The sequence below is a fragment of the Lipophrys pholis genome (genome assembly GCF_963383615.2).
Source record: "Lipophrys pholis genome assembly, chromosome: 1".
Classification (NCBI taxonomy): domain Eukaryota; kingdom Metazoa; phylum Chordata; class Actinopteri; order Blenniiformes; family Blenniidae; genus Lipophrys; species Lipophrys pholis.
The window spans coordinates 45,273,918-45,527,614 of record NC_137635.1 but is presented as its reverse complement, the minus strand read 5'-3'; the positions used below and the strand labels follow the sequence as shown (position 1 = coordinate 45,527,614).

Genomic DNA, 253,697 nt, shown 5'->3' with positions numbered 1-253,697 from the left:
TTCTTCTTCTTCATTTCTCTCCTCCAATGTAAGCCTCACTTCTTCACCAGTGTTTTTTTTTTTTTTCTTCTTCTTCTTCTTCTTCTTCTTCAGGAGGGAAAATAATGACTTTATACGACAGGATTCGCCTTACTTCTTAAAAAATTTTAAAAATAAAATAAAAAAAAAGGCTTGCTTACGTCACTACATGGAAGTCTGCAATTGTTTTTTTTTTTTTTTTTTTGTTTATTGTTTTGTGTTTGTTTTTGTAGGACTGAAAGCTACGTTTTTTGGGCTGTTTGGATTCCCGGACCACGATGACACTTAAAGCTAGAAGCACTAATACGCTTTTATGGTAGTGTTGTCTTGTTATTTGTCGAGGGGGGGGGGGGGTTGAAAAAAAGAAATTGAAGAAAAAAAAAAAGCCTCTTTTCTACTTTTTATTTTATTTTCAATACCTGTATAACTTGTCCTGTCGGAAATGTATCGGTAGTATTTTTATTTTCAAAAAAAAAAAATGTTTTCCCTTTTGGCATGAATGTTTGACATATGCAGTACGACGAGTACCGTTCAGATCCGTTCAGTCTGTATTGCTAATAAGTGCTTTTCAAAACAACCGTATAGCTGAAATAAAGTTCTAAATGAACCCGCAGGCGTTAAAAGTGCTCTTTCCCTTCTCCTGCCGGCTTCTCTCCGGCACTTAATTAGCATTTTGTTGCTTTTTCCCTGCTGTGGCGGAGTCTGCCTCACAGAGGAGGCCCGGAGGCGGAGAGGTGTTGGAGTAATTGAAAGTCCCGACACTCCGGAGTGAAAAACAAACCCTCCGCGGAGCTCGCGGGGACCCAAATGGAGCCGTGCTCCTCGGTGAGTGACAGCGCGGCGTCTCGTCGGGCACCTGCCGAGAAGTGGTCGGGGCCTCGGCGTTCCGCCTCGCCGAGGACTTCATTCATAACCTGGACGTCTCCGGGCTCGTTTGACACGCAGCTGCGGCGTTCGGGAACTCGCGGCGAGCCATTCATCACAGCTGTCATCCTCGCCCCTGACTGACGCCCCGTTTGGACCGCCGATCCTCGCGCGTGGCTCAATCCGAGCGGCGCGGGGACAAAACTTCGATCACACGACAGCGTTTTAGCATTTTCAATTGTTTTCAAAGCGTTGTTGTGTAAACGGGCAACTTCTGTGCAACAAAAACACAAAAATGTTGCGTTTTCACTCGAAACGTTGCGTAAACGAGAGAATAAGGCTCGGGGTTCCTCTTAAAGGGACGGGAGGCCGTCACACTTGGGATTTGCATGTCAAAGAAAAACAAACCGTGGCGTTAAAATCAAGAGCGGCCGCGTGAAATTACCCGCAGCTGTCATTTGGAAGGCTTCGGCCTCACCTTGAAGTCTTGACGGATCAGAGACGGGTGGTGAGGAGGTCTTCAGACGGAAACCAGGGAGGAAACCTCAAAAAAAGATGTGAAGTAAACTTCCAGAACAAGTTTATTCAGCTTGTCCTGAGCTCGTATCTGTGGGCTCATTGGACTAATTCATAAATGTTACAGATGGCAAGCAAACCTCAAGCATCAGGCAGGAGATCCTCCGTTACGATAAGTTCTGACTCCAGTCGGATCGCACCAGAACTTGTCTGATGTTCACCAAATGAGCAAATCTTTTTGAAAAAAAAACCTTCACTCCTCCACAAATACATCACACTGACAATATTTTTTGGTTTAACGACGGTCACTCGGGTTTTTCCACTTGTGTCTGATACAAGATGGGCGACCAGAATCTCTGGCAGTTCAGTGAATCTCGCCAACCGATCCGATACAACTGGGAAAAGGACACCACGACATCGCCACTGATTCAGTGGAGCTCGACATTGTGCAGTGAAACATGCCCAACGTTTGAGGACCACGTCGCAAATTCTTGATTTAAAGCTTAAAAATGTGTCCGAATGGGATTTATTCTTTCAATAAAAACGGGAGATCTTCTGGTGTTTAGGACACTGGCTGCTCCACCGTCTCCTTTTATGTGCACAGTAATGAAATATCTTCATATTCCGCTCAATCAGGTGACCTTGTGAAGTCAGAGGAGCTTTTTCTGGGCAAAACAAGAATTAACCTTTGTTATTATTTACTCTGAAAAAAACTTTAATCACTTAAGAAGATTAATTTGGAGTTTTTCCCAGTATTTCTGTAGAATTTTCTTTCCTTGTGACATTGGCTCGTCCAGACTCGAGGCCCCTCGCTTCTGGGGCCCCGGAGACGTGGCTATCTCCCTCACCCACAGCGAGTCAGAGGGGGGTCCGTTAACCCCTCCACCCGGGGCGACAGGAGGAGACGAATGGAGCCCCCCCTCAAGTGTGTGTGTGTTGTGATCACTGAGAGGAATCACTGACCATCGTTCTGTTTGTGCTCCCAGCATGTCTCCAGAGAAGGGGGGTGGGGGGGGGGGGGGGGGGGGGGGTGGGGGGGACTCCTGCCGGCTCGCCACTCACTGTGGTGTGGTGGTCTGACTTGACAGCAGGGCTCTGACCTGCAGCCTCCGCAGCTCGTCACCAGGGGGCAGTACGTCCCCCGGCCCTGCTCTGGGTTGGAAATGAACTCTGATCTGTGGAGCAGGAAGACGACATGAGGTCAGACTCAGACTGGTGGCTCCTGTTTGGGAGTGTTACTGAGCAGCTCGTCACTCATGTGGAGGTCCTCCGCTGGTGGGAAGCGCCAGTTTGATAAATCTGCAACATGGAGGAGTGAGAACCAGTATCTCAAAAGATCCACTTTCTAGGATCACAGTCATGTCCTTCATGTGCACTGGGTGGCGCTGGAGAATCACTGCAGTGTTCAGTCTGTCCTCGGTTTGTCCAGGGATTGGAATCCTTTCAAGAAGCTGGATGTTACATTAATCATTCCCTCTTTGGACTAATTCACTGTAGAGTCCAGTCTGGTTTCAGAAACATTTTCTTTTAATGTTGGTTCATTTGGTTGGTTTCTTTATAATCAGCCAGGAGATGCTAAAATCTTTCGCCTCTTGATTCCCTTTTTTGGTTGCAGACTGGACGCCAGAGTGTTATTGTCTTGTGGTGTAAAGCTGTTTTCCAAAAGGCAAAGACTGACTAGATGCTCAAGTTCTGATCAAAACTACCACGTCTTTGTAGTACAAAGCCGTTTGAGACTGATTTTAAAGGTATATGAAGTCGCATTAATGTTATTTGTTTGGTCTGAAGGGATGATGTGAGTTGCTATAGCATCTAGTCCAGGGGTGGGCACTCCTGGTCCTCGAGGGCCGCAGTCCTGCATGTTTTCCACGTCTCCCTGCTCAAACACACCTGAGTCGCCATGATGAGGCTCTGCAGAAAGCTTGATAACGAGCCAATCATTGCTGTCGGCTGTCTCGATGTGAGGACACACAGAAACCGTGCAGGACTGCGGCCCTCGAGGACCAGGAATGCCCACCCCTGATCTAGTCTGTTCTTGACTTTGAGAATTTTATTATTTTTTTCCGTTCTCTGCAGTAATTTTGTTCACCACTTCGACACGTCATTGCTTCGTCTTCTGTTTCTGAATTGAAAACAGACCTGACTCACGACACCATCTTGTGGTACAAAGTAGTATTACATGGATATGCAAAAGCTAATTTAACATCTTGCTCATGTTTTTTTTTTTTCTTCTTCTTCTTTTATTAACTTTGTGTGTGTTAAATGCAGTCCACATATATTCTTGGTCAGATATTCTTTATCAACAGGGGAAAATTCGGAGACTCATGCAAAGACGGAGAAATAAATCCTGACATCAGTCCGCTTGTGGCCCTTTTGGGCTTTCCTGCCATGCTGGAAGAATTGATCTGCGTCCGTCTGAAGGTCTCCTCTCCTGCTGCTGCTCTCATGTCACTCTGTTGCTTCAATTTATGGCCCGGCTTTATGGTCGGGCCGAGCAAAGTGCATCCAGGCTGCCCGAGGAGCCGGGAGGGAGGAGGGAGGAGGAAGGAGGGAGGGGCCCGACACGAGGCACCGGGACCAGAGTGTGTCACAATCCAGGGAAATCCAGGGATCAGCTCCACCTCAGTCAAGGTGTGTGATCCCAATGCAGACGGACATAAAGTGCAGAATTAAAAATCAAGCTTTTCACTTTCACTTTCTCTGCAGCATCTCAAAATCTCAATACTTCATATAAGTGGGCAGATCGGATCAATGAATATCTCTTAAAAGAGAAAATTGTCAATGTTTCATGCTCCTCATGCTCTTGTGGTTATAGCGTTTGACAATTTTGCTTTAAGTTTTTAGAGTAACTCATTTCAGATTGAAAAATAAGTTTTTTTAAATATTTGTGTGATTTTTTTTAATTGACCGTCGACATGTAAGCTTGTTGACATGCTTGTTGACATGTAAACCTTTGTGGCTACACACACTAAAAACATGACGATCATTTCAATTCAATTAAAAATCAGTAATCCTTCTTTCTTATTGTCCAGATTTAGTTTTATTTGAACCAAATAAACTGAAACGGTGTGAACACAACACGATGTGTGTTCAATGAAAATGTCAATATTTCATATTTCTCATATTGTTTAGGTTATATTTTATAATCTTGATTTAGATTACACCGTTCGACCTTTTCAGTCATCTCTAAAAAAAAAAAACCACCTATTAATATATTTACGTTTTAATATTTAAAACTGTAACTGTGCAAAAGTGCGTTGCCGTGGCAACACTGATGAACTCTGTTACTGCTACAAGTGCAGATGAAACGTATTACTTTATATGACTGGTGAGTTCATCAATTCGTCTCCTGACAAACGTATCAATGTGTCATATTACTGGACTTTGTTTTGTCATTTTCGGTTTTATTTTAGAACGAAAAGGTTCCAAAACAATGCAAGGTGTGTAAATATTTTATACAAGTGGACACTGTGTGATGATGAGGTAAATATCACACATTTATTAAAGTTATAGGATGTACGTCTTCTGCCATATTTCAAAAAATTCTTGCGGTTTTGGTTTTCTAATATATATTTTTGATTTGCCACACATGAACAGGAACATGTCAAGTCTTTATTGTTCCTTTTTTTTTTTTTTCCATTTGAGTTCATAAATCATGAAAATCAGCCAGTACACTCTCTGAGGATATTCAACATTTAAATATGAGTAGATTTTCCACAATTGTTTTATAGCAGAGGCCAATATTTTCACATTTTGAAGAAAGAAAATAGCTGCTGAAACCATCCCCTTTTTATATTCCAATTTTTCAAGACAGATTTTTTTTATTATAATTGCTATGCTCATTCTACTCTTTCCAGGAAGTCCCTTGATCATGTGTGCATGTGTGTGTGTGTGTGTGTGTGTGATCTGCGGATAACAGGCTGATTGCTTTATTGACATCGATCTGACCAAAGTGTCAAGCCACTCACCGCCTCGCCTGTGTCGAGCAGATTGAGACAAACAACAAAACAGATTCAACTTCTTCGCTTCATCAACCTTTTTAAAGTCGTACCAACAAATCATTCCTGGTTCTGCTACAATGATTGATCAGCTGCAACATAAATACTTGATAAATACAACACAGGTTTGTTTGTTTGTCTCCTTGCTGCAAGTTTAGTTACCTTTTTTGTTTGTTTGTTTAAATCAAAAATATATTTCAGGTTCTGCTAAATGATTGATTGAAAGTAACGTCAAAAAAAGGATAATAGTCATAATAATAGATAAGTAATTTGAAGTTGTGTTGTTTTTGTCAAAGATATATGCAAGAAAAGTATCAGCTGTTAATTACTACTAATTTATTATAGAAAAGAAAATACACATTAAGTTATAGAGGGAAAAATAAAATTCACTTTTTTTAAAAAATTCATTTCAGACATGTGAGAATAATACATGTGTGTAAGCACATACGCACACTGACCCATATATATATATATATATATATATATATATATATATATATATATATATATATATATATATATACCCTTTGTTGATATCTATATGAATGATTAAATTATATTTTATGGAAATATATTTACACAAAATGACGAACCTATATCCAAAAATATCGACACCCTTACATACTGATATAATATATGAGTAGATGCAATATAAAACAAATCAGATTATAGAATAGTCGTAAAATACTACACAATACACAGAAAACACTAAACAAGTAGTATAGGTATAATACTATGTATCAGAGAATATACAGTAAGAGGAAAAAGGAAACTGCCACACAGTTGTGTCTCTATCGGAAGGTTGCAGGTTTGATTCCCTATATGTTCACATTTCAGTGTGTCCTTGAGCAACACACTAAACCCCAGACTGCTCCCAGTCGATGCCTCACATGGCATCTAACCTCTGTTGGTGTGTGAATGTGTGTGTGAATGTGATTAACATTAAGTAAAGTGCTTTGGGGTGGTAGAAAAGTGCAAAGCCTGTTGTAAACTAGCAGTAAAGTCCAATATATATAGTAAAATACAAGATAAACATTAAAATATAAAGTTAGAACACAGGAGATATAATAAAATCGAGTAGAGTAACGATCATAAAGGTGGAAGGTTTCTTGAACTTATCATGAATGAGCTGGGATGACAAACTAGTTCCCTACAAGATTACAAACATTATCATTTGAGTTCAATGTATTATTATTCACAAGTTACCCCTACATTATGACTGTCAAAGGTTGAGGAATCGTAGTCACATAGGTGACGTCAGCTAATGTGAAAATGAAAGTTGAATCAACATTTTTTAATAAAGCAGCATTACTCACACTAACGTCAGAAAGAAAATCATCTATTTAATCAACTTTCCATCTTTTCTCTTGAAAGAATGAAAGAATTTATATCTTCTAGAATGGTATCGGCTATTTTTGTTCTGTAATCCCAGTGTTTGGACGGCCTTTCTTAAGTGGCGCTGATCCCAGTTTACTGTTGTTGGTTTTCAGGGTGCGATCGAGGTGCGAGTGGTCTTTGATCGTCCCCCCGCCCAGTGTATCGGCCGGCTTTTGACCCGGGGGCCGTATCCCGCTGGGTGCCGTTCTTATCACAGCAGCCTCATTGGATCCCGGAGCCCGTCGGCCACATTTACAGTGCAAATGTTATCGTTCCAATGACACTTTAAACAGTCTTTATCAATATATAGTCATTCAAGGTTTATGAGCTTTGATAAAATGCCACTAGCGTGCAGGGTCATTACGAGGCAGAGCACCTCCAACACGGTGATCCTTCTGGATCCCAACATGGAACATGTGGATCTTTCAGAAGAAACACTTATTCTGTCCGGAGCGGTCCGATTCGGGACGGGTATTGATTTCCTCCCGTGAGGCCGACCGGCGATTTGAGCTTGGCAGAACCTTATCAGCCCATTATCTTTAAAACGGTGGGTTATCATAATTGCTTACTTAATAATTCTATAAAGCTGCGGAGCTGCAACCTTTGGCTGGGCTGTAAACAGTCGAGTGCTTTCGACGCTCACATTGAGGAGGTGGAAGGAAAAACAACGTGCACTCACACTTTGATTCCACTGATGGTGACCACGAGCAGGGAGGACGCTTTCAGAACGCCTTCAGTCTCAGGACGCCACATTGGCATGGTGGACAGAATTAGCCAACACTAACCGCTTGTTTAATTAACTGAGCCCTCTTGAGTGATGCCTGTAGCATTAGCATTAGCATTAGCATTAGCCTGTTTCCACAGCGGCTCCCTGAAGCTTTCAGAAAATCTTATGTTGTTATTATAACTGTTAGTAATAGTACTATACCACTAATAATAATGATAAATAATCAAGAGAAACAAATATATAGGCAATTACAAAATGTACTATAAAGTATTTGGTAGAATACTCAAGATATGCAATATAACATCCGGTAGAAAAAAACTAAATAAAGAGGGGAAAAAATAGTAAAATATGAACTACATTATAAAATATACAATAAAATCCAAAGTAGGCAATGAAATAACCACAAATTATAAAATCTATTGCAAATTTACAATAAAATACAAGATATACAATAGAATATGAAGTAAAAAATAAAATGTAAACTAAAATAAAGAATTAAAATCAAAATATGCGATGAAATGTGGAGTAAAATACAAAATGGATTATACAACATACTGTAAAAACATACAATGAAATAACAGTGAATTAGAAGACATACAACAATAAAGTGAAAAATAAACATAAGATATGATAAAATATCAAGTAAAATGCAAATTATACACTATAGAGTAAAATACAAAATGTGTATTTATGTACAGTAAAATACAGGTTATACAATAAAATTTTAAATCAAAAACAAGAGAATACAGAAAATAAAAGGGCGTGAGGAGCCGACAGGCGCCGTCAGTTTGAACCCTTCCAGGGAGCACAAAGACTTTTATTCACTTCATTTTAAACTTTTTCCATCGTGAGTTCAGAGAGCGTCGCCAGACGCCCCCAGTTAGGCCCCGTTTACACCCGACCACGGTTCAGGTTGAAGACCCATCCTTTCCCCCAGATGATGACGTTGGATTGTTATTACCGTGACTCTCAACTATAAAACTACCAGAACTTGGGGTGATAATGAACCCTTGAAAAAAAGTAAAGAAACATGAGGCGTGACCACCTTCGCGCTGACGTGTGAACCCCGTCACGTTTAGCCGAGCTCAGCAAACAACAAGAGTCTGCAGGTGAGGCCTCGCTCATCAGCATTCAGAGGACCCAGATAGAGGAAACAAAGACCGCCGCCCCCCCCCCCACCCCGATCCCCCAGACCAACACTGCACTGAGGTCTCTTTCCCCCACTGTTCTCCCCATTTGCAGACAGAAGGGGGGACGGACAAGCCGGAGCGACACTGTACATCTGACAGGTGCTGTAACCTTGGAGGGGCAGACAGGAATGTAGCAGCTATCTGAGCTCGCAGGGAAATACAACCTGCTGCACCGAGCCCAGAGCAAAATCAATACTCCAGAGTCCATCACACAGCCAGGCATGGAGCTGTGTGTGTGTGTGTGTGTGTGTGTGTGTGTGTGTGTGTGTGTGTGTGTGTGTGTGTGTGTGTGTGTGTGTGTGTGTGTGTGTGTGTGTGTGTGTGTGTGTGTGTGTGTGTGTGTGTGTGGGGCGCTTCCAGCTATGTGAAACACTCTGAGAACGACCCCTGGAGAACGAGTTAATGCCTAACTTCTTTATCTTTGCTTTACAGCCGAGGGTTGTACCTCCAAATCAATACGTGATACAACAAATATCCTCCCAGGGCTCCGTGTTCTGGACACAGAGCGAGGCGAGGACGGAGGCCTGAGAGCCCAGAGAGTCCACAGCACCTGGAAGGGGGAGGGTGGATTGAGATGGGCAGAGAGAGGGGAGGAAGGACGGGAGGGAGGGAGGCCTGAGAGCTGGCCGGGTCCACAACACCTGAGGCCCCGTTTACACAACAACGAAAATAAGTGTAACCACAAAAACTGTCTTCACTTTTGGGTTGCTGTTGACACGACACCCGTGTTTGGATCCACTGCATCCGGCAGAGACAGCCGGCAGCTATCGAGCGCTGTTACTGCGCATCTCCCCCCGTGGTTAGATAGTTCCTTCTGCTCATGCGCCAGTAAACAAACATGGCGGACCCCGTACTGGTGTGACGCCGTATTCTACATTTATTGTCCATATCGGTAGTTTTCTAGTTGAGACTGCCCCCTGACGGCATCCGATTCGTCATCAGTCCAAATGAATGTCGGGTTCTCTCGTTTATAGCGTATTGTTCTCTGCACGCACGCCTGTGTGGTTTCATTACTAAAACAAGCAACAGCGCCCTCCCGTGGCCTGGCATCCTAACTACGTCGTTGTCAGTGTGTCTGCTGCTGCAGTGTAAACGCACTACTTTAGTTAGTTTTATTTTTAACAGATGAGGTGTTGTCGCGTGAAACATTGTGTAAATGGTGCCAGAGAGAGAGAGAGAGAGAGAGAGAGAGAGAGAGAGAGAGAGAGAGAGAGACGGGGGCAGGTTTGTGAGAAACGAGATCATACACAAGTCGCACCAACTTCTTGTAGTTTTGAAACAGGAAATAAAACATTTTTTTTTGGGGGGGGGGGCATTTGACCTTTAATGAGACAAAATCAAACTACAAAATGTGCCGATCAACAAGAAAACACTTGAAACATGTTCTATTTTTTTATGATGGATATTTACCGTATTTCCCATACTGTAAGTCAAAGAGCAACACTGTAGTGTAAACAGACCCACAAGACAACAGAGGTTTTCCAGTTTTCTGAGCTAAGACTCTGAGATGCTGTATAAAACCTGCATGTTTACGCAAATTGATAGAACTCACACTTCATATGCATTTTTCTGGGGAACAAACAACAGAAAATGTCTTAAAATAAAAATTGACCTCAGTTTTTGCTTTATTTGGCAAATCTGATAAAGACGTGATGTGAGACGCTCATGCTCATATTTCTCTGTCTCGGCTTCTCCTCTCAGTGTTGTGTTACGTCTACTTTTGTTCTGAAAACAGTACGAATCTCAGTAAATAAATTACAAACAATAATTTTTCATATTGACTAAATGGAGTTAATGTTTTTATAATTTCACAAGGTCACGTTTGGCACATCTTTGACAGACTGTACTTGAACAATCGTTTGTTTTCTTCTTCCAGATGTGCGGGGCCCCACAGAGTTCAAACTTAGGCCCACATAAGTTTATCTGGAAAATACAGACGTGAAAGAGTCTGAGGTTTTCTTGTTTTCTGCACGAAAGCTCGGTGTTAATGTGAGCGCTGAAGGTCTCGGCGTGCAGCCTGGGAACGCAGCAGCTGGGCCTTGATAGCGGACCACCTCTCCTCTGCTGCTCCAATACCCCCCACCACCACCACCACCACCACCAGGGTAAACGGGCAAAATTAGCCGGGGTGTTTACGGCAAAGAACATTGGAGTTTTCTCTCCCAGCCTGCGCTGGAGGAGATTGTTGATATCCGTCACCGTCTGGTCCCTCGGCCTCTGCAGACCTTGTAGCGCATCAACACAGCAGCTCCCAGGCAGATAAAACGCCACATTCGGGGGCCTGAAAAGAAGGTTCCAGTTCCCAAATGGGGTCATGGTGAGAGAAAGGAGTGTCCACTTAGAGACGGCAGATCCCCCCCCCCCCCCCCCCCCCCCCCCCCCCCCCACCGCACCCCACCCCCCGTGATAGTAAAGTGGTAATCTCTGAGGTTGACCTGCCAGTCGGGTCCTGGAGACAGATGACGTGAGGCCCTGATAGGCTGTCTCCAGGGGGGAGACGGGCGGGGGGGACGGAGAGCAGGACGCCAGGTGACGGACGGGTGGCGGGGTCCGGGGTGGGGGAGGGGAGGGGGGTGAGGGACACTGTGGATCGGGGAGGAGGTGTGGTGAAGGAATGCCAAAGCAGAGAGCGATGGTGGAGGGGGTCATGGAGGGGGTCTCCTGAAGAGGAGGGGGAGGAAGAGGAGGAGGATCTCGAAGAGGAGGAGGAGGAGGAGGATCAGGATCCTGTTTGTCTCAAGCTCAGATTTCTGTGAAGGTACTTTTGTTTGAACTTGCATTGTTTTCAAAGCTGAGGATACATTTTGGGAAAAGGGGGTCCTCTGAAACTGTAGTTTACTCACAAATTCCTGGAACATGTTCACTCCGAAGGATCTGATGTCTCAATTGAGAATAAACTTCAATTTGAGGCACTAGAGGCCTGACTCACTATGATCCTAGCTCTTTAAGGGGGCGGATCTGGACAATGTCCCCATGGAGCACAGGGGGATCCCAAGAGTTAAAAATGTGTGGCGGGACACCCAAACATGATAATCTGATGTTCATAAAATCATTTTAGTTCTTGTTTTTAGTCTATATATGGCTTCATCTGGCTTTGGTGCGCTGAGACAATTCATCTGAAACGGCTTAAATTATCACACACTTAAAATGTTCACATTGAAAAACCGGTAGAGAAAACATCCATCATTTCATCTTCTACACCTCTATATCCATTTCAATAAAACTCCTCCATGACGTAATGAAAGCTCATCCTCTTAATTTCTATGTAAACAATCTGCTATTTTAAATTCAGAAACATAAATGATGATAGATGATGACGTTTGAACTATTTAATCCAGGGGTGTTAAACTTCGACTCTATTTACACGACCATGTAGGTGAAAACACATTGTTTTAGTTTCAGAAAAGTTTTGGGTTTACACGGCAACATTTTGGCAGAAACGCTGAAAACAATCAGTCCATATTCCCTTGGGACTTTGTAGTTTTGTAGTTGAGAGTCACTCGTGATAACATATAAAACTTGCATTTCTTTTCTTTAAACAGTTGGGAGCCACTGGTGTAAAAGATGAATCTACATTGTAGGCGGTTGCAGCCCTAAAAAGATTTCCCCACATTTCCTGACTTTGTGACTCGGTGTGCAGCAGATATACTGTCACCAGGCGACTGACAAAGGCTATCAGTATTAGTTCAATGTGTCAACAAATCCAGAGTAATCCTGCATGAGCAGCGACAGTCATTTGTTTAATGTAAAGATGTTATCATTTTTCTTTTTTCTTTTTTTACAAGCCGGCGCTTGTTAGTTTAGCTTCCCGCCCCGTCTTCCCCCTGTGGGCCGCCGCAGTGTTTCCCCGTGATTCCCTCCAGATTACAGGGGCAGATTTATCGAACCGACTTCTGGTTCTCAGATAGGACGGTGACAACCCTTATCTCTAGATATTTCCCTTATCAAAAAACTATTTTGCCAGTAGAAATAGACATTAACCCAGATTCTAAACACTGAAGAGTACTCCAGCCGAGCCTCTTCGGTACAAGGGTCTGTTTGCGCTGTGCACACGAGCACACATTCGCCCCAGATAGAGAAAGCATTAGCACGGCCTCGGCGCTTTCTTCATGCTGTTGTCGCTACGTTAGCAGCACGCTCGTCGACTTGGTGATAATTCCGCCAAATTGTAGAATAGTGAAAGAAAACTGAAAATCCAGCCGCTGCAGAGAGGTCAGCTGCAGGTTATCCTGACCCGAGCTGCATTTTCTGTCTGTGTTTATCGAGAGATTAGGGAGGTGCGTGCACACACACACATGCGAGAGATTATTATATATGGGTCAGTCCAGTTTGCCAACATTGGCAAAAGAAAAAAAACAAACCTTCTCTGAAATTGAAATACTGGAACTTTCTACTAAAACTCAGACTGAATGTGCTTCAGGGTGTGACTAAAACACCTGCAATGCTTGATATGTGTTATTTGCTTTCAATCTCACTGATTGGCCACAAACTGCTCAACTGTTCGTTTATTACCAATCACATCCAGTCGTATAAGTTGCTGGAGTTCAAACTGAAGCAGCTTTTTTTTTTAGAATTCCAAGATTAAGATGACAACTGGTCCTTGAAAAAAACAAATTGGATTTAATGTGAGTGTTTAAAAACGAACAAGCGCTGATTTGCTGGGATTTGACCGTGCGATGGATTCCCAGAGAACGATGTTGAAGAGAGAATAACTCTTACTCATATGTCGAGTTGGAGATGACAGAAATACGTTGTAAAGTCTTAAAGCAGAAGGTCGTACAGTGGTGAGGTGGTTAGCACTCTTCATGGGGTGGAGGGTTTGAGTCTAGTCCAAAGGTTGCGGCTCGGTTTTTTTTTTTCTCTCTCCCGACAATCTAACAACAGGAGGAGACTCTTAAGCCTCGTTTCCATAACGGTTTAAAGTGAAAATGCAAAAGTTTTCAGGAGTCTGTTTACACGACAACGCCGCTTGGCAGTGACAAAAGAACTTTTTGGGAAAAAAAGGTCTCAGTTTAAAACAAAGACTTTCACACACAGCGGTTGGTACTAATGGTATGAAACGGTGAGGCTAATGACTAGTTAGCTTTGTGTGCTAACGGCTCACATAGAGGCTCAAAGTGCGAAAGAGCAACACTCACTGTGAGGGAAATCAAAAGGAGGCCACAACGTCATCGCAGGCCGAGCAACTCGCTCCTCATCCCTCCGTTTCTTCTGTCGCTTCAGTGCAGAAATGTTAGCGATAGCTACACGCCAATCAATTCTACGGATGTAGTAGCTTCGTCCTCCTGTCATGAGACATGATTGCGCTCACCTTTTTGTCCACAAATTGAATATAATTATGTGTTTTTCTGTCTTTAAAAAGGAGGTTTTAGTTAAACGCTCCTTAAAGTCTTTTACCATTCCAATATATTCCAACTAGTGCTTCATGAAGGGTTTATTTATGATTAATATTTACCATTGCTTCCACATTCATAATGAAAGCCTTTACCTAGCATCTGTCAAAAATGGATATTTATTTGTCTTTCAGCCTGACAATAATTGAAAACAGTATCTTTTACTGTTAAAAACACTGGAATATCTGCTAATAATGGTGTGACAGAAATTTGATCTCGGTGTGCTACATGAAGCAGCCCTCCTTCACTTCGGGTTTCAAAAAACAGATATAGGTGTTGTAAAATACATTTTTATCACCTCCTGCAACACAAATAAATCACCGGGGCGGGGGTGGGGGGGTGGGGGGTATGAAGGCTGGAGCTCCAGCCCACCTGGACAAAATGGACTCTGAACATGAACGTATATCATTCTGCTGCCTCTCCTCCACATGGCTATGCATGTAATGGATGAATTACTTCCCCAGTACCAACTGGATGTGGTTTAAACCACCCAGGATACCGGAGCATTGGATGTGACTCCAGCCACGTTTACACAACAGCTGAGTCACCGAAAACGCAACTTTGGGGAAGGAAACACAACTTTTCTAAGAAACTTTTATATATATATAAAAGTTTTATATATATATATATATATATATATAAGTATACACACACACACACACACATATATATATGTGTGTGTGTGTGTGTGTGTGTGTGTGTGTGTGTGTGTGTGTGCCATCTTCTCACACACTTCGAATCTAAAATTGAATTGTTGAACATGATTATGCATCACATTAATCAAATTGTCTCTGTAGTCACCAGATCTCAGTCCAACAGAGAAAATAAACGAGGAATTGACATTTTGGATGCAGCAGCAGTTTGATGTTATCGTGTTTATGGTGAAAAAAGTCTCCAAAAGAAGGTTTGTAGCAGCTTGACACCACAAATATGAGAAAAAAGCTGGTGTGCCTGATGTCTTTGCTCATGTATCCTTACATTTTTTCAGTGTTTGTCATCTTGTGGTGCCCTCTATCCTAGTGTGCTCTTCTGTGGTGTTGGAAAAGCAAAGAGTTAACTTGGAAGACAGATTTCGACAAAAGGTGTTTGTCAAGGAAATGTTGGTGTGTGTGAAGCCAGAAGGCGGTGTGGGGGAGTCGGCAGGCGGCTCGTACACTCCTGTGCTTCTGACCCTGAAAAGATAGAGGGAAGCCAGGGGAGGAAAAACCGAGCCATAAAGCTGCACACAGTCATGCTTACCTTTCACTGAAGCTAATAACAAAGTTTGATCTCCAATAATGAACCCTGTCAACCAGAGATCCCACTGCTTTCTGTAAGCTTTTTTTTTTTTTTTTTTTTTTTTTTTGTGCACCAAACATCTGCTGGCATGTGAGATGGTTTGTGGTCAACAAGCATTCAGACTGTTTGTTCATTTGGAGGATTACGCCTGTAAAAGGGGCTGCAGGTGCTCCGGCCGTGGGGCACAGCGTCTCGGGGCCACGTTAACTATTAACTCAGCCATATAACGCTGTTACTCATTACCGCCTCTCGCTCTCGAGACTCCCACTGACCTGAGTCACAGGTAGGAATCCCGCGAAAGGCGCGGACCCCTTAACGCCAGCCCCGGCTGCGCTTGGCGTTGGAAAGCCGACTCCCTCGGGGTCGTAATTCTTCCGTCTTCCTCGTCCCCGCTTGGCTCCTTCAGCTCCCACGCAGGCTTTGTTCTGTCTTCTCTCTCTGGATCTCTTCACTGACCTTCACAGTGACCTTTATCCTCTCTGCTATAAAGAACCGAGGCGTAAAAGATGTTTCGTACAAAGAGGAACTGTGTCTGACATGTAGCGCTCAGGGGGTGAAAGTCTAAGGTGTAAGAGACAATGATGGATGACTCACAACACTTGTACAACACGGCACTGTGCTGCGAGAGGAGGAAATGTCATGCTGTCCCACTGCAGTGAGAGCAGGCGTTTCAATAACAACACCGTTCACGCTTTATCGTGTTGTCGTGATTTATACCCAGAATGCTAGAACATAAAGACACAGGTGAGAATATATCAGTGTTTTAATGCATCTTATCTCCAGCTTACCACAGTGGGCGGGTTTTGAACTCGAGGAGGAGCGTTTATACGAATAACCTTCCCGATCCTCCACCTCCCTGCCTGCAACTTTAAGAGTGAAATCCTCTTACGAGCCCCCCTCCAGAATATGAGTGATCGGCCAAACAGATGTTAACAATAAAACCTTTTATTTACAACTGGAAATCAATTTCAATTGATTAATCCTGGAAAAATATAATAACCCCAACAGTTATAATGACCCCAACTAAAAACTATGTAGTTTTCATGCTGGAAAGCTAGTGGGCGCTGTTGTTTGTTTTTGTAATGAAACTACACACACGTGCACAGAGAACAAAACATGATAAACAATGCCGAGGACACAGACATTTTTATGGACAGACGGTGAAGTTGGATTGTTATTACAGTGGCTCTCATCTCTAAAAGTACCAAGTCCAAGGAGAATATATCCATCCATCCATCCATCCATCCATCCATCCATGGGTGTTACACCCAACATCCTCACGTTCAGATTTCAAGCATTCAGATTCAAAACAACACACCTTCTCACACTTCAACACACACTGCCGCTGCTGTCATGTCGGACGTCACATTCCAGCACTATATTTGCTCAAGAGAGTTGTGAGTGGATGATTATCATCAGCTAATGGGGCGCCTCATGGCTAATGGCTCGCTATAAAGGAAGGACTGGTGCAGGCTCTGACTGTAAGGATCACTGCACATATTCCCAACCAGCAGATTTATGACATGATGGACCAACTGTTTACGGTTCCCACACCGACAGTTGTCTTGGACAGTTTAGGATTAGTGAGAGATTACATTACAAGAAGCCTACACTTTGTGACTGAATGAAGAGAATCTCCAATTTTGCAATTATTTGATCATGCAGGACATCATACATCTTGGAAAGGCCGCCATCCATCACAAAATGCACACTTGTTCACACGTCGGTGCTTAAATTGATATGTTTATACTCTTAGGAAATCAGAGTGTTTGAAGAATAATATAAGGAGGACAGAAATGTCCTAAAGTCTGTTCTTGAACTGGGAATCCTCTTCCTGTGAGGGACCAGCACAAACATCTACAACCTTTTTGACATTATGAGCCATTTTCACCATTTTCCACCAAATAATATTTGTCTGGAGCTGCAATACTTGTTAATAATATGAAATGAAGAACAAAGTAAAACAATATATACATATAAAATCTGAGATTTTCTGTATGAAATGTCACAAGTACAATTTATATATATTTTACTACAACTATAGCTGTTGTAACCATCTCTTAGCAATTCTTTAATGGTTCTTCCTGCTTTGGTAATGTCATGTATGTTAGCTACTTTAGCCTCTTTAGCTATTTTAGCTTTTTATAGCCGCTGCGTTTCCTAAAGGTTAGAGCAGTTTTAGCTGAACTAGCAAACCCCCCCCCCCCCCCCCCCCCCCCCCCCCCAGCGATTCTGGATGTTTTGGCTGTTTTCCTTTTTTTTCTTTGGTTTTAGCTGTTTTAAGCTGCAGAAGATTTTTAGAACATCGATATGTAAAGCCAATGAAATAAAAAAATAAAAAAAAAGCAAAATGTTGAATTTCATGACATATTGTGAAAGCTTTCAAGAGCTTTCACAATATGAAATATTCAGAGGAGCTGAAGAGCCACAGGTTGAACACCTTTGGGTGAGTGCCATCCACCACACCGCTGTGTGTGTCCAACGCAGAGGGTAGAAGTCTCTTTACTGTTCCAGAAGTAAATATCCTGTGTGGATTTCTTGAGGAATGTAAGAAAAAAAAAAAAAAAGAAATGTTAAAGAGGAACATGTCTAAATTTAGTGGAACCGATGGCGTCATGCTTCGTTGTCTCCTCTCTGGCCGTGTCATCCAGTCCCTTTTACAGATAGCAATGCCTTGATTCAGCAGGTCTTATCGCGCCGCATTAATCATGTTTTAAGGCTAATATCAAACAGACCTCAGCCACGTCTGCCTGGATGCGGCGTCCTGAATCTACAAGGCTGCTCTCTGGCAGATCAGTAAACACTTGACAGGACGGAGCCGAAGTCGCCGGGGCTGCCGACCAGCGTCTGTCAAAACAAAGCGCCGGTCAGGGTTTGTCCCTGCGTCAGTCAGAATAATAGTAGGGGTCGATCTGGAGAGCGACTCCTTTTGAAGTTCACTGCAGGATTTGTTTGTTAGTTTGTGTGGGAACGGAATAAAGGCGGCTTCTAAAAGGCCGTTTACACAGCGAGGTCGCCGTGTGCCAAATGACTGGGAGGCCTGCACTTCGGTTTTTTGACACACGGTCATATACAAAAGGACACTGATGTATGTTTTATAATGTAGTATACAGTAAAGTAATTTTTGTTTGAATCCTTTAAAACGTTTCAACCCCGATAACATACGGTGTACAGTATATCTGGTCATAATGTTATGGCTGCTCAGTGTATTTTACACCCAGGTGCAACATTCATCCCTCTTACTACACAATTGTATTTATCAATATAAACAAAACATTTTAATTGTTGCAAATATTAATTTCTAATTTCCTTTAAATTAAATGAGGATTAAATACGACAGTTCTTGTAACAATAAACAATAGATGTTCAATAAAGGAATGTTTTACGAGTTGAGAAACTGACTCATGTTTGTAATGTTTTATTCACTAATTCAGCTTTATTAAATGTTCCCGTCACAGTGAAGCTGCTTTCTGGTTTTTTGCACTAACAGGGTGGAAATCTCTCCTAATTCATATTCACCAGGTATCATACATTATCATATTTAAAAATAATCTTAAAACCTTTTTATTTTAAGGGTCATCTCCTTAAACTGTTTTCTTTTCTGTGTCATTTTAAGTTATTATTTATTTATTCATTTATTTGAAATGACTCAATTACTATGATGCATACCTAGATATTATTCATACTTGTTATATAGTTTTAATTATTTTATTCTACTTTTGAATTATCCTCTCCTTTGATACGCATCCCATGTTGTTAAATTTTTATTTATTTATTTATGCTTTTTAAATTGCAAAGCGTGTTGATCTGCGTTTTATGTGTGGAAGATGTTAGATAGATAAAGTTGTTATTGTCACTATCATACAGCCATACTGTTTTGGCTGTGTTGCTAGCAATTTGAACTGATTGTAAATTATAGATGGGAGAAATGAACAGAAAAATAACACTGTTGTATTTTGTATATTTGCATTTTAACACGGTCAGTGTGGCGAGCACACAGACATTCGAATGGACAGACGACAAAAATTTGATTGTTACTCCAGGTGGCTGTCAACAATAAAATGATTAATTCCCAGGAGAACATGGACTGGAGGTCATGACCCTCTGGAGGCAAACATTGATGCTACTGTCCATCAGCCACTCTGAGCACCAAACACAATGAACTGTTTCTGTTTTTGCTTGAAAACATTGTTTCAATGGGGGCTTAATGTAGTTACTGGCAGAAACTGGCGATTTCTCTTTGGATGAAGCTCACACGTCTCCAACCCTGAACCGATCAAGTCACTATATCACATTTATGTCAAGACATCATCAAATGAAACTGAATCTGTTTTGCTTTCATGGCGAGCAAGTCCTTTTAGCACCAGTAGCAACGAGATGCTACTGTGGGAGTGTGAAGCACTCCTCCTCCTCCTCTTCCTCCTCCTTCTAGACCTCTTGTAAATACAGTCCAGCTTTCTTTGTATTTGAGAAATGTGTTCAGAAGTGTTCACGGCTTTTTCTTTTTCAGCGAGAAGAACAAATAAGCTCAGCGAGATCTGATACGATCTGAGTGTCGCTCAAACGTTTCCCGAGCTCCACCGGAGCTGCTTGTCCTTCTATGACCGTGCAGCATCGCTTCATATCGCGCACACACACACACAAACACACACACACACTCAGTCTGACTCTGAGGTTTCTGTCGCCTTCTTCTCTTGAGTCAGTTACCAGACAATGAAAACATTGAGAGGCAGTTTCTATGGCGTGACCGGGGCCTTTTGTTTGACTGGAGAACATATGTATTCTAAATACTCCAGCTATGGTTTTATCAGATCGCTGTCAAACACACCAGTCGTGCACCTTCCTTTGTGGCCCGCTGTGTACCGTACCCTGCAGAGCAGTGGCTCGCTTCTGTTTGCTTGTTTGCCCATGGTGGGAGTCCCAGTACCTTGGGTCTGGTCCGCGTCCTCGTTGGCCTCCACTTCACGGTGACAGATTGGTTTTCCAGCAGCGGAGTGGCACGGGAGCGGCGGTGCCCTCTGACCACCGCCAGGTCGCCATATCAGGCCGATCTACAGCACGTACAGTCAAATCCCTTATTGTGGCTGGCTCAACAAAAGAGGCCAAGAAGACGGGCTGATCTGACATAACTCGGGCTCAGCTTTGGATCGGCCTGACTTCCTTTCAGCGTCACAGTCACGTCCACATCTCCAGCTATTTTTATAGGCTTTTTTTTTTTTCTTTGGGCCTTCAAACATTTTACACTCTCAAACTGAAAAGAACTGACTTTATCTGTCAAATTTGATTTTACATTTCGATGAAGGAATAACATGCAAAAGGAGCAATATGTATATATTTTTGCAGTGCCATGTTTGTGCTGTGGGTGGCAGTAATGAGTCACTGCAGCCGATTCTGTTAAGATTTGGGGAAAAATTTGAATTATGTAATCTTATCCCAAAACCGTACTGTAATCCGTAATATATTGCCACTTTTTTAAGCAAATGAACACAACATCGTAGTGCATTAACATTTAAAGTAGGCAAATTGGTTTAACAATCTAATCAATGCAAATACCTACAGTAGGTAATTTCATTACCACATTTTATTGTTAAGCAATATCACAATTACAAAAAATGTGATGGCATCGCAAAACCCAACTTCTGCATGTGACACTGTTTCCTGCCTCCCAGTGACACCACATGTTCCAGACATAATCACATTTCAGCAGAAACATGACGCTAATCTTCTATAGAGCAACAACAGAACACATAAGTTCTCAACATCGGGTTCTTCAACAATATGGTCAAATCTAAAGTCATGAGCCTCAGCAGCATTTTAACTGGCACCAATACATCTTACTCAACCAGGATCCTGCAACCTTTGGCTCTGGGGTAACATGCGGCTCAGAATCAGCTAAAGGCGACTATGAGGGATAAACCTGCTTAAAGTGGCAACAGAAGCTAAAACAGCAATATTGATTCTAAATTATAGCCATGAAATGTCATGAACGTTCGTTTAGCAAAGCCACTGTACATAAATAACTGTAAGCTGAGTAAGCATCTATGTATATGTATCCAATCTGTTTGTTTAAAAAAAGAAAAAACATGATTTTTTTCTCAAAAAGTACACGAAAGAAGGCATGCTGGGAAATACTAGTTTGCTTCTTCAATTAGTTCTCTTTAATGTCCAGTCTCATCCCGAGTTTGTGTGTGTGTGAAAAGTTGTCAATGTTAACATTGCGTAATATTTGCACTCGGAAAAAGCAAATACAGCTTTACTGGATGCTTCTCCTGCAACGTTGCCTCTTGTAAAGTCATAAACTGAAACGCTACAACCCATTTTCCGTCACTCAAAAAGTAGAATTTGTGCAGCTCTCATTGGGCAGCAGTTTTACCTGTGCGTTAACACAGAGATTCAAACCTTGGCCTTTTTGATGTGAGCTGTCAGTGCTGAGCCCTGCACCTGTTCACGTGTTGCCTTAAAGCAGATCCTGCATCTTGAACTTGTGTTTCTTTGCCTACTCAATGTGCTCTTTGTCTGCAGTTCTCACTTCAACAATAGGTGATTGTTTCCTTTCCACCTCCTCTCCTATCTCAACTGGCAGCTGAGATTTCTTCGACCTTGAAAGCACGAGTGGGCTCTACAAGGTCTACCAGCTGCTCCCCCCCCGGCAGAGCATCACACTTTCCGAGCTGCCCCCCCCCGCCCCAACCCCCCCAACCCCACCTCCACTCCCCCATTCCCCTCCAAGTCGTCTCCGTCCCACTATCAGTGACGTCGCGGCGGCCCCAAGGCCATTTCCCCTCTGGGCCGCGGCTCCAAACAGCTGATTCAGGGAAAGTCACGGAGCGTTCTGGAGACCTGACCTTCTCTCCTGAGACAAAACACGCAGAGAGGCGACTGTCTCCACAGGACGGAGACGCTCGCGTCGCGTGGAAACAATAACACCGCCGCCGAGTCCACACCAGAGAAGAGGCCGAGTTTTCCAGAGGCTGACGCAAGGAGACGTCGGATGAGAAACTGCACCACTCTGAGCTCCAGGAAACTTTTACCAAAACACACTACCTAATGGCTTTCCCATAGCCTGCGTACGAGGCCCCAGAGGTGACGATAGAATATCATTTCCCTCACTTGCTCCACTTTTTAGTGAATATGTGATTCAGAGATTTTCCCTTCGTGACATCATGTGGGGAAATAACCTCCCTCTGGTCCCTCTGAGCCTTATATACTGCCTTATACTGAACAAATTCAGTATAATATGGAAAACCGTAACAGTTAGCCTAATAGTTAGCAGGAGCTAGCATTAGCTACTTGGTAGTCAGTGTAGCGACACATACGACCAAGCTAAGTAACATATTCAGATGCATAATATTTTTCACCCTCCATCATCGGGAGTTTCTCCTTCTTGGTCAGATTCTGGTTCAAACTGGTTGAACAACAGTGTTTATATGAGTCATAGCAATAAATCTACCGTAAACATTGGCACATGGCACCGCTGTTTCGGATGAACAGAAACATTCTGATCTCGGTAGAGCTCAGTAGAGGGACTTTTAGGCTAATTAAAGACCAAGGCTGGATTCATGGAAATACACTTTAAAATGCGATGTCTATGATAGACTAGACTAGACTAGATTAGAGCAATAATCTATTATGCAATGAGTTGCTAATAATGCTAATAGTTTTGTGTTTGTCGGTTCAGGTAAAAGGAGAAAGGAATGCAGAGTTGAAGGGATAAAACTCTGGTGAAGCTGCATTGATACAGTGAGTCATGAAGCAGAGGAGGAGATACGAACTGTGAGCTTCCTCTGTAGTCAGGGGCAATGTTGCTGTGGTGTGGTGGTGCAGCAGACTCAACAGGCCGAGGAGGAAGGACAGTGGTGTTGTTGAGGTGGATCTGGAGCCTCTGGCAGTGAGCAAACTGATCTACAGCGTCTGTATGACGCTCTCATGAGGCACAGAGTCACCTTCAGCCTCACCCATGCCTCCTAAACGTACCAGAGAAGCCATTCCTGTCTGAGATCACACTTCATATCGTCTCAACGGCAATGTCACAGTCATGTAATCCTGTCAATTGGTCATGCAAAGAAAATCTTTTTTATTGAATCTGTTGTTTTGAATTCATCCTCAGCGCTGCAGTCCTTCATCACAAAGCTGTACATTGAATTAGTGATTCAACGTTTTCAGTCGAAGGGACTTCAATCCGTCCATCTTCTAGTCAAGTTTCACCAAACCAAGTCATGTTACAGTGAATACACTTCTTGTTTATGTCACTGATAAACAAAGGTGTTTAATGATACTAATACCTCACAAGTAATTATAGTAATTCATGTTTTGAGTCACCGTGACCAATAAAATGTGTACGGTGCTGGAGGAAAAGTCACTGGCAGCTAATTGACAATGGATTTGATTATTACGCTCGACCGTTCCACTTTTTAAATGTCTCATAGAGAAATGATACATAGATTGAATTAACTAGGAAGTGCCAACAGTACTTCATATGGTCTAAAACTGGCACCGCGTGCCAACTTAAAGTACGGTGGAGGCAGCATCATGTTTTGAAGCTGCTGGACTCCCTGAGTCCGGGCAGCTTTTCATCTTATCAGTACATCCTCCTCGATAATGTGACATTTATGGACATTTAATGCTGATAACTGGGACTTTCCAAAGGGTTACAGTGCTTTTTCTTACTGCTGTAGTTCACATTCATGACAGTTTGGTTATTTATGTTGTAGTACAAGTTCAGATTTTATTGAAAACTGTTTTGGAGCAGAAATCACTTTAACGGAACTTGAAATGTTTCACTCCCATTAGTACAAAACGTTAACGTATGAACTTAATGGCTGCGTTTATGCAATTTTCATGGTATAAATCCTTATGTTTGTAATATTATCATGTCAAAGAGCTTCTCATGAGCACTGAGACCTTCCAACTGGTAACTTTTACCAGTTCCCAGTTGTGTAATGGTAGTTATAGGGATGAGGATTATGCACGTACATATTCCAAATGTATAATTATTATCACTGGTGCTGCTGTTTCATCTGCGAACAGGCTGATGTTGAAACAGTCGTCTTAAAAAAGCAGGAAAGAGACTCTGTCATTCATCTTTTCTAAAAAATAGTGGATGAACTTTGGTCTGGAAAAGACAACGTGCAGCCAGCAGCAGAGTCCACATCTGTTTTTTGTTTTTTTTATAAAAACTGTTTTCACCCAATACAACCAGGCGTCCGAGGGGCGGCCGTGTGCAAATTAATTAACCCTGCATATTAAACAGCCATTGGCTTCGCTCCTGCGATAGCGCTATTTGAACTACTGCGATACCAAAGCAAACCCTGCGATTAAGTGTCGCACGATGTAGCTCAGTGGCTAAATTTCAAGGGGAGAGAGATAAGAGGGGCGATAGAGAAGCAGAATGACTCGCCACAGCTGATCCGCCATCGGAGCCGGAGTTAAGGGAAGAGGTCAAATGAACCCTGCAGCCCGTGTCAGGCTGATATGGCATCATGACATCCCGGCGATAAAAGGGATTCACTGGAGACATAAATAATAACAGACAGAGGTGCACGCTGTCTTTTTAAACTCAGACACAAGCCGGACAGTTTCTGCCTCGTCTCTGACCAGGAGTCTGCAAACCCTTTAAAAAAAAATAAAAAATACAGCTATCTTATTTTTAATGTTGCTCAACTTAAATATCACCAAAAGACAAAAGGTAAAAGGTGAAAGTCATGCAGAAGTGAAATTCTTTTAAAAACAACATAACACAAAAAAATTACATTTAAAAAAAAAACAAACACCTGAAATTACCGAATCGTAAAACATGAATCAAATCAGTTGATAAATAAAATGACTAAATTAATTAATTAATTAATTAATTGATTTTATTAGTAACCTAAAATGGGTTTTAAAACAAACAAACCTAAAACAACTCTCAAAACTAAGCGAAATAGATAAATTAAAACATGAAATCACTCAAATGGATAAAATTACTAAAATAGGCCAAAGGGCTGAAATAAGTAAAACAGCTGAACAGCTGAAATTACTTAAACAACTTAAACAGCTAAAATTGCCTTTTAGATTTGCTGAAACTCTAAAGTGACTCAGTAAAAATCCAAAGTTATTTTTTTCAATGTATAAAAAAAGCAAAGCTGAATCTGGATATTCTTTACATAATGAAGTGCCGTAGATCAGTGCAGCTGTGGCTCCGTCACAACTGATCATCTTTCACTTACAATGTTTGGTCCCGGCGTCCACAAGTCAAGGTGTCCTTGAGCCAGGCACTCAACCAACAACTGCTCCCAATGGATGAATGGAGTGACCATGTGTGAATGTGACAAATCTGTTTGAAAAATAGTGAAAATCAGTGAAATCCATGAGGCTCCCAGCTTGTTGAGCCTTGTCGTCATGTTTTGTGGACGTGTGGTGGAAATTCAATCCTAAAGGCTGTGAAGAACCGGTTGGAGGTTTTAGGTTCTGCACACGAACACAACCACATCTAAGGGCAAAAGGTCAAATCCCCTTCTAAAACAACACACACACACACACACACACACACACACACACACACACACACACACACACACACACGCGCAGGTGAGCAGGGCGTTCCGTTCTGTGGGCGAGTCGAGGGAAGCGAGGGCGCCACAAGTCCAAAATGACAAAGGTTGCTTTTACACCTGTCATGACCCGTTTAATCATCTACCACTTCAAACAGGAGGCCTGCCTGTTCTCCCAGCAGCCTTTGCTCCAGCACACCCGCTCTGGACGCCACTCCGAGGGAGCCGGGGCCCAGAGGCAGAGCGGAGGCCAGGCAGGGTGTAAAACTTAACTGTGTCTTCCATAAAATCTGAGCAAATACTGCAGTGTTTTAAAGGCTCGGGGAGCGGGAGCTCATAAATACAGGAAAGGCTGAGAAATCTAACACAGCGATTCCTGAAAATCTACAATATTGTTACTATGCATGAGGGGAATCTTAGCCAATGGGTCAGCGATGACTGAATGAACACATATCTGCATCATGTGGCCCAACTTCAAAAACAGATGCAGACACGTTGTGTGTCAGTCATGTTACAGCTTTATACTGTACTAGTTCAATGTGTAAAGTGAACTAAGGTCACTTTCCTGTGTCCGTAATCCAGATATTCCTCTTCTGCACCACCTCCATGGATAGAGGTAAAACTCTCAGCAATGCCATGACAGAGGAAAAGGAGTTCTTCATCTTAGAATTATGAATTTAATCTTAGAACTCTGACCCTTTCTTCATTACTCGAGAAATTTTGAGATTAAAGTTAATATTTGTATTTTTATTAGAATTCCGACTTTTGCGCTTCTTTTAGATTTTTGCTCAAAATTCTGGCTTTATTTCAGAATCTCACAATTTGAAGATTAAAGTCAGAATTATGTATTTTTTCTCACAACATAACTTTTCTCGGAATTCCGTTTTTTTCCTGGTAATTATGTCTTTTGTCTTTTCTCGTTATCATGTTTTTTCTTTTGCATAACTTCCTCTTTTTTCAAGTAACTACATCTTTTTTCTCATAATTAGGTCTTTTTTTCCTGCTTAACTACATTTCCCAATGATATTATGTCATTTTTCTTGGAATATTCTCAGAATTTTTGATCAAAATCAGAATCGTCTGATTTAAATCTCACAATTCCAAAGATCAATGGAGACTTTTTTTCTCGGATTTCTGATGTTAAAGTCAGAATTTCACAATTATTGGCTGCAGAATTTCAACATGACCTAAAACGCACGTTTATACATTATAGGCACTTCCTGGGTGTAGTCTCAGAATATGCACTAGAGGTCTACACTGGAATCGAACCCGGGGTCTTCCCTCTGTGACAGGAGAACGGGATAACCGCTGCACGCAGCTGCACGTTGACGCGTCATGTCCACGCGGCCTTCACGGGTGGAGATGGAGGGAGGAGGGATGAACAGAGAGCAAGCTGCAGGGTGTTTCCTGCTGAGTCAAGAAAATCAATTCCAAAGATTTTTCTATCTACAAGCTGCTAATAGATACAAGTGTACTTTCAGGAGGGTATTATTATTATTATTATTATTATTATTATTATTATTATTATTATTATTATTATTATTATTATTATTATTGATTTCGTTCGATACAAAATGGTTTGATCATATAATCTAATGCACGCTTTTTTACATCTATACATCTTATATCTTAAAGTCAAATTTAGGCTATTTATGTAATTTTAATCTCACAGTATTAATGTTGAAATTATTATTATTATTATTATTATTATTATTATTATTATTATTATTATTATTATTATTATTATTATTATTATTATCATTATTATATGAAAATTTGGAGTTTGGAGGACAAATTCAAATAGGTTTAAATCCCAATCTATGTTATGTACTATGCTTCAATATTTCGCCAACAGACTAAATTTATTACATCTATTATAATATTTTCAATGTTTTATAGCTCTGTCTACGTGATACTCATTTTAATGGCCTTCAATTCTGACTGAAAATATATTATTATTATTATTATTATTATTATTATTATTATTATTATTATTATTATTATTATTATTATTATTTTGACGCGCGCGCCAGGCCGGAGAACGCGCCACCTTCATCCTAGGCTCCACAGAGAGAGAGAGGGGGGGGGGGGGGTAAAGGGTGACGGAAAAGAGGGGGTGTTGGATTCTCACACCTCCCTGACACCTCTGTGAGGCGGCGGCGTTGGAGACAGGTTTGGCCCTGCTTGTCCACCTTGACCCAGTGACGGGGGTGCGTATGAAACCCCTCCAGTGATCCAGGAACCAGAAAGGGGTTGATTAACGGTAATCTCTTCCACTGGAAAATCTATCAAAAATCAACTGTATGTACACATGGGTTTTCTACTCAGTGTCACGTGATAGAGCAGCAGTGACACACATTTAAACTAATGATCGTCATTATCCGATATTTGACCTAAACGTACAATGGATTCAAACAACCTGAGTCCAGTTGTTGGTCTATCAATGTGACGTTTGCTTGATATCTCTTTGTTAAAAGATTCAACTTTTGGATTCCAAATATACTGAGCAAAAAGTCTGAATATCTAATGAGAACTGTGGGACTATGCTCAGTAGTAACGTAGGATTATGAAAGGAGATTATGTTTTGTGAGTTGTATCTATATGAGTAAAATTACATTGACTTGGGAAAAATAATAATTGAACAAACTTAATTACAGTGATATGTGTAATTCTTTACATCCACCTATGAAAACATGCATATCTGTATGTGTTTGTATGAAAACATCTATACGGACATATTCACCTTTGTTATTTGGTACATGTCTATAAACATATTGCCTCTGTTAGTTACATGTTTAAAACAAATATCAGAACAAAAACAAACAAAAGCTAATGATTGAATTGACAAAGAAGGAAATCATGACACTCCAGAGATAGAAGTATATCAGTGTGTTTTTTTTCCAAAGCTGCCAAAATGTTATAGAAATAATGTTTAAAGCAACTTTAGAGTTTCTCACTACTGCCGCCCTGTGAAAAGTAGCAAAAGTGAAATATTTTCATTTTCTACTTTTAAGTATAATCCTTACTCCTGAAGTTGTACCGCTTAATTCATGGATAATACTGCATTAAATGATAAGTCGTGTCTTAAAAAACGTGAAGAAAATTGGTGCTGTCTCCTAAATAGGAACTCTAGCGCCCCCAGAGGAATGTGTTGGTTCTGCAGGTGACACATATTAATTAAATTATGATTATTCATGTATGCCCGCAATAAACAAAAAAACCCTAGATTGATACAAAATAATGTGTACTTCGATATTCAGTTAAGTTGATGCAATCACATCAGTCATCTGTCGCTTCTTGTAACTTAGGATCGGAGCGATTTGTGATGTCAGTTTTCTTTTCAGGATTCCTTCATTCCATTGGTTGAACTTGGTCATTTCAGGAGGAATTCGGGCTGCAGGTTAGTGGGATGAGTTAAATAATGATGTCAACCTGAAACAAGTCATGCGGTATAGGAAGGATCAGGCAGGTTAAATCAAGCCTGAAGGACTGATAATATATTAAAGCTGGGAAAGTGTCCAGTGTTTTTTGGCGAGAGGAGGCGTGTCCTGCAGTGTTTGGCTTCACTGCCATGTTTCATAAGTCTGCAGACTCCAACAAACCACTGGAAGGCTTTTCGAACAAACCTATTGGCTCCAAAAAATTAAAAAGGTTTGAATAACTTCAAGTTGTAGTAGAGAATTGTGATTTATTAGAAAGTGGAAAGAAAACACATTGATCATGTTCTAAGACTTTTATTGTTCTTTCATTAACTCCAGGTTATTTAACTTAATATCAATGTAAAAGACCTCGATGTCCCTTTAACACGTTTTGATATATCAAGTGTATTTTATTTATTTTTTACACATAATCTCTTTGGTTTTCTGTTTTTACGCACCATTGTAATCATTAAAGAAAAAACATAGATGTGACTCAAAACAAGAAGTTGCACTTGGTTTGTGTGCGCAGTGATTCAGTTGATCTAACCAGAAGGAAAAAGATGCTTTGAGTGAGCAGCAACTCTTATCTTGATCTTCAACATAACGATTTGTCTTCAATGTGCAGTTATTAACTTTATTTGTGAGTCGAATTCAATGCAAATAAATGAAAATTTGTGATTCAATTACAAATATGTTGTTGCCCCCCCCCCCCCCCCCCCCCTGCATTGATGGCATTAGTGTTAATATGCTGCTCAGCTGGAGGCGCTGCGCGTCGTGAGTGGATGAATGATTCAATTGACACCCGCTCACTTTTGATCACTGATGTTTATTGCGCGCGAGCGCGTCACGGCCGCGGAGGCGTGCTGAGAGTCTGTGCGTGCACACTCACGTGAAGCCTTTCAATCCCACACCCGCGCGCTGCACTTAAATAAACTAATTAACGATCAGAGAAAAGGAGGGAGCAGACTGCAAATGCATGGGAAGGGGGGGAAAAAAATACACGTTTCGAGGATGAAATCTGTGGAAAGAAGCTATAAATGGATTGGAAAAAAAGAGAAAATGAGCCAAAAAAAATAAATAAACACTGCGTTCACGTTGTAGTGCACAGGGAGAAATAAATAAGACAAAAATATCAACAAATGGTGACACTGCGTCCGCTTTATTCAAACAACGGCTGCAAACAAAGATAGAAAATATCCCTGAATCATACAGACCAGGTAGGAAGCATTTTGTTAATCCAGTTTCTTTCTAACATAAAAACACAAACAGACAGACATTTATTTTGTTTGTCGCGTAATTTAAAAAAAAAAAAAAGTAAATTGTAATTAATTGAAACTACATAAACATGTATCTACAGACTCATCCAAGTATAATTGAATGTATTGGTATTTATTTTCTGGACTGATCTACATGATGAGGTGAGTTGATCTAATTAGGGGTGTTTATTGATTGATCACGAGGATGAAAGTGTCTTTCTAATTCAATCTCGGCCTATTGAAAGGAAAAGCCGTTAGACCTGTTTAATAAATGAAACGAAACCGCGTGCATCTTTTGAGTCACAAGATTTCCAGTTAAACGCCACAACTCCACATGTGTTGTCTCCTGGAAAAGTTTCGATCAAACCTAACTGAAGTATTCAAAAAGAAACATTGACGATTAATGACGCGATGGGTGGGAACAGTTCAGAGTTACAAAAACCGTATTTATTTATCTATTTATTTATTACCATCTTCAACTCATCGTTACTTTCTGTAGTCATAAACTATACTAAAGCGAAGTAAAATGATTTGTTTCCCCTGTCTCAGCAGTGCAAAACAATAAAATGTCACAACCACACAAGCACTTAATAAAAGTTGGTAAATAATGAAGTTGGCTGCTAACAAAAGATTAAAACACATTTAGACAGGCCTGTTTTCCAGTTCTGCTTATGGTTTATGACAGAGTCCAGTTAGTGCTCACGTTGGTCAAACGGTGGAACAACACAAACAAGCAGTGTAAAAAGTGTGTGTGTGTGTGTGTGTGTGTGTGTGTGTGTGTGTGTGTGTGTGTGTGTGTGTGTGTGTGTGTGTGTGTGTGTGTGTGTGTGTGTGTGTGTGTGTGTGTGTGTGCGTGTGTGTGTGTGTGTGTGTGAGAGAGAGAGAGAGAGTACATGCATAAAAATATAATTTGAATTTGTGCAGCTTGTCTTTTGTTGTTATTTTGAATAAATTAAAATTGGTGTAAAACATCACAGATCCCCAAAAGAAAAAAAAAATAGAAGTAAAAAGCACATCATGCTTTGTATTTCCAATATGTGATCATTTGTAGGCCTCGGGTACAGCCACAGCCGCAGTTAAAACTTTTTAAATTGCGTCAGCAGTAGGTAAACTACTCCAGTAAAATAACATTTAAAGTACATTTTTACACCAATTTAAAAGGTAAAATAATAAAAACACATTATGTTTTGCGTTTCTAATAGTTGATCATTTGCAGGTTTTGCAGTGTGAAGAGCAGCTCAGCTGAGAGGATGCAGAGTTTCATCTTTGTCCCCTGGAGGAAGAAGGAAAAACAAACTAACTAAACAGTCAGAAGTTGTGAAACTCGTTGAGTCGTGATTAAATTTACAAATTCGCACAGTGTTCCAGACGTGATCGCATTTCTTGGCCTGTCTCTGCTCCTCGCTCCTGATTGATCGGAGGAGTTCACAGGCTGGCACCCCCATCGGGTTTTTTTTTTTTTTTTTTTTTTTAAAGCAGCGGCGCTCCGGCTCCTCTTGATTGGTTCGCCTCGCGCTGCCGCCACAGGCGCCTCCTCTCATAAACGTCGGCGGAGCGCGGAGACGTTTCCCATTACTTCCAGGAGAAGCAGCGGCTCACCCGAACAACAGACTTTCTTTATTGTGTGCGCGTGTGACTTATGGCACAGCACTAGCAGGTACGTGGAGTCTTTTTTTTTTCTTCCAGCCGATCCTGTGTCCGTTAACATCTGTCCTCTGCGCCGCGACGCGACGCGCGCACCCGCGGCCTCGCTCATCATTTCGGGGGGTATTGTTTTATCACCGCGGCCTGCCTCTCCGGCCCTTATCTGTTTTGACTCTTATCAAACGGTTATCTCTTTTGCTGTGAAGACATATTGCGTTTTGTTTCCTATCTCTTAAATGTGTGTGCGCGCACGCGCGTGATGTGGGAGGATAGTGGATTTGACGCGGATGGATCCAGTGGCTCTTTAAGAGCTCTGGATGAAGGAGCTCGATGGCAGTCACCGCGGACTGGATGTAGTAGAGTCGGCGCCCAGTGAGGGAGAATTAAGTCACATTATGGCTTTTTATCGTGGACGGACTCGAAGATGAACACGCGCTTTTTCCCCCACGAAACTTGGCGACTTTCTCTCTAGATGTATGAAGGATACACCTCTGCTTTCTGCTGACACACGAATGCGTCCAACTCTTTGGTTTTGATTTCTTTCCAGGGGTGGAGTACTCCCTGACCATTTTTTTGACCCACACTGTGTATGGAAAGTGCTCCTGGATGGACCTGGGCGACAACGGCTGGTCCATGGTCAAGCGCGAAGTGTCCAGCAGCCCAGGGTCACCGGCCGAGCAGAGCTACCTGCCCGGGGGCGGTGACAGCAGGAGGGACGAGCTGAGGACTCCTCCGAGCGAGCTGGACGTGCTGCATGGCCACCGCCGCTCCGACAACCGATCGCTACACTCCTACCTTCACTTCGGACACCACAACACCCTGAGCGCCGCCGAAGACATCCCGCTGTTTACGGACTTGGACCAGGGGAGCAAACTGGTCCTGTCCGCCGGAGCGCACAAGGCCGGCCTGCTGGTGGACCCCGCCGACATGTACCAGACGCTGGCCATCGCGGCGGCGCAGAGCCAGACTGGATACGAGTCCTCCTCCGGCGGATACATGCACTCCAACCCCAACTCCCCCGTGTACGTGCCGAGCTCCCGGGTGGGGTCCATGATTCCCAGCTTGTCTTACCTGCAGGGCGGCGCCTCCGCCCAGCCCGGCCACGCCGTCTCCAGCCACTCGGTGTGGACTCAGTCGGCCCCGGAGAGCCCGTCGTACAGCACCGGGAGCCCGCACGCCTCGGGCCGCTTCCACTATCCCCCGAGTCCGCCCATGAATAACGGGGCTCCCCGTGGGGACAGCGGCTACACGAACACGCTGAATGTGGGCAGCAGGGATCAGTACGGCCTCTCCCGGTCCCTGAGCGGCTCCTACCCGAGCCCATACTCCCCGTACGTGGCGCCGCAGCTGCCCTCACCGTGGACCGGGGCGCCTTTTGACAACACCATGCTGCACACGCTGCAGGGCAGGAGCGCACCCCTCATCCGAGGACCGAACGGAGGTAAGAAAAGTTACCTATCAGGAAAGAATGAGAAGAACCGGCATCTTCAAATCATTACAATCATGTCAAAGAAAAACCCCAAACGAGAGAAAGTTTCTGCAACTCATAATCAATTTAGTTAAAAAAATAAATCAAGTTGCGTAAAAATATGTGAGTGTCAGTGTGTTTGTATCCAGAAATATTAATTATGTTTGTGCACACTAAGAAAAATAATTGAAATTAAAATCTGAAGTTTTTACGCGTAATTTTTGGAAGGGATTTACTTAAATCATACACAGTTAAGCCACCTGAATAATCTTTTAAAATATAAATGTACCCATTTCTGATGATGATGGTGATAATAATAATAATAATAATAATAATAATAATAATAATAATAATAATAATAATAATAATAATAATAATAATAATAATAATAATTTGTTGTCTTCCTCTTAGTTTCAGATATTCTGGATGACATGGGGGAGAGTCGGGAGTGCGTCAACTGCGGCTCCATCTCCACGCCGCTGTGGAGGCGCGATGGCACGGGCCACTTTCTCTGCAACGCCTGCGGCCTCTACAGCAAAATGAATGGCCTCAGCCGGCCATTAATTAAACCGCAGAAGCGCACGGTAAGGAGGGGATCTGGGGGGGGGGCTTGGAGGAAAGGGGGACGTGAGCACTTAGTCGCTCCATTTTCCTGTTGAATTGTTTCAAACAATCGCTGGAGGTGATCACGGATGATATTCATCAGAAAAGCCTTAAGGAGTTTAAAGGCGATCGCTTTTAAATTTGAGCTCGAAATCGTTTTAAATACGTTGTTTGTTATTCTTATATGAACATTTAAAACAAGCACATTTTGGGAGAAAGAACGGAAGCTTTACGTTGCTTTTGTGTAATCTACAGGATCTCGAGGAGGCCTTTTATTGCTTTTCGACGCTTTGGCGTTGTATTGAAAACCAAGTAAATTGTGATGGTGTTTGTGCAATATTGCACTCTTTACGCACATGTATTTGAACTTTCTGCTGAAAAAATTCATTTAAATGAACGAGAACATACTGGAGATAGCCCTGGTGCCATTACGCACAGCTTTTGCAAGAAAATCACTTCGAGACTCACTGAATTGTTACGACCCATTAAACACAGATTGTAATAAATGACTCCAAGATATAGGTTCCAAAGAGGAAACAAATAGCTTTATTTTAGTAAAATACTGGAGTGTGTCGTTAATATTTGTGCCACTGAACATTTGGAGTTCGTCTCTTCTGAATCCATTAAGCACAGTTTTTGAGGAATATCAGACGTCACTTTGAGACTCCATGAAATTTCACGATCAATTAAACCAAGATTGTGATACTAGACTCCCCGCTATGGGTTCGAAATAGGAAATACGTATTGTGGTTTTAGTGAAATTATTGAAGTGTATAGTTTACTGTTGTGATTTCATATCCATCTCGCCAAACACGTTGAGTTCCTTCCAGTGCCATTATGTGAATTACGCACACATGCTGCTGGAAAACCACGTCACTTTGAACCCTTCCTGAAATTTCATGACCAATTAAACAAGGTGTTATCTTGTAATAACAGGCTCCACGTTGTTGGTTCATAAAATAAAATAAATAGCCGAATTTAAATGAAGTTATTGGAGTGCGTCGTTTACTTTTGAAAATTCGTAATCATTGTGCCTATAAGTTTGAGTTCATGTCTCTTGGTGCCGATGCGCACAGTTTCTGAAGAATTCCAGACGTCACTTTGAGACGTCATGAAATTTAACGACCAATTAAACGAAGATTGTAACAATTGACTCCACGTTATGGGTTCGAAATAGGATGGTTGGATTTTTGTTAAATTCCTGGAATGTGTCGTTTAATTTTGGTATTTGACAACTATTGCTTCGAACATATGGAGTGGACTTTATGAATTGCGCACAGCTTTTGCTGGGCAATCAGGCGTCAGTCGCTCTCTGAGATTTAATACTGTACGTATCCGTGCGTAAAAGTCGAAGTTGAACTCGAACTTAATTGAATATGTGGGTATTAATCTTGTATGGATATTATTTTTGGGGGTTTCCAATTCCATATTTATGTGTGTTTTTGTCATCGACGTGGGAATAATAGTAAATGTTGTGTTTGCATCATCAGTCCACGTCCAGAAGAATCGGCCTCTCCTGCGCCAACTGTCAGACGAGCACGACCACTCTGTGGCGCAGAAACGCGGAGGGGGAGCCGGTGTGTAACGCGTGTGGCCTCTACACTAAATTACACGGGGTGAGTTCAGCATTTACCCATCGCCTCCATCCCATCTGCTCTTTGATTTTTAAATGAACGAAAGATTCTCATCGATATTTCATTGTCCTCGCAGGTGCCGCGGCCGCTCGCCATGAAGAAAGAGGGAATCCAGACGAGAAAAAGAAAACCCAAAACTCTGAACAAAACCAAAGGATCCTCTGGTGAGTGTCTGACAAATACATTCCCTTCTGGATAATTGCTACTTGAGTTGTAACAATGTACGTGTGTGGTGCGTTTGCAGGAAATAACTCTGTGTCCATGACTCCCACATCAACCTCTTCATCTAATTCTGAGGACTGCTCAAAAAACAGCTCTCCTTCTGGACAGGTGTCTGGGGTAAGTCTTTTGTTTAAAAAATGGTAAAGATCCTCAGATGGGACATGCTTACCAAGAAGAGTTGATACGTTTCTTTCGCTTGGAACTTCAGGGAATTATTGATATAGTTGATATTAAATAGAATATAAGTATTACAAAGCCTGTATTTCCAAAGAAATCAAAGTGAGCTTTGTTGTCAATTCTGCTGTGCACATAATGTACGTCAACCAGGATAAAAAGAAAATAATATAGACAAAATATATCACCCAAAGAAGAGTAAAAATAGGAAAATGGAGAATAAAGGGAAGAAATTAAAATTAAAGTTAAAAAAACTGAAACGTGTCACATAGAATAGAATAGAATACAATAGAATAAAGCCCTGAAATGTCCTCTATATAATAAAATAAACCCTGAAATGTGCAATATATATGACAATATGTCTTGAAATGTGCTATATGTATTATAATATACACTGAAATGTGTTGTACACAATAACTATATCCCTGAAATGAGCTATATATGTATATATATATAAAAAAACAATATACCCTGAAATGTGCTTTATATGTATATATTTAAAAAAAAAACAATATACCCTGAAATGTGCTATATTAAAAAAAAAAAGCCCTGAAGTGTGCTATATATAATAGAATACACCCTGAAGTGAGCACGACACCCCTGAAAGAAATTTCACACAGAAAAACTCCCCAATCTCAACTTCACTAAAACGTGTACTTAACAAATTGATTTCTTTTATTATGGAGTCTTAAATTATCTGGGGATTTTTTTGTGACCTTTGAAGCAGCGGTTTCATTCTCACACAGAATGAATGCAGTGTGTCAATTACAAAAATGTGAGCTTTTCTCATGAACATGTGTAAGAAAAGTGGAATGTCTTCCTAAAAATCCTCCTAAAGCAGACTGCCTCTCCCCAAGAGGTGTGTGTGTGTGTGTGTGTGTGTGTGTGTGTGTGTGTGTGTGTGTGTGTGTGTGTGTGTGTGTGTGTGTGTGTGTGTTTTTCCTGACCGTGTGTTTTCTTGTGTGTTTTCAGGTCAGCTCGTCCGTGCTGTCCAGCTCGGGGGAGGGCGCTGGCTCGGCCTCAGCCTCGGTGAAGTACCCGGGACAGGAGAGCCTGTATGGCGGCGGCGGCGTGGGCCTGGGCCAGTCGTCAGAGGTAGCTTCAGTGCGGGGTGAACCCTGGTGCCCCATGGCCTTGGCCTGAACATCCAAGATGTGGTAAAGGAGGGGGCCGCGGACGGAAAACAAAGGCCCCCTTCTCCCCTCTCGCCCTCCTGTCTGGACGCTGTACGGAAGTATTGGAGGCTGGAGCGGGAGATGATGTTTGCCTTCGTTAATCTCTGGAAGAGCGTCCACATGATGGATTATCTGGGATTGGGGGTTGAGATTGGGATTCGACGCGGACACGAAGGGAAACTTCAGGCCAGACGATCAACTCCGGTGGTTCAACTGTTCTTGGACCCGCTTTGTGCTCGGCGTTCCACCAGAACCAAACCCGGGCGTCTTTAGAGAGAAAAAGCCATTGTGTACATACCGGATTTCCTCTGAGGACATAAAGAAAGGTGTTGATTGGATATAACACTCTTTAAAGGACTCTTTTAGTTTCTTCCACAACTGGAATCATACCGTAACGCTGACGAGGCAACTTTTATGAATCAAAAGCAAACAAATATTTATAAATCTTCCATTGTTGAAAACATGGCTCTGATTATTAATAAAAACCATCACTGTAGAGTAGAAGTCAAACCATTCTGATGTCGTCTTTTCTATTCCCTCTTTTGTTGAGTGGTAGTTAGTGTTTTCCACTGAAAGCTCTTACTGTATCTGACTTGGTTTAAACAGGGTATGAGTGAATGTGTATGTGTTTTTGTTTTTTCCCACCATTTAATCAACCCATCTCGGTGAATGTTTCCATGTTGTCGGTCGGCACCTCGGTACTGAAGAGCTCATGTATTTTATTTTATTTTTTCATTTTTGAACAACGCACACCCACAGATTCTGCTGCCTACACCTGACTTGGACCACCTTTTTCACAGACCCCCCCACCCCACCCGCCCAGCTGCCTTCTCAAGCTAAATTACGCCTGGAAAGATAAACGAGGTCACAAACTTCATGTTGATGTGATTAACGGCTCTGCGGTCGCATGTACGCTGATGATTCATTGCAGTTTGCTTTAACCCTTCTGTTGTGCCTGCAGGTCAGACTCACCTGTCTTAAACCCTCCAGATTAAACACAAACATTTCTCCACTTTTTAAGTGCATGAAGCCTTTTTTTTTTTAGCTTCGTTAGTGTGACTGTGGTGCACACATTCTGTGTGGGTCAGTTTGACCTCGCTGCACAAAGCTTAAGAACCAGATTTATTTTCTGTTGAACTTTGAGAAATGCCAAAAGTTATTTTCAGAGATTCTTCATCTGCGAGGAGTGGATGTATTGATCACAGCAAATCTACATTAGGTTTAAATAAATAGGGCTAAAAATGTATGTTTAAACATGTGTAGGTTGGTCAATCCTTAAACAACAATTTATTAATCAACTTTTTTTTACAATTTGGACCAAGAACAAAGTGGAGAAATACTGTGTTATGGTAATATAGATGTTTTTCATTGAAGAATTATAAGACTTTTTTGTCTAATCTGCTTCAGCTGAGTGATTTATAGCAATTTGTCAGAGTTGAACGTAAACAGGAGGGTTAAAATGCAACTTCACAGTGATAAAAGTGCAGAAGTCATGTATGCAGCAGCAGTGGTGCAAGATGTGAGAAGTATTTTTTGATCCTTCCTCTGTTCGCCTCTGTGGAATCCAAATCGTTGGATTGTGGGAGTTTCAGAAAGCTTCAGTTTCATGCTGACAGCTGGAACATGAAGGGAGTCTGACCAGTAACATGTGACACTTTAAATTTTCTTTTGAATACGTCATTATTACAGTAAAAAAAAAAAGAGCATGTCATTCACTCTTTATTTATTTCTATTTCTCTGAAATACCATGTTTTTGTTTTTTTTTGTCATGTTTGCTTTTTTTTTTTTTTTTCCGTGAAGATTATGAGAAATTATTTAAATTCAGTCCAATAAATTGTCCTGGTGATGCAAATAAATTTGTTTTGAAGGTATGACATTTTGTTCCCCCTAAACTAAAACAACCAGCCAGCCTGTCCAGTTGTAATTCCTCTTTGTACCAAAAGAGGGCGCTTTCTAAAGTGGGTTTTGACTTTTCATTTTTTGGTAAAAGAAACCATAACAAAAAGAGTTTTAGATAAAACTACTATTTAATACACTTTCATAATAATTGTGTAATGAAAACAAATACAAATTTGAGAAAATGTTTAAAAGCTCGGCCCTGGGTAAAATGCAAAACCTTCGTTGCGTATTGACGGTCCGTTTACACGACAACGGTGGTCTGAGCCACTGAAAACACGCTTCCAAACGTAGAAATGAGGGGAAACGCTGCTCTTGTGCAGTAAATAGTTCTTCTGCAATGCACGAGTAGATGGACAATAACAACAATGGCGGCCTCCTCAGTGTCATGACTCTCAGTCCAGATTCTCCTGGGACTTGTTGGTTTTATTATATTTAGTTGACAGTCACTGTAATAACAATCCAACTTTATCGTCTGTCCATGCGAATGTCCGTGTACTCGCCATTGTTAATGTTTATAGCGCATTGTTATCTGTGTGCATGTGTGTGTGGTTTCATTACGCAAACAACCAACAGTGCCAACTAGTGGCCTGTCAACGGACTTTGTTTACAAAACGCTGCAGCGTAAACGCGAAACATTTTTGAAAAGAAAACACAGAAATGACGATTTTCCAAAATGTAACCATCTAATTAGCACAGGACATTTTTTAAGACCTATGAATCTCAACGGCCATTAACATTATTATTAATATTTCATGTGACAAACATTAAGAAATCTCTTGTACGATGAAAAATGACAAGTTGTCTCGAGACAAAGCGACGTTCAATATAAGCATGAAGTGACTCAATACTGACACCAAATGTCCAAAAGTGGCATCATGTACATCCTACCTGCTGTGTCTTTAAATATTGAGCATCAAGTCGTACTTTTGCCTCAAATGAATTTTGTTCGGGCATATCTTTGCTCTGCTGTAACTCCTCTTTCTACTCAAGAGACCAAAATCTTAATTTTATGACATGGCAGAGACAAAAGAAAGCTGCATACATTTGCTTCATTTTGGATATCTACTTTAAAGTTGTTATTGTTTTCATGCATTTGGGGGTCAAACAGGATTCCATTTCCAGTATTTCTGGGTGGTTTGCTTCCATCCGTTCCTTCTCTGCAGGCCCTGCTGGAGGCTTAAAGCTCAATCCACTTTCCTGTGTCCTCTTGAACCAGCAGCTCAAAGTACCTGTCACAATGTTTACTGTACTTAAGAGAATATGGCCTGTGAGTAATACCACATGAAAAGATTTTCGAGATGGTTAAGATTTATGTCTGGGCTTAGCGTTATCTGTCTGCTCTTTGACATATTGATTTAGCCGGGTTTATTGAGTGTGGAGGAATGTGCGACGACGCTGCGTTACTGCCACATCCACAGTCCACCACTTGTTTCTCTTGTCTTTTTGCACAAGACTGCACTTCTCCCCCCCCCGACTTGGGAAACGCGTTCAATGCTGTTTGTTTTGAGTGGTGATAATCTGTAATGAAGGCTGAAGGTGCTTGTGGTCAGTTTTTGCTCGTGGCACTCGGGGTTTGGGGAGGGTCGGTGTGTCATTGTGGCAAATTGAGCTCTTTGCCACCATCGGTTGTTATATAAAGCCAAGGACCACCGGGCATGAGGTCCTTGAAGGTTTTTCAAACAGATAAATCACAAAACCACCTTCAGATATGTAAATGCAAGCTGGTGTTGAGCTCAAAACACGGGCAAATATTTATGGCTTCCTGGATTTATGACGTAGTCCAACCCCGGCACTGTCTGACTGGTATCCATGGTGCTACGAGGGAGGAGATGTAAACACAACAAGCGCTCAGATCCTCCCTGCGTGCTCCTCTGGACAGCTTTGGACTGGAGTGGGAATGAAAAAGCGATCAAAAACTGGTAGGAGAAAGATAGGGCTGGTGGAGGCAGTCAAACAGAGAGAGACAATGCAGGTGGAGATGGCTGGGCAGGGTTGAAAGTCCTCTCAGAGTAAACATTAGGCTTGGCCCGGCAGCAGGGGCTGCAGGAGGAGCGGACAGGCCACATGGCTGTTGAACATGAGGCCGCGGCAGGGCCGCGCGGCGCAGTGGCTCCCTCAGGAGATGGCCGCTGATCTCTCCACGCTGGCTTTCAAAGCGGAGCTCGGCCTCCGGAAGAGATGGGATCTCTGACTCAGCCCTTTTGGGTTTCCTCGACAGACACGGTGGCATACTCTGGGAAAGTAAAGCCTCCAAAACAAACTGCTCTTTTAGATCTCTCCGGTCTGGCATCTAACAAACTTTATTATTCAGGGTTAATCAGCTTTATTTATCTTTATTCATTAAACACACACAACATCCACTACGTGCGACATGCTAAAGAGCTTTAGAGCTCACACAACAGAAATGCTGCATGTTAAACATGTTAAACAAGTGTGACTGTTACATTCATGAACAGCGAGCGCCGTCCCTCCGTCTACAGTCTACAGTGCAGAGGGTAGATAGGCGGTAATATACTGGAGCCTTCAAGGCTGTTAGAGATTGCGTCGGCTCAGGGGCTGTGCGGTGGTGCTTCGTGGTAACGTGTGGCATATCATTTGCATAGTGAGTACAAATTAGCCTTAATGGAATTTAATAAGTACCTGTGTCGGTACTCGGTATCTAAAGGTTAGTACTTGTCCTCTGAAAAAGTGGTATCAGTGCATCCCTGGTATTCAGCATATAAGTGCGATCAACTCGGGGGTTCCATTGTCTGTAGTCCATAGTGTTAGTAAAAGTTTCAGCATCTTTCCAAGTACCTCTTTAATCAAGGGGGAAATACCCAAAACTGCACTTGTGTGATCATCAGGCACCACAGCTTAAAAAAAACTATTGTGTTTTGGAAATCACTGTATAGACTCACCTCTGCATCCACACAGATGCTGTTGTTTTCTCTGGATCACATTAAATATGGACCTGAGGTGAGGCACAAAGGATGCCCTGCGCTCACTTTAGTTTGTGGTCCCAGGCGAGATCGCATTAGGAAATCAAGAATACAGTGTCGCACAGGCTGAAGATTAGAGGCACTAGTCTGCTTGTTATCAGTGCAAAGTTCAAAAGTCAGCACCGGTGATGGTCTAGAGCTTCATTAATGCACATGGCACGAGTGACTTGTACATGTGTGAAGGCTCATTAATACTGAGCAACATTTACAGGACCGCAGGGTTAATTTGAAAACACAAAAAGCACATATTCCGGCAGGAATTATAATTTAAACCCGATTAGCAATCTAAACATGATCCGGTATAAAAAGATGCATTCCAAAAATATGGAAATTTGGATTCCATCAACTTTGCCCCAAAGGCTTCAAAGTTAGTGACATGTTTCTTTTATGCAATTAAAAAATTTGACATGTTGTCGAAATTATTTCCATCGCTGCATGCATTTGTTTTTTTTACAATACTTTAGGCCTGAGACTTTGCTTTAGTTTGATTCAATTCTAAAAAGGTACATGAATACTGTGCTTTCGAACTGCGTCCACAAAGTGCCTGAGACTGTGTAGGCGTGAATGAATGCTCCTCCTCCTCCTCCTCCTCCTCCTCCTCCCCGTCATAAACTCGCACCGTGTTAATCACAGGAAGTTCTGTTCAGGGAACGCTCCAGTCCAGAATAATACGAAACAATGAGACACTGCCATAACCCAGAAGACAAAGCAGCGGCAGTGAGCACACTGTTGCTAAAAAACTAAATGACAGTGAAAAGTGTGACCCCCACACAGTGTGACGGTTACATCATGGAGCTATGTTTAGTCAGTGCAGCTTATTACAGAAAAGATGGGAGTGTCTGCAGAGAAGGGTGAGTGTAGGAGAGCAAATGACACTTCTCACAGGGTGGGGACTCAAGTCCTTGGCCTGATTGTGTGTGCATGTGCGTGTGTGTGTGTGTGTGTGTGTGTGTGTGTAGGTGGAATTACCAGGAAGTTGTAAGAAATGGGACTTGATAGGAAGAGATGTGATTCCAGGATATGAATATGTTTATGTATATGTATACATGTTCAGACACGTATATGTACATGTGTACAGTATATGTGTATATGTATCCGTTGATAAATGTATGTATATGTATGTGTACGTGTGTATCTATGTATGTGTATGTGCTGTATATGTAAATGTGTATGTGTATATGGAAAGAATAGTTTTTGACATCTTTTTACTGTGTTTACTCATTAATCTAACTTGGCTCCAGTTTGCTTTCTGTTTCTTTGTGAGCTGATTAAAGACTTGACACTGAAGTGACTCTTTGCCTCATTTTAGATTTTTATAATAAGAAGAATGGACACATTAATGGTGGTCAATCTTCAATTATTGCCTCTTAATGTACATCAAATGCACTGAAGCTGTTTTAATTTCACATTTACATCCACTGAATCTGTTTCCAAACCATGTGAGAAATACAACCGCTCCAGGTTCAGGCCACTGTGGTGACACATCCGACAAAAGACGACCAGAAGGTATGAACATCCGACTGTTGAACCACCTCAACGGGTCCCGCTCAACGTGGGGGAGTTGCGTCTTTCCTTTAAATTTTTACCACATGACTGAACTCCTGCACACACTCAGGAAGGGTGTGTACCACAATCAAAAGGCCATTTATATTCATGATGTCATTCTCTCTATCATCACACCAAAGTTCACGTTACTTGAGAGTGGAGGCGGAGACTGATCGGTAAACATGTTGTAGAGCTTTGCCTTGCTACTCGGATAAACACTACAACACTACAGTCTTATATAGTGATTTCATTACTGTTGCGGCTTATCTGAGTCTGCTGCTGAGCTCATTATTCTCCTGATACTTAACCCCTCTTTCCTTTTCATTATGGACTTGTAACAGTGTTTTCAGCCTTACTTGTTTATTCCTACTATCACTTTGTCAATAGTCTTTTATGCACTTTAAACTGAATTGACCTGCTTGAAAATGTCTGTGCAAATAAAGGTATGCCTGAAGAGGGCCCGCCATCTGGACTCGTGCACTCATATGTTTAGGTGCTGACCTCAGCTATACCTTGTCCATGAGAAATCAAAACCAGGAGACAAGGCGTCAAACCAAAGTCCAAACCAATCAAAATCCAGAAGAAAAAAAAAGGTGAGGACAAACACGAGGGAGTGGGAGAACAAACAAACTGGAAAAAAAGGTAACGACAACAGACTTTCTGACAACACACAAACCTGAAGAAAAGGCTCCCATACACACAGAGTAATGAAGCACAGCTGACAACAATCAGGGGTAACATTAACACAGGCAGGGAGTGTGAAACCCCACATGTACCAAGGCCCCGGTTACATCACAATGTTTCAAGTGAAAACACAGAATTTGTCTGTTTTTCTTTTTCAGAAACGTTTGACGTTTACACGGCAAAGTTTTGAAAACAGTGTCTGTTTACGTGGCAATGGCAGAAATGTTTAAAACATGCTGCTGCTTGTATTTGTAATGAAACCACACACACATGCACACAGAGAACAATGAAGCTATAATAAAAGTAATGATGACAATGACTTTCATATGGACAGACGACCGAGTTGGATTGTTATTACAGTGACTCTCAACTATAAAGTCCCAGGAGAAAATCATCCACATACTCCCACATGTGCAGAAGAACCATTTACTAAGATGAGGTGATGCGCATGCACAGTAGCAACTCAAAAAGTTGAAGTTTCCTTTGTTTCCATGGAGGCGGACCTTTTTTGAAAAGTTCCACCTTGGGAGCCGTTTTCAAAAAACGTGCGTTTTCATTGGCTCCAAGCAGCGTTGTCATGTAACCAGACCCCCAAAATGCATTTTCATTCAATAAGTAGTTTTGTGAACAAATCATGAAAACAAGGCAAAGCACCAAACCAAGACGCTAAATTAACTAACCGCATGCCCCAGAATCTGGGAAAGGATAAATTTGTGGTGCCAAACTAACATTTTACTACTGGACAGCATCTCCTCTCCAGTTCCTCGGCATGGACTTTAATAGGTGAGTAGTGTGATGTTTGTCATTTGGTAAATCTCCCACTTTTTAATGTTTGGATTAGCCTCGACGGGACCACATCACCCATCAAGAGTTTTTGAACTGCTTCGGTCACCGTATGATTTCCACACTTGCTGATCACAGCTTGAGAAAGAAACTATAAGTTTATGATCACAAAAATGCCTTTAATCTTGATGAACATTATGGAGCAATATTGTTCACTGCATTCAAAATGTATTTTTATGACTCACTGAAATCTTCTGAAACAAGAAATCCGACAGTGAGATTAAGATCCCTCATAAGATTTTACTTTGAAATATCAAGTTAAACTGTGTTCTTTAGATTACTTTAAAGGACTAAAACAGAGTGGATTGACGAAGAGTAAGCCTGTGGAAACCTCTGCAGGTGTTCAGTCAAAAAATAAAATATTGAAAAATGTACTGTTTAATCTAGCGTACACAAACACAGATTCATGTCTGCTGTCATTTATCATGAACATCAAATGCATATTTCTGAACTGTAAAAAGAAACAGGATCTTAGGGAGGGGAAACTTTAAAAAAACAAAACCAAAAAAAAACCTTTACCTGCTGCAGCAGAAAAATTTGACATACCGGGATATTTCTCAACATCAATGTGTCTGGTACTGCAGGTACAGTAAACACGGCTCTACTCTGATATGCAAACACAGAGGACAAATAAAACCACGCTGGGATTAATGCCAGAGCAAAAGCTGCTCACATTTTGTGTTTGTTCAATCTGCTGTTCCTCCTGAAGGTGAAGGCTGCGGGGAACTCTGTGTCACACACACACACACGCACGCGCACACGCACACGCACACGCACACGCACACGCACACACACACACACACACACACACACACACAAAAGAGTTGTAAGCAAATGTTATTTATTAAGAGTATCACTGAACAAAGCCGGCTAAAACCAAGTATCTTGCTGCAGACTGTTTAAACCAATTCGAGGACTTTCATTTTGAAAATCTTGCTGCCGAGTTGAGCAGAATAGCTTGTTTCTGCTTGACACGTAATATCCAGGCCAGTTCTTGACAGAGGCCAGTTGATGTGGTTTCTGATTATAATGGTGGTCTCCCTTTGGAGGTGTAGCAGCATGGGAGGAGGCCTGGGTCCCCTGGAGAGACTTTATCTGGGTTGGTTTGGAAAAGAGTCCCAACCAAGAAAGCCCGGGTTATTTGGGTTTTCTTTGTCACTTTACCATGGGATAGTGGGCTCCTGAGTACAAACATCACAATATTTGATAATGACTGCACTCAAGTCTGTCTTCTTGTTTTTTTTGTTTTTTTTATAATTGTGTGTCTCCCAATAGTTGTTTAGTATTGTTGGTATTCGTTCAAGTGGTTTGCATGTTCTCCTGATGCATGAACAGATTTTTCAGGTTTCCTTCCAGAATCCCAACACGTGCATAGGAGTGTGTGCGTGTGTGTGTGTGTGTCAGATCGTCTGTATCTATGTGTTTGTCCTGTGATGGCCTAGTGAGCAGTACAGGTTGTACCCTACCTTCACCTATTGTCAGTTAGCATTGACTCCAGCATCCTGCGACCTCAAATCGAATCAATTTAAGGCAACAACAAAAAAAAAAAAAAAGGTGCTCTTTTCACATCCTGTGTCAGTAATGGGCAACTTTACTTTATTCAATCTCCACTATACTGAATCACGATCGTTTAAATATGCATTCTGGGTAAAATACCATACGTATATGGCTGTAACTGGCGTTCATAGCGACGTCGCTTTTTTATATCCTTCGATGTCGGCTCTTCCTATCATTGTGAAGCAGAATTCACCAAGCATTGGACTCCTCACCCACTGATAGGGAACGTGAGACAGGTTAGTTTGAACCTACTGATGATGTGTTGTTGCAATAGTAATGATGGCTAACAGTGGAAGACGGTGCAAGACAAAAACAGTGTAAGAAACATTTGTCAAAGATAAAGAGATAAATGAATACTTAACCAGCAGTCATAAGATTTAAAGAAACGGGAAATGTAACGTTTACGTCAGGATTCTTTGATACGTCATTGGACGTTAGAGAAGATCCAGTCATCTTGATCTTGACAAGAAGAGTTAAAATCATGCCCACTTGTTGCTGGAAGCATTTTGATCAAATAACTCTGAAATAACCCCCCCCCAAAAAGATCATATTTCTGCTCTGCTCTGGCCGTGTTTTGTGTATTCGCAGAAACAAAGTGAAGTGAACACTAGCTGAGACGAGCCTGACAGCATTTACATACCAAACCAGTTCCTGTTTCTAAACAATGCAGCATCAGTTCAGTCGGACTGGACTCAGTTACTCTTTAATGGAAAAGAGATTTCTCCCCCTGAGCTGCCTGCCTACGGTTTCTCCGGGCTCTGAAGCTCAGCCACTAAATCACACAGCATCTCGGTGCCGTCGCCATCCAAGGAGCACGCTGGGATTCTTGTGGGTTCAGTGCGAGGTTACCGCGAGCCCTCCTCTTCGAGCAGTCCAAGGCGTTTTGAATTAAGTTCACTGCTCTCGTGCATGGGAACCTCAGCTCGCCGCCAAATGCAATACTTCCCCGAGTATTTCTGTCAGAACCTCGGCCTTCCAAAACAAAACGCTGAAATCACAGAAGGCCTGTTTTAATCAATTAAACTAATGTCAACAAGCATGAGGATGATGATCACCGTCCCGACAGGGAGAGCAAGTCTCTCCCGCTGGTGTCTGATTAGCAATCATGTCCAATGTAAGGAATCTGAGTTCAGACTGGCCGTGCTGACGGGAGTTTTCGTAGAGCTTTTGCCAGAGCTCCATGTTTGTGTTTGTGTGGATGTGTTTGACTTGGATGAGGAGTCAACTGGAAGACAATCTGTGATATCCTCACGGGTATCACTTCTTTGACTCGCAAAGTCGCCATCCTTCCAGCTTTTTTATCCTCCACGATGAGATTTTCTGAAGGGGCTTCACCAGTAGTCTTACCCAGAATGCAAATCTCAGACTCTCCCCATACGAGGTATGCTTGTATAAACATCATTTGGCCCACTGACGCCTTAAATGTTATAAATTTTCATCTCTGCGCTCGAGCTGGAGGCAGAGTGAAGAGGAGAGATTGTAGGATTGCAGGATGCAGTGAGCTGACTGAAAAGCCCGTTGAGGCTCCTGATGGGGCGTCTCACCATCAGGACCTCTTAAGGAACACTCCTGATAACCAAACGAGCATCTAAAGTAAATATCAGGCTGACGTATGGCAGACTCCCAAACAGGAGACACCGATGACCCTTAAAATCGCACCAGTCAAATGGTTTAATTCCTTTAGACAACAGCTACATATTCAGATAGACTCCCAGATCCCGAGGACTTAACTCAGACATACACATGCAGAATTTTAAAGGAAAACACTGGTTGTTGTTATTCTGTTTTATTTGTGACCCCGTTGCAGAAATGTATGGCCTGATTTGCTAAAATCCTGCATAAAGCATGCTGCATCACACCCTCATGCACGTGATCAACGAAGGCCTTATTCACGCAACAATGCTTTTGAGTGAAAAACAGAAAACTTTTGTTTCGGTTTGGGTGTTTACACGGCAACGGTGCTCCGAGTCACGGAAAATTGCAACTTGAAGCTCCATCTCCATGGAAAAGGGGGGAAATACAACTTTTCTGAAAAGAAGCTACTTCACATGCACACCAAGGCCATAGTACATCGTTCTTCTGCACATGTGAGCAGTTGGACAATAACAACAACGGCGGTGGCCTCCAGAATGTCATGACTCCCAGTCCATATTCTCCAGAGACTTTATAGTTGCCAAACTTGTTTTTAGCATCAGAATAGAATCAGAATAAATAATTCTGGCAGAGAAGGTGACAATTGCAAATATGCCACAAAGTTTGAAATATCTCACAATAAAGTCCAAAAACAAAAGTCATGGGGGGCCAGCAGAGATAAAGCCCCTCACCACAATAACAGCAGCATCAGGCTGAATGGATTTGCACCTCTCTTTCAAACCCGGTGCAGAGTAGTAAATGACATTACCATAGTACGTCGGTCCATCAGCATAAACACCTCCTTGTATTGTACACTATCCGGTAGACACAGCCGATATTCCATATATTCCCAAAAAATGTTGGGTGGATTGAAAAGATGTTTGAGTGACTCATTGCACCACCTTATGGAAGTAAACGGTATTACAAGAAGCATATTCCTATTTTGGACATCAGTGTCTTGAACTAATCTTATTTTTTGCCTTGTCTGTCCATATCGAGAAACAAAAGAAAGCTCTTATGAGCACAGAGGTCAGAAAAAGTCAGAGGCTCAAATCCCACTGCTGACTGGTCAACACTGTAGCTCCCCAAGCTCGAGCCCCTGACGCTCCCCAGGCACCACACTGTGGTGTGTACTCCCAGAAATGAGATGGGTTCAATGCAGACCAATCATTTCCCAAGAGGGATCAATAAAGTATACAAACTCCAAAAATATATGCCTAATTACATGTCCAAAAAGCAAACGGTCAAACCTCAGGTCGTCCCGCTGATGACAGCCTGAAGGCCACAGTGACTCACAACGACCACCCAAGACACGGAAATACTATTACTGAGATATTGCATGCTGATTTATTGACTTATTTGCTTCAATTCACAGGATTTGCTCATTTCCAGCGAAACTGTGGATACAACATTACGCAAGAAAAATCTGTTTCTGTATTGTGCAGCAGAGACATTAGTACCAAAAGAGCATTTTAGGCCCTTTTTGCACAAAGTTTCAAGATAAATCGCCTCGTTTTTGTGTTTTCCTTTCAGACATGTTTTATGACAACTTTTCTGAAAAGCATGTACATAGTTCTCCTGGAGGGCCACTAGTGGGTGCTTTTGTTTACTTTTGTAATGAAAGCACACACCCGTGTGCAGAATACAATACGCCATAAACATTAACATTGTTGTTTTTGGTGATCTACTCACACATGTGCAGCCGTGATGCGCATGTGGAGCAGCAGTGTTTCAGAAAAGTTTTTTTTAAATTTATTTATAACAATTGTGTACTTTATTTAAGATCTCAGATCTCGTTGTGAAATCGTGTGTGCAGAGTGAAACACAATATACGTTGAGGTGCTGTGGAGGCTTTTTTACCAGCCAAGAACTCACCGACAGCATATAAAATGTATTAAGGAGTCAAAACAGCAGCAAGTATTCTTGTTATGCACATTCTGATAAACCGTGAGGAGACAGAGGTTGTAAAGGGGTCTTCTCACTGCTCTTTGGTTCATAACTTTCAGTGAATCTCATCAAGCACTACCAGAGTACATTTGCAGACTTTTCAACTGTTAGTAGCAGAGTTTGGTGGTCCTCCATTGAAAGGTATGTGGAGGTAAAAACTGGGTACCCAAAAAAAAAAAAGACAAGTCACTGAGAAAAGTAACTGTAACTTCATTTGGTACGTCCCAATAAGCTGTAATATAGTGATATATTAGCAGATTGTGTCAGTCCAATAACTGATTTACTGATTAAGGCTCAGATTAAGTTGGAAGTCACGTGTTTAATATATAATAATATGTTTGAGTCAACCCGTCATTATTCATCTGCAAAGGCTCCTTCAGTGGAACTGGTGGAAAAACGAAGCTGCAGAAGCTCCGAGTGTTGAAAGAGAACAGTGTTAATGGTGTATAACAATTAAGCAACATGATATTCACGAAGCTTTGCACAGATCAATTAGTCCTTTTTCAGTCTGATTGGCTGTTTACCTGAAGAATCCACTTTAAATGACTTTATCTGGGTTTATTTGTCTGATTTAATTTCCATCGGCACGACGGTGTTTCATGTGAAAACTTAGTTTGAATGTTTTTGTTTCTTGAGTCTGTTTGCTCATGCAAGAGGAAATTGGATTAATATAGATTGAAAATAAATTATATTTAATCATGATTAATCGAAACTAATCCACAGCAATCCTGTGATTAATCTCATTAAACATTTTAATCATTTAAACAGCACCAGTTTGAACCATTCCCAAGTTTGACGGTGATCTTTTCACCACTTTATCAGTTTTACCTCATAACAGTCTTGACTTCAGTTTTTAATGCTACTTTTTTTTGCTTTATTACTGGATTTAACATTTAATCTACAGGTAAACAAGATCAAACTTGCCAGGCTGAAAGCCTCCGACACAAAAATAAACCTGAACGTAAGAAAAGAAAACATTTCCCTTTGAAAGGACGTCCACAGTAGCGGGGGCTGCATTGTGAACCCGGGGAGTCCAACAACAGAGCCGCTTCCTCGCGCTGCCTCTGACCAGCAGACCCTTTGGCTGAGGCCACCAATTAATTATAGACGTGACTTTAAAACTTCCTGTTTTTCCCTCTTTAATTAAGCCAATCTTCCCCGCCGCTCTGAAGAGAGGAAATGCCTCAAAATAGTCCCCAATTTCAGCACGTTCAGATTGCATCGGCCGCGTTAATGCGCGGATCAACAATGTTTGATCGGAGGGAAATTGTGTCTGTCATTTCTTCCTGCTCCACCGCCGAGTAATGTGGGAATTGCGGGGAGAGCCTGTGGCCGAGGTGGGCACAGCCAGAGCGCGGATTAGCAACTACGTGCCCTCCGTCAGGCCCATCTGACATCGATCTCCGCCTGCCGTGTTTATTATTACACTCATGCAGTCACTTATTCTGAGAAGGGTGAAAAAAAAAAAAGAAAATCTATGATTTATGCCTCCTCTGTTACCCTTTCCTGTCCTCATTTATGAAAACAAGATTCCAGTGAATTCCTGCAGTTGTGAGGTCAAGCTTTCACTTACGCCGCACTATTCTACTGTCCGGTCTCAGTGTGTGCTGCTGCTCGCTGCCACTGCACCACTCGGTTCCTGCACACACACTCACACACTCACACACGCACAGAGTTACAGTAAATCCACAGCCAGCGCTCAGGAGCAGCGTTATCGCCACGTTGGCTGAATACATGCCAGTGTTTTTCACTGGTGCGCCCTCCTCACCTTTGAACTGAAACTCACCTCCAGGCCTCACCCTGCGGGCTTTTCTTTTTTTTTTTCCCCTCTCGCGAGGAAACAGGAAAAAGGAGGAGAAAGTGCGGAGAAAGGCAGGGCTGGAACAATTTTTTAGTGAGGAGGGGGCGAATTCGTGTGAAGGCTTTTTCTGTAGGAAAACTTTAAATTAGTGCCTGAGCAAGATCACAAAACACTTTCATTAGCCGTATCAAACAAATACCACCTATTGTTTTCTGCTGCGGTATCGTCGTGGCACATCAGAGCGGACTGGAGGAAATGAATGTGTCAAACAGGTTTCACTCCCACAGGTTACACCCCTCCCGATGATGAACAAAAAATACACGTAGTGCCCCAAACAACTAGATTTACATTAAAAACAGGTGGGAGTGGTCTTTAAATCAAGTCAAACATAGGGCCTGTGGGCCAGAACCGGCCGGCAGCCGTCTCCAATCTGGTCCATCAAACCGCTAAGCAAATTGTAAACATTTCAAAGAAAACATTGATCTTTTTTAAACATATTTCCTAAGTGTAGTAGACACAACACAACAATGAGACCTGAGCTGAGGAATCGTGATGCAGTTTGTAAAAACGTGCATCATTGCAACAGCTTTACGAGAAGTTTTATGGGCATTTCGTATTTTGCACCGGAAGGTTTCATTAAAATTGGGCTTTACGTTGAGATTGTAGTAATTTTTGGGTAGTAGTTGGTTATATATATATAATTATAGACATTTTCATCATGCTTACTCTGCGCCAAGTTTGGAAAAGGTTAAATTTAAAGCTTACCATGGAACTTTTTAACAAGCCCTGCCCACTCAAGAGGCCGATTGTTGCCTCTGAGCTTAAATGTGTTCAACCGTCCTTAAATCATCAACAAAATGTGATAAAAAAATATTTGCATAGAATTTTTACAAATATCTTGCAGGTATATCAACTGAAGCAGTGATTCTTGATTTTACAATAGTTGTCTTTGATGCGCAAACCAAATTCAGAGTAGAAAAAGCCGGAAACACCAACTGTGATCTTAAACAGCTCAACAAAGCTTGGAGTCAAGAACAATAGGCTGCAAACATCAACAATGGCGAGCACACAGACATTCAGATAGACGGACGACTAAGTTGAATTGCCATTCCGGGTGACTGTCAACTATAAAACAATCAAGTCCCAGGAGAATATGGACTGAGAGTCATGACACTCCCGAGGCAAACGTTGTTGTTGTTGTTGTCCATCTACTCGCGAACGGTGCTGAAGAACTATTTACGACTGCGCATGTGCAGTAGCAGTATTTTGGCCCCATTTACGTGAAGACATTTCGGAACAGCCCTATCTCGGGAGCCATTTTCAAAAAGTTGTGTTTTCCGTGGCTCTGAGCACCGTCGGCAAGTAAACGCACGCCCGAAACGCGACAAAGGTTTTCCATTTTCACTTGAAAACATTGTGTCTGCAGCGCCTTAGTCATTGTTGATTTTAGTGTTTTATCTCTCTGTGGTGACCTTTTTCGGTGAGAACCGCCGAGGAGCTGCAGTGACTCACTTCAGCATCCTGTTGTAACAACAGGCTCTTTGAGACTTAAAGAGCTGTGAGCTTGGGTTTTATCCATCCATACGTGCATCTTGAATATTTAAATGTGCAATCTGTGACCCTTTAAATGTGCAAAGTGCTCTACAGCTTTATTAACCCCCAAAACAAGTTAGTGTCTTTAAAATCTCATAACATTTGTTCATAACGTCGAACCCTGCATGGAAACACGAAGGGCGCGTCTGATTTGGTGGTGTGACGTTATGACATCAACAGAGAGGAAACCCTAGCGGGCTCTTCGAGCTGTCCTGCTCCAGGCCCCTCAACAAACAGGCTGGTTATCACATCACTAACATTTATTTAACCCCGCTGCAGAAGGTGTTCTTCTGGAGGGGGCGCTAAGGGAGCGGGCCATTCCCGAATCCTCTCCGGCTGACCCCGTCACCAACCTTTACCCATATCCTACACAGAAACACAGTATATCTGTCTCCTCTCTGCCATTAGGTGTTTTTGACTGTTCTCCCACCGCCCCCCTCCCCCGAACTCCACTGCTCCACCACTTGGTATAGTCTTGGCGGTCTCTGTGGGACAGACGACTGCAAGAATGACCTCAGCGGAGAGGAAGGCCGGAGGAATGAAAGGGTGAAGGGATGAAAAGATGAGGAAGGCTCCTATCCGCAGACCCTTGGCACCCGGCTCCTCGACTCCATTGTGCGAGCGGCGCTCTCCCACACATCTCCGCGTCCCAGAGCCAGGCCCCGTGTTTTCTTAATTCATTACTTAAAGGAAAGAAATGTGGCCCATACCAAAATAAATATAGCTCTCCCGGATCGGCCCATGTGTCATGGCGATAGCTCCTCAGAAGAGGCTGTTATTCTAACCGGAGGAGGATGGGACTGCGCGGCTCTGCAGAGTGTCCGTCACTCTGCTCTCTGTCTCCGGCACAAAGCGCCCTTATCACAGACTTTAGACCTAAATACATTATTCTAAAGTGGATCGCCTGCAGCGACGGCACCCGGGAGCAGAAGCGCTATCGTGTTAGCCGCGCGGTTCAAGGAACTTTGGCACAGACTAAAATATCTCCAGAGCTATTAGCTGGATTGAAATAAACTTTAGTCGTCCCGGTTCCTGAAGGAAGGCGTCCACCCTGAGGATCAGCGGAGATTTCGCCTGACGCCATCGACATGGCAACATTTCTGGTTGTGAAATATTTGGTTTGAAACGGAAAACCTGCAAAAGAAACGCCCGTCAGTATCAGATATCCATGATCAGAATGTAGTAATGAAAAAGATAACATTTTTGTGAGCATGTCGCTACGCTAACACGACAGTAATCCGCACAGCTCATTAAACCCTTCGGAACTTTTACAAAGACACTACTACCATGATGCATAATTTGCATTTTAAGAATCATATCTGAGACATGACAACAACCTTTTTGAAAATCAGTAATATTTTCTTTAAAGTTAAAAAAACTAATAATTTTACATTTAACTGAACTGAACACAATTAGATGCTGTAATGCCACTTTATGAAAGAGGTTGCAGTGAATCTTTGTGAATAAAGTGTTGAAAAAACATGTGTCTTTCAAAGAAAATTGAGATTAAATATGATCAAACTGACATTAGTCCATTCATTATCTACATAACTGATTCAACTGAGAGGTGATGGTATAAAATGAAATTGATTTAAATACTGTACATATATCGTAGGAAAACATACATAATGTCTAATATCTTTTTATGGACAAAACTATTGAGTTGCCATAGGAAGTTAATCAACTGGCTCCTGTTCAAGCTTGTTGTTTTTCTTTATACCCCAAGAGAATCACTTTAAGGAATTTCTGTCTGGGATTAATATTTTCTATTTTATTCCTTAATTTATCATCCAGTCAGTATAAGATGACAGAAAGCAGCAGCAGGTTCTAAGGCTGGTAGGTGAAAAGCAAACAATATCCGAAGCACACCACAGTCACAAACTAATATGATACTATATATATTTATATACTATATATTTCTAAACTGGATGAAGGACAGACTCATTATGACAACAATCAAAACAGTTTGGGTTTTTTAAGCTCTTCTTTAGTGGCTTCCTGAAGCCTTCAGAAAAGTTCTCTGTGTAACATTCAAACATTTTTAACTGATTTAATTCCACACCAGACTGTTGTGTTTTTAAATCTTGTCAAAAAGGACTGAAAAGTGAAAAAAAAATTAAATAGTCAGAATTGCCATAAATAGCTCAAATAAAATGACTTAAAAGGGTAAAACAAAAAATGCTGAAATGAAAAAACAAAACAAAAAACAAAATCAGTTAAACTAATAGAAAATAGTTAAAAGGAAAAACTACATAAATTGATGCAAAAGGCTGACGGGGAAAGAGACAAAATGTCTGGAAGACTCAAAATCGCCAAAACATTAAAGACAAAAAATACAGATACAATCGAGATAAAATGGTAAAAAATTTCAAACAATCTAAAATGTGTAAAAACATGGCTAAAATCAGTTTAAACTACTATAACAAATACATATTTAAAAAATATCAGCAATAAAATGAATGGGGCTAAATCAACTAATATTGCTCAACCACTGCCCCCCCCCCCCCCCCCAAAAAAAACAAAACTAACAAACATGCAAAATCATTGATACTGCTACAGAAGCTCCAATTGCTAAAAATGTTAAAAATAAAGATGCCTTGAATTGTAAAATTGCAACCTGAGATAGTTTTTTAATTGTCTATATCCAACTTTATGAGTTCAGTTGTTTTCTTTTTAAAGTTTAAATGTGTTTTCAGCCCGTGATCAATTTTATTTGGTGCAAAGTAGAAAAAACATGTTGCAGGACCCTGAGATGATCATTACCTTGACCTGTCTCAGCAGGTTCACTTTTGTGATATAAGAAGTCCAGCAGATTAGATACTAACGACTCACTACACCATCTTGTGGTACAAAGTGGTATTACATGACTGGACCAGATTACTAGTTTACAAGCGCCTGTGTGTAAAGCCACAGTTGAGAGGTTTTTGTCATGTTTTGTCGAATGCTTTTTGATGACAACGGGATTCAGATCATTTTGTCCTCGGCAGATATCAGGAGGAGACTTTAGACGTCTCTGCAGCATTCGCTTCGGGTGAGGTCTGTTAAATGGCCAATTGAACGCTCTGTCAAGCAGAACCTCCCTGTGACCCCAACAGGCCTGCACGCGGGCGCACGCGCGCACACACGCGCGCGTGCGCGCACACACACACACGCACGCACGCACGCACGCACGCACGCACGCACGCACGCACGCACGCACGCACGCACGCACGCACGCACGCACGCACACACACACACACACACACACACACACACACATTTACTGCTTGCTGGCACAGTCTAGCACAATCCTTTAGTAGATCATCAATAGTTTGTTTATAATTAGCCCTGGCACCTCTTGACTACTTAGAGAGAGTGATTGTTTTTGAAAATGGTCCCTGGGGTCCTGTTGACTGATTGGGCTGAGGTAGTCAGGGAGGGGGGGTACCAGGGAGGGGTGGACTAAGGGAAGCCGTGTGGTCGAAGGCTGCATTCCCCTACAGCTGCTGTGGACCCTCGTCTGACAGCCCCTCCGATAATATCCCAGCCAGATAGAGTCGCAGGGGCGTCGGGTCTGAGTCCTGTTCTGAATCACTCAATTAGAGCGGCAGGGGGAGGAAGAGGAGGAGGGGGAGGGGGAGGAGGGAAACGTGAAATCTCCCTCTGTGGCTTATAGCCTGCAACACCAAAGTCGGTGCATAAACAGGCCGAGCTCAATTAATAGCCGTTGTGTTTATGCAGAGGAGCGCGAGGTGTAAATACAGTTTGTGTGGTCCCGTGGCAGACGCTCGGTTGGTGGGACGAGGCGTCACACTGTTTGCGTCACGTTATTTGTGTGTGTGTTCTCTGGTGTGTTTACGAAGGACTTCACCCACTTCCCCACCTGACCCCCGGCACCTGCTAAATCAAGCAGGTTTTTTTTTACTTGAATATCTTAAATGACTATTCTCACTCACTATATTTCCACTTCAAATGTCCTCATTTAACATTAACGTATATTAATATCTGGCACTGTGGTCGGCCTTATCTCAAACTTCTCAAGTCTTTGTGCTCATGGAAACCTGCTTCTTCCTTCGCTGCCTTTAAGCAGCTTCGGTCTCCTCGTGATGGATTGTTGTTGTTATCAATGAAGCTCTGCTCACACTCACCACTTATCTGCAATTTCACTCCACTGCAAAGATGGCAGGTAACAAAGTATTTGTACTTTGTCACTGTACTTCAATAGATTTATTTGAGTATCATTTGAGCACTTTATATTCAAAGACCAATATTGATATTTCTCCTGCTTGCATTCTTGGAGTTAGTTTGTTTTTGCCTCTGTGAGCCTGATTCAGAGTCGCAGTGAACAGAATCCCCTGTTATTCACACTTGAAGCCGCAAAGTTACATTAAAAATAATAATTGACTCAAAACTGAGTGGAATCATGATCCTTGTAACTCATGTTTGTTATTTTCCTTATTTCTTCCTGTTTCTTCCAATCTGCAAAGCTAATGACAAAATCCTGAGATGCTTCACATTGATATAAATGTAAAATTGTTGTGTTAATAATAATAACAACGGTATTGATACTTCTACTTTAAACTTCTCATGGTGAGTTTTTAGTCCTTTAAACAAAGAAAATCCTCTCCCACTCCAAGTTAGTGCTGCTTGTCAAGGTTTTTTTTAGGTTTTTTTTCAAATGTGATTAAAAAAAAGAATTGTGACACAATATTTAATTTTAAGTATCAATAAAACCGGTGAGAACAAGTAGATTGTGAGCCTGTTTAGCAGAAACACTTCACAGTGTGGGACAGTGACACTAAATGAGATGCTTTAATAAGAGTTTACAGTGAAATACTACAGATTATATCCTATTTCCACACATTTTTTAGATGATGAATCATCAAATATGGACAATTTAATACTTTTCTCCACATATTTAGGGTGAAATGGGCGAGACAGTGTATCTACATTAACATATAGTACAATAACAATAGTTGGTGTGTGTGTGTGTGTGTGTGTGTGTGTGTGTGTGTGTGTGTGTGTGTGTGTGTGTGTGTGTGTGTGTGTGTGTGTGTGTGCGTGTGTGTGTGTGTGTGTGTGTGTGTGTGTGTGTGTGTGTATACAACCCTATGACCACCACCAGAGGTTCAGCGTCCCTTATAAATGACTGTGTGTTGATTCGGTTAATTATTAATTTGTATTTGCTTTCAGAAGAGAATTAAAACAAAGAAATAAATGTGATTCTGGCTTTTATCTCACTACTTCCACTTCTGTTACTGCTACTGCTACTCCTACTACTACTACTGCTACTGGTAATAATAATAATAATAAAAGTAATTATAAACGAGGGCTTAATCATGTTCCAAAAGTTGTTAACTCCCACCCCTTCATCCTTTGCCCTTAACTTATTGTTTCATTGTCACATTTGAATCCAAACAGCTGTGAATGTAAAAGAAATCCAGTGTGTCTGAAACATGTGAGAGTGAACGTCGAAGTTTATTATGAGAAAAGAATAATACTTCAGTGGCTGAGGCCAACAAGTCTAGCCAGGGCCCTTTTTCAGTTTTAAAAACCATGTTTGCCAATTTGATTGAGAAAAATAAATAAATACAAAACTTGCATGTGAGAATCAGGCACAAAAATAAAAAGTCATGATGGAGGATGTATGACGCGGCACCGCCGAGGTGAACGAATCGTGTGAAGCACGCGGTCAAATCCTGGGAACACAAACACTTTTGTCACTTAAGGCGGGCCTGTTTTATATTTTCAGCTTCACGGGAGATTTATATTGATATTGGATACGTGCTCAGAAGGCAGGACGATCTCTCGCAAATCAGACAATTAGTGGAGCAGCGTCTGAGCGCCGCGGCCTATCTCAGGCTCGCAGATCAACCGGCCAGCTCTGTGATGAATGCGTCGTCTTCGCTTTATCGCACGGTGAGCGCCGGCAGTGTTCGCCGGCTCGTTTTTCACCGCGCACACTGGGAATATCTGGTTCTGAAGGGCGACAGTTTAATTTTGGCTGAGGTGAGGGAGTAGAGGGCTGAATAGTAAACTGTTCCTGCCCCGTCAGCCTGCGACCGACCCCTCACCTCCTGCTGACCCGTCACCTGCAGACACCCTCCTGGCAGGCCTTTCATGTGCTGTTTGCTCCTATGTACAGTAGGGGTTAATCACACACCTCGTCACACACCGACGTGGAACGCCACACAATGGATCCGCGGGCCTGTGTTGTCTGAGGGCCAAAGGAGGGATTAGAGATTAAAAGGCAGCCAGTGTTTGAGGTAAACAGCGGAGAACAATATTTTACCTGTTCCACGTTTAGTCAGCGGATGTTGATGTCAGCCCCGTTCTACTTGATGTCTCTTGGTTTTGTGTCAAAGGCTGGAGACTGTAAGTGTGCCATTAGTCTCGACTTGTTTTCACTTCTGACACAGAGTTTACAAAAGATCTGATACGTTGATATGAAATGGTGGCTGGATAGAGAATATATTAAAGTGGTTGACAAAAAAATAAAAGCTGAATCAGTATTTTTACTTTCACCATGGCTTTTATGTACTTCCATGTAAATACATTAGCAACCTCTTTGGGAAAACGTCAGCATCTGTTTGATAACAAAGTCCAATATAAGCCTTGTTTACACCACGTTTTCAAGTGAAAACAGAAAACTTTCATAGTGTTTTTGGGGTCTGTTTACATGACAATGGTGCTCGGAGCCACTGAAGATGCAACATTTTGAAAAAGGCTCCCAAGATAGAACTTTTCAAAAATGCTCAGAATCCATGGAAAACGCAACTTTTCGAAAATGCTCTTACTTGGTCTCCTCGGAACTCTCCAACTTCATCATCTGTCCATATTGTTTGTATGTTTTCTTCTCTGTGTGGTTGGGTGTGTAGTTTCACTGCACAAACAAACAACAACACTCACTGGTGGTCCCACATGAAAACCACATTGTTTTCAGTGTTTCTGCCATTTGGACATTGTTGCTGTGTAAACGTTTTTGAAATGAAAACTCAAGATCGATGCGTTTTCACTTCAGATGCTGTGTAAACGGGGGCCTTAGTCCAGCCTGCTGATTGTAAAACATATTACAGCAGAAAGTTACACCTTGGGAGCCATTTTCAAAAAGTTGTGTTTTCGGTGACTCCGAGTCTAGTAAAAGTACACCCAAAACGCTAAGAAACTTCCGCATTTTCACTTGAAAACATTGCATTGTAAACAGGACCAAAGAGTGATCAGATACCCGATGACCACACTGAAAAAAATATTGCGTGGGTTCATGATTGAACTAATGTTGAAATGTTGGGGAAGAACATGCAGTTAAGGTGTAAAATAGCACCCGAGACCCAACACAAGAACCTGATTCACTTAGTAAAGTTGGAGGCAGCATCTTGATTTAGAGGCGAAGCGATGAAACGTGCATCGTCAAGGAGGGAAAAGAAATGTTCACAAGCGGAAGATGGAAGGAAACTAGAACATTTAAATAGGTTTACATGTTTTTTTTCAGGTAAAATAACATGCTGGATATCCATTTGGGGATTTTGCTGTGGCAAACAGCCACGTAATGATAATCTTAAATCCTGTGATATTTCAAACCATACGGAGGGTTTAGTTTGTGCTGTGCTCAATTCATACAATTATGTTTTATATATATATATATATACCCTCCTAATGGTTGTACTTGTGTGAGTATATCAACTATAGTGACACCCCCCCCTCCTCCAAATGAAATAAAATTGTATTTCAGTGAAATCAGGACCAGTTCAACCAGATTTATGATGCATATGCTGCATGTGTCTCACTAATGTTTCTCTCTGGGGCTCAGAAGAGTTTGAAGGGAAAACAATTTGACCATCATTGATCTTCTAATCTGGGAAGCAGCCCAACTTTTTTTTATTTTGCAATCTTCAATCTTTTAGCTTTAGCAGAAAATGTAATGGTAGTGAAAGACGAGAGCTCGAGACCAGAGAGCTTATTCCCTGGATCGCTGAACACAGTACAAAGGAACGGCATGGTAATTGTAATGAGACGCTCCCACAAGAACATGGTCCTTCGCATGCTAATTAAACCTGAAGCATGTGAGTTATGGAGAAATGTTCTCATAAAAAGCACTATTCATTCTTATGACAGCAGGAAAGCAAACAGCGGATATCATCTCAGGAGAGCAACTCACACTGAACACTGAACAACGGTACCCGGGGAAGGGTCGGTATACGAGGACACACGGTAAACTGAAGCGTCACTGTACTACTGAGGTGAAAGTAAGTAAAATTACAATAACTTTATCAGCCAAAGGCCAAAGGTCGTGGCGTAGAAAGAGAAACACGACATTCCCTATTATATGAAAGTTGGGTCGCTGTGTAATATTAAACTAAAGTATTGTCTTTCTATATGCAGGGTGGATGAAATCTGTCACAGTGATGAATGGACAAAACAAGTTAAATAAACACATTTTCAAATACAAGTAAAGCAGAGCTGCCAACTGAAAGTCATCGTATGAACTCGAAGGACCAACCCAACACATGTTCTCATGACCCCATTTACATGAAGTTTCAAGTGAAAATGTCTATTTGTTGCATTTTCGTTTCAGAAAAGTTCAACATTTAGAAAGCATTGTTGTGAAAACAATGTCAGTTTACTCCAAAATGGCAGATGTGCAGAAAACGTTGTTGTTTTCATGTAGTGCCACTAGTGGGGGCTGTTGTTTGTTTTTGTAATGAAACCACACACACCTGCCGCAGAGAACAATACGCTATAAATACTAACATTGGCGAGTACACAGACATTCGTATGCACAGACAACCAATTGGATTGTTATTACTGTGACTCTCAACTATAAAACTATCAAGTCCCAGGAGGACATGGACTGAGAGTCATGGCACTGTGGAGGTGAACATTGTTGTTACTGTCCATCTACTCGTGCAGGTGCAGAATAAGTATTTACTACGGCCGCGGTGCGCATGCACAGTAGCAGCGTTTCGCGTCTATGTGGAGACGAGGCCCGAGCGTTTCCAAATGGTAGAATCTTTTCCCTTTTTTACGCAGAAATGGACTCGGAGCATGTTCTAAAAGTTCCGCCTTGGGATCTTTTTTAAAAAAGTTGCATTTTCAGTGGGTTGAAGCAACTTTGTCAGACACCCAAAACGTGACAAGTTTTCTGTTTTCACTTAAAAACTTTGTGTACACGAGACCTTAGAGAGTACGGAAACATCTCTGTAGCAAACTACAACATTCACATGACTGTGACCTTGAGTGAGTGACTTATTTATAGATTATACGTAATGCTAGTATGTACCGGTTTGGCTCACTTGAGATCAACTTGCACTGTATGTGGCCATTCTAGATCATCTGAGAGGAAAATGAAATGAAAAAATTAAACCAGTAAAGAAACTTATGTATTTTCTTGGACTTAATTTTTGAGTTAATAGTATTTTATCTTTCTTTATACACAATATGCTTCAAACCCGTGAATCTACTTGAATCTGCTCGTTTGGCGTTTCATTTCTGGAACAGCTTCACACCCGCTGGCTGCCAGGACGAGTGACTGTTGATGACACAGGTAGATTCTCACAGGAGGACCATAGAGTTGGTGACAGTCTGAGGTTTAGAATAGAATAGAATAGAATAGAATAGAATAGAAATACTATATTAATCCCAGAGTAAGCATCATAAGCGGTGACTGGCATAAGCATCGAAGAATGAAATTACCAGAAAAACACAACAAACACTATTGAAGGGAGCGGTCACAGAGTCTTAAGGCCACAGGTATGAAGGATCTCCTGTAACTCTGTACTCCACTTTGGAGGTATAAGTCTGTTGCTGAAGGAGCCCCTGCTGCTGACCAGGACATCATGGAAGGTGAGAGTCATTGTTCAGGATGGACCTCAGTTTGAACCGGGTCCTTCCCTCTGAGACCACCTGCACCTCCATCTCCGCCCCCAACCACGTCACTGGCCTTTCTGCCTCAATTTAGCAATACAGCCACAGATGTATTATAGTGCGTGGCCACACTCCCTTTTTTTTCTTTCTTTCTATGAATTTCCTGTTTCATTGCGCAACATGCAAAAGGCTGCGATCCAGGGTAAATATTGTCCTGACATGATTCAGCCTCCAGATCTCCATTGTGCTGACGACACTGTGACTACGGCTTCATGGTCAGAATGTTTTGGTCTCTGGTGACAGTAGCAGGATCCGAGGAAGGAACGTCTCTCACTCTTTCATAACAGTTTATCCAGATCTGTCTTGCAGTCTGAATTTTGTTTCTCTTCGGTGGCCCAAACTAAAATCTCTCACATTTCTGGGCCAGGTTGAAGCACGCTGTATATATGGACACTTTCACACGAGGGCTGTTTGGTCAACTTCAGGTGAACCAGAGTTCACTTCCTGGTTCATTTGCAAATGAACTCTAGTGCAGTTGGTTTACTTTGAGAAATGCTGGTGGACTATCAGGCGGAGCAAGTACAGGAAGTGACATCGCGCGTGTGATGCATTTTGAGTAGAAAAAAAAAGCAAAGCAGACAGTGCTATCCAGAGGACGCTGCAGGCAACAAATGAAAAGTGAGACACATGTCCTGATCAGACACGGAGTTAATGGTTGGAACAATTATGTTTTTGAAGCGCTCAATACTTGGCCAATGAATGAGCTGGATTTACTTCTTTCTGTTTATTATTCATTCCTAGTCAGTGTTTCAATGGGACGAGAGCGCCACCAAACAAGCAGCTGTTGTAACTGCATGACCATGTCGCAGTGGTTTCCAGAAATGCAGAGGGAAAGTGAACCGAAAAAGATGAGAGCACCCTAAGAGTGTTATTTGTGGACAAGCTTCACCTTTACCACATTTAATACCAATGAAGTGGCGCTAAAAGTGGAAGACCTGGGGTTTACTGTGTGTTTAGATACTAGATTATACATGGCATGATATCAAATATCATCCATACTCATTCTTAACACAGGCACACCACAGAGACGTGTAGTCAGCTCCTCTTCGATTCACCCGTACACACCAGTAACACCACAGTGTCATCAGCAAATGGGTACAAATGATCCATAATATTATGGCTGACATCCTGGGTGCCATTTGTGATAATAAGTAGAAGGAGTGATGATTGTTGCATAAAAAAAAAAAAAATCACATTAAGGAGCAATAAAAAACTAACTAACATAAATAATAACAAAATACAACTTCACATATTTATGAAATTCTACGGAATGAATCCACGAACGTAAAACAAATGTAATACGATTCAAGATTATAATACATGTTTCAGTTTGGTACTTTTTTTTGTAAATCTGCAACAGAATATAACACAAATATCAAATACACATTTCATCAGGCGAGGAGCTTGTTGGAGAGCTAATATAAAACCAGTTGGGCGAGTCAGGTAGCAGTGAACATCAGTTAGCCTTTGTTAGCTTAGCTTAGCAATCACAGCAGCAATTGACTAAACCTGAGTGCAAACCGACAAATGATTCAACAAGCTGAAATTTAGAAGTTGACAGTACTTACAGACAATGCCTTAACACAGCCACAACAATAACATATTTAAATTTTGAAATAAAGAAAATCTGAAATTCAACCTGATAATACTACTCAGTGAGAGTTTACAGTTATTCATGTTATTTTCACCTTTAATGCATTTCGATTTAAAAAAAATGAGTTGCTTCTCGTGCTTAATTTTCTCGTTCAATTTACTTGTTTTCATTTTAAATAAATGAATGGATAAATGAATGAATGAATGGATGGATGAATGGATGGATGGATGGATGGATGGATGGATGGATGGATGGATGGATGGATGGATGGATGGATGGATGGATGGATGGATGGATGGATGCCAGAGCTGCAAAACATTTTCTTATTGTTAACGAAAAGATGATGATGATGATGATGATGATGATGATGATGATGATGATGCACTATAGATAAGAACTGAATGCGACAGAACACAAATTATGCAAAAGTTAAATGGTTTACAGACATGGAACGGTTAAGACTTAAAATTTTTAATCTTTTTTTCAAGGCTAGTTCAAATATTTAGCAAATATTATGACGCACTGGTGCAACAGGAGCCACGGTCACTACAGAGTGGTAATGTGTGACGTTAACGGAAGCTACTTTTTAATTGTGTAATAAACTTATTGCTCTGGGATAAATATGATGTTGTATTCATCCCTCCGCCTTCTATCCGGGGCGGTGGAAACCAGCTCACTGGACGAAAGGTAAGGTACACGTTAAGTAGATCATCAGTAAATCAAAGACCAATCACAAAAGAGGAATGTAAGCCTGTCTTTGGATCGTGGTAGGAAGCCAAAGTACCCATAAAACCCCACGCACATAGAAAGGCCCCAATGTCTTGGACTGAAACCAACGTCTTCTCACTGCGTGTTAAGAGTACTTGTAGTTTAGTTTTAAATCCACATTCCTGGTTCAAATGCATCCACATGGCTTAATGTAGAAGGCTCTTGATCAGACACCAAGTTCTTTATTTTAAACTGTCAGAGGAATTAACCTAACGCCACTGAGTCAAAAAAAAAGAAAAAAAAGGTGGATTTAAGCTGGAAATAGCTTCATACTTTGTCCTTCCCAAGAGGGAACTGACTATCCTCTAAAGCCGTCAGACAAACCGCTATTCCAAAGTAAACTACGCAACACGCGAGGAGTAATACTGAAAAACACGAAGCCTCTAAATTTCAAAGAGAACTGCTGATGATATTTCCTAGAAGAGGTGTCAGGAGGAGTCAGAGCCTGCCTGTGAACAGACGTTCCTGCTCTTTGCGCGACGTCTTCATCCTTCCCTCCCACTGGAATCTGATGACAAACTAGGTTTAACCTCCCAGTTATGAGGAACTAGGTTCAGCTCCTTATTGCTCCGTGTGGAGGAGTCGCTTGTCTGGCAAAGAGGATGAATTCGAGTGGTTGGTTATGATTCAAGACAGTTTAGACTTACAAGCAGCCTTCAGGCTCCTACACACTGTGATTGGCGCAGTCTTACATGTTTATGAGCTGTTACACTGCGAGAGGTAGATTTTCGAGACGTGGCTGTAGAAGACTGTTCTGAATACTGCTTTACCATACTTGAAAACGCAATAATAACATCATTGTCCTCAATATGTAGGTTGTCGTAAAAAAAACTACAACATTGAATTAAAAGCTGCTGTGCATTGTGTTTACTGATGTTCGAAAGCCAACAACTAGCAACCAGTCTCCTAATAGTATATATTTTTATTATTCCTCTATTCCAAGAAGAACCAGAACATAAAGAACAAGAGTAAGAAGACGTAAGTACAACTTATTCGATATTTAGACACCCATTCATCCTGTAGACAAGTTTTATCTAACTTAAGGTTCCAGAGGGCTGGAGTAAATCCCATCTGACAATGAGTGACACCCATAGTCGACACACACTCTCACTCACTCAATTTAGAGGCACCATATTCACCCAACAGACATTCTTTGGACATTATCTGGTGCTACAATGACCCCCGCTTTACATTAAAACATCCCTTAAAAAAGTTCTCGCACACCGCCGAGTGAACCAAAACTAATGAAGCTTAACTGAGTCTAAAACATGGGGAGAAGACTCAGTTGTTCATAATGTGAGTCATTACAATTTTGAGTGAATTGGTGTTAAAGGCTACAGCTAAGGTTATTGATATGTGGACGTGTAAAGTTTAGTGTTCTGAGATAAGAACTTATCTCTGTGTTGTACTATTGCTGTCTCATTAAACACTTTTAGTCATAATAAGGAGCCGAGGAATACGTGTGTGTGTGTGTGTGTGTGTGTGTGTGTGTGTGTGTGTGTGTGTGTGTGTGTGTGTGTGTGTGCACACATTGTGTTTATAGGCATTTTCATTAACGCTCACAATGAAAAACAATTTTGCTTTCAGTTTTTCTTTTAACACCATTTTGGTTCTGTTGAATGAATATAGCTCAAATTTGGGAGATGATGTACATCTTTTGTTCAATTTGGAATGGTGAGTTAGTTTTTCTAAATTAATTCTAAATGTATAAAAAAACAAAAAAAACAACTGTCACCTTTAATCCTAAAAATGACGCCCCCCAAAAAAGTGCCCCGTTGAAAACATTCCTATGTGTGTGCGTGAATCAGTCTGTACACAATTTTAAAGCCAGTTTTAGAACAAGAATAGAGCGTCTCATTCCATTTTCAAAAATACCTGAGATTAATTTCAAATGCAAAGCTTTAAAGTGAAAACTTTCTTGTGCTGGCTGAAACATGCACGGGGGTTGAAAAGTGCACAAAAAGTACACTAAACACAATTTCTGTCTGTCAGCTTGTTTGCTGGCAAGATCTAAATGATGCTGTCCAGTGCACACTTGTCTAAATATAGTCTCGGGAGGAGGAGATAAAACAAGTGAAAGCTCAATTATCTGAACTTCAAAGTGGCCAAATTGTCAATGCTTCCTCACGGCATTTCAAGTTGTGCCAGTTCTTTCATCTCTGCACACGGTCCTCGTGGGCCAGGCACTTAGACGGAGTCAGGAAGTCATTGGTACGAAGCTGGCATTCTGGGATGTGGGAGCACTGGCAGAGCAGTATGTGGTACACGAGAATGAAAAGCCTCCGCACAGAAGCCGGTCTGTTTCTTCGTCTCATGATCTCATGGTGTCTTTTTGTCGTCTTGCATTTAGAGTTTTGACAGTTGGTATGAGTTTTTGCTTGTGCACAATGTCTCCTTTACTAGCGTTGACGCCAGCTTCATTTTCACTTGTATACGTGTTGTTCTCTGTGCACGTGTGTGTGTGTTTTAGCAAGCAACCAACAGCTCCAACTCCTGGCCTGGCATGCTAACTACATCATTTTCATTGTTTCTGCCATTTCAGCGTAAACGAGCGTCATTTTCAAAATGTTGCTGTATAAACATAAAACTTCTGAAATGAAAATGCAAAACCATTGCAATTTTATTTGAAACATTGTATAGATGGTTCTGAAGGTTTTGTGGCTTTTTATTTGAGAGATGGGTTTATATTTTGTACTAACCGAAATGTAAATGTATTGCCATTATTATGGATTGTATGAAAAAAAAAAAATGCATTCGAACCTGTGTACTATATTCTGCTTTTGTTTCCATGACTAGTGAGCACGGTCTCATGGGGACCGTTTCCTTTAGTAGCTACTTTGTACAGCTCGTTAAACCGTATTTTCTTTTTGCTTCCTGTTTCGTTCAAACGCATAAAGCTCCAAGACATATCCTGCATGATTGAAGCCTCCTTCTATCTTGTGTTCTGATGAGTTGTTCTATGTTTGTGAAGATATTCCACCAAAAATCAATGAGCCATAGATTCTGTTTGCTTCCCGTTTGGTTGTAATTGTGTGTAGTTTCTTTCACCACGTTGGATCATACAGTGCATCTGTAGAATATTCTCTTTTTAGAATTTAAAAAATTCCATACTATTTGAAAGTTTTGTGGCTGCAGACAAATATTATTTGGTGGAAAATCATGAAAATGGCTCTTTTGGTCATAAAGGTTGCAGAATCTCGGACTACATACACCATCTTAATGTGCTTAAGATTTTCTAGCCTGGACAGGAGGACAAGTACTTGAGTGGCTTCTCAACATTAAAATTCAGGTACTGACCTGAATTTAAATGTTGAGAAGCTTCTCAAGTGTCACAGAAGTTAAACTCAGTTTCAGGGACCAACTATTGAATATCCCTTAAAGGTTAATCATCATCATGTTGATCTCCGGTGTATTTCTTAGTTGCTGTTCTTTTTGTTAAAGTGCTAAAAAAAAAGATCAAACTAAACATTTAGTATCTTCAACATCTTAATAGAGAAGAAATCCTGTCAGAAGCAGGTTTCTCTCACCACTTGGTGCCGGCAGCTCCACTTTCAGGTGACCACTCAGTCACATTTCCAGCCTGGTTGCTTCCTCCGGCACCACGACGCCAACAAAAGAAACCAGAAAGTGCTGATGTAGCATGAAGGATGGTGTTTTTCTAAGTGGATCGGCGTCTCTGTCGCGAAGCCCCGCCACGCACCGCCATCCATTATCTTTCCCCGCGACAGGGGAAGTCAGCTTGGGGACCTATTGTGTGTGTGTGTGTGTGTGGCTGAGTTTTGACTGTACTGACAGTTGCTGGTGGCACCTCTGCCTGTTGTCAGTGAGATCTGCAGTTTCTAATCCCAGGGGAAAAGCCCTGGCTCCAGGGGGTCCAGTAATGTCCTCGGTCCCATCCTGGGCTGCAGGAGGGGGAAACCAGGCGCTGGAGACAGTGGGACGGGTTGGGGGGTGGGGGGGTGGAGGAGCAGCATGGAAGCAAATGAGCAGAGGAGGTGCTGGGCCGGCTCTTGCCCTCTCACTGACAGGATCTGGTCAATGTCCTGCTGCCGAGGGTCGCGGCCCAGCTTACGCACACAAACTTATCTCCAGTGCATCTGCTCGGGCCGCCTGCGCAGTCAGGCTGTCTCCGCCGCGGGCCACGAGCGTTTTCCTGCTGGGGCGGAGGGGAAGGGGGAGTAGGAGCTATGGTGGGAGGATAGAGGGAGGAAGGGCGGGGAGGGGGAGATGCAGGGGTGAGAGAGGAGCTAGAAGCAGAAGGGGTAGGGAGGAAAAGCTGGGGGGGGGGGGGGGGGGGTTACTTGATGTGAAAACTGCCCTCGCAGAGGCTTGCCAAGTCGCTGAGCTATATGGAAAACACAAGCCGCCTCCAGGGTAACAGGACCACTTCTGAATTTCTACAAACAAAAATAGCTCCGCTGTCTGGCTGCGACCCCTCTGTTCTCTGGCCCTCGTCGCTCTCTGTGCGTCTGTCACATTTAAAATTCCCACACCGAAGCCGAGCTCATGTTCGGACCGAAAACAACCCTCGAGAACGACTTCATCCACTCCTGAAGAGACGAAAGGGGGAAAAAAAACCAAGAACACAAAGGGGGGGGGGGGGGGGGGGGGGGGGGAGTCATAATTTTGTGAAGCCAAACGTATTTTTCATTCCTTCTCTTCTCTCAAACGGAGATGACCTTGTAGTGACCAATCGTGCAGGCCTCGATCGAGGTCCCTTTGGTGAGCCATTTCATCATTTGAACAGCACGAGTTCCAATTCTCATGACCTAATGTGTTGTAGACTGAGGTCTGCAGCCCGTGTTTTCTCTTCTCTTCTCTCGCTTCTCTTCCCTCAACCCTTTCTCATCGACAGCAGCAGCAATAAGCGCAGAGAGGACGGTCCTGGGGATGTGTTAGAACAAGGTGACGCTTTACACCACTACGTTTCAAGTGAACACGCTTTTCATTTCATTTCATTTATTTATTTTTCCAAAATTTCACATATACAACAATGATTTTGATTTGTGCATGAAATTCGCAAAATTGGACTGCGGTGAGGAATGTAGTTTGTGTAGTTTCCATTGTGTTGGATTAAATGGTGACTCTGAATTTGATACAGCATTCTCTGCATCCGTTTTGTACTGATTTCTATCTGCAATAAAACAACGATTTTAAAAGATTTTTTACATTTGCATTGGGTTATATATGAAAATATTACTTATTGTCCTTACTTCTTTGAATTTGTTGTTTTATATTCCATTGGAGGAATAATGTTTTCCCAGGGGACGACATGGAATAAATGATTGAAGAGGCCAAGTTTTCAATTCTTATTCAGATTAATTCTTATGAAAGATAAAAAAGTATGTTCCATTGTTTTGATGTACTATTTTGCTGCGCAACACTGGTCAAGTATTCAAACCAGTTCTGCAGACTTTTGGTGCACTCATTTTTATTTGATTACTAATTTCTCAATAACCACTCATCGTGACGGACAACCAGAGTGCCACACGTAGCCTGCAGGCCTGGTGTTGCTGTGGTTTGAGGTCCAGGTGAAAACACATCGTTTTTAGCCTTTTTAGTACAGAAAAGTATTGCGTTTACATGGCAAAGATTTGAAAACAATGTCCAACAGCAGAAATGATGAAAAAGCCCTTTTCAAAAAGTTGTGTTTTCACAAATTTTTTATATTTATCTCTACTGTAATGTATAGGGTTAGGTGACTAAATTCCACAAAATGCAATGACTATGTTAGGCTGTGTGTGAATACAACTGGGAAAAATGCAGAGAAAACAGGACTATACCTAAAATTAGTAACTAAAAACTTAGAGAGTTATGATAGATCACTTAAAAATGGTTCTGGTACGTAATGGGAGCCTCAGACTAACCTTTTCCTCTGGATGTCTTAGGACTAGAGTCATCTGTGGTCTGTGAGTCAGTTACCTTTAAGGATAATGTTTCACGTTTTGGCTGTGAAACACAACCTAACCTCCTCCACGCTAATCCTCAACTCCCGAGACCTGCAATAGATCCTTCCAGTGACACACAGAAACGCACCTGACACAGCCACGAGCCCACCTCTCACCCGTCCACACACAACTCCCCTCATCTTCTGCTCATTGGGCGCACCGTTAAAACCTGAACCTTTAACACAAAGGTAAAACCCTCTGATGGGTGTTTACAAGGAAAACTTTAGCCACGTGACCCCGCCCCTTACTCCCGAGGCTGTAACAGTTTGACAGTGAGTGAGGGAGGAAAGGAGCAGCAGGGTGAGGGAAGAGCTCATTAACCTTTAAAGGTGTGAAATCTAGGTAATGCCACTTTTATGCATGGGGCGGCATTACTGAGTCCAGCTCTTTCAAGGACAGACTCCATGCTGAATTTAAAAGGCTGTATAAGAGTTTAGCTTGCTAATACATCAACATATAGATGTCAATGGAATGACATCACCAATGTTGCTTATTTCGGTACCTGATTTTTAAAGAGTTTTAGTGAAACTATCGTTTTTGTGTTTTCGTTTCAGGAAAGTTTCATGTTTACACAGCAATGTTTTGAAAATGATGTCCATTGACATGGAAACGTCAGAAAAGCTGAATACGATGTAGTTAACACGTAGGGCCACTAGTGGGTGCTGTTGGGTGATTTTGTAGTGAAACCACACACATGCGTATAGAGAACAATACACGATAAACATTAACAATGGGAGTACATTTGTATGGACAGACGACCAAGTTGCATTGTTATTCCAGTGACTCTCAACTATAAAGCTACTAAGTCCCAGGAGGATATGGACTGTTGGTCATGACAGTTAGTGATCACTGTTAGTGATGATGTAGTTATGTTCCATCTACTCGTGCATGTGCAGAAGAACTATTTACTCCAGCTGTGGTGCACACACGCTATAGCGGTGTCTCCGCCATTGACATCGAGATGGAGCCAGAGCGTTTTCAAATTGTTGTGTTTTAACCCGTTTAAACGACAACGGAGCATTCTCAAAAAGTTGTGCTTCGGCTCCAAGCACCGTTGGCGTGTAAACTGACACCCAAAACACAACGTGATTGTGTTCTCACTTGAAAATGTTGTGTAAACCGTCCTTGAATTCACATACTGTAAAATCAAAGGTTTTTAAAGTATTTTAGATTGAAAGACTTTTAGTTGCAACCCTGCATGGTTGTTATAGTTTGATGAAATGACGGTCATGACATTTTTGTAGTAGCTATTCATGTTATCAAGTCAACCACCAAATCTCAGTCTGGTCATACTGATTAAAATCACTATCATTGTTATAATTCTTTGACTTTTTAAAATAAACTGATTTAATTTCTCACGATAATTGGAGTGAGAAAATGTATGCTCTTTATGCTATATGGTGGATTTAAGTTGTAGCAGCCAATTCGCTTTGCCAAGTGAAAGGACTGAGAAAAAGGAATAAAATGGAGTCAGTCTCATATGTATTTTGTTAAAAAAGTCCTTTTTGCATATTTCTTTGGTTGTAGCATGCTGTTTGCCCACTCTCGACTCTTTTATTAGTAGCTTTAATTACTGTTGTGTTTATCACTCCATCCATCAGTGTTGGTGTCTGCGTCTTTATTTTAAAAAAATTGTCCTGCTTCACTGAAAGTGGACTACAGTGAAGATGCTCCATCTACATAAGTAAACAAACAAGTTTATCACTGCAACTGCATGTCGCTTTCTATGAGCAGAAAAGGAACAGGCTGAAGCCAGTGGATTATTTATGTTTATCCTGTAAATTCTATGTAATAATCAGGAATTTGTCCGGCTATCAAACAAATACCCAAAACAACAATTTATTCAGCCCACAATTTTATCCTAACCAATATACTGTCCAGCCATTTGTTCCAGTCATATATTTGCACCAATCACCATGTAGCTGACTACATTTAGTCAAATTTGGAAATTTATAAGAAAAAAAAAAAGAAGCAAAGGCTCATCAAGATCCATAGCATGGAATTTTAAAAACAAGAGTCTGGTAAAAGTTGCATTAATGTTAAATATCATGTTTAAATGTAGAATTGAAGTATCTCATTGGCTGGAAAGAGATGTCCTGATTTAAAATGTCAGGAATCAAAAACACAACTGATTCAGGATACGATGAGCTAAACTAAGAATTTTACTGTGAGAGGGTAATAAAATAAAAATGTTGTGGGTGAAGCCGTTTGGAATAAAAAAAAATGTTTTTAACTACATCTCAGGAGAGATCAATGTCATATTTGTGCATGAAAATGCAATTAAATCAGTAATTAAATGAAGCCTGAAGTTATTCAAGTGAAGGGTTTTAATTTGAATTAAAAATGCAACTAATGAACAATTTTTGCTGCGTATCATCAAACATATTTCTTTTCATATGTATAATTCTGTATTTGAAGTTGAAGAGTTTAATATTATTCTGATGTAAAAATACATTTTTTAATACAGTAAAGTCTATGAAGGCAACACAACTCGCCCCACCCTGAACATGTATTACCACTTAGCACCAACAGATGGTGTAGTGAGGCTCCAATATTAAAGGAAGAAGCTGCACTTGCTGCACAATAACGACTCACTACTGCCAGCTAGTGCACAAAAGCGGCACTACAATCCTATTTACCGGTGTAGCCACACTTTTTAGGATGGAAAACTTTAAGTGGTGAATGTGTCGAGCCGGAGGCAACAAAGTTACATGAATAAGGACTGAGAGTTTTAGAAACTTTTCCAGCGTGGCTTTGTAGTTTAGTTGGAGTTTGCAGAATGAAGAAGGGAGGAGAGATGACCTCCTTAATGTACATTCTGTTCTGCTTTCACTATGATTCCCAAGGTTGTCTGTCTAGTGTGTGTGTGTGTGTGTGTGTGTGTGTGTGTGTGTGTGTGTGTGTGTGTGTGTGTGGCCGTGCCAGGCACAGCGTCTCCTCTGGCTCACACAGTGTTGACCCTGCCCTGTGCTCTCCTCCTACAAACTGGGCGCGGCCTGGTGGTGCAGCACGTAGCAACACTGTGCTAATACTGATAGGTGTGCGCACACGCACACGCACGCGCACGCACGCGCGCACGCACGCACGCACACACACACACACACACACACACACACACACACACACACACACACACACACACACACACACACACACACACACACACACACACACACAGAGAGAGGCGTGTGCACTCAGGCCAACCGACAGACACAAACACAAACACGCACACACCTACGCAGGGCCGCAGAATGAGAAGCGTGATATTTGCTCGCTGGATAAGTAGTTGCAAAGTTCAGATTGCGGGTGAATTGTGCTTTTTGTTTTCACTCCGCATCTCGCAGACGGCCAACTCGAGCGCCAGCCGAGGCGTCACTGACGTCACAGCGCCTTTATTTTGAGAAGAATTCACATAAAAAGTCCTTCCTCGGCTTCATCCCCCCCGCCTCCATTACCATCACCAGACACTCGCAACCTCTGATTTTTATAAGTGAGACAAATATTCCCATGTGAAATGAACTGCAAGGTATGCAAAGCAACATTCCTGAGGATGTTTTTTTTTTTTTCCCCTTCTTTGATTTAAGGCTCTCCTGCACAAGTTCAGGGCCTGGCCGGTTTGGAAACCTTCAGGAGAAGTGGCTGCACTGTCCCCAGCTCCGAGCCGCGGGTCATATCTCACCACCAGGCCACTCCGTCTCTCACCCACTCAATCCCAAATTAATACAAATGAGGGTTTTCATTGCGGGACAGACCAAAAACAGCAAAGTATGGTAACGAAAACACTGAGTAATGTGTAAAAGGAAAACAAAAAGAAGGAAATTCCTGCCAGAAAAACGTGTTTCTCACGTCCCTTTTTATGATGCAAACTGCACAATAGAGGACGATGTCCTGTAAACAAAATGCTAACGCAGGAAAATCTACACGTTGGGACTTTGTTTTTCAGCTGATTTATCCGAAGCGTCTCCGGAGAAGCTGCAGCGGGGAAACCAGCCCGCATTCCTGGACCGAAAACATTACAGAGTGACTAATAGGAGGGGGTTCAAAGGTCAAAGCAACAGGAACAAGTCACTGGATGTGACTCCGATCTGAACGGGAGAGCGGCGGATTTACACGCGTGTGATTGAGTGTAGATCCCGGCATGAAATGGGAAAAAAAAAATAAAAAAAATAACAAAACTTAATGTTCCCAACAAGTAATTTCATCATTACTGAGGAATCCTGAAAGATGCCAGGAACATGTCAGAAATATAAAGGAGGTCGTGAATAACCCGGCCTGCCCAGAGGTCCGACACAAAGTATGCACTAATGTGTTTATAGTGTGAGATGATGTTGCTGCAGTGTACATGCATGCATCGGTGGATTGATCTCTAACTTTGAGGCCACTGGATTGAAGGCGGAGAGGATGCGGCGTCTTCTTCTGGGGTCCAGCGGCATTGCGAGGGTTGCGTGGGCTTAAATCTCTCAGTTCAGGACCCTGGCTGACCCTCAGAGTTAGCCTTTGTTTGGCAGACGCCTCAGCCTCCTTTAATCTTGTGAAGAGATAAATCCTTTGATGGGCCTGGCCTGACTCAGTTGAAAGTGCTGCCCGGCCATCTCCATAGATCAACATAATACAGCATGTTTGATGTTGAGGGGAGTCGGAGGGGGGAGGAATCGGGGCTGTGGCACACGCGGGTGGGCGTCCAGCCCCCACCCCTGTGATCTATAACGGAGTCATCAATCCCGCGACGCGGCCGTAGATCCCGCCGCCTCTCCACGCCGCCGCCTCTCCCCTGCCCTGCACCCGGCTACCTCCAGCCCTGCCCTCTTGACCACAGAGCATTAACACTCCACCAGGATCAGCGTATCTGTCTGCGTCAGGCCCAGCCAGGCAGACTGCGAGACGGCGAGCGCTTGACATACAGACACACATTCCCTTTTCTGTGTAATCACAGCTTAAAGGAGCAGCGCCAGGGAAACATTGGGGTTTGACTGTTGTCTTTCAATTTCATGATGTGACAAAGACGAGAAGAAGCTCCCACAACTGGATGAGACAGAGACAACAACTCAACTCTGTCCTTCATTAGGAAAAATTATGGACAGAGATTTCTTTACTTTCATATTTCCAACATTCCCAAAATTGCCTGCTTAACTTCTACAGGCAGAGGATTTAAAGAAGACACAACTCCCAGAGCAACATGAACTTCCTGTTTTCTAATAAAAAATAATGACAGATATTGCTCTAAATCTAATCTAACGTCAACATGTTCAAAGGAAATTTATGATGGGCAGTTCAAGGAGGCAATATTGGAGATTGGAAATGTTAAAAATGTTGTAATTATTAATTTTGAATAATACACTTGTCTATAATAATACACCGTCTATTTTATAGCTTTTAATAACTTTTCCCTATTTTCATTTGTTCTATTATAATTAATATATGTATTTAACAATATTCAAAATGGTGTGTGTGCGTGTGTGCATGTGTGTGTAACTAAAGCATGTCGTTCAGGTCTTACTAACACTATTGCTTAAAAGGTAAAATAACATATATTACGGTTTTAAAAATTCATAAATCTATCTATCTATCTATCTATCTATCTATCTATCTATCTATCTATCTATCTATCTATCTATCTATCTATCTAAGTTAGTCAGTTAGTTAGTTAGTCGTGGCCTTAACTTTAATTGCATCAATTTAAAATAAACCTGAACAAGATACATTTTGCGGGGAAATGAACAAAAATTTCAACATTATGTAATTTTTAACATTTTAAAAAATCCAAATATCATCTCCTCCAATTGTGGCTTTTTTTCTTCTTGGAAGTTTGCTGTATCCAAAATGACAGTAAATTGCACTGGTTAAAGATCCAAAGCCAAACAGTATCTGCTCGCATGTTCCTTATCAGACTGATGGTGGCGGGGTCATCCTGCAGGCCTGATTGTGAGCCAGTTTAGGTCCACAGGCCTTGTGTTTGACTCAATGTTTCATACAAGTGCAATTTCTAGTATAACCTTTGCTCATCCGACTGTTGGTTAGAAAACTAATGAGTGTGTTTAAAGTGTTTGGACAAGAACACAGGCTGTATCCTTTTAATCTCATTCCTATAAAGTACATTTGCATTCATTCATTCTCTCATCCTCGTGTCACAAATCTCATTTTCCCCTCATTCACACTCCTCTGAAAGTGAAAATCCCTCACCTCTAAAACTGAGGTGAACTTCAGGGAGCTCTTCGGATTGTGCTGATAAGACCCCCGCTCCGTTTAAGACAGGCCCCACACACTCTGCTCTTATCTAAATCCCTCATCAGCACACACCTAATCTGATCACAGTGCTTCGTGGTGATGGACTTGATTGTCCTGCAGGGAATAAGGACAAATTCATTGTCAAAAATCTGCAGCTGAGAATCAAATCAGAGCATTTTGTTAGTATTGGCACCCACTACACAGTCACTGTAAAACGTACCATCCTTTGTGGTTGTTTTCCTTTTAATGCTTTTTATAAATTTAAGATCAAATGAATTTGGTTTTTGATGAGCATAGAAAAAATTTTAATAAATGACATTAGTAAGGTCTACTCACTGACGCTCAATAAAATATACTTTTTTAATGTTTTAATAGAGGTTTGTCTGATTGATGGTATTTTGTCATTAAGATGAGGGTCCATCCGTCCATCCATCCATCCATCCATCCATCCATCCATCTATCCATCCATCCACCCATCCATCCATCATGTACCCAATTCAAAGCAACTTTAAATAAGTTTCTTCATCCAAATCAAAAGATCAATCATTTTTGATTGAATTCCAGTTTCTTTTGTTTGTTTATTCAGATTATAAGAAAATATTGGCTGTGATGTTCCATAATAAATTAAAGATAAAAAATAACTCTTCTCGCGCTCGATGCAGACTTTATATACTGACAGTACCAGCTGATACACTTGTTGTTGCAGTGAAGCCTCTTTGAAAATTGCACTTTGTCACTGTAACCATCTATAACATGACAATTTGGGCCATTCTGAACATAATAAAGCCATTAACTTGACAATAATGTCATAAAATTGTTAAATATTTATTACAAACACGATTGAGACAAAGTTACATATTATGTATTCTTAATGAAGGAATATGATGACTATCTTATCCAATATATTTATTTTCTGATGAGAACGCTGCTCAAAACCCATAAAAAAAAACCTTTACTCCCAAGAAATGCAGCTTTATTTATGTATTATTACATCATTGGCTATCCTGTGATAACTTATTACCTTATTGGAAAAAATGTATTCCAATAATGGATCAAATATCCTTTTACACTATTGGCAAGTTATTACATTATGAGATTTATTAAATTGAAAATTATGACAGTAATGGTAGTCACGGTCACCAACAAATTCAGTACTAAAATGTGTGTTTCTGTAAAATGAGTAATAGAATAGATTTACCATTCACCTACTTCTTTTTATGATTCTTCTCATACTCAATAGAAGGGTGTGTGTGTGTGTGTGTGTGTGTGTGTGTGTGTGTGTGTGTGTGTGTGTGTGTTGGGGATGATGCACGGGAAAAGATCTTTGAACTTGACCTGTTTTCTTTACCTGTCAAAGTTTTATGGGAGATTGTGAAAGAGAAGAAACTTCAGAATAAATCTGCGCCACAGGTGGACCAAAGGTATGTCTGGAAGAAGAGCCTAAACAACAGCACACCAAGACGGAGGACGAAAAAAACACTTAAACTGTCTTCCGAGTTTACTACCTGCTGTGTAATGATGAAATAAACTTATGCAAGAGTCACTTTGGCTGTACGAATGAAGAACAACACACATAATCACACTGTACTTCATTTACGTACCTCTGCAAATAAATGAAGACAGTAATATTTGATGGGAAGGAAAAAAGGTTGTAAGTAGTCGTGGGCAGCAGCCACACTGTGACACTGTCAGATGATTTCCTCAGGATATGTTTTACTGTTATCACGCTGAATCTGGTATCATCGTCTTGGTTTCTGTGGCGTTAACGAGAAATAAGAATCATCATAATATTGGGTGTTCGAAGTTGCATCTATTGAAATTACAAATATTTTACCGGTCGAATAATCCATGAAACCCAGAGACAGGCCACACACACTCACGTTCACACCTGAGGGCAACTTTAAGATGAGAAAGAAGCCGCCTTAGAGAACACGCAGGTTTAAACTGTGGATATTGTGACTGTGAGGGGAGTGTGCTCACCACTGCACCACCATACAGCCTATAATAGCTCAATCTGGTTGATTTGATTAACTAGTTAAACCTGATTGATCAAGGTTAGGAAAAGACTGAAGAAACTGTCCATAAAGGAATAAAGGTTGCTCAAAATGGTGTCGGAAACATTGATATTAATGTTTATATTGACTTCTTTCTTTATTTCAAGCATGTAAATAAAGTAATATAAAATAAATTAATGTAGAAGAATGTAAACAAATGCAGAAGGGCGTACAGTCTTGAATATGTGATGGAAAAGGAGTAGGAAGAAGTATAAACGTATTTAGTCCTACCCGCTCTAGTACTAATGCATCCTGATCAATAACTTAGTTCATGAGTGAAACAATATTTGTTCTTAATTCACCATCAAGCTGCACCTGATAATGGAGTTCTGCACAAAGTGTTTTCACTTTCATACAAACGGACGTCAACAGCTCTACAATATTAGACACGTTAGGTTTACTTATGAATTCAACAATATCCACAAAACAAACCATCACAGTGTTTATTAAATACTGTACCTCACAAGAATCAATTCTCTTTTTTGAACTAAATTAGGTTTGATATTTGTTTACCTCATTTGTTCCAGTTTTACGACACAGTAACTTTTCAAAATCCTTTATGAATCTATCATTTTAACGTTTCCCTTCATTTATAACAATCCTCTCTTTCACAAAATATCTTCTGAATATTACCCACCAATACATTACTATTTGTTTTGTGCATTATTTGAATGGTTTTGACAAGCGGCTCAGTGTTTTCCTTGAAGTGGTGTCAATCTGAACTTTGTCATTGCTTTTGGTGTGCTGATTTGATTGGAGCAGGTTGATCCCGACCGTGACCTGAAGTGTGAACCTGCAGAGGAGAATTTCACACTGTAGTCGCCTCTCTCTCTCTCTCGTGTGTGTGTGTGTTGTGCCTTGCCCTATGTCCACATGACGTATGCACATGAAGAGTGCGTCCCTGCAGAGCCAACTAAGGCAAGCGGTGACACTAGAGCCCCTGAAATAGCTTCGGAGGCATTTTAATTGCTTCACTCTGCGATGCTTCAAACAATAAGTATAAGAAAAAGGGTGAAACCTTTTCCAGGAGTGGGATTACCGTGAAAACATGGAGCCAAATTCCATGATTTTAATAGAACAATAAATATCTGGATGACTCGATTCTTTTTTACGTCCCCATTGTATTATTTGAACTTTGCTCTCTTCCTTCCACATTCTGTCCTGTCACCTTAATCCCATTTTTCTTTCAGATCTCTCCTCTGGCTGCAGCATCCAGTATCGCTCCACTGCCGTACATTATGACTCCACAGTATTGTGTTACCCCGGGGAGGGGAAAGTGTTCGATGTGTGCAGGCCGTGTTTGTCTTTAATCATTGTGAAAGTAATAGCCGAGTCATGTGCACGGAGCTGCACAATGAGGTGCTGAAGTGCTCCATGAGTAGGAAACTTCACACAAACACAGGAAGCTGAGTGTTTCTCACAGAGAGCAGGAGTCTGTGCCGCGGTGCTGCGATGGGGCTCCCAGATTAACCAGGGGGCCGGGGAACCTGCAGACCCTCCTTATTGTTGCACCACTCTGTCTGCAGACACATCAGAGCCACTGATCTGCAGCTGAATGTGGAAAAAAGGGGGCGATATCCTGAAAGCTGGGGCAACTTTTCCAGTACTTCACACAGGTGAAGGCATTTCAACTGCATCTTCTTCATCGTCGATCTTCATCAATTATGTTAGAATTACCAATCAGGAGGATTTGAGTAAAATGTCAAACAGCCGTTCTTATAACTCTGCAGCTCGGGATGGATCGTGTGATAAATATTCTCCAATCTGACAATGCTGTCCAATGGTAAAAAGGGAGTGAAACAAAAAAAAAGAGAAGACATTTAAAGTACAACAGAGACCTCTAGTGGTAACTGAGATGACCTCTACAACTGGGTTGTATCTGGAATGCAGCCCGATTTCATCTTGATTGGACCAGACTGCTAAAACAGTGTCATAATGACCATCCATCCATCTGGTGTGCCACTTCATCCCGTGCAGGGTCACAGGGTGCTGGAGCCAGGTATCTAAACCCATGTTTTATCTTATTTTATTATGATTTGATTTGATTTTACTCTTGTTGATATTGTGCTTTTCTTTTTTTTTTCTAACTCTTGTTATCTTTTAATTATTTTCTTTCTCATTTTACTGTCTGTTTGTGAAGCACTTTGGTCTCCTTGAGTGTTGTAAAGGGCTTTATAAATAAATGTTGATTGTTGATTAATGTCCTTCACGTTGTGAGGTGAGAAGACCAACCATTGCGCCACTCCATATTTTAAACTGTAAAGTTTGTCTTTGTTGTGGCAGAGTACATATGAGGAAAAAGTTGCTATTTTTCCCCCCAAAAGCTTAATAGTTAGTATCAACAATTATTGCATTCTCAACAAAAAGCCAATTTTAATGCAAAATACAGTGAAATGTCCCAAAGAAAAACCTTGATGACTGTTGCATTTTGTAGGCTTTTTGCAGGCTTTGAGGATAATGCTAGTTTGCTATCTTTCATGGGAGCATCACCGATATCTCAGCTCAGGTCTCAGTCTTTACTCTTAAGAAATATGTTTTAAAAAATCCATGTTTTCTTTTAAATTCTCAGGCTGGATTGAAGCCTCTTGCTGGCCAGTTTTTGGCCAACAGGCCTTATGTTAATCACCCTTTCTCAAGCTATCGTTCGGACTTGTCTGTAATATATCTCAATATGTTGTTATAGAAGAACTACAATATTATAAACAAAATGTACATATTGTAGTTAAAAAAAAAAGGCTAAAACTGAGAAAGCCTAAATTAATCTGTATTGCTATCACATTTGTAATGCATGTTGGTACAATTTAATGAGCTTCACAGGCAGATTGATAAAACAATGGACAAAGAAACAGAAAATAAAAGTCAAGAAGAGTAGCACTTGTGTGATAAATAAGGTTGTGACAATAAAAAACTCAAAAATGACCAACAATGAGTTCCATTTAGCCTCTTTTAGCGTGGACCAAAATGCACATTTGATATGGTGCTCTTCATTGAGTTCGATCAAACTGGCAGAGCATCATGTTTCCATGACAACGGAGCGTGACAACACATGGAGAGCTCAAAAAAAGAAACTGTGAGGAAGAACTGGCTCTTTAATGGAGCGATAAAGGACGTGATCGTGGTGTGCTTTATTGCTGTGATCATGTGTTGTATAAAATCCAGGGGCCAAAATGTGACACACCAGAGGGTGTAATCTGGCCCAGTGTAATAACAATGTAGAAAATGTTTATTCTTTAAATAAAAATTGTTTTGGAAGAGGTTAACAATGCTTGATATGGGCTCATTACGAATGCTTCAGCTTGTATATCCATGCAGAACAACACATAGATTGAGATTAGAGATTGAATTGCTCTGATGGCATTGAAGACGCAGAAGGTTAAGAAAGAAATGTAACCAGGGAGACGTCAATATCCATCCGTCTATATTGCACACACGTCTGCACATGGAGAAACATACGAACTCCAGACAAAAAAGCCTGAGTTGGTTTTTAAGTCACAATGTATGAGATGAGAGTACTAACCTAATAATACTGCAATAATGCCGCAGGTTTGTGTGCAGGCTTGTCCAAAAACATGCACATCAGGTTTAACTGATGTCTATAAAAAAACAGGAATTGTGAGTGTGTTTGCTTTGTGATGGATGGCGACCTATCCAGAGTGTATATGGGATTGATCCTGAATAAATCAAACCCAGCCAAAATGTGTGGGACCCATGCATGGTCATGGTCTGATACGTGGGCTGAAACATTGGCCCCATGTGGGTTTGTTCATGTGGGGACCACAGGCGCATGTTTGCACATCAGTGCCACTGTGCCAGATTCCCTTTTCTATCAGTTTTGGGTGCCCTCATAAGTTTGACCCTCTCATTCTAAAATAAATCCCTGGATCTGTCCCTTCCTCTGCTTTCTTATCCAATGTGCTTTTGCGCCGCACTGCAGCCCCCGACACCAATAAAAGCCACTAGATGGCAGATTTAAAGGAGCCCAGACAGAAAGAAAAAAGAAAAGGGAGTCAGCCTACGTAGTGTGTGTCAAGCAGACAGATGGCGCAATTGCTCTAGAGATGCTGACGCGTCTGATTGAGAAAAACCCTGATGTATTTTCTGAAAACAACTGGATCCGCCGCCGTGCGTAAATTCCGCGCCGCCGAGGAGCGAGCACAAAATAAAAGTTTGCACGTCGTCATGCGTTTCTCTAGGAAGTTCCTGAAGCTCAATAAGACAGAGATTTAAAAAAAAAAAAAAAAGTTTAATAAACTTCAAGTTCAAGCAGATGTGCCAACTCCCTGTCTGGTTTACGTAATTTTGGCACGCTCTGTCACAGAGGCGCGCGGAGCCTTCAGCAGTCAGGAAAAAGGTGGAAAAAAACAAAACAACGCACGTATTCCTGGCAGCTCATTGGTCCACATTTTCCCTGCGCTGCCACAATACTGCAGACACGTGACCTCCCTGTTTTCACCCACTTAAAACGCGTGTAGCTCCGGAGACGAGCGCCACAAACCCCTCCAGAGAACGAGCCGCGGTCCGGACCCGGGTCCATGTCGACAAGGTAGAAGAGGGGGTCCGGGGGAGGGGAGGGGTGGGGGGACGCGGACCACCGGACGCGGACCATGGCGGCTGCCACGAGCAGCAACGCATCCACAGCCACGCTACAGATCAAGCACTCCAGCATCGAGCAGACGCGGAAACGCATCGACCCGCGGAGGAGGCAAGCGGCGCTGTCCTTCCTCAGCAACATTTCCCTGGACGGGAGACCCGTGCAGGACGATGCGGACCAGCAGGCGGAGGAGGACGACAACAACGCGCTCGAGGCAAGGACTAGACCGAGCCTGGTTTCACCGGAGCGCGCGGCGCACGGAGCGGCTGCCGCTAACGCGGCCGCTGCTGCCGCGGCGGCAGCCACCACGACCGCGCAGGCGCTCGCTTTCGCAAACCAGGCTCTCCTCGCCAGCAACCGGGCCGGCTCCGGGGCGGCTCTCACGCCCGGTCAGGCCGGCACGGAGGCGGAGGGCGACGCTTTCGCCCCCGCCGCGTTCAGCTCCCCGTTCTCCGCTGTGCCAGCCTCGGCCAGAGGCAGGCTGCAGACTTACACTCAGGGAATCCTACCGGCAACCTATTCCAGGCAATTCTCCCAGAACTACAGTCTGGACGGAGGGCAGATCGAGCAGCAGAGGTCAAGGTAACTGTGCAAACAGAAGTGTGTGTGTGTGTGTGTGTGTGTGTGTGTGTGTGTGTGTGTGTGTGTGTGTGTGTGTGTGTGTGTGTGTGTGTGTGTGTGTGTGTGTGTGTCACAAGGGTCAACTCTGCAGGATCTGCATGTTCAGGTCGTTAAACTGTACATTACTGTAAAAGGCTGCAAAGCACACAGACATAACTTCTTTGCTGTTAAAAATAAAATAAAAAAAAAAGCCTCAGGGATGCACCAGGTAACCATTACTCTCACACAATGAACGTGCAGGATTAGTGTGACTAATCTCTAGTATCCAACCTCCACTGTTCACACTTTTCATTCAGTCATTTGGTGCCAAAGGTTTCAGCCAGTGTAATTTCACACCTGCCTCTCTGTATTTGCACTTGTGATCAGTGGCTCCCAACCATTTTCTCTGAGGATAAACTCTTTGGGTTTACACGCCATCTCGGGGTGTTTGATGGACTGGTGTCATTTCACCTTGCACAGTTTCATATTTTCACTCACCAGTTCTTCACCAAAAAATAAAGCAATCAGCTCTTATTCTGTCAATGGCACTGTAAGGCCGCTACATACCGAGTTTCAGACGAACAATAACAATCTTTGGTCTTTGCTCGAAATCAGTGGTCCTACATCACATTGAGACTGGTTCAAGGACGGCCGTTGTGGTGGTCTTGCGACCAAAGACGACCTGCGATAAAAGTCAGACGGTGTCAGAACTTTGATGTGATCATGACTGCTGCTGCGACCTGTTTGTTACATTTACATTAACTGTGTTTTGTTGGAAAATGAAAGACCCTAACAGTAAATGCTCACAAGTACCTACTTCAAGCTCCCCTTTGCCAAATCAGCATCCCAAGTTGCCCTCTATTTCCGAGCCATGACTGCGTCCATATTCTCCTCCTCCTCCTCTTTTTTTTTGGGGGGGGGGGGGATTTCACTCCAAATGCAATAAATACCACAATGGCAAGGATGCCGTTCATGTTTATGATGTTTTATTCTTATACAATCACATTAACTCACGACGTTGTAGGCTGCGATTCAGCTCGTGTTTTCATTGTGCAATATGCACAAGGCAAACTTCATGTCTTGGCCTAAAGTTTATTAGATTTATGTCATTCCGTGTGGCCAGCTGTAAACTTATAAGATTGTGAAAATCACACAAATCATCTGTAGAAGCCTATATTCCATGTAACTCTCTTGGTTCACTCTTTTTGACCGATTCACGTTTCTCTTTAGTCTGACGCAGCACTTTTTTCCCCCCTCATAGCTCCATAACACTTAAACTTATTAGTTTTGTGAATTAAACAGATTAAATGCAGACTCACCTATTTAAAAAAAATTTAAAATAAGTTTAACCCCTCAAAATCAAGAGAGCTTCACGACCCCCCCCACCCCACCCCAGGCCCTCCGTGGATCTTTGCAAAGAGACTGATAAATGAAATGATCACCTGTTTTAAAGGTGAGCCACACTTTGTGCTTTAATAGGAACTCTATGTACTACATGTCTACACCCGCGAAGGGAATGTGTACCGGCCAATTACAGACAGGGAAAGAGGCCGGTCGATATAATTGCTCTGAGGTGTGTGTGTGTGTGTGTGTGTGTGTGTGTGTGTGTGTGTGTGTGTGTGTGTGTGTGTGTGTGTGTGTGTGTGTGTGTGTGTGTGTGTGTGTGTGTGTGTGTGTGTGTGTGTGTGTGTGTGTGTGTGTGTGTGTCCGTGTCCAGGCTGTACCCTGCCTTCATGTAGAGTCAGCTGGGATCTGCTCCAGCCTCCCAAGACCCTGAATTAGATGAAGATGGATTGTCTGTGACAGATCGAGACCAGTGTCCTACGTAGAGGGACTTTTCTGAATCAAATATATTAATTCTTTTAATCTTTCAGGTTATTTCCTGTGCTACCCAATCTTCTGTAATATATTTGACCTTCAAACAAATACAAACATAGTGCACCATTTATTTAATAAATGACACATTGTATTTAATCAGCATTTTCACTTCACAAACTGGCACTAGTAAAGTAAATGTAGAAGTAAATGATTTGCATCAGTGTGGGTAATGATACACTTTGTTGGCGAGGGATTGAATCACTGTATTAATGTTTTTTTGCACAGTATCTCACCACGCCACCTTATGGTACAACGCAGTAATATAGGACAATGGTTAGCACTGCTCACTTAAGTGTTGCAAGATTCCTTGCTTGGAAATGTCGTCCTCTCTCCGTATTTGAGAAAAAAAAAAAAAAAGGAACTTGTCTTTCGTACCAGAGCTCACAGCAGGCAACGAAAGCTCAGCTGTTTGTATATTTGTGCAATGCAGGTGGCTGTAACCTTAGGATTCCCAGGTCTGTGCTGAAATAATAAATACCATTACGTGTCAAACAGCTGAGGAGCTGCAGTCTGGTTCCCCCCACCTGTTTGCTTTATTTTTGTTCTTCCTCCTTACATACCTGCTCGCACTACACCTCGCATTATATTTAGTAAATGTCTTTTAAAAAAAAAACCACACCTGCTGTCTCCCCCTCCTCCCCAGTGTGACGTCAGCATCCTGTAATGCTACACCTTCATCTCCACTCTGCAACCTCAACGTCCTCGATATTTTTTATTTTTTTTTGTTGTCTTCCCCATCTTTGTGAGAAATCTGTGAGCTCGAAGGGTCCGTTCCTCAGCGGGCAGGACAGCTGTCGCCACCAGTCATCTCACTGTCAGAACCTGCTGTCAAATCCTCTAAACCATTCAAAGCCCCCCTCCTCCCCCAAAATCCTCTTCTCCTCTGCCAGACTACTCAGGAATTTGTGCTTCACACTCAATAAGCTTTCAGTTCTCCTCACTACACTCATTAGAAAAAAAAATAAAAATCACGCAACCGAGCTCCCGGCTTCTAATCTGTTGCTCAGTCGGTCGAGTGGGCCGTTTCCGACTGAGAAGTTCGATCCCCCCATCTCGTCCCATTCATGTGTCCTTGAGGAAAACGCTTTAATCTTTCTTTAATGGTGACATGACCTCTTGAACACGGTTATGCAACACTCAAGATGGTTTTTTAATCGCTTTGCTTTTTCAGTTTGTTTGCCCGACTGATGGAAAAACACGCCGATGAATGAGCGCAGTGAAACTTATGGCACCAAATGACATTTTTACTCCCCTTAGAACGATCGTCGCATGGCAAATGTTTTAAATCCCAGATGCAAGCGTTCATTAGAGGAACTTTAGTGGACAGTGCATATTAATAAACATTAATAAACAATCCAGTAAATATGCCAGAATTAGCCAACAGGCTATTTTTCATCTGTAGTCCTTTAAGACAAAGGACTTTGATTTGAGCGAAGTCTGTTGTGAAACGCAAATAAAGATAGAATACAGTCATCTGCCATTGGCACAGCAACCGGGAGAATCAAATGTTCAATAAAATTATTTTTCCCTGCATAGTGGCTGTCTTAACTTTTGCACAGAAAGTAGTTACCGTATTTTCCAGACTATTGAGTGCACCAAAATATAAGCCTGCAAAATCAACACAAATTTAAAAAGAAAGAAAAGTGCTGCACACATAGAAAGAGAAACAGATGCAGAAGTAGCATCTGGCTGCATGAAGCCTGTTAACCTGTAAAAATCCTTAAATTAGCCGTGTCATGGTATAAGCCGCAAGGTTCAAAATGTGTAAAAACAAAAGTAGCGTCTTATAGTCTGGACATTACGGTAAATGTTATCAAGACAAGAATTTCCAGAGTGTAATAGATGCAAACTTAAAAGAACTAACAAACTTGAGTGCAGAACCTTGAGTTTAACGGTTAAAATTGTTGTAGACTTTAAATAAAACCTTTAGATATTAACAGAATTTAACTAGCACGGGAAGTGTTTGGCAATTTATTGCCTACAGATCCCAACTGCAGTGAACAATAATAATCAAAAAAACCATTAACCACAACAGCCACTCAGTAGAACCCATACCTTCGCCAACGCCACATCTGTCACAGTGGAAACCGATGGATTACAAGGATGCATTACACGCCACTCCTTCCATCATTTGTCATGGTCCTTTGAATTGCTTCATGTCATCACTGTTTGACACAGATGTGCACACATTTTGCAATTTCCGTGTGAGCTGACACTAGTGTGCTGATGACTCGCTCGTGTTTTTGGGATCTATTCAGGAACAAATAGGTCCAAAAATCGAATCGGTTGGTCCTTGGATGATGACGAATCATCCCTGAAGATTTCATACTATTCGGGTTAATAGTTTTTGCAAAAAGTCGGTAACATACATAGATGCAGACAACACGATCTTCGCCCCAATGTTTGTGGGTGAAGGTAATGAGCCGTCCAATTAAGAAAAGGATTACCAAGTGATGTAAGACAAAAATGAAGTTCAGACGGCTTTAGAAACACAATGTCGTTCACACCCTGTCAAATTGAGAAATATGGTTGGATTTGAAATGTTCAAGTTTAGACTTGATACTCGTTACACATTTAAAAGAAATCAAACATGTTGGTTCAGTTATTCTGTCTCGAGGTGTTTTGAAACAGAGTTATCACAAATCTTTCTTGAATTAGGATTTTATGTCTTCAACAAATCAGGGTTTCATTTATTGCGTTTTTAAACCCTTCCTGTGTTATTCTCCTATTTGCCCGGTGGATGTTCTCATAAAGTGAATTCTAATGTTGAGGAATAAGCATGGTGCTGATGGAGCGCGGCCATATTCGTCCTGCGCGCCGACAGACGAGCGCTCTGCACAGTGCCCGGCTTGTTTTGGGAGGGCAGCTGGTGGAAACGTGTCCAGAGGTCTCTGGCTGGGGAGAGGCAGGATGCCCGGGCTTTTCTGAGAAGCAGCCTGCCTCCTGACTCTGTATTTTCTGTCCACCGCCTCCTCTCCCAGGCACGCCGGAGACACGCTTTCCCCTCAGACTTGTTGGCCTTCGGTCCTGCTCCCACTCAGGAAGTCGCAGAGCCTCTGATGTGTCGCCAGAGTCGACTTTCTGAGGCCAGAGCTACTTTACACGGTGTCCTCGTCAGACTCTCCCGCATGACCGAAACGCTTCGGTCTTTGCTCTGATTATTGTTCCATCCATTGGCAAAATCTGCATCTTATTCTCTCCATCACTGACTGAGTGAACTAAAGTTTAACAACCTTCTTGGATAATTACTTTCGTATCACGTTGTTTTGACCGCCATGTTTCTGGTCCCTGTGGGCTACCAGGTGCCCGTGGGCACTGTGGTGCTACCCCTGGACTGGAGCCTGTGGTGACTCTCTTTACTATATTGTAGTGTTATGGCTCTCTTGTGCCTGTAGCAACAGTCTGGACTGTAACTGAGGCCTACTCTACGCGACAGAGGCCGAGTTTCTAAAGTGAGAGCAGCAAAAGTTTGACGTGTTTTGGCATTAGGAATCACTGAAAACAGAAACTTAAACAGCTACCAGTTTTCCAAATATTTCCGTCTAAATGTGAAACCTAAGTTAGCGCTTGCTTTATGTTGGTGTCAGTGTAAAGTCCAATTTACAGCAGCCAAAGCCTTGGTGAACTTCTGTCTCAATGTTTTCAGTAAAAATAATGTGTTTGCTACGCCGCTCTCGTGTTAACAAGCACATACCATGACATTTATCTTCAGTTGGGCCAATTTGAAGACCACGTTCCCTGGAGAGCTGCCAGTTGGTCTCATATTGCAAAAAGAAAGAAAGTGTATGAAACATGGGTATTTCCAAGGTTTCTACTTCAATTGGCAGTATGATGCGATCCCGAGTACAGATAAATACATTGTGCGTAATAATAATGCATTGGTTTTATATAGCGCTTTTCTTGGCACTCGATGGTGGTAAACTACGTAGGTAGGCTGCCATTTTGCGCCATCGGCCCCTCCGGCCACCATCAACCACTCACTCTCACACTGCATTCACACAGGCAGATCAGGGTTCAGTGTCTTGCCCAAGGACACTTCGGCATGTGGGCAGGCAGGGATGGGAATTGAACCTGCAACCTTCCGAGTGGGAGACGACCGCTCTACAAACCGAGCCATACCGCTTAAAAAAAAGATAATTGGATGCACGAGTCTCAAACCTTCAAATGAGACAAATCCATGTGACAAAATTGGACAACCTGCAGTGACCTATAGCAACATCAAAACTTCTTGAATTTACTTTTCACAATAAAGATCTGCTGATATGAGCCAGGAACAAGATCTCTGAAATCCTCCAGTCAAGAATTGTTGAGCTGACGAGGCTACAAAGCAATCTGAAAGACGTTACACATTTACCAGCCCACTGTTGGACAAATTGTCTCCAGAAGGAAATGATTACAGACTTTGATTATACTTTGAGTACTTTTTTCAGGTACTGCACTTGTACTCTGAGAAATCAGTAGAACTGCTGAACATGTCCATTCATGAATACTGTACACCAGACATTGAACAGGCATAGAGCCCCTGGCCTTGACACTTAACAATGTTTCTGGGAAAATGTTTAATGTAATGATGTAAAATTGACCGTTGAAGAAGAACACATGGCGCTACGTGTAGCCTAAAACTGTCTCGGTGTACCAATGAAAAGGTTAACCCAGGGCTCTGCAACCTGACTCTGTGGCTCCTCAGCCAGGCCTTTAGCTTTCACCTTATCTTTCAACTGAACATCTTCCGTATTTTTAATGTTGCTTTTAATTATCGTTTCACACGTTGAGGCTTCAAATGTGAGCGTTCTTTGGTTTATTCATTAAAATATACATCATAACATGACATATCGCCAAAAACACAAAAGGTAGTACTGAAAGCGTTAAACTCTAAAATAGAAAGAAATCTCTAATTAAGTGACTAAGTCATTATAGTTGATTATCCCTTTGAACTTTTAGAGAGCTAGCATTGCGATAGCGGCGTAAAATTGCTAAAATGTCTCAATTGCCTAAAATCAGTAAACTGCTAAAATTAGTAAATGGCTAAACTGGCTTAAAATTAAGTGTGATTTCTAATGGAAACTTTTTAGATTTCCTAAATGCAACATATACTACAGTTTTGAAAATGTTTTACTACACAAGCTTTTAGGCTGTGTCTTTATTTTGGTTCTACGCAGATTTATTTGACAGAAAGTCATCAAAACGGCACTTTGGGTCGTAAAGTTTGTAAACTTCTGGAAGCATGGTGGAGGCAGCATCAAGGCATTTTGCAAATGTGTCATGATCATGGTATGTACACGTTGCAGAAGAGTGACTATTGTTTCCATGCACACTGCTTTCATGCTCCGTAAATTCAAAATGGTCGAATTATAAAAAAGAAAGAAAAACGGAAAATTTGTGTGACTTTATAGCAATTAATCATTCAGTCTCAGCTGGTTTACATTAGGGCAAGTGAAAGAGCACTGGTTTTTGGGAAAATTAAATCTCAACGCACATCAAACATCATCTGCATAAGCGTTTGTTTTTATCACGAGCCGTCTGTTATTGCCCAACTCAAAGCAGGGCGTCATGAAACCAGGTGAACACGTGACAAGTGTGTTGTTAGGTTAAGCACTTTGTGTTAGTCTGTATTTGTGACCTAAATATAGAAGTTATCTCACTTTATGGCCAATTTTCCTCGTCACTGTATGTGTTTGACTGTTCCATCTCCATATCTGAACAGTACTTCAGATTTATGGCTTCATTGCTCGGCGCCACTAAACCATACCTTTTCTGAAATCACCAATTTATTATTTTTTTTATTGCATGTGGCTGGTTCTGCACCAATCGCGTTGATAAAACACGCTTAAGCAAAATGACTGGCGACAATAGCGGCGCTTGTTTTGAGGACACTGAGAGCTGCTTGTTGCTGCTTTGAAGCTTCAGACTGAGCTCAGATAATGTCAGACTGCACTGAAACGCGCCACTGTGAACTGCAGCTGGAAAACGTGTGTGTGTGTGTGGCGGGGTGGGGGTGGAGGGGGTGGGGGGGCAGGCAGCCAGTGTCTTGGTGTGTTATTGTTTCCAAGATTTGTACCAGTCTGGAAAACATGGTTCGGTGTTAAAAGCACATCCAGCTGATCAAAGTCCTCACCGCTCAGTCGTGGAGTGGAAACATCATCCTCCGCTAATTGGTGAGCGGTTATTTGAAGCAACTGAGACGTGGATCGGAAAAATGACGCACGGAATAGAGAGAAATGTCTCTGCAGAGTTAAACTTTCTTCATGTCCGGTTACTGATCACAGAGGCTGTGCGAACTCACCGCGGGGCGGGGGGGGGGCAAAGGTAGACTGTGAGAAAAGCTTTACAGTCTGTCCTCCTTCCTCAGCTCATTTCCCTCATCAGTACAATTAAAAAGAATTATAAAAAAGTCAAGCTAAACTCTGTGCACACAACTCGAATGAGATATGGTCATAAAAATGTATCTGAATGGCCTAAAAAGATAAGTTGATTCAACAAAATACTTTCATTTTCTGAATTTAAACTTGACATCACGACTAATGCTCCTATGTTGTCACGTTATGGCATTCAACCAATACGTCGGCATCGTTCCTAGATATTACCTTTTAACAAAGTCGCACCTTCATTTCAGCCTATAATCTGGATTACTTGGGGTACTCTCCAGGACGTCAGCCAGTGTGAGAAGTTTGTTCTGCTTTAGTTGGTTTAAAATGTATTAAAAAAAAAAAAAAACAGTTCTCTTTAGTTAATTTTTTCCACATTGCCATTTATTAACCGCCCCCCCCTAACGTCACCCCCTTTGGGGTGGGTCAGTTTGTGTCCTCATCTTATCTTAAAGCAGCAGGATCTTCAGCGTTACGGAGCGTTTTATTACGACCGACCGGAGACTGTCTGCTTGCCGTCATTTCACCACTAATGTGTTGATTTCCACTAGTTTCAATGTGCCCACTTATTAAGGCAGACTAATGAGCTGGATTATGTTGCTATTATGACACTCAACATGCTATTAAAAGCTAATTTTGGAAGGGCTCGGGCTTACTCAGCCGTCACATGTGGGTTTGTGTTTGAAAACGGGCAGCTGATCTCATAAAAAAAAGGGTCCAGCCAGAATTAGTCTGCTGAATCGAGTGACTAAAAGTGTGAAATAAAGGCCATCTGTGACAAAATGTGTTATACAAAGTGCTTTCAGGGCCTACTTGTTATCCTCTTAGTGGCCCCGATCCTGGAAAATTCTCTGTGATCATTAGCCACGCAGGCTCAACAAGGGGGCTGTTGATTGATGGCGGCCATAACTCGGCTATCCGAAACTGGAATTTATGAATTAATCACAGAACAGCGTCCAGAGAGAGCTGGATGCTGTTTTTGGACGTTATTTTCAAGGCAGACAGAGTGCATACGCATGCTTTGTGCTGGATATTGAGTCTTGACGCAGAGTACTGAGCAAAGTATGACTGTAAGAGAGACGTTCCTGCAGATATTTGAAGTAACAGTGAGTCATTATTTAATCATATATGACTTTGTCCCAATAGATAATACTTCACTTTTAACCCTTGAGAATAAAACATGGATTTAATCTTATTTCTATGACTCAAAACTAAGTAAAGACTGAATAATACAAACTTTTGCATCATATAGATCTCACATGTAGATTAAAAACTCCAGTTTATCACCGATAGCACAAATGTTTCAGCACTCTGGGCCAACTTTTGGACAGTATATTAAACACGCTGACTTTCTGTATTCTGCCACATAGTAAACCAAAGTTTTGTAGTCGCTTATTTTCGCACTTAGGGATGCAATTAAAACATCTGTGATCACGTCCTAAAAAAACCTATATTTATTTTTAATTATTGGATTTATCTTTAAGTGTATTCGGAAGAATGATCCGTGGATGGATTACAACACTGCCATCTAGCAGCTAAACAAGGAATTGCATTAATGTCCTTTGAGCTATCAGACGTGGTTGAAGATGGAGGTTCACGCATCGGATTGTTTGAGTAAATGTATTCGGTGTCGTTTCCTGTAGAAAATGTCCACCTTGCTTGAAACGCTGTAATATTGAAGTACCGTCTCCGGTTTGATTTGGATTAAATTGCTAGATTACATGAATACTGAATCCTTTTTCCATTCATGAAGCCAGTCTGACCTCAATTTGAGTGGAATGTGACATATTGATTGTCACAGCCCACTTTTCTTTTTTTTTTCATTTTAGGTATTACTCTGCAAGTGACATTTATGTAGTGTGGTGCCTTTTAAGTAAATTGCTTTGTGTGTGTGTGTGTGTGGGGGGGGGGGGGGGGGGGGGGGCAGGGTTAGCGAGGGCAGCAATGAAAAGGATGATGATTATCTGTAAAGCTTTTTCTCAGTTGTCGGGTTTTGACTTTAACTTGTAGTTTCCTTTATTGCCTCTCCAGACGAAGACTCATCTCTCAACGCTCTTCACTTGAAACTCTTGAGGACATTGAGGAAAACGCTCCTCTACGCAGGTAGCAGACTGCACCAAACACACAAACAACACACACACACCTTTCACAGAGTAAAATGTCCATGTAATGCTTCTTCATTGGCACAGTTTCCCCGTTTAATTGTCCGTGTTTGTTTTGCATGCAAGATGCCGAACCCTATCGGGTTCACCCCGACCAAAGAGCTTCAAGAAGGTCCACTTCATAAAGAACATGAGGCAACACGATATGCGCAATGGAAGGTACGAAGGCAAACAGCGCCGTGGCTGCAGTCGATGCGAGTGCTGGCTGAGCGGTGGCAGGCTGCCCCCAGTCAATGAAGTGCAGCTTGGATGTTTCTCACATTACAAGCCACATCGGGCCGGCCCATTCACAGCACGCCACTCCAACTCAGAGTCCACAATCCTCTGAGACAAATCTTTTCTTTCTTTTTGTTTGATCACTGTTACATTTTTACAACTACACCTTCAATCACTCTCACTGTTGAATGGCAGATCACAGCGAATGCAGCACACAGAACCCAAAATTTGTGGCACAACCAAGGAAGTTCTGCCAACCTTTTTTTTTTTTTTTTCAGATTCAGTGTCTTTATAGTGAAGAATTTGTTAGTTTTTAATTGCATATTTACGTCTTGAAAGGATGATATTGTGAAAATACGACGTGGGTAGACTTCGATACTGCAGCGGTTTTTGTTCTGTAGTTTTTTCCAGTTGGATTCTGAACCAAGTACCAAGTAGCATCTTGGGCCGTGTTTGTGTCGTTGGCGAAGCAGTCGCGTATCTGTTAGGTACAGCTGTCAGCCCCTGTTTACACGAGAATAATCGACTGGTGAAGTTTATTGTTGGTTACTGTACACACAAAAATGCAGAAAACAATGTAGTTTTCGTGCAAGGCTGATAGTTAAGTGCTGCAATTGTGTAATATAGACACAGCGATTATGATGGAGACGTTCAGGCTCCTTTTAGCTCTTCTTCATTGTATGGATGCAGAAATGCTTTATGTCGATCTGCTTGATGCTAAATGTACCCACACGCGCAGACAAACTACTACGATCACAGTGCACATGTGCAGTATTAGTCTCCAAAAAGTTGTTTTCCCCCGTTAACACAGAAAAAAACGTTTGCTCTTCAGGAGCTGTTTTCGGAAAGTCGTAACACCATTGTCATTTTGTCATACTCGGTCATAGTCGGATTAAGTTAATATTTCTTTAAGATACAGGATCCAAGCTGTACGTAGTACAACTCTTCAGAGTCCGATTTCCACTCGGTTCAGCTCTCATTTGTTCCTTTTTGAGTTTTCAAGGCCGGTGTCGTGTGCGTCGCTCCATCTACCAGTTTTTTTGAGCTGAACGAGATGTTTAATCCATGAACTTGTGGCACGAAGAAGTATTAAATTACTATATAGGCTCTACTGTTTTACTCAACACTAGTTTATAATATACACTAATTAGGGTCAAAGTAATTTCTCTTTTTGTGTATCAGATGTATTGAGTCACTGTGGTGTCCAGTTTCATCCAGCCTACGTTTTAGATTGTTGTTGCCAAGACTTCAGGTATAATTGTGCTGAGGAAGCAAAAGTGACTCAAAACACCATCCTGTGGTACAAAATGTGATTACAAGACGGGATTTACTAAAGCTTTATTGTTCAGGATTTCATCTTCACTACAAATTATTATTATTTTTTTGGGAATTCCACTTTTGTGTCACTGTCGCTACCAGTTTGCAGTAATCAGTAATTGATAATAGCTATCACAGTTAGTTCAACTTTGTTGAGCGCATCGCTTCATTAACGGTTAAGAACTAGATTAAGAACTGGAGTGACTCACTATACCATCTTTTTCTTGGATGGTGGTGTTATGAGATTTATTACAACAAACCTATGCAAGTCTTACATAGGTTTAAGTAGAAATACTTTATTGTATAACGAACTATATGTGAGTGACTGTAGAGTTCAGGTTGACTATTTGCTTTCTAGGTAGTAGTTACTTTTACTAAGAGGTGCAGTTATGTTTCTGATTCATATTTTTTCTCTTCCTTTTGATGGGCTGAATTAAAACTGAATGCTCAAGTGACTCAATACACCGCCTTGTGGTAAATAGAGGAATTACAATTTTGAGAAACGTCTGACACAACTCCTTTTTTTAGGCTATGTTGTACCAGGCTATGTGTTAAATAAAGATATCACATACTTAAAAGTTTTGTATGATTTGAACTGAGAGTATTTGGGTAAAAAAAAAAAAAAAGACTGTAAAAAAAAATTATTCGTCACTTTCATCCGTAAACCACTGACTTTATGTGCTGCACTATTTTGCTTCAGTTTCAGTTCATTCTTTTTTCAACGCTCTCTAATTTGAAATGTGGATCATGTCGGAGATGCTGATTAGCTTGTCTACTATTCTTGTTTTTATAGGATAGTCCTTATCAGTGGCAGAAGATCCTTCTATAGTGTATTTTCTGTCCTGCCCTATCGAGATTGTAGCCAAGCAGGGTATGTATCCTACAGCATGCCGAACTTTGCAACTCCGTCCAACCTGTGTTCCCTCTTTTCCTTTTTGTCCTCTCATCCCTCTTTTTCTGTGGGCACGCTCTCCCTTGAAGATTTGGTTTTTAGTGGATGCATTTTTCTCAAAATGCTTAAGAAAATACACAAACGGCGAGCTAAAAAAGGGCTTGAGGGACTAGATTGTAGCCTAATGCAATGCTTGTTGCTTGTGTTGCTTTTTCCATGATGGCTGCGGTGGCTCATCTCTTTTTTTTTTTTCTTCTTCCAATTCTACCCCATTTTTATGTGTTGCTTTGCTATTTGGCAATTAGCGAACGCTTTTCTTTGGGTTACGGGTTCGTCTCACAATTGGAAATGCTTTTTTAAGATACTGGGATGATTGATATTGTGGTGGTGATATGCTGGTGACAAAGACTCTTGGTGGTAGGGCTGCACGATATAGTGCAAATTTCAAGATCAATTGTGTTTCAATACACACTGCAGTAATGCAAGATTGTTTATAGTATCAGGATCACAATGCAGGATAAGATTATTACAGTTTGCATGTTTAACTGATATCGTGCAGCCCTACTTGGTGATGTATTGTTGATTTGTGTGAACGACAATGTACAGTTTTTAAATGACATATCAGTGGTTCCTAATGTTTTGACCGGCCTCCTCTGGGGCGGTGCCAAGAAGTTTCAGGGAGGGAAAAATTTGCGGTTCAGGGGGATACCTTTTTGATCTTATTTTATTAGAAGACACATTTTTAGAATCAAAGTCATTTTAAATGCATGGAGGCCAATTAGATTCTGAAATAAGCTTCAGGGCCGGCGTTTCAAATTTGTGTTAGTCCGGCCCGATCTGACCAATACGATAACGGCATAATAACCATTAAATCCACATTTTTGGACCACTTACATTGGTTCCCTGTGTTTATTTATTAAATTCTCATCAATAACTTTGCATTTCATGAAACATAATTTTATAAAACTGTAAAAAGGTTCCAACATTATTCTATATTTAACAATATGCAATTCTGATGTAAAATACCTTGAAATCTACCCACTTTACAGCAATCAGTATGTTTTTGCTGATATACTTATGGAAAAATTTAATTTCTTGTCTTCCTTTTAATATTTGTCAAAGTCTTCCCGTGGACCGGGTTGGAGCCTTGAAGTATCGGCATGATACTCGATATATAAACCAACTTAAAATAAGTCATTTTTGTGTGAACATGGGCTTCATGCATTTTCACAATATTCTATATAGCTTGCTTCCCTTTTTTTTTTTTAAAAAACCTTAATGTGGATGTGTAGAGGCCCTGGCTGTGTTGGGGTCGCCGCCCCTGGCCTCTGTTCTGACCTCCGCCTCCCTCAGTCACAAGCAGGGTGTGTTTTGGAGGAAGTGAAAGAGAAAGGGGTCAAATAAACACCCGAGAACACAAAGCGCTCCGTGCCGGGGCTTAACCCACAGCATAACAGGCTCAGTCTGCTGGAATCCCCTAAAGCAGCCAATCTGTGGCATGTGAAGGGTTAATAAACCCCCCGTGGAGATCCAATAAGCACATCTGACTCCTGTAACTCGGTTTACAGACGGTTTTCAAGGTTTTATTGCATGGAGTTACTTCTACCTGTCCTCCTCTTGCTTCTTTCTCTCTGAATTTACTCTGCTGCTGCAATAACAAACTGCAATGCAGCTTAGATATGATGATTATATTGACAGAATTCAGATTAGCTTCACAAAAACATGCGTTTAAAGACATTTTGTAACTCACAAAGTGTGAAAAAGCTCATATTGAGCAGCACAAAGAAAATGGAATTTAATATAAATCTGCCAGTTATGAATGTACTTTAGGAATCTTGAAAAATTGCTGTTAAAAACCTCCAGAAATCATGTGCAGGTCAACTCAGGAGACATTCAAATACAACTACAACCCAATACAGATGACATTTGTGAGAGCAGGGTACATTTCACATCTTTGGATATCTCATTATCTATTCAGTTTTTTTTTTTTTTTTTTACAATTGGTTAACTTAAGTGTGTGGATATCATAAATTCTACATAGTTCTTAATCTTAAAATTTCCAAAAAGTTTTACCTTGGGATGCAGTTTCAAAAGTTTTCAGTGGCTCCAAGCACCGTTGTTGTGGAAGCAGATACCCAAAATGCAGCAAGTTTCCTGTTTCACTTAAAAATTTTGTATAAACGGGGATACTGAACATTTAAATTTTTTGTATGCTAATATAAGAAAAATAAAGCTGGACGTTCTTAAATTTGTGTCATTATACAAATTAAATATGTTAAGTGTTACAGTAGGAATTCAATTTCATGGAAATTTGTATATTTACTTTTTTTGAGTTGCTGTGAGGATAGCAACAAACAGTAACCAGCGAGAAACACAACTTTAACTCTGTTTTCAACTAAAACTTGGTTTGCAAATACAAACAGATTGGGGAGCATTTTTTTAACCATTTCTTGAGCCTCTGTAGTTTCATCTAGCGTTTTTCTAGTTAGCCTCTTTTTTTATTACGAATAATAGTTTTTTTTAAAAAAAAGCTTAGTTGATTTTGTATTTGACAAACTGTTTAAATTCCCTATAGTTTAGAAATGTTATAAAGATCTGATGACTGTATGCTTCATTTGCCTAATTTGCTATGATAAAAATTTATTTTGGGTTTTTATTTCTTGTAGCATGCCAGCCAGGAAGTAGTTAGTTTAGCATATTAATGAGAACTTAAAATAGAGTTGTTTGGTTAGATAGTTTAAGGACGGTAGCGTATTGGCTAAAAGCTGAGAAATGATGATCCAATCGGCACTTTAGCACCATGGATTACACTCTTCAGTCCAGGTAAAAAGGAACGCGGTGTAGCGCTGTGGTTATTTATCGGACCGGTACAAACGTCCTGCAGCTTTTGTTTGTGAACTCTGCATGTTTCTCTCCCTGCTGGCACGAGCCTCCTTCACGTTAGGTAACGCTCCTGGCAGAGGGAGTCCAGATCTGGTTGGAAAAATGACATGGGTCAAATGCAGAGGACAGATTTCCCTCACAGGGATTAATAAAGTAAAAGTTTAGTGTATTGGATGGAGGTGGGAGAAGTCTGAGCAGGGAGGGGGGGGATTAAATTCCAGCTCTGCGCCGTTTAAAGTATTTGCTAGTAAAGTAACCAGCAGGCATGCTCATATTTATCCTTTCTGTTCCTGCCACTCGGTATAGAAACATGAACAGGCATGATTAGCATTTTGCACGGATTGTAACACGACTAACGTTCAGATTTCTTTGGTTTTTTTTGTAATTATATTTTTAGTAAGTGATCCTGATTCATGCATGTGACTAAACAATGCCAGCTCGCTCTCATTTTCTTCTCATTTCCCCATACTTTTTTTTCTTTTTCTGGATTGCTTCATAGAAAAAGCTGTCCCCCCCGTCTCTTTTGTTTTCTCCTCCTTTTCTGTTTTATTTAATTGTGTGCTAAGGCAACCTCTGCCTGGGGATCTCTGTCAACACTGTGTCCTGACGTGCCCCTTTCTGCCAGATAACACTGTTTTCAATACAACACATTGGCCTCAAGAGTCGTCAAAACACAGGTGGAGTCATGTGGGGACCGACCGGGAGCGGTGGGGGGAAAAAAACAACACGGTGTTGAGAGTTCAACCTCGGCTGTCAAAATGTCAATCAGCGTGAATCACTTTCCTTTTTAGACGTTCTAATGTTTGGATTTTACATCCAATGAAATCTCCTCTGTCAGTGTAGACACTCTAAATTGGCCTCTAATGCAAAAACTTGCAGAGTATCGTATTTTCTGGACCATTAACAGACAGCAAAACACAGCGAGAGCACCACAGAAAAGCCTCCATTACTATGTTTGACTGATAGTGCCAGCAAAATTCCTAAGTTGCACAATAAACGTGCTCTGAATTAGACTAAATTGCTAGAGTCCTAAAATCGTCAAAGTACGGTATTGTCTGGACTATTACGGCACGACAGTCAGCAGAATGCAGCTACAGTACTACAAAAAAAACTAACCTTCACTGTTTTAATGTTTTATTGACAAAGAAAAGCAAGAAAAAAAGCTTCAACAGAATTTAAAGTAAAAATAATAAGAAGTGGATCAGAAAGAGTTCAGACCGTTTTGAGAAACTTGGGAGGGACTGGAGAGAATCTGAGAAGTTGTGACGATGAAGTAAACAAATATCGTATTATCGGATAATTGCGGGTTAAAAGCACAATGAACAAATTGGACTAATTACTACACTATAATGACTACAAATAGGAAATGACTGCATCCTATGCACCAGTGCAACTTGTGTATGTGAAATAATAATGGAATAAAAATTTGCATTAATTTAATAATGCAGTAATTAACATTGGATGTTATTAATAGAGTTAAAGTGGCTACATTTCCAAGTTTTTTCAGATGTTTAACAATTTAAAACGGTCTTAAATTCTTCTAAAACAATGTTGCACAAGTAAAGTATTCAATCACATTTAATAAGCAGACAGATTACGTTTTTCTTCTTTTGGACTGAGTCTGCTGCATCTTTTGAGCTGCAGACATTAGATATATAGATATTTTTCCACGGCTTTACTCCACTGACACACTTTGCCCCCCCCCCCACCACCACCCCAGCCAGCTGCTTGTGCTTCAGAAATAAGGCCTGAGAATGAAACTCCACCGCTCCTCCATCCCCTTAAAGGCACGCTTTGCTTCAGAGGCCAGCAGATGAGATCAATACAGAGCTCACGCTGGCAGAGAGAAGAGCCAGAACAGGCCTCAGCAAGACTCAGACAGGAAAAGAAAAAAAGAGAGAAGCTGCAGGCTGATGTGTTGAATGGAGCTCTAAGAGGCCTGTGCTTGGTAGGGATGTGAAGCTGGAAGGAGGACGTCAGCGCCACCCGTCGGGAGGCGTCAGCGCCAAAGAGATGGTGATCGGCCTGGAGGGGGTGGAGCTGGGAGCCGACGGAAAGGTGAGAAAACTCACAGGCGTCGGCATGTCACTGAAGATTGAAGCGGACCGTCACATTTCAAACTAGAAACCGTTGGTTCACCGTTTATCCTTATACATATAGATTTAAATGTGACCGCACCCACCTGTGGGTATTTATTGTGCAATGTGAAGAAGTGTAAACAAAAAACAAGAAATTTAAAAAAGTGGTTAATGTATATTTGTAAAAAGCTTTTAAAATTTTAAAAGTACAGGATTTAAGTAGTACCATTTCTGTCCATTGGGTGGCAGTAGTGAGTCACAATATTCTTTGTTTATTGGTGATCAATTTTAAACATTTAACCTCCATTTAGCAGTGTGGTTTCATGTAAGATAAGATTAAACACTGATCAGATAGTTTACGCTCTGATCAGAGTTCATGTGAACATGTCTGATTGCTCCTTAATTAAAGTAAGTTTATCATGTCACAAATGGATAACGTCACGGTGCAAAGCATTATGGGACTGATTAACTGACTGAACTCCTTGGTAAATATTAACCTGGACATCAATCTGATCAACATTGTCAACCAAACATAGAACTTCCAAAGAATATATTAGTTATTAGTTAATAACATTACCATGCAAAATGTTCTCATATAGATCTTAAACCTTTCGTCACAATTGGTAAGATGCTTTGAAATTTAGCTGTTGTCATTTCAAGTCGCCATCTTGTGGCACAAAGCTGTACTACAAGGCTGTACTCGACGGGGCCAGTTGGTAGTTGTGCATCACCGTTGCCTAACCTGCGTTTGCAGACCGTGTCCTACACCCAGTTCCTGTATCCCACCAACGTCCTGGGTGGTCGGAGGAACACCATCGACTCCACCTCTTCCTTCTCTCAGTCTCGTAACGCTAGCCACCGCAGCCTCAGCCTGGGCCGGGCCAACAGCAACCAGAGCAGCCTCGATACAGGTGAGTCTCCCACCGGCGCACTCTTAAAAAGGTTTCGTAATGTGTGTTTTCAATCCTGAGGTTTGTTGTGCCGCATTTCCACGACAACATTTTCCAAGTGTCTTTCTGGTGTCCGTTGACACGACGACGCTGCTCGGAGCCACTGAACTTTTCGAAAACGGCTCCCAAGGGTGGACCTTTTTGAAAACCGCTAGACTTTGTGGAAATGGGTAAAAAATGCAAGTCTTTGAAAATCTCCGTGTGAATGCAGAGAAAACACAACTTTTCGAAAATGTTCCGGCTCCTAGTTAGTGTAGATGGTGGAAAACACAAGTTTTCTGAAATTCTGCTGCTACGCATGCGCATCACGGCCGTAGTAAATAATTCTTCTGCACATGCACAAGTAGATGGAGAAGAACCATGTTTGCCTCTAGAGTGTCATGACTCCTAGTCCATATTCTCCTGGGACAGCGACGCCAACTAGTGAAAACGACACCGTATTCAGTATTTCTGCCGTTTCCGTGTAAACGGACGTTGTTGTCAAAATGTCGCCGTGTCGACGCCAAACTTTTCTCAAACGAAAATGCAAAAATTATGCGTTTTCACGTCACGTAACCCGGGTTCAGTGTGAGTTCATGGGGGGAAAAAAAGTACTCACCGCAAAAGGTGCTCATTGATGTGATTGTGCCCCCTGCAGGAAACGATGTGGTGGACTTTCGAGAGTACGACCCCAATCTGCTGGACGACCCTCAGTGGCCCTGTGGGAAACACAAGAGAGTCCTCATCTTCCCCTCGTACATGGTGAGAAAACACACTCCTGAATCCAGCACATGGGCTGTTTTGTCTTGAGTGCCTCGCAATGTCTCGCCGTTAATTCCTGAGGTTATTTTTATCCTTGGAGACCTTTTTTGTCCCTGGAATTTTCCCACAGCAACACGTCTGCTCTTTGTTACGTTATTAAAACCTCCTGAAGTTTGTGGGATGTTTTTCCGGAGGAGCCGAGTGAGACGCGTCGGGACAGTTTAAACCAGTAAGGTCAACGGACCACTGCGTCTTCCACCTTTCTAATATTGCATGAATGACACACACACACACACACACACACTAATAAACAGCCCCTTCTGGCACAGTTTGTACCTCACCGCTTATCGTTCTCACACTATTCCAGACGAGAGCGGATATTTTTATTGTTCACAAAAAAACCCAAAAAAAACCCGTTGAGCCTCCCACCACATTCTTCACTGGACTCTGTTTGTGCTGCATGACAGAGTTGACAACAAAGACTGACATAGCTGAAATGTTAGTGAAGGTCAGGCTGTTTTTTTTGCACCCCCCCCCCCCCCCCCCCTTTCTCAAATTACAAAACCTAGAGTCTCACAACAATAGCCATTGTGTTTACTACAGGAATTGAACCAGCAAAATTCTCAGCATTTCCAAACTTGGATGTGCGTTTCTAGGGAGGCGTGACCCTGAAGCTGAACTTTCCAGTTCAACCAGAGGATGAACTTCAAAGCTGATAAACATTCTCTCCACCCCCCCCCCCACCCAATAAAAAACCCGAGCCCAAAAAATACCTATTAGACATTTTAACTCCCCGAGCAAACAGACACAAATGATCCAAAGTGCGGAGGTTTTCAGGTTCACAGTTTTTAGAAACGTTGCGTTATCATGGCGGGGTAATAAAGGAGCCAAAAATGGCGAGAAACCAAGCTGACAAACATTCGATGTAGCGTGTTTTGGTGGTCAGTTTACACAAATATAGTGCGAGTTTTTGAAAGCGGCCGCCAAGGTGGAGGTTTTTGAAAACACTTCGCCTCCATGGAAACGAGGTGAAACTCAACTTTTTCAAAATGTTTCCTTGTAAAAGCTCCCAAACCAGATTTGCTGGTTCACATCGGACGAGCTTCAAAAGGAATTCTTTGTAGTGCAACGTGACAAATATGATGATTTAGAAAGCATCACCTAAAATAACATCTGTGATTAATGTGTGGAGTTTTTAAAACAGGCGAACTGTGGATGAATCCAAATAAAGGAAAATCCTGGCGAAACATAGAAAGTTTCATTCAGTATTGACGGACATTTGCTTTTATGGCCAAATGATCAAAACCGACTGAAACTGTTAAACAATTTGAAATGAGCAAAAATGGCTACAGATTAAAAAAAATATTTCTGAGTAACTAAAAATAGTAGAAATGAAAAAAAGCTGAAAAAACTACAACTAAGACAAATCATTAATGCACCATTAACTACTGTTTTGGTATCTACAGCAGAACTATAAGTTGATATGCTGTTATTTTATTAAATGTAATTATCTTTTGACGCTAAAACTAGAAATGTTTCCACTTGTAAGCTTGTTAATTTTTAATCATTTGCAGCCGTCTTTATGACATTACCACATGTTGAATAATAGTTTCCATCTATTATGTGGCTTTTTTTTTTTCAGGCTTTAAAAAAAACAAAGCACACGTATTGTACCTTTAAATAAAATATAATGATAAACAAGCATGCTCAATGGCAAACAGATGTATTTGATTGCTATTTTCTTTCCTGATTTAAATGGGTGTTAATTTGTGTGTTCTGAGGATGAGTTTGTGTGTTCTTCGGGGCGGATGCATTATTCACACCCCGTGTGGTGCAGCCGGCGCCATGCGTGCATATTGAGGGTCGTCCTTGTATTTTTAGCAGCACTGCATGGTGTGTTCTTACTAACAGCTTGCACTGACGGGGCACTCCACGAAAAAGGGCCTTTTGTGAACGTTTGGTATCAGCGCTCAACAAATCGAGTGTTCATCGTATTCCCGCAGCAACAGTTTATTTCAGTGAACTGCCGAGTTTATTATATTAAACTGTCCTAATGGGAAACTCCGTCCTGAGGCTTACAACACAACGCATGGGGACGCCATGGCCAGGAATTCTGGAGGTTTTGCATCCAAACATTTTAAAAAATAAAATAAAATGAAGAAAAAGGTAGAACCTGGGAAATTTTTAAGTATTTGTTGTCCCATTTCAGCATTTTTTCGAGGCACGTTCACATTCAGTTTGTGCGCATTATGGAACTCTTGCACTTTTTTTTTTTTTTTTTATAATTAAAGTTTTTAACATCAGGCTGGTAGATCACATCAACAAGCACAATATACATATTTCAAAAGATTGCAATAAATGATGCACAGTCTATTCATGCATATTTTGCAGTCAGATGAAGCACTGCAGCTCCTGAAAGACAGGAGAAGAGTAAAGAAATATAAATTTTAAATACAAATCCAAGGCAGTGAAACCTTAAAATTAGATAGAGACCTTTTTCTGAACAAGCGAGATGTCGAGAAACTCGGCTATCGAGATGCTTTATTTAATTCATTACCTGAAAATACAATTGACAGACGACAACTGGTCCACAATTCTGCAGATTGACCCAGAGAGAGAACATATAACTATTTTAGCGTTATTTAACACTTAACTTCCATTTTAGCTGATTGAGCACAACATTATCTACTTGGCTCTTTATAATAGATATTAAAAAAATTTTTTTTAATTGTTTACAATTCACTTTGTGAATTAAAACCTTCATACATTTTGCGAGTGCCTGACAGAAGATGATCCAAACTGAACTTCAAGATCAGTTCATGAAATCAGCCATAAAAGATTCCAAATTAGCATTATAGCAGTTTATAAAATAAAACATAATGCAACAGCTATAGAAGTTTTGTGGACATTTCACTGCAATGCATTACAAGGTTTCATTAAACTTGGCTTTATGTTGAGATTGTCATTTTCCATAGTAATTGTATGACATTTTCATCACGGAAAGTTTATCATTGCAGTATTTTATCAGTCCGACCCACTGAGGATGCAATTGGACTGCATGTGTCCCCTGAACTAAAATGTCTTGTGCCCGATGAAGCTGCATTCAGTATTTTTTGCTCCAAAATATGAAAATATCCACCACTTTATATTCACCAGGCACCATCTGTTACCACTTTAAGAAAATCCTATTTCAGATTATATATATGAAAAAAAAAAAAAAAAAGGTTTTAAGCTGTTTTTTCTTAAGCGGTTTGTCTCATTTCAAGTCTCCACCTTCATAAAATGTATGTCCACATTTTGCTTTTGTTTTTTCGATTGTGATATTTTAATATACATTATGGTTGTTTTTTTTGATTATTTGGTAGTTTTAGTCCATATTTATAGCTTCTCAATACTGAACTGATTTTAAATTTAAATAGAATTTTTTTTTTTTATCCGTTTTAAATTGTGACGCTCTTAGAGCGTCTTTTATTGTGTAAATATTTAGATTCTTATTAGTCTTATTGCTGGTCACATGTCGATACATTACTCGACAACATTATTTTTTTCATGCGTCTCAAGTTTAAAGTAGTTGCAGATCATGTCATTCTTTTCTATTTGACCTTGTTGGGCTCCGTGCTCTGTAAACCTAAACCAGTCCAGCATCCCCGAGCCTCATCAGGTTTGTTCTGCACGCATGAGCCGCGACACGGGTCACGGCCGCCTCATTGTGCGACGCCGGAATCCAACACTGTGGCGTGAGGACCGAAAGGCCGCTCGCTCCAACAAACACCTCTGGTTTCTCTTTCCAGACCACGGTCATCGAATACGTCAAACCCTCCGATCTCAAGAAAGACATGAACGAAACCTTCAAGGAGAAATTCCCCCACGTCCGGCTCACTCTCAGCAAGATCCGGAGGTAATAAACACAGTTGGCGAGGCCGTTTAGCCCCCGGCTGACCCGTTCTGCTCGTTATCGCTAAAGCCTGCTCTTCTCCTTCCTCGTTCTTTGCTCAGCCTGAAGAGGGAGATCAGGAAGCTGGCCCAGGACGAGTGTGGCTACGAGGAGCCGACGGTGGCCATGGCCTTCGTCTACTTTGAAAAACTGGTTCTTCAGGGCAAACTGAACAAACAGAATCGAAAGCTGTGCGCCGGAGCCTGCGTCCTCCTGGCTGCCAAGATCGGAGGAGACCTGAAGAAGCACGAGGTCAAGCTCCTGATAGACGTACGTTCACCTCGCCCACACAACAGAAATCAGAGCTCCGCCGCCTTCAAACTTTCATGAAGTGTCCTGTTACAGCTGGTTAAAGTCTCCCACCACTGCTTTAGTCACATGTGCTTTTTCAACAACTTAAGCCAAAAGAATAAAACTTGCATTAGCGATTCCAAACATCAACGCAAGTACACACATTTATGTCTATTTTACAGTTTATGTTTTGGGGGGAAATATTCTTTAGTTTCAAGTTGCACAACAGTGACAACCACAAACATTTCATTAGTAGAATCTAGCTCTGGTGTGTTTGATCTTGCAATGCCGTTTCTGGACACTAGGTGGTGCATTCTGTCCGTTTTGACTCAAAACTACAGAGGTACAACGTTATCTTACAAACCTCTGCGTTTTCCGGTCAGGTGACCGCAGACGAGTAGTCGGATGTGGTGGAGAGTGATAATAAATCTCTAATTATTGATTAAAGCTACTTTACCAGAAGATTAGTAAGACCACAGAGGCACTTTTAGGGTGGAGTCAGATTGTTTCCAGAAAGTTGCGTTTCTGCCCATTTACACTACAACGGAGTGGGAGCGTTGTCGAAAAGTTCCACCTAGAGAGCGGTTTTCTAAATGTTACGTTATCAGTGGCTCTGAGTGCCGTTGTGGTGTAAACAGACACCCAAGGTATCCTTGTCTTTTTAAAGAAAATAGTCATCAAGATTAGACGATTCAAAAGAAATAAGATTTAGTTTTGATGTAAATGTAGACGCTGATCTCAGGAGGCAGATCGGCTGTTTACCCAACAACAGAGCCTGGTGTTGTTGGTTTAGTCAAAGCTGAGTTCCTCTCAAGGTCAGACACAAGCGCAAGTGTTTAAACTGTAATTAAAGTGAGTTTGTCTTGAAGTCACATGAGGGTTTTTTTTTTTTCTTATGTCGTCGCTGGCTGAGAGCCGCGTTTCCGTCTCTGGGTGTGTGCTTTGTTTGCGGGACGTGACGAGACTTGGAGTCCGTCTGTGCTCCGTATCAGGGAGGTTAAAAATAAAAGATATTAAAGTTAAAGGTTTTGCATATATTTCATGTTATCTTATTGGTTGTCGCTTCCAGTCTGTCAGTTTGTTCCATAGTTGACGATACCGAGACCGTTCTCGCTAACGAATCTTCTCATCACACCACCTTGTGGTAGAAAGCAGCACTGCAATATGGGCAGGTTCGTTAACTTTAGTTCATCATCAGTGCAGTTAGATTTGGGCATATTAAAATATATGTGTCCAGAAACTATGGTACCTGACTTGCAAACAGGATAAAAGGATTGACAAGATTTTGCAGTTCTACTGAGAAAAGACCATTTATAATAACTTCAGATTCTAATCTCAAAGTGACATCAGGCCTCTGATTGGCCAGTTTTTCACCTTGAACCCACCGTCTCTGGTTTTTCCAGGCGCTCCATTGGAAACCAACTATTGTCTTAACTCGCTCCTCTTTAATTTTCTCATCAGAAACTTGAGGAGAGGTTCCGAGTGAACCGCCGAGAGCTGATCGCCTTCGAGTTCCCAGTCCTGGTGGCGCTGGAGTTCAACCTGCACCTGCCCGAGCACGAGATCATGCCCCACTACAGACGCCTGCTGCAGGCCTCCTAGCATTAGTGACCCGTCAGGAGGACCACTGCCAGGTTTCCCCTTCTGATCGTGTGACAACCCCCAACCCCCCCGCCCCCTCCGGCTGCTCCCATCTCCCCCTTCGTCTCCATTCCACAACATGGAGGTACCGCCGGCTGCAGCTCGTCTTCACCGGACACATGGACTTCCTCCACACTCATCCTCACTACACGGACTTGCGGACGAAACGTTCAGGACTGTGGGTCGTTTCTCCGGTATGCATGTTTCCTCGGCGTCACCTCTTTGTATATTTTAGTCCTCTCTTGTTGATTAAGAGATTTTTAATTTTTTTTCCATTTGAATCAGATGCCGAACGTTTGAAACAACCAGTGATTGTACCTTTCTTCCTTCTTTTGTTTGTTTTTTTTAAATTTTTTGTCTTTATTTCATAAATTGGACATGATTGGTTGCCTGCGTACGATTTTTAAAAGCCTTTTAGGTGGCTGGGTTTAGGCTGGACTGTTATTATTTAGTGTGACTCATCTTTTTGCAAGTCATCGTCTTAAAAAAGTGCACTTTTTGAGAAAATGCTAAAGCACGTGAACGAGGAGGGTTCAAGGAAACTCTTTACTTCTCCCCCCCCCCCAACATTTCACGAGCTTGGGAACGAACCCTGGAAACGAGAAGCTGTGTCCATGAGCCCCACACGCATTTGAATGAACCTTTTCTAGCTTTTTTTTTTCTTTTCGTTTCTCTCTCTCATGGTTTGTTCACACTTTTCTAGCCGCTGACTTACCTGCATGAAAATCATTTGTACACAGGTACTTGCAGAAGATGACGTGACTTTGTATTTTCACTGAAGTATTCCATTCATTTTTCTACCGGCTCAACTTGCTTGCTACGAACTTCTGGAAACCCACTTTTATCAGTGTTGAATTTCCTGTGCTCTATGTTAGAGTAAATTCCTGGCACATTTACCGTGCTTCAATGGGGTCGGGACGGTCGCTCGCGAGTGTTGACGGGAGTGGCAGCAGGTACTCTTAAATATTAAAAAAATGAATATCAAAACATATGAAAGCAATGGTAAATTTGAGTCTTAGGTTTTCTTTTTATTCTCGGAGTATAATTAGCTTGTATCTGTTGGAGTTGGGAGATGAGACTCATCTTGTTCTGTCTTGTTTTACCAATTTGTGCCACAAGGTGGTGTAGTGAGACATTCGAAATGTTGAAAACATTGGTCGTGGTAATCGTCAATTTAACGATGGCAGGATTGAGTACAGACTCAGTGAGATGCCATCATCAAGCTTTTCTAAGTCATTAAGGACAAAAACTGAGATTTTAAATATCCGGATTACTATTTTTGCTATTACTATTTTGCACATTTCTCCACAAATCTCTCAAACAAGTTTAGACCTTCATGGAATGACTAGAATGTAAAAATAATGAAGGTATTAACTCTTCAAATTCAAGGTTCATTACTTGACGTCACTGTTCTGTTTTTATTTTATTTCCATCTTCAGCTTTGGGATTATTTTTAAATTTGTCTGTCAAAAATATGCTAAAGATACTGACTGATGCATTTTAAAGATTAGTTTTTTTCATTAGATAAAAAAATACAACTCACTTAGGCCTAAATGATCAATTGTAAATACTAGGTTAAATAATCAAACTGTCATTTAAAAGGTTAAAATTCCCAAATAGATAGTTTTGTGCCGGATTTAAGTTTCTTTAGGAGATTTAAGAAGAGTTACGTTTTTAGGGAAGTTTTTCCTTCATGACCAAAGAGATATTATTGATTTATATATATATATATATATATATATATATTTGAATTCCAGAATTTGTCAAAGGAGAGACAATTAGTACCATATTTACAAGTGCATCCGAAATGATGGATGAGGGACGGAACAGGAAGTGAAACGGACAAAAATATCCAAATGATGCTTTTGAGTTAAGATCATTTAGAGTGTGTATTAAAATAGCTTTTTAACAGAACAAATAGTGGGAAATTACTGCAGCTTTGAAAAACCCAAACACAAAACATAACATGATATAATAAAGTGTAGATTGGACAGGTTCAATTGATTTTTCTTTTTCACTGTAGGAGCTATCTCTGCAACAAAATGCAGACAAGCTTGAGATTAACAAAACAAAAATGTATGTTATATTTAAATTGATGTATTAAACAAATGAGATTTTATAAGGTTTGATAATCACAGAAGGGACTCATAACACCACCTTGTGGCATAATGTGGTAATAGAAGTGATTACTAATAAACAATTAGCTTTAACATAATGGTAGCTTTACTTTCATATCATTTGTGGGGAAAAATAGACAAAACAATACAACATAGCAGCTGCAAAAGCAAATCAAAACACAATTCAGAAGATAAATTGAGGTAAAAACATGTAACGGGAAAGGTGGTTTAGACTCGCATCTTTTGATAAGAAGTGGAAATATAAGACGGTTGCTAACGTCACAAAAACACACGTCCTTGTCATTGTTTTCTCACATTCCGTTGGCCACATCAGCTCATTTCTCCCAACGTGTTAAAGAGAAGTGTTCTCGTACCTTTTGAAAACGTTCTGCCAGTAACTCCAGTCCTCGTTCCAAGACCTGATCCCAGGGGGTCCAGATCTCAGCCAGATCCCAGCAGGGATGAACCACGGATCAAACATCTGCAGAGAACTTGAATTTTAAATCTGTAATGTTGAGAAAACTGGCATGTATCCCAACTTGATTTCTTTTTCTTTTTTTTTTAATTAAAGATTGCATTAAAAGGCCACGAAATCAACTGATGGTATTTGAGTTGATGATTACAAAACGAGCATTATTGTGTTGAAAGTAGAAAAAAAAAAAAAAAAAAGAGAAATTACTGAGCTTCTTTCTGTTAGCAAGCCCAAAGATTCTTTTTTTGCCGGTCGATGCACACTAAGGAGAGACTCATTGGCGACACTTATTCCCTGTGTATGATTGTAAATAAATTGCTTTGCTTGTTCAATCAAAAGGCGACTGGATTTTTTTTTTTTTCTTTCTCACTGTGTGGCCCATGTTTGATCCGCCCTCCATACGGAGCCCGACTCGTCTTTTGCATTTAGTTTAAAGTATCTAATAAGTCGTTATATATAGTCTGCAGCTCTCATAACTGATGCTTTAAAAGCTCATTTATTCCCTTAATTAGTCTAGTAAGTAATTAAGATTTAGTCACGACCAGCGAGTTGTGCAAAGTGGTACTGCAAGCTTTGAAAAAATGATTTTTATTGGACCAATTCTGCTTTTTTTTTTTTTCATTTGCAGGTAATTTAATGTTAAACATGCACTTTTAGGGCGTTTAGGATATCCCAAAAAAAAAAGGATCTAAAATAAACATGATGAGCTATGTAAAAGTTTTAGGCAGCATGAGTAAAAACTTTATAATTACGAAAAAACATTTCTTTAGCAACTCCTAATTTCTTTGATTTTTTTTGTACTTTTCCCACCTGTTCCCAGCTTCTCCCACTCTTTTTACTATCTTCTCTCACTTTTACCCAACTTTTGCTACCTTTTACCAAAGTTTCTAATTTCTTCCTACTTTTACCACCTCTTTTCAACTTTTCCCACCGTTCTCTAGCTATTAGGGACTTTTGACGGGAGGATCTCTTCCCCGGATGTTGCTTCATTTAACCATCCCTCCGGCTGCACACGCTGGAAGCTGGAGCACCTGTCGCTCTACCACAGGTCACTTTGTCATCACGCCGTCCTCCGCCTGACTCACATCTACTGTAAACAAGGCCCGCGGTCACGCCAGTCTCGTGCTGCCATCAAAACAAACAGCCCCCGGGCCCGAGTGTGGCCGCACGGCAATGCCCGGCTTAGTGCCCCCCATTGAAGGCCTAATACCCCCCGCAGCGTCTCATAAAGGGCTCTATTGAGCGGCCTTCCTGAGCCTATAAGTGACCCTCATTGTGAAAATATGTGTACCACCGTTTGGGGCAAGCTGCAGCCTATTCGCCCTTCCCTTTAAAATAACAACATTTGGCTGAAACGGCATTTTCCCCCCTTTTTCCTGTCATGATACTGTGACTCAGGGCTTTTTGCCCCGATTCCAGCTTGTAAACAAACTGTTGTGGCAGAGAGTTGTGTGTTTCTGTAATCAGACACGTATGTGTAAATGTCTCTACGCTACCGAACATGAATAACTAACCGCCCTTGTTAAACTTGTGAATGACCTCAGATCTCTGGTAGTTTTTATGAATGATATGACCCGTGGCGTTCCCCAGGGATCCATTCTGGGCCCAGCACTTTTTACTCTTGTGCAACTGTACTGACCTGCACAGAGAAAATAAAACTGGCAGTAACAGAAAAAGAGGAGCAGGATTCACTTTGAAAAAAGACTGAGAGCTCATGCGAGGTGGAGGACGGGCATTTACGGGTTTCTTTGGTTTGTACGTCTAAATAATTCTTACACGCGTCGTCACACAAACCAAAAGGAGAGCGTCAGTCTCTCCTTCTCTTTTTCCTTTTCTGTAAAAATAGGAAAATCCATCAAGAACGGATGTAGGTCTATCAGAGCAAAGACACTCCTTCGTTAAAACATTCAGTGTTTTCTTTAAAATGATTTTATTAATGAGAAAATTATTGTTTAGAAACCTCATGTGTTTCTATGGACATGAGGTTGTAGAAATTGGTTTTAAGTGCTAATAACAGCTCTTTAAAATGTGATGGAGTCTGGTCGTTATCAGTTTCCTAAGTTAAAATAAGTGTTTTAAATTCTACTCCAGGATTCACAGGAAGATGTTGAAGGGAAACCGTCCATTCATTTTTGGTCTGTTTTGTGTTTAGATGAAGACTGTGGGTCCAAATGTGTTTTTTTTTTTTTTTTACTTTCCTCTTGAAAGTCTGCGGTCAGCAGGAGAAAACTCTGCAGGCCTGACCTGCAAATCTGATCCTCCGTCCATGTTTGACAAGGCTACCTAATCCCCTTTGTTCCAGCCCAAGAGTCTATTTCAGAGACAACGGAGCCACTGTAACAGAGAACCAGTGACGCAGAGCCGGACAGTAAACACGGCTCACACTGATTTATTTATGGATTTTTAAGGAACACGCACACACACAAACTTTTTTTTTTTTTTTAAGTGAGAATGACAAACTAACATCCAAGATGAGGAAAAGAGATTAAAGTCCATTTAAAAGGCAAAAATCAAAGTTTTCTCTATTTTACATCAACAAGCATGAATGGCAAAGAAAGGCAAGATAAACAGAATTCAAATTAAAAAAAAACTCATAAAAACATCATTAACCCTTTAGTGTCTCATTGACGCACATGGAAGTGGGAAATTTTCTCTTTGTTGGTTGAACAATGTGATAAGATTTTTCTTTTTTATCCCTTTGCCCCCCCCTTTATTTCTAGAAAAAAAGAAAAAATTTGAAAAAAGAAGAAGAAAAGGAAAAAGAAAAAAGGGCAAAACAATTATATAACTTCTTAAAGTACTTAAAGCAATTGAGTGGAAGCAAAAAAAAGGGAGAATAAATAAAGTGAAAATTGTATTAATATGGAGGGCATAAAATCTATTGTTTTAAGAAAATCCTGAGCAAATAATAAAGAACTGAGCGTGAGAGCAGGAAGTTTGTTTCACAGGTGAGAAGGTAGGAACTAAAAGCTGCTTCTCGTTTCTTCTGACCAGGAACACTTAGGCCCCGTTTACACGACAACGAATACGAGTGTATCCACAAAACTTTCTTCACTTTTGGGGGGGTTCGTTTGCACGACACCAGTGTGCGGCGCCACTCTATATGCAAAGTTTTAATCCCGGCTCCCAAGGTGGAAAGATTCTTTCACGGTCGCTAGTCCCTCCTGCAGAGACTTCCGGAGGCTATCGTGCCTGTTACTGCACATGCGCATATCTCTCCCCCTCCCTCCCTCCCTCCCTGCTGAAAATAGTTCCCTCTGCTCATCCACTTGTAAACAAACATGGCGGACAGTAGTAGTATTACTCGCGGTCAGTATTCCAGTTTTATCTTCCATATCAATGGTTTAATAGTTGAGACTCACCCCTGATAGCATCCGATGCGTCGTCAGTCCATACGGATGTCGGGTTCTCTCCATTTTCTTCACGTTTGGAGCGTATTCTTCTCTGCACACGTTTGTGCAGTTTCATTACAAAATCACGCAACAGTGCCCTCCCGTGGCCCGGCATACCAACTACATTGTTCTCAGTGTGTCCGCTGCTGCAGTGTAAACTCACTCAGTAAACCTCTTCCTGAAACCTCAGGGGTCTGGACGTTTCATATTCTACACGAGACATTTATTTAGGCCCGAGACCATTCAAAGCTTTATCATTATTTATCATTTCTGCCTCGATTTGTCGTCTTGAGGGACGCGGAGTCAAGATGAGCTCGGACCTTTAACCTTTATTCTTTTGGGCCAAAAATTATTTCCTCCATTTTTCCTGGGTTGAGTTGTAAAAAGTTCCACTCATTAATTTCACTAAAAGCTTTTATGTTCCAAATGTTTTATATTTGATATAGAATATCAAATATAATATTTTACTGATGACTGGTTTCCAAAAAAGGGCTGGGAGGATTACTTTGAGAATGTAATCCATTACAATTACCTGTTAAAAAAATGGAACCACGAACTTACTCCATCACCAAATTAAAATACCTGATTACTTTGTAACAAAAGTAAAGGAGATGTGTCATTTGCTCAGTTTATTTCTATCCAGAAACACTTAACTTGAACAAAGACAGTAAAAAACCCAAATATTCTTAAATCAGACGTCACTACTGAATTTAGAAGGAAAACAAAGTAAATGAATAAAGTGAATCAACTGTTACCATTAACCGTCACTGTGAACAAGCCAGGAGTCATTTTAATATGTCAAATATCAATAAGAAGTAACTCCTATAGCAATGAAACGCATGAGGTTCTAAATCTGACGACTTGCAATTTAGTCCTTTAGTGGCTCAAAAATTATACCTAAAAAAAACATTTAATCTTCCTCTTACTTTTATGTACACACCACAATCATTTTCAAAATGACTTTTAGGCTCAACAAATATGATGGGGAAAATAAATGCTAAAATGACAAGAATTTCTTATAAACAATTTATTGTATTGATGTGTTAACATCTGTGTACAGGCTTTAACATGTAATGGGTCATGAGCCGGCACTTATTACAAGCCTCCCCCCCCAAAAGATTTACACGGCGAAGCAGTCAGAGCGTTGTCGAAAAGTCAGTTTTCCGTGGCCGAGTAGCTTTCTTATGGAGACACCTAAAATGCAATAAAAGTTTTTTTTTTCCATTTGAAAATGTTGCTGTGCAAAAGATTCTTCTGCACATCTAAGGCCCTCTTTTAGACAGATTTGGACTAATTACGCCATCTTGTGGTACAAATTGGAATTACAGGACGAAATTAGTTTATTAGCGCACACAAGATTTACGACGGAAAACACTGCTGCATCCTCATGATGGCCAACGAGAACTCGGCTTTCAGTTTTCCATCTTTGGCTAAATGTGTTTGTACAACGGTCAGCAAATACCTCCAGGTACGTTTTCTCACCCGAGGCCGTTTTCTTCCCGTTGGCGTGTCCGGAGAGGTCGACAGGTTAGCATCCCCGAGTCTTACGCGACAGTGTCGACAACCTGCATGAGGAAATTAATATTTTAATCGGTGGGGCAGATTCACAGCAGCAGACCTCGCTCCGGCGTGGCAGCGAATAAATAAGTCATGAGCCTGGAGGTTTGTGTGACAACAGGGGCCGAGCGCACAGCCACAACAAGAGACACCAGGAGGGAAACACACCGCTCAGCTTCTGGCACACACACACACACACACACACACACCCAGAGAGGATGTCGGTGACTGACGGCCTCTGAAACGTGGAAAACCACCGGGAAGCTGCCAGAAGAGAGCGAGCAGCTCTGTTCAGAGGCTCAGCTGATGTGGAGGAAGACTGGAAACCTGCAGGGAAACAGAGCCGCCGCTGCTGCTGCTGCTCTTCAAACCCTTTTAAAAAAAAAAAAAAAGAAAAAAAAAAAGAAAAAAAGAAAAATGAGGTCACTGCTGGTACACTGCTGAAATTGTGCTGCAGACAAGTGAAAATGCTGGATCCAGGCGCTACACAGTGGCAAGACTGAGTAACTGCACCTAGAGGAAGCAGGTTTTTAGATTAATAGAAGTTTCAAGTTCAGTTCGAGGCGCAGCACGAAAATATTTTAACCAGTTTAAATATAAATCATGCAATAACGTTAAGAACGGACTATTTGCTGCTTATTCCAGTAAAGTAGAATGAAAAAGAATCCCGTCCGGCTAATAATGTAATACATAAGTCAAACTTAATTTTTTTTTTAATAAAGGCTGTGTACTTTAATATATACAAACAAGCAATATGGGTTTAATAGATGGTAGTTTTCCCATTCCTTCATTGAGGATAAACACATTAGATATCCTATTTATTCCATTATTGACTTTATTACATTTATGGCCAGAAGACAAAAAAAAAATTAAAGGGAACATGAAGTAAAAAAGAAAAAGGACCTCACACATACATATTCCATAAATTTTGTTATAGAGAAACCAAAAGTAAAGAAATGGGGAGGGGAATGAAGAAAATGTTTGAGAAGAAAAAAAAAAAAAAAAAAAAAAAAAAGTGGGGCAACAAAAGGAAGCAAATGGGAAAAATTAAGAAGGGGAATAAAAAAAGAATTGAATACAGAAATAAAAAGGAAAAAAATGGCAAACTTATGCTATGAGCCGGTATCACCAGTGGTTGCTACTGGGACCCGCTGGAGTTTTTTCCCCCCCGTTCTCAGTCCAAAAACATTCATTTGAAGTTAACAGATACTACAAATCAGAGCTGATCAGACAGACAAATGAACTGCTATGGCCAGTCCACGGGGCCCAAAACAATAAAAGAACTGCAGGCACAGTTTTTGTTTTAGAATAACTTTATTAAGTGTTAAAATTGTTAAGAACTAAAGAATTCAAACAGTTTATTCACTTTATACACTTCTGTGATGAAACTAGTCGAGCTGCAGCGTCACGCCAACATTAAATTCCAGAGAGACGAAGCCGAGCTTTGATTGAGAAAGATATACAATAACGAGAAATACACAACAGAAAATACACGACAAAAACGTTAAAATAAATTAGAAAGGATAAACTGGAGACTGTACCGTTAGGTCTCCGAGTCTGCAGTTCAGAGATGTTAGCAACGAGGAAAGCTACTTCCCATTTCTTCTCCTGGTTTTGTTCAGTAACTGCAGTTGTAAAGTGAATGTTAGCACCACTTATAATTAACCAATTTAAAAAAGGTACGGAATACCAATGAGTAATTCCCTCTTTTGCCACCAGGTGGGAGTGGTGAGTCACCCAGAAACCCAGTCTGGATTAGACAGTTTGAGGATATTTATGATATTTTTCAATCCTCTATCGATTACGTACTGTATCTTTAAAGTGACTACCAGTCCAGTCCGGCTCAGGAGATGAAAAAGGACACTTGAGGTTAAAAAAAGAAGCTTGGAAATGGATGCAAGGAGCTCTCTGGGTTCATTTAGGCACAATATAATACAATATAACAGCTTTGAAAAGTTACACAAGCAATAATGCTTCATTGTAGCGTTGAGTTTTGTTTCTTCTCAGGGAGGAAGTCGACGTTTCTAACTATTAAAGTGACTCAACCACATGTTGGGTCTACAAAATACGTTGGTTGGCTTTTTTTTTTAATTTTTTTTTATAAAGAGTCATCTCAACTTATCCTGCCCCCCCCCCCCCAAAAAAAATCTACATCTACAGCTTTGGAAAATCTATTTGGGACGACGAGATATTTGACACCTGCCTACTGCTAAAGACAACTTGTTTCTCAAACTAGCGCTGAATAGCCTGAAGTCTGTAGGAACCGCCAGCTTTCAACATCTGCTTCCGCCTGTCGTGACCAGCAAACAGGAGCAATAAAATGGGACATTAGAGTTTCGCGATCAAACGAGTTGGAAACGATCAACCTGCACTCAGTGAAAATAGAAATATTTTGTCGCTTACTAGCTTCTTTTTGTGCGTTTTGTCGTTTCCCCATCAGCTCCAGTGCGGACCCAGCCAACGTTCTACCCACAATACAAAGTTATACAAAAGTCCCACTTTTCAAAAAAAAAAAAAAAAAAAAAAAATTATTCTTTAAAGACTTTTTTTCCTGGTCTATACATTATGCACATTTTTATATGTATAAAAAAAACGTCGAGTTTTCCCAAATGTGAAGATGTGAGGGGAGGCTGGTCTGGGATGGAGGTGATCACTCCCACTCCTCCTGTAGTGTGAGGAAGAGGAGGAGGAAGAGGAAAGGTCCTCTGGGGAACAGTCTGATCTCCTCCAGTGTTTTCCTGAGTTAATCCATGCATAGTAGGCGCCATGATGATGAGTGTTAGCGACAGTCTTTCCTCCCCCGACCCAAAAACACACCGATATCGTCCTTTGCGTCTCAAACCTCCTGCTAGTAGTTGAGGAGTCGCTCTCTTTCTGTGCCGGCGTATCGCTGGTTCGCAGCAAACACCTTGGCTTTGTTCACAGACGGACCTGAGGGAGAGAGGGAGAGAGAGAAACCACATTAAGCCCTCTTACTTTCACAATCCCATCTTTAAAATCGACACTCCTGGGAGTTTCCTGACCGATGTAGCTGAGCAGTACGGGGAGGAAGACGAGGCCGTGAGCCGCCCCCAGCAGCACGATGGCCAGGTACATCCTGAAGTAGAACACCTGGAAGATCTGGGACTTGGACAGCGCCAGGATCAAGATGCCGCCGAACTTGGTGAGAGTGATTCCACTGAAAACCTGCAAACAAAAAAAACAAAACCAAAGAGAATGTTGAGAACAAAACTCGTGTTTAAGGATTTAAAAAAGGAACATTTCTGCTTTGGAGAATTGAAAAATACCATGAAAAGATCACAACGGTTTCACTTTGAGTTCGTCTAAAATGGTGTCATAATAACCTTTAAATTTTACGTTTTTCTTTGTTGAGGCACAGATGAGAAAGTTTTTCATGAAAAACTAACTCCAACTGAAAACTACTACATTCACAGCATAAATCCAATTTTAATTAAACTTTCTGGTGTGAAATACATTGAAATGTTAAAAAAAAAAAAACATTCTTATAGCTGTTGCATTATGCATGTTTTGATGCTAATGCTGTCGTTCATAATGCGATTTTTCAGCTCAGGTGTCAGTTGCTAATTTGTTAAATTAATGAGCTCTTTGTAATTTTTGATGAAACCATAGATAAGAAAGCTGATAAACCAGTTTTATACATATTGTATCTTTAGGGGAAGTTATATAATATGTCCATTTAGGCAATTATTCAAATCATCCAAAGAACTATTGAAACTGTTTAAATTATTCATTAATCATCTTATTTCAGTTTATCAGATGAAAATCTTTTAGAAATGTTTAAGCATGATCTTTAGTTCAGATCAAATTTGATATTCGTTCCCCATTTTAAAGAGCAAACCATAAGCAGTGATGAAAATAAAGTTCTAGCTTCTCGGCCTTTGGTTCAATATGGCACAGCCCTCAGAACCGCCATGTTGGTGTGTGTGTGTGTGTGTGTGTGTGTGTGTGTGTGTGTGTGTGTGTGTGTGTGTGTGTGTGTGTGTGTGTGTGTGTGTGTGTGTGTGTGTGGGGGCTACGGAGAGGCGGGTGGCAGCAACACTTGGCCTCTGCGTTTGGAGTAGAGATTACCGAGCTGCCCATATGTGCCAGGGCCTCCTCGGCACGCTCCACTCGGTTCTTCTTCACGCTGATGGAAAACGCTCGGACGATGTGACTGCAGAACTCCACCGAGATGCCACAACTCTGCAGGGGGGCACAGAAAACCTCAGCTTCGTCACACCGGACGACACGGATTCGACAGGATAGTCGTCCGGGGAGGGACGGCGAGCTCTCTCACCATGACGAGGTTGACCAGCGACACGGCGTTCAGGCTGATGTCCCACAGCCACATGACTCCGAACATGTTGACCAGGATCATGGCGATGGTGACGCTGACCAGCAGCGCCGACCACAGCTCGAAGCCCAGCAGCACCGCCGAAACGACGAAGATGGCCCCCAGCGAGGCGCTCAGGTTCAAGGCGGTGTCGTAGGCGATGGTGAGGTACTGCTCGTAGAAGACGTAGAAGATGCTGCAGGAGGGGGAGAACAGATGGTTACTCAAAACTGGGATTAGTTTTAGAAACCTCCAGATGTTTCCCCAAAGGTGACTATATATATATATATATATATATAATCCATTTTTACACATACACACAAACAAAAAGATATCAGATGTAGAACATTTTTGAAAACTTACACAGAAATGCTCAAAATGATAGTGCCCACTAGTGGCCCTACATGGAAACTGTTAATGTTTATAGCTTTTTGTTACGACACCACACGCATGCACACAATGGCGAGTCCACAGACATTCATATGGACAGACGACCAAGTTGGATTGTTGGTAAAAACTCAGAGAGTCGAGACACTCTGGAGGCAAACATTGTCGTTATCGTTTCTCTACTTGCACATGTGCAGAAGAACCATTTACTACGGTCGTGGTACACAGAAAAGTTGCGTTTCCACACTGACCGAGTCGTAGCATTTTCAAAAAGTTGCAATTTCCCCCTTTTCCATGAAGGTGGAGACTGGGAAAACGCAACTTTTCGAGAGACGCGCTTTTAAACCGCTCCCCCCCGTTTCCATAGAGACCAAGTTCCATTTTGGGAGCCATTTTCAAAAAGTTGTGTTTTCAGTGACTCCGAGCAGCGTTTTCACACAAACGGACCACAAAGCGCAACGCAAGTTTTAGTTTTCTTAACGCAAGTTAAGTTTTAGTCTCTCCTGAAAAAAGTTTAGACTTTTTTCAGGAGAGACCTTGAAGATCTGAATAATTTAATCCGGAGCAATTTTATGATATTTTGTTCTTTAGGCTGCAGAGAACATCAAGATCCCTTCTGCGTTAAACATTAGTGATGTTTTCTCTGCTTATCTGTGACCCACTTTCCTTCTCTGGTGACCTTGAACCTTCAGTTCAAAACAAAGCTTCAGATACAAGCAGCGGACTCGCATGAAATTTCAAGATCACATTGCCATTTAAAAAAAAAAAATAATCCGTGTCAAATTGGGGGGAGGGGGGACAAAAAAACCACCTTTTAATACCACTTTCTTTTAAATACTTCTAAAGTCTGTTATGGAGACAAAACTGCTTTTCTGTCTTTTTACGGGCGAGGGCAGAGTAGATTGAGTTACTGAATCTAATTTGAGTCCAAATGGAAAAAAAGGAAGCAGAACTTGCTAAAACCAACTCGTGGCCACAAGCTGAAGGCACCAAAGATCTGAGATGCAGATTGGATGAAACCGTGAAAGGCCGCTTCCTCGTCGGTCTGAAGAGACCTTGTGATTTTGACTCGTTGCCAAAATGATTTTCTGGAGAAAGTCGGCCAAACGGATTATGCTCCTTACAACTATTGTGTACGGCTGGACGCCCAAAACGCATCAAGAGCTTGGTGCTTTTCATCTGAAGACGTTGTCCCGGAGAGAGTCTTGCAAGATTCACCTGTAAGCGAACACTTTGTGCCCCATGGCCTGACTGATGTTTGCAGCCAGGACTCGAGCCATTTTCAGAGCGTCGATGAAGTCCGGGGACTCCTTCAGGATGGTGTGGTAGGTCATGAAGTAAGTGGCTCCCACGCCCGTGTTGTTGGGATACAGATCCACCGCGGTGGCGTAGGCTGCGTGACCACTGCGAAAAGAACAGGAACCTTTTAACCTCGGCGAGTCACGACGAAACTGAAAGCCACTGGCGGCGGCGGGGCGAAAGCACCAGGACGAGGACGTGAAAGTGAAAGAAGTTACCCTTTTCCACACTTGGCGTTGGGGTTGTCCGAGAGGAACATGGGCAGGAAGTGCATGAAGTCCTCGCCTTGAGGGCGCAGCTTCCCACTGGGAGTCAGAGGACGGCAGGACACGCAGGACGGGTTCACCACTGGAAGCCACGTCAGGATATTCACTTAAAAAGTCCGGTTTTTCGTGAGGAGAAATGAGGGGGGGGGGGTTTGAAGGGATCTCACCGGAAGCGTTGCAGAATCCCCCGGAGGTGTTGTAATAGCGGCAGCAGGTGGACTGAGGCTTCACCCAGTCGAAGTAGTCGTCCAGCCAGGAGGACGGCGTGTAGGCGATGGTCGTGCTGGAGAGAGAAAAAAAACAAACAACAAACAGCTTAAGTAACGGTTCTTTCTCCTCTTCACAGTTCCTGCTCCGGCTGCAGACTTACTAGTTGCCGATGAGCGAGGCGGTGTAGACCTGCTGCACCAGGGAGTCGTTGTTGCAGCCCACACCGCCGCACACGGCGTTCTGGCCCTCGAGGCTGCTGTAGTTCAGACCGTCCTCCACCACGAAGTAGACCGGCGCACCAGTGTGGAGATACTCGCTCAAGTTCTTGAAATACTCCAGAACATACGAGTCCTGAATGAAACACCACAAATGTGTGATCTAGATTATCGTGCAGTGGATCAGACTTGGATTAGATTAAAAAGGACATTTAACCGTTTGACACAATCGCCGCAGGAAGTCTTTGAACGATCGCCGTTGTGTGAGCGACTGATACTGCTGGTCACATGCTTCGTCGTCGTTTTGACTGCTTGATATTAACATAATCTGTTCCAGTGGTCACGTACAGCTCAATTTCATGGAACTGGACTGATAAAATAGTACCTATATCTATATATATATAAATTTATTGAAAACTACAATCTCAACATGGATGATTTTTGGACATTTCACTGTATTTCATGAGTTGAGAACCTAATTTCAGATTCATGTGCAACAACTGAAAGTTACCAGTTATTTCTGACTTGATGGCAGAGAGACCTCTGCTTCACACCTGCAGCATTGTTTCTGAGCGGCACGGAGAGAATTGAAATGTGTGACGTTGACACTGGGACTGAGGTCTTTGGAAGCAGGATGACCGTGTGCTTTAGAGCCTCTGACTGCATTTCCCGCTGTAGACGAGGATCAATCAGGCTTCTGGCTGCTTATTTTAAACCTTCTTGATCAGGGGTGTCAAACACAAGGCCAAAACCAAGAGGCTCCAATCGGGAGCAAGAAGAATTACTGAAGTGACAAAACAGTCAAGCTCATACTCTAGGCAATACGAGTCTGCAGGTTTCTTATGGAAGAGAAAACTTACATCAGGCATGGATAACTTCTGGTCCAGTCCGACCTCCACTTTATTCACTACAGCGATACTGAAGGACAGCATTCCCACAAACACTGCCACCTATAAAACAAAGAAACAGTAATCGCTATGTGCTGGAGATCAAACGCACGTGTCACTGGTGGGCGGAGGCACACTTACTACGATGGGCCGCACCCACTCTTTGAGAATGAACGGAGCGTAGATCTTCTTGAAGAAGCGGAAGAGGAAGCCCTCCGTCTGCGTCTCCTGGGCCTCTGGCAGCTTGACGCAGCAGAGGATGTCCAGCCGATTCCCCTTTTAAAAAAAAGCACGAGGCAGCAGATGAAGCGTGCATGTGACTGCTTGTCGATAAAGTGCTCGTGGAGGCTGAATCATTCAGAGCACGCCTTATTAATCACTGCAGCGGAAACAGTTTGCCAAGTCAACAAGTGAGAGGAAGTAGCCGATTTCACACCAACATTTTATTCTTAGACAAGCAAGGACGTGAAAACTAGTACCCAGAGCTGGAGTTTGTCTTTTTTTTTTGGGTACATATTGTACCTTAGTTCTGGTTTGTTAGTTTAAAAAAAAAACTGAACTGCTCATGCTGGATTTTCTTCAAACCTCCTTTTGTGCTGCACGTCAGAGACGTTTGAATGGATCCAGATTACATCAGGCTCTTATAGTTTCAAAACAGATTCTGCTTCTCTAAAACCAGCTTCCAGTTTAAATTAGGGAAGCCAAGACAGTTTCTACCTTTAAGATCAGAACAGAGACGTCTCTCGAGGCTCAGGTGACCCTCGACCAGAGTTCTACATCCTTTATGGTCGAAAGAGACCTTTGTCACTTTCCACCACATTAAATTTACGTGGAGCCACAAAACATGTTTTCCCTTTAAAGTGAGGCGAACGCCGCTTAAAGAGTTTCATGTATAGTTTTGATATGCGTGCAAAAATGTGCATTCACGTAGTTTCAATTAATGCCTTTTGAATCTGCAGGAAACCCTCCACTGCTTGTCAGCCTCTCACCTCCTGTCGTTTGGCGTCCAAACCCAGCAGGCTGACAAAGCAGCTGATCTGCAACAGGAAATCGATGAAAACGGCCAGGCCGGCGAACAAAGAGAAGGTCCTCACCGCAGGCATGTTGGACAGGGCTCCTGGGGTCCGAAAACAGAAGAGGAGATTCAGCGCGACGTTTACCGAGACACACTGTAAACAAGCCTGTCAGTTCTGTCGCCCAAAACAACAAGGAACGACAGCCTTCTGCGGGAAGTGCAGATAACACTGCTTGAGGTCGTGTTCAAGAACTGGTTTACCGAGGAAGAACGCCACGGTCTCCGAGAAGGAGGACAGGAACAAACTCGGGGCGATGTCTCCCAGGATTCGTCCGATTTGCTGGTGAAGCTCTTCCTGCGGCATCCGCTCGTCTCTCTGTTCAAAAAGAAAAATCATGAGTTTCAGAGAAATAAATCAGCGTTTTAACAAATTTACATGTGTAAAAAATAAAATAAAAATAGAGCCCATTTAATGCATTATGTAACCTATATGCCTACAACTGTAGTGTTTATGGACTTAATCCTATCCCCTGCTGCTATAACTAGTTAATATATTCTGACAAAATATGGATGATTGCTTGACAAATAAATACAATTTAAGAATTTATGTATAAGCATAATATTTTAAACGATCTTTAAATTCACGGCACAGCATTTGGAATGGGATTGTTACAAGTCATTAATATTTGGCAAGACTGATTTCTTCTAAACATCCATCCAGAAACTTCATGAACTCTCTGCTGGTAATTCTTGACAATCCTCCTATGTAATACGTTCATGCTCTTAATATTCCTGCACGGTGGCATTAAGGTCAACAGCGAGAAGATCTTGGTCCGATTTTGAGCTTTGGGGCCTTTGTGTGTGTGTGTGTGTGTGTGTTTGCAAGTTAGCAAATTAGCATTAGCCTCAAAGCCATGGTGTCAGGGTGAAATTGTAACATGTCTAAAAGTTTGGATATTTCTCTGCATTTTGCACCACTAGGTTTTATTAAAATATGATTTCTTCTTAAGTTTGTAGTCTTTTGTAATTGCTCGAATTTTGTGAAAATAGACATTTTCATCCAATATTCTCTACGCCACAAAGAAAAGAAAAAAAAAAAATGCATTTAAAAGGTTATCACGGCGTTATTTGAGCAGTCCGTCCCACTCTTGATGAAATTGGGCTGGATGTGGCTACTGAACTAAAACATGTTTGACACCTCCGCTGTTAACTGTTTGCCATGTGAACGGTCCCAACCACTCTAAACTAGCTATGGTGCTATAGGAGGGTGAGTGAATGAACGAACAAACATTTAGTATGACGGTGCTTGTTAAAAAAAAAAAAAAAAAAAAAGAGAGTTTATCTACAGCAAACCTATGAATCTGTAATGTTACTGACAAGTTTTTTTTTTTCCTGTCTTAATATCTTAGAACTTTTCAAGATACTCAAGGTCGCTTGATATTCCATTATGTTCAAATAAGCTATTAATATAATTCTCAGATTTCATTGTTCTTCGATACTGAAGCAGCATATTAGCATCACAGCATGAAGTACCTTCCCCATGTTTACCGCAGGTAGGCTGGACTTTGTTTCCACGCCACTAAAGGAAGTTTAAATGACAAAATTGATGCTGCTGCAGTCTTAATTGATTTTAGGCTGTCTGGCGTCAGGAACAACTACAATCAATATGCAGCATAGTTCGTCATGACCTGATCAGTGTGACCATGCGGCAGTCTATTGATCGAGGACAGGAGACTTACCTGGTATGTTTGCACGATAATAAAGATGTTGTCCACTCCGACGGCCAGGACGAGGAAGGGAATGACCTCGATCACGATGAGCGTGAGCGGGACGCCGGCGTAGCTGAAGATCCCCAGTGAGGAAGACACGGAGGTGAGCACGATCAGGATGCCAGCGATGCCCAGAGAGATCTTAGAGTCCACCTTCACAGAGAGAAAGGGGAAAAAAAAAAAGAACAATTTCTCAGGACAAAGCAGCTGAGGGAGGAATCCAAGTGGAAAATGGAGGTGGTGGGGGTCTTACCAATATTCTCCTGCAGCTGTGGATGTGACCCAGAGCCAGCGAGATGTAGATGAACATGATGGCATAGCTGATGGCGATGGTGTTGAGGTCGCTGGCGCTCTCCCGGTTGATCTCGTCCTCCACGCTCCGCTCTGAAGTGAAGGCGATCGTCAGGTTGGGGTTATCGAAGTTCTTCATGAAACTGATGAACCTGACATACAAACACAAAACAGGTTTATACACATACACCCCCACGGGAACGGTGTATTTCTGCAGACGCCGATTGTGGCCTCACTCTTTCTCCCAGGCCAGAGCTTTTCCCTCCCTGACCGAGTCGCTCAGGTAGTTGTTGAGGGGGAAGGTGATCACCAGAGCCGTGGCATTGTTGTAGTTGGTCTCTGAAAGATTGAAAATGACATTCGCTGAACATGAGAACAGAAACCCTCCTCTACCCACCTGATCACACAACAGAGAAGTGAATGCATGCATTTTGACTTTCGTTCCCGGTGAAATGTAGACAACATTTACCGGCGACTGTCTTACTGGTGTGACTTTGGATGGACGGCACTGCAATGAGCATTACTCTGGTGCAACAAATGAAGAAAAAAAAAAAAACCCTTGGCTTTCTGTTGAGATTGGCATTTTCAGGAGTAATTGTGTCAATTTAGACATTTTCTTTGCAGACAATCTGCACCCGAACAAAGAAAAACTTCAGAGCTTCAGTAAGAATTTAACTCCAGATTATTGAAGCGTCCAAACCAATTTGAATATTCACAAATGTGTGTGTCCATGACAGCAGAGCTGCTATGAAATATCGATTCACTCAAAAGCTGAAGACAATTGAAATGCATCGAAAAGCCTTATTCTCAGATGAAACGTAACTAGAACTTACCATCGTAGCCGCCGAGTGCCAGCCAGGGAAACACCGGCCCTCCAAAGGTTCCTAAGCAGGGGTCGTGGAGGAGCGTGGTGTCGTTGAGAGATGCTGGTGCACTGCGGGGGGAAAGAGGGAAAAAAAAAATAAATAAAAAAAAATACATGTTCGTTTCCAGTATTAACTGCGATAACAAGCTGCGACTTACATCAGAATAGTCTTCATTGTCATTAATGTAAGTGCTGTCCGCTCACATGCCACATAAACAGGTAGAAGGTCGCACTTCATAAAATATTAAAGTGTGCATGTGGTATTTTGAATACTATTTAAGTCTCAATAAAAAAAAAATGTCTGCATTAATTTATGCTTTGAACAGCCTTTAAATAACAGCAAGCGTTCAATAAGTAAACTTGTTTTAAATTCATCATGTCGTCCTTGGTTGATCAGTTTTTTTTTAAAGGTATTGTAGGGCACAAAAATGAAGAACTTGGTGCAGTTGAAATAAGGTTTGCAATGATTTTCTGTTACGAAAACAATCTAAAATCACCCTCTCGAGGAAGTCGAGGCCCAGATTGGAATCTGGACCAATTGAGAATGGAATTTCAGTCACATACATCTAATTCAACATTTCTGAAAATTGGTAGGAAGAAGTTTAATCCAATCACTTCACCAATATTCAATAATTACATTTCACAACAAGAACAATCAGATTTCTGACATCCAAAGGGCGACCTGGACTCAAAATAAATAAGTAAATTAAAAAAAACAGATCACCTCTAACTTTTAAAGGATTTTCATTGGCCTAACATCAATCAGTGATGAAAATCTGTCATGTATGTTTGATGCAATATTAAATAGGCCATCAGAGATTCCATAAAGTTTTGGAGGTGATCTGGATCAGGATTTAATGTTATAGGCTAATATCCAGCTGTGGTGAAAACTGACACAATCTGTGCAGTAGTTTTAATGTAATCTCGCCAACAGCCATACAAACAGATAAATATACGCTGATGACTCCATCACGTCCTTGGCGGGCTCAATAACATACATTTGAGATCCCATCACCTGTATGAACTCTAGAATAATGAGACGGCCAATAAATTAAAAACACCAACTTGAAGCAGGGACAGTGAATCCAAACCTGAAATAAAAAGAAACTGAAGCCTTCGCGTCTCATAGCGTTGTTTACATCTTTGATGTGTACCTTGTTTTGCAAATTTTCTACCATTTTGTAAACGTTTCATCGTCAATACTTGTTTATACTTTAATGTCTGTTATGTTTTATATTTCAGTGACTTCTATTTTTTATTCTTCAAAATAGTTTAATGCTTTATCGTCATGTCTTTTTTGCTTCTGGTTTCCAGCTCATCTTTGAGCCGTTTGATGATCTTTGAGGCCATTTAAACTGCACTGACATGACGGTGCTGTAGAAATAAAGTTTGACCCTGAAGAGAAACCAAACCAACCGATAAGGAAGTAGCAGTGCACCGCTTCAATATAAAAGGTGATCAGTCTCTTGAAGATAAAAACCTCTAGAGAGAAAAGTCTCTCCAATATGTGTGTTTTAAACATCAGCACACGAGTAACAGAGATCGCCCGCGTACACAGAATTAAAATTCACCTGACGCAGTACAGGAAGTGGCTGTGAAAGTCCGCGTAGACGTAGAACTCGTCCCCGAGTTCATGATCCAGCACGGAGTGGCTGTTCTGGAAGTAGTTGAGGACACTCAGGATGGTGCAGTTGTTGTTGTACGGGGCCAACGGAGCCAGGCAGACGTCCTTCAGGGTGACGTTTTCACCCTCGTATGTGGCCACAAGGCCTTCGATGGCGAGCTGCAGGTCCAGCACCTAAACAGAGAAGACAGGATATTAAAAAAAAAAAAAAAAAGCAATTCAAGCCATATAGATGTTCCTTATTCAAATTCCCTTTACCTTTAACTGTCCCACTAAAATCTGTATTTTGTTGCACTGTCAACCAAAGTCATGATTTTAAAAGACTCAATATCATCTTGGTCATTTTCTGCAGAGCGCAGCACAAATTTCTACCAACGTGAGGAAAACAAACCAGATTTTCCCAATTTGTAATACCACTTTGGAGCACAAGATGGTGTGATGAGTCAAATCACTCCAATCCCTCTTAAGCTCAGAAAAATAAATAAATAGAGAAGCGGCACTTGCACTGCTAAATGAAAAGTAGAGGTGGGCCATGTGGGTTTGAGTTTGTCCAAAGAAAGTCAGTTTTTTTTTTTAATGCTAACATTTTTAATTGGCTTTAATTTGTACGCTAAAGAACTTCCTGCTACAAGCGGGTTTCAAACTTGCATCCCCTAGAATTAATTCAATTATTCTGTCATAGTCACAAACTTTGTGTTCTCGTTCAGAAATTTGTCGTCTATTTTACGCAATATTGCCCAGCTCTAAACTTCACTGTTGCCTTTGAAATTCCTCGAGTTTGAGAAAAACCCGACATTGACTACCTACACCCTGAGATCCAGGCTTACCCACCTGATGCAGCAGGCCCTTGCCAAGGATTGCTTTGAATGGGACGTTTGACCCGCCAAAGTACGGCTTGTAGGTGAAATTGTCGCTGCGCGACGTGGTGATGATGAGCTGGGCTGTTCTGAAGAAGGGCCCGAAGTGGCTGTCGAAGTAGTCCTTCTCCTGGCGAGCCTGGCTGCTGGGAGACGACCACAGCTCCACGGGGTTGGTGGTGATGCGCATGTAGGCCAGGCCACCGGACGAGGCCGCCACCAGAACAAAGCTGCTCACGATGACCAGGAAGGGGCGGCGCACGCAGAAGGAACCCCAGGAGCTGAAGAGGATGCGCAGGGTGTTCTCGAAGCGTTCGCCCAGTGTTTCACAGCATGAAGCATTCACTGGAGGTAAAACGTGAGGGTTTTTTTTAAGTTTCGGGTTAAAACAATGGTCAAATGAGCGCGTTGTCCAGATACTGGACAGCCATGGGCGCTGTACCTTGGCTGGGATCGTCACCGTTGAGGGACAGCGGGTTATTGCTATCCAGAATGGGCCCATACTCCGACATGATGGTCCTCCTCCTGTACACACGAAGCACAAACACATTAACTGAATTCACCACCATGAGACTACAATGTGGCTTCGACTTGAATAAAAGCTTCCCCTCACCTGTAACACCAAACTCCCACCACAGCTCCAGTGAAGATGAGCAAGAAGGCCACGTAGACGATCCACATGATGACAACCATGGCGTCCATACCGAGGATGGTCCAGGGCGGCGGGAGAGGGGGCGGCACCGGTTTGGGGCCACACTCCTCGGCGCAGTCCTGACAGGAGCAGGGGCCCGAGCCGTCCTCCAGGCCCTCGGTGCAGGCGAACGTCTGGTTGTCCATGGGAGTGAAACCAGACACCGGGTCATCTGGGGCACAGCGACAGAACATTGATTTAAAGAAGAACAGATGTGGAAAATGTGCAGGCAAGTAAAAGTGGTCACCTGACTATTAATGGGGGAAAAAATAAAAAATAAAAAGGACATCATGCTAAACTTTACAAGTCATATTTTCTATAAAGCCAGCTTTAATCTGTCATCAGTACCAATTTAATAAAAGCACATCTGGAAATCTGAAAGGATTTCAGAGTCATAATGTGCATGTGCATTAAAATTTGTTTTAATCATTGTATTTTTTGCTTCATAACATGTCAAATGAGGTGCAGCACCCCAAGCAGTGCTGCATGCTACTTATTTTCAGGGCTCACACACCAGCGATGCTACATGCTCAACACGATTAAAGTAGGACTGATGCACTCATGTGGTGGCGGCGCACAGCGAGCTCAGTTTCTAGGGCGGTGTGTGGATGGATGCTACGTACCACCCTGTACAATCGTACTGCGGTTGAAGGAAAGGTTCTTTTCAGATGCAAACCCCCCCCCCAAAAAAACCTACCCTTGACATGTATCAGACGCTTATCACACTTTTTTTTTTTTTTACCATGACAAACCAGCATGCTCACGGGGGGGGGGGGGGATCTCATGCATCCTCAGTGAACCTATCTTCCATCATCTAGAAGCTTGTTATACATCAAGAGACTGATTTGGATTTTTGCGCGAGTTTGATCAAAGCTTTGTATTTTCAGATGTTCTGAACGAAAAACTGTGTATAATCTTGGGCAGACTTGCAGTGCGTTACGCTACCAATAAGGCGTGAAATGTCGACATCTTCAGTATTTGGAAACATTAACAAACGTTATTTGTACTATGCTTAAAGCAGAAGGTTTTTTTTGTAGAATAAAATGGAGGAAACACCATCCACAAATCTTATGCAACGATTTCATCCCTTTTTCCAGGCGTGTAACAATTTATATTAGCAAAAACACAATTTTAATGTTTTTCTTTATTACATCTTGAATTTTTTGGTTTTTTTGCATCTGAATCAGGTGTACATACAGCTTTGCAACAGTGCTGCCTTTACATCTAAGATTGTCTATGCGCGGGATTGCATTGCGTTTCTGCGTGCGATCCACAAGACGGGTTCAATAGAGGTGTTAATGCCAGTTTCGGACTTGCAAATTTGTGATAAATTAAAACCCTACAACCTCTTTATTTCAAGCGGCATATTTCCGAGTTAGGAAGTTTGAGCAGGAAAGCAGCAACGTCCAGAAGTCACCAACTTCTTTTTTATTATTTCTCACCACTGCTAAGATTAACTGTCAGGACAGAAGAGTTTGGTCATTGTTCTCCCAGGACTCACTTTTCAACAACCCAAAGATGCGTGTTCGATCGCATCGCAAGATGGTGACTATGTATGATTACGTCTCTTTGGGATGGACACCTGCAAGGCCAATCCTTTATCTAATTCTGTCCCAAATGTTTTGTAATGTGCAGATATGAACATCAAAATATGAAAATAAAAGAAAAAACCAACTGTTTTAATCTGTGATATAGTGCAGTTGCCAAATATGTACTTGGAGAAACTCAAGAGGCTAGTATACATTCTCTGGTGAGTCCTATTTTACCCAGACTTCCTTGCCTTCCTGATGTGGGGTCGCATTCTGAATAAAAAGTCACCTGAGAAGATGGGGATGATGGGAAATGGGGTCTGTCCGTTGTCGATGTTGAACATGTACTCGATCCAGTTGGTAGCGTTGCAGTCTTTCGCATCCTTGCCACAGAGCAGCGATAAGGCCGGGACGTTACTCGAAGGCGCCTGGACATCTTTACAGGCGTTGTACATGGCTGAGAGAAGCAGAGAAGGCAGAATTAACATATGCTATCATCAGTAGGGCCACAGTCCCTTTTCCTTTCTCTTGATTTGCACAAATTAGGACTAAAATGGAGAATTACAAGAAATATAACTGAATCCTTTCCAGCAATAAACATTACTGTAATGGAAATTAAAAATGAAGGCTCAAGGAACAAACAGAAAAGTAACAAAGCACTTTAACAACATATCAACACAGTCAGTGGGCTCTTATTTCAACAGAATCAGATGATCATTAGCATCGACAGACTATTAAATAATTTCGATTTTAAGACGGCTTAAGAAGGGAGCATTTTAAGTGCTCTCTCCAGAGAATTCCAGAGTTTTGTTCTTTTGTGTTCCTCGTGAGGTGGGAGTGAATACTTTTACGATTTAACACGATTTAACAGCCATGACCATCGTTGACCTGCAGAATTACACAACGCCCGGTGCAACTTCATGTTTACGTAGGCGACAGTTTACTCAGCAAAGACAAATAAAGCCTGCTCTTGCTGCGCTCGGTCACATTTCTCCAGTGAGGCTCACCGTTTGAGAACGTCTGCCCGATGTAGTACTGCACCTCCACCACGTTGGAGGCATTGAACTTGGTGGCGTTGACGAAGCGGCTCTGGTGGGGGCTGCAGGTCAGCTCGCAGAAGAGGTTCATCAGGTTGAAGAAGCAGGCGGGGCACCTGAGGGCAGGCGGGAGTGTTGGGAGGATCCACGACGTCACATAGTAATAAAATTGTGTGTAAAAGTGGAAAAAGCAGGACAATGACCAACGTGACGGGGTAAATAAAGAACTGGTGGTGCCACCTCGTCCCATCAGAACACGTCACTGAATGACAGAGTTACTTTAAAAGTAGATCAAGAGGCAAAGGTTTCAGCCATCAGGCTCCCAGTTTATAAATCTGGAGGTGAACAGCGCTTTAAAAACTTGCGTGGGTTTAAAAACTTTGCTCATTGGCTCGGCTCATTTCACCTTAGACCACTTCCGCATCATGTCTGCTATACATTTAGTACTTTAAGGGCGCTTATTGAAGACGGCAACATTCTTCTCCATGATGTCCCCATTTACATGGTTGCAAGTCTGCCTCCTCTCTGTACCCAAGGCCCCGTTTACACGACATTTTCAAGTGAAAAGGAGTCACCTGTCAGCAATTCAACTTCGTCGCCTGTCAATACCAATGAAGGTGTACTCTCCCCTGTTAATATTGATATTGTTCTCTGCGTGCAGGCGTGTGTGGCGTCATTACAAAAACCACCAACAGCTCCACCTCGTGGCCCGCCATGCCAACTATAGTTTTCAGTGTTCCCGACATTTCCTTGTAAAACGCGAAACTTTTCTCAAACAAAAACAATCAGTTTTCACTTGAACGGTGTGAACGTGGCCTGAAAGCAGGATGTGACTGAGGAAATCTCTGCACTGCTCCTATTGCTCATTACGACCTCCTACTGAATGTTTCTTCCTTGCAAAGAATTTTTCCCCCATTACCAATGAAGCTGCTTTAGATTTGGTCCACTTGCAGACAATACTGAAAACTCGGCAACGTCCAGAAGTCACCAACTTCTTTTTTATTATTTCTCACCACTGCTAAGATTAACTGTCAGGACAGAAGAGGTTGGTCATTGTTTGAAATCGGCTCCCAGGAAGCTTCTAGACTTCCTGTTTGATAAAGCTAACGTTCTAGCTACCGCAGGTCATCATGGACGATTTTGTTAGGCCATGTTTAAACAGCAAACGTTTTTGTTTTAGTAAAGGGTCAGGTCTGCGCGGCAACATTTCAAAAGCGATGTCAGTTTACATGGAAACGAGAGATGCATTGAAACCGGTGTGGTTCACATGTTGGGTGTCGTTTGTGCGCACATGTCTGGTTTCATTACAAAAACAGAATAGGCAACAAACAACAATGGCGAGTACTTGGACATTTGTATGGACAGACAATGCACGTTGATTGCTATTCCTGGTGACTCATCTATAAAACTAAGGAGAATATGGACTGGGAGTCATGGCACTCTGAAGGCCGCCATCATTGTTATTGTCCATCTACTTCCACATGTGCAGTTTTTCATATTTACTTGGCCCCAAGTTGTGCTGCTGTTTGTGACACAAGTACTCCGTGTTGCCCATCAGTATACACAAACGGTACCTATGGCTTTGGAGAATTTTTATTTATATTTTCATTATCAACCTATAGTAATTCTTCTCTACTTTGGTTCACTGGAGCCTTTATCGGCCATACAAATGCCAACCCCCAAAAAACCAGCAGATCAGACCCAGAAATAGCACGTAGCCCTTCTGCTGCTGAGGATGATGGCAATTCATTTAAACCTGCGTACCGAGACAGGAACTGGAGGGGCAGCTGCAGACTCCCTTTGAGGGTTCGCAGCTGGTCCACATCACAGCAGAGACTCCGGTTACCGTAGTCGTATCCAGGACAGAGCTCCTGCACACACAGAACCAAACATAAAGGAGCTTTCACAGACAAAAATAAAGATGCAAAGTGTGAGCAGGACGCAGCATACCGTGAGGAGCTGATAACCATCAAGCTCTAAGGGGATGGGCGGGCCAGTGTAGTTGCAGTTGTACTTTTTTCCAGTCACCTTTGCCGACTCCCCGCACTCGCCATGCCACACGCAGTGCTGGGCTCCGACCTAAAGGGAGACAACGCTCATCAATTCAATCAGACAACAACTTTCTCTGAACTGAGTCGACCAGAATATGCAGCTATTACATCAACCACAAACGTACAAAATCAGACTGCTCACTTCAAGGATCTCAACTCTTCTGTTTTTTTTTTTTTTTTTCTTCTTCTTTATATGCATCAGGTTAGCCCTCGCATTGTGTTTCACATCCCGTGAGTCGCGTGTCTGAAAATAAAGAATTTCACTTCTGCAAAAGTGTTTCCAGGCACTCTGGTATTTGAAGAAAAGCTTCTAAACACAAAGAACTGAGGCCTTTCAGACTTTGCTGCAGGATATCAATGGCACATTGCAAGTAAACACCCAGTTTGTCCCTCCAAAGATCTTTTTTTGGTCAAATCAGTGAAAATCTTGCGGTGTGTTCAGACTTTATCAACTTCCGGAAGGTTTAACCTTCCAAGTTGAGTGGAAACGTATCACGATCTGTCATATCTTCTCGGACCGAGCCAGAGTCAAGAGTAAATTATAAATGTGAGCGTGATTACATGCAGGTTTGCTTCCGACACAGCCAGGATGCTTTATGACCGTCATTGTCTTCTAGATAACGTAAGGCTGTTGGGTCAAAATCTCTTAATATAATTAAATTATAATGTCCCAGTTTTAGATGAAGGTGGTCAAACTGGGCTAATCCCACACCGGTCGACTCAAAGCATCTACCAACTAAAGGCTAATGGCAGCATGACAGCTAAGCAGCTTTGCACATAAATAAAACGGTAATTGGTTTACCCGACTACTATGCACGGTGCAGACTAGTTTACCCGCAGTGTTTTCAGTTGTAAATAAACGTGCTCACTGTTGGTGCCCGTAATGATGTTTCTCTGCCTGCATGAATAAAAGAAGCGTCAGACTTTGTTTGCAAGTTTATTGTTATCAAGACGATCAATATAAAGATCTAATGCAGGAGTTCGCAAACCTTCAGTCATGGTTGGTCAGAATTATTATTTGTGGGCCTTCGGGGTGCAACAGGTAAATACACCAGAGTAGTAATTATAAAATAAAAAAATAAATGTCTTTCCAGTTTTGAGTCCAGAAAATGTGCATCACCCGTGCGATCATAGCACGGGGGGGGGGGTTACCTGTTGCCGCTGTCATGGAATAATAACCAGCCAGGAAATTAAGTGAATTACAAAACAGTAGCAATGAAATCAAATTCTGCTCTCATGGGTGCCGTAAATAAAATTCAGTCACCCAAAATTTGGTAGAATTTATCTTGTTGGGTTCCGAGTTGATTGGTCACTTTTCCCCCATCTTGAATATCTCTAGAATAATTCCAATCCAGTCATCTAGAGTATGTGGAATCAGAAATAACAATCCCCTGGTAATTAGTTGTTTTTTTTTTGTTTGTTTTTCACTTGCCACCACGGTTATTTTCAGCACCTTCCCCTCTCTCCTGCATTCTGTAAAAAGAAATACGACCTCGGTACACTGCGTCAGAATTCTGAGGTATTTGAGGGTTGAAAATCTGTATGTCCTTCCAGAATACATGTAATTTGGGATATGCCCAGAAGATATGGTTGGCCACAGTCAAACCACAGTGTATCCAGCACAGCATATTTACACCTTTATATTTCCCTTGAACAATCCAATAATATTCTTCAGAAACCTCAGCCCCTATTTGCCTTTCCCCATGTACCTTTAATATACAAAATGGCATGGGATATAGCCATGTACAGTTTGTAAATAGAGCTAGATGGTGTCATTGTCATGGCACGTTTAAATGACAAACCTCATGCATGCTTTAAATTCATTAAAAGTTTTATAGGAAAATATACTTGAATCTTTAAACATTTGTCACAAAATCACATGGCACACCAAGATATATAAAAAGAAAAATCAATATAACATGATATAAACTTGGTTTAGCAGAACAATTAAATGTCCACTACAGTCAGGGGTGTTTTATTTGTCTATTCAGCAGCGGGGCTTTCACGTGGGCTCACTGGAAGGGCCCAGCTTCAGGAAGTTAATTCACTTACTCCACAAACTGTTGAATGAGAGATCGCAGCGTTACACTTTGTCCTAGTTCACAGATCTGACCATGTTCTCAGTAGCAGGCTTATGAAGCTGCAAACTGGCCTACCAACACAACTGTGCCACTATTCAACACCTCTCAAAATAATAGAAAGAAAAAAAAAGAAAAGGAAAAAAAAGACAATGGAGGCTTGTTTAAAGTCAAAACACATACGAAACTGTACCACCACAAAACACACAATCACAGATTTCTGTGAAATTCTTTCTGCGGACACGGCGCCCCCCCCCCCCCAAATAAGCAATGCCTTTCTTGATTGAGATAAGATAAACGCACGACTACTCCAAAGTGGTAATGGTTAACCATATTCAGGTGTTTTGAAGAGATTTTCAAAGCAAAACCTCTACACACAGCGGCCCACTGACCTAAAGAGCTCAAGGAGTTTAAAAAAAGTGTAGAGCGAGGAGTTTGGAAATTAAATTAATCTTCTAATCGAAGTAAATTGATGAAGCAGAGATCACAACACAGGCCAGGAGTCTGGGGTCACACACGGCACTCTGTAGAAGGTCTATGATGCTTGGGAACTTGTAAAACGGCAACAACCACAAGAGAATGTATGCAGGGAAAACGGATAGAACTGCTACAAAAACACAAGCATGAAACGGTAAAATGACAGACCAGACAACAAAAAAAAAAAAAAAAATTTAAAAAAAAATTGATTACAAGCAACATTACTTGAATGTTACATACTGCAACTTTGAAATTAGGCTACAACAAGCAGTTTGTAATTGACATTTTAATTGATTTGTATTTAAAAAGGACACTGTAGCATCTCTACTGGTAACTTTCATGTGTATCGATAGGTTTATGGAGCTTATGAGTGTCATGTAATGGATGTCTGACTTTCTGGACCTCAGACAGTAGCCATCGCCACTGTAGCAACTAATGGCAATCCTGAAACAATCTTTCTGGTTTGTACTCGGATAAACAAGAGAGAAAGAATAAGGAGGTGCCAAGGTGGGTAGATGAAGCATTAAACACCGAGGACAGACTGGATACTACAGGGACCCGCCACCACCCAATGAACTCAAACAGGACTATTTAGATCAGGTTTGTTTGTCTCGTTTTAATTGAGAGACCACATCAACCTCAATTTGATGGAAATCAACTGTGTGGGGAAGACATTGGAATAACTCTTGATATTTTGAACTACTGTATTAATACCATTATGCTGTTTTTTTTACTAGAATACATTCAGTGAATGGTCATGCATGATTTCCTCTTGTGGCTCCTATTTAAGCACAAACTTCACTTTGTTTCTCATGTAAGGAATCGGATTAAAGATGTGATGTAAATGCTGGCTCTCACTGAAGTGGTAAAATAAGAAACAAGTGTTCATGAAGTTAATTTTGTAATGGTCAGTTTTGGCTCGTGGACATTACGTTAGACACATTGAGCGCTCACATCGGGACCTTTAATGTGAAATTAGCCAATCAAAGCAAGGTAGTGCTTGTTGTACACATTGTTCCTAACAGCATCGGGATGAGTAGTGTCCCTACAGACTTAAAGTACCAGGTTTCATTTGGATGAACTGGTTTCAGGCTGTTTCACTTCCGTCACGACCCGAAACTTGTTCCCACTCCGGGATACAAACAAACATCCGGCTGAGCCAGGTGGAACCAGGGGAATGTTAGAGCTAACTAACCCCGGTTCTGAGCACCGATGCTGGGGGAGAGTTACAGCTAAATACCCAGGGAATAACGCCGTCCTGCGGGATGGAAGCGGACCAGGTTTTCGCTAGCTGGAGCAGATCCACGTCAACGCAGAGACGGCAGCCGGAGCTGAGTCACCGTGCGCACGCTCCGTGAGTCACTTACCCCTGAAAGAAGTCCCTCCGAGAGGCAGAGAAGGAGAAGAGTGGGTAAGAAGCCGCTCCCCGCTGAGAGCGCCATGCCTCCTTCTCCGAGGTCCGAACCGTCTGATCTCAGAACTCCTCTTTAAACACACTCCTCTTCCTCTGCGTCTGTGAGAGCGGCGGAGACGAACTGCTCCGACGGTGCTGCCACCAAGCGGCCATTGGGTGGAACTGCACTCAAACGCCCATGACACTTAAGTTATGTTGTTGTTTTTTTAGAGCGCTGTATTTATTCACTTTTAGAATAGAATAGCATTTATAAACAGAAATGAGTTATATTAAATATCAATATGTTGAGGCTTTTTGGTGACTAATATAAGCACAGTAAAGATACAACTAACAAAAAACACAGCAAACACTATTCACAAGGAGTAATAGAGCTACAGAGTCTAATGGCCACAGGAATGTAGGATTTCCTGTGTTGTTCTGTAGTGCACTTTGGTGGTGTGAGTCCGTTACTGAAGGTGCTCCTGCTGTTGACCAGGACATCGTGACGGGGGTGAGAGTCATTGTTTAAGATGCACCTCAGTTTGGACCAGATCCTTCTCTCTGAGTTTATATGCACTGACATAAAAACAACAAGAAGAAAAAAACCACTCCCACCCCAATGCCAGTTAGTATGCTATATATGGAGAAAGAAAAGCAAACTGATGGCTTCATGCACAACAACCTTCATCGGCCAACCAAATCCAGCTGACCATTCCATATGAGGTTAACGTGTTATGAGTGCTGTCAAGTAGGGGAGTCGAGATCGGTTCTCAATAAATCCTTCCTACCCCTTTTCAGACATGTTGAATATTAGATATATGTCTGTATGTATATAACTATTATATGTCTATATACGTGTGTGTGTGTGTGGATACTTGGCTATAGATTATTTATTTGGTGTATACTGTACGTATTTTTATAAAATATATTTATGAAGATTATTTACAACGGGTTTACATATGTGTGGGTATATTTGTGCATGTGTATCAGTAAGTATATACAGTATGTATATGTGTACATGTATAGATAGATAGATAGATAGATAGATAGATAGATAGATAGATAGATAGATAGATAGATAGACAGATAGATAGATAGATAGATAGATAGATATAGATTTTAGTACAAAATTTTTTTTTCCTTTGTTTGCATCTGTATTTCACATATCTTTTCACATGTATGGAATACATCAAACAAAAAACTTATTAGATTGGTGGGAAAGATTATCATGATAAAGGCCAAATTATTTTGTTATATTTTTGGAATTTGTTTTATGTGGTGAAGTGTACCTGATATTCTGGAGGTGCAGCACAGTATTGATTATTCTCCTTGCAGCGACAATGAAAAAAAAAACATGTGGCTCCATAGAAAAAAACGATTTATTCATTTTCACTTTGACATAATCACAAATTGGGAATAAGTGCATATTCAGGTAAAATATGACAAAACTGAACTGTGTATTGAGTATAAATTATAGGAGGTTATTTCTTGGGGTATATCACAGTAAAAATGTATTTTCTCTGTACATGTACCTGTGTCAAATCTGCAAAAAAGAAGGCTTACAGGCTGCTACAATAGTATATCCCTTTAAAACTAGGGATACGGTTTGCAAGGTTAATGCTCTCGCGAGACTAAAAAGAGGTTTAAAGCTAGAGAGTCCAAGCTGTGGTGTCAACGCCCTGTGTCCAACAGTCTATAAAAGGAAAATCAATCAACAATACAGGGATTTCTCACATGTTGCTACTATAAAAACAAAAAAAAAGGGGATTCAACCAGCATTTTTCAAACAATAAAAATAAACCTCGGACCCGAGCCAATGGCGTATTCGTTCAGTTTTTCGAGAAGTTCGAAGGTTCCTGCGTACGAAGGCTTTTCTCCTCTCCACAAATACGCTTCACGTCACAAAAGTGCTGCAGGTTCTACACGACAAAGCAAACAACACAATCGCATTGGCCGTGTTTGCCGTCGCATTCTCCACGTTGGTTGGTGTGACACGACACTCTCGGGGAGGGTTCGACTTGAGAAAACTCTGCTTCAAGGTTCCGAGCTACGGCCACAGGTTCTTCGAAAGCCACGCAGAGCTGCTTCAGGTCACGGCGGGAGACTTCTTTTAGAGGACAACGAAAATTCCGACATGCAAATCCGATAGCTTTTGGAGTTTCTCCCGATCAAATGGTGTGAAATGACTTGGTTCTTTCTTTCAGCAATTATTGCATGAAGATGGTAGGATTTTGTGTTTGCATAAAGGTTAGAATTCCTCTAGCGTCTCATCCACTTTTCCACTACTTGCATCACAATGCATCAGCTGTTTAACAACACTTTTTCAAAATTCTGGATGTGATTGAAGGCTCACTGAGATTTGATCCATTCCTACCAATACTTTTGAGTTTCCCTTCCCCCAAATGCAAAAGTATACCGTTACCTTGCGTGAGGTATTCCTGTAGCGTTCTCATTTGTTTGTAGTATTTTCTCTCCTAAAGACACGCGTTCCCTTACAATATTTGATATGCATGTTATGTTTTAGCATTCCCATTTGGGTTCACTGCTAAACAAAACTATATTACCGATTAAAATTCCTATTGCAAAGTACTTTTTAGTTACTTTGACGTTACCCAGCATGAGTTCTGCTGAGATTAACCAAACGTCAGCGTGTCTTAAGTATCACAAAACTTTGTCATAATTTCAACCTTAATAATAATACTTCAGCATTCCCAGGCAAAGCTTTGTTTGCCTAAAGGAATGTGGGCAATAGCTTGATGCTATGTTATATTAAGAAGCACTTGTTAGCGTTCCCATTTGTCTTCCTTTACAGTGGTTTGGCACTACGAGGTAAACTTCCTTTTTCAGGCCGACAAGGTACTTTTTAGTTACTTTGGTGCATCAGTTCTGCTTCGCTTAACCACACTTTAGAGTTATTTTGCACAGCTTTCTTTAAATTCACTGATAATACTATTACGTTTGCATTATCGTGCAGCACATCACCTTTAAAGCTTTTCCCAGCAAAACTTTGTGATACTTCCAATTGTATTTATCCGTTGTCCTCAAAAGAATCTCACCATGACCATCAGATTCCTCTGTGGCATTAGAGCATAAAAGTAACATTTTCAAATGATAGAATTCACCACTTTTCACAATTTACATCCAGGATACATTCTTTCCTTTGCAGCATCCTCACTGGCTCCTCCTCCGGGAGGAGTGTCGTCCAACTCTGAGGAATCTGAACCAGCCGCCCCCAGAAACTCTCCTGCGACCCGTCACCACGTGGGAATGTTCAGAGTGTGAAACTACAACACGTGTTCTGCACGGAGCTGCCGGCGTTACGCAACAGGGCCTCCAGAAAGAGGCGGAGGCGATCATTTCAGTGGGTTTCCAATCCAAGCGAGTATCCAATCCAGCAGCTCTCACATGAAGAAAATAAAGTCTGGTATTCTTTTCTTTTTGGGGGGGGGGGTTGGCGCGAGACGGGTTCAATGTGGAGGCAGAAAAACAATGCGGGAAGTCACGTGGAAGAGTCCGACTTCAGAAGAGAGGGTACCGGGTTCTAGATAGGTTTGTGGTACCAGATGTCTGTGCTTTGTCAGCTAATGCCTCGTTAATGAAACAATAAACAGTCTCCGGGATCCTCCTCAGTCCGGGCCCAGGTACTCGGCGTTCTCCGCGGCCGGTATGTGTCCGTTGGCGTGGCTCTTGAAGGTGGGAGTGAAGTCCTGCTGGTAGTCCGGGTTGTCCATGCTGGTCTGGGGGTGGTACTTGTGGAGGCCGTGCGCGTTGCCGTTGGAGGCGAGCGGGTGGACGGCCGGCGACGGGACCTCGTTCAGGTACTCGGGGCCGTTGGGCCTGAAGCAGTTCAGGTACTCCATCTCCGCCTCGTCTGAGGAGATGGTGGGCAGGAGGCTGCGAGGGGGGCCGGGGTGCTGGTAGATCGGGTTCGCCATGTCGGAGACGCCGTTTTGATTCATGTAATCTGGAAGAGAAGGAAGAATTAAATTAACACGACACGGCAGAGGAACGTCTACGAATAAGTGCAACTCATGGAAACAGATGGGACTTTAAAACACTGAATTCCCTCAGAGGGATCCTTTACACAACATGGTTTTCTTGAGTTATCATCGTCCAGTACATTTTGTAGGAATTCAAACTGATGACTGCAAAACTAAAATCAAGCATTTGAGAAAAACAAATAAAACAACAAAAAAACAAGTAAATCTACTCTAAAAACTAATTCAAATGTATTTAATTTGAAAGTTCAAATTAATATACATAATGTTAATATAACTTTGTTCACATTAGGTTTTAGTCAAAAGCGCCATCATGTTCTGCAGTTTCGCCCAGTTTCAGTTAAGAAGGTTGACAAAGTCTCTACATCTGAAGTTAGGATTAAGAGTTTTCTATTCTATATAGATTACAGGCCGGTTCAGGCCACACTGGACAATTTTCTAGTGGAGCAGCTTTGGGTTTGTGCTGTAGGGAAACATACACTGAGCTTCTTTCCTTTCTCCCGCTCCATGTTTCTCTGTTACATCGCTCTCTTTCTCTACAGGATCTCTGACAGTGGAACCAGAAGGATTATGGTCTGACCCTTTTGCCACCAATCACTTTGCTGTTTGTTGAATTATATAGAGAATCCCGACTCCAGTTGGGTTGTAGTTTGTCTTTGTTCAGCAGGTTGACTTTAAAATGTGTAAAACTTGTGTTTTAGTGAGTTTACACACAATCAAACATCTACAAATTCTTTTAAAAATACATTTGATGTTTTCAGAAAATGTTTTCAACGACACTTCACGACCTTCCGAGGACAGCTGCAGTTTGCTTCCTGTCCACTAGATGTCCTTCTTCATCCCCAAATTACACAAGACTGAGGGTTCTGACTGGAATCTCATCCCAGCAGATTTAAAATCGAAAGTGTCGCTCACCTGGAGCCGGTTGGAAGGCCTGGTTCAGCATGCTGTCCGTGGGGTCGGGGATGTACCGGAGAACCAGGCTCCCGTCTCGGCTCGGCAAGCCGTTCTGCAACAGAAGGACAAGAGGAGGCTCGGTCAGGGCCGTCTCACTTCCTGTAAAGTACAGCTGATAAAACACCTTTTTTTCTTTCGGTTTGCTCTTACCAATAAGCCATTTTTGCTGTGGCATGTCCCATTGCTACTATTGACGCTCTGAAAAATAGGCAGCACAACTTGAGTCAATGTCTCACGTTGAAGAAAGTACAAATGTCGGGAAAAACAAACTGTTCCATGTAGCGACACAATCAGATAATCATCAGCTGAACATGTGATGTTTCCCAAATGATACAATTTGTATTAAATACAAAACACTTGGAGGGAGTTATTGTTTTCTGTTCTTTAAGATTTGTTGTCTTTTCCACCAGCAGCTGATTGTTTTGCTTCCTGTTTGACTTCTGCTCTCTGACCACCAGGTACCAAATAATGATCCCATTCAGTTCTCTTTCGCACAATTTTTCACGACTTTTCTTTCATATTCACTGTCCTGAATTTGCCGATTATGACTACAAAGTGCATGGAAACACAATTTATCACAGTTCAGCCTTTTAGTTTATGTATATTAAAAATGCCAATATTGCAATAATGAACAGCTACAGGAGAAGTTTTGTTTTCTGACATTTCACTGTATTTCGCACGAGAAAGTTTAATTAAAATTGGCTTTATGTTGAGATTGTAGTCACGTTTCGTTAAAGTTGTTTGGTTTTGTGAAAATAAAGACATTTTTTATCTTGTACTACTCTGCGCCACAACAAAAAATAACAACATGTGTTTGACACAACTGCTCTACAAACAACCAAGTCAATTGTAAAAACAAATAAGCTGAGGACAGACGGGACGCTACAGTCATTAATATAGTACAGTTATTAATTTGACGGTAATATTGCGTTGCTGCAGCGTCCAGGCTGTCCAAGAAGCGCATGTCAAAACTGCAGAATGTCGCCGTTAACAGTAACGGCTGCCCTGAGTAACTGACACTCAGGTGTAACCTGAACTTCCTCAAACTGGATGGTTAAATTGTGAGCAACTCCTGTGGCACAATGGTTTTTGATAGATACAGCAACCGTTTTAAAGTAAACTATTTGTGTGTCAAAGGATTTGATGTTTTCTGCCATGAAATGAACTCGGGAATACAGATTTTGGAGTGAATTTAATTAGTAAGTGGATGAAATGTGATGAAAGTGACTATTATCCTATTGTTATTGGAGGCAGGGGGTTTAAATCATGTCTTCTGTAGGTTTAAAGGTACAGTAAGAAGAATATAAATGGCAGTGAGCGACTGTAGTGTCCAATCTGAAACTGCTGCTGCTCTGAAATGTACAATTACACAACCAGATACTTGATTCGCTACACCATCTTATGGTGCAAAGTTTTATTACTACACCACATGTGCTCTTCTATTATCTTATTAACCTACAACAGTACACAAATGAAAACAATTACTTGTTTCTAATAACTTAGGAATTTGCACTATGTTGTGACAGACACAAACTTGTATTACCTTTACTGTAAATCTTTTATATTCTATCTTTATGTCGTCTTCTCTTGTTTTAATAAACGAGCATGCATATGTGTGTAAATCAATTTTATTTCTTCAAGGTGCAGGCAGAACATATTCCTCATTGTACCAGGCGTGATTGTGTATGTGACCAATAAAAATCCTGAACTTTGACCGTGACATTACACGCTGTACCTTTGAACATAAAGCACTGCAAGACGAAGGTTAAAGTGTCATTAAAACACTTATCATACATTTTACAACACGGACATAAGTTCCATTCACACAACGCGTTCAAGTGAAAACGGAAAACCTTCCTTTAGTTTTGGGCGTCCATTTACACGACAGCGGTGCTCGGAGCCACTGAAAAGGAAACTTTTTGGAAACGGCTCTCAAGGTGGAACTTTTTCAAAATGCATCGTCTCCATGGAAGCAAGAGTAAAGGCAACTTTTTGGAAACTGTTTAAGTCCATCTCCGTGGAATAGGAGAAAATGCGAATGTTTGAAAACGCTGCCACTGCTCCATGCGCTGTGGTAAACAGTTCCTCTGCACATGCTCAGTAGAGGAACAATAACAACAAAGTTTGCCTCCAGAGTGTCACGACTCCCACATTCTCCTGGTACTTTGTAGTATTATAGTTGAGTCACTCACCATTTGTTAGTATTTATAGTGTATTGTTATTCACCTGCATGCGAGTGTGGTTTCATTACTAAAACAAACAACAGCACCTACTAGTGGCCCAATATGCCAACTACATAATTTTCAGCATTTCGGAAAAGAAAACGCAAAAACAATGCGTTTTCACTTGAAACGTTGTGTAAACTTAATTTGCCGTGCTCACTTTCTTGATCATCATCATATTTCTTGCATTTTGAGATTCACTTGAAACTTTCGCGTGTATGTTTGAGTTGGAGTGACGGCTGTGACAAGGCAATTATTTCCAACAAGAAAAGAAAATTAATCGCGCTGCAGAAGCAACCAGCCGAAGGATTTGTGACTCTGTGTGGGCGAGATACTATAAACGCAGTCCTGAGATTCTAAAAGGAGCGCCTGGAAAGATGATCAAGCTGTCGGTGACCAGCGAGGATCCAGGTAAAGGAGAACTTTCAGTTCCCATCAGTGAGAGGGGCATCTGGGAGGGAGCGTGGGAGAGACCGGGTTCAGGAGGGGTTTAAGCTGCCCACCTCTCCGGGCTCTCAGAGTGAGCTCAATCCCAGCTGACTGAACGGAAATCTAAGTGTGCACACACACAAAAAAAAAAAAAAGATAAATAAAAAAATCTGATTGATTTCCATTCTGGCTCGCGGGGTAATGATTTATTCAGAAATCCCAAAACACTGTTAAAATAGCACAATTAAATTTTCAGCCGGCTACATGTTGGTAAAGCTCCTGAAGCATGTGGTGCTCTATTGTTTGTTTGTTGTTTTTTTTTTATTAAAATCCATGCTGCTTGTTTTTCTGGCACATTTCATGCTGTTTTTTTTTTTTTTTTTTCTTGCACAGAAGAAGGAATCAGTGTGAAACCATCAGAAATATTAATTTAAGTACACATTCCTGCAGATCAGCATCTCCGTGGAAATGGCTGGACGGGTTGCTGATTCAGTCAAATGCACTACAGTGACGTCCATTCAGCACAGATTCAACCTCAGTTTACCCCAGGTTGGGATATTATATAAACAGAAAGCGTATATGACCCTTTATCAAGCAGGTTAATTCTAAATTCAACTTATTAATGTTATTGATGGTGCGCATTACCTTCATTTACCACAACATTTTTGCAATTTTCCAAAATATTACATTTACCTGGAGCCGCGAAACACATTCAGTCTTTAAAACGAGGTTTGTCAAGTTTCATATATAAAGTCGTTTTGAAAAAAAAAACAACCTGTATCTTATGTTACATTTATGAAGTTTATATTACAATTTAGGAGTAAATCCTTCCATAACATTTTCAGCTGTTTTTGTACCTGATCTTAGTAGTTTCATCCTTCTTTTCCAGTATTTTCCGGACAATTTTGATATTTTAGAATAGAATAGAATTGATGTATTTTATTGATTCCAGAGGGAAAGCATTGCGCCACACAGAATAAATAGAAAGAAAGTTAGATATTTTCATTAAAAATGGCTTTATGTTGAGACTGTAGTCATTTTCAATAGTAATTGTTTGCTTTTTGTGAAAATGTAGACATTTTTATTTAAATGGAGTGGCGATGCGACATGGAGGTGTCCCAACTTTTCGGAACACTACACACAGAATGAGCTTTGGGAATAATAAGTTACTGACGTTCTGAATTCAGTATGTTGAACACAATCACATAAAAGCGTTAAACAACATTTTGCTTTTTTACCGTATGTCCCAAGTTTTTTTGCCATCGGGCGTTTAAGCACTATCCGACAGTCTGTTTTATTTTAATCTCTCTGTCGCACTATAAATTTGCCTTTACTGGCACGTCATTAGTATAATGACTGTAATTTGTATTAAAATCTATTGAGTAATGCAGACGGGTGAGTTTTCAAGAGAAACGTTTTGCCACTGAACCTGCCTGCGTCCGTGAATCATTCCAGCGTTGGATCGCTGTAATTATGACACAAAGGCAACGCTGGCATTCTTTCATTCGGGCTGCACCCGCACTGGGGTTTTATTTTAAAGTTAGAAACGCTGTTTAAACTAGAACTGTGACCACACAGAGGAAATGAGTCACCTCTGCACGCTGGTTCTCAAACATCTGCAGCAGAATGTGAAGGAGAAGCGTCAACAATGTGTTTTGTCTTTGTTTTTCTTGAGCCGGCTGCCGCAGGAGTTTTCAAAAAGTTCCACCTTGGGAGTCGTTTTCGAAAAATTTGTGTTTCCAGTTGCTTCGAGGAGTGTTGTCACGTAAACAGACCCCCAAAGCGCATTGAAAGTTTTCAGTTTTCCCGGGAAAAAGCGTCCTGTAAACGGGGCCTTGCCTTTAACCCGAAACATCTGAAGACTATTATCTGTATTTCCTCGTTCCTAAATCCTGTTCTCGTTCCTTGGTTTGACCTCTACAAGGATGAAGCTGAAATATAGTCAAATTTAAAAGTAATGTTGAATTCTATTGATGCATGATGAAGATTTTCTTTTGTTATGCACATTCATGTGCTCACATGTTAATACTGTTGTTGCTATAATACAGATGAATAATAATAGAACACGAGGATTCAGATATGTCAAAGTTTTGAGTTACAAATGGAAAAAAATATATAATCCCTGACTGGATATTCCATAAAACACTGTGAGTTTTGGAATTATGTGGGAAATACGACGTCTTGGCATGCAATCATTGATAATTGATTACTTCTGAGAATGTTGGGAGTTAAATTGAATATACTTCCCAAAAGGAGGTTTTTCAAATGCCTGAATAATCTGCTTTAGTTCAGGAAGAGGTCATTTTTTTATACTTGCCATTGTGATGAAAATGAATTAAGTGTTGTTGGGATGGAGGGAGTGACGGCCTCCAGAAGCTACGCCTACACAGGCTGCTGTTGAGTCCTCTAATACAAGGCGCAAGGTTTCTGCACGGAGGTTCTAATCCCTCACATGGAGCCGGGTCTTACCGTGGAGTGCAGCAGCGGGGTCTGCGAGATGCTGCTGAAGAAGCCGTGCTGCGGCACCAGATATTCATCTGCGTCCACGGCGTCCTCCATGCCCTCGCCGCTGACCAGGCTGCGGTAGAACCTGGTGTCCGTCGGACTCGGGAGGTGCATGCGGTCGTCACCCTGGAGCAGGAAGCATTTTTTATTTATTTATTTCTATTTATTTTCTTGGGTTGATGGTGTCACACCTCAGCGGACTGGAGCGGTTGATGTTGGCGTGAGTTCGTACCTGAATGACAAGGTAGCGGGACGGGTCGCGGGCCATCTTCGTGAACTCGGCGATGAGCTCTCGGAAACGAGGCCGGCTGTCGGCGTCGATCATCCAGCCTGCGCAGAAAACAAGGGCAACAAGTTAAACACCATCAGCTACGGCAGTTCCAGCAGACAGTAGACCCGTGGGCCAAACATGAACGATTTCTCATTATACACTTTTTCAAGACTTTCCCGTGGGTGTCGTTTGGTCCAAAAGCGTTTTATTAAAAGTTTATTGCCTCCAAATCCAGCTTCTCCTTGATTTTCATACATTTGAGTATCATATTTTTTCATATATCAGATCATTTTTAATATTATGCACAGATGTGTGTCAACAATTTCTTGCTTTCTACTCTTGATTTTACCTTAAAAGTAATAATTTTATTTTATAAATTATACATTTTTTTAATTTACAGAATATTTGATCAATTATACACTTCAAAATCAAAGAAGTTTTAATTTACTGTGACTAATGCAGAAAAAGGCACCATTTCAAATATTTTCATTGATATTCACATTTTGTGAGATGCACATACACGTCATTTTTTGTGCTACTTTGGATTTGAATCATCTGCACCTTGTTTTCTTTTGTTTTTAAATTTTTTGGACATCAAGTAAGAAGTCATTCTTTTATTTTGTTTTACCTGGCCAACAGTCATAAAACAAAAACTACTCGTGTGTTTTTGACATGGAGCAAATAATATCTACAGGTTCATCATGATTCTGTATTTTAACTTGAAAAATTCTAATTATATTGTTATTAGTGAATATAATGAATAGAAATAGTACATAAACTTTATACACGTGTAAATATATAAACATTTTTCACAATTTATCTTTTTTTTGCATGTTTGTTGATGTTTGTTATAATAACGCCACTCTTACATTTGACCATGATCATGTAGACGTCTATGGTGCAGATGGGCGGCTGAGGCAGGCGCTCTCCTTTCTCCAGCACGCCGGCTATCTCGCTGGCTGGGATCCCGTCGTAGGGTTTGGTCCCGAATGTCATCAGCTCCCAGACGGTTACACCTACGGTGCGGAGATGGAGGACAGCTGGTAAATGTCACCGTGATCACCGCCGTCATTCACTTAGTTTCATTCCCCCAGACAACAAGAAAAACAAAAAATAAATAAATAAATAAATAAATAGGAGAGTGACAGGATGTACTCCCCGCAAATATCACACGCTATCAAAACAGAGCATGTTGACGAGCTGGCTGAGCCTGCGGGAGTGGGAGGGAAAGAAAAAAAAAAAAAAAAAGAAGGAGGAGAGGAAGCCGTCACTTCTGCCAGGGTCTGCTGATGCTGATGCTTCTGCCATATTGAGCGGAAGATCAAACCCCCTCGAGGGGGAGAAGATCTGGAAGCTGTTTGTGTGTGTGCGCGTGTGTGTGTGTGTGTGTGTGTGTGTGTGTTTACGTAGGCCGAGGCAACAATCTCTTCCTGATGGGAAATTGTCCATTTGAGACGGGCAGTGTGTAGGTGTTCTCTACCTGCGCTCGCCATGTTCTCCTTATTCATTTCACGCTTTGTTATGGAGCTTCATCCCAGTCCAAGAACAACAAGTCTGAAGCTTTTGGGAGCCGGAGTGTGTCTCTCTCCCTCTCCCTCTCTCTCTCTCTCTCTCTCGCTCTCTCTGCTAGAACGCTTTTATTTAGCAATGAATAAATATTTCCCCGCAGAGACTGTCACCAATACTCACAAGTACAGACACCCAGCTGTTTTACAGATCTGCAGTGACACAACGATCTGGGCTCAGACTGCATGCAGGATGGGACAATTATTTTAATTGCGTTAGAACCGGGGTGTCCAACACATATTAGTTCAGGGGCCACATAACCTTCAAATTTAAACTGGTATTTTTTATTTTATTTTTTATTTTGTGGCGCAGAGTATACGTTATGAATATGAAGAAAATCAAATAATTATCACTGAAAATTACTCCAAACTTAACATATAGCTCATTTTAATGAAACTTTTTAGTGCAAAACACAATGAAATGTCCAAAAACCTTCCCCTACAGCTGTTGCATTATGCATGTTTTTACAAATCCCCTCTGACATTATGGCTTTGAGGCTAATGTTAGTTTGCCAGTTTCCTCTTGCAGGCCAGTTTTGGCCCAGAGCCCTCATGTTTGACACCCCTGGGTTAAAAAGTGGTGTGGGGCGGACCTCCACGCGGTCAGGGGGATGCCTGAGGAAAAATCATGTGCCGTGTGAAGCAGCATGTTTTATTCCTCTTGTTGAATCTTGAGTGTAAAATATGATAAAAACAAAAAAGTGCACAGCACAACTGTGATTTACTCGATAAAAACACATTTTTCAGAACACATTTTTTGTGTAATTCAGGTGAGCTAACATTCTAAAATGAGGTTGAGTGCAAAATTATTTCTATTTCAGACAAAATTTATGAAACTAATATGATATAAACATGCGTTTTAATTGCATTATGCATCCAAACAGCCATTAAGAAAAATAATAATATATTTTCATATGAAAGGACCAAAGGTGTAATTAAAAAAAGGAAAAAACATACTATGAGTCCATCTAAATACATATGAATATTATTGAAACACAAATCTTTACACTTAAAGGAACTAAAAAGTTTAAAGGATTTATTGAATTTCAACAATAGTTTTGAAAACCAGTAAAGAGAAAAAAAACACAAAAACTTGCTTTCGATTGTCTTTAATCTAAAAGTATGAGGAGTAAAATAAAAAAGGCTTGAAGAAATCCAGTTTATACTGTATGTGATACCATAACAAACCTTCTTTGGTTTGTATTGTGATTTAATGAAAAAACCCTAGACTTTGAGTCATTTATTTATTTATTGCACCTTTATTTTCGCAGGTGAGTTATTTGAGAACTGGTTTCTCATTTACAATAACAACCTGGTCTATAATTATATGGTTATGATAACATGAAAACTCACCGTAGCTCCACACGTCACTCTGGTGTGTGTACGTTCTGTTCAGGATAGATTCAAGAGCCATCCACTTTATCGGCACCTGCAGAACAAAAATGGTAAGATTTAGAATAAAAAGGGAGGAAAACGTACCAACAAAGGTTTTTGGAACTGGTGAGACGCTGATCTGGAAGACTGGAAAACTACCGTCAGTCTCAAAGTCATGTCGTTAGAGTGAATTTGTAAAAACATGCATAATCCAACAGCTGTCGGAGAAGTTTTAGGGACATTTCACTGTATTTTGAACCAGAAGGTTTTTTTTTATCAAAATTGGATTTATGTTGAGATTGGGCACATTTACCCTAGTAATTCCTTGGTTTTGCGAACATATAGATATTTTCATCTCCTATACTCTGCATCACAACAAACTCCTCACCCCTGAACTAAAATGTGTTTCACACCCCTGATCATAATGTTGCTGGCATTTAAAAAGACTAATCCGTTTCTCTATTAACTTTTTTAGTAACTGAATAAATCTATTGATTTAAACCAACATAACTGTCCTGAGACAAACTGTAGGTTAAACTGGTAAACTACTCAATGTTATCCAGTGAGGAGAAAAAAATCCTTCCAGTTGTACAAAGAAACTTATCTGTTAGTTCTTTTAGACCTTTATCTCACTGTTTGAGACTATTTATAAAGCACGCCGCTTACATAAGAAACAGTCTGGAGCAGAAGAAAATGCCATTTTCTATTATCAGCTGCTCTTTTTATTCTGATTGGGCCACAGATGAGTGATACAACCTTTCCACCATCTGCGTGATACTCCTTCTCGTCCGCGTTCAGCAGCTTGGCCAGACCGAAGTCGGTGATCTTCACGTGTTGAGGAGTCTTCACCAGGACGTTCCTGGCTGCCAAGTCACGATGCACCAGGTGGCGCTCCTCCAGGTAGTTCATCCCCTTTAGTGCGGAAAACGAAAAACAAAGAGGCGTGCAGTTTGTTGCAGAACAGCAGAGATTTCTGAATTACTTCAAAACATTGTTTGGTCAGACAAAAAGATTTGAAAGTAGAGAAATCTGTCATGACAGACGAGATGATTGTTTAGCTTGATATTAGCTATAAAAAGAAAAATGGCTCTGTGAAAATTCGATCATTTAATATTCATGACTTAAGACGTTCAGAAATAACCTAGAGGAGATTGAGAGGAAATAAAGGACATGAAACGATGTAAAATCTCAGATTATTATTTACAAAATGGTGTACTAAACCACCACAGTGTCTCGTCTGTCGTCTTTTGAACAAAAACAAACAAAAAGAAAAAGGTAGTTGGTAAAAATATTTCACCTCAAGGATTTCTCAACACCGGGAACTGAAAGTTAAAACTGTGAGAGCTGAACAGAGGATAGGGTGGAGGCTACAACTGACCATAATCTGTTAAAAGAGAGAGAGAGCGAGAGAGAGAATGTCCTGTGTGTTTGTATTGTTTTAGGAATACTAAGTATTCTATAACTAAGTTTATAATTGTGTCTATATATGCATGGATTTAAATAAGATTTAAAAATGTTTTATTATTTCCATGTCTGAAATAAACAATCATCACCATAGAAAGAGATATTCAAGGCAGTCAGCTGGCATAGCGACCGGTCTTGTAATACTACTTTGTACCACAAGGCGGTGCACTGAGTCACACTGCTCTGACTAGAAGCAGGAAGTGCCAACACTTATAGAAAGAATCAGAAACAATAAAGTAAGGAGCTTAGTACGGCTCCCTGCTGCACAAAAATGGTATTCCTCAAATCATAAAATCACAACTGAAACTAAAACCGTATAGGGGAAAAAAATAAATAAATAAAAACACTCTGACTTAAAACACCTGCATATAATGTGATACGAGCTGTGCGTTGCGCTCCGTGGGTCTCGTACCTTTGCGATCTGCACACACCAGTTGAGCAGGTGCTGCGAGCCGATGTTGTCCTTGTTCTCCTTCACGTAGTCCAGCAGGCAGCCGTACGGCATCAGCTGCGTGATGAGCTGCACAGTGGAGGTCAGGCAGATCCCCAGCAGACGGCACGCGTGGGGGTGCTCAACGCTGGCCATCACGTAGGCCTCCTGTGAAACACACACACACACACACGTATTAAAAAAATAAACATTTCTTTTGGTAGTGGGAGGGGACTAACAGCAAATGTTTCAGGTGGCAAGGTTTGGAAAATAACCAACTCGCCGAGTGAACTAAAAAAAGGCAAGTTAACCCAACATAAGTTTTTATTTTGTATTTTTTTACACCGACTTAAGTAAAATGTATTCATATTTTACCTTTTCTAATTTCAAAAAATCCTTTTATTGGAAAAAAAAAAACTTCTCATTGGATCCCCGTGTAAGATTTCCATGCTATATAATGCATTATTTGGAATAAATCACCTTTAAATAGCATTTTGAAGACCTGCACTAGTTTTATGTGTCCGATGTTCACAGGCACAGTTGTTTCATAGTTTATTATATTTTCATGTTAAATCAAACCAGGTGCACCTCTGGGAACACCTGTCATCAAGTTTAACAGTATTCATGTATTAAATGGTTGTCGTTAATATATACAGTTTGTAAGAAACTGGAAAAATGTGTATAAGTAACAGATATGTTCACTTAACCTATAAATCAGAGGCGTCAAACACAATTTACTTCAGGGGCCACGTGTACGGCCAAAATTTTATTTTGAATGGGTCTGACTGGTAAAATAGTGTCATAATAATCTATAAAATCAAACTTTAAAGTTTTTCTTTGTTGTGGGTCAGAGTGATGAAAATGTTTATATTTATACAACTGATAATGATTAAAATCTGAACATGAAGCCAATTTTAATGAAATACATTGAAATGTCCAAAAACCTTCTCCTATGGCTGTTGCATTATGGGTGTTTTTACAAACTCACCCTGTAGTGAGGCTAGTTAGCTAGTTTGCTATCTTTAATGGCAGCATCACCGATATCTCAGCTCGGGTCTGAGGGTTGTGCCGTGTCCGCTACTTTTAAGATATTTGTTGAAATTTCGACAATTTGCTTGGAGGTTTGGCCTGACTGGAGCCTCTTAAAGGGCCGGTTTTGGCCAACGGGCCTTATGTTTGACACCCCTGCTATTTTAGAGCACAATTCACCAAGAAATCTGAATTTAGCAACAACTGTAAGACAACATCAATGAATAGGGGCAGTAAAACTTTGAACCACAACATGGTTTAGTGAGTAAATAACATAGCCAGAGTTTGTGGTTTCACTATTTCACTGTCCGAGTAGGAAGTTTCTGTCGCTAACAGAAAAAAACTGAATTGAGATAAGCCAGCAAAAAAAGAAAAATGTCTTCCTTCCTCCAAGTGCATACAAAACAACAAACCGTGTGCGTTAACGCAACGCTGAATATTCTGTGTATGCGTAATGCGGTATGAAAATTGCTGGGAAATAACTGCCTTTCTCCTCGGTGCTCTGTAATCCTGCCAGTTTGATAAGAAAGATTCAGAGCACCTAATCGTTAAATTGCCGCCCTCGGGTAAATACAGTGTGAGGCAGCGTGCAGACGCACAGTGACTGAGCAGCATGAAAACAACACAGGATCTGAGTCGAGCGTCGGTGCGTCTGCGTGGTCCCTCGGCTTCCTCGGAGCAGTCTGAGGAACCGGACTCCTTCGCGGAGTAACCTCAGCCTTGGATTACAAACCAACGCCTACACATTCCCCTCCACCGAGTTAATCCCATTTCCTTCAGGGCGATGGGACGGTCAGCATGGAGCACGACACACTCCCCGTTACAATGAAAACAAATGGGATAGGAACTCATGCGCAGTAGCAGTATTTCTGCCATCTACAAGGAGATGGAGCCTGGGCATTTTCAAAAAGTTGCATTTTCATCCGTTTCCACAGAGGCAGAGGAGGAGCATTTTCTAAAAGTTCCATCTTGGGAACCATTTTCAAAAAGTTACACAACGAAAGTTTGGCATTTTTACTTGAAAACGTCACGGCCTGTATTCGTGTCCCGAGTAGTATTCAAACTTCGCTGTGCGGGGACGATTCAGCCCTATCAACTTTGCATCGTAAGAACATTTAACCGTTCACTCAAGTTCTCTGAAGCTTCTTTGTCCCGACGCCAAGGTGAGGAAACGTCGTAGATTTACTCGTTTCCACTTATATCCTTATTTCTGCTGTTTTCCATGTTATGTTGTCTTTTTTTTTTTTGTTCCTTTATTTGATACTACAGTAAAGAATTAACATTTCAAATTGCTTCGTTTGTATTACAGTAACTCAAAGTGGAGGATGAACCACCTGAACCAGGGAACTTACATCCAAGATCTCTTTGTTGGCTTTTGGCGACGTGGCCTCTCTCAAAACCTTGATGGCCACAGGGATCTTCACGTCTTCTCCCTCTGGGACCCACTGACCCTGTACAGACACAAGTCAATGTGGAGATTACGATTACACTGGGATCAATTACGCGGAGCAGTTATATAACTTCATAAGTGTTCACCTCTAGATTGAATTCTATCCTCAAACACACAGTGCATGAAAGCTTTGTAACTAGTTCTCATGATCAAAGTGCTTTTGAATGAGTGCACATATGCAGATGATTCTGTGTGCAGAAGAACATTAAGCTCCTCCCTCTAGGGACTTCTTCCTGAATCTAAAAATTACCCTAAAATAAACAGTCAACCTTGAGGAGGTTTGCTTTTTTTTTTTAATCCTCACTCATATGAAAGATCCACAAAGTCAAAACAGAAATCCCCACAGAGCTGTGAAAGTGGAGTCAGTCATGCGTGAGTGGCAAGTTCTTTTTAATTGAAAAATGAACAACAGACGCAGATGAGTGAGACCAGAGCCGGGTGGAGCTGCAAGAGCTTCAGCGAGGCGGCTGGAAAAGGGATTTTTAATTCCATGACACAAACTCCATTACCTTGTAAACTGTGCCGAAGGCTCCCGAGCCCAGCACCTTGATTTTCTTGAATTCGGGTTCTTTGAGGATGCGCAGCAGAGCCTGGTTCGGCGCCTCTCCACTCGGAGTGAGAGGCTCAACCAACTGTGAAAGGTGAGCAAAGTCTTCATCCTGCTCATACAACACATGCGAGGATTGTCTGTCCTTTCCCAACATCGTCGGCCCGCGTCTCACCTCCTTCTCCTGCAGCAGACGCCTCATGGTCCTCTTCCTCTTGATGTGTCGCCTGCGCAGCAGCACGAAGACGGACAGGCCCGTGATGAGAACCGCCAGCAGCACGCCCACCACGCCGGCCGCGATCATGGAGAGACCCGGCGGCCTGAAAGACACGCAGAGCTGCTTTGAATGGAGAAAACAGACTTCCTGACTTTCGATCAGCAAGGAGACATTTGAGAAACTCAGCAGTGGGTCAGTGTCGGTAACTCACGCTTTAATGTGGCAGCCTCCCAGGCCAGGTCCAACACACCTGGAAGCACAAAGAGGAGAGTCAGCAAAAGACGAGACGCGGAGCAGAAAGTGAAAAACAGCATGTGATCGCTCAGACCGGGGGTGTCAAACATCAGGCCCTCGGGCCAAAACAGGGTCGGCGAGAGGCTCCAATCCGGCCAAAGCAACCAAAAATTGTAAACATTCCAAAGAATAATTTTTTTTATTTCTTTATTTTCTATAAAACTCATTTCTTGAGAGTAGTGGACACTGATACCCGAGCTGAAATGTCAGTGACGCTGCCATGAAAGCTCACTACCTCATTGCCATTAGATTAGTCTTAAAGCCATGCAGTCAGAGGGAGTTTGTTAGTTATAGATCTGTTGCATCATCCAGATGTTTTGTGGACATTTCACTGTATTTTGCCCGAGATGGTTTCATTAAAATTGGTTTTATGTAGAGATTATAGCAATTGTTTGGTTTTGTGAAAAATGTTTTCAACACGTTTACTCTACAACACCAGCAAAGAAAAACTTTAGAGTTTAAATTAAAAGGTTATTACCTCCGCCAAGGAGCTTATATAATCATCTGCGTTAATTTGCATGTCTGTCTGTCTGTTAACAAGATATCTCAAAACCTAAAGCGTGGCTCTTCATGAAAATTGGTACACATGTGCATTTTGATCAAAGGAAGAACCTGTTAAATTTGGGTGGTGATCCGAATCAAATAAGAGAACGTTTTCATTTCGCAAAATATTGTCTTATGTTCTGGTCTTTCTAATTATGAAATAAAATCATGTGATCACCAAACCACATAAACGAATAAAGGCGGTTGATCTGGATGTGGAATATGTGTCATTCTGCTCCATGTCTATGCTTGGCGGATGTCAGAAATCTGTGATTGCTCTGATTTCGGCCCACTCAAGATGAAATTGGATTGAATTTTGCCCGTGAAGGAAGACGTGTTTGACACCTGTGGTTCAGACCGATACCACATGTCGGGGTGGAGATTCTGATGCAAAGCAACACGGTTCAAAAAAGACAGGCCAGGACCCGTTTATCACTGAGCCGTACCGGCTTGACTTTAAGTACGTCTTTCCGTCCCGTGGGGGTAAGACCTCAACATGACATTCATATTGTGTTGGTTGTTGTCAGTAGGTTTTAAGTATGGACAGCAGACAGGCCTGTTTAACACCTGGACTCTGCAGTAATACAAGCAAAATGTGCTTTGACATCTAAATACGAGTTTCCCTGGGACAGATGTGATCTGGATCGCAGAAAAGGACAGATTCCTACTTCACCTCAGTCCATGTCCGGAGCTCGACAGCATCTCTGCATCTTGTTTCTGAGTGCTTTTACTCTTTGTAGTATCCGTGCACGCGGGGATAAACTGCGTTCACAGACGACGGTTTTCGCAGTGGTTTAGTACATAATAAAGGTAATCCAGGGTTGGGTGACAGTCTGAAGATCATAGCTCTCTGGTTTTAGGCTTCCTGACATGCTACACAGCTGTCTCATATTGTAAATTCAGGTTTATTTGGTTGTACACCGTATTTCCTGGTTGGAATTAACTTCTGCCGAACTCTGCACGTCATGATCAACACACCCTGTCAGCATTACGCAAAAGGAAGGAAAATTAAAAAGGACTCTACCGAAGAGTAAATATTGAAGCTACGAATGTATAGAAAAAGATAAGAAAAAAGCAGGAATGATTTTGCCTTTCTTTAGCAGGAAGTGGCTTTCGTGGCGTGTTTGGATCTATACTGTGACGTTACAACTACTTTTTTCTTTAATACATAAAAATGTGTGTGGTCCATAAAGAAGCAACTGTTATAACCTCAAAGACATACAAGTCTTTTTTTTTTATTTTAAATCACAACGAAAGTTTAGTGTTTTCATGTGTAAACGGAGCCTGAGAGACCACTAAAGTTTCTATTGTTTACCTTGTCTTTGTTTAGATATAATTTTTATAAATATTTTTTTTATTTTCATGATTTGTCTTTTGTTTTACATGTTTGTCTGCTGTTATAAACAAAACAAGCCCTGTTGAAGAATATATATCTAAACTGTAAATAATTGAAAAATTGTCGAAAAAACTAAAGTTTCATGCATGGCATTACAAAGCTGGCTTTGTTCCCTTCTGAAACAACAGTTCCAGTTCCCAGCTCGCCAGAACAACAAACTCTTACCCCTGAGTGCAGTTGCTGTGGCAGAGCTGGCACACTCTCTTGTCATCTGCGTATTTCCACACCAGTGTGTCGCCCTCTCCTGGCACGCCTTGTGGACAGCGGGTCACGCAGAACAGTCCGTCTTGGAAGTTGGCGCAGTTGGTGCAGTTTCCAGAACCCTGAACGTGAAAAAGATCAAATAAATTATCCTCAAAAATAAGAATGTTAGATACTTCTGTGAACCTATTTGCTTACATAACCTGTGATTTATCCTCTCAAGTAAATCTGCATTTTTCTCAACCTCTCAGCTTCTGTTTTCAATAACGGTGTCCCATGTTTCCCATCATAGAGGAGCTCATGACAAGAAGACAGTTATACAACCGGGCTGTGCATTCACACCCTTCATTCGAAGCTCAGCACGCCTCGCGGCTCCGTGGCATTAAGGTTTATTAGCATTGCTGTGGATGGAGAAATCAGCAGCTCCGGCACTTCTGGAACTAATTACATGCTGTGTCAATGTTTACCCGCGTTGCTCATTGATTGTGGCTGACTGACACACGAAAATAGGATTAGCATTCATGAATAATATTCTATTTACGGGGTATAGCGCTTGTTTTTGGGGAGTTTAAAATCTTATGTGAGCCTCAGGTGGAAGGACTCGATGAATATAAGTGTGCTGCTTTCAGTGGGAGATTAAACAGAATTATTTACACGAGTGAGACTTGGATAAAGACACGGGATATGTTAAAGTTTTTTCAACGTTCCTAAAGCCTCCTAAAGCCCTTGTCGTGACTGATTCCGTGTCATTTTTGGCTTTTGTGAGCATCGTTGCACTTTGAGCTCCATTTTGCTTGATGAATGAAATAAAGGCTGTGGTTGACAAATATTCATGTATTGATGTTACAATAACACAAAAGAAAATCTACTTTTGCACATCATAAAACAGACGTAGTCGTTTAAGGAACTATTTTAAATACAGTCGAGAACGAAAATTTTAACCTCAAGTTTCATGAAAGTGTGAAATGCACTAATAGAACTCTTTTTTTTCAATATTCAGACCCCAAAAAAAGACAACGTATGCAACAACGTTTCAAGCGAAAATGCATCATTTTAGCAATTACACAGCAACATGTCCATGTACTCGCACGTGTGCAGAAGAACTATTGACTTCAAAATACTCCGGCATGTGCAAGAGCAGTGTTTCAGAAAAGCTAGGTTATCCCCCGTTTCCATGGGGACGGAGTCAGGGTGTTTTCAAAAAGTTTGAGGAAAGGAACAAACGTCTTCTGTTTTCCTAATTGTCAATTGTCTGGGTTTCTGCGCCTTTAAAAAGGATTTCAGGGTGAAACGCTTGGTTTCTTCTGCCTTGCTTCAGTGATTCAGGACAGACTGAATTCAACAGTGACCCGCCACCGCCACCCAACTCCGAGAAACTGGCATTACTCAAACTTCAACAAGTCTTTCAGTGTTTAGTTTGTGACACACGTACGGGCGCGCTGCAGGTCGCGGTGCCGTTGATCCGCTGACACTCGGGGTGACACTCCACGCAGGTTTTATTCATGACCGTCTCCCGCGGATCTCTGCAAGACAAAAAAAATAAATACAGAGAAAAGCCACAATAACTAAGCTGGCAGACTCGCACCGCTGGCATGCCTCAAATCAAACAGTTACACGTGAAGCGAAAGCCTTGAAGCCTGGAGTTAAATTGTAAGCATGCGGAGGTGCAATGTTTGACAGAGATCTCCAAAGATAAACAAATAGGAGAGAATGTGCCTTTGACACTGCGGTCTTTGGCTCACAAAACACTTTGCAAAATAAAGATGGAGGGAAGTGTAGCTAGCAGAGATCTGATGTTTGTTTCGGAGCTCCTCCCTCACCCCTCCAGGATGTTGCAGGAGTCAACGCAGCTCCCATCACGGCTGAAGTCACGGCAGGCCAAGCACATGTCCGGGCCCGGGCCCCAGCAGCCGTCTGTCGTACACTTCCTGTCACAAGTGTTGTTCCTCAGACCTGGAACCCAAAACGACACACACAGATCACAATTATGACATTATATAATGCATCAGTAAATAGTTGTTCTGCACTTCGTCTATGACTCCCAGTCCATATTCTCCTGGGACTTGGTCGTTTTATAGTTGAGACTTGTCCATAATAACTATCCAACAAAGACTGCCGTAGTGCCGGGAAATATTCTTCTGGAAGGGACTGTGCAACATAATTATTGAGCTTATTTATTATTTATGCATCTTTTACCAAAAAATTTCTAGAGATATATTGTTTTATACTGTTTTTATAAATATTAATGTCAGTGTACTCGCCATTGTTAATGTTTAAAGCATATTGTTCTATGGACGCATGTGTGTGTGTGTGTGTGTGTGTGTGTGTGTGTGGGTGGGTGGTTTCATTTCAATAACAAACAGCGCCAACTGGTGGTCCTCCATGCCAACCACATAGTTCTCAGCGTTTCTGCCGTTTCCATGTAAAACAGCAAAGCTTTTGTCAAACAATGCTTTTTCACTTTGTCGTGTATCCTGAATTTACCGCACACAGCAGCCTCGCCGTTGTCACTTAAAGTGGCACTTTGGCTCTCCGACTTAAAGACCCTCTTCCAGCTGCTTCCGCTGGTGTAACAGAGGTTATGGTTGTTCAGGAGGATCACGTCTCCGTCGCTGATTTCTCGGAGCGACCGAAGGCCAAGGAAGTCGATATTGAGCTGTGCGATGGCCACGCTGCGGCTTCCCCTACAGGGAGAGAAGAGAAGGATTTGTAACAAGGGCTTTGAAAAGCACTCGGCTATTAAGAAAACAGATTTGTTCCTCGTGTTGGAGTGGCTATGAAACTTCAGGGGGTCTTTACGAGGAGCGTACCGCTTCGTCCGGCCTCGAATGATCTCCAGATTCTCAAAGGGGCTGAGTGAGCTCATGCTCTTCGGCCACGTCTGGATCAACAGGTATCCTGCAGCAACGACCGCTTTCTTAATTGCGAAATCCTTCGGTGTGCGATGAATGTGTCATGCATTACTCAGGTCTTACTCAGCCCTTACCAGATATGTCCTTCACCGTCTTGAACACGTCAAGCTGGGCCGGATCCATCTTGGGCGTTTGGGTGAAGGGATCCCTACAAGTCAGAAAGTACCCAATTAATCAGATTCATTCTGCAATTACAATCTCATGAAAGTCAAAGACACGTAAATCATTACGAATGTCAAAACAGACATTATATTTGACCATTTAGATTATTATGTTTACTTCATATTTCAAAAGGTTGGGATATTAACGGGACAGTTGTTATCATTAATGAGAATATCATCAATGCATAAATATTCCATTCATCCAATTTAATGCATGATATTGGATTATACATTATGTGTCATTGAATCTCTTGAAAAAAAACAAAAAAAACAATAAACAAAGTTTGCAAAAAAACAACCTAAAACAACAAGTTAGGACGGAGGGAAGCAAACCACATCGTTGCATTATACGTCACAAATTCATCGTCACAGCAGTATCACAATTTGCAATATACGTGTTGCAAGCGGATTAAACTGCCAAAAAACTGTTGCCGTACACTCTGCATTAATGCGAATACATGAAGCATGAAGACTGTGTTGACAATGGATGCGATTCAGCTTCATTATTTCATGATTAAACAAACAAAAGTCAAAGAAATATTGACGAAAAAACAAAAAGCTGAATCAACAGTGCTGCTGGTGGAAACTGCAGACACTCGTGTGATAAGAGGAAAACAAACAGTGCTCAGTGCTGTCTGGTTAAAACCTGATCCAAGAAGAGATTTGTGAAAGATCATCTGCTGTGCTAAAGCGATAAAAAATGTTTATTTACAAATCTTCTGGAATAAGTTCAACATGTGGTCTTTGTGCTGTTTGTGGATAAATACAAAGCTCCACCACGTCAACTTTAACAAGAATCGATGAGTTATACTCACCCATGAATGGACGTGTGAATAATGGCAATATTGCCCTGGATTACGGTGCAGTTTTTAAAGGAGTCGATGTTGGTGGCATTGATGGACAAGGTGTGAGTCAGTTCTCCGGCTCCAAGCCCATTGCACACTGTAGAAATACAGATACAAAAAGAAAAGAACGAATATAGGAAAGGTAATGGTGTGAAACGCGTCATGAATCCAAACGTGGCACAGACGGTTTTGAACCTCCCACCTTTCGGACACAGGCCGTCACACTTGGCACACTTCCTGATCCCCCCTTCGTCCACTTCGTAAGTGTTCCCACTGCACGTCCGGACGCACGCCCCGTGATCGGTCACCACATAATTATCTGGGATGCCAACAAAACACACGCCATGTTGTTATCATGTGAACACAGAAAAATCCCAAAGAGAGAAAATGCTCTGACTGTCGTCTAGAGCGTTCACCTGCATGGTTTTAACTCTTTGGATGTATTCCATCACTTTAAAACTCACAAATAAGTGAATTCCAGCAGTGTTGGACATTCAGATCAGATTAGATTAAGATAGACTAGGGTACACAGATTCTATTCAATTCTATTCTATTGGCTGCTTTAGTGTAAGCCAGGGTGTCGTGGGTTAAAAACGGCCTAAACAGGCTCCAATCCAGCCAAATCACTAAGGATTTCAAAGAAAACATTGAGTTTAAAAAAACAATATTTGCTTAGAGTGACGGACACGACACAACACTGAGACCTGAGGAGAGATATCACTGACCCTGCCATGACATCTACTGTACCTACCTTGTTGTTATCAAACTAGCTCGGTGACCATGTAAAAATATCATACAAACAGCTATAGAAGAAGTTTTTATGGACGTTTCACTGTATATTGGTTGTAATTGTTTGGTTTTGAGAAGAATACTGACAGTGTCATCACCTGTGTCACAAAGAAAAACTTTAAAGTTTAAATTCAAAGGCTATTATGGTTTACTGCTCTGGACCACTCAAGATGAAATTGTAATTTTAATGCAGAAACCAAAATGAGTTTGACACACCTGGTCTAAGTGATTGTCTCCTTCAGCCCTGTCAGATTTAACATGTCAAGAGAAAGACAGAAGTAGGCCACACAGTTCAGACTAAACAGTGTCAGTTCAAAGTCTGTAGAACAGTTTTCGCATTAAGACACCCTGAAACTCAATCATTTTCTTCTCCAGTTTATACAGTTTATCATTAAACTGGGACAAAGTGTAACCACTGGATATGTGACGGTCTCCAAGGACACTCCGGGCACATGTTCACATGAGTCACAATCTGATGGGTTTCACACTGTTAAAAGTTTAAATAACTTTGTCTGTTCTTACGTGGGCAGCTTTTCACACACGTGGCCCCGTAGTTGTACTTCCCGTGCGGGTTCTGGACCAGCTGGTGCAGGTTGGGGTCGTAGCGCATGAGGCCCGGGCAGGAGTCCTTACACATCCCGTCATCCTGGAAGTCCCGGCAGGCCTGCGAGCACAAACAGCAGTCATCAGGCGCACCGCCACCAAAACAGAGCCCGGCGCTAACGATAACACTGCATTCCTCCGTCTCTGGCCGCGGCCTCGGTCCTCCCGAGCTGCACGGAGGGGGAGGGAGGGGGGAGCAGATGCTGATAGTCCACAATCAATCAACAGCCACACGTCTCCGGGACTGAAAGCAACAACAAGATTTCTGATGGGAAAAACAGAGGCTGCTGAGTGACGGCTTTGTTTTTCTTACTGTAGGGTTCTCATGCAGATTTTTTATAAAAATAAGACAAAGGATATAGAATGGAGTAAGTAATGTAGCCAGCTGTTCTGAGACTAAAGAGTATTGTACAGAAGTCTTCTTGAGGATATGTTGAGTTTAGATGGCTGGATGGCTCAATCTGAGGTTTTTCTGTACTCAGTAAAAGTAAATTAGCTAATTTTTTGACAGCGGGAGAGTGGTCTCTCCTGAGGAGCTCAAGAAAGATAACGGGATCTAAATCTCGAAATAGATATATTTCTCACATTATCTCTTTACATACATAGTCTGTTCTCTGTGTGCAACTACACTGTCTAACTATTTTTTGCAATGTGAAACCACTGCTCTGATGACGAAATTTCCCCAGGTGGGATTAATAAATTTTAGATCTAATCTAATTTAATCTAATCTAGTCTAATCTTAAATCTTAAACTGTTTGTCCTTTTGGTCACATTTACACTACAAGTCCTTCTGCCCAGATCAAATTTGCTGCCTAAATCCGATTTTTGCCCAAATTGCATGAAATCTTTAGGGATGATTTGTCATCATCCAAGGACCAACGGCTAACCGTTTCCGAATAAATCCTTGGCAACAGATCAGCGTCTGTTGCCATGGAGACGCACTGGAGGGCTGCAGCTGGCTTTCGCCGCCTGCTAGCACAATGCTAACTCCGCTCCCTGCCCCCCTTCTCCACTCTCAGCCAATCACGTGCCAACTCACTCCAACAGTGTGTTCAAGTAACACAAAAGAATAGGAACCTGCAGAACATCATCATTTTACCTGAACATTGCAAGGTGGCGTTGGCGAAGGTATGCGCTCATACCACAACATGTATGTTATAATGTGATCTGATTCATGCGATTACACTTGCCTACAACGTCAGAAACATCACGCATGTGTACTTGTAGTGTTCGGGATACTTCTGAAGCAAGCGCTAATCGCAAAGACAGAAAAATGGGTGATGACATATGTTGGATGCTGATGTCACGGTGCCTGAGAGGTTTGCCAAACACTGCCAGGATTTTTAGGCAGAGAAGGAGAACGGGGGCCATATTGCATTTTATGCAGATGATGCAATTATTTCCTCCTCTCCTCAAAGACTGAGAAGCCATGTGACGTCTTAAACTGATCACTGCGCTGGATTTGAAAGCGTTAGAGATGCAATGTTAAGAAAATCCAATCAGTCTGGTTGAACGATGGTCACACTGGCACATATCCGATATCATATCGGATTTATTTCCACATATGAATGAGGCCTCTATCCAATCTCAAAATATCAGAATTAAAGCGTTTTTTCTTTTACAAGAACAAATAATCAGAAATGGTCACATTGCAGTGACAGTGTAAATGCGGCCTTCGAGATATATAGCAAATTACAATGTATCTCAGTGTACAAACACTATAGTGTTACACTGATGCCACATTGACTATAAAACCCCTTGTGGTATTACAAAGCTGTACAGGCAGGCAGAGATTGGCACGCAGCTCTGCAGCATGAAATAAGTTATTTCATGACAGCCAGGTGGTTATTTAAGGTTACTTTCAAAAGCTTTAAACCAAAAATAAAAAAAACAACACACAGCACAGTGAATCTGAAAGTGCCTCCCCAGCTTCTCTCTCACCAGGCAGTCGGTGGGTCGGGGTCCCGTGCAGCCTGCAGCACAGTGCTCGTTGCAGCAGTCACTGGGTGAAGGTCCTTTACATCTCTTGGAGCACTGCTGTGCACAGTTCAGCTTCGTTACTGGAGAGAACAACGAAAAAAAAAAAAAAAGCTTCACTTTCATTTCAACTGCTATAAGAACCCCAACAGTTTGGAATGTTTCCCATTGTTCCATGATCAAAGCTTACATGTCTGACAGTTCTGAGGACCAGGTCCCCAGCAGGAGCCATTGAAGCAGCTCGAGTCACATTTTCTACCTGTTGGGACACGTCACAGGAAACATTGAAAAAAGGCTCAACACTCAGTGAGGTTTCGCATTCTTTGCGCCCTGCAGCACTCACACAGCCGGTTGTTGCTCGCCATTGGGAGCTCCATGCTGGGCTTGCTGTTGCCGTTGACGATATCGTACCACTGTATCGTCTCGACGTTGCACAACTGGTTGTTCGCAAACTTGACGCCTCCTTTGAGAATCTCTGAAAACAGGAGGCGACTTCAATAAAACTGCACAAGATCCACATTTTGTATCCAACGACGTTCAACTGACCCGTCAGGCTGGGCAGCAGAAGCTCCCTGGTGCTCAGACCGATGCTCTTGTTGTGATTGCCCATGACATGAAGCGCAAACTTCCCATCGATAAGGGAATGACCCCGAATGATGCGCAGGTTGTCCAGAGAGATCCTCGACGCCGTGTTGAGAGCGATCAGAACGTAGCCGCCCACTTCTTCAATCGACTGTCGGTGGGAGAGAAAAAACAAATAGACATTGCTAATGAATACAATGTTAGTTTCATGGCTTCATGAAGGTATTTCAATGGTCAAACTCCATGTGAAGTTATAAAAGAAAGTAATTAACATATTGATGTGCCATTTATATCTAATAAATACATTAAGAGGAGAGTAAAACTGACCAATATTTCACCATTTTCTTGATTTGTCGCTCAGAATTGGGACTGCTCCTTACTATGAAGAGCTTATAAACAGTTATTCAGTATTTTAATTACAAATGTTGATAAACAGGTAGACAATGTCCACTATCATTGCGGCTATGTATGTGATGCTTTTCTTCATATTTTATCCCATTTACAAAAAATTTTTAAATCAATGAGAAGCACAAGATAAGAATTAGATGCGATTTAACTCATAAAAATTGGTTTCACAGCTTTCAACATGCATTTGTTACACAAGAGGTGCTATATACTTTTCCTGTTTGGGAAACAGTTGCAGACTTTCAGCTGGTGTTTTGTTTTCAAGATTTCATCATAAAGTTGTAATCACATGTTATCTGTAATCAGACTAATAATTCTCGTGAACCGTAAAATTTCTGGTGCTGCAACATTTCTGATTTTGAACACTTTTATGTGATTGTGTGTGTGTGTGTGTGTGTGTGTGTGTGTGTGTGTGTGTGTGTGTGTGTGTGTGTGTGTGTGTGTGTGTGTGTGTGTGCGTGTGCGTGTGCGTGTGCAGTCACATCTGTACACCCTTGTCATTTCACCTGAGCTTGACCTGAAGCTCCAACCGGACCATTAAAAACAGGGTGAATTGTTAAACACCAAGTGTGTCAAATATAGGGCCTGTGGGTTTTTGGATATTTCACTACATTTTACATCATTAAAAGTGGCTTTATGTTGAGATTGTAGTCATTTTTGCTACTAATTATATTTGGAAAAATATTGACCTTTTTGTCACGTATGCTCTGTGCCACAACAAAGAAAACCTTTAGACTTTAAACTTATTTAAAGGTTATTTTGGCAATATTTTACCGGTCTGGCCCACTCAAAATGAAACTTTGCTGTATGTTGCCCCTGAACTAAAGTGTGCTCGACACCCCTGTTGTACCGATTCTGATATGCTGCTTTGATCAGAAAGTCAAATTTGTTTGGCAAACTGTCCTAAAACCACCAAAGAGACCCTTTAAAACAGCCTCTCGATCTGTAGATTGCATCTTTACCTTGAGAAAGGACAGGTCTCGATGCTCCTCCATGTAGGTGATCTCCAGGTTCTCCAACACGACGGTGCAGTTGCTGTAGGACTTGACCATGGTCAAGTAGTGTTCTTCCCTGGTCCCCAGAAGGTTTAAGTGGTTGGTGATACCCTGGCATACTGCAAAAGACACAAAACTAACGGTTTGATTCATGCATGATGTACAAACTACAGATCAGTCGCAGCGGGGAGTCACAAACGCGTTCATCCGAGGCCTGCAGCACCATCACACAGAAACATCCGCCGCTTATGTAACACACAGCGTCTCCATTTATGACTATTTGTCTGCTTCTCTTCGTGAATTCGCCGCGCGCATTCATGACTTGGACGCCTTTCAAGCGAATATAACTGATCCGGGCTGCACGGACAATAGGAATCAAAGCTCGGAGCTCATGAGTCAAACTATGCTGGCTGTATTTACACTGGCAAAAGCCTCAGTCTTTCCACTGCTGTGTGTGCAAGTTAAAACAACCCCAGCGACCAAGTGACGCTTCGCAGAGAAGATGTGGTTTGTCACAGATTCAATGACAAATATGAGTGCTGTTGTTGGTGAACATCCAGGTCTCAAAATTCTCCTAGTAACAGTAACAATAACTTTAGTCAGAGCAGTTTTACACGACTGAATATCAATCCAGGCCTAAAAGTACAATATGTAAGGTAAAGTAGGTTAGGGTTAGTGAGCATTGGATTTTCACTACATCTAATGTGTTTATCGGGTCTCTGCAGTTTGCAATCTGTACCTTTAAAATTGAATGCTGATCATTCCATTTTTTTATACTCAGTTTCCAAAACAAACAAACCTGGAGAGATTAGATTAAGAGATTCAAAGCACTACAATTATGAGCTGATGTTTCGTGTTACACAACATTGTAAGAGAAACTTAAAAAGACACAGGAGGTTTTTTCTCATGAATGAGTTGCAAAAACAAAAAACTAAACAAAACAAAACAAAAAAAACAGGGTCTCTTTTCTCATGTGTTCATTTGTCCCAACCTGGTCAGACAGGTTGTGACTGGAATGAAAGAGGAGGACAGCTTTGTGAACCACTCATACCTTTTCTCACATTATCGAGCTCCAACTACAGAAAATCGACACCTTTTCCTGTTAGAAGCCGCCGCGACGAATTCCACTACAAGTCTGTTCTTGACTGGACGGAAAGCTGAAGCTGACACACCTCTTCACACACACACACACACACACACACACACACACACACACACACACACACACACACACACACACACACACACACACACACACACACACACACACACACACACACACACACACACACACACACACACACACACACACACACACACACACACACACACACACACACACACACACACACACACACACACACACACACACACACACACACTCAGGAGGGCCCAGTAAAGTAATCTGATTGACCACCACATGAGCGAATGAGCGATGAATCACTGTGTGACGGTTTCACCTGTGATAGGGTTATAAAATAAAGTAAAACGAAAAGTAATTTGAACAGGAAGTGAAGGACGACAATCACACGTGCAGCTCATGAAATCAGAATATCATAGAAAAGTTATTTTCATGAGTTTCAAGCAGTTTTTTTTACAATTTCATTTCAGGAAGAGTTTCAGTTCAAGAGATGGAAAATACAGTGATTCGATAACAATGTCCGTTTTCACGGAAATGACTGAAAACAATTTAATTAGCATGCCGCAGTTGATTTGTTTTGTAATAAAATCACACGTATGCAGAGAACAATACATTTATAAACTTGAACAAATGCGAGTACACGGACAATCGTATGGTCGTATGGGCGAAGAAGTCGGATTGCAACTTCGGATGACTCTCAACTATCAAATTACCAAGTCCCCATTAGAATGAGGACCGGGAGTCATGACACTCTGGTGGCCGCCATTGATGTTATTGTACATCTACACGCACAGGTGCAGAGGAATTATTTACTATGGCTGCAGCAGCGTTTTAGAAAAGTTTTCCCCCGCGTTTCCGCAGAGACGGAGTCAGAGCATTTTTGAAAAGTTCTCCCTTGGGAGCCAGTTTTTAAAAAGGTTGCATTGTCAGTAGCTCGGAGCACAGTTGTCATGTAAACAGACACCCAAAATGCGCCGCAAGTTTTGCGTATTCACTTGAAAACTGTCTTGTAAACAGGCACTTAGTAAATGTGAAGTAAATCCAAGATATTTATAATTTTTTACTGATTACTTCCAGGAAAAACAGCTTTAAACGCTGCCTCGGTATTATATTGTTGTTTCTTTCTGTATGTCTTTCATTGTAAATGTTGCTCTTCTTCTTGTTTTTCACCTTTGAAGCTGCTCATGATCCTGCTGAATCGCTAAAAAAAGCTGCACTGAACAGACGTTGAAAAGAACAAAGTAATAAAGGGGACGTATTTAACCTAATGTTGATGTTGGAATCGAAAAAGAAGAACAACAAGTCAGCTAACAAAAGGAAGATAGCGGAACGATTTATTTTCAGCCCTGGAGCTGCTCAGTATCATCGCATCATTATTGAAGAGGGAATCGACTGTGATGAGGACTCTCTCGCGTTCGAAGGCCGTCAGTCACACTCGCATCAGATGCCAGTTTTTTTTCTTCTTCCAGTCCCGTTGACTTCACACACTCACACCAGCAGCGAGAGGAACCCAATCAGGGAGAATAGGGCACAAACAGCTGTCTGCCGCCCTCCCTCCTCCTCCTGATCCTCCTCATTAGTCCGTCCCTGAAGGGATCCCCCCACCCGCCCCCCACCCCCACCCCCACCCCCCACCGACATGAGCCCTGCCGTCCGGCGGCATCATGCCGGCCGGCACGGGCGAGCTGACACTTTTAATTAGAGGAGCCACGTGAGATGCAATTAGCCCCCTGAATTATTACTCAGACTGCGAAAGCAAACAAAAGGTTGTTGTGGCTTCATGCAGCTGTGAGTATTAATGAGTCTGATTTGTGTACGCTGCGCGACGGTTTGGTAATACGCATTATTGTTGCGGTTAATTTAATTGTTGTTATAGATTTGTAAAGAAAGGTGGGAAAAACTGTAGAAAGTGATTGGGGGGGGCAGAAGCAGGGAAATCATTATTTATAACAAGTATGCAATAATACACACACACACATACATATATATATATATATATATACACACACACACAAATGAACATCAGATGTTCAGACGCAGTGACCTCATGGTAGGTTATTCATATTATTTGGGGGCAAAAATAAAGATCAGTGGTTATTTACCATGAGTAAGAATTAGGCTGCGCAACATATGACAAATGTTATTGTCCTTGTGACGTCAACATCTGCAATATAAAAAGAACTGAACTCGAATGAATTCTGTTTCCGTGTATTATATCAGCATATTTGGCCCATCAGATGGAGCCCTACTGCCTCAGATCGTGTTGACAACGGCTCATGTTTCACTTCATTATTTCATCATTACATCATAAGCCTCCCGATCCCCACCAATATGTCCATCTGCTCCACGTACACACGAAGCCTCCATCCTGCCTGATTGGCCGGCTGATAGTTGTGTGGCGCAGTAAAGGTTGAATGAGGCAGGTGACTCAAACTTCCTTTAACTGAAGACTTTGACTGCCAAGCTTAGAAAAAAAAAAACCTGAGAGGAAAAAAAAAAAGCTGTTGATTGCTCAAGCAGGCAGTCGCACAGCCACAGTAAACATCGTCCAGTTGTTGGTTTCGTAATTCTGCTGCAGGTGGTAAAATGACCTGATAGTCTCCGGCTTTATGGGGACTTCCTCCTCAGGCTGCAGTCGAAGAGAAAAGAGGTCAGGGCGAGGGAGCTAAAACACACAAACCCAGAAAAGATCCCCCCCCCCCCCCCCCCCCCCCCCCCCCCCCCCCCCGTTAGATGTCTCACTGAGGTTTCCACAACTGGTAAACTGGAGCTACGAGACGGGCAAATTACGGGAAACGCTGTCTGCCCATACAACCTGAGTCAAGTCTGAAAAGCTACTGTCGGGGGCGAGGTTTTAAGTGACGCAACCCAGGCTGTGACAAAGACTAATTGCTGATTGCTTCACCGGCTCCAGCTGTATTGTCGTCACGACGCGTTCTGGAGGTAACTGGCAGCAGGGAGTGGCAGGTCTGCTGTATCTCACCACTGCAGAGCACTGGGCGTGTGACACTGCCAACCCGGACAGACCGGCGCTCCACACATGACCCGATAAACCACCTAAGCTCGGTGTTTACCTGGTGTTTACTTGGGGACTAAAGCTGGAATTGGATATTCATTTCTTAAGGCTATGAGATCTGTTGGTTCAGAATTACAACATGCTCTTTCTTCCAGTCCGATCCAAGCTGGATTTACCCACAATACATGTACTTTATCAAATTTATTCCTTATTGCTTGTAGGGAATTTAATATTCCAACAACACTGTTCACCCTTTAATGGGAAAGTGACTATATTTGGTGATATTTTTCATGCGCATTTGTTCACATGCTCAGTTACATTAACAACAATTGCGGCCTCCAGAGCGTCATGACTCCCAATCCATGTTCTCCTGGGACTTGGTAGTTTTATACTTGAGAGTCACTTGAGAAGTCCAACTTCATCGTGTATTAGCCATTGTTAATGTTTATAGAGTATTGTTCTCTTTGTGCATGTGTGTGTGGTTTCAATATACAAACGAGCAAAAATACCATGCCTGGCATGTTCACTACATCGATTTCATCATTTTCAAAACATTGCCATGGAAACAGAAAATTTTCTGAACCAAGAATGCAAAAAAAGATGCATAAACAGGGACCAAAACACTCAAACCAATTTTCTCCTCCTTTTTTGTCCCAGTAATCTCTCTTACAGAGGTAATTCGAACACACAGATTAAAGGGGGAAGTTTCCACCTAAAAAGTTTTCTTCATAAATGCTTTAATCACTGTTGACCGTGATCTGAGTGGAAATAAATACAAAAGAAAAGACTTCTGGAGCTCAATCCAAAATGTCTGTTTTATCACTGAATCTGTTCAGAGAAAAAAGGATTTATATATGTTGTAAGTTGCATGTTGTAAGTCGAAACCTTTAAATTCCCTTCTAAATGTTTCCAAATGTGGAATTTACTTGTGTCTTGTGCTGGCTTCAATTCCTGCCAATCTGTTGGCATGTCCATCTTTTCTGTTATCATGCTGTGACTGGCAAGACTCTCTGAACAGTAGAAACGGTTTCTGAAAAAGAAAACCTGCACGGCATGAAACTAAAGTCAGTAAATATTTGAAACGCATTCATTAAACGTGGCCAGATGAAATGCACAATAAGGTACCGGTGCTTGCTAAAGAAAAAAAAAAAAGTCCAAACCTGCCATAAATCCACATTCTGAGGTCTCATTTGGCCGTTTGGATGAAACTTTTTCAGTCTTCAGGAAGTAGAAGAAGTTCATAAAATGGAAAGCAAACTTCCCAGGGACAATAACTCCTAGAGCCTCGTCTAATGGTTTCCTTTGGCACGGCGAGCTTTATGTCATACATTAAAATCCATCATCTTTCCATAACTTTCTTCAGAAAACAGCCACATTTCCTTCCTCTCATTCACTACCTGCAATTCAATTACGCCGTGTCCACAGGCTAATAATCACATTACGTGAAAACTTATACTTGGCTCATGTGAACGAGTAACAAACACTGAAAGAGCCTGTTTATTTCTCTCTGATAAGTCAACAGCATTATGGAAAACTCCCAATAACAAATCAATGTTAAGAAATGAATGTGTTTATTCAGAGTTAAATTATGTTAAACCCCTTAAAGTCTTTGTATGTAAAGGGAGGGTGGTGAAAAGAGATAAAACAATCTGCTTTTATTGGCCTGGACTTAACGTAGGGAGTTTCAAGTTCCCAACCTTCAGTTTTCAAGGAAGCATAAATCACCCAGATCGGTGAATGAATGAATGCATGAACGGGCGTGGGGGTGGGGGGGGGGCACTTCCGTGATTATTTCAGTGCATTTAGCTCATATATCATCTTCATATTTTAAAACTAGCAGAGATTCGGGAAGACAAGAGAGAGCAAATGTCATCAAGAAGAAACCAGGAGGAAAAATAATCTTGTGGTGGTGGGCCGAGTTTAGAAAAACAATGGCTATATTTGATAGCACGAACTACATGTAGCATCTTTCACGATAAGAAGTGCAACAACAGACTGTCGGGTGAAGACGGACTGTCTGCCGATAGTCTAAACCACCGATTCACAGCTGTGACAGTCATTTACGCCAAGTACAGGAAAAGTTTTCAGTTTTGTATCAGAAATCTTTCATATGAGAAAATATAAACACATACAGTATGTGTGTGTGTGTGTGTGTGTGTGTGTGTGTGTGTGTGTGTGTGTGTGTGTGTGTGTGTGTGTGTGTGTGTGTGTGTGTGATCAAACATGGTGAAAGAAAAATGATAATACAGGTTGATTAAGGCCTCGTCTCCACGTTTCAAGTAAAAATGCATTGTTTTTGAGTTTTCGTATGAGAAAATGTTCACGTTTCCGCAGCAGCATTTTGAAAACACGGAAATGTCCCACAAGGAACAGTTGTAAATTAATTTAATAATAATACAACGCCTAGTTGAGATGGTTGGTAGAGATGTTCAATACGCCATCTGTGGATGAGATATCCCTACCCACTACCCGACCCAGGGTTTGAATCCCTCCCCATAATATGTATTTCTGTCCTTTCTTCTTCTTCTGTCCTTTAATCTCCTAAGCCCAACCGGGACCGCTGAAACTCTCCACCTCTGAGTCTGGTTCTGCAGAAAGTCTTCATATCTGAGAGGTTCTGCAGGTTTCTTCCTGTTAAGGGTTTTACATTTCCATCGCCTCCCCTGCTTCCTTGTGTGGAAATGTTGGTTGTTTTCTGTAAAACAGCCTTGAAATGACTGTGTTGCATTTGGCGCCATAGAAATAAAATAAAATTGAATTAAAAGTCCAAACTGATCCCAGCGGAGGTCGAGCATCTTGCAAGGCAGCTCTGTGAATAGAAGACTTTGAGAAGTGGTGAAAACGCTCCAAACAAGTGAGGTATGTTAATCATTTACTACTATAACAAGGAGGTCACTAGATTAGAGAAGCACACATACCCACAACTCACACACTCACATGGTTTGTTTTCCCTTTATTTATCATAGAAATAAGTGAAAACCAGGGTGTACCTCAGTTTATTGATTTAAGCTATTTACCTTTGTTGTTGTGCTCCTGCACTAGTAAACAGAGCTGCACCTGAGTACTGCTCTTCATTGGGGGAAGTTAACCACGCTTTGGTGTGCGATGGTGGAGCATACTGTGTGTTCACTGACCAGAGGTTCTCCCTTACAATTTGTTGAATTTAAAGCCATGTCCAAAAAGGTGTGGACCCCCCCCCCAGGAAATTTCTGGGTCCACATGACACCATGAAAACAACACAAAACTATGTAGTACATATGCTTCATCTTCAGGTTGTAAAATACACACACACACTTCATAGCCACAGCTTCAGGAGAAAAAACAAATCCCGATATCCTGCTCTCTGGTCAGGGGAAGTGCAATCTTCCTTTGCGTGGGAGATGCATCAATCCCTTTGGGAAAACATCTTGGGGCCTCAAAAAAGAAAAAAAGAAGAAAAAAAAGAGGGGCCTTTGAGGACTGGAGGATACTCCCCCCACCCCCCCCCCCCCCACCCCCCCACCCCACCACTACGTATTGGGGCATACACACTCACACATTTTTCCTCCCTGTCCGTAGTGAATGCAACAGCACAAGCCCCTCTGACATCTCAGGAAGTTGAACTGTGCACAGGGTCGGTTCAGATCACTTCCCTGCGATGGCGGACCAGATGTCACCTCCATAGAAGGAGGAGGAGGACACGAGATCTAAATCAAACTTAATGTACTATTGGAGAAGAAACCCTGCTGGAAAGGAAATGAGAAAGAGAAAAAAAAAAACTGGAAAAAAAAGAGCCAAAAACTGGTTTGTGGTTTAGCCGACCAAGAAGTAGATGACAGAGCAGTCGGCAATGGGGTCAAACTGTGGAAGGGGGGGGGGGGGGGGTAAAGCCTCGCGCTTGACGAATGATCATGGATGACCTTTATTTTGAGGCTAACAAAAGGACAAAACATGGAACACAACCCAAAAAAACCCATACAGGAGCATCTGACTGAATACATCATACGACCAGCAGCCGAGGGACTCTAACTCACAGGCCCTGCCCCAAAACTGAGCACATTTTCTGGAGTCAAAGTGACCAAAAAAGACCAAAGCAGGCTGATGTTTATTCTGTGCTCTTGATGAGTGCTCTCCAGTAGTCAGTGAGACACTTCAGATACCTGCAGCCGGAGCCAGCGTGGTGTTTACTCTGCACCTCGGCGTGAGGAAACCGTGGATTTAGGTTCTGTACAAACACAGGAAAACAGCACGTATACTCACACTGCCGCATACTGTGATCAGCAGCCCTTAGGACGGTATGGCAGTTCACTATAACGCCTCATCTAGGGGCTACGAAGGCTTTAAAACACAGACACCCAAACATAGATGATGATGTTAACAGAATCAGGGAGAGAGAGAAAAAAACAAACCCTCCTCCCTTCCTTATTACACAGTTATAAAAAGCAGTAATTTTAATAACAAATACTAAACCACCATCTATAATAAATAAAATGGGCTGCGAGCAGTTGAATGTTAAACAGAGAAATTACAAAGATCTGCTCTTCCAATCAGTTCCATTGAGCTTTAAGGGGATCAGTTACATAATATTTGACATACGATGGATTGGCATGTATATCCAGGTCTGTCAGAGGTTTTAAGTCGTAGTTGCCAAAAATCTGGGCGACTGTTACACTATCCTCTCCCACCGTCTACATTGTGATTTCAACTTTCTTCTTGAACTGATGTGAAGACGACACGCTACAGCGTCCATCCACAACGTTGCTTTTCAAGACGAGATGGTGATTAAAATAATGATATACTTTGGAACATTATGGATCACAAATTTATTATTATAAATATCATATCGTAATATCACTACGCGCAGTACACAAATTGTAAGAGACTGACTAAACTGTGATAAATTATCATTTCATGCACCGTGCTTTCATTCTTTGAAAATTTCAAATGAGCTTTAAAGATGAAAGAAAAGTGCAATTAATTCACAAAAATCATAGTTCGAAAAAAGCAATCTGTGATAAACAACAGCTTGCAGTACTTGCATATTTTATTCTGCAGGATAAACTGACGCTCCATTTATACGAAAGTATTATTTCATGATCTAGTTACTCACAGGAAGCTCTTTCACTTCAGCCATGTTAGTTACCATTCAAGCCTTTTTCTCTCTTTTATGCAACTGCAATACACAAGAGAAAGAAAAAAAAGAGAAAAAAGAACCAGAGGATGCACTGAAAAGGCCATAAAATTCTGGGCACCCAGAGGTGGAGTTAGTCAAACACAGCTGCGCTCCTTTTCACTCCTGAGCCACAGCGTGCACACGCATGTGACGAGTCCAAGAGAATAATCGAGCAACAATTTTAATCAGAAAAATTCTCCTCCGTGAGCTGTTGCACAGTCCATAACTGCTCTGTGAAGTCACCAAATAACCCCACAACACTACACCCCCCTCCTATTTAAATTCCAATAATGCACCCACCATTCCCCTGAACTGCTCCACACTCAACCCACTTCCTCTTTAACATCCAGACATTCTCCTTATTGAAGCCTGTTAGAGCCAAGACAACCCCCCCCACCCCCTCTTTCTCCTTCCCTGTTAAAGTCATACTCCTCTTCAATCCCACAGGAAGCCTGAGAGGAAGGCTGGGAGAGGGAGTGGGCGGTGAACACGTTGCTGCTAACTCAATGCTCAAGCCCCCCAAACCTCCTCCAACCCTCCCTCCCTCCTTTCCACCAGCCATCACTGAACCATGCCTGGAAAAGCAGAAGAGGGGAAGAGAGAGAAAGGAAGAAACAAGGAAAGAAAACCAACAACCACCACGAGCAAAAAAAACCCCACACATTTCACACATCATTCCAGCGAGAGGACAGCAGCTGTGATACGGGAATCCCCTGTTGGTTAAAGCTTTCCCGGTGTGGGGAGCTGGTCAGGCCCCAGGTCGGAGCACCTTCCTACACACACACATACACAGATAAGGACAGATAACTCTCATTGACTGAGTTCCTCGCTTCATGCAGACAAAAGGAGATAGGCACTTTTTGAGGCCGCCCTTTGTGCCTGCGGACTTCTTATTTTTAGCCCAGCTGCTGACGGACTCCTTTCTGTGCAGGTCTAACCGCTGTTTCGCAGCGTTGCCTGCCAACAGCTCCGTTGCCGCCTTAGTCACAGCTCCAGCAACTCTTCCCCGCTGCAGTCTTCACACACAGTGACCCCATAAAAGGAATATTCGACTGAAAGCCCCGGGGTTTGTGCTCACTCGGTTGCTCAGCCCTTACTCACCATTGCGACCTCAGCTCTTACACATCAGTGGGCCCCTAAACCCACCGATGACTAGTTTCTTCCTCATACGTACGTGCAGGACGAGGCAGGGATGAAGGGCAGATCTCAGAATTAGGTTTGCAAAGCAGAGGAACTCTCATCAGCTTCGATGCAGTGAGAGGGTGTCACGTTACGTGTTGTGTTGTACTCGCTAAAAGCATGACCAATTTCATTTGCACAGGAGAGCTCAGAGGGATTTAGCCGTGTCTTCCCGATGACCCCTCCATCTGAAATGTTCGAAATGCAAAAAGGCTGCCAAGAAGTTGGCAGTGTGGTGGTCACATGCCAAATGTTTCAATTACTTAATCACACATTTTTGTGACTTGAATGCACTTTTCTATCTATCGGATTTCACTTAGTCTTTTGTGTTACGTTAATTGTTGATTTTGCAATATTTTGGGTGGCCCTCGTTTAACGCCGCATTTACAAGAAAACATTTCAAGTGAAGATGAATAATTTTTTTGCATTTTCGACAGAAATGCTGAAAAATATGGGGATTTATCATGGAGTCACTAGTGGGTTCTGTCATTTGTTTCTATAATGAAACCGCACACACATGCGTGCAGAGAACAATATGCTATAATCATCAATCAACGATGGCGAGCACACAGTCATTCGTATGGACAGAAGTCCAAGTTGGATTCTTATTACAGTGACTCTCGACTATAAAACTACCAAGTCCCAGGAGAATATGGCCTCGGAGTCATGACGCTCTGGGGGCAATCATTGTTATTGTCCATCTACTTCTATTTTCTACAGTTGTGGTGCACATGCACAGTAGCAGCTTTTCAGGAAAGTTGCCTTCCCCCCCCCCATTTACATAGAGACTAAGCATTTTCAAAAAAGTTCCACCTTTGGGCTGCAGAAAGCATGAATAAGCATGAGAACTTTAGACCCATATGAGCAAAATATTCCAAATGTGCCACTGCCAAACACTCAGAGTACTTGGTTATGATCTTTGGGAGTACTTTCAAAACAAGCCCGTCTCGACAATAGTAGTGTGAATAGCGAGGACTGACAGAAAATGGTGTTCGCCTCTCGTCAGATGCCTCTCCCACGGCTCAGATTTCATCCATTGTTAATGTGCGAGGTGTTATCCTGTTCCCGACAAAGCACACACATATGCACACACTTTACACAGCTCCGCAATGTGTCCGACGCTTGCTTAAAAAAAGATTATGGCTGAGGATGGTAGTTTGAAGGCCACCCCCTGACTCCGCTGAAACACAGGGACTTGAACACAACCTGAAGGCCTGGCTGCTCTGCGTCACTCATCAAAGGCATGAGACTTGGCAGACGAGACTCTTTTCTCATTATCTGCTACACTGCTGAACTCTGTGTATGATACCGTACGTACTCCCATGACTACTCCGCAGAGTGGACAAACAGAGTACAAGCCAGGATAAAGAAACCTTTTTCAACACAGACTTTCCTATTCTGATCGCTGTTTGTCTTTCGTCAAGCTCATTACACTCTAGACAGAATAATAGACTCAACGTTGATGCAACGGCTTTCTATATAATAACTTGACGTATTCAGGCATACTTAATGACATGTAATACTTTTACATTTATTGCGCAGTACTGAAGTGACAGCTTTCATCATTCAAATGCACAGTATGAATTGCGATGCCATACTATTGATATGATATTGGGTGAACATGTGATCTTGTTAAGCATTGCAATATAATTTGTGGTACATACAAACACTAAAATGGATGATGTCTTTCTGCTTTGAAATTAATTCTTCTAAATAACAGTGCACTTTCTCTTGCCCCTATTTTAATCTGGTTGACCAGTCTTATCTTTCTTCGTCAACGTTGTTTCAGACGGGGAGTCGTTTTGATTATTTTGGTCATTTTTCATTGATTTTGTTTTTGTTCTTCTAATTTCTACTCTGTGGCCACCAGGTATAAAGTAATTAAAGCTCTCAATCGATTAAAACATTTTAATTAGTTAACCATGCATTTTTTGGACATGATCGCAGTTAATCAAACTTTTCTTTCATAATTTGGATTTTGTATTTGTGGAGAAGGAATGTACTGTGCAGTTGTGAAGTTGTGATGTCTTGTTTACCAAGGCAGTCACTCCAACAACTAATCTGTCCTGAACCCAACAACAAAAAAGATCGGAGCAGATGATTCACAGGCAGGTAAAACACCGAATGAAAATAAAAGCTGAAGGATAACTCAACACTACCATCAAACAAAAATCTTGATTCTACATACAACATAGAGGTCTGGAGTACTTCAAAAGATTTCGAATAGAAATACATCATTACTCGCAGGGGGAAAGTCCTAACAACACCGCTACATTGCACAGTCATGTTTCTTGGTTACGTCGGTCAGTCTTCCTGTATTTATAGATTTTGCTGCTTCTAGTATTATAACTTAATGTTTTGCTTTGAAACCTTGCAGATCCATACATTGAAAAGGTAAAGGACAAGAATTATTGATATATAAGTCTTAAGAATTCCTATGTAATGAACACTGGTGTATTTTTGTCAGTGCTGTGCTTGTAGGGATGTATAATAATGGCCAGATATGCTACTTTAAAAGCCAATGTTGGCTCATACTAAATGAGATATGGCTTAAAACAAATACATGTGAACATCCACCATTATTCATCTTTAAAGAAAGATAGTGAAGAGTGATCAAAAGCTCCAGTCCAGTTTCTTCAGTGGACTGTGTGGGGAGAGATCGTCATCTTGACTGGAAACCTGATTTAAACAGCAAAGCAGCAGATGTAATGATGTTTCCAGCTTCCAACCCTGGATCTCATTTGGCATGTTTCTTTGACAGTTTCAACAAACAGGTGCCAACCATTTGTTACCCCGGATGAAGGTTGGACAGATCACTTCACTTGCTGGAAATGTGTGAGACAAGGAAGTATAAAATGCTGCATATCAAGCCAGAACAAGAAAGCAATCGAAGTCATGTTGAGGAGCTGTGGTAAATCACTGCAGCATTCAGTCTTTCATCATCAAGGTTTTTCATTGAAACTGTGGTTGCAAAGATTTTAATCATCTTTTTTTTGTGAGTTCTAAGAACAAATCAAATGCTGGAGTGACTCCTAATGCCACCTTGAGGCACAAACTGGTATTGTAAGATCATATTAGTTCAGGCTAACTAGTTTGTCTATGGTGGATATCTCGGGCCCCGTCTCCACACCAACGTTTTCAAGTGAAAACGGAAAACTGTCATTGCATTTTGGGAGTCCAACCGACATCTGTGCTAGGTACTTTGGAAATCCCGTAGCATGACTGTAAAATACTTCCTTTTCTTGAGTGCAATTATTTATTTGCTGTTTTACCTGACTTATTTTCAACCAAAGTAAAAACCATCCCCCCTTCTGTTCTTCTCAGAAATAGCCTCTTGGGTGTAAGCCAATACCAGGCCAACACTGGGAGCCATGAGAGGCAGGCGACATCAGGACAGGGTGCCAGTCACTTTGGAAACACACACAAAGCAACAAATACAGACATGTGGGAGTCGCCAACGAACAAGGTGGAGGACATACATGTAACATGTGAAGTCCAAGCCTAGAATTTAAACCAGATCCTTTTGTTGTGCAATGTCAGTGCGAACCACTGAGCAGCCAGGCTTCTCTTGGTTTATTATTTTCGGTTCTTTCCAATCAAACAACCTTTAAATATGACATGCTGTTATTTGGAAGGAATCTAATTTAGTTGTTGACATATCCCTTTGACCTAGAAACCCCATTAGGTTTCAGTGTTTTCAATATGCTCTAAATCTTCTCGGTGCCAGTTTATCCCGACAATACTCAGATTAAAAGCCAAACCAGTAGATTCATATTAGAAATTTTCAGACGGGCCACCTAATCAGCTCAGAAAGAGGTTGTTTACGTAGAAACTCCACTGCAGGTCCTGGGAGCTAATCCTTACCTCCTGGCACCGATCCAGCCAGGCACTCCAGATCATTTCCACCCTCGCCGCTCTGCACCCAGTCACAGCTAAACAGGCTGACTTAGTTTTGCTATAGAAACGAAAGAGGAGCACTGGATATTGATCACCGGAGCTTTAAGTACCACAGAGCTGTAAAATGTTGCAGTTCAGAGGTACACGTTTAAAATATGTGTCCCTCCCTAATAGTTAATTGGACGAACTCGCTATAACCGGGTCAGCTCCAGCAGTTTTATGGAAGGAAACGTTGCAGCAATACTTTTTTTTTTTTACAAGCCTCTGGCTTAAATTATGAAAACATGCAGTAATGAAGATGTTCCGCTCAAAGTCCCACCAGGAAATTAATTCTCAGCCCAAGTAAAACACAAGTGCTGTTGAAGCTTACAAGGCAATTAGAAAAAATAAAAAAAGGTACGACACAAAGGGGTGTGGAGCCTATTATGCAGTATAGTGCCACAGGAGTTAAACAAATCACAGATCACCCCTGCGCCCGAGCCACACTGTCAGTATAACATTATGAGCAGTGCCGTCAGCTTGTCTATAAACGACCAAGATTATTATTTTTTTTTTTTTTTACGATGCTGACAAAATCCCTGGGAGGCCTTGCTGTCGGGTAAAATGCTGGAACAAATGCAGGAGAGGAGCTGATGTCTTCTTCTTCCTCCTCAAACGCATCCTGCCACAATCTGCTGCCAGCAGCCCGATCATCACTGCCGTCACAATTCAGACAACAGCTTTGCTATTCAAAAGAAGTGTTTATCTCCACAAGGACACACGTTGTTGATGTAGTAGCTTTAAGGAAAAACCTTCGGGCATGTCCACAATGACCTAATCAAACATTAACCACTATTTTAACTTCTGCAGCAGTGCCACTCTGCTGGTGGTAAAGCCAGTGCATTGGTTTGCTGGCTGGTTCAAACATACTGGTCCATTACTGCCCACCCAGTGAATCTCTCAAATGAACTGAGATTTGTGGTGTTGAGGGAAAGGTCTCAGAAGCCTTTGGCACAGTGCTCCCATAAAACTTCCTGGGTTTATAAACTGTGATAATTATTCACGTTTTATGTAACTCGATGAGGTTTGTGACTAATTGCCCTCCAACATAATGACGCATCAGCCTCATTGAACTTTCAAATTCCGGAGTTTCTCGGCTCCGCTTGGATACAAACGCTTAGATCTTTGAATTTTGTTTCTATTTCAAGGCGTTAATTGTTTGTCTCCCAATACTTCCATGTCAAACGGATTGCCCTGATTTAAAACCAGCTGAGAGAATAGAGTTGCCCTCGCTGCCTTGTAACTTGCAGCCAACAGGGAAGTCTTTCTGCTTTCTGTTGACACAGGGTTGTAAAGTCATGTCTACATGGCAAGCTAAGGTCAAGGAAGACAGATAAGCCTGTGTCAAAGAAGACCACAAAGAACCCTTTGTTTGGAGACTCTGGCTTTCTAAATTCAGAAGATTTGTCTCGCTCACTTTTCCGTGTCTTTGTGTGTTTCTCAGTCATTCGTGTTCGCTCATTATCTTATTTGGAAGCCAGCCACAAACCCACCGAGTGTATCAGCTCGTTTGAAGCTTGAACCTTTGCTGTGGGAGAGTCTTGCACGAGTGCAGCTCACCACAACAAGCACTCATAGTTAGAAAATCGTTTCAACTCTAACAACAATGACGTTGTCTAGACTTGTAAAGCCAGAACACGATACAGGTTATCAGTCGAGTCAGCAGATTTTCGTTGACTTTACGGGAAAATCTTTGGTGTAGAACACTTTGTATGGCTACAACCGTTATTCCCCTGAAGTCCCTGTGGTTTGACTCGGAGAGATTCTGGTTTGCCAAAATATCTGAGTGAAGCCAAACATTGGCGAGCTCGTCAATTCTCACCGACTCAAAAACCGGAAATTTTAAAATAGGAACAATTATGGTATTATGGTTCAAACTTTAAATCCTTGCAAAAATCACATGCTGCACATACCTATAATTTAATCTACAAAGAATAGAAGGTCTCTCAGCTGGAAACTGGTACCTTACTGCAGGTTTATGTGTATTACTGAAGAGTAGTGTGCATTTTTCTTCTGTGATCATGGCATTAGTGTGGATGAGTTTCATTTTCAATAGCTTTATGTTGTGTAATAAAATCTCAAATCCAAGCTGACATTTTCCTATTTGTTACGCGGAAATTCATGAACCCAAACACCACAATCTGTAATGGAACCTATCTTTGTTGTTATTGTTATTGTTCCATGGAAGTGCTGAACACTTCATCAATCATTCACTTTGTTGGACGGCATCCAGAACGTGTCTCAAATGCAAATCAAACAATCTTTTTATTCCAGATTGTGGACACATGCACCGACATGAAGTTACAAGAACTCCTTGTAGATGAGGGGTTTCACCTCATATCTACTGACTAAGGTTCGCGTCTTGGACACTCCCAACCTTGGACGTTTTGCATCCAGGCTTCTTTTCTTTGGAATCGTAAGTAGCTGTAAGAATCGACAGAACATCCAGACAATTTTTTTTTTCTGCACCGAGGAAAAGGTATACTTTTTTAATTACTATATTATACGTTCTCATTCAATCAAGAAGGAGGCATATAAATCAATTAATCACGTCAATTGGACCAGCTATATTAGTGACTGATGAAGCCACTTGGATAGTTGCCAAAACATCTTCTTGGACACTTGACCAAGTCCAATGGCCTGATTCAACTGCTTGGAGATGACAGGATGTAGCATGTGTCATAGCACAACTTCTAGACCCTTTAGAATATCTAGACCGGGGGAGTCAAACATAAGGCCCGTGGACCAAAACAGGCCCACAAGAGGCTCTAATACGGTCGGTCAAGCCACCAAGCAAATTTAGAAAACGTCAAAGAAAACATTCACAAATTTCTTATGGATTTTGGAAACAACACAGCACTGAGACCCGAGCTGAAATATCAGTGATGCTGACATGAAAGACAGCAAACTTGTTGCTATCAAACTCGCCTCAAAGCCATGTGGTCAGGGTAAGTTTGTAAATGTATGGATAATGCCACAGCAAAGTATTTTTGGGATGTTTCACTGTGTCGAGCACCAGAAAGTTTCATTAAAATTGGCTTTATGTCAAAATTGTATGCATTGTCAGTAGTAATGATTAGTTTTTTGGTGAAAATATGACATTTTCATCATGTATACTCTGCGCCACAACAAACAAAAACTTTAAAAGTTTACATTTAAAGGTTATTATAGCACTATTTTAGCGGTCCGGCCAACTCAAGAGGACATTGGGGTGCATGTGGCTCCTGAACAAAAAATTGTTGGACACCTCTGATATAAACCAGAAAGCAGAAACTTAGAGATTTGTACCCAATTATTATCCCCAGTACTTCCACAGCATGATTATCCAATCACAGAAAAAAAACGAAATAACCGGTATGTCGTATATTTTTGTCATTACCGCCAAAAAACACTGTGTAATACAGCCAAAATACATTTCAGTGTCCTGAACCTAATGAAAGTCATGAAAGGCATTTGAGAGTCCAAAAGATCTTGACATTCACACACCACAAGCTTTAATACCAACTAAACGTCATCAGATACTTGAGTTGCAGTGATGCAAATCCACTGATAAGAAATTCAATACTTCAGAGGGCATTTCTTGACTTTTTACTGTGTGCCAATCTGCAGCCAGTAAGAACCCTTCTGTCTGACTAGTTAATGCTCATCACTGCTTCTTTTTCAGTAGATGCAGGAAGGTCACATGGTGTATGATGGCTCTGATGGATACTCCACCACACCCCAGCAATGAAGCGTGTAATGCCTTAATAACACTCGCAAAGAAAACACAGTTTTCATCGGTCGCTGAGTGATGACATTTTGGTGACTTGACAAGTCTGATCAGGATTCCTTTTGAATGCTCCAAGTGTTTTCTATAAACTGAGCGGAGGCAATAAAGATGTGATGTTCGCTCTCCGCACATGTCAAACGAAGTCAAGCAGAACAGCGATAAATCATTGTAGGTGGAAAATAGAAGGATTATGGAAAGAGACCACACCAGAGGCAATGCTAACTCAGGGAAAATGCCTGATGCTTTAGTTTGAAGTTGGTTCCTGATACTCAGGATGTTGGAGCAGGAAAGCCCCCCCCCCCCCCCCCCCCCCCCGTCTTCACACCAGGGATTATCACTGAGACATCCTGGATATCTATCTGAATAGTTTGTGACAAATGCAGGAATACTCACACTGAAAATAAATCACGATGTCTAGAAACTCCCCCCCCCCGACACATGAGTCACAGCTTTAAATGTGTACATTTAGTGTTATAGATACACGGACCACACAGGAAGAGGCTAAATGCTTTTGTGGAAGAACATTTCAGAGGTCAGCCACCACCCATCAAACAATGCTTTTTCATTCTGAAATATTGAGGGATCAAGACGTGTTTTTCGCCAGGCTATTGTTCTCCTCCCCGCAGGGGATTCCTTTTTGGGGCGAGCGCCGTTTGAAGAAGTGCTCCTCGGGCTGACCTGTGGATCACGAAGGAGCGGACACGCCAACAGGAGCTACGCAGGATATTGGTTGGGAGACGTTTGTCTGCCGTTTGAATGCTAAAAAGAAGCAGGGGCAGCTAAAACAAAAACCTAACCCAGGCCTCTCTGATCAACACGTAAGCGAGGGCACGAAATCCCCCGTCGAAAGATCTCGCACCGTCTTTCTGATGGTTTGTTTGTGTACCCAGACATATCCTGTTTTTCTTCGCTAAAGCCGATCTTCTGATCCACGCACCGCCCCTGTCTGTCTCATCGACATTTCATTCATTTGCATTTGACATGAAGATCCTTACAGCGTGCTACTGAATACAAATACAGCCAGCTATTTGCTTGTCAGGTTAAAACTTTTAAAGTCTGCAAACTATCTTCGAGAGCCTGGCCACGAAATGTGCTCGAGCCTCGACTTCAATGCAAACTAAAGGAAACACGTTCCGTGCTCACTTTCACACTTTAGCCTCAAAAGTGTGGAGTCAGCAGATTTAATGCACACACAACAATATGAAAGCACGAATTAACTAGTAAGACGTTTGCAGAACCATCTAAGCTTTTCTTTTTGTTGTGACTGTCCATCACATAGCTGAGGTTTTCCAGACGCTTGTCTCAGTTCACGCATTATTTAGGAAAGCGCCTCCGGGTTCCTGACTTCTCTGGAGGGAGGTGTGCGGTTCTGTTGCTGCCAAAGCTGGAATAGCAACCATAGTTTCTACAGAAATCATACACCATTGATTCAGACTACCTGGAAGGAGTTGCATGCACACGGGCATTGGTGGAGTAGGAACAACCTCACTGTGAAGTTAACCCTCGGTTCAGGCTACCATTTCAAAAAGCTGAAAGGAGTCAAGGGGATATGCAAACCCCAGCATTCTCCCAGGCTACTCCAATTGCAATATTCTAAGAGCTTGTTGCGTTCGCTCAATAATGCCAAAAGAAAACCAGATACAACCTGAAGAAGTACAATCCCATCTTCCCACTGGAAAGATGGGATGTGGAAAGAAACAACGATGTGGAACAAATTTGACAAAGACGAAATATTGCATCCAGGAACTGAGAATATTGCAGCATCTGAAATGAAAACATTAAAAATTAATTCACCTGGAGGAACTTCTTAAACCATTTAATAACGTTCCGATGCTGCTTAACTATATTTTCAGGTGCTGGAGCAACACATGGTCCATGTTTCAGGGAAGATTTTATATATTTCAACCACATTCTTCCTACAGAATATACCTGTCACTCATAGAAAGAGCTGATACATAGTGAGACAGACTCAGAACTGCTGATAAAAGCCCCGTTCACACAATGTTTCAAGTGAAAACGCATCACTTTTTTTTAAAAACGATGTCAGTTTACATGGAAATGGCAGAAAACCTAAAACGATGTAGTTTTCATGTTGGGCCACTAGTGGCTGCTGTTCTTTTTTGTGTAATGAAACCACACAGGCAGAAGAACTATTTACTATGGCCATGGTGTGCACATGCAATGGCAAGAGTTTTCAAAAAGTTGTCTTCCTTGTTTACAGAGATGGAGTCGGAGTGTTTAAAAAAAAACAAAAAAACTTTTCACCCTTTTTTTTTTTCAAAAAGTTGTGTTTTCCCCAAATTACACAGATACAAGCTGTTTCCCAATATTCCCGTGGAAACAGAGCCGGAGCACTTTCAAAAAGTTCTAACTTGGGAGCCATTTTCAAAACTTTTCAGTGGCTCAGAGAACCACGATCATGTAAGCAGGCACCCAAAGGCGCAACAAAAGTTTTACGTTTTGGCTTGAAAACATTGTGTAACTGAGGCCTAAATGAAGCCACAGTCATTTGTCTCCAGTTCTCAAACACTTCCAGACTTGTTAGAAATCAGTGAATGATGGTTCCTGTCCTGTTCTCGCAGAATCTGCCTTTGATGCTTGAGTGATGCCTGTTATTCTACTTCTGAGTTCTTGGACCGGTGAAGCCTCCGACTGCTGGTTTAGCTGGCCCGAGGTAGCCGTTTGGGCTGTGTGGATGCTGGATCTGGGCCTCGGCGAAAGCTTCTCATGCATGTATAATACCTGGCTGCTTCTTACCACACTAATCCTGCACACTGACAATGGCAATGCTAATAACGCTGCTTGTTCTTCCACTCTCTCATTTAATTTAACTTTGTTTCCTGTGCTGTAGCACTGACTTGTGTGGCTACCACCAGAGAGAAGAAAATGGTCAACTGGTCATAAAATGTCAAGTTTTTATCTTTATCATTCATAACTGCCGTTTGAATCACTTAAACAGGTTTTAGTTTGAGGCCAAATTGTTATTAAATGGGCTGGACCCGTAAAATAATAGCATAATAGCAACTCCAATGGCTTCCTTTTGTATTAGTGCAAACAGGTACGATTTCTTTGTACAAAAAAAAAAAAAGTACAATTTTCATTTCAATTACATTATGCCAATTTTAACCTTGGTACAAAACACTGTAAAATGTCTGAAAACCATCCATTTGTGGTTTGTGCTTTGACGCTATTTGTAGGATCACTGGCTTTGTTCGAATCTCAAGCATCGACAGCAGATACCTTTAATTTAAAAAATCCTCTGTATTTTTTTTTAATTTAAAAGGTTATACCATTGGCTGAAATTGATCAAACTTTTGAAATCCCTGTTTTCAAATCATTAAAACGTCTATGAAGTCCCATTAATTTGACATCATAGATATCATCTCAACGTCTTTTGAATTGGGGTTGTATCAATGTACTGCACACCAAACACTCTTTAAAAAAACAAAAACCTTAATATCACTTTAAGAAATGACTGACAAATTCAGGGCTGTCAAACATAAGCCCAAAACCGGTCAGCAAGAGGTTCCAAAACCAAAACGAAAAACCGCCAAGAAAACTGTAGAAATTTCAAAGAAAACATTGTTTTGTTTTTTTTAAACAAATTTCTTTAAAATAGCGACGCAACACAACACTGAAAGCCGAGCTGAGATATCAATGATGCTGCCATGAAAGATAGCAAGCTCAACATATAGTCAAAACATGCACAATGACAATGACAGGACATTTCACTGTATTTTGCACCACAAGGTTTCATTAAAATTAGCTTTATGCTGAGATTGTCGTCATTTTCAAAAAATATAGACATATTCAAAATATAGACATTTTTATACACTATACCATGACAAAGAAAAACAACTTTAAAGTTAAAATTTTAAGCTTATTGTAGAAATTCCCACTCAAAATGAATTTGATCTGTATGTGGCCCCCAAACTAAAATGAGTTTGACACCCCTCCTGATCTTTGGGGACAGTCTGATTTGGGTGAACCTTCCCCGCTTAAATATCGTACCAGAAAGAGTCCTCAATTCTGGCATTAGTTTGGAGAGGGGGAAAAACTAAAACTTGTGCTCAAACCTAAACTGTAGTTACTACGGGAGCTACATTACTGTCAGAAAACAGCTGATACAAAAGGGTCATCATCCCCTGATGATCCCCCCCATCCATCCCTCTTTCTATCTATTATATAAAAAGCCGACATTTCTCTCGCTCCCTTCCTCCTTCAGTGAGACTCTCAAACTGAAGCCATGGCCTCGTTTCTCTCTTAACACAGCACCTGATGAGAGGGCAGATAGCACCAAGACATTTTCCTTTTTTTTTTCTTTTTTTTTTTTCCCAGGCCAGATTCCCACGTGTCTTTCCATTGGACGCTTCCACACATGATCAGCGGATCATGGAAAGGCCATAAATGACTTTGTTACAACGAAAAAAGGGACGCACATGTGTTCAATGAGTAACCACAGGTCGACTCACTAATTCATCACGGAATGTATACAAGCAGCTGCTGTTATTAAACAATAAAATCTGGTTTACATAGTATCGCAAACCCATTAAACAACAATTCATAAAAGGTTTAGTGCTTGTGGTTTAAGGGAGCTCAGACAAGTAATTAACTTTTTTTTTTTTTTTTTTTTTGTGCTACACAAAAGTTTGACTGTCCAAAGAAGTGTATGTACAGTTAAAAGTGAGGAGGAGAACAAAAGCCGCTTCACTTCTGGGGTCTCGCTCGATGACATACGCGTCTCGCCTCGGGTTGCGTCTCCCCGGCGGAGCAGAGCTCGGTCTTTTCTTGCCGATAACCTGCCCTCAACAGAGGCGCTATTGTCTCCGGGAGAAACCAAAATCTGGCACCTCGTCAGCGTCGCTCTCTGAAGGTTCAGTTTATCAAAAGCAAGCAGAAACGGCGACCAGGAACTGGACTCCCACGACTCATTCCCAGCAAAATGCCTGCAGCAGATGTACGTCTGTTAGGGTCATCAGAGGACCGGCGGTGGCGACTGTTGTTGTAGAATCACGGCCACTTTGCACCCCAAAAAGCAGACTCCCGGTTCTAGGGTTACACTGGATCGTAGCATACATTTCACATCCAGTCCAGGAGAGTGGGCTTTAATGAAAAGAAAAGGCATGTTTTTCTGAATGTGACGGGGGGGGGGCAGATGAGTGATGAGGGAGGTTAGCTTGTTAGATTCCCACTCCACGCTCAGGGAAAAGCACTTACTCGGGATGTCAGGATTCACTGCCGGTGCTGAAATCTCATCAAGGTCTCGCTCAACTTTTGCAGGTGTGCAAGCGAATTTAAAAGCACCGATCCAGCCTGACCTCTGTTATAAGGATTATCCTTCAATCTCAATCAGAAAACAACCTGGAGTCCCAGGTTAGTCTTTTAAAAAAAAAAAAAAGAAAAGAAAATCATATTGATATAATCTGGTCAACCCGTGGCCAGAACGCGCTGCAAAGCCTTGAAGTGAGGATTAAGGTTTGAGCTGTTTGACATGCTCCTGTGATTAGTTTGATCAGTCAGACCAGGTGCATTATATGGCGAAAACTTTCCCTACAGCGGAAAATCTAATCACCTCTCAACCACAACTCGCGAAGCACGAAGCGCGGGACTCATTCCTGCAACCATTTAGCATTACATCAGGGGAAATAAATCAGCTCGGTTATTACTTGTGGCTGGCTGCTGGGTGAAGCTGTGGGCATTATTTGCAGCCTCCCCACAGATGATGACAGCTAATAAAGCCAGCGTGCCGGCACACAGGACGGAGAGCTTCTCTATTATTCAGCGAATCTAGTCACACTCACACAGAATCAGGATGGACCCCTGGCAGACGGGGGGGGGGGACAGGTGGGCTTCCTGTGGGAGACCACGCTCGCTGCCAGGTGTATTATCAAATCTCACATTCACTTCCAACTGCTGTGATGTTTAGTCCATGACAGGCTGGGCAGGGGGGAGTAAAAGATGTGATTTCATCCTTAAAATTCAACCAGACAAGTTTTTGTTGTGTTGAGCTGCGGTGAATTACTTTAGCGTCCAGTCATCCGTCATCATTATCACCGGCTGCTTCTTCCTCTCTGGCTGCGGGTTGAGCACAAACTAGACATTAAAGTGACTCACTACATGATTCTGGACTCCGATGTACTTAGCTGGTTAAAGGCACTCTGTTTAAGTGAAGAATTTTGAATTTACATTACAAAGTTCTAAAAACAATGTCCGTTTTCACATAAATGGCAGAATCACTGAAAATGATGTAGTTTCCAAGTTGGGCCACTAGTGGGTGCTGTTGGGTTTTTGTAATGAAACCACACACACACGTGCGCCAAGCACGACGCGCTATAAACATTAACAATGGTGAGTACAGACGTTCATTTGGACGGGCGGTGATGTTGGATACACTCTTCATGCAGATGACTAGTGTTGTTTAAATTAAGTGGTTAAGTGGTGTTGACCACAACACAACAGATGACGACTCACTTCATAAAGAAAATAGGTCATCTTCATCATTGGTTAAAAAAGAGAAACAGACTAATTCCCATTAAATGTTTGTGTTCCGTTCATGATCTTCATCAAATTTATGGCTTTTCTTTGAGAACTTCTGCGACTGCCACGTGTAAACAGTGAGCAGATGTTCACCAGCTTCCTGGCAACACAAACACTCTTAAACAGGTCAAACAGAAACGAGTGAATTAAGACGGAGCCGCCGACCGTGCGTGAAGAGGAGACTCTCCTTTAGCGATTTTGAATAACAAAAGGATTACATGCTCCTTTATGAACTAATAATATCATCCACCGTCTTAAGTCGTAGAATTCATTTTAAATCCCAGTGATTATCTCAGAAATGCATCGCCTCTAAAGTTTGGGCAGGAATTTTAATTTTTCCAGTTGGCAAGACTGTTTTTTTTCTTTTCTTCCAGGAATAGTTTCATTCTAAAAGGAAGCGGTTAGGGGAGAACTTTTCAAAAATGAATCAAGAAAAAGTGAATTAATAACTACGGTTGTTTAATTTCAACACTACATTTTAAAATGCAATGTATTGAAAGTGCATTGAAGACAAATGAGAATCATAAAATGCAGTTTACTGTTACAGTTACATCAATTACAGACGATATATCAACATGTAAAGTCTATTTACATACCAGAAAAAGCATCAAACTAGTGCAAAAACAGTAGAGAAGTGGCTCCAGCTCAGTTTAATGTTGAGGAATGGGGGCGCTGCTCATGCACCTACAGCGGTCACCAGTCAGCAGTGGGTTTGAAACCAGCAACCTTCAGTTGCTTCAGCTAGCTTCATTGACCTCTGAGCCACTCTCTGCACGGCGAGGAAGGAAAAAGCAGCAGGTGCTATCACCGGTAGATAACGGCGTTAAAATAATATTGGCTAAAGTACAGATCTACCCTTTATCCCCTTTGCAGCGGCTCCTTGAAGCTTTTACAAAATTATAAGTAAACATGCATTTCCATCCTATTTGCACTCTTTCAAAAGGACTCTTATCTCATAGTTCAACGTGACAAATGAGACATTTAAATTATACAGTTCAATTGTTTGTCAAAGCAAAGATGACTCATTAGGTCATTTTTCACTTCAGGTGATGAATGTTGAGTTTCTTCATGCACCGATTGGAAAAGGTAGCCATGGTTAAATCCAAATAAAGAAAATAAGAAGCCCATTCAATGTGAACGAGCTCTTTTGTTTTTACTGCCAACAATGTCAATGTGGAGAGAAACAAACTAAATCTTGAATAACAGCTAAAGAAACGGGGGGGGGGAAAGTCTACCAAGAGCGAAGTGACAAAATAGCTTAAACCTGATTTAAAAAATTTTTAAAAAGTGACGCTCAGGTCCCATTTATATGGTCAAAAGGCATCGGTTTTGCATTTTAGTTTCAGACAAGTTTTATATTTACACAGCAATATTTTGTCCGTTTATACAGAAATGGCAAAAAATGCAGAAAACCACAAAAACTTATGTAGGTCCACTAGTGGGTGCCGTTGTTTGTCTTCGTAATGAAACCACACATACATGCAAACAGAGAACAAAACATTAACAAAGACAACATTAGATTGCTACTACAGGTGACTCAACTATAAATGCATGTGCAGGAGCAGCGTATCAGAAAAGTTGTGTTTTCGCCCATTTCCAAGAAGACTGAGTCAGGGCATTTTCTAAAAGTTCCACCTGGGGAGCCTTTTTCAAAAATGGGAGTTTTCAGTGGCTCCGATCGCCATTTTCGAACAAACAAAACACAAAGAAAGTTTTCTGTTTTCACTTGAAAATGTTGTCTTGTAAACGGGGTCTGAATCTGTTAAAATTGCTTTAAATGATTCAAATAGGTAGAAAAGAAAAAAACAATAAACGCATCTAAAATAACAAAAGCGGCTAAATGCACTATAATGAAGATGAAAACTTAAAAAACTAAAAAAAAATGTTTAAAAAAAAAGGCTAAAATAGTTCAAATGAATTTCAAATGGAAAAACTAAAAAATGCCTCCCAAAAAACCTTACAAAAACACTAAAGGCTAAAACCACAAACAGTGCAGCAAAATGTACTAAAAACTACAAATAACTAAAGCCACTAGAAAGGGTTAAATAGGGGGAAAAAAAACGTTCTAATAATTGCCAAGAAAACAGGTGAAACTACAAAAACTAATATATAAAAAAAGAAAATAATAAAAATGTAAAATAAAAATAATTTTTTAAAAAAACTAAGCAAGTCAAAAGTAATAAGTAAAAACTGCTAAGATGGCTAAAATATAACAAAATATAATTCATATTATGAAGCTTCCTAAATGCAACATAAGTTTTTTTTGTCTATCAAAAATGTATCCAACATCATGACTCTGTTTTCCTCATATTACACAATAAATGTGTTTTTCTGCTCCAAACTCGTTTTATTTAAAAGACAAAAACATTTCTTTTGGTCAAAAACGGTTCCAGAGCAACACATAAAAGTTACGTGACTCAAACCGAAGATGTTTGGTTTTCAGTTGGGAGTTAATAGCTAAGCTCAGGCAGAAATTTATGAACACATTGCGGTTCCCCCTCTTAAGTCTTTCTTTAATATGTAACAATAATCAATTCACATGTTGGTTGATGTACAATAGTCTTATTCACGCCTCTGTAAATCAACCTTTTTTTGTTGAAAGTAGAAGGACACTGACGCAGAGGGAACATGACACAACAACATCTTGTTCAAATAAAATTGGACTATGATGGACATTGTGAGCTAGAAAATCAAGTGAGCCACATAGAAACATCTGTCTCAGCCTCTGGGCGAAGTAAAAAAAACAAAAACAAAAACAACAACAATAACATCAACAAGTAAAAATGTCAAGCCATATGGTGGAGCTCATGTTTCCCTGGGAATGGGAGTCTGATCAGAGGTTATAAAAAGAAGGAGAGTGGTTAAACCAAATAATACCTCATACCTCACCTATCATCACAGCTGCTCATTAGTAATCTCCGGTCTTAATAAAAAAATCTCTGGGAGACCTGCTGCTGCATGAAATCTGCACTGTCTAGTTTGTTTGGACGCCTAGAAATATTTAGAGACGCTGTCTTTTTTGTCCCACAAACACTTTTGATTTGTTATGGTTCTCCCAAAAAGCGGCGCTCGCTGTTAACCGGTACGGGTCGCGCAGGAGAGACGGAGGCGACGCGAGCGCCGCTGGCACCCGACGCTCCCGTTAATCTTCCCACGAGGGAGGAACAATGCTGCGGCGATTGCAGATAATTATGATTCACGAGATCAGGAAGTCTGAGCCATCAGGGAGTAAAAGGACACTCGTGGTCACTTTCTTTCCTGACATCTGGCTTTTATGAGGCCTGAGTCACTCAGATCAGCGTGATGCAACCTAGAATAATGTTCACGTTGGATTTAAAGGTACATCAGGTGATGTTTTTAGTTTACAGCCGCCGAAATCAACAAGAAATCATGATTTGAAAGTGATAGCTCTGGTTGCTTAGCAACGTGCAGTAATGTGCACAAGCTAGCAAATGTTACTCGCAATTCCATCAATTATTTAAAAATGTAAATGTGTACATTTACCTTTCGTCTTTATATGCTGAGGAGTATAAGATGTGTTTTTTGGTTTGAACAACATTAAAATACCCTCAAAGAATCCAAACAAACAAACAAAAAACATTTTGGTATAAATTGTATCACTGAGCTAAAAGCAGCTTAAATAAATTGAATAAGAAGTTAATATTGGCACAAGAACAAAAGTGACTCGGTCTAGTCTGTCTCGTAAAGAAAACTGTAAATATAGTTAGAATTTTTATTTATTTTCCTCTAATGTACAAGCTAAGTTACACGTGGATAAGATACTTCCTTTAAAATGTTAAAAAAATAATACCCGAAATTACAAATGGGCTTAATATTTCTACGATATTTATTGATTATGGAAGAAAGTTATGGGATATGGTTACATATTAGCAAAATACTAAGTCTTACAATACCAATGTCTACCACAAGGGGGTGTATTGAGACAGCTTTGAATCTAATCTTAGTATAATGTCGATAAAAACACAGCTGCAATAACAATATGCAAAGCTTTTGATAAGGATCGGACTTATCATGGCTGCCAATGCACACGGTGGCAACAACCTAGAGTACAATATTGTAAAATATTGTAAGAGTAGAGCATTTTTTTCCACCAGTGAATGTTTGTGACATCACCTCAAAAGTATCTGTGACTCATGCTACCTTACGTTCAGCAGGCCGCAGCCACTCATTGCGTTATTTCAAATAAATTAGTCACTTTGGCATCTAAGTCTGTGCTGCTACAATGGTTAGAGATCTACACAACCACCAGCCAGAAAACTCTGCAGGCTCGATGCCGCAGGTGCTCACTACTGCCCCCTCCTGCACAGAAGCTGCATCTCTCTCCCAATCTTTGCAATGCAACATTATTATTTTGTGCTCCAAAGTTAAGTCAAAAGTGAACAATTGCATGCACTGAAGCAGTAAGACAATATCATGCTCATCAGAAATCCTGGGACAGCAGTCAAAACACTGCCGTGTCTTGAAAAAGATACCGTCTGCGCGACCTTAACTTCAGGGCCAAAAAAAATCACATAAACTGACTAAAAGAGAAGAAAACCCACCATTCTTTCCACTTTCCACACTCCCTGCTTTGTGTTGCACTGAGCTAATATTTTCTTATTTAATTCTCTAAGGAGGTTCAGCTTTGTTTTGCTCTCTTTTATGGGAAAATATACTTTAAAAACGACCACAATCCACTGAGAGGAAAGGGGGGGAAAAAGTGAGGAAAAAATGACAATGTTCCAGAAGATTGTGTGTGAGACAAAGGACGTGAACGGAGGAAGTGGATTTCTGTTGTTTGACATAAAGAGATCATTTTAAATGGAAAATAAACAAAGCATGAGAAACTGTAAGTACTCTGAAGAAAAAAAAACTTGTATATTGCTCAATCCACATCCCATCCCAGCATCATCATCATCATCATCATCATCATTACCATGGTGCACATTTTTCAAACTCGTCATTTTAGGAAAAACATGCGCATTCACGCACTTTAATCACACCGTAAAAACACAGAGGACGAAAGTTTCCTGGGAGCTCGGAGCAGGTCACACGGGCAGACTGTGAGAAAACTTTCCTCTAACGATTTGTCTTTCCTTTTCTTTTTTCTGGGGGCTTTCTGGAAACGAAGGAGCCTGCTCGGCGCTCGTCGGGACTCAACGCCGGAGCGGCACCGGCGCGTGCGTAAAACGTACCTTTCTTTTCCGCCAGCGCGCACGAGTCGAACCAGAACAGCGAGTTGAGGCTCATCCACCAGAGAAAACGGGCTGCCATTGCGGGTTTGGACGCTCAGTGTGTCATTCCATGCCAAGGAGACGCGATATTCCGCTAAATCTGAGCTGAGAAAGTGCCTTCTTGCCCCCTCGCTGAGAAGAAGACTTTTTCCTCCTGTAGGGAAAGTCAAACTTTGACAGCTCCTCCTCCTCTTCCTCCTCCTCCTCCTCCTCGTCCTCGTCCTCCAGCTCCGGAATCTGCTCTGACGTCAGCAGGAGGGAGGAGGGATGCGCCCCTCGAGCTGCACAGGTACAGGCTGCACCGGGACGGACACGCGCACACACACACACACACACACACACACACACACACACACACACACACACACACACACACACACACACACACCCACACACACACACACACACACACACACACACACACACACCTTTCGCCCGCAGTTCTGGATTGCAGCATGGAAACACGCATAACATGTATGTGTCAGAGCATTCCTTCACTGTGCAGCAACGCTCATCTAGTCAAAGCATTTCAAAGGTGAATCGTGGGCGGGGCGGGGGGGTCTAAAACCTGCAGGGTGGGGGGCCTCCAAGGCTCTGTATTGGGGACCCCTTCTTTAACTCATCCATACATCGTCTTGACCCCTTTATCCCAGGAGAGACAGACAAAGCAAGCACACACAACCTGGTACCTGTGGCTCCAGAGCTCTTGTCCCTTTTGTAGTGGCCCCCTGAATATTTCACTATACAAGTAAATAAACATGCTATTTCTATTCTATTTACACATTAGTGTCATTTTCAAAAGGACTCTTATCTCTCTGCTAAGGCCTTTGAAAGAAGGCACAAGACCTGAAATGGGGGAAAATAGCTAAAACTGTTGAAAATGGTGGAAAAACAACTGCAAACACAGGTAAAAAAAACCCCACTAAAATATGAGAATTCTTACAACAAAGCAGGCTTTATAAATGGGGGGGGGGGGCTCATTGTCAAAATTATCTTTTAAAATGCTGAAAAAGAAGGGTGAACCTGCTATAATCAGGTATAAAAACAGCTGACGCTGTAATTGAAATGTCATAAATACAACATAAGATACTGTTTTTGTGCATTCATCATATATGAAACGTTATAAGCTGTATGAGCATAATTTTAATGGTTTAACACATTTTGCAAATTTGATTTTGGTACATTTGATTTGGCAAAAAATCACAAAAATGTCTCTTTTGACCATAAAGGTTGCAGAGCTCTGGTCTAAACACACACACACACACACACACACACACACACACACACACACACACACACACACACACACACACACACACACACACACACACACACACACACACACACACACACACACACACACACACACACACACACTTCACTGCAGGAAACGTGATCAAAAACAAACAACTTTGTCACCAAAAATCAAACTAGCAACCTGGACTTCAACCCTTAATGCAAACCAATACACCGAGGGTGTCAAACACAAGGGCGGTGCATCGCAGAAATTGTGCATGTGTAATACGTTTGGTGCAAACTGCCATTTGTGCAGACTTAGAAGAGCCGGTAAATGTCTCAGTCAGCTTTTTCTTCTTCTTAGAAGCAGATTCTGCTCTCCTCCTTGCCTCAGAAAGAGGTTTGTCTTTTTGCCCTCGGTGTGGACTGGCAGGCTTCTGATCTACACGGCGGTGTCCTTCACTGTACAGCTTTCGTAACACTGAGTAACACTGCAGCAGTGCTCTGCGGTTTCAACAGAGGTGCTGGAAGTACTCACATTCTCCATTCAAGTAGTGCTGATACTAATGCAGGAGTTCTCAAAGTGTGTGGGGTGGACGCCAGCGAGCGGCAGGAGGGAATCTGTGGGATCAAAGGGCGACGCTTGTTGTACGACCATTTGGTTTAGGAAATGAAAAGAATGTGAGATTTTTATTTTTTTTGACTTCCACTCATGTTCTATTAACCTGCTCAACTTGCTGGTGTAGATTTGATTTAGAGTGATTTAATGCAAATGTGAGACTCGGATTGGTAATGTGTAATCCATCCATCCATCCATCCATTCATCCATCCATCCATCTTTAACTGCTGTTTCAAGACTGGTAGAGAGTTGGCAGACTGTTTAACTAAAGGTACGTTACACTTTGGCCACGTTGTCATTTCATCCAGTGCCATCACACTGAAAGACCAACAAACCTTTTTGTGACGAGAGACCATTTAGAAAAGAAAGCATTCAGTAGCAACAGACACACAAACTGTGTTTACCATCATCCGAGTCCATGATTACAATAGATTGGCTTTTAGATACACTGATGAACTAAATCAGGTTTCTGAATAAGGTCGCTTCACTTTTTTTTAACGTTTAGCTCAATAGTAAGGTCAGCAACATGATAGTCATTACAAAAATATACTTTAAAAAATTCTCTATAGCTGCAACCTTAGCCTGTTTGTTACTCTATAAACTAATTCAGCATACATTTTTACATTTTATCTGCAGAAGACAGAGTGTGAAAAACAAGTGTCCACTTAAGCACTTTAAAGGCAGCAGCCGAAAAGCAGGCTTTTATGGTCTGTTTCCTGAGGTGGACAAAGGAAGTGAAGAACAATGAAGATAAGATAAAATAAGACCAACAACATACTGCTTCCTCACAAAAGCCAAGCCATTTGTTTTGAAGCTCTGGAGTTGGAGCTTTGTGCTGGGAAGAAAAAAAGAAATGCATTTTGCATATAATGCATACTTTATTCTTAGTGAAATAGCTTCATTAATATATTGAACAATAAGCATTGGAACTGGCACTGAACGAGTTATAACATTTTATTACTCTGGTATTCGTCACTACAATCACTCCTCAGGTGTGGTCACCGACCAGAACCTGATTGATTTACAGCTGCTATATACAGTCAGTGAGCTCTAATGTCTTCAAAAATATGTTTTTCACACAATGTGATGAGTTTTCTTCCCTGCCAGATGAAATTCAACAATAACGAGAAGTGCTGTGTGTCTTTGGAGAATTGTATTTCATCCCTTTGTGCAAACAGAAAAAAAGTGTGATAACCATAAACAAGTAAAACAATGGTAAATACAAAAACGTTCATTTTTTTAATCGATAGTGTGGATATTTTTGCATGAATCGCTGTTGGTAAACCCACATAGATGCACCATCAGCAAGTGCAGCAGGTGTAATCGGCTCACATGGAGAGGAGCAGTGCCATATCTGCGGCCAGATATAGGAGATTAGTAAACGAGAACAACTAAGGTAAATTATCTGCAATGGATTTTACAGCTTGAGGTGTCTTAATGGTGCAAGCGGTCATGAAACGTCACACACACACACACGGGCAGCGAGGCGTTTTACCCGAAGGACACTTCAACTCACGGTTAAGGCGAGCCGGGGGGGTCGAACCAAGTAAATGTTGTGTCCGTTTACATGACAACGGTGCTAGAAACAACTCAAAACGCAACTTTTTGCAAACCACTTCCAAGGTGGAACTTTTTGAAAATGCTCCATCTCCTTAGAAATGAAATAAAAATGCACGTTTTTGGACTCAGACTCAGACTCCGTGGAGACGTAACTTTTTGAAACACTGCTACTGCTCGTGTGCACCACGGCCGTAGTAACTAGTTGTTCTGCACATGGGCAAGTAGATGGACAATAAACAATAATGGTGGCCTCCAGCGTGTCATGCCTCCCCCACTTGTGGCCACAAATTACTGTTTCATGAACATGAATTCACAATTTATAGTTTTATTCCCAATGTCATGTGGTGCTCTGTACAATGTAGTTAATACAATGAAAATATTCTTTAATATTTTAGGAATTTCAGAAATTAAGAACCGTTCATATAATTTTTATTAAAATATTTTGAGTTCACAGCACTAAAATGATCTGATGATTTCAACCAGACATCCCTTGTCGTTCTTTGACGTCTCTGATATGGTTTAAGGTGAATAGTGAGGCCGGGGGAGCGAACGCCATTACCCCACCTCATCCAAGATATCACAGGTAATTTACAGAGCCATAAGTGAATTTGGCTCTTAAGAACAAGGCCAACCGTCAAGCTCTGACATCTTTTTACCATTTCACCTTTATTCATCAGCTGCTGCTCGCTGTATGAAAGACAGTCATCAGTATCAGTGTCAAACAGGGGCTGAATGGCCCAAAATGTCTAGACGGTTGAGGGATCGTGTGTCTTATGGGTGGCGAGTCTAATTGGACGTCGAGCTGCCTAAATGTGTTTGTTGTTGTGCTCACATCCGGCTCCACGGGGGCGGGAGTGATAGAAATCATTTGTCACGCCGGTGTTTATTTCATTATCGCGGCCTAATGGCTGAGCAAATCGTCTTCGGTGATTCTGGTGGAGGAAGACGTTATTGTGCTGGGAAAAATTATGAGCGTTCTCCTCCAGGAGGAAGTACGTACTGCGGCAGCTAACGTTTCACATGAGGCAGTTTTCTGGGACGTCGCGGTCAGCGTGACAGTGTGAAGCGTTAAAACTGAATGTGTGTTTTGCCCTCTGAAATGATCGCATGGAACAACTGCTATCAGGGATTAAAGAAGAAAAAAAAAAAACTCATTTGGTTTGATATTTCCTTAATAGCTTGAAGTCTTCCTGAGGCAATCAGAGAGACGAAGACATTCATCCTTTTTTACTCCATCATGATAATGCGAAAACCACCAAGTCCTCATTTCAGCCCCGAGTGATCTATCGTACCTCGTCTTGCCATACAGCCCTGATATGGGAGTCTCAGGCTTTTACCCACGTACATGAAGTGGAAAGTCGAGGATCAGATTGAGTTCCAGTGTTATTGCCGTACCTACCATGCAAACGTGACAAAATCTGAATACAGTTGCCTGATCTTGGTGTAAACTGGTGTCATTTTCCCCCCCGTTTCCATGGAGACAGCAGCAGAACGTTTTCGAAAAGTTCTGTTTACCCTTTTTCCACAGAGATGGAGTCAGCTCTTTTTTCCGAAAAGTTCCACCTTGGGAGCCGTCATCACAAAGTTGTGTTTTCAGTGGCTACGAGCACCGTTGTCATGGAAACAGACACCCAAAATGTAAGGTACGTTTCATGTTTTCACTTGAAAGCGTTGTCGCTTTAACAAGCCCTAAGACAGATTCATCTTTGGCTTTGTGCAGTCAAAACTCCGCACAGTGATGCAGGAAGGAAGGAAGAGGATTATCCACCATAAGGATGTTGGAGTTCAGGACCACCATCTTGTTTCCCCACAAAGTACAGACCCTGGTGAGCTATGATGGCCGAGGTGTTATGAAGTCAGTTCAAGGTGTTTATATACCGTCTCCAAACGCTTAGTTTTTTTTTTTAAACTATTGTATTTGTAATTTTTTTTTAAAGAATTCAAATCACTGCTTCCCTACAGGGTTGTATTTTAGTCTGAGGTATGTTTAAATACCAAGCTTCTTGACATATGATGCCGCAGTGGAGACTTGTTATAAGAGAGAAAGCCAAGAAGGAACGGAAAAAGAAATCACCTTGTCTGCATCGCAAGCCAACTCCTTGATTATAATACGTTTCACCGCCAGCGGGAAAGGGTTAGGGTTAGTTGTGCCGCTTTGTTTCTCTGTTCATTGCTGTTTGGAGGTTTCGTACTTTCACGTACACGAAGCAGACCCTGATGACGGCTCTCTGAATACAAACCCAAATGAGCAACACACTCACACTTTCCATCTTTCACGTTCAATCAGCTGCTATTTTTATGCTTGAAGTTATGAATGAATTGATTAACGAGCTATTTTAAATACAATAAAGGAAACAGTCATGAGACCTAACTGCTATTTACATCCGTGTAACTCCTGTTTACATAGGGAGGCTTATTGAGGCGGTTCAGTGAGGCAGAGCAGCTCTGTGAGGGGAGACGGCTTGTTATCCTGCAGGTCTGATGTCTGGCGTGCATGACAGGGCCCAGATGGACCAGCAATATCTCCGTGTTTTTGAAAATAGGCGCAGGAATGTAACAACCCCTCCAGCACCACCTCCTCCTGCTGCTATCATTATCTTTTCCTGGTACACAAGGTGGAGATGAGCTTGAGCTGAATGGAAGAACATATGGGATCCTATAGGACCCGCTGTCACCTGAAGGCACCGCGTCTACTTCACCCACCCAAACATGCTGCACACTGTTTCAGGAGGATGTGGGGAACAGGTGCATGATGGGTCAAAGGCTGATTGGAGGCTTTATTTCCAGATCCATCCTTCCCTAAAGTTTTTATTTATTATTTTTTTTAAGAAAAAAAAAAATTGCTTTATGATTCATACATAACAGTGATGTGGCTCAGTGGTTAACACTCTCGTCTCACTACAATATCTCCCATTACGACTACAGTTATATGCAAGTACTCTACAATTTCCCCACAATGCAAAGGAGTTCCTGTTGGTGTGTGTAAATTACATGTAGGTTTGTTGTGTGTGTGTGTGTGTGCGGTGTGTGTGTGTGTGTGTGTGTGTGTGTGTGTGTGTGTGTGTGTGTGTGTGTGTGTGTGTGTGTGTGTGTGTGTGTGTGTGTGTGTGTGTGTGTGTGTGTGTATCTCTTTGTCAGACCTGCAACATACTGCTGTTGCAGACATGCATTGACCTTGCCGATTTTACAGTCTTATGAATATCTTTTAACTTCTCCTGCTTCTCATGGTGCGACTGTATTTGATACTGATCAAACCCACATGGCAACAATACAATCCTGGGATTTTAGTGGTTTGTACCGTGTTTTCCGGCGTATCCATACATTTCTGAATTATGACCTATAGTCCAAATACTATGGTATTCGAAGCGAGACTTCGGCGTGCAATAAAGCTGCACGTTTTAGGCCCCGTTTATGCAACGTTTTGAGTAAAAATGCATAGTTTTTGCATTTTCCTTGAAGAAAAGTTTCGTGTTTACCCAGTCCGTTTCCACGGAAATGGCAGAAACGCAGAAAATCGTTAGCATGCCAGGCCACGACTTGTTGGTTGCTTCTGAAATGAAAACACAAAAACAAGGCATTTTCACTTGAAACGTTCGGCATATTTAGCAGGAGGAAGATGCTCTATCTTCTAAATGTTTGAACTTCTTGACAGATTTATCAACTCATGAGAATGACAAGAAGAAGGAACGAACAACTTAAGCTTATTTTCACAATAGTAATTACTTACTACTAAACTTCTGGTGTTACAATAACAGACAGGGAAGCAGAACATTACAGTTTTCTGAGACACACTGGAGAGAAAACTTTAATTTGTTGCTCTTGGCAGGGTTGCCAACTGTCACACCTTTAGTGTGAAATACGTCTTTATAGTTGTCATAACTAACAATTAAAAGTATTAAATTAATTGACATCATTAAAGGCTTTGGTTGTCCATAAATATCACATCACACCTTTTATAGTTGCAGTTTTGCTTCATTTAACCTCTATAACACACAAAAATGTGCATAAGAAAATCAGATTTACTGATATGAAGATAGATTAGTGTTATTATATGCGTTGTTTCATCTTGTCTTGCTGTCAAACTGAAATGTTTTTAATGGTTTCACGTCTCGCATGAAGCCGCACAGGAATTTAATGGTTAGAGCTTGTAGTGAGAGGATCTTTGTTTGAGGCCTTTCCTGTGTGGAGTTTGTGTGTTCTTCCTGAGTGCATGAGCGTTTTTTACAGGGCTTTGAAAACCTCAGCTCTTTGGTCGCTGTTGTTTCTCCAAAAATCAACCAATTCACTCATATTAACAGTGTTGAGTGTTTCATGTTTAAGAGCTCTTCCGAACGTGAATTATTAGCATCAGGAGTCACTAAAACTTAAACTTAATGTGACTCACAATCTGCTTTACCTGCACGTTTGGAATGATTTCATCTTCATGGTAAATGAATTGGGCAGAAATCGCCAGCAAAAAGGTACAAATTTAACTGGTAATTTCCCCTTTCTCACTGCTCTCTGTGAATCTCTGCACTATTTGAGGCTCGTGACATTTCTGCCACATCTCTGCCATGTGAGATGAGACTTGAATGAATCCATGGAAGTTGTATTAATAGCATCCCGAACCCTGTTCTTTTTTTTTTTTTCAGTGGTGCGCCTGCAAAAGCCTGAGGCATTGGGAACATACTGTCAAGTACCAATTAAGGAGGTTTAATTAGAGAAGTCAGCAAGATTACCTCATATCGCACCATCTGCCCCCGCCCCCCCCTTGGGGCAGTTTTCCTTCGGATAAACACAAAAGTGAAGGCAAATATTTGAAATTGAATGTGCGAATGGTTTGTTTTGTAATTGGGGTTTAACACATTCATCATGAAGCCTGTGCGGTCCGATCCCACCGCCTCTGGATCCGGACGTGGTCCACGTTGACTGGTCGGAGCACGCCGTCTCTATGGCGTCCCGCTGAGTTACCCAGTAAACACCTCCGAGTCAATGAATGAATGAATCCAATAGGAATCATTTTCACAACACCCTCCGCCAGTCACATCCTGTTTCCTCGCTCAGCTCGCCTCGTTCACACTTCAGGGGAGCGTCAATGATCTCCTGAAGCGTCATTGTCTGCTCACACTCCAGTGACCCTGTGTTCTTACCGTTTTAGCTATATTCTTCCCGGTTTGAACCATCATAGTTGTGCCTTTTTTTAAAATTCATTTGAAAAGGACATCCATCCATCCATTTTCTCCCGCTTATCCGTTTCCGGGTGGCGGGGGTTGGCAGTCTGAGCACTGTCACCCAGATCACATTGCACCGATTAAGAACCTTTCCTGCGGGTGGTGAGCCCACAACTTTGAGATTGCGAGTCTCATGCTCAACCAACTGAGCTAGCCGGGGGGGTATGGAAAATGACATTGTGAGAGTAAATATAATGACACCTTGGAGGCCACCATTGTTGTTATCATCATCTCCTTCTGCATACGTGCAGCAGAATCATTTACTACGGCCATGACGAGCATGTGCAGTCGTAGCGTTTCCGAGGTCTGCACTGAGATGGAGCCTGAGAGCTTTCAGAAAGTTACGTTTTCTTCTGTTTATACCGCGACGGAGGCTGAGCTCTTTCAAAAAGTTCCCATCTCAAGAGTTGCTTTCAAAAAGTGTTCAGTGGCTCCGAGCATCACTGCAGCGTAAACAGATCCCAAAACGCTACGTGATTGTGATTAAAGGGAAACGTACAGTTGCTTTCACCCATAGTGAGATAAATCATTAAGAAATATGGACACATGATAAGTATTGTTGAAAATACTGTTGGGACAGGTGACACGAATCAGCTGGTTTGGGTTGAGGGTTTTCATTCTTGAGTCATTCTTCCAGTAAGTCTGTTGTTTCCCTCGCGTAACTTTGAATCGGTGATTGGAACCTGTTATGTAACGACAGGGAACACTGAGTCACCCTCGAGCTGGACGAGAGGATTCATACTGCAAAAAAAATGAAGGCCCCACACACATTTTATAATATCAGCGCAGATATATATCTTTTTTGATATTTGATTGATTTTTTAAAGACAGAGTCCCACCAGGCTGAAGGTACATATTAACTGTATAAAACAAGAATATGTACTTTACTTTCTTTAAAACTCCAAAGCTAATATAACCATTATCAACTTAAAACCACTTTTTTTTGCCGGACTACCATTGATTTTTTGTCTATTTAGGCTCCTTTTGACTAGAATATTATGAAATTTTGGTCAATTTTATACTTTCCAATAGATTTTATTAAGTATAAATTACATTTTATTGTGTTTTTAACTGACTCATAAAAAGTCAGTTGTAGTATCCTTCAACAAGAAATTTCAAATTTCTGAATATTTAAATGAGTGCTTTATAAGGGGTGGAAGCTTATTTTATTGACATGATTTATGTCCATAACACTTATGAGTTCAGTTGTAAAGACATATGTTTTAATAATCAAGTTAAAAGTTTTATTATCCACTGAAAAGGGCATCCCCATGACCATCAGATTTTTTTCTATGTCCCCTGTAAAAAAAGCTCCAGCATCTGATTGGGGAAGATTGATGTCATTTAAAAAAAAAGTATATATATATATATATATATATATATATATATATATATATATATATATATATATATATATACTTTTTTATATATATATATCAGTATATATATATATATATATATATATATACTGATATATATATATATATATATATATATATATATATATACTGATATATATATATATATATATATATATATATATACACAGTATTTCCAGTGTATGACAACAAATAATACAAATAAAACAAATAATACCTTTATTGATTTTTCCATTCCAATATGCAATAACAGAGACCTGAAGTAATCACCAAAAGCTTATTTCAAGATGTCCTCGTTGTAAAATCGATTGGAGTTTGCAAGTTAGCTCACGAGGTTAAGTCATAAATGAGGATTTTTGGCAGATATAACTTAAAAAATGAACTGGCTTAACAATGTTGGTGCTTAGTAAATGAGAATGCTTAAAGTTTCATAACAGACTGTCCATCCAATACACTGAAGCTTTTACATATTGACTAGAATCATTAGTTTTCTTAAATTGACAGGGAAAATATTACTTTTCTTTAACGTTTCATTGCCCTTTATGTTGTAATCACCCTCTCTCTGTGTGTATAAATAACCCTGAGTGTTTTCTTCACTGTCATATCAGAACAGTGCCATGAATGAATCCATCAGCTCATTAAAGCAGGGTGGATTCAGGTTCCGGTTTGTCCTCAGTTTACTGGAGCTGGAGAAGCCGTTCCTCAGTGAAATACTCCCCCCGTGTGGCCGTGGTGTGTAACGTCCTGCCTCGGCTGCAGGCGGGTTGTTGATCACTGTTCAAGCCTCTATAAATGTCTCAGGAAGTTGTTCTGCCTCATGGGTCTTCGAGCCACACAGTTTAGAGGGGAATATGGTGAGAGGAGTCGAAATCTGGCAAATTATCTACTTTGTTTTATTCCACAGTGTGAAGCACGATGTGATCGGGACTTTGTGTTGTAGTCAAGACCACGACCGAGTCAAAACCAAGACCAGAGCATCCCAAGACCAAGACAAGACCAAGACTTGAAGGTTCCAAGACCATATCAAGGCCAAGACTAAGACACGAACACGACTTTAAAAGACCGAGACTGAGTAAAGGCCAAGATCAGAGCATCTCAAGACCAAAAAAACCCCCAACACTTTAAGGGTCTAAGATCTGGTTGAGACCAAGACGAAGACAACAACAAGACTTTAGGGGACCCGGACTAAGTCACGACCAAGATCTTAATATTGTGGTCTGGTGACTTGTCTTGAGTACTACAACACTATCAGAACAATAAAAAATAATAAATACATTTAAATGTTTAGGTGGAAAGTACCGGACTGCTTCCTTGTAGATTTGAGAGTTTCGTCTTTTTAAAGAATCAGAAAAATCTAGATTTTCAAACACGTTTGCACATACAAGAAATTAGTCTGAGTTCAACAAACGCTGCAGTTAAAGGAGATAAAAAATAGCATTAATTTAATTTAATTAAATTTGATTTAATTTAATCACTGTATTAATTGGCCCGTCGGGAGACAGGTTACTTTTACCCACTGATGATGTGTTGTTGCAATAGTAATGTGATTTTGTATGCAAAAAGACGTGTTTCATTTCATTCACTCATCGAACCGCTATTCAATTTCATCTAAGTGTGTGAATGCAAGAGACTGATTTAAACAGCCTTCATGACTGGAAAATTATTTAAAGCCTCCAAGTGCAGGATGAGTCATTCCAGGAGGAGAATAAAAGAGAAATCTGTGTAAAAATGTACTCGAGAATGAAGCTTTTGACAATGGTTTGGCACAGATGAGAAGAAAAGGAACTATAACCACATGAGAACAGAGAAAAAGATTTATTATAAACATAACTCGGCTGTTGTTTGACTGAGCTTCAAGTGATTCAGTCTGTAAAAACTCCAAATCTGGATTTGTTATACAGCCTGTCAGGTTTTGCTCTCATACTTCAGACTTCTTACTTTTTTCAACGGTATCAGGAATTTTCAAGTACTTTTTTATGTAGAAAGTTTAATGTGGTTGTATTTTTATGCATTTTTGAAGGGATTTCTTAAATTTCCTTTCCCTTTGAATGCTTATTTATTATTAATGCACAGAGCAGAAGCCCTTGTCTGTTAGAATAAATAGTAATCTGTAGTTATGATTATTGTCCTCTTAAACGTAGAACATGCATTTGTGGGATTAGCAACAGAGGCATTCATGAGAAAATTTGCCAAATCTTCATGTCAGTCAGCTTTCCATAATATTTTAATGTTTAAGTGTCTCAACTTCACCACTATCTGAGTTTATCTCAGTTAGAAAAAACTAAAACAGCAGAATCAACGTAGAATCAACTACAACACGAATTGAAAGTATCTGATTCCTCAACACTGTCTTATAAATGAGAGTGTGCCTTATTGAGATTACCCATGTAAACACAACTAGGTAAATAAACAAAGAATGAAGTTAACAAACAAAACTGATCACCAACTTGGAGAAAAAAATTGCCCCATTTTTAATATTCAGACCAAGAACAGACCGTATCTAACTGTGAGTCACATCAAATCAGAATTATTAATTTCTGTCTTTAAATTTAGATCAGAGAACAGAGTTTTACTCCAGTTTAATGCATCATTTGTCCAAGTACCCCCCCCCGCCACACACACACACACACACACACACACACACACACACACACACACACACACACACACACACACACACACACACACACACACACACACACACACACACACACTCAACTCTGCTGCTCATCCCACAGCTCCAACAAACTACCAGACACACTTTCCCTTGGAAAACCTTTTGTTGGAATTATATATATATATTTCTAAAGTTTGATCGGATTTTTTTCTCTGCCCTGCTGCTCATCTCACAAATGCGCTTTGCTTATAAAAGTATTACACAGACTAATCTATCAGTGTTTTAACCAAAGAGTGCTGCTCCAACACAGAAACAAACACACTTCCCCGGTGTTAATTTATGAACGTTCGACTCTAACCTGCATTGTTCCCTTTGTCTCGGTTTCGTGTATTAAAATCTCAAACCGTCAGAAAGCGGCAGGAGACCTTTTTGCGCTATAAAAGCCAGCTGTCCGGGCAGTCTCTCTCTCTCTCTCTCTCTCTCTCTCTCTCTCTCTCTCTCTCTCTCTCTCTCTCTCTCTCTCTCATGATGCTGCGCCGTGTGAGAAATCAAAGCGCAGGCGTGGAGTCGGGAGGGAGCGTGTCTTTGCGCAGACTGGGTACTGTACATGGCCACTGATGCTGATGCTGCTGCTGCTGCTGCTGCTGGATGGATGGATGATGGATGGATGGATGGATGATGGATGTAGCTCCCTCATGTAAATAACCAGAATGGCGAGGGCAGCAGCGGCTCGGACGCGCCGACTCATCTCCGCTTGACATCGGAACGTCTTTTTTTAGGGGATTTTTAAAAACAGCAAAACGACGCGGGGCCGTTTTTGCGTCGCTCTCTCTCGCTCTCTCTCGCTCTCTCTCTCGGTGTTATTTTTCTTTCTACCTCTCGCTCTCTCTCTCTCTCTCTCTCTCTCTCTCTCTCTCTCTCTCTCTCTCTCTCTCTCTCTCTCTTCTGTCTCTCTCCCTCTCCCTCGCCTCTGACAGCTTTCTCATTTAGAGCCGGAGCAGACGGGGCGGCTTCTTCTGATAAACACTCGGTTAAAAGCGGGTCATTATGACCTTAGCATCCTCCGGTAAAACAACACCATCGGATTGTTTTTACGCGGCAGCTTTCTGCTTGCATTTTCTGCTTTGGATTTCGTGTGCCGTGTCCGGAGAGGAGGATCATCATCATCATCACTTCAGCGTAGAGGTAAGATGAATGGCCTCCCCCCCTCCTTCCCCTCTTCTTCCTCCTCCTCTCTGATTCTCCTCATACATGTCTCTCCTCTCTCCTCTGTGGAAAACACACACATCGCGGTGCGCTCCAGTCGCCATAAGGCGCAACACAGAGACACGCTTAAAGCCTGTCAGGACGCGCGCGCGCCAGAGTGCGTGCGTGCGTGCGTGCGCGCGCGGATGGTGGCGGCGGTGCTGGGGGGGGGGGGGGGGTATAAATCGCACATCATCCCTCATTTGCAGGGCGCAGTGAAACAGAAGGATGCTCATTTGAGGGTGTTATTACACCGAGCCCAAGTGCTTCCATTGATGGTGTACTTTTATTTTTCTATTTTCTTATTTTAGGAGACAGGTCGTCATGAAGTCAGATGTGCTCTGGCTGGAGGAGATTAAACATTTACGCACACACATGCAAGTTGCATAATAGGATTTGCCTTTTGGTGCCTTATTAATTGATGTCACTTCCATCCTCACCACAGGACGCACTCCCACCGCTCCCAAGACGTGAGACACCGAGCCTGCTGACAGCAACACACACATAAACACACATCATTATTCAGTTTCATGGCTCGCTGAAACCTTGTCCGATAGCTCTGTGAAATCTGTGCCTTTGAATAACAGCACAACTCAAGCAGGCAACACACCCACACCAGAGAGCGAGAGAGAGAGAGAGAGAGAGAGAGAGAGAGAGAGAGAGAGAGAGAGATGGGATGGTTTGTTGGGGGGAAGGCAGGCGGTCCGATCAGCTGACTGGAGCTCACATCTGCTTGGTGATAGGGGAGGTATCTTATTGGGAAGTTTTTGCAGTGACCCTTCCCAATGCCCTCCCCCAAATGGTGCAGGGTCTCACCTCTGTACGGAGCCTGTCTGGCTCGGTGAGGCCGGTCGGAGGAGCAGGAGGAGGAAGAGGAGGAAGCAGGGCCAGTCTCAGTCCTTCACACGTTGACCGGAAGCGGCCACACACACGCACACGCACACACACACACACACACACACACACACACACACACACACACACACACACACACACACACACACACACACACACACACACACACACACGCACGCTCGCACACACTCAAGCTAAGGTCATCAGTCGGAGAGATCTCTGCGTTTGCACCGCTGAACACAAAGTCTGCGCTCGGGCTCCTTTTAAAGGCGAAACGTTTTCCACCAACATTCGGACTCGTGCACACACGAGTCTGCGATGCTAGCTGCATGCTCACGCCAACGCTGTGGCACGTGGACAGACGCAGGTTGGGACCAGACTGGGGGGTGAGATTAGTGGATGGGACGGCGAGCAGTCTGTCAACTGATTCACTGCGATTTGTGTTGCTGTAGTGTCCAGGTGGCCTCCAAGGGTGAAAAAGTGAGAAAAGTGTTTCTTTGTGTGGTTCGTTTGTTAACGTCAGTGAGAAGATGGAGAATTTAGACATTGTAATCTTATATTGCTATAATCACACTGTGTGTGTGGCAGTGATGAGTGACTGTAGCGTCCAGTCCTCGGGCTGCTTCTTGGAGTTTTTACTGTTGCATCTCCAACACTGTCTCTACTTTTATTTTTTTAATGACACCTGAAGTCATATGAGCACTGATTCAAAGGTCAAATGACATATGACATTGTTTTTTTTTCCATACAGGCGTCCATTGTTGGTGACAACTGCTTTATCTTTCTTTTTTTGTCGGGCTAAAGACAGACTAGACGTTACAGTAATGGAAAACAGTCTTTTGATGCAAAGTGTGATAATGCAAGGGGACAAAAGGGGGCTTGATGGTTGGCTCCCTGATCTCGGTCATTGGTCTGCACAATATACCACAAATTAATCACAAAAGGCCGAATGAACTGGCATAAATTATCCTTGCAATATTCGTGAATTTCAGTCAGTCAGATGAAGCCCTTCTGCTCGAAATGCTCATCACAAAATGTGTGAAGAGAATTTAATGAGTGTTGTGATGAGAGAAAGGACTGAGACAAGCGAGGAAAATCTTACCAAAGAAGAAGAAGCCGTGGCTGATCTTTGGCCCCTTTTATATGTCAATGTTTTCAAGTCAAAATGCAAAACATTTGTCGCACTTTGGGCATCTGTTTACATGACAACGGTCCACGGAACCCCTGAAAACACAATTTTTTATGAAAATGGCTCCCAAGGTGGGAGTTATTGAAAATGCTCCGGCGCATCTCTGAGTAAACGGCCGAAAACACAATTTAAAAAGAAAAAAAAAAAACCCGCTCCTACTGCACATGCACACCACGGCTGCAATATGTCGATGAGCAATAACAATGATGGCGTCCTCCAGAGCGTCATGATTCCCAGTCCCTATTCTCCCGGGACTTCCTAGTTTTATAGCTGAGAGTCACCCAGAATAACAATCCAACTTGGTCGTCTGTCCATACGAAGGTCTGTTTACTCACCGTTGTAAATGTTTATAGCGTATTGTTTCCTGTGTGCATGTGTGAGTGGCTTCATTACAAGAACAACCAAAAGCACCGACTCGTGGCCTGGCATGCTGACTACAATTGTTTTCAGTGTTTCTATTATTTCATGTAAATGGACACTGTTTTCAAAATGTCACCAATGTAAACGCAAATCATTTCGGAAACAAAAATGCAAAAACAACAAAAACAGCCGTTTTTCAATATGTGTATTTTGTCTGTACTTGCGTTCTCTCGTACTTGTGAAATGTCATCAGTCAGAGACTGAGTACTGATCCAGTTCAAAGTACGCATCTCGCCAAGTACACATGAAATACCCAGATTTGTTCTCGCTCTGCCCACAACATCGGGGATGGATGAAGACCGGACTTGTGTAGACTTGGGAAGCCAAATTACCCAAAATGCATTTGGTAAGAAATTCCCAAAAGTCCATATTTCTGAGTACCTACTTGCAATTACGTACTCGCCAAGTACGTGGTCGTTGAGAAACGATTAATGTGTTTTCACTTGAAACATAATGTAAACAGGGCCTTGAACTACATCGTCAGCACTGAGTGAGTTTAGATGATACTTGCGTTTGCATAAAGATCAACGTTGCCACACAAATTCAATCATTTTCAGATTATAACAGTTTGTGTTGAAACTGGTTGATATTTTACTTTATCCATTTTTTTATCTTTTTTTTACATTATTTCTTATCTGAAGACCAAAAACAACAAAGGAAACAACAGCTTTGTCCCTGAAATGCCACTGGTGTGAACTGGAGATGCAGATGTGTTAAAAAGAATATAAATGAAAAAAATTTTTTTTAAAACATAGTCACAGCTGTTGTAAATTAGGAGACTGTTATTTCTAAAAACAAATCTCAAAACACAAAGACGTTAGCGTCATCCTCTTAAGTGTTTTATCACAAATCATATGGCTATCGCAAGTGCTCGCCCACATTGTTCCCTTAGATCGTGCAGCTTTCATCAGTAATCTCCGCAGCACAACGACTCCGACGTCTTTCGGATGAACATTTGTCACATTCTGTGGAGCAGTTTAGGATTCCATCCAAACGCTTTTCGAACCAAAGCGAGAATCCATTCTGTACCTTTGAGCAAGTGTTTGACTCTTGTGTGTAACTGTAAACTCTTCTTGTGTCAATGGAACACGGCTAATCGTATCAGGCCCACTGTGGCATTAAATATAACCACGGCGGCTCATTCTGTGTGCTGACAATGAAAGAGCAGCGATGGTTAGTCACAGCCTCCAGTGAGACACAGAATGAATGATGCACCTTTGTATGCCCATTGATTTTTCGCGATGGAATTGGCAGTGAACTAGAGGGTAAAGAAATGAGTTTTGGAGTTGGAATTCTGCCATTCCCCCGCTAATGTTTCCACAGCAGGTTGGATGCACCACATCGAGGGAGTAACTGGGCAGGATAACCCGACAAACAAGACCTTCACCTTATCAAGCAGCTGTGGCTGTTAGTGGGGGAACGTCTGCAGTCTGTGCAAGCAAACATTCAATCACTGCAGGTGGACATTATCCAAACTATTCAATGTGCAGTATTTATAAGAATAAAGTCATATAACTCTTGCCTGAAGATCACTTTTTTTCCTGTAAGCAGTTTGAGGCATTGTTGTGTTATTGTTTACCTGCAGAAGTCCAAAAATGGTGGCTAATGAATCTTGTTTTAAGTATATTTTCGTTTAGCGGTATCTGTACTGGTGCATTTCACTCCTTCCTTGTTGAACTAAATAAGACGAGATGATAAAATGAGTCATAACACCTTGTGTCTTAGCTTGGACAAGCAGGCTAGTTAATATGAGAAAATCTTGTGTGAAATTTACATGTAATACCAATTTGTTCCACAGGATGGTGGAGTGAGTTACTTATAAATCAAACTAACAAAAGAAGAATTAGCAGGTGGTAATGCTGGTATATAATTTGGAAAATTGCAAATATTTACTAAAATACTACTTCCAGCCTGACCAAGTCTGTAATTCTATTATAAACTACAAGATGTCTGTCCTTGTTTCAATAGGAAGTAGCTGGTGTTGACACTGGCCAATTGACTAGCAGCTTTAGGTAGCTTCTACCGTAGACTATGAAAACACGGCAACATTTTCAATTGAAAACAGAAAACTTTAATTCCATTGTGGGTGCCCATTTTACACGGCAACAGTGCTCAGAGCCACTGAAATGGGGAACTTTAAGAAAATGCTCTATCTCTGTCTCAATGTAAACACGAGAGAACTCAACCTTTCTGATAACCCGCTAGTGTTCATGTGCACCACAGTGCCAACTCGTAGTCTGGCATGCTAACTATGCCATTTTCAGTGTTTCTCCCATTTCCGTGTAAACACACGTGTTTTTTTTCTTCAAAACGTTGCCTTATTATTGAGAAACTTTTCTGAAAAGAAAACACAAAAACTGTGCTTTTTCACTTGAAACTTTGCGTAAACGGGGTCTATGTAGTTTCATTGGATACTTAGGTCTCGCTTTGAATACCATACTTTTTGGACTATAAGTTGTAATTCAGAAATATACCCCAGAAAATACAGTATCACACTTCGCTGACTCACTGCTGCCACCCAGTGCACATAATAATCTTTACATTACGATGCTGTTCACTCTCTCTAAAGCACAGCAAGAGAAGAAGAAGCAGCAGGTGCTGATGCTGGCAGATCTCAGGAAAAACAGACTGTAGGGTTATTGAACTGAGTTAGCTGGAAAAATGTATTAGTCCTGATCTGTTTTGTAATACCACTTCATACCACTAGATGGTGTAGGGATGCTCATAGTGGCTGGTCGTTGGAACAGAACACGTTAACAGAAACAGAGTGAGTTGTGACTCACCACCCATCCTAATGCAAAAATAACCTCTCTGTTGTAATTTATTACCTATTTTTACTTCTTTTTATTGAGTCAGAGCTTCTCATCCCCCGTTGATGGGTTATCTCATTAAGTTGTCGAGTGATGATGTTGAGGGTGAAGTCTTCTCTCCCCCCGCTCTTTCCTCCTCACAGGGATGGCTACAGAGGTATGGCTACCTTTCCCGCACCGAACCGGGAATGTCCGTCCTGCGCTCGGCCCAAACCCTGCACTCAGCCATTGCTGCCATGCAGCGCGTCTATGGCCTCAATGTCACAGGGACACTGGATGAGAGGACCAAGGAGTGAGTCCACACACACACACACATACACACACACACACACACACACACACACACACACACACACACACACACACACACACACACACACACACACACACACACACACACACACACACACACACACACACACACACACACACACACAAACACACTTTCATTAGCTCAGTGACGTCACAGTGTTGCACTCAGTTATTCGTAATGCAGAAAGCATCAATATTTGAGTGGATTAGAAAAGGATAGAGATGTTTATCCCAGCCACTGCCATCACCTGCCCTCAGACGGCCTCAGGTGAAGCTGTTTAACTCTTCTCCCTCTTCTCGTTTTGCATGATGATGAAGTGATATCACCCTGAGGTGAGGACTCAAAAGTTTTGCATCAGTATTGTGGTATCTGTTCAGTAGTGGTGGCATCACATGTGGATGGTAGTGTAGCGGTAGTCTGTTGTGATGCTCTGACGCCCGTCAGGAAGAGAACTGCTCAGTTCACTTCAGTGCTGTGTGCTGTCTCGTGAGGTAGAACTGTGAGCCGAGCTGCCAGTGAGCAGGACACAAGTAACCTTCTTTCCTTTTGCTTGTTCCTCTTTCTCTTGCTTCTCTTGTCTTGTCTTATTTTCATTTCCCTCATTTTCTTCTTTCCACCTTTGTCTCTTCTTTTGTTGTGACTTTTCTGGTGTTGTCTTGTCTTCTCTTTTTTTGTCTTGTCTTGTCTTGTCTTGTCTTGTCTTCTCTTCTCTTCTCCTCCACCTTGAAGCTGGATGCAGAAACCTCGCTGTGGGGTTCCAGACAAACTGAAGAGCCGTTCCAGGTCGCGGAGGCGGCGATACGCGCTGACAGGACAGAAGTGGCAGCGCACGCACATCACCTACAGGTGAGAGATGGCCGGGAAGGCAGCCTTTCCATTCTTTCTTTCTTTTTCTGCTGCCTCTCTCATCTCCTCCCCCTTTTTCTTTGCCCACCTGGGATTGCATGCTCTGGCGTTGTCATCGCGACCGAGCAAGTGCGTCACACACAAATATAGCGGCAATCACACTTTCAGCAACACATAGATTAGCAGGAGGGAAGGAAAAAAAACTTGCCATGTGTGCTGTGAGTATGTTTGTATAAATAGCTTCCTGGCAAAAAACGATTTTTAGGATCAGGCTGGCTTCGTTTCCTTGTTTTGTTTTGTTTTTCCCTTCTATTTTCCCCCTTGTAATATATCTTGTACATACTTACTACTTTGCCACTTCCTGTCAAGGTCCTGTCACGTCAGGTCAGAACTCATGGAACATTACCGCACTGCTTCTTAGTGATATGAAGACTCTTTAGGGAACAAGGTGCAGAGCAAAAAGCAGCACACCAGTCTACATCAAGGGCAAAGAAAACTATTTCATGCTGGCAGGACAGAAAAACCCTTTTTTAAAAGGGCAGTAGGGAGGTAGAGGTGAAGACAAAGACATTTAAAGGTCGGAAATCATATTACAAACACAGGAATGGGATTATAAATGCACATATTTTGTTCATACAAGGCAGACACATAACTCGCATTATGCACACACTCACACACACAAGTGATTTTGCTGCTATATTAGCCTCACACAAACATTTTCAGCATTAAAATAGAAGCCTTGTCCTCTCCAATTTGAAAATTGCTGAAAATCAGCCAATAATCTCAGCCAAAACATTCGACTCCTCGTCTTTATCTGGCCTGATTAAGCCCCAGTGCTATTTTAATTTGGTTCCGAGCAGAACCGATAAAATGGGTCTCTGGCAGGATGGCAAATTGACAGGTTACCGCAGTAATCCACGATAACGCTGTCAATTTATTCAAATCCCTCCTTCCTGCCGGAATATGAATTGATGAGCCACCTCTCCTAATGGAATGTCAATCAGCACTGAGCCAGTCACTGCCGCCAACTGCACTTTTATTCAGGAAAAATGAGTGCAGAGAGCCAAAGAGAGCCGAAGAGGGAGATGATCCCCTCCACCACCCCCATTTCCACCGCACACGTTCTTTCTCTGCCTGCCAAAGACTGATAAGGACACTAGTGTTAAAAGTTCAGCAAAAGCTGCTGGGCTTGGAAGAATTCTCTCGAGTGCAACTTTTTTTTTTAAACCATGTTCGTTTATTCAGAAATATAAAAAATAGTAAGGGGGTTATTATTTTCATTTTGTTGCAGACTTTCAGACTAAACAATCCGTTTTTGCCTCCACCTCTCACTTTTTGAATCTGACATATAGAGTGAAATCGTTCATCAAACAAGGAGAATTATCCTCTTTTAAAGATGATAACTACAGTTTGTAAATACAGGTGGAAACTCACAAACACACCAGACTTTGAAACATTAAAAAAAGCTGCTGTTTGTTTGTACCAACCATTTCTAATAGTCAAAAATAAATGCTTCTTTACATGTTGTTGCAAGTGTTTCCACATTGAGTGACATCAAACTATCTTAAAATTTCTCCCTAATCTGTTAAGGGGGCAGCTTTCAGCTTGGAAGTTAGAATTGTTACACTTCCCAGTTACAAGCATCATTTCATTCATGAACAGAGGGTTGCTCAACAGTGGATCAGTGGAAGTGTTTCAGAGTGCAGGCAGAGGATCTTCTATAAATATCTACTTTTCAAAAGGTTTTGAAAAAGAAACCCTTCACACTCTTTAAACATTTATAATCTTGCAAAGAATCCTACACTAATTTGTATATACTTTTCTTTATTAACGTTTCAGAGCAGGTTGGTTTGTTAAAATTTTCCAATTTTCCAGATTGGACAAATAAAATTAATTTTCATTTAAATGATTTTGGCTTATGCATTCCACCCCTTGAGCCCTCCCCAAAGCCCCAAATTCACAATCCAAAGGTGGCACCTGCCATTCAAGGCCGTTCAATCCCTCCATTGGGTGCAATTTGGGGTTCAGATTCTTGCTTAAGGACACTTCTGCATTGAACCTGCAACCTTACAATTGATGGATGACCAGTCTACCAACTATTCAATGATGATATTAAACTTCCTTATCAATCAGTGATTTGATGTATACAAGAATAAATAGAATGCATCATTGGTGGTTTTGCTGTAAATCAACTCTTTACAAACTGGTTTTCCCTCCCGCAGCATTAAAAATGTCACGCCGAAAGTGGGGGCGCGGGAAACCCATGACGCCATCCGCCGGGCGTTCGACGTGTGGCAGGGCGTGACCCCCCTCCGCTTCGAGGCCGTACCCTACAGCGCCCTGGAGACCGGCAGGCGTGACGTGGACATCACTATCATCTTCGCCTCGGGTTTCCATGGTGACAGCTCGCCCTTCGACGGGGAGGGTGGATTCCTCGCCCATGCCTACTTTCCTGGCCCGGGCATAGGAGGGGACACGCACTTCGACTCGGACGAGCCCTGGACCCTGGGGAACCCCAACCATGATGGTGAGTGACGGGGGAAGTGAGTGTGTACCTCCGTTCTGTAGTGGTGGTGACGAAGATGAGGTGCCAAAGAAAGTAAAGCGAAAACAAGTCGAAAGTGTGAAACAGCAGCGAGAGAGGGAACAAGAGCAGTCATCAGGGAAGACAGATAATGACTGATAGAAAGCAAGTCCTGCAAATACAGATGGCAAGACAGGAGGGCAATATGACTGAGATTGTATCACAGGGCAGCGTGCGAGGGACGCTTAACCAAAAACAAAGAATGCAGAGATGCCTTGATCTGGCTCCGCTCTGTAACGAAGCATCACCCCATCTGTCAGGATTTAGATGTGTTCTTTTTCCCCTGTGTAATAAGCTCTTCAGATGACAGGATAGAGAGCCTTGCTATTTTAAGATACTGGTTGCTGGCACACGAGTATGTTTATTCAGGTTTATTAGGTCCAATATTAGCTCTATAGTGTGCTTCCTAAGAGGTTTGTACATAAGATGCAAACAAAAAGTGTCGTGTCATGTCATGTGTCATGGTTTGGTTTGGTTGGATCTCATCTGGCAACATGGTTTGTTAGGTTAGGTTGCATTGCGTTGCGTTGCGTTGCGTATGGTTTTGTGTGGGACAACAGATGGAAATTTGCCTTCATGAAATTTCATGAGATTGTTGTATTGTCAATATGCACTACCCCGTCCAAATAAATGAATAAATGAAATGAAATATTATTGTTCAATTACATCTGTCAACATGATTTGTTAGGTTAGGTTAGGTTAGGTTAGGTTATGTTATGTTATGTTATGTTATGTTATGTTATGTTATGTTAGGTTAGGTTAGGTTAGGTTAGGTTAGGTTAGGTTAGACAAGGTTATTGTGGTCTTGTGTTGCATTGGCCTCTTGTGCCAGTGTGGGTCCTTGCAGAGGAGCTCAGAAAGGAAAATAGGACATTTGTCTTAGTCATGCAACCAAACAACACACTTTAATTACTGCACTGCCAGGCCAGTCTGAGCTCCACCAGGCTGCCTCACTCACTGATATCCCCATGCCTTACGTTTATATTCCCTCCTCCACCCATAAGTGCTGAAGGAGGGTTGCAGCATACATTGTGTTTGTTCTGGGAAGCTGCTATACACACTCCCCCTCCCACCCTGTTTTTTTCCCCTCATACACTAATGGCAATTGTCTCAGACTCCCAAGCAAGTTTGCCTTTGCGCAGTGCCCCACTGTGATCCATTTAGGCTTCTAAGGCCCATCTCCGAACAGCTTCTGTCTCAGCCTTTGTGTCTGGGAAAGCTGTGCAACCTTTAATGGGTTTTTGCAGCGGCATAATTGTAAATGTTGCATGTGGACATGTGTGCTAATGGCGGCAGTTGCCTGGCCCCCTGGGAGCCCTAACGGGACAGAGTTGTGGGTTGTGTTCGATATGTGTGGGAGCAGGAAGGGGGTGGGTGGGATGAAGGGTTCACCTTTTAGCTGCTGGCTGAGGGTCAGTAGCTGCTCTCCTGGCTGCTGGCAGGAGTGAATATCATGTTGTAAAAGGGCAGCAATCTCCTAGGGACAGCCTCAGTCACAAGCAGTACAGAAGCGGTGTAGCTCTCTCTAAATCAGCTTGACACTATGAGCTGAATGCTGACCGTATAAACTGTCTGTGACATTTTCGTTCTATTTTTTTCCCGGCGCGCGTGTGTGTGTGTGTGTGTGTGTGTGTGTGTGTGTGTGTGTGTGTTTCTACCCCTGTAAAGTAAACCAACGATGCTCGCTCAGGTACAAACAGTGAACTTGTGTTTTCACTGTTTTCCGGAGCCCCCGGCAGCAACGTGAGTGTCTGTCCCTCCACTCGGTGTGTGAGCTGTAGCTCACATGCGGCTTATCCTCAGCAGCCGTAGAGCAAAAGCAGTGTGTGTGTGTGTGTGTGTGTGTGTGTGTGTGTGTGTGTGTGTATGGGAGGGGGGGGGGGGGGGGGGTAAAACAAAACAAAACGTGCCTGATGACGATTTACCTCCATAATCTTTACTCGCAGTAAGCGAGTAATGATTAGCTTCACTGTTGATCAACCAACCGAGTATCTGTCGGTTACGTGGTTAATGGTTCGTAAAGCGCTGCAGAAATAATTACGAGGGCCCCCGAAGGTTGGCAAATCATAATGCAAAGAAATGTGATGACATAACAAATAATGGATGCAGATTCTCAACATTTGGCATTTAATGCTTGATAAATGATAAACTCTAATTCAGGCTGATTAATTTTCTAATTAAGTAATCGCTATAAGAGCTGAGAAAATGTGAATTCCTTTCAGTCTATGTACAGACAACACTGAAGCCTCAGGTGTACAGTACTAACCAGTAACCATTACTTGTCAATGCCTAGTACCCATATGAGTGCTTATTAAATAACTCCTCCAATTGTTTTCAAATCATTTGTCTTTCATCTGATACTTTCAGATTTCAGATAACATTTAACTCAATCTTTGGCGAGCTTTAGCATGTCCACGGCACACTGCAAGCTCGGGCCCACATCAGTCATAATCTAATCATGTTTAGCATGTAGCATCGCTGGCATGTGAGCCCCAAAACTCTTTAGCATGTAGCATGTCGATAACGGATGACATCACCTAATACTCGCTGAGTTGAATAGGTGATCTTTATCGAGTACGAGTACCCCGTGCAGTATGGGAGCCGCTGCTGGTATTGATAATGGTGCTTCCCGAGTTGTATTTTAACTTCAGTCCAGTCAGGTCCATGTTGAAAAAAAAAAAAAAAAAAAAAAAGATTTGAATCCCCTAAAACATCTTGGTAGATCCCAGGTTCTAAATCTGAAAAAAAGACTGCAATGACTGCAATTTACCAAAAAACATATTTTCACTGACAAGCTCCGGCTTAACTCTCCATGTTTCTTTACTCTTCCAATACAACTCAAATTACTACAGTCTCCTATTTGATTATGGACACATGCACTTTGATTTGAACAGTTATAAACATTACCCACAAAACCTGTGGTCAATTATTTTGACTTTTTTTGGGGAAAACCTTCTGGTTTTGGGATGAATTTGCTCGACACATGAGCACAGCTTGTTGTTATTGTGTTTATTGGCTTCAGCTTACAATCTCTATTTGGCTGCTCCCTTTGGGCAGGTGTCAGCAAATCATTGCAACATGCACCATAGACTAGTTTTAATGTTAAATGCCATAAAGTGTGGTAAGTAATATTAAGTTTGTTAGTAAAATCCCTATTAAGCTCTCAATGCAGCAAATATGCTGAACATTAATAAATGTTAGGACGTTGCTTCATATTACAAAACATATGAGTCGAACGACAACTTTTCAAAGAACATGCTGTATTCCTGAAATTATGATCTATTGGTAGAATTTACCTTCAATTCTAGTTAAACGCCTTGTCTTTCTGACCATGGGCACATGATGTTTGAAACCAGCAGTTATACCTGCAGATACTGTGATAAACATTAAGGAAGCTTGAAAGCGTTGACATTGCGTATATTTTAACAACCTGCTGGGAATAAGCCTAAATCTTTGTCCCGGTGGAATGAGAGAGCTTTCTGCAGCCGTGTTTACACAATCATGTTTTCAAACCAAAACGGAAGTCTTCTGCTACTGTGCATGCACACCACGGCCAGTTCTTCTGCACATGGGTGAGTAGATGGACAATAACAACGATGATGGCCTCCAGTGCCTTGACTCCCAGTCCCTATTCTCCTGAAGAATAAGAAGACTTCGATGTTACTGTTCAATCTTTTATAATCGTCATTCTATTAGGGAGGACTCAAAAATACAAAGATTTGTTTGGGGATAGTTTCTTTGTAGATGACTTTATCTTGTATAAGTTGATTCCTTCTCACTGCAGTGCTCATCTTCCTCTGCCCACCAGGGAATGACCTGTTCTTGGTTGCGGTTCACGAACTGGGCCACGCTCTTGGTCTGGAGCACTCCAACGATCCCACTGCTATCATGGCTCCTTTCTACCAGTACATGGACACAGAGAACTTCAAACTACCTCACGATGACCTGCAGGGCATCCAGAAAATCTACGGTAACAACCTCCGCCATCTGACTCTCTCTGAACCAAGCCTCACACAGAAAAACAACGAGAAAAGAACACAAAAGCTGTGAAATCGCTTGAGTAACAATTGGAAATGTTACGACATCAGTCACACTGGGTGGGTTGCCAGTAAGTAGCATTTGTCAGCTGTTGTAGATAGGACCCAGTTTTCACAGTGACTCAGCGAGTACAGCACCAAACCGGCCAAATAGTTTGCGACAAAATAAAAGGTGTCGCTTTTGTCTTTCTAGGTCCACCAGATAGAGCGCCACAGCCAACCAGGCCTCCACCCACCGTCCCTCCCCCTCGCTTCCACCCGCCATCGGACCCACGCAAGCACGATCGCCATGCCAGACCGCACCGCCCTCCGCAGGGAGCCAAACCCTCAAACCCCAACTCCAAGCCCAACATCTGCGACGGAGGCTTCAACACACTAGCTATCCTCCGACAGGAGCTGTTCGTCTTCAAGGTAAAGTAGGTCAACAGACTTGGTCAACATTTTTCAAAGCAGACTGGATATAAGCTGATTATACGTCGTCACTTTTCTATAGGACCAGTGGTTCTGGAGGGTACGGGACAACTCTGTGGTCCCTGGATACCCCATGCAGATCAACTACTTCTGGAAAGGCTTGCCACCCAAAATTGATGCCGTGTACGAGAATAGCGAAGGGAAATTTGTCTTTTTCAAAGGTAATAACAGTTTTCCGTTTCCGTGTAAATGAACATCGTTTTTTAAAACATTGCCATTTAAACGCAAAACCTTGAAACAAAAATGCGAGAAATTCTGCATTTTCACCTGAAATGCTGTCGGGTAAGTGGGGCCTAAGACAATCAGACTACAGAGACTCACTACTGCCGCCAAGTGCACAAGTCCGATATTAACATTAATACAGCTCTTACATCTTTAATGTAGTTTTAAGGTATTTTGATAGAAGATTTTTCTATCAACTTCTCATCAGATGCAGTGAATGAAATACAATTGAAATAGAAATCTACTTAAGCACAAGGTGCAAAGATCTAGCGATCATGACATTTTTCCTCTCAACCACATCTGACAATACATTGTGTTTTTTTCTGTCATAATTCTGAGTGAATGTGTGTGCCTGTGCATATGCGTGTGTGTGTGTGTGTGTGTGTGTGTGTGTGTGTGTGTGTGTGTGTGTGTGTGTGTGTGTGTGTGTGTGTGTGTGTGTGTGTGTGTGTGTGTGTGTGTGTGTGTGTGTGTGTGTGTGTGTGTGTGTGTGTGAGATCATGATCTCTTTATCGTGTTTGAATGACCGTGGAGCGGCTTGGCGGTCTGTATGGTTGGAGAGCAGGTCCACTGGAGCCATCAGTCCATCACACAGATTAACATGACATCTGTCACCCTGTGGGATCAGAGTGCCTCATGCTTTATTTATACACTCGGAGGGACTCGAACATGTGTGTGTTCATGACTGCGCGCATGTGAGAGCCGAGCTACTTACCGCGAGCGCGCCACCGCCGCCTCTCTGCTCGCTTCGCCTTAGGCACTTATGATCAAACTGAATTAAATGCAACAATAGCTTCAATCAAGCTCGAAACAACAAGTCTCGGCGGAGCTGCCTTCAGAGAATCATCTCGCTGTTTATTGTATTATAGATAACAGTGCATAGATTTTCCCTCACAGATATTCCTTAAACAAGGTGATGCGTCTGACCTTTGGAATCATGTGAACTGAAAAACTCAGCGGAAAAAAAAAAAGAAAAGAAAAATCCACACAGATGGATGAGCCGAGTGTTGAGGTCATATTTATGATAACGTCTTTGTGGGTATTTTAGGAAACCGTTTCTGGGTCTTCAAGGACACAACTCTCCAGCCTTCGTACCCTCAGGACATCTCGCTGTTCGGGAGTGGCATGCCCACACAAAGCATCGAGACGGCCGTGTGGTGGGAGGACGTCGCCAAGACCTACTTCTTCAAAGGAGACAGGTCTGTGTGAACCATTTTATCAGGTATACCGTGTGGAAGTTGCATTTTTCAGAGTGAAAAAGTGCTGCTTTATCCTGTTCAGGGTTGTAGTGCCTAGGTAACTGAAAGTGAAGGCAGTTTCATTTCATATTTCAACTTATAGTATCTACAGTTTGTCCTGCACGCAGACGAAAAACACTCCAGTAATGTGTTGTTTTACCCTCAAACATTCATTGTGCTTCTAAATATTGGCTATTTAATCTTTAATCTTCAACATTTCACTCATTATGATTTAACGTCAGGCAAAATGTTGAAGGAAACTGTCCTGTTCATGTAAAAAATATTAGATCCAGTATCCATTAAACGCAGCAATCATTCACGATAAGAGAGTCGGATGACAAAAAAAAAAACACTTGAAATGAACTATAAAACTGAAAAATGTATATACAGAATCCATAGATGCTCATTAAAAATAGTTCCCTCTGGTCCCATTTGTCAAAATGTAAAAGTACTATCACAAATCGTGGAAGCTCTGTCCTCCAGGCTAAATAAGAAAGGACCCATTCAGCTTGTAATCGTGCACAGATTTGAATGTCTGCCTCTCTAATGGTACAGAAGGACAGTAGCGCACGTGTGTTCTGTTAACGCTGAACAATATTCACTGCGGCAACATACAGTGAGCTGCAGAAAAATGATGTCAAACTACTTTCTGAAGAAATCACGTGGAGCCTTCTCAACAAGAATTAACGAAGAGACGGATGAGCAGAAACAAGTGAGCAAAACTCTGCGAGCGGCAGACTCTGCTTGTGACTCAGTCGATCGAGGAAGTTGTCTTTCTTATGATGGAAGCAGGTAGTGCAGACAGGGCTACATGCACTGAGAAATAGAAAAACAAAGCTGTGTTACTAATACATGCTGTAAGAAGAGGGCCCTTTACCATAGTCTTAGAGGTAATGCATCAATGTCCAGAAATGTGGAGGGCCTACTGATCGAATCAAAACGGTGTCACCGTTAGTCAGTGGTAATGTGCAGGACGGCTGTGAGGACATAGAGTGAGACAGGTGAAGTCAGTGAACATGCATGTGAAACTTACAGCAGCACTAACCACCAACCCCCCAATCCAGCACAGGACAGGACATCCACCATCCAATCCCAAATCTGAGATTTCGATCCCATCCAACCTGGCCAGGTGGTCAAACAGGGACTCACACCTCAGCCAGGTCCCACTGAAGTGTGAGCAGCTTCCCAATGTGGCTCCATCAACGTTGGTTCAAATTCCACATACTGTCAAAAGCATTATACAAGTGGGAATGTCTGTGTGCTCCCATTGTTCATGTTTATAGCGTATCGTTCTCTGCATGCATGTGTGTGTGGTTTCATTACAAAGACAACTAAACAGCACCCACTACTGGCCCAACATGAAAACAACATCATTTGTAAGCTGACTTAATTTTCAAAACGGAGCCACGTAAACACGAAACGTTACTGAAACGAAAAGAGAAAAATGATTTGCACTGCCGTGCAAACGGTGTCTGAGTCTCTACAAAGCCCCGGCAGCAGAGGATCTGTTGTTTGCGCCGCACAGATTGAGATTGTGCCGCTGTGACTCACATGTTCATCTGTCAGGATTAATCACGTCCTGAGAGGTCACCGGACCCTCGGACGCCGTGGTGAGTGGGAGCTGGCAAAACGCTGACAACATGCCTTGTCATGATACTGTCATCCAGAGCTGCACGTAGTCACGTCTTCTTCTACCACCTCTTACTGTTTCAGGACGGTGGTCCTTCTTTTTTTTAATTCAGAAAAACGACACGGAGCAGAAAGATTTATGAGAGCGAGTTCCAGCGTGCAAACACGGCATCAATCACAACCACTCCTCAAACAAATGCGCACAGCAGATAAACACAGTATGGATGAGTGACTGATCGCTATCTTGGGCTGTGTGAAATAAATCAGCTGCTGATCATTAAATGGCCTGACTGGGAGCCAGTTCAAGGAAGCAGGCAGACGAACCAGCGTGATGTCTGACCAGCCACAGCTTTACAATGGCCGTCTACAGAAGATGATGTTGTGTCGCATGATTATATACTGCAAAATCATTCATATTTGCATGTGCAATATGCATATTACTCTGCAAATTGAAAATAACTGAATAGAGGTGCAAGTAATCGAGATTTATTAACAACAATTGTGCAATTAACTAGATCGATCAACAGCCTTGATTATTTCATACCTTGTGGACACAGGAACGAAATCAAAAATACTAAAAACAAAGGGAAAATTACCAAAAAAATTCCAGTCAATGAAGTCATCTTCTTCTGAAACACTGCTGCAAATGTACATGTGTTTTATAAAAAAAAAACTGGTGCAAGAGAAAAAGCAGTGTTATTTTCCAAATCCCCAAAACACAAAGACATTATATCATCTAGTGAATATATATATTGCAAGTTAAATAGTTATCGCAATACTAAACCTAGTCACCAAGTTTGATTGTTAATATGGTGACTGTCAACAATAAAACTACCCAGTCCCAGTGGAATGTGGACTGGGAGTCATGACACTCTGAAGGATAACATTGTCATTATTGTTGATTTACTCGTGCATTTGCTGAACTACAGATTGGGTGTGCATGTGCAGGAGCAGTGTTTCAGAAAAGTTGCATTTTAATTTTCGCCAATTTTTAATGTAGTAATACCAATAATGTAATAACTTGACAATAATGTATAAAATACAAAAAATATATATTTTTTTACTTTAAACAAAACACTGTCGTAAGATCACATGTCAAACTAAAGGAGTCGCTAACTTTCTGTCTCAACTTTTTTGGAATGCGTGTGTGTCCTGCAATAGATACTGGAGGTACAATGAGGACATGAGGACCATGGATCCCGGATACCCCAAACCCATCACCGTGTGGAAGGGCATCCCCGACTCACCACAGGGGGCTTTCGTGGATAAGGCCAACGGTATGAGCTCTTTACTGACTGCACATCCTGTAGGTTTGTGGAATCGTATCCTTCATATTATTACTGGATTAACTTTGTGATGAATGATGATCTGATACTGGATTTATAAGCAAATGCTCTTACAAACAAGCATGTTTAACTTTCAAAATGAGACCAACTCAGCTCAAATTGTGCATATAATTTCACTATACATGTATATAAAGAAAAATAACGCATGTTGCATTTGTGGAGTTTTTAAACTACAATTTAGAGAAGTATATATTTTATTATTAAATGACTTTTTTTTTTTTTTTTTTACTGTTTTAGCTTTAAGAGCAATCACAATCTTTAGAGGATTTAGCTTTTTTTTCTTTAGCTGTTATTTTTTGGGGTTTTTTTGTTTTGTTTTTAGCAATTTTAGCTATGATGTTTATTTTTGCTGTTAAAACCACTGACTTTTATGTTTCTCTATTTGACCTTTTCTTGCAGTTTAAACTGAAGTACTGGAACCATTCTGACTATTTTGCCTTTGTTCGCAATTTGAGCAGTTTTAGCTCCTTTAGCCATTTGTAGTTATTTCACTTGTTCAGGCCTTTTTAACTGTTTTATCTGTTTTACCTTCTGGAAGTATTTTTACTTACTGGTCCAGCTCTTTTTCCCAGGTTGACTAGTTTGGAAATTTTGGTAGCTTTTCCCTTTCAAGCCATTATTTTTTTAAGGTTTTAGCTATTTAAAAAGTTTTTGGCCATTTGTCCCCATTTAAGTAATTCATGTTTAGGCATTTTGCTTGTTTGCTCGTTTTGTTTATTTATTTTTTTATTTTTGTACATTTTCTGTTGGTTTAAGCCATCAAAACTATTTCAGCCATTTTAGTATTTTTAGCTATGTTAGCAATTTTAGCTTCTTCTTTTTAATCCTCTTTAGCGTTCACAGCCATTTTGACTCTTTTTGACATTTTAACTGTTTTCTTTCTTTTTAGCCATTATCAGAGTTTTTAGCTATATAAGCTGTTTCAAGCAATTTCAGCTTCTTTTTTTTTTCCGTTTTACACCATTTTTAGTCGGGATATACAACTCTGATGCACAAATAAGAGTTTATTGATTGATTTATTGATGTAGAATTTTCTTTGGGACTTCAGGGTGGTCTGGGTTCTCTTCATTTCAGTCAATTTATCCATTGCCTCTCTGGCATTGTTGATTTGTCATATTTTGTTGGATTACTTTGAGATGCAGGACTTGTGTACTTTTTAAATACAAAATGTCCCAAACACAAGCAAGAAGCAAAGTTGTGCTTTTGATTTCCCCGCACAGGTTTTACCTACTTCTACAAGGGGAAGGAGTACTGGAAGTTCAACAACCAGCTGCTTCGCGTGGAGTCTGGCTACCCGAGGTCCATCCTGAGAGACTTCATGGGCTGCGACGGCCTCCCCGCTGACCCCGACTGGGACTGGAGCCCCCCGGTGGCGGAGGAGCGCCACTACGACAACGGCGACGTGGATGTCGTCATCAAACTGGACAGCTCGGGGGGCACGGAGAAAGCTGTGGCCATCGCCATCCCCTGTGTGCTGGCGCTGTGCATGATGGTCCTGCTCTACACCGTTTTCCAGTTCAGGAGGAAGAGCACGCAGCGCCACATACTGTACTGCAAGCGCTCTATGCAAGAGTGGGTGTGAAGTACAGAGGGGAGTATGGAGCTCTGATAAAGTTACTGCTTGAAGCCCCGAGTACAGTAATTGGAAGCACTGCGAAGGGTGTAGTACGTGAGGGTTTGCCACGTTGGCAGATTTTCTAAAGTGCTCGAACTCGATGTGCAAATAGTGAAAAAAAAAAAAAAAAACCTGCAAGGAAGTGAACTAATCAGCAGAACTGGAGTGAAGACAATGACGGAGCCACATCTCCTACGTCGAACTAATATGTATGTATCTGCTTTGACTTTTTTCTGTATCTTGGAATGAACTCAATTAAGTGAGACAGAGTTAAGCTACTGTAAGTGGGACCTATGTCTACCCCCCCCCATCTCTGCACGCCGCTTCAAAAGCCCCAAGCACCAACTTCAGTGGACAAATTAGATATCGGCTTCTACTTTACTTTCATTTCTTAAATAAATGCCCCTGAGCTGTGCTTTTTTTTTTTTTTTTTTTTTTTTTAATTCTAGGGTCCCTACGAAAGATTACTCATTACGTGGAGGATTGATACACAAACCAAATATGACCTTTTCTTCCAAAGAGGATTAACGCTCGATGTTGTTTTCGATGGGATATGCTTTTTTTTTTTTTTTATCTTTCCCAGTCCTTCGTGGATCAAACATTGTGGATCATACTCTTGATTTTTCTTTTGCCATTTCTATTCATATTCTGCTCTGTAATCTGTCGGGATGGCCGGTAGTAAGAGCTAGGAACTCAAGACTGTTGTGGCAGTCTATCTCCAAAACAGGGGCCAAAAACCTCTCTGCAATATTTATGAGACTGCCTTAATCACAGATTGCTTCAATCCCCTCCTCTTTCTCTCTCCTCGCCCCTCCGGCTCTGGAAGACGGACTCCGGTGGTGCACGGTGGGGATATAGAAACGGCGTGCAATGGCATTAAATTACTGCCATTTTAAAAGGAGAGTCATCCACAACGGCTTCATTGTTTTAGAAACTGCGCTAAACTGTGTTAAACACCTGGCGGGCAAGGCGGCTATCGGTTTTCTTTTGCTGCCTCACCGGAGGATAAGAGAGAGAAAGGGAAGGTTCGCGGTGTGTGTGTGTGTGTGTGTGTGTGTGTGTGTGTGTGTGTGTGTGTGTGTGTGTGTGTGTGTGTGTGTGTGTGTGTGTGTGTGTGTGTGTGTGTGTGTGTGTGTGTGTGTGTGTGTGTGTGTGTGTGTGTGTGTGCGTGTGAGAGAGAGATTATAATTAACCCGCATTGTGTATGTACTTTACTGTAGTGTCAGTTAATGGACAGCTAACATCTCGCAGCTTCCTCACATTTTCTTTCAACCCACAGCTGTGTTCGGATACACGAACATTTTACCCATCTTCGCTTTATTCAATCTAATTTCGAGGGATTTTTTTTAACTTCACATGAGATTATACATTTAGCAGGGTGCAGAGGAGGAGGAGAGAAATGAGGAATTCATGGGACAAGTCATAGGAAAAAATACAAATGAGACATGTTCTTTGACACCATGTGCAGATTAACCCAGTGTGAGTTTGGTTTTTGTTGACGAGCCCCACTAAAAAGAAGAACAAGAAAAAAAAAAGTGCTTGAAAGGAAAACAAGGCTATTTTCTACTGTAACTATAATTAGCCACTTTATGGACACTAAGTGAGATTAACAAATTACTAATCGACGTTTAAAGAACTACTCAGACAATATTGGAATTAACACGAATAACAAAACCAGCAGGAAGATTCTGATTCTTCAATGTAATATGGTCTGTGACGTTTCATATCCACATATAACATCATATTATCAAAATCTATCAAAACATTAAAGGTGCAAAATATCAGTAATAATTTTTGTTTTAAACGTATAAAAAAATAATTAACATCACCAATACTGAAGAGAATACAGTAACTTAACACTTATGTGTAGTCTGATAAGTGTTCGGATTTACAAACTAACCCCAGCCGAGCTGGCATGTAATACCACTTTTCTCCACCAGGAGGTGGATTTATTAGCAACTAACATGGCAGGTTCCAACTATAGGAGATTGAACAATAAATACATTGATAGCTGAAGTTTTTGGCGACTGCTTAAGAAAAAAACAGCCTGGGAACAACAGGCACTCGATGCCAACGAACTTGTGATACCACCGTGTACCACAAGGTGGTGTGAAGAGTCTGCAGGATTCCCTTAGGACAAAGTTTAGATGGCAGGCTAAACGCTGTGGGAACAAGTATGGGAATTAAAAGGTCTAAAGATTTGAACAAGAGCTTTCTTTGTTTTTTTAATCCATTTATTGTGTTCTAACTGCAACACACAGGTTGGGATTCTATTGACATTTATCGCCTCTGGTCAAACATACATGTAGAAATGTGGTCGTGTGTTTTAGCATTTCTCACCGTTTCCCAGATGATCTGATTCATAACGTGACCTTTTTTTTTTTTTTTTTTTTTTGTGCTCCTTGTTTTTGTTCCTCCTTCACTTGAAAAGGCCATCGACAACATCACCTGTACAGGATATCTGCCATCACCTTCCACCGATACCGAGGCTAGGCCATTTTACAACACGGCAGAGAAAGAATTTGAGATCGCGAAATCTCCTTATCTTTGAGATATAATCTGTAGGAGGGTTAAAGTGATTGAACTTTGATTGGAAGGTTGAACCTTCATTCGTTCTCATTTGTAACAGATTACAAACTTACATAAGGGCAATGCATGCCGTTGTTAAACTAAGATGTCATAGCTGTTTGACCATGGATCCCTCCTGTACCACAATGACCGATCAGCATTGCAGGTTTGTGCTGGACACGTCAACAGGCTCCAAGCTGTCACGCTGTATGATCCATGTATAAATTATTAGCTTCCAGTCTGTCCTTGATGTACCAATCGTCATGCGATGATCAAAAATTTGGAAGGGGAATTGTAAAGTGAGGCACGCCCTTGCCTCCCTGAAGCAGTACTGAATTGCATATCAGTCTATGTTGATCCATGATCACTGTAATTTAAGATGGAATCCGAAGCCTTTGGCTCAGTGTTTGTGTGTGAAGTCCTTGTGGTATGTTTGTGGTGAGGGTCTGACGGCTCCAGCGAGTGTGAATTAAACCTGGCCAACGAGGCGAGTTGGTACTGTATTTATTGCCGTATTTATTCCTGTGTGCTCAGCACCTCAAATCTTGCATTGCATTGTATTGAGGGCGAGAAGCTGTCAATAAAGTGGGTTTGAAATGCAATATTTTTCTCCCCCCCCCGGTCTCACAAATGTCACGTAATCCCCCCCCTCCTTCTGTAAGCCGCTTCACTGATTTATCGTCTTTGAAAGGTAAATGAAGTTTTTGCAGATAAGAGATGTGATTTTTTTTATTTTTTTTGGTGTGAAATATTCAAGAGCTGCTTGTTGTTATAGCGAGCTAATCAACCGGTCCAGCCACATAATGCCAATTTTCTACCACAATGTGATGTACTGAAGTATTTTCAAGGCCTTATCTCAGTGGGCTGCAACAATTTGTGATTAGATAGAGCTGCGAAAAATGTGACAAAATATGTAAAATAATTTTCAGTTGGAACCACACTGAATTTGTAATTTATTCGTGTTGCACGATGGTTACAAAAATCACAAATGATTTCCTGGCTGAATTTAAGTCAGATTTTGCATTTCCCTTTTAGATTTACACCGCGATTGTCTTGCAATGGGCACATGGACTTTGTGCAAAAAGAACAGCAAGACAACTGAAATTGTCGAAGACATAAATATGGGCTCTCTTCCCAGTCCAGCAATCATTTTGTCATCAGGCATCAAGCAAGATGGAGCTGATAAAAGATGTGCTGAAGCTGGGTGGAGACAACACTGACAGGCTGAAGGCTCATTTCTCACACTTTATAAACCCCTGAGACTAAATTGACGAGCATTGGGGATGAGTTTGTAACATCTGCAATGAGGCTATTTATGGAACTTTACTCTAAACTTTTGTTTTGGTTGCTCAGAAAATGAAGGAACACATCAGCGAGACCTTGCACTCACACAAGAAAGTTCCAAAGCCTTACAGTTGTTTTGAGTTATTTTGCAAATCCTTCCATATGTGCTGCCCCATAGCAAAATATTGATACTTCAGATTGGTGTTCTTTGGGCCGACTCTCATGTTAAAATCTCGGTATATACAGTACATTGTAGTTAGCATTTGTAGATTCATTTATGTGGGTTTTTTTCATTAAAGATAGACATTATTACACAATTTAAGTCCTATTTTCTGGAATCAGCAATGCGCAGTAAATGATGATGCTTAGAGCTGAGATAAAGAATAAGAATGAATACCGTTTGAATTGGTGTCTCTTTACCAGTTATATTTGAACAGGAAATACCTTTAATTCCTCTCTCCTGCCATATATGCTGAGATTTACCTTCACATAGTCTCCCCAAGTAGCGGTAGAATTGTATATCGGTATCGGTATTACTGCATATTGATATCAGTAGTATTGGGTATCAGATCAGAAAGGAGATTGGTGTTATTGTGCGTCACTATTATTGGCAAATTTTATTTGAAGTTGTCTGATAGGTATTTTGACTCATAAAAAACATATAAACACACGCAGAGTGACTCATATTCTAACATCTGTACCCGAAGACGCTCCACAAAGAAGCATTTTTACATCTACTGGATTCCAAATCTGGAAACACCCTTGAGAGCAGGATGGCGTCAGACATAAGAAACTGTTTGACAAGAAGAGAAAACAAGGAAATATGACGCGTTTATGGCACCAGTTGGAGACAATTAGCCCACCGGCACAAGATGAAAAAAAACAAAGGAAATGTGTTTTTCTTTTCATGGAGTCATTAAAACTTGATTAAAGCAGTCCCATGCGAAACATTGAGGAGAGATATAGTGCCGTCAGTCAGATGTGGAGGACTCCGGCATGAAAAATGGATTGGCAAACTGAGTAAGTTAGCAACTATGATTATGACAAATGCACACATAGTAACATACAGTAATGAAGCGTATGTGCCACTGGCAATGGAGCAAGATGTCTGCATGAGTGGAGCTTAAAGACCCTCGAAGAAAGTCACACATTAAGTTATAACAGCAAGATATTCATGAATCCGTCGACAAAGTGGGTCAAAATGTCAACGATAGCTTTATAGTCCAATCAGGAAAATTAGATGGCAACTTTAAAAAAAATAAAAAAAATAATATATATATATATATATATATACACAATGAAACCAGATGAAAATACACAATAGGTACATGTACTGTTTTATTTTATATTTATATTCATCATCAAGCAGCACAATGTTTCTTCACACTGCTATATGCAGACAACACACATATTTACCTGCGGTTGAGACCTACAGACTCTGGCTCCTATAGATTAACGTTAAACCGCTGGATTGCCCAAAACTTTCTCCAATTTGAAAAATCCCAAAATTTGTAATAGTCCTGGTCAGTCCCTCGAATCTGACCACCTGTATACACAAGTCCCTCCACTTCACATGTAAAGCCATTGAACGATCAGGAACTCGGTGTCATTTCAAACTTGTCTTCACATCTTTACATTATGTTTTCTTCAGCTTCTCAGAACTTAAATCGACACTATCAAATTCACACATCCATCCATGCATTCATCTTCTTCACTGTAACTTTTTCCTAGCACATCTGGGCCGAGTCCACAGCTACAGTACAGAGATATTGACTCCACGTGAGCTGGTGTGCAGTCTTAGAAAGTCAGAGAGGGTCTTTCTCGCCATTTCAAAGTCGAGGTTGAAAACTGAAAGTGGCTGTGTCTTTTCCATCAGGATCCTTCGACTCTAGAAAAATCTATACCTTTCTTCAAAAAGCTCCAGAAAACTCTCTTTTACAGACTTGCTTTTGGGTAATAGCGCCTTTTAAATACCTGCTTCTAAATTCAAACTAAACGTCCTGATTTTACCAGTTTAAACACAGTTTTGTTTTTCATTCCTTCTCTGTCAAAGTAAGCAGTTGATGATGACGATATTAAAAGCAGACATAATCCAGAGAGCATTAATAAGTCAGTGCAAGGTGCTGCATGCATAAATTCTGCTTGTAACAAAGAGATGGGATCACTATTAAAATTGTCTCCAGCAACACGGCACGACAAAGAAGAAGAAACGTGATAAAATTACGGCCGTAACAATGGAAACGTGGACCTTCTTTGTCTTCATTTAAAGCATCTTTTACCTTCTGTCGGCGCACAAGATGATCAGGATGCTGCAGGACTGACGTGGCCTTGCTGACGACTTCTCTATTTACCAGGTCAGTAAGAATTAGGTGGTTTGATCTCACTGGTCGCCTTCATCAGATTGCCCGGTTTGTCTCGTTGCTGTCCAGGCAACGAAAAGTAAAAAAAAAAACAATCAGTCAAACGGTTGAAGTCCTCAATCATATTGATTCATTCCACTGGAGATATCAAAATAATGCATTTTCCCACACTGCGTAACCACTGCGTTGACTGTGGACTTTACTTTTCCACAGTCAATACAACCATTTACCAGCACCTCTTCTAGAGCGCCTCACGCTTCCTCCTGCTGACAAGCTCAATGGAGCTGCCGATTTCATTTTCCTGCATGAAGTGGCTCCTTCCCACGCTACCGAAGGAACCAAAAGCTGGTTCAGTGACCATGGTGTCACTGTGCTTGGTGAGCCGGCAAACTGGCCTGATCTGAACCCCACAGAAAATCTATGGGGTTCTACTGTCACGAGGAAGATGAGAAACACCGGATTAAACAATGCAGATGACCTGAAGGCTGCTACACAAAGCAACCTGGGCGTCCATTACAGCAGAGCAGAGCCACAAGCTGATCGCCTCCATGCCACGCCGCATTGACGCAGTAATTCATGCAAAAGGAGGCGCAACCTACTGAGTGCATAGAAATTAACATACTGTCCAGAAGCCTGACATTTCTGTTGAAAATATCCTTTTTTTTTTTAATTGATGTTATGTAATATTCAAATTTTCTGGGATCGTGAATTTTGGCTTTTCGTCATCCGTGACCAATAATCATCCAAATTTCAAGAAATAAAGGCGTGAAATATTCCTTCTATGTGTAATGAATCTACATAATATTTAGGTTTCACTTTCTGAAATGAGAGACCAAAATTCTTGAACTTTTTCATGATATTCAATTCTTGAACTTTTTCATGATATTCAACTTTTTGGAGATGTACCTGTAGTGCCGTCCTCGCTGAGCGGAGGTTCTGGGTTTGCCTCAACTGGACCGCACTACACCACACCGTCTCACCCGGGGACAGCCGGACTGCCAGATTCTGAGGTTGCTCGAGACCTCAACAGGATCCCACCAGAAGATCTGGGTACGAAGCGCCCTTCTTGTTGTCTTTTTCTGCTGTATGGAGCTAATTCTATATCATGAGAACATTTGGAAGAACTCATTTTGTCTGAGTGTGTCAGACATGCACAGATAAATCCAGAAATGTGTGAGGATCAAAACGTTCTGTCAAGTTCAGTTCAAATTTAAATATGTAGAATCTATTAAAACAAATATTTGTATTTGCTTTACATAGACATTGAATTTCTGCCTCTGATGGAGAGAGAGAGAAAAAAAGTGTAAAATCCCACAAATCCATCTCCCAGCTGTCTCACTGATCAACACCCACACAATAACAGGAATTCATTAGGACTATTTCATTCTTTATCAATCCAGTCCACTCCAAGCTTCCATGCAAAAATCTTCCTCAGTGGGAAATCTGCTCTCAGTCAATCATGTAAAGAAACATCTAGTACCAACACGTCAGTGCAACACAGACCTCCTGGGAGAACAATGGCGGAAGAGCAGGGTGAGAAGACCGAGCCAAATATCTTTATGACTCACCACCGCCACCCAACGGGTCGACTTCAGTATTACACACTGTATCCTGAGTAACACACACACACACACACACACACACACACACACACACACACACACACACACACACACACACACACACACACACACACACACACACACACACACACACACACACACACACACACAGAAAGAGATCTGCATTATTTAGATTTTAGATGTGTTTTATCCAGTCTGGTAGTGAAATAGCTTTAATAATTCTGCAGGTGTGATACGTTTACCCTCCTGTGGTCAAAATAATTTATCAAAGAGGGAAATAGCATACTTCTCATCGGTCCTTGTTAATGGGTGGGAAACAATAAGTTGGGGGTGTCAAACATAAGGCCTATGGGCCAAAACTGGCCGGCAGGAAGCTTCAAGTCAGCCAAAGCACCAAGCAATCATAGATTTTCTGACAGATTTCTTAAAAGTAGTGGATGCAATACTGAGACCCGAGCTGAGATAGCTGAGAAAGTAGAATGGACACGATTGCAAACAGAAACTTTGACATTAGCAACGTTCAACCAACAACCGATCCATGAAGGTCTCCGTCATCCTTTACCAAACTGCTCTGCATATCGAGGACTCAGCAGATGAAGAGGCGGCCAGAAGAAGCTGCAGGAGTATTAATCCTCTGACCTCCATCGTGGTCTCGGCTGGACGTGCCGACTCGTGTCGTAACTTAAATGCTTCCACAGTCGTTCCTGACAGGTTTATCACATGACGCTCTGGAACAAGTGTGAATCTCTCTTTCTGTGCGTCAATAAAGCCACATTGTGAGCATGTAAGCAGGGGCAGCGGAGCATGGAGTCCTCCCGTCAGGGGCAGTAAACTCATTTTGGTCTTTTGTTTTTGGGCCACATGTGATACTGATCACATCAGCTTCAGTTCAGAAAATTAGATGTGTGTGTGTGTGTGTGTGTGTGTGTGTGTGTGTGTGTGTGTGTGTGTGTGTGTGTGTGTGTGTGTGTGTGTGTGTGTGTGTGCGTGTCCAATCAGCAGCTGTTCTGCATGATTTCCATCCTGCTGTTAAGTGACCTGAATGTTTCGCAGTAACACCAAATCAGAGATCAGAGTCATTGTGTTGCTGTCAGAAGACAAAGCAACATGTTGTTCAGAGGAGACACATGATGAGCCGACGACGGAGCAGGAAGTTAGTTTCTTCGGCTCCAAACAACAAGCCGACCCAGTGGAGGAAGGCAATCTGAATCAGCATGACAAATCAAATAAGACGAAGAAAAACTGAAGCCTCACGGTATCAAGAAAGGTTTGGAGATGATTGTGCAGCACCATATTGAGTGAACAAGCAATATTCGATAATATAATATTGCCATAACAATGGAAACACTCACAAAGATTATGTTTGTTGATTTTGTTGTTTTTAGTCATTTTCCCCTTTATTTTATTGACCTTGATTCAACCTCTGACCTCGCCCCTGTGGGACCAAGGTAGAAATTAATTGGAGCCACTCATTGATTGAACTCTTTGAATGGGTTAATGGAATAATTTTTGTAAATTAATTGGCATTTTTCTTAAAATTCTATCATTTTGAATTGTCGCATACAATGGGAAAATAATTTTGGCCAATGAGTGTTTTGCAAACTGTATACACTTATGGTCCGAGTTGCTGGTAGAAAACCTGATATATACCACATCTTGGGATATATTCATAAATTGATTGAAATCATAAGAAAGACTTCATTATTTCCCTTAAAAGGTCGCTTGTTTTAAGATGTTTTTGGCGTCCCGTCCAGTCCTGGGATCGTGACAAGGCTCAGGAAGGAAGCAGCACAGCTAATTAACTGAGCAAATAACTGGAGCTGAGAAATCATGCGAAAGGTGGAAGGTTTCTCTCTGGCTTGAGTCCTGATAAACTGAAAGAGACTCGAGAATCAATGAAGAACCAAATCATTTAGGCTCCAAATTATTGCCGGCGGCTGGATCCTACAAACCTTTTCTCCACTCGTCTTAAACAGAAATAAATGTCTGAAAAGGCTTTCTGTGTTTCTCTTTTTTTATGAAATCGGTTTGAGGACCGAACTGAATTATCAAGAAGTGTCAAACATAAGGTCCGTGGGCCAAAAACGGCCCCAATCCCTCCACCAAAAAATAAAACAAATTGTAAAAATTTTAAAGAAAATATTGATGTTTGTTTGTTTTTTTTAAAGAAATTTCTTAAGCATAGCAGACACAACACAACACTGAGACCCTGAGATCATTGCAATGAAACGAACATTGGCCTCAAAGCCATTCTGTCAGGGTGAGTAATGCATAATGCAACAGCTTTAGGAGAAGTTCTTTGGACATTTCATTATATTTTGTACCAGAAGGTTTCATTAAAATTGGCTTTATGTTAATATTGTAGTCATTTTCCACAGTAATTGTTGGATTTTTTGTGAAACCTTCAACACGCTCATCACATAAATGCTGCGCCACGACAACAAAAAAACGAAAAAGTTTAAATTCAAACGTTGTTATTATGGCACTATTTTACCAGTCCATTCCACTCAAAATGAAACTGGGCTGTGTGTGGCCTCTGAACTAAAATGTGTTGGACTCCCTGATAAAGAAAATAAACCAGATTTGGGAGGGTATTGCACGTCAAAAGCTTTCCAAACTAACTAAAAATGACATCTTTGCGCAGTGTGAAATTGTACTTCTGGCTATTTTCAATGACTGTAAATCCATTTATCACCAATAAGAAAAAAATTAAGTGAAAAAGCACAAGATCACCAGGGTGTCAGACAATAACCACAAGATGCACAAGTCATCCAAATCAATGTCACGCAGCATCACTGACGGGCTTGTAGTATAAAGTGTCCTGCAGTTTGCTCAGCAGACAAACCCTGCAGCAGCTTCCACCGCCGCTTCTCTGCAGGAGGAAGAAACCTGCTTCACCTCACCATGGCCGCCCTGCTGCTGCTTCTCACGGGGCTGTTTGGCTCTTTGGCTGCGGGTCCCATCTCTGCTCCGGTCCCTGGTCCTTATCATGCCTTCTGCAGGACGCTCTGGTGAGTAGTCACTAATAACTGAACATCATCCAGTTCAAAACATTTGTGAATTCTTTGAATCCGAACGGCTCCGCTCTCTGTCTCAGGCTCTTTGCAATCCCCTGTACTGAAATCAGCACCACGGTGGTGAAACAGATCGAAGCCATGAGTCCTGTGGTCGGATGTAAGGAGTGTCAGTACATGGTAGGAGAACTTCCTTCTGACCAACCCAGAACAAAATCAAACATTCCTGCTATGTAGTGTGGTGATATTCTCTGTTTCAGCTTGTGTCAGCCACAAATACGTCCATCAAAGCCAACCACACTTCAATTGACGGACTTCAAGCGGAGAACATCACTTTTACACTGAGTCCCACCATCCTGACCGGGGGCTGCAGAGTGTCTGTAAGTCATCATGATGGACATATTTCTCTCTCTCTCTCTCTCTCTCTCTCTCTCTCTCTCTCTCCTCTCTCTCTCTCTTCTCTCTCTCTCTCTCTCTCTCTCTCTCTCTCTCTCTCTCTCTCTCTCTCCTCTCTCTCTCTCTCTCTCTCTCTCCTCTCTCTCTCTCTCTCTCTCTCTCTCTCTCTCTCTCTCTCTCTCTCTCTCTCGCTCTCTCTCTCTCTCTCTCTCTCTCTCTCTCTCTCTATATATATCGAAAGATACGAGTTTAACAAACCCCAAAAATCTGCATGTAAATCTGTAAATTTGTACATTCATCTTCAGTTCCTATTAAAAGCAGCATTTTGGTATTTTTAAATCAGATTAAATGCAATGCTGCTCATGTTTTCAGGATATTATTACATTATCTATGATAATTCGTGTATAATGAATAGAAAGCATACACACACACACACACTAAAGCATCGTATTAATCTGTGCAATTGGAATAAAATGGCCTTTAAAAAAACTTGCGTACTCGTGGTCATGGTTGCTGATGAATGACGTCATGCAGTAGTTGCAGGGGGTTATGGGGGACCTGATACTGGTATCTGTATCGGTGCATCCCGACATCACATCTGTGAAAATTCACACTTATTCGCTCTGCTCCTCGTATCTGGAACTCACTAACCTCCTCAACTGAGAAACTTGGAGTCATTCCCCCAATTTAAATCAGAACTCACAACACATCTTTTCAAAACTGCTTATTCCTTATGGTACCAATTTCCCTGTCTTGTGTTGTTTTTATTGTTTTTAATGCACTGTTTTAACCGATTGTATGGTGTCTTTGAGTGCTATGAAAGGCGCCTTGAAATAAAATGTATTATTATTAATAATATTATATTTAATACATGCAATGAAATAAACAATTCTAAACAATCTTGGTCAACTGTCGACCCAATTGTCAACAAATAATACGAGACCATCTCATCAACAAAAGGAAAATATCTTCTAGATTGAAACGTCATCTTACTCTATTACTCTTAATGGATGTCTACTCTGTAAATTTACTTGAGTAATAAATTCTAAAGTACCAACATTTTTACTATTAGAATTATATCATGCTGTTGATTGAGTGCTAAATGTGTCTGACGTGCGTATTCCGTCTCTTCTTTCCCAGGGACAGTCCACTTCTCTGGGCTTCACCAGTCTTCTGGATGACGGCCTAAATTATTGTAACCTCCACAACCTGCTGGCAGGTCAACACTCCTCCCTTGGATTACATGCTCCTTACTCGGATTATCCTTTAGTTTGGATTACGAGTTTGACCTTTACCAAAAGAAATGTGGACATATTAACAAGTCCACATATAGATGACACGTTGTTGATATTGTTAAAGACGGCGCAGTATCCTTACAAAAGGCTTACATAACGACAGTCAATGGCAAAAAAATTCACATTGTTGAATTAATTTGATCAATAAAAGTGTTTTTTAGCAGAATTCTATCCATCTAAAAGGGCAAAATTTGAGTTTTACTCACTTTACTGCAGTTATATAGTTTTACCCACCTGATCCCTGCTGTTAGATTAATACAATAGCTCAGTATTGTTTATTGTGTGAGTACCAGCTGTTTAACTTTCTGATATTTTCATGAATTGTTATAATTTCTTTCCCTGTTTTGATTCCAGGAAGCGGACTCACGTCATCTCCTGGTTTCATGGAGATAACTAACGAGTGGGCCTGCCTGGGGCTCGGACTGGCCTCCTGTAATGACTAACAGGCTGCACATCGACGAAGATGTGAAAATAAAACATTGCATTTTCATTATTCTATCTCCACGTGTGTTTCTTCACTGTTGTTGACCATCAGCAAATCTATTGTGATCTTCATCTGACTGATGCTTTGATTGGAATTTATAGGCCAGTTACTGGTTAGTAAATGAAAACATAGTGACTAAATCTCAAACACATTAATAAACTGAGGTACTGTAGTAAGATGAGAATGATTACACTTGTAATATCAGTTCGTACCACAAGGTGGTATCCTGAGTCTTTGTTTGTTGTCCAATAAGAGAGAAAAACGGAGACGTAGGTGAACCGTAATAAAGCCTCGAGCACAAAGTTTTCAAGACAAAATAGGATATTTTAGCTTACATGACAACGGGGCTCAGAGCCGCTAAAAATGCAACTCTTTGACAACGGCGGAACTTTTTGAACATTCAAAATCCATCTCCATGCAAGCGCAGGAAAATTCACCTTTTTGAAAACACTCTGGCTCCATGGAAAACACAATTTCTTTGAATCGCTGCTACTGTGCAACTCGATAGACAATAACAACAACGTTTGCCTCCAGAGTGTCAGGACTCCCAGTCCATATCCTCCTGGGACTTGATAGTTTTATAGTCGACAGTCACCCGGAATCCAACTTTGTGTTCTGTCCATGTCCGAGTTCTCGCCATCTTTAATGTTTGTGTGCTTTCATTACAAACACAAACAGCAGCACCTGCTAGTTGCCTGGCATGTTAATGTCAAGGAATGCAGGAGGATCCAAACGCAGCCTCACAGAGTTCCATGAAAAACTGTTTATTGAAGGAGTAATAACCCAAGGGAGGAAGAATTCAAAACAAAGCAAAACAAAAACCCGCAAAAAACCAGAGCACCACAGATAACACTGGGGCGTATGGAACAGGACGAACACGAAACAAATTGACGAAATGAACTGATACAGAGGCGAGAGGGAGAGCGTTTAAATACACAGGGAAAGGGAGGTGAAGCTCAGAGGGAGAAGACAATTGGATAATTGGAAAAGTGAGGTGGACACACAGGGACAGACACAGACAGAGACCTGACCGTTACCGACATCATTACCTTGTCCAACCAAAGGCGCAAAGATTAGGATTTTCTTCGTGTTGGTTTATTTATTTATTTATTTAGTTAGTTAGTTAGTTAGTTAGTTAGTTGCATTAGTTGCATTTTCACTTGAGTTCTCTGTGTATCAGTACCTTTTATGCGTCATCACATGAAAATGAAAATTTGATACTCACAAAAAATTTTGAGGATATTTTTGGTTGGGGTTTTCTTTTCACACACAGACATTTACATGAATTAATTTTGCCTTTTGTCTTACTTTGATAACTGCCACTTCCATTTTGTGAAGATGTTAGTGTGATTGATGGAAATTGTTTCGTTTCGTTTTATTATGTCACAAAATAACTTTAATGAGTCTAAGTATTTTTCTTACTGCAACAACAAAAAAATAGTTTACCTCCAAAATTGTAAAATTAGTTTTCCAACAAGTATACCACAAATAAATAATAGAAATAAATGGTTTCTATTGAGATTCTCATTCACTAGCCCAACAATTTAACCCTTTATTAAAATACGTTGTCTTAGTTTGTACAATTTACCCATAAAAATGCAGATTTTTTATCACAACCTGAATGAATCCATCATGAATCAACTGTGAGATTTGAGGAAAGAAAAATAAAGTAAATTGCAACACTGATTTCAACTGTTCTCATGCTGCTCTGGGTTTGTAGGAATGAGATATGAATATTCAGTAGTTGAGAGTGGTGACTCAAAGTGCATGATGTACAATCTATATAATAGATAAATCCATGTGTTTCTACACTCTGAAGCAACTCTTTATCTCTGACTCGCAGGCAGAAGGCAGGACGAGCTTCAGTCAGATGACTGAACAGGACTTAAAGTGGAACATCAGCAAATCAGGAAGCTTGACCGTCAGTTTTATCTCATCAGATTCAGCAGAGGACGACTGAGTTTGTCTGCAGATACAGACTGAAACGGCTCAAAGGTAAACATCTCAGGCTCGTGGCTATAATGCCACTGCAGCATCCAAACTTTTCTCAGTTAATCATATAGAATTACACATTTTACCTTTAAAACACAACAATCTGAGGTTAATCGTCTTCTAATCCTTCACAGATTTTGATGTCATAGTCTTAAATGTCTAAAACATCAGAATATCGATGTTCTGGTGCTGGAGCAGAAAGAAAAAAACACTTCTGCAATTCTTTAGAGGAGTGGAACCATCGCCTTTATTGTTTAAAAGGACAGAAATGTCACCACGGAACTTTGCACGTGAGATTTATTTGCATGCGGCGAGCCCGACTCCGAGGCAGAGCCACTCGTTGGTGAACTCGACGAATCCGGGAGCGGTGCTGAGTCCACTTCCTGCGCAGACAGGAAATGGAAAGGTTACAGATTGTGGCTCTGGCTTCGTGCTTTCATCTGAGAGAACGTTCTAAAGCAAGCGTACCTTTTATGACATTGTGGAGGTTGCAGTAGTTGGTGCCGTTATCAAACAGGCTGTACCAGAACGCAGACATGGAGGAACCCTGAGCAGAGAACAAATGATTGTTTTACTTTTTCTTTATCTTTTTTTTCAAAATTGAATGAGTTTGAGAAGCACACGTCGTACCTCCAAGTGGCAGCCCATGCTCATCGACGTAGGTATCATGGTGAAGTTCACGCTCTCCACCTGGCCCACTGCAGAAGTGTGGTTGGCTTGGACCTGGAGGGGCGTCACTGGGCCGAGCTTCAGGGGGAAACCACCCCCCCAAAGAAACAGCCATCAAATATAAACTCTGGCATATTTCTATTTGATCTCTGAGTTCTAAAGACATTTTCCCCAGATGAGTACATCAATACCAGAACAAATCAACTTATCTTTAGTAACAGGTCTATGTATCACGGAGGTTGTTGTCATTAAACATCCAGGTGTCTTAACAAGTTACAGGCCAAAATCCAACTTTACCTTTACTTCTAAAATCTTTAGAAAACTTGTAGATATGTGACTATTTATGTACAAATGATCTATTTGAGTCTTTCCAGTCAGGTTCCACAGCTCATCAGAGTACAGAGACAGCTCTGGCCTCAGACAAAGGACTAATCTGTGTTCTTGTCCTGTTTGGTCTCAGTTCTGAATTTCATACTATTGATCATCACATCCTGTGAGACTAGGACACATCATTGGGGTTAAAGGTACGGCACTAAACTGTTTTCTATCACATTTATCAGACAGTTTCCACGGCGAACATGTTAACAAAGACTCTTCAGCACAGACTAGAGTTAAACATGCGGAGTTCCACAGGGTTGTGTCTTAGGACCGACACTTTTTACATTGTATATATAATCAGGAAACACTCTATTAACATCCATTGTTATGCAGATCTATTTTTCTCTGGAACCAGATGAACTGAATTGAATTACATTTGTTTTCTTACCTTGTATGAGCCCATTGCTTTGATTTGAGTCACAATGGCCATTGTGACCTGATCACAGGGGACTCCCACTAACCTACAACAGAAGGTGGTTTAATACATCCATCCCTATTAACAAGTACACATGATCAGACAGGTGAAGCATTACCAGACGATCTTGCAGAAGGCATGAGTGGTCTCTGTGGGTCTGCCGCTGGCTATGATGCACATGACGGACAGCAGAGCGCCGGCCACAAGCAAGTCCCTCAGAGCCATGATGTCGGTCCCGTTCCAGAGGCCGGAGTGTCCGCAGGCTGCGTCTGTCGGGCTTTATAAAGCTCAGGGAGAAAAGAGCGACTAGAAGAGCGCTGGCGTGTCATGTGGAGCCGTGGAAAAGCGATTTGCATGACGCTTCACACATGACGGCCGTCACACACTCACAGCTCTGGGTTTAGAGGACAAAACACTTTGAGTCAGTGGGTCCAAGTGAAGAAATGTCATTTCGACTGCAATACACTGGATATTCAGTTATCTACCTGGAGAAGTCAGGAAAACATTAGAAGACACCCGGGAGTCTGATTTTAGGTCCACGTTGTGGAGTATTTATTGGTTAGATAGATAGATAGATAGATAGATAGATAGATAGATAGATAGATAGATAGATAGATAGATAGATAGATAGATAGATAGATAGATAGATAGATAGATAGATAGATAGATAGATAGATAGATAGATAGATAGATAGATAGATAGATAGATAGATAGATAGATAGATAGATAGATAGATAGATAGATAGATAGATAGATAGATAGATAGATAGATGGGTAGATGGATAGATGGATGGATGGATGGATGGATGGATAGATGATCCTTTATAAAGCAGAATCATGATTTATCATTATCTATAACACAGAATCTATACATTTTACACCAGGAAGAGCTATTTACTGTCATTGGGTTATTTTGGAAGAAATGAGAAACTTAACAAATATAGTCATGTTGTTGTTGTTGTTGTTGTTTTAAGAAACTCTAATTTACTACATCCTCATTTGACTGTAGAGCATTTCTGACATATATTCTAGATTGATCCATATCCATACAAAGCATCTATTTCACTTGAAAATACATTTTTAAACCATATTTTTACATAAATTCACGTCAATCAAAGAGTTGCCTCTTCTGCTTGTGCAGTGAGCAGTGGCAATATTAACTCATTCATGAAGCCACTGTCTGTCGGTTTTAGATTTGCGACTATGAAGCCACTCGGTGCTTTCGACGCTGCATAATGAACGTGTTAAACACAGTTTGGTTTCAGTCTTTAGTTCCACTCACGGGTCAACCTCAAGGATTTTGGTGGTTTTAGTCACTTTAGAAATTATGTGAAGAACAACAGCTTCCTCCTCCGTATGGAGACACAGATCATATCCACTATAATATATAGCAGATCGTTATGAAACGGCAGAATCGCCTCTCCCGTCATCTTAGTGGTTTCATCTTTGTTGGACTAATGACTTCAGGTTCTTACTGGTTTTAGCAGTGATCAACTGATTCAAATGCAGATAAAAGTGTCGCCTTTTGTTACTCATTACTTTTGTTGAAAACAGTTGCAGAGCTGAAGGCGCCTTAAGTTGACCAGATTTTCTTTGATAAATCGCATTCAAATCTCACGTACAGATCAGTTGGTGCCAAAAATATTATTTGCATTGATTGAACGCTGAAAACAATTAATGTGGTTCTTATCGTGAATAATACTTTAGGTTAATTAGGGCTCATCAGCCTTGAGTATACTTAATTCTTTTCTTTAAAGTTGTGCTAAAGCCATGAAAAACTATTGAACCTGGACTGGATGATGCCATTTCAACACTTTTAAAATCATCTTGAATAAAACCTCACCAACAAAAGTGTAAATAATCATTTAGAATTTTAGTTGCTTTA

At 41.6% G+C, this 253,697-nt stretch overlaps 7 protein-coding genes across 9 annotated transcripts; 4 read left to right on the top strand and 3 right to left on the bottom strand.

Annotated features, from left to right (window-relative positions):
- Positions 1-32,138: 32,138 nt before the first annotated feature.
- Positions 32,139-39,355, top strand: gata6 (GATA binding protein 6). Its single transcript, XM_080477032.1, has 7 exons — positions 32,139-32,222; positions 32,757-33,650; positions 34,089-34,261; positions 35,771-35,896; positions 35,991-36,078; positions 36,159-36,253; positions 37,283-39,355. Exons 2-7 carry the CDS (start codon positions 32,816-32,818, stop codon positions 37,451-37,453), a joined length of 1,488 nt encoding a protein of 495 aa, XP_080333158.1. The 5' UTR covers positions 32,139-32,222; positions 32,757-32,815; the 3' UTR covers positions 37,454-39,355.
- Positions 39,356-84,879: 45,524 nt separating this feature from the next.
- Positions 84,880-111,998, top strand: cables1 (Cdk5 and Abl enzyme substrate 1). Of its 2 annotated transcripts, XM_080479311.1 has the most exons (10): positions 84,880-85,629; positions 95,922-95,993; positions 96,119-96,211; positions 98,379-98,456; positions 103,313-103,418; positions 104,193-104,349; positions 105,026-105,129; positions 108,921-109,027; positions 109,126-109,333; positions 110,816-111,963. In XM_080479311.1, the coding sequence occupies exons 1-10, from the start codon at positions 85,061-85,063 to the stop codon at positions 110,954-110,956; spliced, it is 1,635 nt and encodes a 544-aa protein (XP_080335437.1). In that variant the 5' UTR covers positions 84,880-85,060; the 3' UTR covers positions 110,957-111,963. The 2 variants fall into 2 exon arrangements, with proteins under 2 accessions (XP_080335437.1, XP_080335438.1); XM_080479312.1 differs by lacking the exon at positions 98,379-98,456 and having other exon boundaries at positions 110,816-111,998.
- Positions 111,999-119,838: 7,840 nt separating this feature from the next.
- npc1 (Niemann-Pick disease, type C1) lies at positions 119,839-141,931 on the bottom strand. Its single transcript, XM_080484528.1, has 25 exons — positions 141,782-141,931; positions 137,759-137,887; positions 137,573-137,679; positions 135,779-135,924; positions 135,061-135,228; positions 133,165-133,414; positions 132,994-133,076; positions 132,526-132,896; positions 131,642-131,868; positions 130,039-130,139; positions 129,442-129,544; positions 129,168-129,357; positions 128,885-129,067; positions 127,407-127,521; positions 127,120-127,247; positions 126,272-126,406; positions 126,104-126,193; positions 125,189-125,379; positions 124,986-125,101; positions 124,771-124,900; positions 124,472-124,657; positions 122,831-123,062; positions 122,623-122,736; positions 121,557-121,719; positions 119,839-121,464 (listed from the first exon to the last, which is right to left on the bottom strand). The coding sequence occupies exons 1-25, from the start codon at positions 141,854-141,856 to the stop codon at positions 121,382-121,384; spliced, it is 3,816 nt and encodes a 1,271-aa protein (XP_080340654.1). The 5' UTR covers positions 141,857-141,931; the 3' UTR covers positions 119,839-121,381.
- A 1,236-nt stretch (positions 141,932-143,167) lies between these two features.
- Positions 143,168-202,113, bottom strand: egfra (epidermal growth factor receptor a (erythroblastic leukemia viral (v-erb-b) oncogene homolog, avian)). Of its 2 annotated transcripts, XM_080462455.1 has the most exons (28): positions 201,894-202,072; positions 171,936-172,087; positions 170,533-170,719; positions 170,330-170,461; positions 170,177-170,245; positions 169,951-170,069; positions 167,929-168,070; positions 166,820-166,936; positions 166,588-166,714; positions 165,686-165,759; positions 165,510-165,597; positions 165,184-165,383; positions 164,520-164,652; positions 164,132-164,222; positions 162,664-162,821; positions 160,477-160,515; positions 160,224-160,368; positions 160,011-160,133; positions 159,404-159,502; positions 157,005-157,190; positions 155,885-156,040; positions 155,108-155,183; positions 153,059-153,205; positions 152,151-152,248; positions 151,883-152,044; positions 146,913-146,960; positions 146,721-146,814; positions 143,168-145,771 (listed from the first exon to the last, which is right to left on the bottom strand). In XM_080462455.1, the coding sequence occupies exons 1-28, from the start codon at positions 201,970-201,972 to the stop codon at positions 145,434-145,436; spliced, it is 3,579 nt and encodes a 1,192-aa protein (XP_080318581.1). In that variant the 5' UTR covers positions 201,973-202,072; the 3' UTR covers positions 143,168-145,433. The 2 variants fall into 2 exon arrangements, with proteins under 2 accessions (XP_080318581.1, XP_080318582.1); XM_080462456.1 differs by lacking the exon at positions 146,913-146,960 and having other exon boundaries at positions 143,174-145,771; positions 201,894-202,113.
- Positions 202,114-215,117: 13,004 nt separating this feature from the next.
- On the top strand, positions 215,118-235,487 carry mmp16b (matrix metallopeptidase 16b (membrane-inserted)). Its single transcript, XM_080470627.1, has 10 exons — positions 215,118-215,738; positions 221,216-221,364; positions 222,115-222,231; positions 224,454-224,758; positions 228,624-228,785; positions 229,046-229,263; positions 229,346-229,484; positions 230,594-230,744; positions 233,574-233,689; positions 234,979-235,487. Exons 1-10 carry the CDS (start codon positions 215,601-215,603, stop codon positions 235,338-235,340), a joined length of 1,857 nt encoding a protein of 618 aa, XP_080326753.1. The 5' UTR covers positions 215,118-215,600; the 3' UTR covers positions 235,341-235,487.
- A 10,524-nt stretch (positions 235,488-246,011) lies between these two features.
- On the top strand, positions 246,012-248,363 carry LOC308114041 (uncharacterized protein). Its single transcript, XM_080470672.1, has 5 exons — positions 246,012-246,179; positions 246,266-246,362; positions 246,443-246,562; positions 247,719-247,797; positions 248,228-248,363. The coding sequence occupies exons 1-5, from the start codon at positions 246,073-246,075 to the stop codon at positions 248,314-248,316; spliced, it is 492 nt and encodes a 163-aa protein (XP_080326798.1). The 5' UTR covers positions 246,012-246,072; the 3' UTR covers positions 248,317-248,363.
- A 2,212-nt stretch (positions 248,364-250,575) lies between these two features.
- Positions 250,576-252,059, bottom strand: LOC308114050 (uncharacterized protein). The gene is made up of 5 exons (XM_080470685.1): positions 251,930-252,059; positions 251,785-251,857; positions 250,980-251,096; positions 250,818-250,896; positions 250,576-250,732 (listed from the first exon to the last, which is right to left on the bottom strand). Exons 1-5 carry the CDS (start codon positions 252,034-252,036, stop codon positions 250,647-250,649), a joined length of 462 nt encoding a protein of 153 aa, XP_080326811.1. The 5' UTR covers positions 252,037-252,059; the 3' UTR covers positions 250,576-250,646.
- Positions 252,060-253,697: the final 1,638 nt, after the last annotated feature.

What these genes read in the sequence shown, in the direction of transcription:
- gata6 (XM_080477032.1), top strand. Translation starts at nt 32,816, where the DNA reads ATGGACCTGGGCGACAACGGCTGGTCCATGGTCAAGCGCGAAGTGTCC. An exon ending in CATCCGAGGACCGAACGGAG is followed by an intron (nt 33,651 to 34,088) that starts GTAAGAAAAGTT and finishes TCTTCCTCTTAG; the next exon opens with TTTCAGATATTCTGGATGAC. An exon ending in CAAAACCAAAGGATCCTCTG is followed by an intron (nt 36,079 to 36,158) that starts GTGAGTGTCTGA and finishes GTGCGTTTGCAG; the next exon opens with GAAATAACTCTGTGTCCATG.
- cables1 (XM_080479311.1), top strand. Translation starts at nt 85,061, where the DNA reads ATGGCGGCTGCCACGAGCAGCAACGCATCCACAGCCACGCTACAGATC. An exon ending in CGAGATTGTAGCCAAGCAGG is followed by an intron (nt 98,457 to 103,312) that starts GTATGTATCCTA and finishes TGTGCTTGGTAG; the next exon opens with GGATGTGAAGCTGGAAGGAG. An exon ending in AGGTCAAGCTCCTGATAGAC is followed by an intron (nt 109,334 to 110,815) that starts GTACGTTCACCT and finishes TTTTCTCATCAG; the next exon opens with AAACTTGAGGAGAGGTTCCG.
- egfra (XM_080462455.1), bottom strand. Translation starts at nt 201,972, where the DNA reads ATGGCAGCCCGTTTTCTCTGGTGGATGAGCCTCAACTCGCTGTTCTGG. An exon ending in ATTCACACGTCCATTCATGG is followed by an intron (nt 165,760 to 166,587) that starts GTGAGTATAACT and finishes TCTGACTTGTAG; the next exon opens with GGATCCCTTCACCCAAACGC. An exon ending in GAGTGACGTGTGGAGCTACG is followed by an intron (nt 153,206 to 155,107) that starts GTGAGTTTTCAT and finishes TCCGCACCGTAG; the next exon opens with GTGTAACCGTCTGGGAGCTG.
- LOC308114041 (XM_080470672.1), top strand. Translation starts at nt 246,073, where the DNA reads ATGGCCGCCCTGCTGCTGCTTCTCACGGGGCTGTTTGGCTCTTTGGCT. An exon ending in GTAAGGAGTGTCAGTACATG is followed by an intron (nt 246,363 to 246,442) that starts GTAGGAGAACTT and finishes TCTCTGTTTCAG; the next exon opens with CTTGTGTCAGCCACAAATAC. An exon ending in CCTCCACAACCTGCTGGCAG is followed by an intron (nt 247,798 to 248,227) that starts GTCAACACTCCT and finishes TTTTGATTCCAG; the next exon opens with GAAGCGGACTCACGTCATCT.
- LOC308114050 (XM_080470685.1), bottom strand. Translation starts at nt 252,036, where the DNA reads ATGGCTCTGAGGGACTTGCTTGTGGCCGGCGCTCTGCTGTCCGTCATG. An exon ending in GCCTTCTGCAAGATCGTCTG is followed by an intron (nt 251,858 to 251,929) that starts GTAATGCTTCAC and finishes CTTCTGTTGTAG; the next exon opens with GTTAGTGGGAGTCCCCTGTG. An exon ending in GCATGGGCTGCCACTTGGAG is followed by an intron (nt 250,897 to 250,979) that starts GTACGACGTGTG and finishes TTCTCTGCTCAG; the next exon opens with GGTTCCTCCATGTCTGCGTT.
- npc1 (XM_080484528.1), bottom strand. Translation starts at nt 141,856, where the DNA reads ATGGCGCTCTCAGCGGGGAGCGGCTTCTTACCCACTCTTCTCCTTCTC. An exon ending in GCTCTGGCCTGGGAGAAAGA is followed by an intron (nt 129,358 to 129,441) that starts GTGAGGCCACAA and finishes TTTGTATGTCAG; the next exon opens with GTTCATCAGTTTCATGAAGA. An exon ending in TTATCGTGCAAACATACCAG is followed by an intron (nt 127,522 to 128,884) that starts GTAAGTCTCCTG and finishes CTTTTTGAACAG; the next exon opens with AGAGACGAGCGGATGCCGCA.
- mmp16b (XM_080470627.1), top strand. Translation starts at nt 215,601, where the DNA reads ATGACCTTAGCATCCTCCGGTAAAACAACACCATCGGATTGTTTTTAC. An exon ending in ATCATCACTTCAGCGTAGAG is followed by an intron (nt 215,739 to 221,215) that starts GTAAGATGAATG and finishes TCCTCCTCACAG; the next exon opens with GGATGGCTACAGAGGTATGG. An exon ending in TTTCGTGGATAAGGCCAACG is followed by an intron (nt 233,690 to 234,978) that starts GTATGAGCTCTT and finishes TTCCCCGCACAG; the next exon opens with GTTTTACCTACTTCTACAAG.